This window comes from Schistocerca cancellata, chromosome 5 (assembly GCF_023864275.1).
Source record: "Schistocerca cancellata isolate TAMUIC-IGC-003103 chromosome 5, iqSchCanc2.1, whole genome shotgun sequence".
NCBI classification, from domain to species: Eukaryota; Metazoa; Arthropoda; class Insecta; order Orthoptera; family Acrididae; genus Schistocerca; species Schistocerca cancellata.
The window spans coordinates 76,780,869-77,055,807 of record NC_064630.1 but is presented as its reverse complement, the minus strand read 5'-3'; the positions used below and the strand labels follow the sequence as shown (position 1 = coordinate 77,055,807).

Below are 274,939 nucleotides of genomic sequence, written 5' to 3'. Positions count from 1 at the left end.
TGTACGGGATTTAGAATGAAATGGTATGCCAAAATCTAAAAGTGATTGGTAAAGTATTGGAATGTTGAAATTAACCACAAACCAACATACAGTTTTTAATTTTACATTTTATTCATCTCATATTCAACCACAGTTTGTAATCAATGATGTTGTTGTTGTTGTTGTTGCTGTGGTCTTCAGTCCTGAGACTGGTTTGATGCAGCTCTCCAGGCTAATCTATCCTGTGCAAGCTCCTTCATCTCCCAGTACCTACTGCAATCTACATCCTTCTGAATCTGCTTAGTGTATTCATCTCTTGGTCTCCCTCTACGATTTTTACCCTCCACGCTGCCCTCCAATGCTAAATTTGTGATCCCTTGATGCCTCAGGACATGTCCTACCAACCGATCCCTTCTTCTAGTCAAGTTGGGCCACAAACTTCTCTTCTCCCCAGTCCTATTCAATACCTCCTCATTAGTTATGTGATCTACCCATCTAATCTTCAACATTCTTCTGTAGCACCACATTTCGAAAGCTTCTATTCTCTTCTCGTCCAAACTATTTATTGTCCATGTTTCACTTCTATACATGGCTACACTCCATACAAATACTTTGAGAAACGACTTCCTGACACTTAAATCTATACTCGATGTTAACAAATTTCTCTTCTTCAGAAACGCTTTCCTTGCCATTGCCAGTCTACATTTTATATCTTCTCTACTTCGACCGTCATCAGTTATTTTGCTCCCCAAATAGCAAAACTCCTTTACTACTTTAAGTGTCTCATTTCCTAATCTAATTTCCGCAGCATCACACGACTTAATTCGAATACATTCCATTATCCTCGTTTTGCTTTTGTTGATGTTCATCTTATATCCTCCCTTCAAGACACTGTCCATTCCGTTCAACTGCTCTTCCAAGTCCTTCGCTGTCTCTGACAGAATTACAATGTCATCGGCGAACCTCAAAGTTTTTATTTCTTCTCCTGGGGTTTTAATACCTACTCTAAATTTTTCTTTTGTTTCCTTTACTGCTTGCTCAATATACAGATTGAATAACATCAGGGAGAGGCTACAACCTTGTCTCACTCCCTTTCCAACCACTGCTTCCGTTTCATGCCCCTCGACTCTTATACCTGCCATCTGGTTTCTGTACAAATTGTAAATAGCCTTTCACTCCCTGTATTTTACCCCTGCCACCTTTAGAATTTGAAAGAGAGTATTCCAGTCAACATTGTCAAAAGCTTTCTCTAAGTCTACAAATGCTAGAAACGTAGGTTCGCCTTTCCTTAATCTTTCTTCTAAGATAAATCGTAGGGTCAGTATTGCCTCACGTGTTCCAACATTTCTACGGAATCCAAACTGATCTTCCCCGAGGTCGGCTTCTACCAGTTTTTCCATTTGTCTGTAAATAATTCGCGTTAGTATTTTTCAGCTGTGGCTTATTAAACTGATAGTTCGGTAATTTTCACATCTGTCAACATCTGCTTTCTTTGGGATTGGAATGATTATATTCTTCTTGAAGTCTGAGGGTATTTCGCCTGTCTCATACATTTTGCTCACCAGAAGGTAGAGTTTCGTCAGGACTGGCTCTCCCAAGGCCGTCAGTAGTTCTAATGGAATGTTGTCTACTCCCGGGGCGTTGTTTCGACTCAGGTCTTTCAGTGCTCTGTCAAACTCTTCACGCAGTATCATATGTCCCATTTCATCTTCATCTACATCCTCTTCCATTTCCATAATATTGTACTCGAGTACATCGCCCTTGTATAGACCCTCTATATACTCCTTCCACCTTTCTGCTTTCCCTTCTTTGCTTAGAACTGGGTTTTGATCTGAGCTCTTGATATTTCTACCAGTGGATCTCTTTTCTCCAAAGGTCTCTTTAATTTTCCTGTAGGCTGTATCTATCTTACTCCTAGTGAGATAAGCCTCTACATCCTTACATTTGTCCTCTAGCCATGCCTGCTTAGCCATTTTGCTCTTCCTGTCGATCTCATTTTTGAGACGTTTGTATTCCTTTTTGCCTGCTTCATTTACTGCATTTTTATATTTTCTCCTTTCATTAATTAGATTCAATATGGTGTATTTACAAAATACTTAATAAAGTAGTAACATATAAAAATTGTATTTTATAAATGAGGTAGATAACATTTATTTTAACTATTATTTCCATTATTTTAAATTATCACAATTTAAAATTTTCAATTATTTAAGTACTAATTGGTGCACAATATCTTTGGTTAACCTTTCTTTCACTAACACACGTGAGCTGGTGACAAAGTTGCCCATGGAGGTAAACGTACTTTCCAAGTCTAAACCACAAGTAAACATTGTTTGGCCTTGAGACTTATTGAAGGTCACTGCGAAAGCCAAACAAATCAGAAACTGAAGCCTTCTAAATGGTATTGGAGATTCTGACAGTATTATTGGAATACGGTCAACAGGACGATTTCTCCTTTAAACTTTCTCATCAAAATGGTTGCTTAGAGAACATTTCTGGTAATCCTTTTAATGACTAAATGTGTACCATTGCATAATCTAGGTGGGTTTAAATTGCAGAGAACAATAATTGGTGAACCAGTCTTCAACTGAAGATTGTGTGGTGGCATTCCTGGTATATCCAGAGAATTTAAAAATTCAGTTGGATAATTTATGGCTTCGTTTTCATCAGCTGTTGTGTCGATTTTTTTAAAAGACATCAAATCACTGGGCAACAACTGTTGTATCCGGAAATTAATTTCATCAACATCAACATTTCTTGTTGCCAAAATAACACAATTACTGAGCCAGTTATGATCTAAGTAATTATTCAATATACCTGGGAAGACAAACTCAATTAGTTCACTTTTTGTCTCAACAACAGTACAGAAATTGTCTTGCACTCTTGTGTATTTCGTATTTTGCTGCATTTCGCTTTCACCTTTTCCAATATCCAGCAATTGGTTAGGAAATACTTGTGCCGATGGATCATTTTGCAATTGTACTCACATGTTCATGGGTAGTCAAAGTGTCTCGACACTTCACCATAAAAACAATTGTTTTAAACATGCGGTAATCTCATTGGCAAAAGTAGAGCGAGGAATGACTGTTAATGTGTGCCAGAAGTCACCAGACAGTAGTAAGACAGTACTACCTAAAAATTTATTGTTGCCTTTATGAAATGCTTCAAGTGGATGTTTATGATTCATAGTACACTTATCCCAAATTATAATTGAACTCTTTTGCAACACTGCAACAATTCCGCTCTTTTTTTTTTTTTTTAATGTGGCAATGTCTAATGGCAACATAAATGCTGAATGTGCCATTTGTCCACCATCTAACAAAGTCACAGTACTGCCTAAGGATGCAATTGCCAATAAATGCTGAATGTGCCATTTGTCCACCATCTAACAAAGTTGCAGTACTGCCTAAGGATGCAATTGCCAATGCAGTTTTCTGTTGTGACCATATCTTCACAAGGATTAATGATATTAAAAATGTCCCACCGTTACCACGTGGTACATATAAGAAAAAAAAAAAAAAAAAAAAAAAAAAAAGAAAAAAAAAAAACTGCCTTGTTCAGCAGCAACAGTCAGCATAATCCGTTATAAATATTTTTTTCTTCAGCTATCAGTAATGACTCATTATTCACAATAATTGTAGTTAAGTCAATGTCATTATACTGTTTTCATCATTGCAAATCACTGTTAACTAAATCTAAATCGGTGGTTGGGCAATCAGGTGATGGCATACCATAATGACTAAGTGGCAAATTTGAAATTAAAATACATAACCTTTGATCCACTCTGATGCTTCATTATACATTTCTGGTGCGAAATCTAGATTTGGACATTTTTTTTTTTTTTAAACTCGATGCAATACGTCTTTAGTCATATAGTTTTTATATTTTTCCCACAAAGTCTATGATTGTGTTGCATAACATGTCGTCAAAATAATTGCAAACAGATGACAAATACTATTTTGTGTGGATGTCAGAACTGCATCAGTAAGTGTCGAGTCCCAATGATTGTCTTCTTCCAGTAATTGTGACTCGTGACATGCGTCTTGATATGTATTGAACACTCGACCATTAACTGTTCACAAAAATTCGAAAGATGTTGGTCCAGGAATATTCACAAACAACAAACGCAAAAAAAAAAGAAATGCATTCACATTGGATATACTGTGTAAAATTGTCCCAATGTCTGGGCTTTAAATATGCCTGAGATTGATGCATGCGGTTTTCCTTGTTTACATGGCTCCCATATTTTCCCTAATTTATTCCATGTAAAATAGCGTGGACCATCGGCATATAATAATATAAGGAGAGGATGTTGTTATGGGTGGCCGATATCCTCTTTCTACAATACAAATGTGCACGTGGATTAATACTGTTCTTTATTTACATGAACAGGATATTTAACTTGAATCGAGTCCATGTGTTGTGGTACAAGCTCATCAGTAATAGTCCTCTTGCTATAGTCACCGGGTCGCTATGTACTGTCGTAGCCTATTATGTGTACTGAGCTCGCTCAGCGATATACTGTCAGATGCCAACTCGGATGAGTGAGTCAGTAAGACCTTCCGGTCAGTGGCGATGGCCTAAATACTTGCTGTCAAGAGAGCGTTGGCGGCGTGTTGCTTGTGGGTGTGGGTCTGGCCTCTTTCGTGATAGGCACACTTGATCCAGTGCCTACTATTGATCTTTGCGCTCCATCTTTGGTGACCAGTGTGCTGGGCCAGCACATTCCTCCCCCCAAAATTCTGCACTGTTGTTGTGTAGGGAGGATGCGAACGACAATGGAGGGGAGACCAGATGCTGGATGTAGAGGTGAGCCAGGAGCTGTGACTTGGAGGACATTGTACTCCCAACTGTATCCCACCATCTGGCTTGTGAGGCAACAGAAACATCCTCTGGAAAACTGCTGCCTGAGGGCACGTCCTGGGGTGATGACGGTGATGGTGGTGGCGGGTCCAGGTCCATTGGGTTGGCGAGCGGGGAAGGTGGGGATGAGGGCATATCATCCATCTGCTCCTCCTGGGGTGCTCTGTTGCCACCTGCAGGCGGCTGCGAAGGATATGCCGTGCTGCAAGCCGACAAATCTGGAGGAAGAAAAGCAGCAGAATCATGGGGCACATGACACGCATGGATTTGGTTCTGGTGGCAGCACTGCAAACCATCGGGGCCAGCAATCAAGTACAAAAAAGAGCCAGTGTATTCCTGGATCACGCCTCTTTCCCAACGCCCACAGTTGCCATTAGATTAGATTAGTTTTTCGTTCCATAGATCCATGCTGAGGAGATCCTCGTGGATGTGGAACATGTCAATTTTTTTTTTGTTTTGTTATAAAAAACTGAAATAACAATACTAATAGTATGAGTATATATACATCATTTGTTTCTATTAAAAAATTCGTCAATGGAGTAGAAGGAGTTGGCCACTAGTAAGTCTTTCAGGCTCCTTTTAAACTGATCTTTATTTGTAACTAAATTTTTAATGTTTGCTGGCAAATTATTGAAGATGAGTGTTCCTGAGTAGTGGACCCCTTTTTGAACTAAAATAAGTGCTTTTAAGTCCTTGTGCAGATCATTTTTGTTCCTGGTATTGTATGTATGAACTGAGCTGTTTGTTGGAAAAAGAGATATATTATTTAGGACAAATTTCATTAAGGAGTAAATATACTGAGAGGCAGTAGTTAGTATACCAAGTTCTTTGAAGAGGTTTCTACAGGACATCCGTGAATTTACTCCACAAATAATACGTATTACACGTATTTGGACTCTGAAAACTTTTGTTTGACTTGAAGAGTCACCCCAAAATATTATACCATCTGACATTATGGAAAGAAAGTAGGCAAAGTATGCAAGCTTTTTCATTTTTATGTCGCCTATGCCTGCTAACACTCGAATTGCAAATACAGATTTGCTAAGGCATTTCTGCAGTTCTGTGGTGTGCTCCTCCCAACTGAATTTATTATCAAGTTGTAATTCCATGAATGTAAGCCTATCAACCTCTTCTATCTGCTCTTCTTCATACTTTATGCATATGCTGGGTGGAAACCTCTTACAGGTTCTGAAGTGCATATAGTGAGTCTTTTCGAAGTTTAATGTCAGCGAGTTGGCTTTAAACCATTTATTAATATCCCTGAAAAGAACAAGATCGTATGGCACAACACAACACTTGCAGACCATTGGAGGCGCAGGATGCTGCGGTGGGTGTAGCAAGTGTAGCAGCATCCGATGGTAATGGCCATGCGGAAGTTTCACCTTTTATAGTCCGTCTTGTGGATGGCAGCAATAGGAGGTGAAAAAGAGTTGCAGCACCTGTTCCTGTGTGTGGGTGGCGTGAAGCTTGGCCATCTGTTATTTAAAAGTGCGTACGAAGCATTCTGCTTCTCCGTTGGACTGGGGGTGAAATGGAGCACTTGTTAGGTGACGAATGCCACTTCATTCACAAAACTGTTCAAAATCACATGAAGTGAACTATGGATCAATGTCTGACACAAAAATTTCTGGAAGACTTCCTATGCAAAATATGGAGGACAATGCTTGAATGGTGCTATGTGATGTGGTAGAAGGCATAGGCACCGCAAATGGGAACTTGCTAAACGAATCCACCGCTATGAGCCAACAAGTGTTTCAAAACTGTCCTGCAAAGTGTATGTGCACTCATTGCTGTGGGGATTGAGTCTTAGGCCAAGCTGCAAATGTCTTTGGTGGAGCTGATTGGTTTTTTGCGCATGTGCGACACTGTGATGTCATCTGTTCAATGTGGGCATCCGTGCCCTGCCGAGTACAATGCCATTGTGCTAACTGTTTGTTGCGAACAATTCCCCAATGTCCTTGGTGGAGGAATCGTGAGAATAAGCACATGATTGTCCACTATGATTTTGAACTAGAATCACATCTTGTTGTATCAAAAGATCATGTCAAAAAGCAAAATATCGGCACACAGCTGAGTTCTGGATACTGCTCAATTAATGAGGCCAAGACATGCAAATGTAATGCAACAAAATCTTCAGATCTGGGTCTCCTTCCTTGGCCTGTGCAATTGTTCTGTAGTGCAAGGGAAAGGATTCCAGCAATTCATATTCCTGCTCATCGATTTGACAACAAGACGCGACAGAGGCATCAAAATCAGAGTCTGGGCCAATCAGAAGGCGATATAGGGTGTATGCATTGCCATGCTTTGCCGTAGGTCTGTACACAATTTCATACTAATACTGTGAAAGCAACAAAGCCCAACGTTGCAATTTTTGAGCAGTGTGTGTAGGAACCAGCTTTGACGGATGAAACAAGGACTGCAAAGGCTTGTGATCTGCCACGCGACCATATAAATAATGATGGAATTTAGTGACATCATACACAGTGGTGAGAGCTTCTTTTTCAATTTGAGAATAATTGAACTGAGTTTGAGTTAGCAACTTTGAGGCAGAAGCAATAGGTCTGTCTTGTGCACCAATTCTGTGTGAAAGCACAGTGCTGATTCCATAAGAGGAAGGATCGATTTGTTAAATCTCTGGTTTGGCAGGGTCAAAATGCACTAAACATCTGTCACTGAGCAAAGCGTTTTTGAGTTCCTGAAATGCACCTTACACTTTGCAGTCCACATAAAAGGCACATTTTTCCGACGCAAGTGATACAATGAAGCTACGGTTTGAGTGGCTATGAACTGAATGTAATATGTAATCTTGCCTAGTACTGGCTGCAGTTCAGACACATCGTGAGGAACAGGCAGGTCACGGATTGCAAGGAAATGAGATTGGAGGGGGTGCACATCCTGACTGTTTATCACATGACCTAACCACTGTAGTTCAGTTTGAAAAAGTCACACTTTCGAGACGACACTTGAGCCCTGTTTCTGACAACACTTGAAAATGAGTATGCAAATTGGCAATATGTTCCTCTGGTGTACAACCGGAGACAATATTGTCACGGTAGTTTGAAAAAAATGGCTCTTTTGCCGTCAGCTGTTCCAAGTGAAGTTGAAAAAATGGCGGGTGTGGAAGCACTGCCGAAGGGCAAATGCTAATACTTGAACACAATTGTTCCTGCAAGATAAAATACAAGAGAAGGAAGCAAAATCTTCAGTCAAGTTGATTCAATCGCCACTGGATTATCCTCATTGCCACTGTAATATCCTCGTCACCACTGTAGATACTTGTGCCACAAGGAAGCAAAGGAGAGGATGTTGTTATGAGTGACCGGTATCCTTTTTCTACAACACAAGTGCACACATGGGTTAATATGGTTCTTTATTTACATGAACAGGATACTTAATTTGAACAGAGTCCATGTGTTGGGGTACAAGCTCATCAGTAATAGTCCTCCTGCAGACAATATCGGTAATCTTGCTATAGTCACTAATCTGGTCACTATGTACTGTCGTAGCCCACTCAGCAATATACTGACAGATACCAACTGGGATGAGTGAGTCAGTGAGACCTTCCGGTCAGCGGCCTGCCTATATACTTGCTGTCAAGAGGGCATTGGCGGCTTGTTGCTTGTTTTGTGTGTGTGTGTGTGTGTGTGTGTGTGTGTGTCTGGCCTATCTCGTGATAGGCACACTTGATCCAGCACCTATCAATCAATCTTTGCCGACCGTTGTGCTGGTGACAGCTTACGCCAGTACAGGTAAAATATACATGTTGACCTTTTTTGAGACGTACCACAAGATGCTGGATAAAGGGTCTCTTTTTGTGTATGGGAAAACTAAAAATATGCCAGATAGCTTTGTTGCTGTTGATATACCTAGTCATCTGGTATCATGTTACTTCATCATTTTTATTTTTATTTTGTATTTCAAATACAGCCAAATCACTACTTTTATTAAAGTATTTGCAAATGTACTTAATGGATTTTACAGAACTGCAAATCTTGACATTAATACGAGCCTTATATGTTTTAAAAGCAATGGTGAGTATGGTACTACCCATTGATTGTCAATTTCAACTTGATTTGTACAATTTGACATTTGTGTTGTAAATGTGGGGCCACCATTCTTAGCGTTTCTGCGGCGATACAATGGATAACTGTCAATATCTGTGATAGTATCATTTGTATATTGTTTTGGGGAACACTTCTTACATTTCCCATCTTCCATGTTAAAAGCACTGCACAGTCCATGGATCATGTGACTGGTAACAGTTTCTTCTGGACGTGTTTTATCTTCAAGCCAAATGAAAATTTGAGAATGGGGCTAACCTCGCTTTTTCCACTCAATAGAATACAGTGAGCAACATGTGTTACCGAAAACCGAATGCTTTACAATTAAATCAATTAATGATTTAAATTTTTGTTTGAACACAAGTGCCATGATATCATGACAATGTATTGATTGTTGGCCTTGTAATAACAAAGTTTGTATTTCCTCCCAATTCGGATTAAATGTAAATTGAATAAAGTGGACCTTGCCATTGGTGGAGAGGCTTGCATGCATCATCAATACAGATAGCCGTACCGTAGGTACAACCACAACGGAGCAGTATCTGTTGAGAGGCCAGACAAACGTGGTTCCTGAAGAGGGGCAGCAGCCTTGTCAGTAGTTGCAGGGGCAACAGTCTGGATGATTAACTGATCTGGCCTTGTAACAATAACCAAAACAGCCTTGCTGTGCTGGTACTGCGAACGGCTGAAAGCAAGGGGAAATTACAGCTGTAATTTTTCCCGAAGGCATGCAGCTTTACTGTATGGTGAAATGATGATGGCGTCCTCTTGGATAGATATTCCGGAGGTAAAATAGTCCCCCATTCGGATCTCTGGGTGGGGGACTACTCAGGAGGACGTTGTTATCAGGAGAAAGGAAACTGGCTTTCTACAGATCGGAGCATGGAATGTCAGAACCCTATAATCGGGCAGGTAGGTTAGAAAATTTAAAAAGGGAAACGGATAGGTTAAAGTTTGATATAGTGGGAATTAGTGAAGTTTGGTGGCAGGAGGAACAAGACTTCTGGTCAGGTGAATACAGGGTTATAAATACAAAATCAAATAGAACGCATTATTGTGGCCAAGATAGATACAAAGCCCATGCCTACCACAGTAGTACAAGTTCATATGCCAACTAGCTTTGCAGATGACGAAGATATTGATGAAATGCGTGATGAGATAAAAGAAATTATTCAGATAGTGAAGGGAGGCGAAAATTTAATAGTCATCAGTGACTGGAACAAAACTCTACCATCTAGTGAGCAAGATGTATGAGACAGGCGAAATACCCTCAGACTTCAAGAAGAATATAATAATTCCAATCCCAAAGAAAGCAGGTGTTGACAGATGTGAAAATTACCGACCTATCAGTTTAATAACCCATGGCTGCAAAATACTAACACGAATTCTTTACAGACGAATGGAAAAACTGGTAGAAGCTTACCTCAGGGAAGATCAGTTTGGATTCCGTAGAAATGTTGGAACACGTGAGGCAATACTGGCCCTACAACTTATCTTAGAAAATAGATTATGGAAAGGCAAACCTATGTTTTTAGCATTTGTAGACTTAGAGAAAGCTTTTGACAATGTTGATTGGAATACTCTCTTTCAAATTCTGAAGGCGGCAGGGGTAAAATACAGGGAGCGAAAGGCTTTTTACAATTTGTACAGAAACCAGATGGCAGTTATAAGAGTTGAGGGGCACGAAAGGGAAGCAGTGGTTGGGAAGGGGGTGAGACAGGGTTGTAGCCTCTCCCCAATGTTATTCAATGAGTATATTGAGCAAGCAGTAAAGGAAACAAAAGAAAAATTCGGAGTAGGTATTAAAATCCATGGAGAAGAAATAAAAACTTTGAGGTTCGCCGATGACATTGTAATTCTGTCAGAGACAGCAAAGGACCTGGAAGAGCAGCTGAACGGAATGGACCGTGTCTTGAAAGGAGGATAATAAGATGAACATCAACAAAAGCAAAATGAGAATAATGGAATGTAGTCGAATTAAATCGAGTGATGCTGCGGGAATTAGGTTATGAAATGAGATGCTTAAAGTAGTAAATGAGTTTTGCTGTTTGGGGAGCGAAATAACTGAAGATGGTCAAAGTAGGGAGGATATAAAATGTAGACAGGCGATGGCGAGAAAAGCGTTTCTGAAGAAGAGAAATTTGTTAACATCGAGTATAGATTTAAGTGTCAGGAAGTCATTTCTGTAAGTATTTGTATGGAGTGTAGCCATGTATGGAAGTGAAATATGGACGATAAATAGTTTAGACAAGAAGAGAATAGAAGCTTTCGAAATGTGATGCTACAGAAGAATGCTGAAGATTAAATGGGTAGATCACATAACTAATGAGGAGATATTGAACAGAATTGGGGAGAAGAGGAATTTGTGGCACATCTTGACTAGAAGAAGGGATTGGTTGGTAGGGCATATTCTGAGGGGCATCAAGGGATCACCAATTTAGTATTGGAGGGCAGCGTGGAGTGTAAAAATCGTACAGGGAGACCAAGAGAGGAATACACTAAACAGACTCGGATGTAGGTTGCAGTAAGTACTGGGAGATGAAGAACCTCGCACAGGATAGAGTAGCATGGAGAGCTGCATCAAACCAGTCTCAGGACTGAAGACCACAACAAAAACAACATTGTTGAGTTCATGAAGGAAAAAGGAGGGCAGGAATGAAAATTTAATATCTGGAATGGATTGCAGACCTCACATTTTTAGTGGACCTTGCTGCCCATTGTAAGACATTGCAAACTGAGAAATAATTTATTTCTGATTTGATGGGGTTACATTAAAAAAAAATTGCATTCTAGAAGAAACAAATTCAGACGAACACAGTCCAGTTCCCTAAGATCACTGGCTTTAAAGAAAATGTGAGGTTTTAAGAATTCATTGTGCCCTTGAAAGAATTGTGAGGTTAGTTTTCTAAATGTTTTGAGGGCACTGCCAGTCTTGCATCTGATTTCGACCTGTTTTTGGGACCATTTCCCATTACAGTTGAAAGTGCCCCTGTGCATGTGCAGATGTAACTGATTGAATTGCAAGGTAATTCCCATTTTTGAAGACAAATTTTTTAATGTTAAAGGTGTCAGGATGTCTACATTGTTTTCCTCAGGTAGAGTTTCCACATCTCCATAATGAGGTTGCAAAAGTTGAGAAAACCAACATATGTGTGTGAACAGTGTTTTTTGTCAATTATGAAACTAAATAAGTAATGATTACATCGCAACTTGAGTGTGCAAATTTGTGAAATTGTCTGTCTCTGTCCGCATACCGACAGTTCGTACCAGATAAAAATTGAGTAAATAATACTAATTTTTTTTTTTAACTATGCTGTTGAGGTATGTGAAATATAAAACCAAGTCATACAAAGTGTGACTGCAATGCCATTTAAATGCAACACGCCTGCACTTTCATCTCCTCATGCTCAGTGTGGTGTGGCGGTGGGGCAAATGCACCAGCCAGGCTGAGTGCTATGGCACTCGTGCCAGGGCACGGTCTGCGAGCCGAATTCTTGGCCAGCCCCAATGTACAGTTTGGCCCTCCTAAACCACCAATCCCATATTCACATGACAGTTGTGCAATCATGACCAATGTAAACAACAATATTGTGGAAAAATAAACCATATTCTAAATAGACCATGGTCCTCTCGCTGCCAAATTCCGACACATGCTGGTAGACATTTCTCCTCCTTACATGAGATGTGTTACCATTTCACAAACAGCCAACATTCAACAAAGGAAAATCCAGGTTGGAATGTAACAATATTATGAAAAGGATAGTTGCTACTCACCATACAGCGGAGAAGCTGAGTCACAGACAGACACAATAAAAACGCTATCAGAAAGAGAGCTTTGGCCGACAAGGCCTTCGTCAGAGATAGAACACACACACACACACACACACACACACACACACACACACACACAGGAAAACACAATTCACATACACATGACCACAGTCTCTGGCTGCTTAGGCCACACTGCAAGTAGCTGCGCATTCTGGGAGACACAACCGGGTGGTGGGGATAAGGAGGAGGTGGAGGGTGTGCAGGGTGTCGTGGGGGACAACAGAGTGCTGCTTATGGGAGCATACAGGGACAAGGTGGAGAGAGTGAGAGAGAGAGAGAGAGAGAGAGAGAGAGAGAGAGAGAGAGAGAGAGAGAAGGGGAGCTAAGTGCAGTTGGACGGGCGAGGGGTTTGGAAAAGGAGAGAGGTAAAAAGACTGTGGGTACATTGGCAGAATAGAGGACTGTGTAGTGCTGGAATGGGAACAGGGAAGGGGCTAGAGAGTAGGACAAAGACTATTGAAGGTTGAGGCCAGGAGGGTTACAAAAACGTAGGCTATATTCCAGGGAGAGTTCCTACCTGTGCAATCCAGATGTCACAGGCTGTGAAGCAGTCATTGAAATGAAGAATGTTCTGTTGGATGGAAGCTCAGCAATGAGTGTCCAGCTGTTTTGTGGCCACAGTTTGTTGGTGGCCATTCATGCAGACAGACAGCTTGCTAGTTGTCATGCCCACATAGAAAGCAGCACAGTGATTGTAGGTTACCTTGTAGACCATGTGACTGGTTTCACAAGTAGTCCTGCCTCTGATGGGACTAGTGATGCTTGTGACAGTAGGTGGTGATGGGAAAATGTGTAGGACAAGTCTTGTATCTAGATGGAAAAAAATGGAAATGATCATATGGCGTCAGTGGCTGGGAGTTCCCAGTCGGAAAGTTTGGCTGCCAAGTGCAAGACTTATTGAGTGCGACGCCACTTTGGGCAACTTGTGCATTGACAACGGGGATGAAATGATGAGTACAGCATAACACCCAGTCCCTGAGGGGAGAAACTCTCCCGACCCAGCTGGGAATTGAACCCAGGCCCCCATGTGTGGCATGCCAATGTGCTGACCATTCAGGTAATGGGGCGGATGTATCTAGATTTATTACAGGGATATGAGCAATGAGGCAAGGGGTTGGGAGTGGGAGTTGTGTACGGATTGATGAAGTTTGGTGGCCGGCGGAATACTGCTGTAAGAGGGGTGGGAAGGATAGTGGGCAGGAAATTTCCATTTCAGGACACGAGAAGAGGTAGTTGAAACCCTGGCAGAGAATGTGATTCAGTTGCTCCAGTCCTGGGTGGTACTGTATCAGGAAGGGAATGCTCCTTTGTGGCAGCAGTGGGATTTTTGGGAGGTGGTGGGTGACTGGAGAGATATGGTACGGCAGATCTGTTTTTGTAAAAGATGGGGGAGGTAACTGTGATCTCTGAAGGCCTCAGTGAGACTCTTGGTGTATTTTGAGAGGGACCACTTCTCACAACAGATGTAATGGCCACAGGCAGCTAGGCAGTATGGAAGGGACTGTTGTCAAATGTGGTGTTGCTGGTGGTTGGTAGGTTTGATATGGATAGAGGGACTGTTGTTGCCATCTTTGGGGTGGATGTCAACATCAAGGAAGGTGATTTGTTGGGTTGAGTAGGGCCAGGTGAAGGAAATGGGGGAGAAGGTGTCGAATAGGTATGTGGCTTGATGTAAACTGATTAATAATTGTTCGAATAATTGGAAAAATTGATTGGAAAGAATAGTTGAAAGAAATCTGAAGGTAATTTATGAATCTGTGCAGAATCCTGGGTGAAATGTAACTGATTAATATCAACAGACCTTTAATATCAATACGCTCAAGGTCAACAAACATAATTTTCATTATGTACTGCTTCACATTAATTCCATTGTGTTTAGTCTTGATTGTGACAGTGTCGATACAGGAACACTCCTCTGGGTAGTGCGTAAATTCTTCTTGCTGCACTAAACCTCTTGATGCAGGATCTCAGCGACATGTGAAATGATGAACAGATAGGAGTTGACCTCTTAACTGCACGAATAAATATTGCTTTTCCAATAACTCTTTATAACACTTTTAATGAATGGTTGAAATACACATTTTTAACAATGCTGGTACAATAGATCCAAGCATACATCCGTACGCTACTACTTCCCAAAGCAAAAGGGGAAGATACAGGAATTAATAAATTGAAAAGCATATTTCTTACTTTGTTTCATACAGATATTTAATGATGTATCAGAACATTATCCTTGCTACAAATCAACTCATTAATTTATGTTTGGCAGTGTCTATAACTCGTTCAGTTTACTTATACGAGGGTTGGAACTTAAATAGAGGCAACTATTCATTCACAACCGACACAAAAGAGTTACATGTTTGCACTTGTTGCCGTACTTCAAAGTAGTCACCAGCATTGTGCAGAATCCATTGCCAGCGATGTGGAATGCATAGTATACTGTTAGCAGAGGCTGTTCTGTTGAGGTGCGAATGGAACGGTCTAGGTTCCTTCATCTGTGGAATCAAATCAAAGTCACAAGGACTTAAGTCCAGGGAATATGGTGGATGGTACAGTACTTCCTAGTCCCACCAGCCACAGCTTGTGTTGTATGCGCCTTCGCATTGTCGCGCAAAATGATGGGTGGGTTGCGCAGAAAGTGTTGTCACTTCTTTCGCTAAGCTAGTTGCAGGTGATGCTCCAAAAACAAACTGTAATACTGTGCATTGACGGTCTGCTGTGGAGGAACATAATGCATTAGGATAACACCATCACAGTCACACATGAGAATCACCATAACTTTCACCATACTGGGGCTCTGACGAACGTTCGACTTTCGCAGCGACCCATAATGACGTCATTCATTGGATTGGCGTTTCAGTTTTGGTTCATACAATGTGGCCCATGTCTCATCCAGTGTTACAATATAGTGTAAAAAGCCTTTCCTCACACTCATAGCTCTCCAAGTGTGTCTGAGCAGCATTGTAACACATCCATTTCTGCATTTCCATCAAGTCATGTGTAACCCATCATGATGCAATTTTTCCCATGCCCCTTTCAGGATGCAGAGCACAGTCATATGCGGTAATCTGGTTTTGTGGGTGAGCTCACGAATCGGATGGTGTCGATCACTGTTCACTAATGCAGCAACAGCATGCACTTATTCTTCAGAGACTCTAGGACGACCTGCCTGATGCATGTCTGCCGACCTTCATTGAAGGCTTTTACCCAACGTGCCACTGTTCTGTGTGGTAATGCTGATTCCCTGCATGCCTCTTGAAGACCTTGATGACACTGTCATGCTGTACCACCTCTGGATACAACTCCGTTGTTCCCATTTCAAAAACATAGTGACATCGTTATGTTAGACCACTCACTCACAAGTGACTGTGTTTCCCTTGATTGTGCGCATGCCGGTGACGTGGGACAAGCGAGTACATTTGCTCAGAGGTAAGGTAGGTATGTCAGCAATGTGTGCTATCAGCGACAATAGTCTACTCCATTGCATAGTTTCTCCACAGCAGTGTTTCCACTATTTAAGTTCCAACCTATGTAGCTTATATATAAGAAAAGAAAAAAATGAAGATATAATACAGTTCAGTACAGTTGCTCCTCACTATGTACTGACGTCATATGGAGGTACACAGTGTCTGAGCTTATTTCCCTTTTTGTGGGTTGATAATCCTTGCCGGTATGGGCATAGCCTTTGTTTTTGGCCATTGGAGTTATCCTGAATGGTTATCAATTTATATTCGCATGTCAGCTTCTTTTAACACAAATATATAAGTTTCCTCCTAACGAAGTGCTTGCTGTAACTGCATAGTCCCATTGTTGTCACTCAGCATCTGCACAGTGTTTAGCTTGCAAAGTATGCACAAGCAGCCCATCATCCATAATTGTCACAGTTTGCACTCACATGTTCTGTACAAGGCCAGAGTGTCTGTGTCGTGCATTTACAGTAGCTTTCACTGCACAAATTCATGAAGCTCATGTTCAGTGACGTGATCCTTTGTGAAATCTTTGCTGCGGTGACAACTTGTTTCCATATTAGCGGACCGAGGAATTTATTTCACCTTGTCGCTCTTACTTATTCAGTGGGGAGGCCAGCCGTATATCCGAAATCCGTCGACAAGGTAAGTTACTTACCACATTTTTTATGTCGAACACAGAAAATTTGTGTTACATGAAGTATTGCCAATTTTAGTTTACCACATGCATGCCCACATATTGTTTTAACACATGTACACTTAACACTTTGCAGCCAGGTTTTGTATGTTTTTGTGCTTTTGTTTTTGAGTATCTTTCATACAGTTGCATTACGTAAAGTTTCTGTAGTGTTCTTACACATAACATAATAAAATACAAATACAATTACAAAATATGCTCATTCTATTCATTTTCTGACATGCCATTATCGTTGTTCGTATCCATTATAGTCTGTAACATATTCTCTCCCCTTTTTATATATAGTGTCATTGCCTGTCATTTTATTTTCATTTTCGTTACATTATTTGTTTCCAATTATATGGGTACACATTTTACTCTCATTGGGTTAAACATGCTTCATATAATATTCAGACACTAATAGATTCTGTTTTCATTTATACCATAACTTGACATACATTTCATTTCAATTTACAATGACTTCTTGTCAGAGCATGTTTATCAATTCAAAAAGAATCAAAGGAGTAAACAATAGTTGCTGCAACAGATACTACATGCCGCTCAGATAACTAAGCATGGCCGCGCCTCTCTAGCGTTCTCCAGGAAGGATTTACACACTACAGGGTTGTGGAATTCTATGGAAAAGCACTTATGTGCTCAGTTATGTCTCATTAATAGATTCAACTGTGGTCCTAAGAACAAAATAGTTTGTTGTTTCTAAGCACATCTCAAATCTGATGATACTAGTCATATCAAATACTTATTAAGTGTTTAAAAATGCAGCTCAATATTTACTCGTTATGTTCATTGTATAAAAGATAACCATTTCATGTGCTGAGGTTTACAGAGTTGTATCGTCAATGTTTACATAAGTAACAAATGTGCATAAAAATTTCAATGCTATTCAGGTGTTTGATGCTTTCATCGTTAGTTGACACTCACGGTAGTTAGGTTTCGACCTCTTGATTATTTGGTAGTAGTCAAACTTAGTTCAACATCATGATATGTGATTTACTGCAACTGTTTGCTTCTTCACATACTTTTACACTATCACATTCATATGTATCACAAACTTACAACTGTATTTACTTGTGGTGTGTTCTTTTCTTATGTTTATATGATATCTGACACTCTACAAGCATTTATCTTTTTTCACTTTAGGATGTATCGATGCATCGTTCCCTGGAAGAGAAAAAATTAATACTAACTTAAAACTAAATCTTCATAGATAAGTGTATAGTGGCTCAATGGCTACTAATACCTTTTTCATATACTCAACCATGTATTCATTCACTTCAGTGTGCAGTTGTGCTATCTCAAAACTTACTTAATGTCATTTTTGCATCTCTACTTACCTTATAAATCTGAGAGATAAAGTTTATTGGAGGCATGGTGCGACCTCTTATTCAGTTTGCCACTTATACTGTACTCACTTGTTTACCCATAGCAAGACTTTTCTCATCCATCAAGTATAATTAGTACATGCACTTTCAATACTTAAATTTGTAAATATTGTGCATATATAGATATAATGTATATACAGGATGTTTCAAAAATGACCGGTATATTTGAAACGGCAATAAAAACTAAACGAGCAGCGATAGAAATACACCATTTGTTGCAATATGCTTGGGACAACAGTACATTTTCAGGCAGACAAACTTTCGAAATTACAGTAGTTACAATTTTCAACAACAGATGGCGCTGCGGTCTGGGAAACTCTATAGTACGATATTTTCCACATATCCACCATGCGTAGCAATAATATGGCGTAGTCTCTGAATGAAATTACCCGAAACCTTTGACAACGTGTCTGGCGGAATGGCTTCACATGCAGATGAGATGTACTGCTTCAGCTGTTCAATTGTTTCTGGATTCTGGCGGTACACCTGATCTTTCAAGTGTCCCCACAGAAAGAAGTCACAGGGGTTCATGTCTGGCGAATAGGGAGGCCAATCCACGCCGCCTCCTGTATGTTTCGGATAGCCCAAAGCAATCACACGATCATCGAAATATTCATTCAGGAAATTAAAGACGTCGGCCGTGCGATGTGGCCGGGCACCATCTTGCATAAACCACGAGGTGTTCGCAGTGTCGTCTAAGGCAGTTTGTACCGCCACAAATTCACGAAGAATGTCCAGATAGCGTGATGCAGTAATCGTTTCGGATCTGAAAAATGGGCCAATGATTCCTTTGGAAGAAATGGCGGCCCAGACCAGTACTTTTTGAGGATGCAGGGACGATGGGACTGCAACATGGGGCTTTTCGATTCCCCATATGCGCCAGTTCTGTTTATTGACGAAGCCGTCCAGGTAAAAATAAGCTTCATCAGTAAACCAAATGCTGCCCACATGCATATCGCCGTCATCAATCCTGTGCACTATATCGTTAGCGAATGTCTCTTGTGCAGCAATGGTAGCGGCGCTGAGGGGTTGCCGCGTTTGAATTTTGTATGGATAGAGGTGTAAACTCTGGTGCATGAGACGATACGTGGACATTGGCATCATTTGGACCGCAGCTGCAACACGGCGAACGGAAACCCGAGGCCGCTGTTGGATCACTTGCTGCACTAGCTGCGCGTTGCCCTCTGTGGTTGCCGTACGCGGTCGCCCTACCTTTCCAGCACTTCATCCGTCACGTTCCCAGTCCGTTGAAATTTTTCAAACAGATCCTTTATTGTATCGCTTTTCGGTCCTTTGGTTACATTAAACCTCCGTTGAAAACTTCGTCTTGTTGCAACAACACTGTGTTCTAGGCGGTGGAATTCCAACACCAGAAAAATCCTCTGTTCTAAGGCATAAACCATGTTGTCTACAGCACACTTGCACGTTGTGAACAGCACACGCTTACAGCAGAAAGACGACGTACAGAATGGCGCACCCACAGACTGCGTTGTCTTCTGTATCGTTCACATCACTTGCAGCGCCATCTGTTGTTTAAAATTGTAACTACTGTAATTTCGAAAGTTTGTCCGCCTGAAAATGTACTGTTGTCCCAAGCATATTGCAACAAACGGTGTATTTCTATCGCTGCTCGTTTAGTTTTTATTGCCGTTTCAAATATACCGGTCATTTTTGAAACACCCTGTAGTAGCATAGCTTAAGTAAATATCTCATAGGTTAGCATCCCTTTCCTGTGTATTTAATCCCTTGGTGTGTGTGTGTGTGTGTGTGTGTGTGTGTGTAGATAGTCATAGTTGTAATATAGACTCTCTCTTAATTTCCTATGTCCCCGTTTATTCAGTAGGCTTTACAAATGCTAGTGCAGGCTGTAGCTCATCAGGTTTGTTTGTTTCGGGCACTCCAACACTTACATCTGTGCCTGTCTGGTGTGCACAGCTTGCGGTTAGTGGGCTAGCTTGCTCCCTAATGCACACGTTCTGCTTCACTCTGATACCACTTGCGTCGCGGCGATTTGTGTATTGCATTCACCCTACCGTGCATTTCACAAGTTCATTTATTTGTTTACAACTGGCTATGCACAAGGTAAAGCATTGTATTTAGAGTATCGTCATCTCTTAGACACATAAAAGAAAAATTTTTCCTTGTTACAACTACTCATCTTATTCCTTAGACATTCGACATATAAGAAAAACCACAAACAAAAAATTTTCCCTGATAACTTAAAACATAAATTCTGGAATGTTAATTTCCAGCATCTTAAACTTAATATTACACATATATACAACGTTGAGGGTATACAGCCTTTCTTCAATATATAAACATTCTCAAGTCTGTCTTTACCTGCATTTGTGTGCATCAGTCTGTAAGCTCCCGGGTAGGGGATTTTAGTAATTAGGTATGGTCCACTGACAAGTAGTTGTCACTTAAAGCTCTGTTTTCCAATTTTTGTGGATTTGGGATGAGCTATAAGTAATACCTTTTGTCTGATATGAAATTGTTTTGTACATTTCAGCTTTCTGTCGTAAATTCCTTTCCTATATTTAGCACAGCTTTCAAGTTTGATTACTGCTGGTCATATTTTATCCTCCAGTGATAATTCCTGCATCAGTATCTTGGGCAAAGGTTTCTCCCACTCATCTACTTGTTTACAGTTGAACATCAGCTCATTTGGTGTAAATCCAGTTGATGTATGTGAAAGGTTGTTAACAACTTGTAAGAAGGGAGTGACATACTTAACCCATTATAGTATGTTTTCGAGGTATATAGGTCCTCGCAAATCTGCTGAGTTCCTTAAACACCCTTTCTATGGGGGATGCTTCGGGATGACATTTGGATACTAAAATGTGTTTGATTTGGCTGGAACCTACAAACTCTTTTCATTTACATCCAACAAAATATGAGGTATTATCTGTTAACATGACTTCTAGTTTTTCTACTCTAGCAAAATTTGTCTTATAATTGAACTAGCTGTAATATTATGTACAGTGTACAATTTTACATATTTTGTGAAAATATCATACAGACCTATTACATACTTTAATCCGCCCTTACCTCTGGGGTAGGGTCCAGCCACATCCCAAGATATCTTTTCTAGAGGTTTTTTAGCCACAATAGGATGTAGTTCAATCTGTTTGGAGATGTTAGAAGGTTTTGTTTTCTGGCAGACAATACACTTTCTTACCACCAGCATAGATAAGGTTGGGGAAATAACATTTACCTATTTTGTCAGTGCAATTTGCAGTGCCATAATGGCCCCAAGTTTTGTGTGTGTATAAGATAAAATCATCCAAATATTCCTCTGGCAAACACATGTGCCATTGTTCTCGTTCAGGATGGTTCCTATGGAACAGAACACCATTGTGAATAGTGAAAAACCGTTTTTACTTTTCATCACCGTTTTGCATAAGTTTCGATCTTACCTTACTCCAGAGTGTGTCTTCCTACTGTAATTGCTCCATGTGTTTACACATGTGGTCATTGTATGGTCAGAGTGTTTTGTCTTCCATCAACATAGCTCTCATTTCACCTTCTTGCCCTAAAAGATCGTTAAATTCCTCTAAGCCTTGTGGTAATCGAGAAAGAGCATCAGCTATTATGTTCTGGTTTCCTTTTGTGTACACTATTTCAAAATCAAAATCTTGGAGACACATATACCACCTGGCTACCCATCAGTTAAGCAATTTACAAGTTAAAAAAACAATGGGGACTGATGGTCACAGTATACTTTCATGTGTTTACCCCAAAGGAAATATTCAAACTTTTTAAAGGACCAAATTACAGCCGAAACCTCGAACTCCGTAACTGAATATGAACGTTCAACTTCAGATAAGGTGTGGGTGGTGAAGAAAATTACTTTAGGGGTGAGTTTTCCCTCTTCTTCTACTGTTTGAAAAAGGCATGCACCCAGACCTTGAGAAGACACGTCAATGCATAAACAAAATTCCTTCTTCATGTGTGGTTGAGATAAAATATTGACATTTAATAAGGCTTGCTTGATGTTCTCAAAATCGGTTTGACATTGCTTGTCCCATAACCATGGCCTGTTTTTCCAGAGAAGATTAAGTAAAGCATCACTGTTCATAAGTTGGTTAGGGATGAATCTTCTGAAAAATGAGACTGGGCCTAAGTAGGCCTTCAATTGCCTCTTGTTGGCTCAATACTTGTTCAATTAATCTTAAGTGATCTCCCCAAGTGGGTGTGGTGACTAAAAGGTCATCCACGTATACTGTTACCTTTCTCAAAAGTTCTGGCCCTAGCACTTTGTCCAGAGCAGAGATAAATACACCTGCACTTACGTTCAATCCAAATGGTAATACTTGAAATTCGTAGCTCCTGCTCCCCATGTATGAAGCCAGTATCGACTTTCTTCATGCAGTTTTATTTGCCAATATGAGGACTGAAGATCAGTCTTAGTAAGAAATTTAGCATCATGGAATTTCATAAGCTGTATCTCTAAAGTGTCAGGCTGTGTTCGAACTGGTACAGCAATCTTATTACTGTTACAAGTGTCGAGGACCAAGCACACCTTGCCACCTGGCTTACTCACAAGCAAGTATCAGTTCCGTAAGATCCACTTGCTGTTTTCGAGACAAGCGCTTTGATTCACTTACCTTTGTGTTAATTGTGTTGATGTTTACCTATTCTGCTGCCGACTGTTCGTTATTGTATATCTTGACAAACATGAGTATGGGATTTACCAATTGAACCTCAAAGTCATAAGTAACTTCAGTTTTAAATCTATCAGTACTTCCCCTGATTAGGTCTATTGCAAATAATTGGTTATTTACAGTGAAATGACATTGGCCCTTGCCTATAGCAATTTGTACTTGGTATGTCCTAAATGTATCTATACCAATTAAACAATCAGTTACTAATTTCTCTACTATCAAAAGATTGCTTTGTACAGAAAACTGTCTTAATTGGATGGAAATTAAGGCTTGTCTTTTGAGTCTGTTCGATTTGTGACCAGGCGCAGTTTGTACCTTGCAATTTTGCACTGGCTGTATGGGTATACACTCACATTTCTTCAGTTCTTGAAAGAATCCCTGTGACATCAAATTAGTCGTAGCACCTGTGTCAAGTGCAATGGGAACATCAAGGTCAAATATTTTGGCTTTAATAGTAGCTTGTACCTTGCCCTCTGTCAAGTTTTCCTGTGTACTCTCATTACTTTGATACAGATCATCTTTCACATCACTACCTTGATCATATATAATAAAGCAAGTGTCGATCAAGCTCGTGCCCCCACTTTCACCCCAGGTCACAGAGCAGGAGCTTACTGTGAGTGTCAATCAAGCTCGTTCCCCCACTCTCCCCCCCCCAGGTCACAGAGCAGGAGCTTACTGTGAACGGTTTAAGTTTTCCGACATTGTGGTGAAATTGGTCTCTGGGTTAGGCGTAACTTCTACTATATGGACTGTTGGTGTTTGATTATGCCAATTACTATTCTGTGAGGCCCTCGACTGAAATTCTCTTTGCCTTTGCGTGTTATTTGGCATATGTGTGCTACTTTGCGGCCGAATTCCACTGTCTGGTCTTGTTTTGTGTTTGGCAAGCGATCGGCTGATTATTGCCGGTAGCTTTTGTCTGTACATATTGTACAGGCTGGTCATACTGTATTTGCCCATTGTAGTTGTTTTTGTTAAATTTTTGCCCATTTCTTTTCTATCCACCCTTGAATTTATGGCTTTTGCCATTCCCTTTATGATTACTGTTACTGTTACCATTGGTCTGTGTAGGGTAAGGTTGCCATCCGTGTTGTACTACGAATCCGTTGGTCACTTGTTGGTCCGTAAATCTCTGTGGGACTATCTGCATATTAACAGGTTTGGGTTGTACTGGTCTCTCTTCGTATACCAAATCTATCGAATCCAGTACAGATAGAAAGTATTTGATGTTGTGTTCTGGAATGGTAATGAGTTTTTCCCTAATGTGGGCAGGAAGAAGGCTCTTTAAAATTTTCAGTGCATTTACTTGAGATACCACGTTCGTCCAGCATCTGGTTTTATTCAAATATTTTTCAAAATAGCCCCTTAAGCTTCCATGTTTGCTATCAAATGGAGCTGGGTTGAATACTTCGTGTCTGAGCCTCTCTTATATGGCATCAGACCATTATTTATCAAGAAAGGCTCTCTCAAACAGTTCATAGTAGTGGCACGTTCCACCATGTCCTTAGCTCATACTAGTACATCACCTTGTGTGTATCCAACAACAAATCAAATTTTCTGGGCTTCAGTCCAGGTATGAGGTAAAACATTTTGAAATGCTCTGATAAATACCACAGGGTTTGTTCTTTTCCCTTCAGAGGTAAATACTGGAAATTTTTGATGCCTAGGTAATCCCATGTCTGCAAGTAATGTTGACAAACACACTGCGCTGTCAGTGACAGGCGTGTTTATGTTCACCTGTGGTGTAGTGCATAGCAATTGCACTTGTTTGACAGGTACAGCTGCCGGAAAGTCTTGCTGCATTCTGGAACCTTCACCGTTTTCCTTCAACGGGCTAGCCACATATTGTGCGTAACAAGTGAAAGTATCTAACTTCTCTAAAAGCATAGGTTTGTTTTCTGTCAAATGCTGTTTTGGAATGTCAGTAGTTTTAGCAATACTGCCTCGTAACCTTTCCTCTACTTCCTTTAAACTTGAATCTATTTTAGCTGGAAATTGACTTTCTTTCTCTTTTAGAGCTGCTTGTACTGTATCTACATTAATTTTGCACTCGGACATTATATTTTCAGCAAGGGTGCTGCCCTTATCCAGGATCCCGGCATCTGCTTTTTCAGTTATTTCCTTTATATCTGCACATATCTTATCTCTCTGTTTTTTGGCAAATTTTGACTCTAAACTTAACTGGTTCACTCTTGTACTTCTGTGTAGGTAGGTTTTTGGACACATCTAGCAACTTGCTGACTGTGTTCGTCACATTTTTTTTACCAATGGATCCACTTGGGATTGCATCTCCTGAATTTTAGAATATGCTTCACTAAGGTTCTGTAACTCATCTGCAAGTTGTTCCTGTTTATCATCTATGGATGATACGCTTTCTGTTAACATGTTTATATTGCAGGATATGTCAGTAATTATTTCTTGTTGTAGTTGTTTACCCAGCTCTGTTAACTTTCCGGATAGTTCATCAGATAATTCAGTGCATATAGTTTTTCTCACCTCACTGAACTGTTGGCTAATATTAGCCGTGAAATCGTTAAATGCTTGATTTTGCTGTGTAAACTGTTGTCCTCTATTCTATGTTGTTGTGTTACAGTTTCCTGAAATTCCTGTTGTTTTGTAAACTGTTGTGTTATTTGTTGCATTGTGTGTCTAACTAGCATTTACATTGCTTTTATGAACTGTTTCCTGGCATTCTCAATACCATGAACAAGTAATCAAAGGAATTTTCACTGCCGAGCCCTACAGTTTCACTATTTGAAAAAAAAGTGAGAACTATAGGTTAGGTTAGGTTAGGTTAGGAGAAATTTTCTCATCGAGCATCATAAAAGTGACATCATAGTGGGATACCAACCTTGTTGTTTTGTTTGCCATTGGCCAGTTCACGATTTCGTGCATTACCTTCAACTGTTGCCAAGCTCAGATTTCTGACATCTTGGCATATTTCACTTTGTAATGAATATTCAATAATGGCCATTTCCTTTGCCTCCATTGTAAATAGTTTTTAACAAAATTATGAATAATTTTTTTTTCAAAATGATATTTTGTCTGTATTGGTATTTTCAATTAAAGTAGGTTTAGCTCAGTCTTATAGAATTTAAATGACTTAGCTTGCAGTTTAATGATAACTTCGTACAAATTTTCGTATTTTCTGTAGAAATGCACCTTCCGTAAAGGATATTGATTGGAAGGAAAAGATATTATCTACTGCCAAGGAGATGGCACCAAGTGCGGCCATATAAGCATACAGCGTAACAGCTTCCTACCTTTACCGCTGGAATAAGCATTCTTGGCTCGGCTTGTTTGTAGGCAGAATTTAATTTTAATGTGCTCTTTTTTATGATTTCCAATCCCATGGACATGTAAAGAATACAATGAAAGTTTCTTGTAACAATATGAATCATTTATCAGAAAAATTTTTAGCTCAACATTTGGTCTCCTCATATTTCTCTCGTCATCGCCATTTAAATGGTTGCGAGTGAACAGAGATGTGGAGTGATGGAAATTGATTAACGATTTCTTGAATAATTGGAAAACTTGATTGGAACGAATAGTTGAAAGAAATTTGAAGGTAATTTATGAATCTATGCACAATCCTCGGTGAACTGTAACTGATACCAATATCAACAGACCTTTAATATCAATACTCTCAAGGTCAATAAACATAATTTGCATTACGTACTGCTTCACATCAATTCTGTTGTGTTTAGTCTTGACTGTGACAATGTCGATGCAGGAACACTCCTCCGAATTGCGCGTAAATTCTTCTTGTCTGCAACGAACCTCTTGATGCAGGATCTTGGTGGCAAGTGAAATGATGAACAGATAGGAGTTGACCTCTTAGCCGTGCGAATAAATATTGCTTTTCCAATAACTTTTTATAACACTTTTAATGAAAGGCGGAAATACACATTTTTAACAATGCTGGTACGATGGAGCCAAGCATACATCCGTACGCTACCACTTCTCAAAACAAAAGAGTGAAGGTACAGGAATTAATAAATTGAAGAGCGTATTTCTTGCTTTGTTTCATACAGATATTTAATGATGTATCAAAACATTATCATTGCCACAAAACAACTCATTAATTTACATTTGGCAGTGTCTATAACTCATGCAGTTTACATATAGCTTTTCTATAAGAAAAGAAAAGAATGAAAAATAATATGATTCAATACATTGTTAAGGTTCTGGAGGAATGGGGTGTCCTCACCCTCAATCCAGATCATGAATATGTCATCAATGAATCTGAACCAGGTAAGGGGTTTGGGATTTTGGGAGTTTAGGAAGGATTCCTCTGGATGATCCATGAATAGGTTGGCATAGGATGGTGCCTAGCGAGTGCCCATAACCATGCCCCAGATTTGTTTGTAGGTAAAGCCCTCAAAGGAGAATTAATTGTAGGTGAGGATACAGCTGAGCAAGGCGATTAGGAAGGAGGCTGTAGATTTGAAATCCATCACGCATTGGGAAAGGCAGTGTTCAATAGTGGTAAGACCATGGGCGTTAGTTAGTGTAACGGGAAGTGGCATCAAAAGTGTTGAGCAGGGAACCACGTCGTAAAGGAACAGGAATTGTGGAGAGTTGGTGGAGGATATGGTTGGTATCTTTTATATAGGAGGGTAGGTTGTGGGTAATAGGCTGAAGGTGTTACTCTACGAGAGCAGAGAGATTCTCTCAGTGGGGGCACAGTAACTGGCCACAATGAGGCATCCTGGGTGCTTGGGTTTATGGACTTTAACAAGCTTGTGGAAGGTAGGAGTGCAGGGAGTAGTAGTAGGGATGAGAAGAGAGGCAGACTCCGGTTAGAGATTTTGGGATGAGCCTAAGAATTTGCGGAGAGACTGGAAATACTGCTGGATTTCTGCAATGGGCTCACTTTGGCAGGGTTTGTAGGTGGACGAATCTGACTGCTGGCAGCGTCCTTCCACCAGGTAGTCCTTGCGGTTTAAAACAACAGTTGTGGAGCCTTTGACAGCAGGTAGATTTGTAAGGTTGAGATCAGTTTTTAGGTGGTGGATTGCAGTTTTTCCATGGATGACAGGTTAGTTTGCATGTTGAGGCATTTGGGGAATGATGGTGAGGCAAGGTTCGAGGCTAAGAAATTCTGGGAAGTCAGCTGGGAGCGATTTGGGGGCAGTGGGGCTGGATCAGGATTGGATGGGCACGTCTCCATGTTTTTAAATAATTTTTAGTCATTTGAGTTGGGGTACATCCCCTGTTGTGTCCTCTGTGCTGTCTTGTAAAGCATGCTCCATACTGGTCTGGGAAGAAAATTACATAGTAATAATGTAAGTCACATTATGTTTGTCTGGTGATATCGAGGTGAGTTGAATGACGCATCACGTGCAATAAAATGTATTGTCAGCATAGGTGATACTTTACTAGTTGTGTATTGCTTGATTTGAATGAAGTTCAGTGGAATCAGATCCTGTATATTTGTAAGGAGAGTTATACCAAAGTTCATTCAGTTTATGCTACTCATAAAATATTTATTTTGGCAAACCTTAATTGATTTGTAAACCCTATATAAGCTAGCAATGATTTTTACTAATGAAGAATTGAGTGCCACATTCCTAATTTATGTAGAATGTCATTAAATGTGTAAAGATCAGCCAAATTCAACAACAAAAACTACTCCGGAAAAAAACACACATTTCCATTTGGGAATAGAAAGATAACTGCATCTCAATTAAGATCACACAAACCTACAACTGCTTCTACATCCGTAATCTGCAAAACCGCCGTAAAGTGCATGACAGAGGGGTATGCCCCATTGTACCAGTTATTAGGGTTTCTTCATGTTCCATTCAAGTATGGAGTGTGGGAAGAGTGAATGTTTCAATGCCTCTGTGTGTGGTGTAATTATTCTAATCTTGTCCTCACGATCCCTGTTTGGGTGATACATAGGGGATTATAGTATATTCCTATAGTCATCATTTAAAGCCAGTTTTTGAAACTTTGTTAATACACTTTCTGAGGATTGTTTACTTCTATCTTCAAGAGTCTGCCAGTTCAGCTTCTTCAGCATCACTGTAACACTCTCCCATGGGTCAAACAAACCTGTGGCCATTCATGCTGCCCTTCTCTGTATATGTTCAATATCCCCTGTTAGTCCTATTTGGTAGAGTCCTGCACACTTGAGGAATGTTTTAGAAGTGGTTGCATGAGTAATTTTTAAGCAATCTCCTTTGTAGACTGACTGCACTTCCTCAGTATTCTCAGTATTCTACAAATAAACTGAAGTCTACCAACTGCTTTACACATAACTCAGCCTATGTGATCATTTAATTTTATGTCCCTACAAAGTTTTACACTCAAGTAATTGTATCAGTCGTTAGTGTATTCATCTCTTGGTCTCCTACGATTTTCACCCTCCACACTGCCCTCCAATGCTAAATTTGTGATCCCTTGATGCCCCAGAACGTGTCCTACCAACCGATCCCTTCTTGTAGTCAAGTTGTGCCACAAATTTCTCTTCTCCCCAAACCTATTCAATACCACCTCATTATTTACGTGATCTACCCACCTAATCTTCTACATTCTAGCAATGGGAACTAGCTGATTGAATTTCCCTTGCTCTTAATTCAACTGAAGGAAGTTGGAGACATTGAAATGGAGCTAAAAAACAACCTGCTCTGTGACCAACAATCACTGTAATGCCTCATTTCTGTGTGTGTTCAGTTGCTTTTCACTAAAGACAATGAACCAAAAAATCATAAATCTTTTAACAGCCTGTCTTAGTCACTACGATGACTAGCAAATAAAGAATGGGTTGGATATAAACTACAAGACCTGAAAATCATTTTAAACATGTGGCAAACACATCAGTAGATTATTCTGAAGTTTGGAATTTTCCTCATTTGCTTAATCAAGGGTATCAAAAAACATTGAACTATTTTTACCCTTTTTTTTAAATTTTTGTATTACTCAAAAAACTACACATCTCACAGAAAATGTGTGTCTGTTATACCATATGAAGCATTAAATACTGCATCAAATGAGTACCTGATCCATCAAATTAGGCATGACAGAGTGAGAAATATGTGAGCTTGAGAAACTAAAGTTATTCCCATTTTTTTACTATTATTGTTATTGTTGTAGTCTTCAGTCCTGAGACTGGTTTGATGCAGCTTCTATTCTCTTCCTGTCCAAACTATTTATCGTCCAGGTTTCACTTCCACACATGGCTACACTCCATGGAAATACTTTTAGAAACGACTTCCTGACACTTAAACCTATACTCGATGTTAACAAATTTCTCTTCTTCAGAAATACTTTCCTTCCCACTGCCAGTCTACATTTTATATCCTCTCTACTTCGACCATCATCAGTTATTTTGCTCCCCAATTAGCAAAACTCTTCTACTACTTTAAGTGTCTCACTTCCTAATCTAATTCCCTCAGCATCACCCGACTTAATTCGACTACATTCCATTATCCTCATTTTGCTTTTGTTGATGTTCATCTTATATCCTCCTTTCAAGACACTGTCCATTCCGTTCAGATGCTCTTGCAGGTCCTTTGCTGTCTCTGACAGAATTACAATGTCATTGGCGAACCTCAAAGTTTTTATTTCTTCTCCATGGATTTTAATTCCTACTCCAAATTTTTTACTATACGCCAAGCGTTAAAAATTTTCACTCTCTCTTCCTATTCAACATGTTGACGGCCACGTGGCTGCTGGCAGCCAGAGCTGATGGCTCTGTTGTGCCACTGGTGGCCTCGTGGCATTCAACACGTTAAATACACGTTGTATGAAAAAAACTGACATAGTAAATGATGTAGAGTTTCAAATTATTGTTTTAAGGACAACTGTAAGTGCCACATTGCATGAATTATTTTATTTATGTGATACACAAAAAAATTACACAGTTTTGCAGGAAATTTCTTCATTACATCAGCAGAAACCTGCCTTTGCCTGTCCTTTAATGTAAAAGTTTCTTGTTCAAATACAGGTTTGGAACACCTTTTGGTGAAGTAAATACATATGTTACCTTTGTCTTTTCCAGCTATTTAGCATTTTTTAAAAATGAATAGGGTTAAATAAACAAAAGTGGGAGAATTTCATAAGACAGTTTTCATTTACATGACTGTATTATTGCACTGAGGCTATTATCTGGATTTATCAGCCAAGAAGGGCCTTTGCTGCAAAATGAGCTTGAACGATATGGTGCAAGAGGTGTTCCAAATGAGTGGATTAAATCACATTTGAAATATCACTGTCAGGTCACACAAAAAAGTACATGGAAGGAAATGAATTCCAGGTACACTTTCCAGAACCATGTGCACTATGTCATGGTGCTATACAGGGCTTCATTTTAGGTTGCACAGATAATATCTTTATTTTCAAAACAATTGTATATTTTTGTTACCATACTCTCAACTGCTTTGACTGTAGAAAGGCTGGATCTGAAAATATACTGTGAGGAGGTGAGTATATCATTTTGGTCAAAATATTGACTCATCTGTTTATACATGCAGTATCAAGTGATATTGGTTGATAGTTATCTGGTGATGCTATATCTCCTTTCTTATGTACTGGTTTAACTACAGATATTTTTAAACATTCTGGATAATTATCTTGATTTAAAATTTTGTAGACTGTTTAGTCAGTGGTGTTACAATCTGATTTCTGATATATTTAATAGCATAATTTGAGAGACCATAGTAATACTCTGCTCTAGAATTACTGAGCTTAGCTATTGATTTGTATTGTATTTTTTATTGGTCCTGTTGTCTACATAGCAGCTTATGCATAAGACATTGGACAAGTCAAGTTATAAATATATAGGCTGAAAGTCATTTCAAGGCATACATATTTAAGGTTACAATAATACACTTTACATGTAAGTATTTATACAACACATTTCATAAATTTAAATATTCTTCAATGGAGTAAAGGCAGTGATGCTGTAAATATGACTTTAGAGATTTTCCAAATGTATTGACCTCAGTGATAGCTTTTATTTTTTCAGGAAGTTTGTTATAAAGCTTAACTCCCATGTGAAAAGTACCTTTTTGGCACAGTGCTGTGCTGATTTGAGTCATATGTAAGTTTCTGTTTTGTCTGGTAAAGTGCTCATGTATATCACAGTTTTTTTGTAGTCTCTGGTCCTTGCCTATTACATTTAATTTAAAGAACAAAAGGGTTTCCAAAATGTATACACATGGTAATGGAGGAATACCAGATTTCTTAAACAGGGGTTTACAAGAGTCTCTAGGCTTGCACCCAAACGAGATTCTAATGGCCCTTTTTTGTAGTTTAAAAGTGCTATTAGCTGTTTTAGAGTTTCCCCAGAAGGTGACCCCATATATAAGATGAGAATGAAAGTATGCATGATATGCATTCAATACTGTTTTCTCCGTACAGCATGATTTTAATGAACAAAGAAGGTAACATGTTTTGCTCAGTTCTGCATTGAGATATTCAATATGCTTATTCCATCTGATGTTACTCAGCAGCCAAAGTCCTAAGAATTTGGTTTCAGTATTGTTACCAACTGATTCGTCATTGATAGAGACTGATGGGATAAACATGTCCTTGTTAGGAACATTGTGGAATTTTAGAGTTATGGTTTTCTTACTGTTTACTACAAGCTGATTACTCTGTGCCCAGCTGCTAAGTTGTTTCGTGACTGTGTTTACCGTCTGCGGTAACTGTTCATTGTCGTCTCCTTTTAGTAGAATCGTGGTGTCATATGCAAACATGATTGTTTTGTGTGCATCAACATTTAAGCTTAGATCATTTATGTACAGAAGAAACAGAAGGGGTCCCAATACTCATCCTTGGGGTACACCACATTTAATTTGTTTATAGGCAGATAAGTGATTATATGCAGTTTTTAGTTCAGTATTTGTGTGCTTGATGCACACTGCCTACATACAATTAGTCAGGAAGGAACTGATCCACTTGGACAGACCTCGAATACCATATCTTTGTAGCTTTGATAGCAGAATTTTATGGTCCACCATGTCAAAAGCTTTTGAGAAGTCAATAAACACTCCTATTGTTTCCTGTTTTTTGTCCATCAGGTTTAGGATGGAATAGACAGCAGTTGTCGTTGACCTCTTATTTCTGAATCCATGTTGTTCATTCCATAGGATGCTGTTTTTATTTATAAATTTCATAAGTTTCTCATAAGTAACTTTTTCCAGTACTTTAGAGATGCAGGAGGAAATTGTGATGGGTCTGTAATTATTTACATTGTCTTTATCCCCTTTTTTATATACAGGAATAACTTTTGATGTTTTCAACACATCGGGGAAAGTGCCTGCCTGAGGTGGGCAGTCGCATAAGTGTGTAAGTACTTCAATTAGGTTTGATGTGCTCTCCTTTAACATTGTTGCAGGTATACCATCAATACCTGCCGATTTGGAATTTTTTAGTCCTTTTATTGCTTTAGTTACTTCATCTTGTGAATCAGAACTGATGTACATTGATCCTCTACATGCACTTATTTTATATTCACTTGGCTGGATGCTCTTAAATTTGATTGTAACATATTTTCAGCAACACCTGTGAAAAAGTTGTTAAATGTGTTGGCTACTTCTAAGGGGTTTGTTACTTTTTTATTTTTATGTGATAGTGTTATATTTTTGCAAGGTTGTCTGTATTCTCCACATTCTTTTTTTTTTATAACACTCCACACAGCCTTTGATTTATTAGCTGAATTATAAATGATTTCATCATTATGCATTATTTTTGCTGCTTTTATTACTTTTCTTAATATTTTGGAGTATTTTTTATAGTATGCACGTACTACAGGTGAGGAATTTTTTGAGTTACATATTTCATGAAGTAATCTTTTCTTCTGGCATGAAACCCTTATTCCCTTTGTGATCCAGCTGTTTGTTCTAGAGTTCCCCTGTATGGTTAATGTTTTCAGTGGGAATGCAAGTTCAAAGAAATGGGTTAATGTATCAATGAAAGTGTTGAATTTTTCATTTATATCATTCATTTTGTACACTCCTAGCCATTTTTCTTTCTGTAATAAGTTGCTGAAGTAGTTTACATTATGCTGATTATAACTTTGATATGCTGTTCTGAAAGACATGTTGTTAATAATACTGCCTTGTACTTTTATGCTTAATATTTGAGCAAGATGATCACTAAAACCTGCATTGAAAATTTTTAGTGAGGTGTTGTGTAAGCTCTTCTTGACTAGAAACAGATCAAGAGCTGTTTGGCAAGTTTCTGTTACTCGGGTAGCTGCTTTTACTTCAGCCTTTAAATTGTAGGACATTGCAAGGTTTAAAATGGCCTCCCTATTCCCACTATTTGTGAATTCACAATCCATTTTATTTACTTTATTTAGCAATGACTCCATTTTGTTTAAGAAAAGTTCAAAATTCCCGGATGGTGATCGGTAAACTGTAGCAATAACCAGGTTGAACTGAGTAATTTTTATAGCTGCAATTTCATAATCCTCTTCGACATTTGCCCTAGTCAAGTCAGGTAGTGCAATAAAATCTACATTATCCTTTGTGTAAATTGCTAACCCACCCTGCTTGCTGTTTTTCCTGCAGTAGTAAGCAGCCAAAACAAATTTGTTTATTTTCGTATTCTGGATTAATTCTGGGTTAAGCCAGTGCTCAGAAATGCATAACACTGAGATATCATTCAGTTCATGTGCTAATAGTACATTAATTTCATCGATCTTATTACGCAGGGATTGCACATTATGGTGATAAATTTTTAGTTCGGGCGTATTCACGATTTGGTAATTGGGAATCATATTTACAGCATCACATACCTCTAGTTTAAATTAGGATTCATTGAGCATCTTCTCAGTAACACAAATCCAGTGAAAGCTGTCTGTCTGCTTACTGTTCATTTCTGGCAGCAGTGTCTCTGCCTTACTCACATTCTCCATTATGCTATTATCTGATTGAGGACTGACAAAATGCGCATTTAGAAAACCAGGTGGAATTGGTGTCAGGTATAGTTTATCATCTTAGTTAGTTTCTGTTTTAATAATTTCCCATGCAGCTTTGCATTTATTTACTGAGTGCAGTATATACGTATCATTTGCTTTGCACTTAGCTGCCTTGATTTCAGACCTGTAAATCTTTTTCACTTTCATGTACATTTTCTTGTCAGCTTTATTGTGCTTGGACCTATCATGATAAGAGTAGCATTATGATTTTTATTCTACTTAGATGTGGGGTGCACCAGCTTTTTAGATTTTGTGGTTTGGTGTAACGATTTTGCTTTGATATTTTCTGGCAGCATTTAGGACAACATGCTTCAAAATTTTCAGTTAACAGTCCTAGAAATTTGTTGGTATATTCATTTGCACCTGCAGTGGTTCTTATTTTATCCCATTTAATTAAATTCAATGTATTATCAACTTGTTTAGCTTTGGTTCATTAATTGGTCTTATAATATTTCTACAGTCTGTGAAAGTTTCAGTTAATTTACTTTTAAGCGTTTTTCTAAGCCATAGTCCCTCATGATCTGAAATGCCTAGCTTGAATGTGTTGAATCCTGTTTTGTTTAGGTGAAAATTACAAATTATGTTATCTAGACATGCTTCCTGTCTTGTGGGTATGTCATTTATGCAACTGAAGTTAAGAGATCTTAATGTATTTAGCTAGTGATCAACCTTTCTATTCTTAAACCTAATGTCTATGTTGATGTCACCAAATATTAGTATTCTGTAATTTTTGTATTCGAGTAGCAAGAGTATCAGTTTCTCCAGAAGCTCCACAAACAGGTCTTCATTGTGTTTTGGGGACCGGTATACTGAAGCTATTATAATTTCCTGGTTTGGCAACATTATGGCTGCAGCTTCAAATTTTGCTTTGTGTATAGTCCACTTACATCTATAACTTCATAGATTAGGTTCACACTACTTTTAACATATACAGATACACCACCATGTTTAATACTTGTTCTACAGTATCCGGTTGTCAGTTCATATCCAAATTGTACACTTAATTTTAGTTCCTCATTGCTAAGCCAGTGTTCATTTATTGAAATCATAGTGCAGTTTACGTTTTCCCATCAATACTGAAGTTCATTAGGTTTGTTCCTAAGATTACGGTATATTAATAATTTTTTTTTTTTTTTACTAATGACTGAACATTAATATGGAGAAACATTATACTTGTACTTACCTCACTGTGGTTTTCCTGTAGCCCTTCAGCAAAAAATCATTGAGATGAGATGGAACCGCTGCTTTCCTCTTCCTCAGTATATGACCATTTGGTGGGTTTTCCAATGTTGACCGTTCCTTCAGATGCCATGGTGGTGAAGTTCTTGTCTTGTTAAGGGGATGAGTGGCTCCTATTACTTCTGTCAGTGTTGATGTTGCATTTTCCGTTATTGGTGTTGATTCTTTTTCCTGTTCCCTGTGTTTCTGATGATAATGATTCTGGGGATGCTGCTGCCACTGGTGACTGTGGCTCTGCTGCTGCTGCCAATGGTGGTTGTGGTTCTGCTGTTGACTGGGATGATGATGTTGCTTGTTCCAATGCTACTGTTAATGCTGCATCTGCTTCTGTTTGTCTTGGTTCAGTCTGGTCAATCTCATTGTTGGAATGTGATGGTCCAGTTTTTTCCATCTTCCAGGTTTTTTGATTCTACAGAAGATTTTTCTACTTCTGGCATGATGGTTACTGCTATGTTGTTTCCCATGACTATGATCTGCTTTTTGGTTGTAGTTGCATACTTCAATTCAACAGCTACAGCTACATCTACATCTACATTTATACTCCGCAAGCCACCCAATGGTGTGTGGCGGAGGGCACAGTACATGCCACTGTCATAACCTCCCTTTCCTGTTCCAGCCACATACGGTTCGCGGGAAGAACGACTGCCGGAAAGCCTCTGGGCGCGCTCGAATCTCTCTAATTTTACATTCATGATCTCCTTGGGAGGTATAAGTAGGGGGAAGCAATATATTCAATACCTCATCTAGAAACGCACCCTCTCGAAACCTGGACAGCAAGCTACACTGCGATGCAGAGTGCCTCTCTTGCAGAGTCTGCCACTTGAGTTTGCTAAACATCTCCGTAACGCTGTCACGCTTACCAAATAACCCTGTGATGAAACGCGTCGCTCTTCTTTGGATCTTCTCTATCTCCTCCATCAACCCGATCTGGTACGGAACCCACACTGATGAGCAATACTCAAGTATAGGTCGAACGAGTGTTTTGTAAGCCACCTCCTTTGTTGATGGACTACATTTTTTAAGGACTCTCCCAATGAATCTTAGCCTGGTACCTGCCTTACCAACAATTAATTTTATATGATCATTCCACTTCAAATCGTTCCGCACGCATACTCCCAGATATTTTACAGAAGTAACTGCTACCAATGTTTGTTCTGATATCATATAATCATACAATAAAGGATCCTTCTTTCTATGTATTCGCAATACATTACATTTGTCTATGTTAAGGGTCAGTTGCCACTCCCTGCACCAAGTGCCTATTCACTGCGGATCTTCCTGCATTTCGCTACAATTTTCTAATGCTGCAACTTCTCTGTATACTACAGCATCATCCACAAAAAGCCACATGGAACTTCTAACACTATCTACTAGGTCATTTATATATATTGTGAAAAGCAATGGTCCCATAACACTCCCCTGTGGCATGCCAGAGGTTACTTTAATGTCTGTAGACATCTGTCCATTGAGAACAACATGCTGAGTTCTGTTTGCTAAACACTCTTCAATCCAGCCACACAGCTGGTCTGATATTCCGTAGGCTCTTACTTTATCAGGCGACAGTGCGGAACTGTATCGAATGCCTTCCGGAAGTCAAGGAAAGTAGCATCTACCTGGGAGCCTGTATCTAATATTTTCTGGGTTTCATGAACAAATAAAGCGAGTTGGGTCTCACACGACCGCTGTTTCCGGAATCCATGTTGATTCCTACAGAGTAGATTCTGGGTTTCCAGAAACAACATGATACGCGAGCAAAAAACATGTTCTAAAATTCTACAACAGAGCGACGTCAGAGATATAGGTCTATAGTTTTGCACATCTGCCCGACGACCCTTCTTGAAGACTGGGACTACCTGTGTTCTTTTACAATCATTTGGAACCTTCTGTTCCTCTAGAGACTTGCGGTACATGGCTGTTAGAAGGGGGGCAAGTTCTTTCGCGTACTCTGTGTAGAATCGAACTGGTATCCCGTCAGGTCCAAATGACTTTCCTCTGGTGAGTGATTCCAGTTGCTTTTCTAATCCTTGGACACTTATTTCGATGTCAGCCATTTTTTCATTCATGTGAGGATTTAGAGAAGGAACTGCAGTGTGGCCTTCCTCTGTGAAACAGCTTTGGAAAACGGTGTTTAGTATTTCAGCTTTACGCGTATCATCCTCTGTTTCAATGCCATCATCATCCCGAAGTGTCTGGATATGCTGTTTCGAGCCACTTACTTATTTAATGTAAGACCAAAACTTCCTAGGAAGTCAGCGCATAGAATTTTACTTTCGAATTCACTGAACGCTTCACGCATAGCCCTCTTTACGCTAACTTTGACATCATTTAGCTTCTGTTTGTCTGAGAGGTTTTGGCTGCATTTAAACTTGCAGTGAAGCTCTCTTTGCTTTCGCAGTAGTTTCCTAACTCTGTTGTTGAACCATGGTGGGTTTTTCCCGCCACTCACAGTTTTACTTGCCACGTACCTGTCTAAAATGCATTTTACGATTGCCTTGAACTTTTTCCATAAACACTCAACATTTTCAGTGTCGGAACAGAAATTTTCGTTTTGATCTGTTAGGTAGTCTGAAATCTGCCTTCTATTACTCTTGCTAAACAGATAAACCTTCCTCCCTTTTTTTATATTCCTATTTACTTCCATATTCAGGGATGCTGCAACGGCCTTACGATCACTGATTCCCTGTTCTGCACTTACAGAGTCGAAAAGTTCGGGTCTGTTTGTTATCAGTAGGTCCAAGATGTTATCTCCATGAGTCGGTTCTCTGTTTAATTGCTCAAGGTATTTTTCGGGTAGTGCACTCAGTATACTACTTAGCAATCATATATAACCGCTCGCTCAGCAATAGATCTGTACCTACAGATTGGAAAATTGCGCAGGTCGCACCAGTGTTTAAGAAGGGTAGTAGGAGTAATCCATCGAACTACAGACCTATATCATTGACGTCGGTTTGCAGTAGGGTTTTGGAGCATATACTGTATTCAAACATTATGAATCACCTCGAAGGGAACGATCTATTGATACACAATCAGCATGGTTTCAGAAAACATTGTTCTTGTGCAATGCAGCTAGCTTTTTATTTGCACGAAGTAATGGCCGCTATCGACAGGGTATCTCAAGTTGATTCCTTATTTCTAGATTTCCGGAAAGCTTTTGACACCATTCCTCACAAGCGACTTCTAATCACGCTGCGGGCCTATGGGGTATCGTCTCAGTTGTGCGACTGGATTCGTGATTTCCTGTCAGGAAGGTCACAGTTCGTAGTAATAGATGGCAAATCATTGAGTAAAACTGAAGTGATATCAGGTGTTCCCCAGGGAAGTGTCCTGGGACCTCTGCTGTTCCTGATCTATATAAATGACCTGGGTGACAATCTGAGCAGTTCTCTTAGGTTGTTCACAGATGATGCTGTAATTTACTGTCTAGTAAGGTCATCCGAAGACCAGTATCAGTTGCAAAGCGATTTAGAAAAGATTGCTGTATGGTGTGGCAGGTGGCAGTTGACGCTAAATAACGAAAAGTGTGAGGTGATCCACATGAGTTCCAAAAGAAATCCGTTGGAATTCGATTACTCGATAAATAGTACAATTCTCAAGGCTGTCAATTCAAGCCTGGGTGTTAAAATTACAAACAACTTCAGTTGGAAAGACCACATAGATAATATTGTGGGGAAGGCGAGCCAAAGGTTGCGTTTCATTGGCAGGACACTTAGAAGATGCAACAAGTCCACTAAAGAGACAGCTTAAACTACACTCATTCGTCCTCTGTTAGAATATTGCTGAGCGGTGTGGGATACTTACCAGGTGGGATTGACAGAGGACATTGAAAGGGTGCAAAAAAGGGGAGCTTGTTTTGTATTATCACGTAATAGGGGAGAGAGTGTGGCAGATATGATATGCGAGTTGGGATGGAAGTCATTAAAGCAAAGACGTTTTTCGTCGCGGCGAGATCTATTTATGAAATTTCAGTCACTAACTTTCTCTTCCAAATGCGAAAATATTTTGTTGAGCCCAACTTACATGGGTAGGAATGATTATCAAAATAAAATAAGAGAAATCAGAGCTCGAACAGAAAGGTTTAGGTGTTCGTTTTTTCTGCGCGCTATTCGGGAGTGGAATGGTAGAGAGATAGTATGATTGTGGTTTGATGAACCCTCTGCCAAGCACTTAAATATGAATTGCAGAGTTATCATGTAGATGTAGATGTCACTCGATGCTCTGTTCCTACCACCCGTCCTAAACATCTGGGTGTCCCAGTCTATATCTGGTAAATTGAAATCTCCACCTAAGACTATAACATGCTGAGAAAATTTATGTGAAATGTATTCCAGATTTTCTCTCAGTTGTTCTGCCATTAATGCTGCTGAGTCAGGAGGTCGGTAAAAGGAGCCAATTATTAACCTAGCTCGGTTGTTGAGTGTAACCTCCACACATAATAATTCACAGGAACTATCCACTTCTACTTCGGGATAAACTACTACTAACAGCGACAAACACGCCACCACATGCAATCTATCCTTTCTAACCATCGTCTGTGCCTTTGTAAAAATTTTGGCAGAATTTATCTCTGGCTTCAGCCAGCTTTCCGTACCTAAAACAATTTCAGCTTCGGTGCTTTCTATCAGCGCTTGAAGTTCCGGTACTTTAACAGTGCAGCTTCGACAGTTTACAATTACAATACCGATTGCTGCTTGGTCCCCGCATGTCCTGACTTTGCCCCGCACCCTTAGAGGCTGTTGCCCTTTCTGTACTTGCCCGAGACCATCTAACCTAAAAAACCACCCAGTCCATGCCACACAACCCCTGCCACCTGTGTAGCTGCCTGCTGCGTGTAGTGGACTCCTGACCTATCCAGCTGAACCCGAAACCCCACCACCCTATGGCGCAAGTTGAGGAATCTGCAGCCCACACGGTCGCAGAACCGTCTCAGCCTCTGATTCAGACCCTCCACTCGGCTCTGTATCAAAGGTCCGCAGTCAGTCCTGTCGACGATGCTGCAGATGGTGAGCATAATTTCTTTTTCCCGTTTTTGTTTATATGCAATCCTTGCCATGTGAAATCTTGTCTTCTTAGGAATTTGTTTACAAGTACTGTGACATGATTGTATTGTTCACAGGTTTTTACAATGTACTTGTTCAGCTGATATATGACATAATTTGTCTGTACCCTGCCTTGCTGGTAAGGAATTGTACACAGTATCATTTTATGTGGGTATCTTAAAGATTTTCTTCCAGTGAGAAGCTCTGTCACACTGTTGATGATCCTGTTTGGTGGTGCTGTACTGACAAGTCCTTTGGAGTCTCTAGGCTGCAATTTTTGTTACTATCACTGGTTCTTTGTATAAATTATAATAAACATAATTATATATGTTCTCCAGTTGTTATTCTTGCTCACTCTCTCTTATGATTCCAAAACTTGGCATCCGTATATCGTTAATTTGGTTTCTTCTTTTTTAGTGAAAGTCTAACCTTCAGATCTGTAACTCAGGAGGAGTATAATTAATGATTTGTACATGTGCAATTTAGGTTTCCCAAAAAATAACTTGTTTGTGAAACCTGTCATAAGGCCATGGTGACATTTGTTACCATTTTGAACTCATGATATGATTGTCAGCAGTTAACAAGGTGCCAAAATAATTAAATTCATCAGCCTTACCAAAAATTGTGTTGCCTGCTGAGTCAACTTTTTTTCTTTTGAATTTGATGTTTCTTCTAATATGTTAACAATATATATCTCAGGTTTCAGCAAGTAATATTCATGTACTTCTAACAGACCCATGTAACTCACAATTATATGTGCATTTCACTAGTTATATTGGTACCTACATCATGGCTGACTGATAAATTCACATCTTGCACCAACAGTTCTCTATCTGTCTTCCACATTGTCAGCCCCTACACACAGTACAATTATGTGCCAAAATATTATGCCCATTGCCCACTGTGAGAATGGATGCCGTCTGGTGGTGGTGTGGGCATATGACGGGGTATGGAATGTATGTAATTAGAGCAGACGTGAATGGGAAATCATTGTAGCAATGATAAGGGCCACAGGTCGAAAAATCCACTGAAATAATCAGCTCTGACGATGACTATTTGTTATGGCCTGGCACATAGTAACAAGCATCTCAGAAACAGCGAAGTTGTTTGTGTGTTAATGTTGTGAGCAACTGTGGAAAGTATGAGATTGTCACTCTGCAGCGGAGTGTGCGCTGATATGAAACTTCCTGGCAGATTAAAACTGTGTGCCCGACCGAGCACACTCCGCTGCAGAGTGACAATCTCATTCTGGAAACATCCCCCAGGCTGTGGCTAAGCCATGTCTCCGCAGTATCCTTTCTTTCAGGAGTGCTAGTTCTGCAAGGTTCGCAGGAGAGCTTCTGTAAAGTTTGGAAGGTAGGAGACGAGATACTGGCAGATGTAAAGCTGTGAGTACCGGGCGTGAGTCGTGCTTCGGTAGCTCAGATGGTAGAGCACTTGCCCGCGAAAGGCAAAGGTCCCGAGTTCGAGTCTCGGTCGGGCACACAGTTTTAATCTGCCAGGAAGTTTCAACTGTGGAAAATGTTTGAAGGATGGTGAAACCATGAGTAGGTGACATGGTATTGGATGTCCATATGCCTCATCACAGAACATGGAGGTTAGAGGTTGGACCATTCCATAAAGCAGGATAGGCAGCAATTGGTGGACAATGTGATGACAAAGGACAAGGCAGGTGAAGGTGCAAGTGTTTTGGCACCGTTCAACAACCATTTATGAACATGATGCTTTGCAAAAGAAAACTCCTGTGTGTTCCCATGTTAACCCATTGAAACCATCAGTTATGATTCCAGTGTGTCCAAGATCATCGAGATGAGACTGTTGATCAAAGGAAACATGCTGTTTGGTCAGATCACGTTCTTTTTACTCCAGGTTGGTGATTGTGTCTGAATTTAATGTCATCCAGCCAAAACAGATGCTCAAAACACATACAGCATCATGGATCCAGGCTGGTGGGGTACATTCACCTGGGCTTCCATGAAACCTGTGGTGATAATTGAAGGCAGTGAGGTAGTTGTGCACTATGTGAATATTTTTGCAAACCACCTGCACCCTTTCATGCTTCACGTCTTCCCTGATAGCGATGGCATCTTCCAGCAGGCTAACTTTCCATATCACAATGCCAGAACTGTGCTCCAGTGGTTTGAGGAGTGTGACAGTGAGCTCACATTGACTTGTCCACTAAATTTGCTTGTTCCAAACCCAATGGAAAACATCTGGGATGCAGTCTTGCACCATATCTACACCCACAAACCATGAGCCTGTAATTTGTGGGAACTGCTTGACCTATGCATACATATCTGGTGCCACATGCCTCCAGAAAACTACCAAGGACTTTTTGAATACCTACCTACAGAACTGCTGCTGCAGTGCGTTCCGTAGGTGGACCAACACACTATTTATTAAGCAAGTGCTTATAATGTTCTGGTTCATCAGTGTATTTTTCTTTGGGGAGGGTAATTGCATAATACATACCAATAGAATTATTACTGTCAAATCATTTATTTCTGCCATTTTTAAACAGTTTTAAAATTTATACAGTTGCAATCTAGAAAAAACTGTTTTTCCACAAAATATACTTTGACACTTTTCTGACAAAATAGTGAAATCGGTATTATTAAGAAGCAGTGCTCTCAATCATGTGACTAGGGGTTGTCCATTACACTACATAATTCATGCTATGAATATATCAATCCACAAAGCAAAATTTGTTAAATGACAGAGACTGTAATTATACATAAATAGCTATTCAAAAATAAAATAGAGCAATATAACACACTAATTGTTTTCCATGGTTTACATAAATCATGCAGTTGCAGTATACTTACTGCTTGGAGCTAATTACTTCAATGATCTCAAAAGTTCACACAGAACACTAAAACCACCACCAATATCTACATATTTTGTTTCCCATTAGCTACATAATTCAAAGTGTTTCCTATAGTACTTTCACACAATTCCCAGTTAATTAACAATTGAAAATAATTGCAACATAGTTGAGGTTACACTGTATCAGGACTTCTTCCATGCACATTCTGTGTTTTCTTTCCACTGTGGTTCATCTGAAGCATATATTTCTTTCTTCCATATTGGAACCTTAGCTTTCACTGCATCAATAGCAAAATGAGTAGCTTCAAGAGAAGCAGCTCGATGAGGTGATGAAGTGGCTATTACAATACTTGCTTCTTTGACAGGGACAGTGCCTAGTCTAAAAATTAAAGCAGTGAGCTATACATATTTCAGCTGAGAGAGAAGCTTGCTTGTTAGAACTGTAAATTATTTAGCATTTAAATGGTAAAACAAAAATTTCTAGTTATTTTACCTGTGATATATAGCAATATTTTCTACTTTCCACTTCTGCCTGATATCTTCACATATCTGTTTGAGTACTTTTTCTGCCATTGGGATGTATGCTTCATACTGAAGTTGCAACACCTACAGCAATCATGACAAGGAATTTCATTATTCTAATTGAAAGTATAAGAGTAAAGGCTGTTCATGGAAAATTTCTTGGACAATGCAGGAGATGTGGAGGTAGATAGTAGTCTGCTGGAAATCAAGTCTGGACAACACAACAGGAAGGACACCACTATGGTCCTATGAATGATGGCTCAGTATGTCTTTGCTAATATGTCAGTCTCAGAATACCAGCCACACTCCACAATCTGGCATGTGTGTGCTTTATATTCATGGTCTTGTTTACAATAGCAGGACACTTGCATCAAAAGCCTTTGTAGAAAATTTTTTCAAACCTTAAACCATCTTGTCAATATGCACAACTCTCAGCTGACCACATGTTTCCATATCTGAATTACTATACCAACAGCTCAACTTATACAATAACCACACCCATGTTCAATGTCTACTAGTTGTCTTTAGAGCACTCTTTGATTAAAGAAAGATAAAGTGTGACTCAGTCAGAACAACAATTGGCATACCATATCTGAAGCCAGAGCAGTAAATTTTGTAAAGCAGCAGAACCCTCAAGACGTTTGAAAATGCATAATATTTACTATGGTTATTCAATAAGTAATGAAACACATATTTTCTCAAAGTAGAACAGTTTTATTCACCATTTAAATATACTACATTGTTCCCCAATTCTGTGGCTATTAAGCCCTGTTTTTCAACGTAATCTTTGTTCAACTGTATAGCCTCATACCACCTTATGTGAAAGCTCATATGCTGTCATGATATCACTCTATTGGCCTGTGTCTCAACCTAATTCTTGTTGCGTCATTAATTTACCCATCATTGCTGTACTGCTTTCAGTGAAGTCAGTCCTCCAGTGAGCCACAGAGCTGGAATCAGAAGGTGCGAGACATGAGCTGTAGGACAAGTGAGTGAGAACAGTCCACTTATGTTTTGTGATCTCCTGTTCAGTGTGCAGACTTGGGAGTGGCCTTACATAATCATGAAGAACAAGAAGTGCAGTCTCACTTTTGAGGCCATGAACATGCTGTATTCGTTTCTTCAATTGCTACTAGTCTATGAATAGACTTCGGAGTTGATCATTTGACCATGAGGGAGGACATCAAACACAATAACCCCTTCAGAGTCCCAGAAGACTGTAGCCATGACTATGAGCTGAGGGTATTGTTTGAAACTACTACTTCAAGGAAAACATTGTTTGGTACCATTCTGTGGACTGCTGATTCATTTCAGGTTTAAAATAGTGAATACAGGTTTCATCGCCTGTGACAATGTTTGACAATCATTCCCATCTGTCTCAAAGTGAAAGCAATTCAGCACAGATGTTCCTACTTTCCACTCTATGTTCTGCAGTTATGTTTCGAGGAACCCAGTGGGCACAAATCTCTAAATATGCTAATAGGTTAACAAGTGAGTCAGCACTACCAACAGATGTGTCAAGTTGAGCACTGAGTTGCTTGATTGTTATTTGCCAGTTGTCTTGAATAATAGTATCTGCACATTGCAACATTTCAGGTGTCAAAGTTAAGTGTGATATGCCTGCATGTGGGATATCACAGATTTCATTCTCCTCGTTCTGTTGATGACAGAAGCTCTGCCCAGTACTCTCATGCTTTTATACAATGCCCAGTGTCTGTAGACATTATGTAAATGCCTGTGAATATCTGTAATTGTCTGATTTTCTGCTAAAAGAATTTCAGTAACTCTTCGTTGCTTGGAATGCACCTAAGGTTGCAGATGCCATTTTGTCAGTTACTTATACACTGAGGTCACAAAAGTCATGGGATAATTATATGCACATATACAGATGGCAGCAGTATCATGACGACAAGGTATAAAATGGCAGTGCATTAGTGGAGGTGACTCGTGAAAAGATTTCCGACATGATTATGGTTGCACGACAGAAATTATCAGACTTTATTAAACATGGAATGGTAGTTGGTGGTAGATGTAGGAGACATTCTGTTTTGGAAATTGTTAGGGACCTTCAATATACTGAGATCCACAGTGTCAAGAATGTGCTGAGAATTCAGGCATTAACTCTCAACATGGACAATACAGTGGCCAATGGCTTCCATTTAATGACCAAGAGCAGTGGTGTTTGTGTAGAGTCGCCAGTGCTAACAGACAACACTGCTTCAAAGAACTGCAGAAATCAACATGTGATGTATGACGAATGTATCCATTATGATAATGTGGCAAAATTTGGCATTAATGGGCTACTGCAGTAGATGACTGACGAAAGTGTCTTTGCTAATGGCACGACATCCCCTGCAGTGCCTTTCCTGGGCTCACGAGCACATCACTTGGACCCTAGATGACTGAAAAACTGTGGCCTGGTCAGATGACTCCTAATTTCAGTATGTAAGAGCTGATTGTAGGGTTCCAGTGGGGCACAGACTCTACGAGGCCATGGATCAAAGTTGTCAACAAGGCATTATGCACGCTGGTGGTGGCTCCATAATGTTTTGGGATGTGTTTACATTACATGTAACTGATCATTGACTGGAAACTTTTATGTTCGGCTACTTGGAGGCCATTTTCAGCTCTTCATGGACTTCATGTTCCTACACAATGATAGAATTTTCATGGATGACAATGTACCATGTCACCGGGCCACAGTTGTTTGTGACTGGCTTAAAGAACATTCTGGACAATTTGAAAGAATGATTTAGCCAGCCAGAATACCCAAAATGAATCCCATCGAACACTTATTGGACATCCCAAGTGAGGTGACACAGTGGTTAGCATATTGGGACTCACATTCCTTCATTCTTATTTGAGGGACATAATCGAGAGGTCCGTTCATGAACAAAATCCTGCACCAGCAACACTTCTGCAGAGGACTTCCAACAACTTGTTAAGTGCATGCCACATTGAGTTGCTGCACTAAGCCAGGCAAAAGGAAATCTGACACGACATTACGTAGTATACATGACTTTTATCGCCTCAGTGTAGTGCTGCCATCTACCGGATTGAAAATATATGAGATGACAGCAGAATGTTTAAGCACGTCACAAAGAAAATTAAAACTTTTTTAAACAAAAATTGGCCAAGGAAACAAATGTGTTTCTTTACTTATCGAATCCTTTGTAAAATGTTGACTCTCAGTGGCAGTATAATAATAATTAATAATAATTAGTGAAATGTAAATGAACAAGTACATCTAGCTTGAAGTTTTATATTCAGGGTCCTTGCCTACAGCCTACTGGTGCATGGTAAATACACTATTGCGTGGGGTGCACATTAGACGAATGAAGATCCCGAGGGAGGGGCAGGCCTACAAAGAACATCAAATAAATGTCTGATGAAGCCTCTGTGAACGGAAATAATGATTGTGAATCCCCTGTAATAATGCAATTGATGATTTTAATTAATAGCCACTGTGTATGCATTTTAAGACCGACACTCCATTTTTGTACAGTTTCATAATAAATCATAACTATCCTTAGATCTGATAAGGTTTACTATGAATACTTAGAACTCAAAAATTTGCTGGGTTGAAATACCATTTATTAGACAAGAACTAGATTAGTTTGCAAAGTGCAATAAAGGCATTTCTCACAAATGGGAAATATACAAAGCCCAAATTATGCATGTTTTTGTGGTATGAACAAAATCATTGGAAAGGAAACTGTTTGTATATGATTGAGTCAGTAGCCAGATACTGTCAAAGATACACACAGCAGAGTCCAAATACTATTTAAGAAGTCACAGCCCACAGAAATCAAGATTAGATTGGAGGAGTCTACACTGCATGTAAACAGTACAACAGTGATTATTTTACATAAGCAAGTCTTTAGCAGGGATGAAGGTATCAATATGTGATGCAAAAAATCCTTCCACTTATTGGGAATTGAATCAGTGACCTACTGATTTGTTTCCACAATGGATTTTCACTCTGATGTGGAGAGTGCACTGATTTGAAACTTCTTGTTAGATTAAAACTGTGTGCTGGACCAGGACCTGAACCTGAGATCTTCGCCATTCACAGACAAGAGCTCTACCAGCTGAGATATTGAAGGATGACTCATGAGCCCCCTCACAGCTTCTTTTCACCAGTAGCTCATCACCTACCTTCTCCTGCACACCTTGAAGAAGCAGCACTCCTGGAAGAAAAGACACTTCATGCAGCTTAGCCTCAGCCTACAATATCGTTTCTAGAATGAATTTTCACTCCGCAGCAGAATCACTGCACATGCCCCTGCAGAATTAAAATTCATTTTGGGAACATTCTCTTAGACTATGGCTAAGCCATGTGTCTGCAATATCCTTTCTTCCAGGAGTGCTACTCCCAACAGGTATGCAGGAGAACTTCTGTGAAGTTTGAAAGGTAGGAAATGAGATATTGGTAGTAAAGCTGGGAAGGAGGGGAGGGGGCCATGAGTTCTGTTTGGATATATCAGTCACTAGAGCACTTGTCTGCAAATGGGAAAGGCTCAGCTTTGAATCCAGGACAGGTACACAGTTTTAATCTTCCAGGATGTTTCAAATATAGATTTATTGTCAGGCATTTTTACCCATCTGTCCATCATATTCATGTCACATTAACTCGTGAAGTAATTTCCCCCCCCCCCCCCCCCCCCCCCCCCACCAATGAGGAGCTTTCAGCTTTCTGTAATTATGATTTACCACATTAGTCTGTTAACTAAACCCAGAACAGACATTGCTTCTGAGAAAATTCTTCCAGTGACTATCATTTAGGATATTAAATATTTGTTTAGGCAAGTACAGGTATTTCTCTTTTGTATAAGCTCCTAGCAGACCTCTGCTTGGACATTCAGTTGCCTTATAAGGGCAGTAGATGAAAAATCATAGCTTTTACACCACATGGAGGGACCAATGGCCTTTGTAGTCTGGTCCCTTCAACCCCCACAAACCAACCAACCAACACTCCATGGGGGTAGCCGTGCGGTCTGAGGCCCCTTGTCACGGTCCGTGCGGCACCCCCCGTGGGAGGTTCGAGTCCTCCTTCAGGCAAGGGTGTATGTTGTCCTTAGCATAAGTTAGTTTAAGTTAGATTAAGTAGTGTGTAACCTTAGGAACCCATGACCTCAGTAATTTGGTTCAATAAGACCTTACCACAAATCTCCAAAAATACTTTTTACTTTGTTTACATTTGTGGAGTCTTACTTTCCTGCTTTATACCTGGAATATTTTTTAACAATTTTCATACCAGCATATAGGTCTTAACTCTGAATTTTAGATCTGAATGCACAATTTGGTGAAATAGTTTTAATATTTTCTGTTTGTTATTTCTGCAGGTCTTTCATTCAAGTTATTAAATATAATGCTTCATCCTTCAGTATACATTCTTCTAGATAAGATTTTTGTACAGGATGATTATAATTAAACTTTTACTGCTTGAAAGGGTCCCCATGAAAGACAAGTGATTGTAGGATAAAGAAAGTTTGTGGAAACATTTGCGAGGTCATGTGGACGAGAAACAATGAATAAACTATTGACAGAAACATACGTTATAGAAACCTGTTGGTAGGTGTGTTCAGTAGCCGCAGTATGCTCTCTCTGCTAGTTGGCGCATTATTTTGAAAGTTCAGTTTCTTTTTGAATACACCTTGTATGCCATGGCTGTCGGCACAGGTGGCCCTGCATTTTATGGGGTAGTATAAGCCTGTGACAAGACTGAAGTAGTAAGCACTGGGTGGGTGGAATGGGCAGGTATTGCACCGTGGTCTTCTGCAGGGATACAGTTCTGTGGCAAAGAGTTAGGGTTGGGGGTGGCATAGGGGTGGACTAGGATATTATGCAGGTTCGGTGGGAGATGGAACAACACTATAGGAAGGGTGAATCATGTGTAAGATATCCCTCATTTATGGGCATGCTCAAAGATAATCAAAGCCTGATGAAGGTACAAGATCTACCAAATACACACACTAGCACTTCCCCCCCCTGCGGGTTCGGGGGTTAGAATAGGCCCACGGTATTCCTGCCTGTTGTAAGAGGCGACTAAAAGGAGTCTCAAATGTTTCGGCCTTATGTGGTGGTCCCCTCTCGGGTTTGACCTCCATCTTTCTAAATTATCCCGAAGAGCGAGCCAAATGGGGAAGGGCGCCTTACATGGTGCACTGTATCTGTCGTGCATTGAGACCTTTAGCCGGCTTTCTCGTCGTTGCAATGATGCCCCGCTCGTTTTCCATCTCTTGGGCGAGGATACGTCCTTAGGTGCGATTACCACGCTGCACTGTGCAGTGTTGCTTTTAGCTGCGACAACGACCTTGGACATTTTTGCACCTAAGATCCAGCACAGTAGCCAGTCCGTTGTGGTGTGGCCGCCATGTACCCTGTTGGTTGTAGCCCCGACAACACAGGGATCGCTCTACTGATCCCTGCGCCGTTTACTCCCCACATATGCCAAGGAGTAGATGCCAATCCTCCTGGGGTATCGGGACTCCCGGCAATGGCCATCCTGCCAGGTGGCTCTTGCTGAGGCTGGGTGGCACCCGTGGGGAGGGCCCTTGGTCGGAGTAGGTTGCATCAGGGTGGATGACACGCAATGAAGCGTGGTACATCGTCTCTCGCTGGTGGCCAGCCGCCAGCAGTCTCTAAGCGTTCTCGGGCTCAATTTAATGCTCAGATGCACGATCTGAAAACGTTCCCCTCCCTGGCCACACCGTGGGAGGAACGTAAGTCTCAGGATGGCAGTAGCAGTTATTCGCCCTGATTCTTAGTTTGTACAATAGCTGATGGGGAGTCTTTTCTCTCCACAAAGCCTCAGTTCTTCGTCGAGCATTTAGAGGACAAGTTTGGGGAGGTGGAGGGCTTGTCCAAAATGCGCTCTGGATCAGTCCTGATACAAACGGCATTCTCTGCCCAGTCACGACGGTTACTTGCTTGTGACAAGTTGGGGGATGTTGCCGTTACGATCACACCCCATAAGAGTTTAAATATGGTCCAGGGAGTTATTTACCTTCTTTTGCAGTCTGATGACGAGCTGCGCGCCAACTTACAGCGCCGTGGTGTACATTTCGTCCGGCACGTTCATCGGGGTCCGAAGGATAATCAGATTGCCTTCATCTTGGCCTTCGAGGGTGATACATTACTGGAAAAGGTCAAGGTGATGGTCAACTGCGGGGAGCACCATTCACCTTGCTCGCCAGACTGCAGAATCTTGCAGAAAGAGCGCAAAATCATGGAATATAAGACCCTGGACCGACTGACCTATACTGAGGCCAAAAGGAAATACGACTGATTACATCCTGTGAGAATGACATCTTCCTATGCCGCTGCTACAACACCTGTGCTAGCCCCATCAGTTTCGCGATCAACGAGTAGTACAACTCCTCCTGCCCCCTTGCCAGTGGGGGGCTCTACCCACCGGGTTGCTCCTGTGCCTCCTACCTCAGGAGCAACACCATCCCATCCATCGGGGATGTCCGTCCCCACTTCTAAGCCAGAGAAGTGTCCAACTTCTTCGGCTTCTCACGCTCGCAAGAGGTCCCTTGGGTCCCTCCCTTCCCAGATTTCCACCAGTGGGAAGGCTGACGACCGACAGTGGCGTAAGTGCCCACAATCAGCTGGTCGTAGGGCTTCGCGATCCTCCTCATTCCCGGAGACTGAATCGGTGAAGCCCTCCCAGCCAGTGAAACCCAAGGAGCAGCGTGAGAAATCTAAGAAGAAGAGCTCTAAGCCCAAGGAACTCGCGGTGGCACCCACCCCACCGCAACCTTCCAGCTCTGCGTCTGAGGACGAGGTGGAGATTCTGGCGTCCGCTGAGGACCTCGATCTCGCCGGTCCCTCAGACACCATGGATAGCACTAGCACAGGTGCTCAATCGGAGGCAGCAGGTGACCCAGCGCCGTAATCTGCCTTCCCAGTCCCATCACGCCTTTCTCAGACATGGACAATACCATCCTCCAGTGGAACTACAGCTGTTTCTTCCACCATCTAGCTGAGCTCCGCCAACTTATCAGCCTTCACCCTTTCTTCTGCATTGCTCTTCAGGAAACTTGGTTTCCAGCAATTCGAACCCCCGCACTCCGTATCTATTGGGGTTATTATAAGAACCGGGCAGCTTATGAAAGGGTGTCTGGTGGCATCTGCATCTATGTCCTTAACTCTCTTCACAGCGAGTCTGTCCCTCTACAAACAGCTTTAGAGGCTGTCGCTGTTCGGGTGTGGATGCCACAGGCTGTTACCGTCTGTAGTCTTTACCTTCCACTGGATGGTGATGTCGTGTAGCATTTCCTGGCTGCGCTGATAGCCCAATTGCCGCCACCTTTCTTGTTACTGGGTGACTTCAACGCCCAAACCCTCTGTGGGGTGGGTCAGTGGCAACAGGTCAAGGCGCCAATGTTGAGCACTTATTGGCGCAGCTCGATCTTTCCATTTTAAATGATGGTGCCTTCACACACTTCAGTGTGGTGCATGGCACATACTCCGCCACTGACCTTTCGACCTGCAGCCCTAGCCTCTTACCGTCTGTCGAATGGAGTGTGCATGACGACCTGTGTAGTAGTGACTACTTTCCGATCTTTCTGTCACTGCCACGGCGTCACTCTTCTGGGCGCCCCCGCAGATGGGCTATGAATAAGGCTGACTGCGACTTGTTCTCCTCCATTGCCGCTATTGAGCCTCTCTCTAATGACGACATTGATGCGGTGGTTCACTCAGTCACCACCAGCATTGTTACTGCCGCAGAATCTGCCATTCCCTGTTCTTCTGGGTCCCCTCGGCAGAGGACTGTGCCTTGGTGGGCGCCTGAGATCGCTGAAGCGATTAAAGATCGCCGGCGGGCGCTCCAGCGTCACAAGTGACATCCCTCCATAGAACACCTCATCGCCTTCAAACGGCTGCGTGCGCCGGCCCGCCGCCTTATCTGCCAACGCAAGCAGGAGTGCTGGGAGCGGTATGTTTCCTCCATTGGCCTCCATGTCTCTCCATTGCAGGTCTGGGCCACGATTTGACGCCTCTACGGCTATCAAACCCTTGTCAGCGTCCCAGCGCTCTCACTGAATGGAGCAGTTTGTACTGACTCCGACGTCATTGCAAACCGCTTGGCAGAACATTTTGCTCTGAGTTCCGCTTCTGCGAATTACCCCCTGGCTTTCCGCTCCATTAAAGAGCGGATGGAACGTTGGAGCCTTTCGTTTTGCACCCACCATCCAGAATCATACAATGTTCCATTCAGTGAGTGGGAATTTCGCAGTGCCCTAGCCGCTTGCCCTGATACCACTCCTGGGCCAGATCGCATCCACTGTCAGATGCTGAAAAGCCTTTCAGTGGACTGCCAGCAACGGCTCCTCGACCTTTACAACCGTCTCTGGGTCGAGGGTGAGTTTCCATCGCAATGGCGGGAAAGTATTGTTATCCCCATTCTGAAACCTGGCAAAAACCCTTTGGAGGTGGACAGCTACCGTCCCATTAGCCTCACCAACGTTGTTTGCAAGTTGCTTGAACGGATGGTGAGCCAGCACTTGAATTGAGTACTGGAGTCTCGAGGCCTTCTGGCTCCATCTCAGGGTGGGTTCCGTAAAGGTCGCTCCGCCGCCGACAATCTGGTGAGCCTGGAGTCGGCCATCCGTACTGCCTTTGCCCGCCGTCAGCACCTGGTCGCTGTCTTTTTCGACATGCGGAAGGCATATGATACGACACGGCATCATCACATCCTTTCTACACTTCATGGATGAGGTCTTCAGGGCCCTCTGACGATCTTTATCCGAAATTTTCTGTCATATCATACCTTCCGTGTGCAAGTCACGGCCTCCCATAGTTCCTCCCGAGTCCAGGAGAACGGGATACCACAGGGATCTGTCCTCAATGTCTGCCTGTTTTTAATTGCAATAAACGGGCTCACTGCAGCGGTGGGAAATTCTGTCTCCGCTTCCCTGTATGCTGACGACTTCTGCCTTTACTATAGTTCTATTGGCATTGCAGCTGCTGAACGGCAGCTACAGGGCGCTATCCGTAAGGCACAGTCTTGGGCAGTAGCTCATGGGTTCCAGTTTTCGGCAGCCAAGACCTGCGTTATGCATTTCTGCCGGCGACACACTGTTCACCCAGAGCCGCGTCTTTATCTTGACGGCGAACTTCTTGCTGTGGTAGAGTCACATAGGTTTTTGGGTGTGGTTTTTGGTGCCCGGTTGACTTGGCTGCCTCATATTTGGCAGCTTAAACAGAAGTGTTGGCGGCATCTTAATGCTCCGCGATGCTTGAGCCACACCCGCTGGGGTGCCGACCGATCTACCCTCTTGCGGCTCTACCAGGCGTTAATACAGTCCCGTCTGGATTATGGGAGCCTGGCTTATGGCTCAGCATCCCCATCTGCGTTGCGGGTGGTGGACCCAATCCTCCACAGCGGGATACGCCTTGCCACTGGTGCTTTCCGGACCAGCCCAGTGGACAGCATACTTGTGGAGGTGGGTGTCCCTCCACTGCGGTTACGGCACCAACATTTGCTGGCCGCTTATGCTGCCCATGTTTTCAGCTTGCCCGGGCATCCTATCGTCTACTATTCCCACAGTCGCACGTCCATCTTCCAGAACGTCAGCCCAGGGCTGGACGTACAATTGCGGTCTGCATCAGAGAGCTTCTCTCCGGGCTTGGGGCTTTACCTCTTCCGCCTCCTTTCCGCACACTTCTGCGTACACCCCCGTGGTGTGTGTGTGTGTGTCTCGCTCTCGCCTTCAGCTGGAATTGGCACAGGGCCTGAAGGACTCAGTCCCTCCGGAGGACTTCCACCGCCGCTTTCTTTCCATCCTCGCAACATATCAGGGCTCTGGCATTGTTTACACTGACGGCTCGATGGTTGCTGGTCTTGTCGGTTATGCGCTAACTCTAGGGGCCCATTCCGAACAACGTTCATTGCCGGCTGGCTGCAGCGTTTACACTGTTGAGCTGGTCGCCATCTTTCATACTCTAGAGTATATCCACTCCTGCTCAGGTGAGTCCTTCATGATCTGTAGCGATTCCCTGAGCGGTTTACGAGCTCTTGACCAGTGTTTCCCTCATTCTCGTCTGGTGATGGCTATCCAGGAGTCCCTGCATACTCTTGCCCATTGCGGCTGCTCTGTGGTCTTTGTGTGGACCCCAGGCCATGTTGGGATAACCGGCAATGAAAATGTTGACCGCCTGGTGAAAGAGGCCACCAGTACACCATCTCTGGACATTGACCTCCCAGAGACTGATTTGAGGGCAGTCTTACACCGCAAAGTTATCTCACTTTGGGACGCTGAATGGCACGGTCTGACCACCCCTAACAAACTCCGTGCCGTCAAGGAGACGACGACTGTGTGGCACTCCTCCTTGCGAGTCTCTCGCAAGGAGTCTGTCGTCCTCTGCCGACTGCGCATTGGGCACACAAGGATGACCCATGGCCATGTATTGCATCGTGAGGACCCCCCCCCCCCCCCCCCCCCCCCCTGTCGCTGTGACTCGGCATTGACAGTGGTCCACATTTTGTTGGACTGTCTACTTGTAGCTGTGCTCAGGCGGACGTTTGCGCTGCCTCACACGCTCCCTGCCCTTTTAATAGATGACTCTGCCATGGTGGACTTAGTTTTGCGTTTTATTTGGGCAGGGGGTTTTTATCATTTAATCTGAGTGTTTTTTTTTTTTAGTGTTGATTCTGGCTTTTAGCCTCTGATTTTAAGCTGAGTTTTTAATGTGTTCTCGGTGGTTGGCTTTTCCTTTTTTTTCTCTCTATGGTCAGCCAACCACCGTCACTCTCTGTGTGTTTTAATTTGTTTTGTCTGATCTCTGTTGGAGTCTTTCTTGTCCTGTGTCATCTGCCGTCTTTCCTGTTGTTTGTTTTTTATTCTCTTTGGGTGGTTTTAGTTTTTTTGGAAAAAGGGACCGATGACCGTAGCAGTCTGGTCGCTTTAATCCCACAAACCAACCAACCACACTAGCACTTCTTACTCCAGTCCTACCATAGGCTTATCCTACCCTGCAAGAGGCTGGCCACCACCTATGGATGCAGCCATGTCATATACCAACCCTGCTCCCAACATTGCACAGCTTTTTATGTCAGTATGACTACCAACCAGCTGTCAACCAAGATAAATGGCTATCACCAAACTGTTGTCAAGAATGAAGCTGACCACCTGGTAGCACAACATGCAACTGAGCATAACATGCTTAGTTTCAATGGCTGCTTTACAATCCAGACCATCTGGATCCTTCCCTCCACAAGCAGCTTCTCTAAACTACGTAGATGGGAGTTATCCTTGCAACACATCCTCCCTTAATCATCCTGGCACCACACTTATGGGCATAGGTAGGTTTTTGTGTGTGTGTGTGTTTGTGTGCGTGCGTGCGTTTGCACTCTGGCTCTAAAAGGATTACTCCGAAAGCTAGCAAGTTTTTTACTTACTTTATGTGTCTGCCTATCAATTATTCAACACTTCTACTTTCTGGTGAGTGGTCTCCTTTAATCCAAAAGTATTTACAGGCTACCTATTAAAATTTATAGCACTAACATTCTGCAAAATACTGATAAAACATTACTTCAATCCACATATCTATCATGAAACATCCATGACAAGTAAAAAAAAGTGCTTCTACATCTCCATCTACATACATACTCTGCAAACCATTTTGAAGTTCATGACTTTTGAAGTTCATGACAGAGGGTACTTAGCATGATAGCACATGTTACGGGTTTCTTTCCGTTCCAACCACGTATCAAGTGTGGGACAAATGACTGCATAAATGCCTCTATGTGTGCTGTAATTAGTCTAATTTTGTCATCACAGACCCTATTGGAGTGATGTATGCACCTACTGCCCCCCCCCCCCCCCCCCCAGCTATCACTGCCATTCGGTTACTAAATATGTAAATCTTCTTACTTAGTTTGACTGTCCTTTGTACTTAAGTAATAATGGTTGCTACAACTGCCTCATGGTCACTGACACTAGTTTCAATACTTTATAGTAGCTCACTGAAAGTTGGCCATCCTATGCACCAATTGTGAATGAAAAATAAGGGAAAGGATAAGAGTATGCTAAAATGTAATAATGATAGAGGACATGAATACGGCAGTTAATTCAAGTAACCTTGAATTAAAGGAAGTAAATATTATGATATGAAAATAATTCTTTAATGTAAATTTACTGGCAATGGAAAAGTATACATTTGATACTACATAAAATAAGGAAAACAAATTACTTAGTTGGTAACATCACTTTGTTTCCTGGCCACATACTCTCTTGAGAAGCATAAAGGGATAAGAGTTAGACAACACAATTATGTTTATGAAAAAGAATGCAGTTCACACAAGAGATTTTACTGTTCATGTTCCCATACTGGGGAAAAGAACATGGTGATTTGTGCATTTAGGATAGTAGAGTATATGTATTGCATGATTCAGTAGTAATTGGTGGTATATGGTTTGTAAAAGGAGGAATCCCACCCTCTGGCAGGAGGCTGTTCACTGAGCACCAGTCACAAGTTGGATCCTGCAGTGGTGCACTGGTTTCAGTATCCATAACAGCAATGGTGTGTCCGATTCATAAGCCAGACTCCAATAATAAGGCCGAGATAAGACAAAGGCTTTGTAAAGATGCAAGAAGGTAGAGTGCTCCGCATCCTGTGGTGTGTGTGAGGCAGTGCAGATTGCCAAATTTCAACAGGTGCTTCTTTTTAAGCTGGGGAATATCTGGCAACCATGTACACTGGGCATCAAATAAAATTCCCAAAAAGCAAGATGACAGTGTGACACTATCATATTGAGCATTTCATTATGATGATACAGTTCTGTGTATGGATTAACATTTCTACATTGGCAGTGAAAAATTGGTAGTCATGGTTGAAAGCCCAAGACTGTGTTTCACTCACAGTGCCCTGCAGCTGGTGTCCAGCAACACGCAAGGTTGAAGAACTGTAATAAATACAAGTCTACATCATATAATGATGGCAAGACCCTAAGCACCAATGCTTCAATATTTTTGTATGTTCGTGTTGTATGTCCGTGTTTGTGATTGAAGGTCTGAGGGACTTCGGCTGTTCGCTTATGTAATAAAGTGGAACATCTATATCTATCCTTATGATGTCATTTATTATATGACTACCAGTGTCGGTGTTTCAGTGCACCATCTTCAGGCCTTAACTGACACTGAGGGAGTTAACACCATCTGTGTCACGGTTCACCATAGGCCAACATCAATAACTGATTTTTGCAGACTACCTGTAATAGCGATGTTGTCTCTCCAACCATCAACTATCAACTGACTGCAGAAACATTCAGAACAGACATTCTGTTTTGAATGTTTCCCCTGTCAGTTGATAGTTGGAGAGACAACATCACTGTTACAGGTAGTCTACGAAAACCAACTATAGATGTTGGCCACTGATGAATCGTTTATATAGATGGTGTTAACCCCCTCGGTGTCAGTTAAGGCCTGGAGATGGTGCATCAAAGCATGGAAACTGGTAGCCATATAATAAATGACATCATAAAGATGGCTGCAGGTGTTCCATTTTATTACAGTGCTTCAATAATCCTACTGACTGCTATTACAAAGAAAAGGTCACTCCCAGCACTGGTCCCAGTGAGACTTCATTCTCTGTGCTTGGAGGGTACTGAAGGATGCCCCAACTTGGAATGTGCAACAACTGAACAGTAGAAAATTCTGGACAAAAATCAGCAGAGGTCCTCTGAAATCTCACTCACCCAGTGTGGTATAAGGACAAGGTAATGGCCTGAGACATCATAGGCATTTCTTAAGTCCAAAGAAAACAGGAATGAGATGTCAACAACACAAAAAACCTGTTCTTATAATGGACTCCAGGCAAATTAAGTGGTCAGTGTGCACCAGCCCTCTAAAAATCCATACTGGGAATTGGGCAAAATATGTCTTGTCTCAACAGACTGACACAGGTGCCAGTTCACCATTCATTTAAGCAAGCAAGCAACTTACGTAGAACATCTGTAAGCTTGATGGGTCTATCAGTGTCCATCTCATTCAGATTTTCATCTGGTTTCACAACTGGGACAGTTGTACTTTCTCTCCACTGGGTTAGGAGCTCACCCTCATACCAGATAAAATTAAAGGCTATAAGCATATGTTGACTCCACACATAGGTATAGTATTTGACTGTGGATTCGATCGGGTCCCAATGACATATTGTGGCCAAGAACCAGAGTGCCAATGAATTCGAATTTACTGAAAGAAGCATTATATGGTTCAAGACATTGTGTAATGAAGGAGAGGCTGTTGTCCTCTACCCGTCTTTCACACAGAAGGAAGCATATAACTAATCATCAGTTGCAGATGTTCGATCGCACTGTACCACAAAGTGTTCTGGAATAACAGCAGGGTCAGTACGAACACTGCCATCTAACGGGATACCAAGTATATTCATTACTGTCGGGAAACCTTAGACACAACGCAAATTGTCCCCCACCTGTGAGAAAAGGCATGGATCTCTACAGTAGTTGTTCTGATGTTTAAGATTTAATGTCCTCAAGCAATGCTGGAGTTGGCAGATCCGTGTCCACTTTTGACAAGAGTAGTTGCAAAGGAAAGTAACATCTCCTTAGTGGTGCTGCTTGAGGAGGACTCTTTACTGGCAGGGGGTAGGGAACTGTGATCCTTAATGCAGGTGCAGTGGGAACATAGGAGGAAGGCATCCTGTCCTCCTCACAAAAATATGTATTCATATGGCCACAAGGACCCTGACATTGAAGGTGTCTTTATCCTTGCTATAGACAGGAGCTTAGTTACAGTGTTCACAAAATTTGTTATCTCTGGAACTGGATGTAGATATCCATACTTTTTCTTTGCATCAAAGCACAAAGGGAAGTCAAAGTTTTTGTTATCCTGTATATTTCTTTCATGTTTTAGAATGGAGCAGTTCACACACCAAGGGGAATTTTGCTGTCCACACTAGATACACATTGGTGATTGGTCCCACAGAGAGTTCTTGTGCAGCAGTGACTGAGAGTCTTTACAAATAGCATAACTTATACAGCATAAAGAACCATGGCAAAATACAAACATGCAAAACACCACAAGGGCGTGGAGTGAAAAGATTTACATTGCAGCATTATACCATTACTTTAATATTTTCAGTTGATATATCAATTTCAAAAGCCAAAAATAAAAGCACTGTTATCCATTCTTATCTTTTGGACCCATTGGAAACAATGGACAAACTGGACACCCCGTCCTTCCAGATTTACATGCAGTTCTCTGTCTGTCTGATCTAGTTTCTCTCGAAAGAGCAATGCCAGTGATTGAGCAGGCATCTTCATTTTAGTCAGGATAGAGCTGGTTTACATTTTGCTAACTGATGTTACGTCCACAGATTTTTCCTCTAGTATCACAATTTTGTGCATCAGATGGGTCTATTATCTGAGAATGATAATTCTGAGGTCCTGCACTACTGTGTGTTCTGTCCCCAACTTGTCACATCTGCTCTTGGGTGCAGTGTGCCATCAGCTATTCATTTTGGTGGTTAACTGGTTGGTCGTCATGCACACATAAAATACTATGCATTAATTACAGGAGACCTGGTATATGGCATGACAACTTTCATTTCATGGTAGCCCTACCTCTTATGGGTTATGATACGCCTGTGATGGAACTGGAATATGATGCGATGGGTGTGTGTGTGGGACAGATTTCGTGCCTCGGTCTTCCACAGGGACATAACTAAAGGAGGAGATTAGTGTTTAACGTCCCGTCGACAACGAGGTCATTAGAGACGGAGCGCAAGCTCGGGTGAGGGAAGGATGGGGAAGGAAATCGGTCGTGCCCTTTCAAAGGAACCATCCCGGCATTTGCCTGAAACGATTTAGGGAAATCACGGAAAACCTAAATCAGGATGGCCGGAGACGAGATTGAACCGTCGTCCTCCCAAATGTGAGTCCAGTGTGCTAACCACTGCGCCACCTCGCTCGGTTTGACATAACTAAAGGTCTGCGCAGTTAAGAGAAGTGAAATCCACATCCGCAGCTGCCTTATCATTTGCATCCACAAGTCTTTAATTCATATTTGTGGATATTAAACATTATGAACCATTTTAAATCATTCACTATGCTGGGACACTAATGGTAGTCCTGTTTCTGACCTGAATTTTCGTCTGCTGAAGTCAGATCTTGTAATTTACATTTCATTGACTAACAATATAGAAGCCAACCATGGCCACATTTTAATACAATATAGCCTACCATGTTCTTGATACATTCCTTAAGTTACACTTTTATGCATATTTCATGAAATGGGTCATGTGAAATTTTCTGTGGAATTTTTTCTCAACACTGGGAACTCAATGAAATCACGTTACAAGTTGTTGCTACATATTGCATATTGTTCAAAGTCTGTCATATAGTTCACTTATGAAATGTACATTCATTCACCATAATGCTGAGTCATGTTAACGTGCTATGCTTTTCAGTGTAGTAAATGTTACATTGTGTTCTTGTAAATATATTTAAGAGGTACATTGATACATTCACTGATTTTACACCAGCATTATTTGTGTCATATTTCCCAAAACACTGTACATTGAAGATAACATAGTGAAACTCCATTCCAAATGCGTAACAATAGTGATTTAAACAGTACCTAATAATAATAATAATAATAACAATAACAATAATAATAATTATTAAAAGAATAGGCCTCCGGTATGTTCTGCCAGTCGTAAAAGGTGATGAAAAGAACAAACCACTAATAGGGCTAACCCCCCTTTTAGTGTGATTACTTGGTTCAGGACAGAACTAAAGAAGCCTCGGACAAGTGCCGTCATGGTCGGGGACGACGCTTGAACCCTATGCCCGCCCACAATGGTAACGACACTGCTAGCCAACTGGAAAATGATTTAAATCCAAATAGAGGTGTTTTGCAGGATATGCTTCCTGCAACCACCCTAGAAGGAAAACAAAGACAGAGGATGAGATGGTCAGATGAAGTTAATCGACACCTCATGTTCTGTTATTACCAAGCAACAAACCTAGGAACCAACACAACTGGATACAGATCACAAGTATACACAACATTTATTACCAGATACCCGGAATTAAAATTTTTAACAGAACAACGACTAGCTGATCAGATCCGTGTAACAATAAAAAATAACAGGATACCCCAGTCAGAATTAGAAAACATCAAACAACAAGTACAACAAATACTGGAACTAAATAATGTGCAATCAGAAGAAGAAGAAAATACAGTAATGGACTCAAACATCCCAGAGCAAACAAACAAAGACCAACACGCATCAATTAAACAATCAGAGGAAAATGAAATCTTAAGACAGCCACCAGAACAAGCACAAATAGAACACGAAGAGACACACGTGTTAGATATAGAAGAGAAATTTCAGCTGACATATATAGAATACAAAGACACAAATACAGACATTAGACCATTCTTGCATAGACCGCCAAATAACCCACAAGTCGAAACAACAATAAAAACTTATCAACACAATCATACACAACAAAATAAATGAAAACACAACTATGGAAGAGTTACAACTACTGGTTTATATAGGAGCACTCACTACACTAAATATACACACTAGGCAGAGATCAGAACAAACCAACACACAGAAGAAACCCACAAAACCAGCATGGCAACACAGGCTACAGATCAGAATAGAAAAACTGAGAAAAGACATCGGACAGCTAACACAATTTATAAGAAATGAAATATCAGACAAAAAACGAAAAAGGTTAGGTAAAATCTCACAACAAGAAGCAATAGAGCAATTAGATGGAAAAAAGCAGAAATTGCAAGCATTGGCCAAACGACTTAGAAGATACAAAAAAAGTGAAAATAGAAGGAAACAAAACCAAACATTCAACACAAACCAAAAGAGATTTTACCAAACAATGGATAACACACACATTAAAATAGACAATCCACCAAGCATAACAGACATGGAACACTTCTGGAGCAACATATGGTTAAACCCGGTACAACATAACAGGCATGCACGGTGGATACAAGCAGAAACAGACACATACAAGATGATACCACAAATGCCTGAAGTGATAATTTTGCAACATGAAGTCACCCGAGCAATTAATTCTACACAAAATTGGAAAGCCCCTGGAAATGATAAAATAGCAAATTACTGGCTAAAGAAGTTCACCTCAACACATTCACATCTAACTAAATTATTTAACAGTTACATTGCAGACCCATACACATTCCCTGATACACTTGCACATGGAATAACCTATCTGAAACCTAAAGATCAAGCAAACACAGCAAACCCAGCTAAATATCGCCCCATAACATGCCTACCAACAATATACAAAATATTAACTTCAGTCATCACACAGAAATTAATGACACATACAACACAGAACAAAATTATAAATGAAGAACAAAAAGGCTGCTGCAAAGGAGCACGAGGATGTAAAGAGCAACTGATAATAGATACAGAGGTGACATATCAAGCTAAAACTAAACAAAGGTCCCTATACTACGCATACATTGATTACCAAAAAGCCTTTGATAGTGTACCCCACTCATGGTTACTACAGATATTGGAAATATACAAAGTAGATCCTAAATTGATACAGTTTCTAAACATAGTAATGAAAAACTGGAAAACCACACTTAATATCCAAACAAATTCAGATAACATCACATCACAGCCAATACAGATTAAGCGTGGAATATACCAAGGAGACTCATTAAGTCCTTTCTGGTTCTGTCTTGCTCTGAATCCACTATCCAACATGCTAAATAATACAAATTATGGATACAATATTACTGGAACATACCCACACAAAATCACACATTTGCTATACATGGATGATCTAAAACTACTGGCAGCAACAAATCAACAACTCAACCAATTACTAAAGATAACAGAAGTATTCAGCAATGATATAAATATGGCTTTTGGAACAGACAAATGTAAGAAAAATAGCATAGTCAAGGGAAAACACACTAAACAAGAAGATTACATATTGGATAACCACAGCGACTGCATAGAAGCGATGGGAAAAACAGATGCCTATAAATATCTAGGATACAGACAAAAAATAGGAATAGATAATACAAATATTAAAGAAGAACTAAAAGAAAAATATAGACAAAGACTAACAAAAATACTGAAAACAGAATTGACAGCAAGAAACAAGACAAAAGCTATAAATACTTATGCTATACCACTATTGACCTACTCATTTGGAGTAGTGAAATGGAGTGACACAGACCTAGAAGCACTCAATACACTTACACGATCACAATGCCACAAATATAGAATACATCACATACATTCAGCAACAGAAAGATTCACATTAAGCAGAAAGGAAGGTGGAAGGGGATTTATAGATATAAAAAACCTACATTATGGACAGGTAGACAATTTAAGAAAATTCTTTCTAGAACGAGCAGAAACTAGCAAAATACACAAAGCAATCACTCATATAAACACATCAGCTACACCACTGCAATTTCATAACCACTTCTACAACCCTTTAGATCACATAACATCAACAGATACAAAGAAAGTAAATTGGAAAAAGAAAACACTACATGACAAGCACCCGTATCATCTAACACAGCCACACATAGATCAAGACGCATCCAACACATGGCTAAGAAAAGGCAATATATACAGTGAGACGGAAGGATTCATGATTGCAATACAGGATCAAACAATAAACACCAGATATTACAGCAAGCATATTATTAAAGATCCCAATACCACAACAGATAAATGCAAACTTTGCAAACAACAAATAGAAACAGTAGATCACATCACAAGCGGATGTACAATACTAGCAAATACAGAATACCCCAGAAGACATGACAATGTAGCAAAAATAATACATCAACAACTTGCCATAAAACATAAACTAATAAAACAACACGTTCCCACATACAAGTACACACCACAAAATGTACTGGAGGATGATGAATACAAATTATACTGGAACAGAACGATTATAACAGATAAAACAACACCACATAACAAACCTGACATCATACTCACCAATAAAAAGAAGAAATTAACACAACTAATTGAAATATCCATACCCAACACAACAAATATACAGAAGAAAACAGGAGAAAGAATTGAAAAATACATCCAACTGGCTGAGGAAGTCAAGGACATGTGGCATCAGGATAAAGTCGACATTATACCAATTATACTATCAACTACAGGAGTCATACCTCACAATATCCACCAGTACATCAATGCAATACAGCTACATCCAAACATATATATACAACTACAAAAATCTGTAATTATTGATACATGTTCAATGACCCGAAAGTTCCTAAATGCAATATAACATATACCGTACAGTTAAAAGGAAGTTACGCTTGATCAAGGTCCGCATCACTGTCCATTTTTGACCAGACATAACGTCTGAGAATAGAAAGAAATAATAATAATGATAATAATAATTCATCACATATAATGCTAATAGACAAAAATCATTATTATGGTACCATTCTTTAACTTTTATTGTTATTAGATACCTATAGATGTACCTGTGGGTATCAGCCCAGGCTATTATCCACAAAGTAGTTATTACTGTGGATATCCTCTGCACAGAACTCCATGTTTAGGAGAAGATGTGCCATAAGGATGAACCAGGATCTTTCATAGGTTGGGTGACAACAGAACACCACTTTGGGAGGGATGGGAAGGATTGTGGGCAGGATGTTCCTAATATTCAAAGCCCTAGTGAAGGTTGCAGTTAAGTAGTTCCAGTCTGGTGTGATACTGTGTAATGACTGGAATGATCCTTTGCATCTGGTTTGTGAGGGAGCCTGCAGGATATTCTACTAGAGCCCTGTTTCTGAACTAGGTTTGAAGGATGATGCCTGTCTGTGAAGGCCTTAAATAAATAAATAATAAGTATATAAATAGATCCTTTGCATCTGGTTTGTGAGGGTGCCTGAAGGATATGGCACAAGAGAGCTGTTTCTGAACTATGAAGGATGCTGCCTGTCTGTGGAGGCCTTAGGAAGACCTTCAGCATACCCTGTAAGGAATGGCCAGACTGTATGGGAGAGGAAGACCTTCAGCACAATGTGCAAGAATTGGCCGGACTATATGGGAGGGGAATTATAGTACAGAATGGATGGCAGCCATCAAACTGCAGGTATTGTTGATGGTTAATGAGTCTGATATGCATAGAGGTTATTAGAGGTAGAGGTCAACATCCAGAAATGCAATATGTAGGACGAGGAGGACTGGGTGAAGCAGATAGGGAGAAGATGTTGAAGCCATGGAAGAATGAGGATAGAGTGTCTTGGTCCTGATCATGTACTGTAGATATGATCAATGAACTTGAACCAAACAAAGATTTTAGGATCATAAGTAGCTAGGTATAGTTCCTCTAAACTGCTCATGTATAGCATGGTATACAAAGGTGTAATGCCTATGGCTGCACTGCAGATTTGTTTATGTATCTTCCCCTTGAAGGACAAAAGATTTCGAGTCAGTGTATAATTGGTCAGGTTTACAAGTACTTAGTACTGAGGGTTAGGAGTTGCAACATCATTGAGAGAGGTAGTGTTTGAATGCATTGGGTATGTGTAAAAGGTGGTGGTGTTGTCAATACTGCCGAGTTGGTATCTTAGTGGTAACAGGGTGGTGACAGATAAGAGGTGATGAGGAAGTGGTTTGTGTTCTTCAGATGAGAAAGTGTACTGTAGGCAATAGGCCGAAGCTGTCAGTCAACAACAGCTGAGATTCTTTCCATGAGAACACAGTAGTCAGCTAAAATAGAGCAACCAAAATGGTTAGGTGTGTGGATCTGAGGAAGCATGTAGAAGGTGGGTGTGTGGGGCAGCTGGCATGAGGAGTGGTACAGATTTGTGAGAAAGTTTCTCATATGTTCCTAGGAATTTGAGTAGGAACTGGAGACTATGCAGGACTTCGGGAAAGGGATCATTGTAGCAGCTTGAAGATAGGAGGTTCAGACAGTTGGCAGATATATTCTGTCATGTAACCACTGTGATTCATCATGACAGGGGTGAAGTCATTGTCAGCAGGAAGGGCAATCAAATCCAGATCTGTCTTTAAGGTTGTGGACAGCTATTCTTTTCTTTGCCAAGATGTTTGTGTTTATGGGAAGGGGCCTAGAAAGTGAAGGTAACATGAGGTTGAAGGTCAGCAATTCCAGGAAGTAAGCAGGGGCGTGGTTAGGTTGCAGCAGAGGAGGATCACAGTTGTATAGAGGTATGAACTCGGAGAGACAAAGTTCATGGCTTGTTCTTTATCTGTTTTGGTCAAAGGGATTGGTGGGAAAAAAATGTTGCCACTGGAGATCAGGAGAAGGAAAGAGCATCTTCCACCAACCCTGTGTGATTGAATTTGGGTTTAGGACAGAAGGTGGGGGTCTATGGACAGGACTGAAAATTCTGTGGAATTTTTGAGTTCCAATTACACACACAAATTTAATAACTGATTTGGTTGCATTTTTTATGTCTGATGTAAGATAAGGGTGTAATATTTACTTAAGAACTGATTAATAAGACGATATGATCTTACATGATACATCATATGAATACAGGTAAGTCACAAAAAATAATACAACTTCTACTGAATTTTTGAAATTTATGTTATCCCCGACCAAGTTTCTGTGCTCTGTAGTTAGCACATTCTTCTAATGAATGGCAACAACCTACCTTTTTGTTTTCAAATGTTTCCCTTGTTGTCCCAATAAAAACTGAAATTGCACCACATGATGATGATGACACTAGATCTGTCACTTCTTCTACATTTAATTTTGAATCACAAATTTTTATGTAATCCATCTTGACACGAAACTCGTAGCTCGGTTAACCTGCAAATTTTTTGTGAGATATTTATTCCACTTTAACACGTGAAAGAGACTGTATAAACAGTTTTGTACAAACTCTCCATCATATTTATTATGATATAGGTATTCTTGTTTCTTAGACCACAGTATATATCAAACACCTACATAGCTTTCATAATTTCAAAAGAAATTTTCTAATGTTTCATGAGTTACACATAACTCTAAATAAAATGCATGTAAATCTCTGTAATGTGCCGTATTGTACTTCACAGATATGCCTGACAACACCTTGAATGAAATATGGACATACAAAATTCTACAAATCATGCAGCAGAAAAGAATAATAATTAGGCAGATAAATGCAAGCTTTGAGACCCACAGATTTCTCCATCTGGAAAGAGATATAAAAGAATTTGAGACTAACCAAGCAGACCAGGAGGGTTACAGGAATCGGGAATGTAGGATATATCGCAGGGAGAGTTCTCACCTGCGCAATTCAGAAAATCTGGTGTTGGTGGGCAGGATCCATATGGCACACGCTGTGAAGCAGTCATTGAAATGAAGGATGTCATGTTTGGCAGCATTCTCAGCAACAGGGTGGTCCACTTGTTTCTTGGCCACAACTTGTCAGTGGCCATTCATGCGGACAGATAGCTTGTTGGTTTTCATGCCCACATAGAATGCAGCACAGTGGTTGCAGCTTGGCTTGTAGATCACAAGGCTGGTTTCATAGGTAGCCCTGCCTTTAATGGCACAGGTGATAGGATCATGGATAGGTGAAACCAGTCATGTGATCTACAAGCTAAGCTGCAACCACTGTGCTGCATTCTACATGGGCATGACAACCAAAATGGTCTCTGTCTGGATGAACAGCCACCAAAAAACTGTGGCCAAGAAACAGCTGGACCACCCAGTTGCCGAACATGCTGCCCAACATAACATTTTTCTTCTTATTGACCACTTCACAGCCTATACCACCTGGATCGTTCCTACTAACATTAGCTTTTCTGGATTGCGCAGGTGGGAACTCTCCTTACAATATATTCTACTTCTACATTCTCATATCTCTCTTGGGCTTCCCTGTTCCCACTCCAGCATTACACAGCCCTCTATTCCACCAATGCACCCAAAGTCTTTATACTTCTCTCCTTCAACCCCCCATGAACCTTGGATTCTCTCCCATGGAGAGTGAAATGATATGATAGGACAATAGTAGATTTGTTCAAATAATTTCCTTATTTGGCCCTCAACTGTAGTACATCAGGAACAGCTTGGTGGAGATGTCCAGTTGCCTCTCATATGAAACAATAGACATCTGGTACTGTTGACAGCGCAAAGAGCAGGGTTGAGTGTGGCATCACTTGAATGCCACTGTCAGTGACGTCTCCAGCTGCGACTGTGATGACAGTGTGGCGGTGCAGCTGACTGTGACTGTGAACTTCCTCTAGCGAGTGGGCAGCTCCCTCATGACTCAGGTCAGGCTGCCCTGTCTCCTGGTCAAACAGCGGACCCCGTACTGCATTCTAGGATGTCGCTCTGCAGCTGGCTCTGTTGCAACTCACTTCCGCTCTGGCAATTTTTTGACGGAATACAGTCGACACGTTACATCTGTATGTTCCCTCGAGCAGCACTTTACTGTCCCCATCCCAGCAATAACTGTGTAAAACTATTTGTTGGTCAGACAGGCAGGGCCATAACAATGAGGCTGATTGAACACAACTGCAGCTGGAGGTTACATAAGTCAAACTCCACCTTTGCCAACCATATGCTGAAGGAAGGTCACAAATACCAAATCTGCACAGAAGTACTACATGTAGCCAACAAAGGAAGAAAACTTAGAAGCACTTGGGGTAGACAGACATTTAACACAAAATCTCCAGCTGGTTCTAAATGAGCAATTACAGCTGAGCACATCCCCACTTTTAAGCTGCTATCAACCACCCACATACCCACAAACCACCACAATGACACATACTGCTACTGCTACACAAACATAACAGACATACCAGACAAACTTCAACAATATAACTTGTAATGCTTAAATATTGTATATTTCAACCTTGTGCAATTTTCAATACTGACTTGCATATTTACAACATAAGACATCTTTGTTTCTCAACAAAACTTAGTCGTGTCCAGTTAGATAGTTCACAGCCCTAATGACACAACCTCACAAACTATGGCATCATAATCATATAACCTGTAATAATAATCTTATGAAAAGGAAAGTTTCTACTCACTATATCACTATATAGCAGAGATGCTGAGTTGCAGATAGTCACAACAAAACTACCTGTCACAAATAAGCTTTTGACCAGTAAGGCCTTTGTCAAAAATAGATCTCTCTCTCTCTCTCTCACACACACACACACACACACACACACACACACACACACAACTGCAGTCTCTGGCAACTGAAGCCACACTGCAAGCAGCAGCACCAGTGCATGATGGGAGTGGCAACTGGATGGGCGTAAGGAGGGGCCTTGAGCAGGGAGGAGGGATAGTAGGGTAGTGGTGGGGGTAAGTGAAATGCTCTGGGGGAGTGCGCATGGATGAGATGGAGAGAGGGTATGGTAGCTATGTGCAGTTGGAAGGGGGAGGGGGGGGGGGTAGTGGAAAACGAGAGAAGTAAAAACACTGGGTGCAATGGTGGAATGAGGGCTGTGTAGTGCTGGAATGGGAACAAGGGAAGGGCTGGATGGGTGAGGACAATGACTAACAAAGGTTGAGACCAGGAGGGATATGGGAACGTAGGATATACTGCAGGGAAAATTCCCATCTGTGCAATTCAGAAAAGCTGGTGTTGGTGGGAAGAGCCCATATAGTACAGGCTGAAATAAAGGATGTCATGTTGGACAGCATGTTCAGTAACAGGGGGGTCCACTTGTTTGTTGGTCACAGTTTATCACTGGCCATTCATACGGACAGACAGCTTGTTGGTTGTCAAGCCCACATGGAATGCACACACAGTGGTTGCAGCTTAGCTTGTAGATCACATGACTGGTTTTATAGGTAGCCCTGCCATTGATGGGATAGGTGACGGTTGTGACCAGACTGGAGTAGGTGGTGATGGGACAATGTATGGTGCAGGTCTTGCATCTAGGTCTATTACAGGGATATGAGCATGAGGTAAAGGGTTGGGAACAGATTGTGTAGGGATGAATGAGTAGATTGTGTAGGTTTGTGGACAGTGGAATACCACTGTGGGAGGGATGGGAAGGATAGTGGGCAGGACATTTCTCATTTCAGGGGACGACAAGAGGTAGTCAAAACCCTGGCGGAGAATGTAATTCAGTTCTTCCGGTACTGGACGAAACTGACTTATTAAAGGAATGCTCCTCTGTGGCTGGACGGTGAGACTTTGGGAGGTGGTGGGAGACTGGAAAGACAAGAAACTTCCTGGCAGATTAAAACTGTGTGTCGGACCGAGACCCGAACTTGGGACCTTTGCCTTTTGCGGGCAAATGCTCTACCATCTGAGCTACCCAAGCACGACTCACGACCCGTCCCCACAGCTTCAATTCTGCCAGTACCTCGTCTCCTACTTTCCGAACTTCACAGAAGCTCTTCTGCGAAACTTGCAGAACTAGCACTCCTGGAAGAAAGGATATGGAGGAGACATGACTTAGCCACAACCTGGGGGATGTTCCCAGAATGAGAATTTCATTTTGGAAAGACAAGGCACGGGAGATTTGTTTTTGTACAAGGTTGGGAGGATAATTATGATCAGTGAAGGCTTCAATGATTCCCTCGGTATATTTCGAGAGGGACTGCTTGTCACTGCAGATGCAATAACGATGGGTGCTTAGGCTATATGGAAGGGACTTCTTGGTACGGAATGGGTTGCAGCTGTTGAAGTGGAGGTGCTGTTGGTGGTTAGTAGATCTGATATGGACAGAGGTATTGATGTAGCCATCTTTGAAGTGGAGGTCAACTTTTAGGAAGGTGGCTTGTTGGGTTGAGTAGGACCAGGTGAAGCAAATGGGGGAGGAGCTGTTGAGGTTATGAAGGAATGTGAACATGTTGTCCACACTCTCGATCCAGATCGCAAAGATATCATCAAAGAATTCAAACCAGGTGAGGGGTTTATGATTACGGGTGTTTAGGAAGGATTCCTCTAGATGGCCCACGAATAGGTTGGCATAGGATGGTGCCATGCAGGTCCCCATAGCCATACCCCAAATTTGTTTGTAGACATACATTTTATTATTATTATTATTATTATTATTATTATTTATACCTTTTCTTTGATCTCATTGTGACTTTACACCAATTTTAGTGGGTTTTCGCTGTTCGCTATCATTGCCTGCCTCAGATTTCACCTTGTTTCCCCCTTCTGCACCCATTTCATCCTTCTCATGATTTTCCCCACGTATCTGGGTGTATTTTTGTGAATTTTTTGGAAGTAATTTTATATTATTTACATAATTTTTCACATTTTTTCCAACACCCTGAACTGTGCCCCTTCCATCTGTGTCAATACAGAAATGTTTCCTTACCCCTAGCCAGAAGCCGGCCCCACATACTGTTCCTGCATTGTTGCTTGGCCTGTGGAATTCCCCTGAATGGCCTTACCATCAAATTACTCATCTCCGGCTGCCATCACTCCTCCCACAATGACCTCCATCTGTCCAGATTCCACCAACCCTTAGCCCTCACCAACTTAGTCCTGCAGAACCATATCAACCAAGCCCAAACCTCCTTGCAGTATCTTCTCTCCATCCACAAAATTCTCCTGCTACGCAATCCTAAATTCCTGGAACCCATCACACACACTGAAACTCTTGCCCTCCAGGAACTAGAGCAACATGCACAATACCACCTCAAAAATCTCTTCACCCTGCTCATATCCTACTCTCGCATTGGATTACCACTGCCCACCACCTCTACAACAACCTCCATACCTCCCCCATGTCCCCTCATAGCTGACAAACCCTGTCTCATAGACCTACTACACTCACCCCACCCTCCAAAACTCCATCCCACCACCATACAGGATCCAGAACCTAAACAGACCGGAAACACAGTGATGAACCTTTCCTCCAGAAGCATTAGCCCCACAGAAATATCAGCCCTATTCAAAGGCCTCACCTTCTGCCTCACTCCAAAATTCAGTCATGCAGGACTTGTTAAAGACCTTCTCTCCTTCTTCCGGTCCCTACAGCCACCAACCCTACCAATCAGACTCAAACAGAGACCAATGTTGAACTCTGCCTAACTGATTAACTTTCCAGAACTTCTTAACCTTGAACCTTGCTTCATCATCATTCCTCAAATCCCATAACATGCAAACTAACCTTAAATCCACAGAAAGAACTGCAGTCCACCATCTAAAAACTGATCCTGATCTTATAATTCAACCAGCAAACAAAGGCTCCACCACTGTTGTTTTCAACTGCAAGGATTACATGGAAGGACTCCACCACTGTCAGATACATCCACCTACAAACCTTGCCACAATGACCCCATACCAGAAATCCAGCAGGACCTCCAGTCACTCCTCAAATCCTTAGGTCCATCCCAGAAATTTTCTGTGGAGTCCATCTCTCTACTCATCCCTACCACTCCCCACACTCCTAGCTTCTACAAACTTCCTAAAGTCCTTAATCTCAACCACCTAGGATGCCTCATTGTAGGCTGGTTACTGTGCCACCACTGAGAGAATCTCTGCTCTTATAGACCAACGTCTTCAAACCGATTACCCGGAACCTACCTTCTTATAAAAAAGATGCCAACCATTTCCTCCACTGACTCTCCACAGTTCCTGTCCCGTTACCAGACTGTGCCCAGCTTGTCACTATTGATGCCACCTCCCTTTACCCTAAATCCCACAGCCTTACTGCTATTGAACACTGCCTTTACCAATACCTGACGTATTCCAAACCAACAACCTCCTTCCTAGTCGCCATGACCAACTATATCCTCGCCCACAATTACTTTTCCATTGAATGCATTATCTACAAACAATGGCTATGGGCATCCACATGACACCATCCTATGCCCACCTATTCATGGGCCATCTAGATGAATCCTTCCTAGACACTCAGAATCCTAAGCCCCTCACCTGGTTCTGATTCACTGATGACATCTTTGCGATCTGGATTAAGGATGACGATACCTTATTCTTTTTCCAGAACCTCAACAGCTTCTCCCCCATTTGCTTCACCTGGTCCTACTCAACCCAACAAGCCACCTTCCTCGATATTGACCTCCACCTCAAAGATGGCTAAATCATTCCTCTTTCAATATCAAAGCTACTTACCACCAGCAATACTTCCACTTTGACAGCTGCATCCCATTTCGTACCAAGAAGTTCCTTCCACACAGCCTAAACACGCATGGTTGTTGCATCTGCAGAGATGAGCAGCCCCCTCAAAATATACTGAGGGTCTCAGTGAAGCCTTCAGAGACAGTAATTATCCTCCCAACTTTGTACAAAAACAAATCTCCCATGCCTTACCTTTCAAGTCTCTCACCACCTCCTAAAGTCTCAGTCCAGCCACACAGGAGCATTCCTCTCATAAGTCAGTACCATCCAGGACCGGAGCAACTGAATTACATTCTCCACCAAGGTTCTGACTACCTCTCATCATTCCCTGAAATGAGAAATGTCCTGCCCACTATCCTTCCCACCCCTTCCACAATGGTATTCCACCATCCACCAAACCTACACAATATACTCGTCTATCCCTACACAACCTCTGCTTCCCACCCTTTACCTCATACCCCTGTAACAGAATGAGATTCAAGACCTGTCGAATATATCCTCCCACCACCACCTGCTCCAGTCCGGTCACAAACATCACCTATCCCACCAAAGGCAGGGCTACCTGTGAAACGAGTCATGTGATCTACAATCTAAACTGCAACCACTGTGCTGCATGACAACCAACAAGCTGTCTGCCTACATGAATAGCCTCCAACAAACTGTAGGCTAAGACACAAGTGCAGCACCCTGTTGCTGAGCACACTGCCCAACATGACATCCTTCATTTCAATCTCTTCTTCACAGCCTGTGCCATATGGTTTCTGCCCACCTACACCAGCTTTTCTAAACTGCACAGGTAGGAACTTTCCCTGCAATACATCCTATGTTCCCATAGCCCTCCTGGGTTCAACCTTTGCTAATAATTGTCCTCGCCCATCTGCCAGTTTCCTGTTCCCATTCTAACACTACACTGCCCTCATTCCACCATCCCACCCAGTCTTCTTACTTCTCTCCTTTCCACCACGCCCCTCACCTCTGCCCTACCCTCCATCTAACTTCCTCACTGCACATAGCTACTCTACCCTCTCTCCACCTTGTCCCTGGGCACTCCCCCAGAACACTTCACTGTCCCCCACCCTTACCCTACTATCTCTCCCCCCTCCCCACCCCAGCCTCCTCCTTTCCCCCACCCAGTTACTACTCCCATCATGCACTGGTGCTGCTGCTTGCAATGTGGATTCAGTAGCCAGAGACTGCACTCATGTGTGTGTGAGTTGCGATTGCATTTGTGTGTGTGTGTGTGTGTGTGTGTGTGTGTGTGTGTGTAAGAGAGAGAGAGAGAGAGAGAGAGAGAGAGAGAGAGACAGAGACAGAGATATATATATATATATATATCTATTTTTGAAGGCCTTACTAACAGAAAGCTTATTTGTGATAGTCTTTTTGTTGTGCGTATCTACGACTCAGCATCTCTGCTATATGGCGATTAGCAACTTTCCTTTTTCGTAATATTGTTACATTCCATCCTGAAGTTTCCATTGTTTGAATTTAACCTGTAATAATGAAAGATTATGTATTCTAATTATTGTGTATAATACTGTACATTGCCTACTGTTTAGTTTACAATGTAAAAAAATCATTAACTTGCATGTTGTGTAGTTTAATTATTTATTGTGCTTAACATTGGCCATTGTGTAAAGTGTAATTTCAACATTAAGAAGCAAAAAGTGATGCACAAAACTCTGTGTAAGCGATTGTATTTTCACCTACAATTTTGGTTATCCGACAACCAGTGTCCCTTCCACATGCTAGTCAGTTGTTTCCTGAAGATGGCCTAATACGACGAAAACTAGTTCAAACTAAACATCAAAATAAATAAAAATCAGTAGTACAAAAACAATGTACTTGTTATTCAACCATAAATATGGAATTGTCCTACCAAGAGGCAATGGAAGAGTCCATAAATAAGAATGGGATCTCATTCACATTATAACTCTGCTTCATTCATCACCACTATCTTCTGCCTCATCTTGCATTATCTGAACTGTGACCACCATCTGAAATGTTATAACATTATCATCAACTGAAAGAAAGTTCTGAAAGTGAAAATCACCAACCGTTTTTATTTTGTTTCATGGATCACCAGCCAATTATTATGAACAGGACATCAATACATGCCCTCCACATGTCTGTGACAAAAAATTTATCCAGCAACACCACAAAAAATTTTCCCCAAAATAATCTCAACAAATCTCAAAAACATCTGTCTACCAGAAATAGTTTTTTATGACTTGAGGTTCTTTAACACATTGACTGCCATGAGGTTGCTGAGCAGAGCCTCATGCCTGACAGCGTGTGTCCACCAGTGGCTACAGAAGAGCCTCACGGCTGATGTCGTGTGCCTGGCCTGGCAGTGAAACATCCATCACTGTGTGTGCCACAGTTGATGTGCTAAACTTTCTGCCTTCAAACATTCTTGCTCTACCATATAGAAATCCTATAATGTAAAAGATTCATCAAGTAGTTCTTTTCAAACTGTGGAAGCTGTTATCACTGCAAAATCTCTTTGCATACCTGACAACTAAGACAAGCAATTAAGCACTTAGGAGGTTTACTGCAATTTTTTGGGGCTTTTTTGAAATTCACCTGTTTGCTGACATTTCATGCACATTGTAATTAAAAGTAAATAAAAAAAAATTCTTTGTTACATCTGGAATGTTGACACTGGTTATGTAATATAATGACTAAGTTTATGTTTGGTATGAAATAAAACAAGAACAGTGGTTTCAGTTGCCTGAGACTGCAGTCGTGTGTGAGTTGCATTTGCGTGAGTGTGTGTGCGTGTGTGTGTATGTGTGTGTATTGTGATGAAGGCCTTAATGCTTTAAGGCTATAATTGTGTGAGTCTTTTTGTTGTGCCTATCTGCAACTCAGAATCTCCACTATAAGGTGAGTAGCAACTTTCCTTCTCATAATATTGTTACATTCCATCCTGGAGATTTTCCACTGTTGGGTCTGTGTGTGTGTGTGTGTGTGTGTGTGTGTGTGTGTGTGTGTGTGTGTGGAGGGGGGGGGGGGGAAGAGGACTGCCTGAAAATAGTTTCCCACAGTGTGTACACATTACAATATATCTTTGAAATATCTGCAGCTATTTCAATCAAACTTAGAATGCATGACTTAATAACAGGTGTACCACTGCAAATCCATGCAAGAGACTCAATGCTGTAAAAAGGACACTTGCAGCAATATACTGGCACAGTATGATGTCACAGCTCCCTCTGGGCACTGCTGCCCACCTGCCAGTCAGTGTCCAGCTAGTTATTGAAACCAGGGAGACTTCAGCTTGCAGTGTACATGATATTACCTGCAGCAACATCATTATAAACCTGTTTTGGTGCAAACAATTACAGGTCACGTGGGCAGGATGGTCACTGGATCTCAACTTGGCAAATCACCAAATTGCCGACTGTCACAGTTTCAGCCTACACCATGAAGTCACTACTGTTCCACCGTTACTTTGAAAGGACCAATTGCCAGGGAGTCCAGCTGCCATCAGATGGGATGAGGGTCAAGCTGAGGTCTGCCTAGCCACCAAGACACTGTGGCATTCACCAGCATCAGAGGTCACCAGCCAGACACCAGACCAAGGTTTGTGCCTCGGATCTCTACGTCTCTGTCACTCACAACATATAGGCAGGTTCCAGCCACTTTGCTGTCAATGTAACAGCCCAAAACCACCATGCTAGCACTTGATGCGGTGTTTCTGGGAATGTTTATTGTGCAAGTTTGGTTCTAGCTCAGGGTGCACTGATTGTAGCAGTTACTGTCTTCACAACACCAATTCATTACCAAGGTCTGTGAGATCAATACCTCACCACACTTACAGAATGTGGACAGTGTGGCAGGCTGCACCACCTGAGGTGAGCATGCACCTGTAATTGCTTTAGCTTGTAACAGTAAAGAGTTTTATGATCACCATTTGTCTTGCTGCAGCCACCTTCTCCTCTGACGGATTACAGTAGCCCTGCCAATCCACTGAAACCACAACAACCAGGTAGGAAAGCTGAAAGCCATCCTGAAAACTAGAAGAAGAGTCTCCCACCCCTTCCTAGTTCTCATTGTACTTTAGGCCAATAAATTTTGTAGTCAAAGGCAGGATTAACAGAGGGGCTACAGTCAGTGACAACACAGTCAAGTGAAATTAGCAGTATGTCCATTCTGGAACCACTCGTGAGTCCTTCTGTCTGCCGGTATTGTTCCTGGGTTTTTCCACTTCCTGCTGTCCTATCTGATGTTTCCTCATCATTAGGATTGGTGTAGGCAGTGGTACCAGAGAAAAACCCACAAGATGAACTGATGAAACCAGTTGTACATATGTAGGGTAACCTGCCAGGTCATGTTGCTCCATGTAAGGAGTCAGATGATGTGGTACATTGGACATGACAGCAAAGAGATCAATCTGACAGGCAGTGTAAGAAGAATGCATGGTAGATATGTGGCTGTACCACAGATTTCAGGTGAGTATACTTAATAGGCAACTGAAAGTGTACTTTATTGTAAATAGTGTTGCTATGTAGTTATACATTTAGGAGTCCTCCAGGGATTCATGCTAGTGGATATGTGGTTTAAGTTTGTGGGTCATGTGTGGAGAGTTTCTCTTCCTTTCAGTTTCCGTGACAGACTCATTCTGCTCTATCTGCGATTCTGTTCTCGAGGGAAGTAGTTGTATGCCACTATAAAGTGCTAATGGGATAAATGTACATCCTTGTCGCAACAGTGTTGTGTGTTTTGTGTTTTTTGTCTTTTCTTCATGTGACACTGCTCCAAGTAGCATATCAAGGTGCTGAGATACCACAGATGTGATGTCATCGTTATATCATTTTTAGTGCAGTCAGCATGACAGCAGAGAAGCTAACGAAGACATTTGTCAGAATCTACAATAACTGGAGTCATAATGGAAGAATGTGTCAGGTTTCAGGAAAATATTGTGAGACAAAAATGTTACTGAGTAATATAAGTTGAGATAAGGGACGCAGGCTGTAGCTGGTAGAACACTTTGGTTCAGTAAATTCATCAGTGGTATCACAGTGCTCATGAAGCACAACAAACAGAACAAGCCTCTCTGGGATGAGTGGTAAAGTTTTAAGATTTAAGTGGTAGTTCTCCTGACATTATGATCAGAAAAGTGACTACAGTAACTTTATTATGGATTCCTTCTTCGCAATTACATTACGTTAAGTTCTTCTTGCCAAACTTCTGTGCTTGTTTCATGACATAATGGTAAGATGTAATACACAGTTAAGATAATGTGTAACATGAGGAACAGGATAACTACATTAGTGAAGTTAGAAATAGTGTTGAGGAGGATAAGTTGTGCAAAAGAGTGAGTATGTAGTACCATGATGTTGAACAAGTCAGGAGTACTATTGTAGGATGCCACCCGGAATTGGAAAACACTATCTCCATGAGAGGGTTTGACACTGCTGCTGAGTGCACAGGTCAAAGTCATACACTGTAAGTGTGTTATGCACTCCTCAATGAGACAGCTTGGCAAATGCTGCAGGAAACAGGGAAGGAATCATTTAAAAGTGGAAGTGTACTTAAGCATATATGGCATGAGCAAAAGTCAAAGCAAAGTTGGTAAACTCATTTTAACAGAGCCACTTATTAACAGTATAGCAATTCAAATTTCTTTTGAGAGCCAAATTTTTAAACTTAAACTGTACAGGTATATGGCAAAGTATCAGCTTCTGTTCCTCAAAGCTACCAGCCCTGAGTAGTATCTTTAATGGACTTATTATTGCCGTAACTCAACAAGCAATCAACAATAAAAATGCACTTTGTTAGAGATTTTACACCAGGGAGCACCCAATGTCCCTTTTCCGGGGGGAAGGGGGAGGGTTGGGGGGGGAGGGGGGTGTTAAACATGGTGCAAAGAATGAGTTGGAGCATTAGGAAACTTGCCTTTAACAACAAACACATAAAATCAAACACAGAAACATAAATTATGAAGCCAGTTTTAATGTAAATTCACCTTAAAATTAGAAAAACTTAAAATTTTAATAAATTTTCTAAATGAAAAAAAATTATTACAGCATTGCAAGAAACAAAATTTATCGATGAACGTCCTTTGGATTCAGAAGGATTCAGCCTATTTAAGGGAAAACCAGGAAAAAGAGTTATCTAGTATGTATCCCAATTTGGAACAGATTTCATAGTAAACAAAAATATATTAAACTCAGTAATAGAGTTTACATCAATTAAGGAAAGACTTTCTACACTAACATTAAAATTATCAAAGTTTACACACTTTTAATACACATGCAACAACAAATGAGAAAAACAGAATACATAAAAAGCAAACAGAAAATTTTTGGTAAAATGTGTTAAACATCTTAGATCACATTCCATCAAAAAACTCAGTATTACTACCTGGAGACTATAATGTACAAACTGGCAAAGAATGTCAGCACAGATTAATAACAGGAAAATTCCCTGCACATAAAAGAACCAACAACGCAAATGGAAAAAAAGACACTTAAGCCTGTGCACACAGAATAACACAGTACTACAATCTACATTCTTCAGAAAACTTCCTAGACAACAAACTAGATGGGAATCACCAAATACCCAATCACGTTGCTATAAGCAGATACTCTACAGTGGAGGTATGCGATGAAAATTTGCTTTGAGTGGCAGTTTAGATTCAGACCACTACCTATCATTAAATTCTAAGTTAGTTAGACCAATATTTAGAAAAAAGAATCAATAACAACCCAAAAAGTTGACATACAGAATTCATCTACAGAAAATTGTTACAAAATGCAGTTGGAAGAAGGAATACCTAATATGGGAACAAATTCAAAAAGAAGTTATTCAGACTGCAGCAGAAACTATTTCTCTTAAAAAGAAATAGAAGCATACTTGGTGGAATGGGGATTGTGATGAGTTAATAATAAAGAGACAATGAGCCCAGAGTATCTGAAAAATAGATAAGAACAGAAAAAAATTATAGAAGCAAAGAAACATGCATCAAATGGTCTCAAAAAGATAGGATTACAATGTATAGAAGATCAACCAAGTCACATTTTAAACAGAAAAAACAAGCAACTCTTATAAAACATTCCAAAATAGTTTAAAGAAGTACGGGGTGGTTATAATTAAACTTTAAAACCGCTATAGAAATAACACCACTAGTTAGAATGACACCATATCAAAGAAGGGGGGAAAATAAATAGTTACAAGAAGTAGCAATAGATAGCGCTGTAAGCATCATAATTTAATAGTGGTCAACTACAAATGACAAATGAATCATACAAAAATGCCTAAGGTGTATGTTTGATGTTAAACAAACTGTACTACTACATGTGCATGGGTGTACAGGTGTGAAACTGTTAGTTACATACGGCAAGGTCATATCACATCGGATGGGAAAAATCAGTTTTTAATTGTCCTGAGGCCAAAAACCACATAAAAAGCATCACTCACATCAGTTTTTAATTATCCTGAGGCCAAAAACTGCATAAAAAGCATCAATCACATTGGTTTTTAATTGTCCTGAGGCTAAAAACCCCATAAAAAGCATCACTCACATTGGTTTTTAATTGTTCTGAAGCCAAAAACCGCATAAAAAGCATCAATCAAAATCAAAGCGGATTATTAATTTCTGTGTGACTGGCACAAAACATGTACCACAACCAATCGGAGTGTTTCCGGGGTCACATTCAGAATGTGTTGCGCAATACGTGCCTTCAATGCAAGTCTGTGCAATTGGAACACTGTACACAACATCTTTCAGATAGCCTCACAGCCAGAAGTCACACGGATTAAGATCAGGTGATCAGGACGGCCAGGCTGTAGGGAAAAGGCAGCTGATGCTCTTCCCACATTTACCAGTTATTTCTTTCACTTCCTTGTGTACATTGAAGCTATCATATTTACTTTCACAAAATTCGATTTCCTTGCATTGCTCCATTTTATTTTGCCTCCTTTATTTTTCTTCTAATGTCCACATTTATCTTCCTGTATTCCATTGGGTTTCCCTTATTTAATATCCTTTTCTCCATTACATTCAGGATCTCATCCGTCATCCATGACTTCCTCTTTCTCTCTGGTTTCATGTGGTTTTCTTTTATTTGCTGTAGAACATTCTGTAGCTTTTTCAGTTCTAAATTGACATTGTTATTTGTGATGTCTTCTGTGTTAATCACCAAATGAGTTCTGTTTGTATATTCTTTTTTACTATATGGTCTCTCCTCAAATTGAAGATCTGCTTTTTCTTTCTCTTCATTCTAACTTTAAAAACTCCTACAAGCGATGTGTGATCAGAGTTTAAGTGTGCTCCTAGGTATGTTTTCACTGATGTGCAACTGTTCCTAAAACGTTTATCTACTAATATGAAATTAGTCTGGTTTCTCACACATCTCCCAGGTCTGCCCATTGGAGACTTCCATGTATACAATCTTATAGGTGAAAGTTTAAACCTGGTGTTCATAATCACTAGATCATTTGACATCGCAAAAATTTCAGAGTCATCTGCTCTAGAATTCCTCTCTCCAAGCCCAAATGGTCCTACCATTTCTGATGTTCTACCTTCCCCTACTTTTCAATTAAAATCTCCTATTACAATTGTCAACTCATATCCCTTAAGTTTTCTCAAAATTCCATTTATGTTATCATAAAATTCTTCTATCTCTTCATCTGCAACGAACGCATGAGGCAGGGAATGGAAATTGAATCTCAATGTAGACAAGTGTAATGTGCTGCGAATACATAGAAAGAAACATCCTTTATCATTTAGCTACAATATAGCAGGTCAGCAACTGGAAGCAGTTAATTCCATAAATTATCTGGGAGTAGGCATTAGGAGTGATTTAAAATGGAATGACCATATACAATTAATCGTCAGTAAAGCAGTTGGCAGACTGAGGTTCATTGGAAGAATCCTAAGGAAACACAGTCCGAAAACAAAGGAAGTAGGTTACAGTACACTTGTTTGCCCACTGCTTGAATATTGCTCACCAGTGTGGGATCCGTACCAGATAGGGTTCATAGAAGAGATAGAGAAGATCCAATGGAGAGCAGCACACTTTGTTACAGGATCATTTAGTAATCACGAAAGCATTACGGAGATGATAGATAAACTCCAGTGGAAGACTCTGCAAGTGAGACACTCAGTAACTCGGTATGGGCATTTGTAATAAGTTTCGAGAACATACCTTCACCGAGGAGTCAAGCAGTATATTGCTCCCTCCCATGTATATCTCACGAAGAGACCATGAGGATAAAATCAGAGAGATTAGAGCCCACACAGAGGCATACCAACAATTTTTCTTTCCATGAACAATATGAGAGGAATAGAAGGGAGAACCGATAGAGGTACTCAAGGTACCCTCTGCCACACACCGTCAGGTGGCTTGCGGAGTATGGATGTAGATGTAGATCTTCCTTGTCCATTGTAGGGGCATACACTTGTATTATTTTTATATCACTAGGGGTACCACTAAGCTACAATAACATTATATGGGCTGTATTATTTTTATATCACTAAGGGTACCACTAAGCTACAATAACATTATATGGGCTGGTACAGATATAAAACTTTTGAGAAATCTTGCTAGTTTTGCTGATAGTATTACACCAACTTCATGCTCATGCTTCCTGTTTGCTTTTCCCGAGTATAGCACTCTATGTCCATTTCTGTAAATATCTCACTCACTCCAAGTGTGTGGTTCAAATGATAGAAATGCATTAATCAACATTATAAAAGAATTTGGACTTGACAATAAAACAACAATTATAATTAAAGGAACTTTTAACAAGCACAACATTGAATGTCCAGGATGTAATAATGACAATATCATGAAAAGGACAGCTGCTACTCACCATATAGAGGAGATGCTGAGTCACAGATAGGCACAACAAAAATATTGTCAAAAAAAAAAAAAAAAGCTTTCAGCCAGAGCTTCATCAGAATTAGACAAAACACACACACACACACACACACACACACACACACACACACACACACACACACAACGACCACAGTCTGTGGCTGTGGTCAGAGTCTGGCCTTGGCTGCCAGAGACTGTAGTCATGTGTGTGAGTTGTGTTTGCATGAGTGTGTGTATGCATGTCATCTAATTCTGATGAAGGCCTATTAGGCTGAAAGCTTTTTTTTTGACAGTATGTTTGTTGTGCCTCCCTCTGCTATGTGGTGCGTAGCAACTATCCTTTTCATAATATTGTCATTATAACATCAAAAGTAGAATTTAAGGGGGAACTGTCAAAACCTTTTGAAATAAAATCAAGGGTAAGACAGGGAGATGGTTTATTACCCCTACTTTTCAACTGCACTTTAAAGAAGGTAGTGAAAGAATGGGGATAATCAATCAATACTAAGGATGTTCAACTAGGAAGAAATCCAAATAAAATCTCCATAGATTGTCTAGTTTTTGCAGCTGACATGGCATTAATTACTGACTCACTGGATAGCATCGAAGAACAAACTACAGAAACAAGCAGGCAATATGGGACTAAAAATATTATCTGAAAAAACACACTTCATGACAATATCAACAATGCCCCTCCAAACCTTAAAATTCATAACAACACAATATCTAAAACAAACTGTTTTAAATACCTATGAGAATGGATAACAAGCAATATAAAAGAAAAGATAGCCATAGAAAGTAAAGCACATAAAATGGAAGGTCATTCCAAGCAACAAAAAACATATATAACACACAAAAAACACTTTGTTCTACAACACAAAACTAAGACACTCACTCAAACAGTAGTAAGGCCTGAAACACTGCATGCAGCAGAAACACATAAACTGCCATGATTTGAGGATCTTGAAAAACTGAAAACAGAAGAAAGAAGAATTCTCAGGAAAATGCTGGGACCTAGAAGTAATAGTAATGTTGAATACAAATTAAGATCAAACAGAGAGCTTTGTCTGAAAACGGAAAAGCTAGCTAATGTAATATGGAAAAGTACACTACAGTCTTATGGACACATGTACCAAATGGATAAGAAAAACTAACCAAGCAGATCTTCAACTTACTAAACAGCTACAAATCCACATCCACATGATTTGACAGAGACATGAAAAACACTGGGATTGTAATGGCCGTAATAGATAACTACTTTTCAGAGAAGCAACACAAGATTTCAGGAAAGCAGCAGCACAGGAATTCAGGAAAGAAAGAACTCTGCAAAAGGAAGAAAAGGAATGACACTCTTGAAGGATGAAGAAAGTTTGGGAGCAATGAAAATTAAACATAAAGAAGCAAAACCAAAGCTGATTTGTCATATTCTCCAAAAGGATTAGTTTAATAAATAAAACGGGTAAGTACATTGTTATTAATTTAAAGGAAGAAAAGGAATGACACTCTTGAAGGATGAAGGAAGTTTGGGAGCAATGAAAATTAAACATAAAGAAGCAAAACCAAAGCTGATTTGTCATATTCTCAAAAGGATTAGTTTAATAAATAAAACGGGTAAGTACATTGTTATTAACTTAATTAGGGCACTCCTAAGCTGGCCTTTGCTAAAAATGCCCTCAATCTGAGTGAGGTACATTTGTTGAGGTTGACCTCTTTCAACAATCACATCCACATTCCTCTTGTATGCTAGTTTTATCTATCTCCTTTCGCTTATCCTCTCTACATGTCCAAATCATCTCAGCAAACCATTTTCAATACTTGACACTACATCTTCTTTTACCTGAAAATGCTCCCTAAAATTAACTTTATAAACCTTATTTAAAGTTTTAAGTCTTAATTAAACAATGGATATGTTGACTAGTACTTGAAGTGAAACTTAACAATGATATTATTTATTGATACAATTAAACTGTAAGATATCTATAAAATTCAACCAGGACAGTGACCAACATCCAGTACTATGAACATTGGCCTTGGATCTCCTTGAAAAGTTTGGATAAATCAAGTTTGTTTGTTTGTTGTTTTTAATTTTAAGAATGATTCCAGGCTCTCATCAATAAGATGGCTTCTGAATTTACTCTTGATAAGTTTCAAGCTTGAAAATGATTCTTTGCCTGGATATGTATACTCGAATAAGGAAAGAACAGCAGACACTAGCTTTTTCAGCTGCTTGTGTGAGTCAGGAGTACTATTCCAGGTGTTAAAAACCAATGTATCTTCCTTCACCATATCTTTCAAAGCAGACTGTAAACTAATTTCACATCTGTGTTTCTCCAATATTTCAATCTCAGCAAAAAGGTATTCATATTTTGAGCTCAACAATTCTTTGCTTTTTAAATCTATCAATTCCATTCAAAGGCACCAATGTCAGTACTAAAGGGAGAAAAATTTAAGTCCCTTACAGTAGCACTAAGAAGTTTTTTTTAACAATAGATAATGTTGATTAGCTGTTCCTGAATTTCTGAAACCTATTGATAAAAGTTTCCCTCAGATTTAAAAGGGTTGTTTTGAAATATCAAAGGCCAACATCAGAATTACTTTCTTGGTTAAGTTTCAACATGTTTGGAAAGTGAGTCGAAGTTTCTCTTTTAAAATCTTGGAAAAGTTTGTTTCTGACTGAAATAACTTCTTCTGGCACCCTCACCAACCCACTGAACCCAAAACGTCCAGTTGGGAGAGCTGAATGTCCTGCTGAAAACTAGAAGAACATCTTCCCAACCCTCCATAGAGGTCAATGTTAATCAGGTCACTATACCTGAGACAAATACCATGGGGATAGGACTCTCTTAGTGCCCCTGTTTGTAGGGCTGGAAATTTCTTACACACAAGTGTAGCTCTGGAATGCTTGTAGGAATCAACCAAACTTTGTACACATATGACTCAACTGCCAGAAAAAGATACTGACACACTTATGGATGAGGTGCAAGTGTGAGTTATGTGATATGTACAAATAATCAAAAACAAACTATATCAGAGACAAATCCACAGTTTTCAGGGTTGCTGGGCTGACTGGAGATAGACTGGATCACATTTAAAACCTAGGAATGGGGATTGGGCGATGGGGGGAGTGGTGACATGTAAGCACATCTCTGAAACACTTGGAGTAATTTTTAATCAAAGTTGGTACACTTATGACTTACTATCTGCAAAAAATGCTGTTGGACTAGGACTTCCTTAGTACTTCTAAGAATGGTTGTGGGAGTCAGGAAGGGGCTGGTGACATGTAAGTGTAACTCTGAAGACTATCCAGAAATTTCAACCAAAACTCATAGAACCACATTTTACAATCTAGAGGTAAGAAACCCCTGGCTCACCTATTTCTGAGATTGGGGGTAGGACAGTATTGACATGTACACAAAGATCTGAATTACATGAATTAAACTGAAGGCATAAGATGTCCCTAAGAACCCTTAGGAGTGGGGTGTGGGTGTGAGAAGTGAAAACAATAAAACATTCATATTTCAGATTTTGGGGTAGGTGACAAATTTTGATATTTAACCATTAGATGTTGGTATGAAGGGATAGCATGTAAAGCTTAACTCTGGTGTGCTTGGAGTAATTTCAGTCGAATGTGTTGTACATAACATAAGATTGAGATAAGTAACTGAATAGTATTTCATTCATCTCACAGCGTAAGTTTGGTTTATTTGTAGGAGTCATGTTAGAAATATACATTATCGTTACAATCATTTTTACACGAATAAAGAATAATGTAACACTAAAATGATATTTCTAAATATAAACAACTGCATACAAGAATAATCACCTAAATCATGGACCACAAATACTGTGGAAATGGGAAGTGCTATTGATAATCAGTTTTCACAAAATGGACTGTTAGTCAGGGGCTCATATGGTTAGCCATTAAACAGATTGTAATAATATTTAGAAAGTGTATTTTTGTGCAGACATACACTTTTGTTAATGGAATGATGCCTGTTGACATCAACACACTAAAAGTAGGGTAAATTAGAATGACTGTTTGTTGCAGGATTATATTGTGAGCTGTTTATGAGATATCATATTTTGAAAAGTTCCCACGCTGACACTTGCACAATACCTGTGGTAGCACACACTAAAGAACAACACAAGTTCATACACCAGTTATTTGAATTCTGACCAGTAACAGGACAACTGACAATAACAAGTTGTGTTCAAAATGATCTCCGGCAGTACGTGCTTACAGTCCGGTATGGATCAAGTGCTGCACACAGCCTAGCATTTCAGTGGGGATGTACAAGCAGGCTACTGTAATACATCATTTCATATTATCGTGTGTTGTTGGTATGCTCTTGCAGACCGCGTCTTTCAGCTTTCTTCACAGAAAAAAACATCTACAGGTGTCACATCCGGGGAACGGACTGGCCAAGGCAGAGATCCCCTGAGTCCAACACAGCAATTTGGAAACAATTCATGAAGACATGCTGTAGCACTTCGTGCACTATTGGCTGGACAGTCATCATGTTGGTACCACAGGTTTCTTCTCATCAGCAGAGAAATGTCTTCTAGCATCCGTGGAAGATGATCTGTTAGGAGGCTGCGATACTTCTGCGTGTTCAGTACTCTGTCTTTGAAAACTGAATCTATGAGCTGATGGCTCACTATCCCATGCTGCACATTTACACTCCATAAACACTGACATTCCACTTGACAAAGACAATAAGGATTGTCAACAGACTAATAGTACTTGTTTTGGCAGTTTACTTGGTCATGATTGGTAAATGTGACTTCATCATTAAACAAAATGCCCATGCACTCTTTATGGAGAGAGATGTGATAGGGGTGGAACCTGTGTCAATGGGGAATGCATAGGACACCTGCCTGACTCGCCACTTCTTCATGCGATTGACTGGGAATAATGTGTGGATCAACTGCAAGAACGTTAATTTCCCCCTCTTCTGTCATCACTCGTTTTCTTCTGTTACATAGTTTAGGTGTTACACTACCGCTTTCACACAACCAGTTGAAGAGATTGATAATTAATAGCTGTGATGGTTGCGTCTGTTGGGATACCTTGGAGCATACACCATACAAGAATGAACGGCATTATTCCTACACTCTCGATACACCAGGAGCTTGTCAGCTTTTCCTGGATTGGAAAATCCCATTGTCCACTGACAGCCTACCGCTTGGACCGTTGCATAATAACTGACCAGGAAATCGTAGTGCACTCAAGGAACACATAAGCAGACTGTAAGCAAACTTAACAACATCTTACCGAACAACTATTGTTGTGGTCTTCAGTCCAGAGACTGGTTTGATGCAGCTCTCCATGTTACTCTATCCTGTGTAAGACTCTTCATCTCAAACTAACTACTGCAACCTACATCCTTCCGAATCTGCTTACTGTACTCATCTCTTGGTCTCCCTCTACGATTTTTACCCTCCATGCTTCCCTCCAGCACTAAACTGGTGATTCCTTGAGGCCTCAAAATGAGTCAGACCACCCAATCCCTTCTTCTAGTCAAGTTGTACCAAAAATTCCTCTTTTCCCCAATTCTATTCAGTACCTCATCATTAGTTACATGATCTACCCATCTAATCTTCAGCATTCTTCTGCAGCACCACATTTCAAAAGTTTCTATTCTCTTCTTGTCTAAACTGCTTATTGTCCATGTTTCACTTCCATACATGGCTACACTCAATAAAAATACTTCCAGAAAAGACTTCCTGACACTTAAATCTATAGTTGATGTTAACAAATTTCTCTTCTTCAGAAACGCTTTCCTTGCCATAGCCAGTCTACTTCTTATATCCTCTCTACTTCGAGCATCATCAGTTATTTTACTCTGCAAAAAGCAAAAGTCACTTACTACTTTAAGTGTCTCCTTCCCTAATCTAATACTCTCAGCATCACCTGATTCAATTTGACTACATTCCATTATCCTCGTTTTGCTTTTGTTGATGTTCATCTCATATCCTTCTTTCAAGACACTGTCCGTTCCATTCAGCTGCTCTTCCAGGTTCTTTGCTGTCTCTGACAAAATTACTATGTCATTGGCAAACCTCAAAGTTTTTATTTCTTCTCCATGGATTTTAACTCCCATTCCAAATTTTTCTTTTGTTTGCTTTACTGCCTGCTCATTACACAGATTCAATAATGTCAGGGATGGACAATAAACTTGTCTCACTCCCTTCTCAACCACTGCTTCCCTTTCATGCCCCTCAACTGCCATCTGGTTTCTGTACAAATTGTTAATAGCCTTTCGCTCCCTGTATTTTACCCTTGCCACCTCCAGAATTTGAAAGAGAGTATTCCAGTCAACATTGTCAAAAGTTTTTCTAAGTCTACAAATGCCAGAAATGAAGGTTTGCATTTCCTTAATCTAACAACTATGCAGATTGAATGGCACAAACAAGTGTCGGTTTGGAAAATTTTCAAAATACAATATCTCATAAATGACTTACGCTAAATCCTGCAACAAACCCACTGACATTCTAATTTAACCTACTTTTAGTTTGTTAATGTCAATATGCATTGTTCCATTTAAAAAGTGTATGTTTGCTCAAAAACTAAATTTTTATTACAGTCTGCTTATCAGCAGAAACATTCTGAGAAAACCGCACAACGATAGCACTTTCCATTTCCATGATATTAATGGTGCAAGGTTTAGATGATCCACCCTATATACTTCACAGGATAAGGTAATCAAACAGTGCAGGGTAAACAGCTGTTACTTACTGAAACTAATTTGTTAATTGTAACAACCAACTTAAAAGTACAAACCTCCACTTATTGGTGGAATTACAGCAATTTCATCACCTTCTTTAAAATCTAAAATAGATTCACTTGACAAATATTCTTCATTTACTGCAAGGATAAAGTTCCTTCTTATAGCACCCAGTGAAAAATTTTCAACAATAAGAGTACAAAGTTCTTCATATGTTACATGTGAGGCAACTTTCAAAGAACATTCACTAAGTCCAGCAAGCTCTCTGGCTTTAGCAAAAAATAAGATCTTTACTTCAATTTTCTTTTGATCATCCATTGCCTAAAAAATACCTGCAAATGAAATAACATTCTGTCAGAAACCATACAAAAAGAATTAGAATAGAACAAGTTATTTTTGAATCTCTGCCAGCACTTCTGCAAGATTATATTTGTTGTTGTTGAATCAGCAGTAGCACTGTAGCAAATACTACCCAGTTACTTTGCATTTAGGGGTGAAATGACAGTTTATGTGTCTGCATACAATCTAGGATGATCATCAGGGTCAATAAGCTGAGGCTCTCAAGTGTTGTGTTTGCTGTGTCTTCATACATTGTGCAGATAACCGACAATAGTTTCTAAAAGCAATATAAAAGTAACATGTAGGTATTGCTGAGGCTCTCAGGCATCACATCTGGCACTGGCCATAGCCCCTAAGCAGCATTTATTACATAAAGAAAATCTTAAATATCACCATCTCTTAGACAGATAGAAAATTGTTTCCCATTAATTTCCAGCTCCTCATGAAAAATGGCCTACTTGAACATTCAAACACTTCTTTTCTCTACATATGTACTGTATTCCTTAACTGTCAGTTACAAAAAGGTGAAAACAGGGGCTCCATTATTCTTTTCTATTTTCCAGTAAGTATATTGATAAAAGTTATCTCAATATTCTCCTAAGTTTTTGGAGAAAGAATGGTAATATGTAACTCAGACATATAACTATATCTTTTTTAAATAATATCATATTTAAGGAACAATGAAATACAACAATCCATCCTGGACTTTCCATAGTTTAATTACCAAAATGTGGTTTATAGTCGCAAGTTCTAAAGCACTCTGTGCCAACTTTGTCTAGATTGCTCCAAGTGATTCACCCTGGAAGCTTCTTTTCTCCTCCACTGTCAGAGTTGTATATACTATTTTTTGTTGTGAAGATTATGTTGTGTTTACTACAACCTGTTTTACACAGATTATAAGATTTATTCAAAACTTAATTCACTGATTGGATTCTGTCGATACCAGTATAAGGGAGAACCTTCAAGAATGTGGAATGTGGCAGGTGCACATTAATACAAAGAAACTGAGTATATAAGAATAATTTAACAATTAGTTGGTAAAATAGCTACTTTGTGTTTGTGCTTAAACAAATAGATGCTATTTATTTTCTACTGCTTAGTAAATACAGTATTTGAGTATACACTGTAAAAGTGAGGCTTAGTTAAATACGTGCTTTTACTTGCCATTCTGCTAACAGAGATTTTAATGCCCCGAAAGTAGGGACCTGGATTAGTTTTAGTATATGGGGTGACGGAGTCCCACCTCTAACTGACAAACCAGGGACTCCTAAGATACGACTTAGCAAACAAATGGTAATGAGATGGGGAGCTATTAATATCAATGGGGGCTACTCTGGGAAGAAGGTAGAGCTGGCAGAGGCTGCAAGTAAGATGGGGCTGGATGTTTTAGCTGTTAGTGACATTCGGGTAAGGGGTGAGAAAGAAGAGGAAGTGGGAGAATACAAGGTCTACCTGTCAGGAGTCAAAGCAGGAATAGCACAATGGGGTGTAGGGCTTTACATCAGGAAAGAAATGGAACCCAGCGTAGTTGCAATAAGGTATGTAAATGAACGACTGATGTGGATAGATTTGACAGTGTCTAGCAAGAAAATTAGGATTGTGTCAGTATATTCACATTGTGAAGGGACAGATCAAGATAAGATGGATAGTTTTTATGAGGCACTCAGTGATGTAGTTGTTAGAGTAAAGGACAAGGACAGTGTTCTGCTCATGGGTGATTTTAACGCCAGGATTGGAAATCGAACAGAAGGGTATGAAAAGGTTATGGGTAAATTTGGAGAGGATATGGAGGCCAACAGGAACGGGAAACAACTCTTGGATTTCTGTGCCAGTATGGGCTTAGTAATCACAAACTCCTTTTTTAAACATAAGATCATTCACCGGTATACTTGGGAAGGCAGGGGAACCAGATCTGTCATTCACTATATAATAACAGATCAGGAATTCAGGAAGGCTGTGAGGGACACACGTGTATTCAGGGGATTCTTTGATGACACTGACCATTATTTGATCTGCAGTGAAATTGGGATTGTGAGGCCGAAAGTGCAGGAGGTCAGGTCCATATGTAGGGGGTTAAGAGTGGAGAAACTTCAGGATAAGGAAATCAGGCACAAGTACATAACAGCGATCTCAGAAAGGTACCAGTTAGTTGAATGTAGTCAATTACAGTCATTGGAAAAGGAATGGACAAGGTACAGGGACACAGTACTAGAAGTGGCTAAAGAATGTCTTGGAACAGTAGTGTGTAAAAGTAGGATGAAGCAAACAGCTTGGTGGAATGATGCAGTCAAGGCAGCCTGTAGAAGGAAAAAGAAGGCATATCAAAAATGGCTACATACCAGAACCCAGGTAGACAGACAAAGTTATGTTGAAGAAAGAAACAAAGCCAAACAGATAATTGCAGCATCGAAGAAGAAATCGTGGGAAGACTTTGGAAACAGGTTGGAGACTATGGGTCAAGCTGCTGGAAAACCATTCTGGAGTGTAATTAGCAGTCTTCGAAAGAAAGGTAAGAAGGAAATGACAAGTATTTTGGACAGGTCAGGAAAACTGCTGGTGAATCCTGTGGATGCCTTGGGCAGATGGAGGGAATATTTTGAAGAGTTGCTCAATGTAGGTGAAAATGCGATCAGTAATGTTTCAGATTTCGAGGTAGAATGGGATAGGAATGATGATGGAAATAGGATCACATTTGAGGAAGTGGAAAAAATGGTCAATAGATTGCAGTGCAATAAAGCGGCTGGGGTGGATGAAATTAAGTCAGAACTCATCAAATACAGTGGAATGTCAGGTCTTAAATGGCTACACAGGATAACTGAAATGGCCTGGGAGTCGGGACAGGTTCCATCAGACTGGACAAAAGCAGTAATCACACCAATCTTTAAATATGGAAACAGAAAAGATTGTAACAACTACAGAGGTATCTCTTTAATCAGCGTTGTGGGTAAAATCTTCGCAGGTATTGTTGAAAGGAAAGTGCGAGTATTAGTTTAGGACCAATTGGATGAAAATCAGTGTGGGTTTAGGCCTCTTAGAGGTTGTCAGGACCAGATCTTTAGTCTACGGCAAATAATGGAGAAGTGTTATGAGTGGAACAGGGAATTGTATCTATGCTTTATAGATCTGGAAAAGGCATATGACCGGGTTCCTAGGAGGAAGTTATTGTCTGTTCTACAAGATTATGGAATAGGAGGCAAACTTTTGCAAGCAATTAAAGGTCTTTACATGGATAGTCAGGTAGCAGTTAGAGTTGACGGTAAATTGAGTTCATGGTTCAGAGTAGTTTCAGGGGTAAGACAAGGCTGCAACCTGTCTCCACTGTTGTTCATATTATTTATGGATCATATGTTGAAAACAATAGACTGGCTGGGTGAGATTAAGATATGTGAACACAAAATAAGCAGTCTTGCATATGCGGATGACTTAGTTGTGACGGCAGATTCGATTGAAAGTTTGCAAAGTAATATTTCAGAGCTAGATCAGAAATGTAAGGACTATGGTATGAAGATTAGCATCTCCAAAACGAAAGTAATGTCAGTGGGAAAGAAATATAAACGGATTGAGTGCCAAATAGGAGGAACAAAGTTAGATCAGGTGGACGGTTTCAAGTACTTAGGATGCATATTCTCACAGGACGGCAACATAGTGAAAGAACTAGAAGCGAGGTGTAGCAAAGCTAATGCAGTGAGCGCTCAGCTACGATCTACTCTCTTCTGCAAGAAGGAAGTCAGTACCAAGACTAAGTTATCTGTGCACCGTTCAATCTTTCGACCCACTTTGTTGTATGGGAGCGAAAGCTGGGTGGATTCAGGTTACCTTATCAACAAGGTTGAGGTTACGGATATGAAAGTAGCTAGGATGATTGCAGGTACTAGTAGATGGGAACAATGGCAGGAGGGTGTCCACAATGAGGAAATCAAAGGAAAACTGGGAATGAACTCTATAGATGTAGCAGTCAGGGCGAACAGGCTTAGATGGTGGGGTCATGTTACACGCATGCGAGAAGCAAGGTTACCCAAGAGACTCATGGATTCAGCAGTAGAGGGTAGGAGGAGTCGGGGCAGACCGAGGAGAAGGTACCTGGATTCGGTTAAGAATGATTTTGAAGTAATAGGTTTAATATCAGAAGAGGCACTAATGTTAGCACTGAATAGGGGATCATGGAGGAACTGTATAAGCGGGGCTATGCTCCAGACTGAACGCTGAAAGGCATAATCAGTCTTAAATGATGATGATGATGATGATGATGATGATATGGGAGCAGTAAGAAATGATTTGAATTTTAATCTGAATTTGCTGGGATTTCCATAATCTTGCCTTGCACCCACACACCCTTTCTTAAGGAATTTTGTATTAGAGTACAGAATCCTAAGTAGGAAGGTAAATTGGCAAATTTGTATATTACAGTTGTACAAATCAGTGTTCACCTGATATTAAGCAAGGTTAAGATACAGAAGAAACATTCTGGAGGAGGTGGGCTATAATTCTTGTTCAATCATCCTGTGTTGGGTATACCTACATCACTTGATGTGAATGGTAAAATCGTTCTTTAAAACAAGTTCACTTTCTGTTTTCTTTCACAACATCACTGAATCCAAACTTCTGCTTCAGATGATCTTGACATCAAGAAGAAATTAAATGTAAACCTTCTTTTTCTCCTTTTCATTTGGCTGAAAATTATTTTTGTTATTGATCATCATCATCATCATCATCATCATCATCATCATGAGTAGGGTATTTGCAGGCCTGGCCTGAAAGGCACCTGTTGCAAGTCAGATCCCACAATGATGTATCAGATACAGCATCTGCAAGGCTGAAAGTGATGCTGAGCCATATGCCAGACTCTCATTAGCAAGACACTACAGGATTAGAGCTTTGTAGAGCTGCAAAAGTGTAGAGCAGTCTGTGTCCCAGCTGGTATTACTCTGACAGCAAAGAGTGTTAAGGTGAAGACCAGCACATTTGCTTAAGTTGGCAAAGATGGGGAGGCGACATCAACTTGACATCAAAGACGAATCCCAAAAAATTATAAGACTCCAGTGCATTGAGCATTTGGTCCATGAGGTAGAGTTCTGCTAGGGGATCAACAGCGCAATGGCAACAGAAGTGCATGACACGTCTTGGCGGTGGAAAATCGGAAGTCACAGGCAAGAGCCCAGGACTATGCCTTTTGTATGGTACCCTGCAGTCAGCATTGAGCAACACTAACACGTGACGAGCAATTGTAGATGTGAAAGTCATAACCACAAAGAAGAGTGACACTGTAGATTGCACTGCCGCAACTAGACCACTGATAGCCAATAGAAAAAACGGCACACCTAGTACAGAGCCCTGTGGGACCCCATTCTCTTGTATATGGGAAGTCCTGTGGGAAGCACCAACCTGAACCTGGAAAGTATGGCAAGACAATAAGTTCTGGATAAAAATTGGGAGCTGGCCTTGGAGACCCTGCTCATGGAGTGCAGCAAGGATGATGCATGCCATGTAGTGTCCTACACCCCATGAAAAGCAAAGACAGTGATAAGGTGATGCTGGGCAAAGCTGACCAAATAGGGGACTCTAAGCAGACCAAACTGTCAGCAGTAAAATGACCTTGGCAAAAACCACCCTGGGACAAAGCTGAAAGACCCCCAAGATTCAAGGTACCAACACAGCTGTCAGCTCACTATGCAACTAGCAGAGAACATTTGTGAGGCTAATTTGGTGATAGCTATCCGTCTCAATGGGGATTTACCCTGTTTCAGTACTGAGACACTCACGCTTTCTCATCACTGAGACTGGAACGCACCCTTGCTCCAGATACATTCGAAAATGGCCAGGGTGTGACGTTGGCAATCCACTAATAAGTGTTTTAGCATTTGGCTGTGGATGCAGTCTGGCCGTGAACCCGTGTCAGGGCAAAGGCCTAGGGCAGTGAGAAATTCCCATTCACTGAACAGAGCATTATGGGTTTCCAGGTGATGTGCAGTAAATAGTAAAGGAAGTCACTCTACACACATTTTGAGGACACAAAATGCAGGCTGGTAATTCTCAGATGCAGAGACTCGAGCATAATGAAAAGCAAAATGATCAGCAACAGCACCTGGATCACTGTAGATATTACTGTTCACAGAGATATCAGGTACATCCACAGGGTACTGGTCTCCATACAGGTGTAGAATCTTCACTCAAACCTGAGAAGAGGTATATGGTCCAATGGTAGCAATGTACCACTCCCAGCATTCTTGTTTCTGTCATTTTATGAGGTTGTGGATAAGGACATGGAGCCATTTAAAGGCAATGAAGTGCACCACTGATGGATGTTGTTTATGGCTTTGGAGATGCCACCTGTGATCTCTAACAGCTACACTGATTTTGGGGTTCCATCAAAGTACTGTCTTCCAATGGGGGGATTCCAAGGAAGAGGGGACTGCTCAGTCAGCTGCTGATATAATGGCTGCCATTGTGCTCTGGGCAACTCCATCAAGGTGCTACAGGTGATGGCGGTGGTGAAAGCATCACAATGCTTTGGAAAGACCCCATCTGTGAGGAGACCAAGATGAGTGATGCTGAGGGAAGGTCAGAACAACCAGAAAATTATCACTGTCATACAAATCATCATGGATTCTCCAATGGATGGATGGGAAAAGACCTGGGCTGCAAATAGAAAGATTAATGGTCAAATAAGACTCATATGCCACACTGAAGAGTGTGGAGACACCAGTATTCAAGAGGAAAAGACTGAGCTATGGAAGAAAGTTTTCGACAGTTTTACCATGGCCAGTGGTCACAGTTTCAACTCATAAAGCGTTGTCGTCACTGAAATCACCCAGTATTTGGAGGTGTGGATGGAGCTGAGGAAACAGTGCAGACAAAGCATTCTGGGTCACTTCGTCTTTGGAAGGGAGATACGCATTACAGATGGTAAATTCCAGGGATGTCTTCGTACAAACAGCCACAGCCTCCAAATTTATGTTGAGTGGCATGTGTTTGCTGTAGACAGAGTCCTGAACGTATGTGCAAACATCACCGGTGGCTCTTTCATAGTTGATGTGGTTCTTAAAATATCATCAACAGTCACAGAAGGTAAGGGTCCACATTTCTGGGGAACAAGTTCCTGGAGGGCAATGCAACAAATGGGAAATGCACAAAAGGTGTTTTAACTCAGACAAGTGGTAGAAGAAACTGTTGCCAGTTCCACTGGAGGATCACACTATCAGTATCTGAGGGGGCATGAAAGGACCATGGAGGTAGGTCACACCTCAGTGCTGCCTGTTGCCACTGGTTGTGTAGATACACCATCAACATACATTTGTTCCAAATCAGGGTGCTTGTGGAGATCCAGGGCCATAGGGGCCACCAAGAATGCTGCCTCAGATACAGAAGTGGAACATGGGGGGTCTGGCAGAATGGCAGCCATTGGAATCTCCCTATTTTTGGAGGCCTACTTCTTGTCTTTAGACTTCTGTGAGCACTTGTCTGTCCCATATTCTGTGACAGAGGACACCTTTCTGATAAGGGTTGCCAGAGGAGGGGATTGATGTCATGGGCAGATAGGGAGTCATCGGTCCCAAAGGTCATGTGAGGGAAGTAGTAGTAGGAGGATCCCCAGCAACTAGAGGAGCCAGAGGTAGAAGACATGGGGGTGACAGCATAGTCATAGCAGTAGCATACGTCATTGTCATACATGTAGGATGTAGGTGATCACATTTTTTCTTGACCTTAAAATATGTGAGGTGGTCAAGGGTCTTTTCACATTTGAAAACAATGCAGTCTGGTGAACAGTGGGAATGGTGCTCCTACAGCTGATGCAGATGGGAAGAGAAGCACAAGGAGCATTCGTGCAGTCAAAAAGAAATCCTCATCCATCCTAGAACAATCCCGGTATGGGGGAGGGGGAGTATTTCCCACCTTGTCTCTGAGCCCTAAGTTCCTCTCAGGGTGAAGCGAAGGAAGAAACATTTTGGAGTCATACCTCTCCGCACTGTAATAAGTCTTAGCTTCAAAAGAGACTGCTAGGACCATGCAGCCACTAGTGGAAGAAAGTTTAATTTGCTTCATGTGTGAATCTTCTGCCATGGTATCACTCACTTTGAACATGGGCTCTCTCCATAGGCCCCACCAACCACAGCAATGGTTACCTGGCCAATAAACCTCTGACTGGAGTCCCCGTGTCCCAGTCATGATGGGCACATACTCCTTGGCTTGCATGGGGAGTTTCCAGCTCAGGCACTAACAGTACAATCCCTACATGGTTAGGGAGCTACTATTGTGCAGGTACTTCATACCCCCCACTGCTATGGAATGGCTACCATGCTGGTTTTTGGGTGCAGAAAGAAGGGTGCAAAGAGACAAAAGGCAAAAAGGTGTTGATTTGCAGACTGAAGGTTTTCTGTCTTGTGTGTCTGTTCTTCTACCGTCTTGTATATGGGTGTCACCTGCAGTTTTTTCCAGTCACTTGGGACTTTGCACTGGGCAAGAGAGACACAACAGATGCAAGCTAAGTAAGGGGCCTTTGCTGAAGAGTACTATCTGTAAAATGAAACTGCGATTCCATCTGGACCTGGCAACTTATTTGCTATCAATTCTTTCTGTAGCTTCTCAATGCCAGGTATATCTACTTCTGTATTCTCCATACGGGAACCTGTGCAATGGTCAAACAATGGCATGTCTGTACAATCTGCAGGTGTGAATGACTTTTTAGACATGACATTTAAAACTTCAATTTTTCTTTTGCTGTCTGCTATTGCCACACCAGACTGTTCGATTAGTGACTGAACACAAGCCTTTGATCCACTCAGTGATTTTATGTAGGACCAGAATTTTCTAGGGTTCTCAGAAAGATCCTTCACTAATAAGTGATGGTGGAAATTGTTTTATGCTTCACACATCAACACACAAATTTCTTCTAACTTTTGCTTGTCAATGTTTCTGCTTTCTTTTCTGGACTGAGAGTGTAACACTCTCTGTTTCCTCATTATTTATCAATTTTTGTTATTAAACCACTTAATCCACTTCATGCCATAAGCTCCTCCAGAACATGACTTACAATCAGTTTAAACTTGGCCCATAATTCTTCTACATACATCATATTGGAACTAAATGAAACCATTCAGTATTTAAGTAGTATGCTAACAACTGTTCAGTTGGTCTTTCTGGCATAAAAACTCTCCTAGGATTCTCGATGGATTAATTAACTACAGTAACTATGATGACATCACGATCACCAATTCCTGTATCTACAATGACACTCTTAATAAGCTTAGCCCTTTTTGTAGCTACAATGTCAAAAATATTTCCATTGCATGTGGGTTGTTCAACTAGTTGCCCAAGACCATTTTTGGAAAACATATTCAGAACTACTTCACAAGACTAACCATACTTAACATCTGCAATGAATCCATAGATATCCCAGTCTATACTCGGTAGATTAAAGTCGCCTCCAACTAATATTGCATGATCACAGTACTTCCCACTGCTCAGCAGAGACTTTCTTTGAATGATTCTACATCTGTCATCATGGAATTTGATGGCCAGTAAAAAAAAAATCCAATGGTTAATTTCAGTTCACCTAGGTCAGTTATGTCCAGATAACTTCGCAGTCAGACTCAATTTCTACTTCAAAAAAAAATAATGTTTTTGTCAGCTGCAATGTACACTAACTCTTTTATGGTATCTAACCTGTATTTTTGATATACATTCCTTGCCTCATTAAATATTCTTGAGATTTCTACTTCAAGTTTCATCTGGCTCTTGGCTCAACGTATAATTTGAGTCAGTTTTCCTGGAGGGCAGCAAATTCAAGGACCAAGTTCTGAATGCTTTAGCACTCTACTGTTAAAATTTTCACATTCAAATTGTCTTTACTTTCAATGTGATCTGATTTCACCTTCTGCTTATCAACTGGCGAATGTCCATCAGAGGACCTCAAACTACCACCTAGGTTAAAAAACATCCAGGTGCACTCCCGAAGTATTCTGCTATCCAACTAACTGCTTTCTCTGTGCAGTGCATCCCTGACCTATTAATCAGAATCCTGCGATTACCCAACCCATAAAGCAGGTCCAGAATTCTGCAGCCAAGACTATCTCAGAATCAATACAGACCCTGATCTCTGAGTACAATGCTGCAAATTGTAAGCTCTGCTTGCTGCTTGCACCCCATGAGCACCAGCAGTCTTTACCACTTCCACCAGAGCCCTGTACGAACTGAGTATGGCATCAGGACCCAAGCAACAGTTGTCACTGAATCCAAAATTAGCTGTAACTTGCATATGACTGCAGAACCTTCTCTGAACCTCAGATGAGGACCCCCAGCAGACACATTGGATTTCTTTCCAACTCTGGATGCTATTTCCCTAAAATACTCCATAACATGCCTAACAATGGAGCTCCATGTAACTGGCAAACCCCTCCTCACTCCCCCCGTTTGCCTGCTCACACCCTGTTAAAGGAGCAGCCATTTGTTCACTCATAAGGTGAAAGAGCAAGGCCTGACGACCAGTCTGCACATTCATCCTCTGCTTCAAGTGACATGAACACACTGAACATGGTTCCCCCGCCTCAGCAGCAGAACCCACATGTGAAACAAATGACATTCGAGATGGTCACTGTGACATGCCAGCTTCCCCTCTGCTGCTATACCCCAAGACAGGAACCCACAGACAGCTGACTGTGGTCAACAGCATCTTCAGTTGTTTGTGAATTGTGGCCAGCTCCTACTGCATTTGCACACACCAGGACACTCCTTTACCATCCCACTACAAAAATTTGGATAAAAACAATAGGTAAATAACAAGCCTTGTTGTCTTTTAGATAAGGAATTCCAACACCAAACGTGTTAAAAAAAAAACACCACAAGTATATAGAAAACCATGAGCCTGTCACTGATTACTTCACTCTACATAGGCAGACAAGCAGTACCTTCACAAATATGTGGTTGGCTGGCTTAATGAATATTTTAATAAGAGACCCCAGCACATTATACTGGATGCTGAATATTTGACAGAAACAAAATTAACATTAGGTGTGGCACAAGAGGAGGAGGAGGAGGAGATTAGTGTTTAACGTCCCGTCGACAACGAGGTCATTAGAGATGGAGTGCAAGCTCGGGTTAGGGAAGGATATCGGCCGTGCCCTTCGAAAGGAACCATCCCGGCATTTGCCTGAAAGGATTTAGGAAAATCACGGAAAACCTAAATCAGGATGGCGAGAGACGGGACTGAACCGTCGTCCTCCCGAATGCGAGTCCAGTGTGCTAACCACTGTGCCACCTCGCTCGGTTTGACATAACTAAAGGTTATTTCGCCTATTTCATAGTTGTTGCTCACAAGATGGTAGAGTTTTGTCAGGGCTGGCTCTCCCAAGGCTATCAGTATTTCTAATGGAACTTCCGGGCCCTTGTTTTGACTTAGGTCTCTCAGTGCTTTGTCAAACTCTTCACGCAGTATCATATCTCCCATTTCATCATCATCTACATCCTCTTACATTTCCATAATATTATCCTCAAGTACATCGCCCTTGTATAGACCCTCTATATACTTCTTCCACCTTTCTGCTTTTCCTTCTTTGCTTGGAACTGGTTTTCCATCTGAGCTCTTGATATTCATACAAGTGGTTCTCTTTTCTACAAAGGTCTCCTTAATTTTCCTGTAGGCAGTATCTATCTTACCCCTAGTGATATATGCCACTACTTCCTTACATTTGTCCTCTAGCCATCACATCCCTGCTTAGCCATTTTGCACTTCCTGCCGATCACATTTTTCAAACGTTTGTATTCTTTTTCACCTGCCTCATTTACTGCATTTTAATGTTTTCTCCTTTCATCAATTAATTCAATATTTCTTCTGTTACCCAAAGATTTCTACTAGCCCTCGTCTTTTTACCTACTTAATCCTCTGCTGCCTTCACTACTTCATCCCTCAGAGCTACCCATTCTTCTTCTACTGTATTTCTTTCCCCCATTCCTGTCAATTGTTCCCTTATGCTCTCCCTGAAACTCTGTACAACCTCTGGTTTAGTCAGTTCATCCAGGTCCCATCTCCTTAATTCCCACCTTATTGCAGTTTCTTCAGTTTTAATCTACAGTTCATAACAAATAGATTGTGGTCAGAGTCCACATCTGCTCCTGGAAATGTCTTGCAATGTAAAACCTGGTTCCTAAATCTCTGTCTTACCATTATATAATCTATCTGAAATCTTTCAGTATCTCCAGGCTTCTTCCATGTATACAACCTTCTTTTATGATTCTTGAACTAAGTGTTAGCTATGGTTAAGTTGTGCTCTGTGCAAAATTCTACCAGCCGGCTTCCTCTTTCATTTCTTCCCCCCAATCCATATTCACCTACTACGTTTCCTTCTCTCCCTTTTCCTACTACCGAATTCCAGTCACTTATGACTATTAAATTTTCGTCTCCCTTCACTATCTGAATAATTTCTTTTATCTCATTGTATATTTCATCAATGTCTTCGTCATCTGCGGAGCTAGTTGGCATATAAACTTCTACTACTGTGGTAGGCGTGGGCTTCGTGTCTATCTTGGCCACAATAATGCGTTCACTAGGCTGTTTGTTGTAGTTTATATGTATTCCTATTTTTTTATTCATTATTAAACCTACTCCTGCATTACCCCTATTTGATTTTGTATTTATAACCCTGTATTCACCTGATCAGAAGTCTTGTTCCTCCTGCCACCGAACTTCACTAATTCACCGAACTTCACTAATTCCTACTATATCTAACTTTAACCTATCCATTTCCTTTTTTAAATTTTCTAACCTACCAGCCCAATTAAGGAATCTGACATTCCTCGCTCCGACCCGTAGAATGCCAGTTTTCTTTCTCCTAATAACAACGTCCTCCTGAGTAGTCCCCGCCCGGAGATCTGAAGGGGGGACTATTTTACCTCCCAAATATTTTAGCCCAGAGGACGTCATCATCATTTAACCATACAGTAAAGCTGCATGCCCTCGGGAAATATTACGGCTGTAGTTTCCCCTTACTTTCAGCCGTTCGCAGTACCAGCACAGCAAGGCCGTTTTGGTTAGTGTTACAAGGCCAGATCAGTCAACCATCCAGACTAGCAATATAAAATGGGACAATCATGTAAAATCATATTAGGGAAGGCTTAGGCTTCTTGGAAGGATTCTGGGATTATTCAGTACAGCTGTACGCAAAATTGCATATGAAATGCTAGTTCAACCAGTTCTAGCATATCGTTCCAGCATTTGAATTCTTTATTGAGTAGGGGTGATTATAGACATCAGATAGATCATAGATATTCTACTAGAATTGTAACAGGTTTTATAGCTCATACGAGGACTGTTCAAAAAGTAAGGTGACTTTTCAAATTGTGGGGGCAACGTATATTTGATTATCGATTTTTTGTTTTGTTATGTTGGTACACATGTCCCAAACATATGTTCACAGTTTCAAGTGTACAGCATACTTCATTTGTTTTGACAGACAGAAAGGTTAGATGTGTTTAAGTGTGCTTGGTGATTTTTGATTACTATAAAAAATGGAGCAAAGAATTTGCATAAAATTTTGTGTGAAAAATGGAATCAAATGTGCTACAACACTTGAAATGTTGACAATGGCATACAGTGAGTCTGCTCTAAATAAAAACAAAATTTTTACAAGTGGTACAAGCTCTCCCAAGATGGCCGAGGAGATGCCAATGACGAACCTTGCTCTGGATGCCCCCAGCACATCAACAACAGATGATAACGTCAAAGCTGTGAAGAAAATCGTTTCAGAAAATAGTTGAATTACAGTAAGAGAAGTTGCTGAGGATGCTGGCATAATGGTCAGCTCATGCCATGCAACTTTTTGGATGTTTTGGGCATGAGACGTGTCAGTGAAGTTTGTTCCAAAACTTCTCGTTTTGATCAGAAGAACCGTAAAATGAGCATCGCTCAGGAGCTCTTGAATGACATCAGTGATGATCCTGGTTTGCTCAAAAGGGTCATAACTGGTGACGAAACATGGGTTTACGGTTATGACACTGAAACCAAAGCCCAATTGTGCCGATGGAAGCATCCCGGAGAGCCAAGACCGAAAAAAACATGCCAAGTTCAATCAAATGTCAAAGTTTTGCTCACTGTTTTTTTCAATTACCATGGCATAATGCATCATGAATTTTTGCCTCACCGTTGTACAATTAATAAAGCATATTACCTTGATGTTATGCACCATTTTTGAGAAGCAATACGCAAAAAAAGTCCAGGACTGTGGAAAACCAATTCATGGCTTTTGCATCATGACAATGCACCCGCTCATGCATCATTGCTTGTGAGAGATGTTTTGGCCAAAAACAACATGACAATCATGCCTCAGGCAACATATTCGACTGAATTTGGCCCCCTGCAACTTTTTCCTGTTCTCAAAACTGAAGAGACCTATGAAAGGACAAAGATTTTCAATGATTGAGGAAATAAAAACTGCATCGCTGGAAGTACTCAAGGCTGTACCAAAAAGTGCTTACGAGAAGTGCTATGAGGATTGGAAGAAGTGTTAGCACAAATGTATTGTGTCTGAGGGGGATTACTTTGAAGGGGACAACATTAATTTTGATGAATAAATAAATATCTTTTTTATAAAAATATAAAGTCTCCCTACTTTTTGAACACACCCCGTACAAAAGTGTAACATGAATGTTCAATTCATTTTAATTGAATTAACTATGGGTTCTTGGTGAAACATTATAAATTAAATAAACAAACACTGTTTTGCCGTTGTTTCACTATTTATTATTAATGTTACTGCACAACCTAGGTTTCGGGTTATAAGCCCATTTTCAAGTACATTAATGATTTACCAGTGTGCTTGAAAATGGGCTTATAACCTGAAACCTAGATTTTGCAGTAACATTAATAATAAATCATGGATCAAGGCCAAAAACAGTCTTTGTTTACTTAATAAATGCTCAAAGTACTCAAATAGGAATCCTTCAGAAAGAGATGACATAGTTCTCATATAACTTGAGAAAAATTGCACTACCATTGTGCTGCAACCATCATATATTGCACTTATGGATCATGTGAAAAAGATAAGAGGAATTATGGCACATACATAGGCACACAGACAGTCATTTTTCTATCCCTTAAAATGCAAATGGAATAGGACAGAAAATCAATAATACTGGAAACAAATTATCCTCTGGCACACACTGTACAATGGCTTGCTTAGGTGACATGTAGATGCAAATTGTATGTAGATGCATAGGTGTCTACAATTATCAGTAGTTTGGATTGGTGTAGGCTTCTGCATATCTAAGCCAGCCATAAAATACACCTCGAATTATTAACTTATTATAAAGGTACTACCTAAAGTTAGTACAATATTTTAAAACTGCTAGAAAAACTGCTGTAGTCAGAAGAATAACCATTTTAGGCAGTATAAATTACTTGTAATTCCTTTAGTGATTGTATGGTTAAAACTTATGTTTATTGGTGATGAATACAGTGTACACAGGATAGGTACAAAGCATCCTGATTTTGTTGTTTCTTATTGGTTCCTATGACTGCTACCATTGTTGAAAAGTTATAATTGAATTTGATGACAAATGATCTCTGTGTATCATAATTTCTGGCACATTTGTTATCAGAAAACACAATAATTTTTGTCTCAATGATTTTCTTTCTTTCTTTCTTTCTTGCATCATGATACCTTGGACAGTTCTTTATGTTTGGAGTATTTATTTTTCACTTGTGCATATTTTTTTGTTAACAACCATGGGATTTTACAGTACTGTTTCAAATCTTGATTAAAGACTATCCTCTGAATTAGAGTTCTCTCTTCCTGATGCTAGATAATGCCAGCCCACCCATTATCCAGTCTTCCACCTAATTCTTTAATTTTCCATTCATCGTCCTTTGGTGGAAAAACAAGATTCAAAGTACTGTAAGGAGACACTTAAGAAAGAGTTAAAATGTTCATCTACAATACACATTTAATGTGTTTCATAAAATCCACAAACCTAGCCATCCTCAACATCCTACGGTAGATGGGTAATGTGAATGTGCCAAAAGGAGTTTTACCCTAGTCTACCAGTATCTTCAACAAATTTGTTTGGGAAGGAGGAATAACTGAATTTAAAATATTCAATTCAGTTATTCACATATGCAAACATGAGTGGCACACCACCAAAGTCAAGTCAAAGATAATTCTGGGTTTCCTAAGCAGTTCATTAAACACCAATATTTGTCACACTGACTTCAAAAAGAAAACAGTTTGCACTGATTATAACAGGCCTCACTGCTTGATGATGATTGTTAAAAAAGTCACTTGAAAGGTGGATAAATAACTGTGTGGTATGCAGGTAGATGTAGGTATGAGCAGGTTTTATATGCATGTTGGACCACAAAGAGTTGCTGCCTGAGGGAGAGAGACAGCTCACCATCTCCAGTGCAATGGCTGGGAACAGGGTTGGTCCCAAATGTCCTAACAGAACTCTTAGCACCATCATGGCAGAGTACATAAATAGTGACTCTGCTAAGCTGTTCGTTTCAGATATTTCCTGAACTGTTTAAGGTATTTTCTTCTTTCACCCACACGAATAGTGAAAAAGTCCTCACTAAAGAGCATGTGCACTCTTTACAAATCTTATGTTACAGGCTTTTTGCAGATGATGCTGTGGTGTATCGAGAGGTTGTAACAATGGAAAATTGTACTGAAATGCAGGAGGATCTGCAGCGAATTGACGCATGGTGCAGGGAATGGCAATTGAATCTCAAAGTAGACAAGTGTAATGTGCTGCGAATACACAGAAAGATAGATCCTTTATCATTTAGCTACAAAATAGCAGGTCAGCAACTGGAAGCAGTTAATACCATAAATTATCTGGGAGTACGCATTAGGAGTGATTTAAAAGGGAATGATCATATAATGTTGATCGTTGGTAAAGCAGATGCCAGACTGAGATTCATTGGAAGAATCCTAAGGAAATGCAATCCAAAAACAAAGGAAGTAGGTTACAGTACGCTTGTTCGCCCACTGCTTGAATACTGCTCAGCAGTGTGGGATCCGTACCAGATAGGGTTGATAGAAGATATAGAGAAGATCCAACGGAGAGCAGCGCGCTTCGTTACAGGATCATTTAGTAATCGCGAAAGCGTTACGGAGATGATAGATAAACTCCAGTGGAAGACTCTGCAGGAGAGACGCTCAGTAGCTCGGTACAGGCTTTTGTCAAAGTTTCGAGAACATACCTTCACCGAAGAGTCAAGCAGTATATTGCTCCCTCCTACATATATCTCGCGAAGAGACCATGAGGATAAAAACAGAGAGATTAGAGCCCACACAGAGGCATACCGACAATCCTTCTTTCCATGAACAATACGAGACTGGAATAGAAGGGAGAACCAATAGAGGTACTCAGGGTACCCTCCGCCACACACCGTCAGGTGGCTTGCTGAGTATGGATGTAGATGTAGATGTATGTTAATTACAGAGGTACCAGTAACAATTTCACTCTCACGAATGGAACAATAATTTCTGTCACTCGTATCATTATTCTATAAAAAGGGGAATTCAATGGCATTTTACTCTTCAAAATCTGATAAATAGTTTCAGAGAAATTATAATGTTTATAATTTGTTTTTAATATGAAACTGATTGCTCTCTTATGTGGAAATTGATGCTGTTACACAGAACTGTCACGTCAGGTTCGTGGGACACTCTAGCCTGATACAGTCCAGTTACAAAAAAAACAACAGCAAAGAAAAGTTTAATTTAAAACTGATATTAATCAATACTTGGTAAGGTGTGGTTGGAATGACACAAAAACTGGAAGGCAAAGTATATGGCATCTAGGAATGATTCACCAGTTAACTGTGACAACAATTCTGCTCTTGTTTCTGCCAGAGACTTGAAGGAAAGGTCTGCTGTGGCGACATGAACAGCAGATGCAAACAGTTACCCACACAACATGTGTCACAGCATCATGACCACAGCCTGTGTGTTGACACTCCACAGCCCACAGCAACTCAAACAGGCAAGCTGCACTGCCAGACCAATAGAGGGCAGCACTAACAGCTGTGTCAGATCACTGAGACAAATGTGCAGCTACAATCAACATGTGCAGGGCAAACTATTTCCTACTTCCATGGAAATTGACTAGAGCCAATCACACATAAGGTGCAATTACTTAGGTTCGTGCTCCAGCTCCAGAAGTTCAGTTCCACTGCAGTGAGCTGTCCCAGAAAGACTTTGCCAGGACATCACTCTGCTATGATGTGGATGGCTCTCCATGCTGCCTGTCATCAAGGACCTGTACTTGATCAATGTAAAAGGTGGCCATGCCAGGAGGCCTGGGTATACTCTGCTTCACTACTTCTCCACCACTTTCAGTATCGGACTTGGTGCTGGCAGTATTTGCACAAACCTAGACACCTTCTCTGGTTCTCTAGTAAGAACATTTTTGCAGTTGTTAGTTCCTTCTTAAGGGAGGAAAGAGGGATATGTTTGGGAAGGTTGGTGGGGGAGACCCTAAGTTGAAAGAAGATCCCTCATTGTGATGGCAAGTGGAAACCAAGATGGACAAGATGGACTGGGAAGTTTCAGAGAAGGGGGAAAAGGGGGGGGGGGGGGCATGAGAGAGAGAGAGAGAGAGAGAGAGAGAGAAGGGGGTGGGCGAATGAGAGAGGAGGGGGGAGAGGGGGGGGGGAGATGATGAAGTAAACACGAAATTGACTAAGGTTTAAGTCCACATGGATGGTTGAATGCAACAATATGTTCAAGCAGGTATCATATGTTCAGCAGATTCTCCAGTGACCTGCAGCATCATGATCATTTACAACAAGGTCAAGTGATAGCAGTTGACCTCGCACAGTTCATTTGTCACTTATGGAGCAGTGAATGCTGCGACGACGATCGTGAAGTGTGGCTGGAGCTCCTGAAGGCATAAGCCATACTCTTACACTGAGGTGACAAAAGCCTTGGGGTAGCTCCCACTATTGTGTCGGACCCGCTTCTGATTGGTATGGTGCAGCAACTCGACATGGCATGGACTCAACAAGTCACTGGAGGTCTTGTGCAGAAATATTGAGCCACGCCGACTCTAAGTGGGCGCAATTGCGAAATTGTTGCTGGGCAGGATACTGAACACAAACTGACCATTTGATTATGTGCCATAAATGTTTGATGGGCATCATGTCGGGCAATCTGGGTGGCCAAACCATTTGTTCTAATTATCCAGAACATTCTTCAGATAAATCGCAAACAACTGTGTAACGGTGACACGTCGCACTGTCATCCATAAAAATTCCATCATTATTTGGAAACATGAAGGCCATGAATGGCTGAAATTGATCTCCAAGTAGCCGAACATAACCATTTCCAGTCAGTGTTCCATGTAAACACAGCCCACGCCATTATGGAGCCACCACCACATTGCACAGTGCCTTGTTGATAAATTGGATCCACAACTTCGCGGGGTCTATGCCACACTTGAACCCTACCATTACCTCTTACCAACTGATATTTGGACTCATCTGGCCAGTCATGGATTTCCAGTCATCTAGGCTCCAACTGGTACAGTCACAAGTTCAGGAGAGATGCTGCTGGCAATGTCATGCTGCTGGCAAAGACACTTGCGTTGTTCATCTGCTACCACATCCCATTAATGCCAAATATTGCCACGCTGTCCTAATGGATATGTTTATTGTACGTCCTATTCTGATTTCTTTGGCTATTTTATGCAGTGTTGCTTGTCTGTCAGCACTGACAGCTCTATGCAAATGCTACTGCTCTCGGTCATTAAGTGAAGGTCTCTGGCTGCTGTGCTGACTGTAGTCAGAGATGATGCCTGAAATTTAGTAGTTCAGCACACTCTTGGCACTGTGGCTCTCAGAATATTGAATTCTGTAATGATTTCCGAAATGGGATGTCCCACACATCTAGCAACAACTACCATTCTACGTAAATCTATTAATTGCTGTCGTGCGGCCATAATCACATTGGAAACCTTTTCACGTGAACCACTTTGAGTACAAATGATAACTTTGCCACTGCACCGTCCTTTTATAACTCGTGTACCCAATACTATCCCCATCTGTATATGTGCATATCGCTATCCCATGACTTTTGTCACCTCAGGGTATGTGGTTAATTCTACATGATCAGTTACTTTATCCGTGTCACTTAATATGTGTGCCAGTTCTCATGACACAAGACCACCAAGCCACATTACAGTTCTGTTAATGGATTCTAATACAGAGTGCAGGAGATCATAAGGTCAAGTGCGCATTTTATTTACAGATGAGATGGAATTCAAATGGCATGGGGTAGTAAATTAGCTCCAAACCTTGCATGGGTCGTTGCATATCTTCTAGCAATCAAGGAAGCACAGTATCAATGTGTAGGCTGGAATTACGGCTGAAAGACTTTTAGGGCCATACACTTAACATGACAATTTAACAGGTACAGTTTGTTACCAATTTCTCTTTGATAAATTAGCCACAGCACTGGAGAACATTACCCCTACAGTAAGGCAATAGATGTGGTTTATGGATGACAGACACCACATTATTTTCTGTGCCTCATACAATAGTACCTAATACAAATGTTCAATGAGCAAAAGATTGGTTGATGAGCCCAATAGTGTGGCTGTCATTTCACCTAACCACAGTCCCTTAGGTCTCTGCCTGTGGTGGACATTTGAAGACATCAGTGGATTTGACTCCATTGACAATGTGTACGAGTTATACGAGTGTGTGTACCATGCATGTGACAAAATAGGAGGGCAGCCAGGTGCCTTTACCCAAGTTTGTGATTTTCTGACTACCACTGAAGGACGTATAACAATCAGTGGTAGCCAAAGGGATAACATTCTGCAGTGTTAGCAACAGATGACTATCAAACATAAGAATGATTCATTTCTTAACAAGTATTTGAAATGTTTTTCAGTGACTGCTACTAACCACAGATCTATTAAATTATTTAATACAACAACATATTTCGAAGCACAAACCTTATCTGCAGGCTGCAATGACAAAAGTACACATAGATGTTGAAACTGTTTCTTACAGTCCTGGCATATACTGTGATCATTTTTGTGGCTACAAGAATACACCCTCTTCATATGACCAAAGATGATCACAGTACATGTCAAGACTGTAAGGAACAACTGTAATATCTTTTATTATTTATTTATTTAAATGTCAAGTTCCGTAGGACCAAATTGAGGAGCAAATCTCCAAGGTCATGGAACGTGTCAGTACATGAACTTACAACATAAAAAGTAATAACAGATAAAAATAAATGTTCATGAACCTGAAAGAAAATCAATCCATAAGTTTAAGCAAACGCTATCAGCAATACAATGAGAATCATCTTAATTTTTCAAGGAACTCCTCGACAGAATAGAAGGAGTGACCCATGAGGAAACTCTTGAGTTTCGATTTGAAAGCGCATGGATTACTGCTAAGATTTTTGAATTCGAGTGGCAGCTTATTGAAAATGGATGCAGCAGTATACTGCACACCTTTTTGCACAAGAGTTAAGGAAGTCCGATCCAAATGGAGGTTTGATTTCTGCCGAGTATTAACCGAGTGAAAGCTGCTTATTCTTGGAAATAAACTAATATCGGTAACAAGAAACGACAACAAGGAATATACATATTGAGAGGCCAATGTCAAAATACCCAGACTCGTGAACAGAGGTCGACAAGAGGTTCGTGAACTCACACCACTTATTGCCCGAACCGCCCGTTTCTGAGCCAAATATATCCTTCTAGAATGGGAAGAGTTACCCCAAAACATAATACCATATGACATAAGTGAATGAAAATAAGCAAAGTAGACTAATTTATGAGTCGAAATATCACTCACTTTTGATACCGTTCGAATAGTGAAAATGGCAGTATTAAGTCTTCGAACAAGATCCTGAACATGGGCTTTTCACGACAGCTTACTATCTATCTGAACACCTAAGAATTTGAACTGTTCAGTTTCACTAATCATATGCCCGTTCTGTGAGATTAAAACGTCAGGTTTTGTTGAATTGTGTGTTAGGAACTGTAAAAACTGAGTCTTACTGTGATTTAACGTTAGTTTATTTTCTACAAGCCATGAACTGAGGTCATGTACTGCTCTACTTGAAACCAAGTCAATGTTGCACACAACATCCTTTACTACCAAGCTAGTGTCATCAGCAAACAGAAATATTTTAGAGCTACCCATAATACTAGAGGGCATATCATTTATATAAATAAGGAACAGGAGCGGCCCCAACACTGATCCCTGGGGCACCCCCTACTTGACAGTACCCCACTCAGATCCCACATCACAGCCGTTATCAACATTGTGAATAGTGACCTTTTGCTGCCTGTTGCTAAAGTAAGAGGTGAACCAATTGTGAGCTACTCCCCTTATTCCGTAATGGTCCAACTTCTGGAGCAATATTGTGTGATCAACACAGTCAAATGCCTTTGTTAAATCAAAAAATACGCCAAGCATTCGAAACTTTTTGTTTAGCCCATCCAGTACCTCACAGAGAAAAGAGAATATAGCATTTTCAGTTGTCAAACAACTTCTAAAGCCGAACTGTACATTTGATAGCAAATCGTGTGATATAAAATGATCAATTAACCTTACATATACAGCCTTTTCGATAACTTTTGCAAACACTGATGGCATAGAAATAGGTCTAAAATTATCTACATTATCCCTTTCTCCCTTTTTATAAAGTGGCTTTACTACTGAGTACTTTAATTGCTCAGGAAACTGACCATTCCTAAAGGAAAACTTACAAATATGGCTAAATACAGGGCTAACATGTGCAGCACAGTACTTTAATATTCTACTAGACACTCCATCATAACCATGAGAGTCCTTAGTCTTCAGTGATTTGATTATTGTCTCAATCTCCCTCTTGTCTGTATCACAGAGGAGTATTTCAGACGTCAATCTCGGAAAGGCATTTGTTAAGAAATTTATATGATTTCCTGTAGATACTGAATTTTATTTAATTCACCAGCAATGCTCAGAAAATGGTTGTTAAATACTGTACATAAATCTGATTTATCAGTAACAGAAATATTATTACTGCAAACTGACTTTATATCGTCAACCTTGTGCTGCTGACAAGACACTTCCTTCACAACTGACCATATGGCTTTAATGTTATCCTGTGAATTAGCTATTCTATTTGCATACCACATACTTTTTGCCTTGCTAATAACATTTTTAAGCACCTTACAATACACTTTGTAATGGGTTACTGTAGCTTGGTTGTGACTACTTCTAACATTTTGATATAATTCCCGCTTTGTTCTACATGATATCCTTATCCCACTAGTCAGCCAACCAGGCTGTCCATTACTGCTAGTACCCCGTTTAGAATGTTCTAATGGAAAGCAACTCTCAAAGAGTATGAGAAATGTGTTACGGAAAGCATTGTATTTATCATCTATATTATCGGCACTATAAACATCTTGCCACCCTTGTTCCTTGACAAGTTTTGAAAAACTCTCTATTGCTGTTGGATTAACTTTCCTATGTAGTTTGTAATTAAATATGACATTTGTTAGAGTACAAAAACCTTTTAGTGTTAAAATTTGTGCATCATGGTCTGAAAGGCCATTCACCCTTTTACTAACAGAATGCCCATCTAGTAATGAAGAATGAATAAAAATATTGTCTATGACTGTGCTACTGTTCCCCTGCACCCTAGTTGGAAAAAACACAGTTTGCATCAGATCATATGAATTTAGGAGATCTACCAACATCCTTTTTCTTGCACAATCATGTACAAAATTAATATTGAAGTCACCACATAGAACTACTTTCTGGTACTTCCTACAAAGTGAATCAAGAACCCTCTCTAGCTTAAGCAAAAATGCTCTGAAGTTGGAGTTAGGGGACCTATAAACAACAGCAATTAGAAGTTTAGTTTCACTAAATTCAACTAATGCTGCACAACTTTCAAATATCTGTTCAGTGCAGTGTTGTGATATGTCTATGGTCTCAAATGAAATACTGTTTTTTTATGTGCAGAGCCACTCCCCCACCCCATGAGGAACTACTTGAGAAACAGCCAGCTAATCTGTAGCCTGGTAAAGGAAGTCTCTGAATTATCAAATTATTTAAGTGGTGCTCAGATATACCAATAATTTCAGAGTTAACATCTATTAGCAGTTCACTAACTGTATCTCTAATACCTCTTATATTTTGATGAAATATGCTAATTCCTTCTCTACTTGGAAACATTACATCCTCTGGAGGTGAGCCCTTAGTTAGAGGCACTTCCTTTAAGCAGGTATACCTATCAGCTGACTTCAGTCTAAAAAAGGTGCAGCTCTAACACCAACTACTATAGGAATTTTATCATGAGTGATACCACCACCACCACCACCACCACCACCACCACCCACTACACTGTCACCTATAAGCTTAGCCAGCCTCCCCTTCCCATAGCTATTGGGGTGCAGGCCATGCCTAGTGAAACCCCATCTACTGATAGACCCAACTGGCACCACTGAGATGTGATCCATGCCCTCCGCCATCAGTGCCCTCCCCAGCCCCATATTAACGTGCCTAACAGCCACATTAAGGTGAGGATGATCATGACACTGAAACAGCTGCATGAAATGCACATTAGCACCACCAGTTTGAGTAGCTATCTTAACCAAGTCACCACTGACATCATTTTCCCCGTCCCTATCGAGACTGTTCCCTGCTCCACCCAATATCACTACCTGATCCTCTTTCGTAAAATTCTTACATAACTCCCCTATGCTTTCAGTCACCTGAGCCAACCCTGCACTAGGCTTCACAATGCTGGTGACCTGGTACTCACTCCCCAACACTCCCTGCAACTGCTGGCCCACACCTCTACCGTGGGAACTACCTAGCAGCAGAACCTTCTTTCTGCTAGACTTGGCAACTAACCTAGGCCTCCTAATTGCTGAGGACTGCTGCAAGTTACCTACATCTACAGCTACACAAGGCTCCTCTCCACTCAACTCTGACAGTTGGTCGTATGTATTGCATGTATGCAAAGTAAAACTGTCTGAGTACCTCCTCTTCCTAGCTACCTTCTTGCCAACTGCCAGTTCCCATTCCCCCCCACCCTTCACCCTCCTCAACCTATCTAGTTCCACCTTTGCGCATTGTAACTGCACCTGAAGGGCACAGATCTTATGCTCCTGCTCCTCTATTAACTTGTTTCTACTACAGATTCTACATTCCCAGGAGAGGATCTCCCTAAAATGACCACTGGCTTCCCCACTGCATTCCCCCCCCCCCCCCCCCCCAATGAAAATACTTTGAACAAATCCCACACCGTAATCCACTACTCAAAAACCAACAACAGAGCCCACACTTTTCATTCATGGTAAATTTTACAGTTACTGAAAAAACCTATACATCTACGTTACCAAAGTTCAGTTACACCAGTAGAACTATTTATGAACTAACAATAATGGTCTCGAAATTCTCTGCCTATGTTTACTTTTGTTAAATGTTTTTGATGTATGTAGGCAGTAAAATTAGTACCAAGGCCAGGATTCAAACCCAGGTCTCTTGTTCACTAGGCAGGTGTGCTAACCACTATGTTCAACGCTCTGCCTGGAGAGCAGGGTCTGCAGATGCTCTAGCCACTATGCCTAGTGAGCAGAAGACCTGTGTTTGAATCCCAGCCTTGGGAAAATTTTCATTTGTCACTTCCGTCTGCATATATCCATCACAGATGTCTGAGACCAGAAAAGGTCTCTGCAACATATAATTTCATTTCATTAAGCATTTTTGTATTGCCATTGTAGCCTCAAGACAAGGCTTGTGCCTCAAAATGATGTTTTATTAAACAGATTAGATAGAAACTGAAGCTGCTTGTGAGACTATTTGGGTAAGACTCAGTATCACGGTGGCCACCAGAAACCTTAGAGAAAGCCTCAGTTCACTTGTACAGAAGTTCTCCGATCACAACTGTAATAATCGGTGGAGACTTTAATCATCCAACAATCAACTGGGAAAATTACAGTTTAGTTAGAGGTGGGCATGATGACATCCTGTGAAACATTACTAAATGCCTTCTCTGAAAACTAACTAGGATAGATAGTTAGGAACCCTACTCACGACGAGAATGTATTGGATCTAATGGTAACAAATACAGGGTGCGTCAAAAAAAATGTATACACACTTTGAACTGTCATAGACAATTTATTTCCCATTCTACAAGGTTAAATATCTGTGAGAAAGTAATGTTATGTTTTTTCAACAGATGGTAGCAGTGGCAAGGAAGTAACTGCAACATGGTGGACGTGTGTTTGAGCTTTGAAGTGCGGAAGCAGATAATTAAGTGGTACTGGTAGTTTGAGAATGTAGCTGCGGTTCGAAGACAGTGGAGAAGTGAGTATGGTACAGAACCACCTTCAAGGTTAACAATTACACGTCTACGAGATAAATTCGAAATTCATGGAACAGTTTGTGATGTGCATAAAGGTTGATCAGGGCAACCTCATACAGCTACAAGTGATGATTCCACAACTGAGGTCTTGGAACTATTTCAGCGTTCACCTCAAAAATCTTCAAGGCAAGTGGCATGTGAGAGTAATGTAAGTGCTAGTAGTGTGCTACGCATTCTGAAGAAAGGCAAGTTTCATGTGTACATTCCAAGGCTGGTGCAACAGCTACGTGACGACGATCCAAACTGAAGGTTAGAATTCTGTGAATGGGTCCAGGAGATGGTGAGATGTGAACTGGGATTTATGGGTAGCATAATTTGGTTGGATGAAGCCCAATTCAAACTCAATGGAACTGTCAATAGGCACAATTGTGTGTACTGGGCTGAAGATAATCCTCTCATTACAGCTGAAAAGGCTGTGAATTTGCCTCGTGTAAATGTGTGGTGTGGTTTGTCTGCAAGGGGACTCATTGGGCCTTTCTGCTTTGAAGGTACTGTTACTGGAGAAACGTACCTAACAATGTTTGCTGACTCCATATTCCCTGCCATTCGTGCATTATACGGTAATGATGAGTTTTATTTCCAACAAGATGGCACCCCGCCGCACTATCATAGGGACGTACAAGCATACCTGGATCACAATGTGCCAGGCCAGTGGATAGGACACAGGGGACCACTCGAGTTTCCTGCACGCTCTCCAGACCTCACACCGCTGGATTTCTTCTTATGAGGCACAGTAAAAGATGAGGTGTACAAACATAAACCATGTAACCTGGACACACTTTGGAATGAGATTCAGGCGGTGTGTGCAGAAATCTCATTGGACACTTTGGTACGATGTACGGAATCAGTGGTAACTCGTACTCAGAAATGTATTGATGATAAAGGCCACACCAGTTTGAACATTAATCCCATTTGCAAAGTACATTTATTTTTCCAATTGAACTTCAGGCTTTCCATTTCCAGAAATTTAACAGTGTAGAATGGGAAATAAATTTTCTAGGATGCTTCAAAGTGTGTATACATTTTTTTGATGCACCCTGTAGATCTGACCTCTTTCAGGATGTCCACAATGAAAATGGTATCAGTGACCATGATGCAGTTGCGGTAACAATGATTAACGAAGTACAAAGGACAACTAAAACAAGCAGGAATATAAAGCTATACAACATGACACTCGTGACCTCGGCACCTGTTTCACCATACGTGCCATCTGGATTCTTCCCCCATACACCAGTTCCTCGGAACTTCACACGTGGGGACTAGCACTACAACATGTCCTTGGTTCTCGCCACCCACCTGGCCTTAATTTACATTAATTTCTTCCGTCTCAGCATTTCTTTACTGTAACTACTCTTTGCTTCACTCAATTTTCATTTCCTACATATTTCATTGTCTTTTTCATCTATTTTTCACCAACCCCTCCCACCTCTGTTACGTACAATGCACTTAGCTTCTCACTCTTATTAACTTGTGCATGATATTTCAGTAGTAATCTCTTTCTTGCATATTACCCTGTCTTCCACCTTTAAGCTCTCACGTTTTCGAATCTCGTCCGATGCAGTCCCCAACAATCAGTCTTTCCTTCTCAACCCGTACGGTAAGTCTCCCCTGACCCGTGGTTCTGGGTGACACTCCCAAAATCTACCCCTTTTCCTAGATCTCTCCAGTCCCTTTCATTCACCATTCTTACTTCCCCTTCAACCCTTCTGCCTGAAGGAGGAGCCACTGGCTCCAAAAGCTTGCCAATCACAACAGTCTTTTACGTGAGTGTTCTGCTGCCACTCAGTGAGTAGATTTTTTATCTATCCAGTTAAATAATTTTATCAATAATTGATTGTTTTCATCATCAAATATGCAAAGGAACTATGGCTCAGGTTTAAAAGAATAATTGACCATGCACTGGACAGATGTGCACCCAATAGAACATTTCATAATGGGAAGGATCATCTGTGGTAAAAAGTCACTGTAAAGAAACTTCTAAAGAAATATAAATTACTGCATAACAGGTATAAAACAAAGCATAGGACTATAGATAGAGAAATACTGAATGAAACATGTTTAGCTGTCTAGAGAGTATGAGTGAAACCTTCAATGACTACCACAGCATAATACCGTCAAATGATTTTTAACAAAACCCAAACAAATTCTGGTCTTATGTAAAGGCTGTTAGTGGCACCAAAGTCAATGTCCAGCCCTTAGCAAATAAGACAGGAACTGAAATTGAGGGTAGCGAAGCAATAGCTAAAATGCTTAACTCTGTTTTCAAATGTTCCTTTGAAAAGGAAAACCAAGGAGAATTGCCCCAATTTAATCCTGATACTGCTCAAAAGATGAGTGAAATAAGTATTAGTGTCAGTGAGAACAGCTGGAATCATTAAAATTGAACAAAGCGTGTGATTGTACAATTTCAGCCTTAGGCCATTTTCAAGTATTTTATGAATGATTCGTTAGCAGTATATTATGATATGTACATCCTTACTCGCATGACTGCATGTAATGCTCATCAAATAAATTAGAGAGGTTTCTTACTATTTCAGAAGCACGTTAATTTCGAGAAACTGCTTGAACTGGCAGACTCCTGAAGTCCACAAACAAAGTTTCAAGAACCAGCATTAAATGATGATTTGTATCAATCACATACGGGCCGTGAGAATGAGATTAGAATAATTACATCATGCAGAGACACTCAAACAATAATTCTTCCCATGCTCCATACATGAATGGAATGGGAAGAACACCTAATAAATGGTATAATGGGACACACCCTCTGCCAAGGATTTCATGGTGGTTTGCACAGTATGGATGTAGATAACCACTCACATTTATGCATTTATCACATCTCTTAATAAACTGGTAAATTTCCTCTACATAAAATTCTACTTCTTGACAGTGTCAAACCCAATGCGTATAAAACTTGTGAGTTACCTAATTGTGTAGTTACAATCTCATATTAAACACTGTGAAATCTGAAATGATGGATTTTATGAATTTTTTACACCAATTTTCTGTAGCAGTTCATAGCTGATTACAGACAAACAGCCACTTCTGATGATATCACAAGAAATCAGACATAAAACTGTTTAGCAGGCCTGGAAAAATTCTTAGAAGCTAACAAATCTTGAAACACAATAGTTATAAAGCTACCTCACAGGCGTGACCTAATATATAATTTGTGTGTCAACAAGGAGACACGAAAAACAAACATGAAAATCAAATGGATGTATGCTTCATTTGGAAAATGTAGAATAGTGGAGACAGGTAAAATGGACAAACGCCTACATACCAAACATGGGATGCATCTGAATTTCAAAGAGAAGAAACTTTTATGTAAGAAAATAGCAAAATTATCACAGAGAAAGATGATTTAAAGAAAATTATCAGTCACAAAGGTGATAGGGGTGATTTTTTAGAGTAAAACATAGCAATTGAATCCTTATGTACCAGAATGTTCAGTATATAATGAATAAAACAGAACACTTGGATGTATACGAAAATGGATCAAAACCACATTTCTTCATAGCAAGTGAATTAGGTTGCAAGGAAGAGGAAGCATATGCATACAGGCTAATAACTTATGAACTCATAAACTTGTGCTGTAGAAGGATACATAAAGGTGGAGGGGTACGCATTTATAGCAGAAATGATGACATTTCACCTAAGCTGCTAACGGGACGCAGAGGAGAACTAGTGAAGCCTGTGACACATCTAATAAATATCTCCCTCTGCCATGGAGAATTCCCTGGTCTTTTGAAAATCACTGAAATTCTACTGGTGTATAAGAAGGGAATAAAATCTGACGTGAGAAACTACAGACCAATATCATTAACTTCACAACCTGGGAATGAAAAAGTAATATTATATCAATTTGAGGCATATTTCATAAAAATAATCTATTTAATAATCTACAATATGGTTTTAGAAAAAGAAGATCTACTGTAACAGCAGTAGCATTTTTTTAATATGAAATATTAAAGATGCTAGCTGAAGGAGACAAGATAAAAGGCAGTTTCCAGGATATGAGTAAAGCTTTTGATACTGTGAATCATACAATTCTATTGCATAAATTAGAAGCATATGGGATGAGAGGAATCAACTTACAACTACTTACCTCCTGTTTGATAGACAGGAAACAGTGTGCCAAGCTAACTTATAAAAGGAATGAACAACTAGTAACAACCAAATCAAACCACAAGATACTTCAATGTGGTGTGCCCCAAGGTAGTATATTGGAGCCTTTTCTATTTCTAGTGTACATTAATAATTTAACTGAACCTGAAAACTGCAAGGTTATAAGCTATGCTGATGACATATCTTTTCTCAGCTGGGGCCACAATATGCAAACTGCTGCAAACAATGGTGAAATCCATTACACTTTCCGTCAAATTATCTTACTGCAAATAACCTACTCGTAAATACAGAGAAGACAGTGACAATGCAATTTATGCTTATCTATAATCAGAACGTAAACAGAACACTATCTACACCTTCTAGCTACACAAAAAAACATGAATTTTTGGCATAATTGTTGATAAACACCTGTCATGGAAAGAGCATATAGACCATATTTGTAAGAAAATTGGTACAAATGTGTATCTACTGAAAAGGGTATTAGCCTTCCTGGACCATGATAGCTTGAGGCAGTATACTTTGGAGTGATACATCCACATCTTCAGTTGTTGTTGTTGTGGTCTTCAGTTGTGAGACCAGTTTGATGCAGCTCTCCATGCTACTCTATCCTGTGCAAGCTTCTTCATCTCCCAATATGTACTGCAGCCTACATCCTTCTGAATCTGTTTAGTGTATTCATTTCTTGGTCTCCCTCTACAATTTTTACCCTCCATGCTGCCCTCCAATACTAAATTGGTGATCCCTTGATGCCTCAGAACATGTCCTACCAACTGACCCCTTCTTCTTGTTAAGTTGTGCCACAAACTCCTCTTCTCCCCAATCCTATTCAATACCTCCTCATTAGTTATGTGATCTACCCATTTAATCTTCAGCATTCTTCTGTAGCACCACAATTCAAAAGCTTCTATTCTCTTCTTGTCCAAACTATTTATCGTCCATGTTTCACTTCCATACATGGCTACACTCCATACAAATACTTTCAGAAACGACTTCCTGACACTTAAATCTGTACTCGATGTTAACAAATTTCTCTTCTTCAGAAACGCTTTCCTTGCAATTGCCAGTCTACATTTTATATCCTCTCTACTTCGACCATCATCAGTTAATTTGCTTCCCAAATAGCAAAACTCCTTTACTACTTTAAGTGTCTCATTTCCTAATCCAATTCCCTCAGCATCACCCGACTTAATTCGACTACATTCCATTATCCTCATTTTGCTTTTGTTGATGTTCATCTTATATCTTCCCTTCAAGATACTGTCCATTCCGCTCAACTGCTCTTCCAAGTCCTTTGCTGTCTCTGACAGAATTACAATGTCATTGGCGTACCTTAAAGTTTTTATTTCTTCTCCATGGATTTTAATACCTACTCCGAATTTTTCTTTTGTTTCCTTTACTGCTTGATCCATATACAGATTGAATAACATCGGGGAGAGGCTACAACCCTGTCTCACTCCCTTCCCAACCACTGCTTCCCTTTCATGTCCCTCGACTCTTATAACTGCCATCTGGTTTCTGTACAAATTGTAAATAGCCTTTCACTCCCTGTATTTTACCCCTGCCACCTTTAGAATTTGAAAGAGAGTATTCCAGTCAACATTGTCAAAAGCTTTCTCTAAGTCTACAAATGCTAGAAACGTAGGTTTGCCTTTTCTTAATCTAGCTTCTAAGATAAGTCGTAGGGTCAGTATTGCCTCACGTGTTCCCACATTTCTTCGGAATCCAAACTGATGTTCCCCGAGGTCGGCTTCTACCAGTTTTTCCATTCGTCTGTAAAGAATTCACGTTAGTATTTTGCAGCAGTGACTTATAAACTGATAGTTCGGTAATTTTCACATCTGTCAACACCTGCTTTCTTTGGGATTGGAAATATTATATTCTTCTTGAAGTCTGAGGGTATTTCGCCTGTCTCATACATTTTGCTCACCAGATGGTAGAGTTTTGTCAGGACTGGCTCTCCCAAGGCTGTCAGTAGTTCTAATGGAATGTTGTCTACTCCTGGGGCCTTGTTTCGACTCAGGTCTTTCAGTGCTCTGTCAAACTCTTCACGCAGTATCATATCTCCCATTTCCATTATACTGTCCTCAAGTACATCGCCCTTGTATAGACCCTCTGTATACTCCTTCCACCTTTCTGCTTTCCCTTCTTTGCTTAGAACTGGGTTCTTCAGTATGGTACTGAGATATTGGGTGGGGGGGGGGGGGGGGGGGGGCACCGGCTGTCTATACAGACAGGCTCTTCAGACTTTTTTTTTAATAAAAATAAAAAAAAGGCAGTATGAATGGTAGCTATGGTAAACAAGAGAGGGCTTTGTACAGAAATCTTCAGAAAATATAAAATACTAACTGTCTCCTCTATGTACATCCTGCAGGTAATAATGTTTGTGAAACAAAATCCAGAATATAATGTAACAAATGGTAAAGAACATAGGTACAATATTTGGATAATGGAAAATTTTCATAGAATTGCAAGTTTTCTTTTCTTTTTTTTTTTTTAAGAAAAAAAAGGCTGCAGACCACAATCCTCATACAATAGGAACCAACTTTTATAACAGATTTCCATCTGATCTTAAGCCAGTTAATTTAAACACTTTAAACAATAAACATATGCATTTATTAATAGAGAAGAGCTGTTATTCAGTAGATGATTTCAAGTTGTAATATCCCTTTATAAAACAGCGTATACAGCACAAGTTTGTTTTTGCAACACAAAAATGATAATTTCTGATCTTCACACGCTGTATCGATATATTTCAAGTTGCAAATTTTCTCTGTTAAACAGTGCATATAGCAAAAGTATGTTTTGCAACAAAAACAATGATAATTTCTGACCTTCACTATTTATTTCAATGTGTGCACTTACGTCTGTTAACTAACCTTTGTATATGTGAACTAAAATCTATGCAGTGTATGAGAACCGCTTGTTATACGGACAGTAAACAAACAAATAAATAAACAATTGTGAGCACTTCTGCTCCCATTCTTGCTAAAATGACATCACTGATGCACAACAGCTACACTCATCACATTCAGCCCATGGACAGTACAGATTTCTAGACAAATGTAAAAAGTTTTGATAGTTTTGGTCATTACAAGCAATACTGCAGAAGAGATTTCACATTTGATGAGATTTTCAATTGTATAATGCTAATTCTGGAAGACCCCTATAGGCGAACGAGAGACAGTGTGGCTTTACCAGCATTGCAGCTCTAAGTGTGCTGAGCTACTGTCTCAGTATTGTATCTGTTCTGTTGTTCTCACTACTCCCCATGCTACATGTAAATATAGACCTTTTTTTCTTTTTCAAGGTATCCTTTGTACACAAAATTAATATTGTTTCCCACTCCAATTGAACAAGGCATTTATAAATACATTTAGTTAAAAAAACCTGAATTACAAATGAAAAGGTATGGGCACCATGAATTTTTTTGCCATCATCAGTATCCCACTGTTATCATGAACCAGATGTAGTTGGCTAAATGTGGGTGAGTGAGTACTGTCCCTTTAAGCATATTTAACAAGATATATTCACTTATAACTTCAGTCATTTTTAATATTTCTCATCCTAGATCTTTCTTACTCAGAAGATGCATCTTGGTCTGTTACCATCTAGCATTTTTTCTAAAGTCACATTATGACTGTGCTTACTAGGTGAATTCATATGATATAAGAACAGATCCCTTTGTGTGTCGTATTTGGACAGAGTGAAGTACCCCACCATCCTTTAGCTTGTTGCACTCATTTCTCGATCATAACCCTTGAAAATATTTTTGCAATATCTAGTTTACAGATTTCACTGAGGCAACCAATGCATCTGTTTTTCACTTAAATTCCACTTTCTGCTCATGCTAACTTGTCCACTTATTTTAGAGGCCACTTCTCAATGTACCAGGATCTCTAATGAAAAGCCATTGTGCATTTGCTCTCTGAGTAGCCTGTGAGTCAATATTATATATTCCTTGCCTTCATTCCTCTCAACAGTAAAAATATAACATCAACTAACAATAAGGAGTGATAACAAAGTCTCCGTTTGAAGGGTGTGCAGTCTAGAATCAGTATGCCAATCAGGCAAAATTTCCATGAGGCAACAATCCCACTGATGCACCACACTGAAGATACCCATTTGGTAATGTTTTACTATGTTATCACTCCTTATTGTTAGTTGATGTTATATTTTTACTGTTGAGAGGAATCAAGGCAAGGAATATATAATATTGACTCATAGGCTACTCAGAGAGCAAATGCACAATGGCTTTTCATTAGAGATCCTGGTACATTGAGAAGTGGCCTCTAAAATAAGTGGACAAGTGAGCATGAGCAGAAAGTGGAATTTAAGTGAAAAACAGATGCATTGGCTGCCTCAGTGAAATCTGTAAACACCGTGCACTGCTGCGTGAAAAAGTCTGTAGTTACCACCTGCACATCCTCATCCAACAGGAACTGTCAACCCTTCCAGGCCTTTTTTAAGCAACCAAAGAAATGATAATCATATGGGGAGAGTTTACAACTACAGGGCAGGTGCTTGAGTCTCTCCCACTTGAGCTAGTGCAACTTCTTCATTATGACACTTATGACATGGGGATGTGAATTATCATGAAGCACCCCATGTTGCAGTTTTCCAGGAAGTTTTGCTTTAATTGCATGCTATAATTTCTACAGCATTGTGCAGTCCCATTCCCCAGTGACAGAGACACCAGGTTCCTTGAAATCAATAATGTATGAGGCTGGCCTTCCCAAATAGACCGGTGACTCATGCCAAATTGCGACCAGAATGGAACTTGGTGCACCATTCCACAATAGTGGTTTTCAACTGACATGCTGCCCCATAAACATTTCTCAGTCTCCAATGGATGTCTATTGGTGTTTGTCCTTCAGCAGCCAAGAAAAGAATAACACCATATTGGTGTCTTATCTGGACACATTTGGTACTAATGATGCCGTGGTTCACATTTTCGCTTTTACCGCACATGATGGAAAGGCACAAATGCCACACTAATCCCTTGCCTACATGTCGGTACTTATACACCTGCATTGGAGTCGCACTACATTGCATATACTCTGCAGCAATGCCCTCAAACTGAAACTTTTTCATCACCCTTTATACATACAAATCACAACATTCTATCTCAACTTTGGAATTATCTTCAACTTTTTTTAATTCCTTGCTACTAGCTGGAAGCCATCAGATTGGATCTGTATACCCTTTTATTTCAGAGTACTTTTGAGAAGTCCTCTTTTCTTCCTCAAATGCTGCAGATAACACGGAAATCATTAAAACACAATTGTTTGAGAGGCATAGGAGTTATTTTTCTTCTTGAGGGAATCATTTTCCTGCTTAGGCTGTTATATTTTGAAGTAATCACTTCATTCATGATTTATGTGTTACTTAATTTCACACCTTTGGGCACTTTCAAGCTATCTCTGTTACTTGCATTATAGCAAAAAGCTGTAACCATAAAGCATCATATATTTCACACATCTATGTGGAGTACGCAACATCTGACAGCATCCCGAATACTAAGACATTGACCATGCCACATGAAGTTTCATTTTGAAGACTTAATGTATTTTAATGTGTAGTAAGCTATCACAGTGACAAAAATTGCGTAATGGTCAAATTTTTCTCTTTGTACATATAGACTTCAGTTGTGAGATGGTTACAAAAGGGAGGAACATTAAGCACCCTTTCAACAATGATGTCATTAGAGACTGAGCATAAACTCAAATTACAGGATGGGGAAGGACATCAGTCATGCCCATTTCAAAGGAACAATACTGGCATTTGCCTTAACTGGTTTAGAGAAATCATGGAAAATCTAAATCTAGATGGGGATTTGAGTTGTCATCTTGCTGAATGTGTATTGAGTGTGCTAACCACTGTGCCACCTCACTTGGTGTGTGAGACAGTTGTGCCAGTAACTGCCATGATCATGAGAAACTATTATTAAGGATGCCACTGGACATTATTTCCTCCACACAGATGTTTCGAATATACGATGCCTTATGCTTACTACTTTCTTCACTGTGATGTAAATAACAGACATTGCTTGAAAATGCCCCAGGGGGGAGAATTAGTTAATAGCTAAATCAAGAAATAAAATGATTATTTCAAAACAAAACACCCTATGCAGGAAGATTACTTCCTTCAAGAAATTGACAATGGCTGTGGACCCATATATACAAAAGTCTGTCAATTCTCATTGCCCTAAGATTTATCAGTTTAACTCTCTGAAGTCAATTGCATGTCTTTCCCAGTTAAACGCTTCTAATGTTTTTACACATCTGACTAGACAAGCCACTTTGGTCAGTTTAACATTTTTAAAGCTGTAGTCATCCTTTGCCAATGACTCTTACACTTTTTATTAGCTGTAACTAAAACCTCTTACAAACACTACTTGCTTCAGCATATTATTGTTGTGGTCTTCAGCCCAAAGACTGGTTTGATGCACTCTCCACGCTACTCTATGCTATGCAAGCCACTTCATCTCCGAGTAACTACTGCAACCTACATCTCTCTGCATATGCTTGCAGTATTCATCTCTTGATCTTCCTCTATGATTTTTACTACTCACACATCCCTCCAGTACTAAACTGGTGATCCCTTGATGCCTCAGAATGTGTCCTACCAATCAACCCCTTCTTCTAGTCAAGTTGTGCCAGAAATTCCTCTACTCCCCAATTCTGTTCAGTGCCTCCTCATTAGTTATGTGATCTACACATCTAATCTTCAGCATTCTTCTGTAGCACCACATTTCAAAAGTTTCTATTCTCTTCTTGTCTAAACTGTTTATCATCCATATTTCACTTCTGTTGTTGTTGTGGTCTTCAGTCCTGAGACTGGTTTGATGCAGCTCTCCATGCTACTCTATCCAGTGCAAGCTTCTTCATCTCCCAGTACCTACTGCAACCTACATCCTTCTGAATCTGCTTAGTGTATTGATCTCTTGGTCTCCCTCTACGATTTTTACCCTCCACGCTGCCCTCCAATGCTAAATTTGTGATCCCTCCATGCCTCAGAACATGTCCTACCAACCGTTCCCTTCTTCTAGTCAAGTTGTGCCACAAACTTCTCTTCTCCCCAATCCTATTCAATACCTCCTCATTAGTTACGTGATCTACCCACCTTATCTTCAGCATTCTTCTGTAGCACCACATTTCGAAAGCTTCTATTCTCTTCTTGTCCAAACTAGTTATCGTCCATGTCTCACTTCCATACATGGCTACACTCCATACAAATACTTTCAGAAACGACTTCCTAACACCTAAATCTATATTCGATGTTAACAAATTTCTCTTCTTGAGAAACGCTTTCCTTGCCGTTGCCAGTCTACATTTTATATCCTCTCTACTTCGACCATCATCGGTTATTTTACTCCCTAAATAGCAAAACTCCTTTACTACTTTAAGTGTCTCATTTCCTAATCTAATTCCCTCAGCATCACCTGACTTAATTTGACTACATTCCATTATCCTCGTTTTGCTTTTGTTGATGTTCATCTTATATCCTCCTTTCAAGACACTGTCCATTCCGTTCAACTGCTCTTCCAAGTCCTTTGCTGTCTCTGACAGAATTACAATCTCATCGGCGAACCTCAAAGTTTTTACTTCTTCTCCATGAATTTTAATACCTACTCCGAATTTTTCTTTTGTTTCCTTTACTGCTTGCTCAATATACAGATTGAATAACATCGGGGAGAGGCTACAACCCTGTCTCACTCCTTTCCCAACCACTGCTTCCCTTTCATGCCCCTCGACTCTTATAATTGCCATCTGGTTTCTGTACAAATTGTAAATACCCTTTCGCTCCCTGTATTTTACCCCTGCCACCTTCAGAATTTGAAAGAGAGTATTCCAGTCAACATTGTCAAAAGCTTTCTCTAAGTCTACAAATGCTAGAAATGTAGGTTTGCCTTTTCTTAATCTTTCTTCCAAGATAAGTCGTAAGGTCAGTATTGCCTCACGTGTTCCAACATTTCTACGGAATCCAAACTGATCTTCCCCGAGGTCGGCTTCTACCAGTTTTTCCATTCGTCTGTAAAGAATTCGCGTTAGTATTTTGCAGCTGTGACTTATTAAACTGATAGTTCGGTAATTTTCACATCTGTCAACACCTGCTTTCTTTGGGATTGGAATTATTATATTCTTCTTAAAGTCTGAGGGTATTTCGCCTGTCTCATACATCGTGGTCACCAGATGGTAGAGTTTTGTCATGACTGGCGCTCCCGAGGCCATCAGTAGTTCTAATGGAATGTTGTCTACTCCCGGGGCCTTGTTTTGACTCAGGTCTTTCAGTGCTCTGTCAAACTCTTCACGCAGTATCTTATCTCCCATTTCATCTTCATCTACATCCTCTTCCATTTCCATAATATTGTCCTCAAGTACATCGCCCTTGTATAAACCCTCTATATACTCCTTCCACCTTTCTGCTTTCCCTTCTTTGCTTAGAACTGGGTTGCCATCTGAGCTCTTGATATTCATACAAGTGGTTCTCTTCTCTCCAAAGGTCTCTTTCATTTTCCTGTAGGCAGTATCTGTCTTACCCCTAGTGAGACAAGCCTCTACATCCTTACATTTGTCCTCTAGCCATCCCTGCTTAGCCATTTTGCACTTCCTGTCGATTTCATTTTTGAGACGTTTGTATTCCTTTTTGCCTGCTTCATTTACTGCATTTTTATATTTTCTCCTTTTATCAATTAAATTCAATATTTCTTCTGTTACCCAAGGCTTTCTACTAGCCTGCGTCTTTTTACCTACTTGATCCTCTGCTGCCTTCACCACTTCATCCCTCAGAGCTACCCATTCTTCTTCTACTGTATTTCTTTCCCCCATTCCTGTCAATTGTTCCCTAATGCTCTCCCTGAAACTCTCTACAACCTCTGGTTCTTTCAGTTTATCCAGGTCCCATCTCCTTAAATTCCCACCTTTTTGCAGTTTCTTTAGTTTCAATCTGCAGTTCATAACCAATAGATTGTGGTCAGAATCTACATCTGCCCCAGGAAATGTCTTACAATTTAAAACCTGGTTCCTAAATCTCTGTCTTACCATTATATAGTCTATCTGAAACCTGTCAGTATCTCCAGGCTTCTTCCATGTATACAGCCTCTTTTCATGATTCTTGAACCAAGTGTTAGCTATGATTAAGTTATGCTCTGTGCAAAATTCTACAAGGCGACTTCCTCTTTCATTCCTTCCCCCCAATCCATATTCACCTACTATGTTTCCTTCTCTCCCTTTTCCTACTGACGAATTCCAGTCACCCATGACTATTAAATTTTCGTCTCCCTTCACTACCTGAATAATTTCTTTTATCTCGTCATACATTTTATCTATTTCTTCATCATCTGCAGAGCTAGTTGGCATATAAACTTGTACTACTGTAGTAGGCATGGGCTTTGTGTCTATCTTGGCCACAATAATGCGTTCACTATGCTGTTTGTAGTAGCTAACCCGCACTCCTATTTTTTTATTCATTATTAAACCTACTCCTGCATTACCCCTATTTGATTTTGTATTTATAACCCTGTAATCACCTGACCAAAAGTCTTGTTCCTCCTGCCACCGAACTTCACTAATTCCCACTATATCTAACTTTAACCTATCCATCTCCCTTTTTAAATTTTCTAACCTACCTGCCCGATTAAGTGATCTGACATTCCACGCTCCGATCCGTAGAACGCCAGTTTTCTTTCTCCTGATAACGACGTCCTCCTGAGTAGTCCCCGCCCGGAGATCCGAATGGGGGACTATTTTACCTCCGGAATATTTTACCCAAGAGGACGCCATCATCATTTAATCATACAGTAGAGCTGCATGTCCTCGGGAAAAATTACGGCTGTAGTTTCCCCTTGCTTTCAGCCGTTCGCAGTACCAGCACAGCAAGGCCGTTTTGGTTAATGTTACAAGGCCAGATCAGTCAATCATTCAGACTGTTGCCCCTGCAACTACTGAAAAGGCTGCTGCCCCTCTTCAGGAACCACATGTTTGTCTGGCCTCTCAACAGATACCCCTCCGTTGTGGTTGTACCTACGGTACGGCCATCTGTATCGCTGAGGCACGCAAGCCTCCCCACCAACGGCAAGGTCCATGGTTCATGGGGGGATTTCACTTCTATACACGGCTAAACTCCATACAAATACTTTCAGGAAGGACTTCTGACACTTAAATCTATACTCAATGTCCAGAATGAGATTTTCACTCTGCAGCGGAGTGTGCGCTGATATGAAACTTCCTGGAAGATTAAAACTGTGTGCCCGACCGAGACTCGAACTCGGGACCTTTGCCTTTCGCGGGCAAGTGCTCTACCATCTGAGCTACCGAAGCACGACTCACGCCCGGTGCTCACAGCTTTTATACTCAATGTCAACAAACTTCTCTTTTTCAGAAATGCTTTTCTTGCCACTGCCAGTCTAGATTTTATATCCTCCCTGCTTTGACCATCATCAGTTATTTTGCTCCCCAAACAGCAAAACTCATCTACTGCTTTAAGTGTCTCATTTCCTAATCTGACTTTCTCAGTATACCTGATTTAATTCGACTACATTCCATTATCCTTGTTTTGCTTTTGTTGATATTCATCTCATATCCTCCTTTGAAGACAATGTCCATTCTGTTCAACTGCTCTTCCAAGTCCTTTTATGTCTCTGGCTGAATTACAGCATCACTGGCAAACCTCAAAGTTTTTATTTCTTCTCCCTGGACTTTATTTGTACTGCAAAATTTTCTTTTGTTTCCTTTACTGCTTGCCCAGTATACAGATTGAATAACACTGGGGATAGGATACAACACTGTCTCACTCCCTGCTCAGCCACTGCTTCTCTTTCGTGCTCCTCGACTCTGGTTCCTGTACAAATTATGAATACTCTTTTGCTCCCTGTATTTTACCCCAGCCACCTTTAGAATTTGAAAGAGATTTTTCCAGTCTACATTGTCAAAAGCTTTCTCTAAGTCTACAAATACTATAAACATAGGTTTGCTTTTCCTTAACCTATAATCTATGAGAAGTTGTAGGGTCAGTATTGCCTCATGTGTTCCTACATTTCTCCATAATCCAAACTGATCTTCCCCAAGGTCAGCTTCTACCAGTTTTTCCATTCTTCTGTAAAGGATTCCTGTTAGTATTTTGCAGCTGCGACTTATTAAATTAATAGTTTGGTAATTTTCACATCTGTCAACACCTGCTTTCTTTGGAATTGGGATTGCTATATTCTTCTTGAAGTCTGAGGGTATTTCGCCTATCTCATACATCTTGCTCACCAGATGGAAAAGTTTTTTCAAGGCTGGCTCGCCCAAGGCTTTCAGGGCTTTGTTTCAACTTAGGTCTTTCAGTGCTTCATCAAATTCTTCACACAGTATCACATCTCCCTTCTCATCTTCCTCGACATACTCTTCCATTTCCATAACATTGCCCTCAAGTAAATCTCCCTTGTGTAGCCCCCCTATATACTCCTTCCTGCTTTCCCTTCTTTGCTTAGGACCGGTTTTCCATCTGAGCTGTTGCTGTTCATACAGATGGCTCTCTTTTCTCCAAAGGTCTTTCTAATTTCTCTGCAGACAATATCTATCTTACCCCTAGTGATATAAGCTTCTATATCCTTACATTTGTCCTCAGATTATTGCTGCTTAGCCATTTTGCACTTCCTATCAATCTCATTTTTTAGATGTTTGTATTCCCTTTTGCCTACTTCATTTATTGCATTTTTCGATTTAGTCCTTTCATCAATTAAATTCAATATCTCTTCTGTTACCCAAGGATTTCTACTAGCCCTCTTCTTTTTACCTACTTAGTCTCCTGCTGCCTTCACTACTTCATCTCTCAAAGCTACCCATTCTTCTTCTATTGTATTCCTTTCCCCTGTTCTTGTCAATCTTTCCCTAATGCTCCCTCTGAAACCCTCTATAACCTCTGGTTCTTTCAGTTTATCCAGGTCCCATCTCCTTAAACTCCTGCCTTTTTAGTTTCTTCAATTTTAATCTGCAATTCATAACCAATACATTGTGGTCAGAGTCCACATCTGTCCCTGGAAATGTCTTACAATTTAAAAGCTGGTACCTTAATCTCTGTCTAACCATCACATTATCAATTTGAAACCTTCTGGTGCCTCCAGGTCTGTTCCACATATACAACCTTCTCTCATAATTCTTAAACCAAGTGTTAGCTATGATCACACTATGCTCTATGCAAAATTCTACCAGGCGGTTTCCTCTTTCATTCCATTCCCCCAGTCCATATTCACCTACTACTTTTCCTTCTCTTCCTTTTCCTACTACTGAATGCCAGTCCCCATGGCTATTAAATTTTCAGCTCCCTTAACTATCTTAATAATTTATTTTATTTTATCATATATTTCCCGAGTCTCTTCCTCATCTGCAGAGGATATAAACCTGTACTACTGTGGTGGGTGTGGGCTTCATATCCATCTTGCCTACAATAATGCGTTCACTATGCAGTTCACAGTAGCTTATCTGCATTCCTTTTTTTTATTATTTATTTATTTATTTTTACTTATTATTAAACTTACTCCTGCATTACCCCTATTTGATTTTGTATTTATAACCCTGTATTCACCTGGCCCGAAGTCCTATTCTTCCGGCCACCGAACTTCACTATATCTAACTTTAACCTAATATTCTAACCTACCTGCCCAATTAAGGGATCTGACATTCCATGCTCCGATCCACAGAACATCAGTTTTGTTTCTCGTTATAACGACATCCTCCTGAGAAGTCCCCACCTGAAGAGCCTACAGGGGCTTCTATTTTATCTCCAGAATATTTTGCCCAAGAGGATGCTATCACCGTTTAACCATACAGTAAAGCTGCACAACCCCGGGAAAAATTATAGCTGATGCTCCCCGTTACTTTCAGCCATTCGCAGTACCAGCACAGCACGACCATTTTGGTTGATGTTACAAGGCCAGATCAGTCAATCATCAAGACTATTACCCCTGAAACTACTGAAAAGGCTGCTACCCCTCTTCAGGAACCACACATTTGTCTGTCCTCTCAACAGATATCCGTCCTTTGTGGTTGCACCTACTGTACGGCTATCTGTATCGCTGAGGCAAGCGAGCCTCCCCACCAAATGGCAAGGTCCATGGTTCATGGTGGAGACTACAGCGTATGTACTGAAATGGTGAAATTAGAGCTGTCATAGATCAGAGCTTTGCTGTACTGAAGAACCTATAAAACATACTGGAAGGATTGTCAGGGAATTTGAGTTCAGGATTACAAGGCATTGCAAAATTGTTTGAAGTGTCAAATTTTGCAGTTTAATCATGAAACATGTTGCACAAATATTCATGGTTTAAGTAAGACATTACAAATAGTGTCAGATGCATTCTTCTTCAAACTTAACAGTTAGAAATTGTCTTTCCAGAAGGTACTAGTATTAAGTAATTCTGAGACAATGCAATCTCAAAGCTCAGATCTTAGATCCCCTAGTCCTTGCTCTTCCATTTTATTTATCATCTTACAGTTTTTTTTAGCTTTCACCAAAGGTCTCTTATATATCCTCTTCATTGAAGTTATTCTCCATTCCACTATACTTTAACCTTTAGAGGGTTTTAGATTTTGGTCCTTCCTTTCTCTGTATTTGTTAGTCCCAAGTTAATACATTCCTCAAATTTTCAACCCATTCCTCTAACTTCTCATGCTCCTTTCTCTATATTTCCTGCACTATATAACTGATAAGTCTGCCCGGGTACTGGGTGTTTGTGTTGTCCTCCTCATTCCATCATCATTCGTGACATTGGCTAGATTGGACTGCGTACAGATTGGGAATTTGTACGAGTGCTGATGACCGTGCAGTTGAGCGCCCCACAAACCAGTCATCATAACTGATAACTGCACAAGTTTATAACCTTAAGCATATATGCAGTTACAAGGAAAAAAACCACCCCTCTTCTGTGTACAGACGACTATAGATGCAAACCAACTATCACAGAACTTGTAACATAATTTAAAATATGAAAGATGATCAAAAACTCTGTTCAATTTGCTTTTAATGTTTATTGTTCATTACTTCAAATTATATGCAAATGGTGTTCCATCTTTCCTACAGTAGTTCACTATTTTCAAATACTTGACATATTTCATCCAACCTCAAAATTACTGAACAAATACTGTCTTTAAATTTGCTCTCCAATGGACGATTGGCGTTGCTGAGGTAAGGTACCTGCTCTACCTCAACAATACAGACAGCTGCATATGCAGCCACATTGGAGGGGTACCTGAGAGATGCCAGAGTAACATATGGTTTCTGAACAGGTGCAGAAGCCTTTTCAGTAGTTGCAGGGGCATCAGTCTGGATGACTGACTGATCTGGCAACATAACATTGGCCAACATAGCCTTGCTGTCTATGGGTCAGAGCATGGAATATTAAATTGCTTATTCAGGTACGTAAGTAAGACAGTTTAAAAAGGAGGACAGAAAGGCCGAAGTCAGATATAGTGGAAATTTAGGGTGAACAGGACTTCTGTCAGATGAATAGATGGTTATAAATACAAAATACAGGTTGGGTAATGCACAGTATGTCCAATAATAAGAAAATAAGAATGCGGGTAAGTTACCATGAATAACAATGTGAACACATAAGAGCCAAGGCAGACATGAAGACAACAATCATCACAGTAATGCAATTATACACTGAAGAGCCAATGAAACTGGTACATCTGCCTAATATCATGTAGGGCCCCCGCGAGCACACAGAAGTGCTGCAACACGGCATGGCATGGACTCAACTAATGTCTGAAGCAGTGCTGGAGAGAATGGACACCATGAATCCTGCAGGACTGTCCATAAATTCGCAAGAGTACGAGGGGATGGAGATCTCTTATGAACAGCACGCTGCAATGCATCCCAGATATGCTCAATAATATTCATGTCTGGGGAGTTTGGTGGCCCGAGGAAGTGTTTAATCTCAGAAGAGTGTTCCTGGAAGCATTCTGTAGCAATTCTGGATGTGTGAGGTGTTGCATCATCCTGCTGGAATTGCCAAAGTCTGTTGGAATGCACAATGGACATGAATGGATGCAGGTGATCAGACAGTATGCTTCTGTATGTGTCAACTGTCAGAGTCAGAGATGGAGTCCCATATCACTCCAAATGATCACGCCCCACACCATTACAGTGCCGCCACCAGCTGGAACAGTCTCCTGCGGACACACATGTTCCATGGATTCATGAGGTTGTACAAGCTCAGCCGACGCATAAAACTTTGTGTCGTGCAGTTATCAAGTGTACATGAGTGGGCCTTTGATGATGTTTCATTGAACGGTTCGCATGCTGACACTTGTTAATGGCAAGGCATTGAAATCTGTGGCAATTTGCATAAGGGTTGCACTTCTATCACATTGAACGATGCCTGATGTTCATGGAACACTTGTGAAATGGTCATATGGGAAAATCCCCACTTCATCGCTACCTTGGAGATGCTGTGTCTCATCGCTTGTGCACTGACTATAACACCATGTTCAAACTCACTTAAATCTTTATAACCTGCCATTGTAGCAGCAGTAACCGATCTAACAACTGCACCAAACAGTTGATGTCTTATATGGGTGTTGCTGACCACAGTGCCGTATTCTGCCTGTTTACATGTCTGTATTTGAATATGCATCCTTATACCAGTTTCTTTGGCACTTCAGTCTATATCCACGCACCGTATGGTGGATTGCGGAGTATGTATGTAGATGTAGGTGTAGATGTAGATATATGCCTACCAGCCATGCAGATGATGAAAAGCTTGAAACAATGTATGATGAGATAAAAGAAATTATTCATATAGGAAAGACAAAGATTTATTTATGAGGGGGAAGGGGAGGAGCTGGTGACTGGAAGTACACAGCAGGAAAATAAAGAGAATAAAAAATAGTAGAACATGTAGTGGGGGGAAAGAATAAAAGTGGAAGCCATGTGGTAGAATTCTGTACAGGGCATAATTTAATGATTGTGAATGCTTTGTTTAAAAATTATGAAAGAAGGTTGTCTATGTGGAAGAGACCTAGAAGGTTCCAAAGATATTATATCATTAAGCTATACAGTAGAGCTGTATACCCTTGGTATCAGCTGTTCATAGTACCAAGAACGCACAGACTTGTTGGCTAATGTTACAGGATCAGATCACTCAATCATCCAGACTATTGTCCTTGAAACTAATAAAAAGGCCACTGACCATCTTCAGGAACCACAAGCCTTTCCACAGATACTCTTGATTGTAGTTGCACCTACAGTGCAGGTATCTGTATTATTCAGATACGCAATCAAACCCAATTCAACAAGCTCTGTGGTTCCTTGTATAACACATGACGAACTGAATCTAACTGATGCAAGGGGAAAATATAAAAAAGCAGCAAATGAATCAGGTGAAAAGGGATATACACATAAGGAAAAAATGATACTGACAGAAAATGCAAAATGGGTAGAGGATAAATGCAAGGCTGCAGAAGCAAGTATGACAAAGGGAGAGAGAGAGAGACCACCTACAGGAAAAGCAGAGGGTCTTCGGAATTATCTACAGAAGAATGACAAAACTGACAGCTGACTATCTCAGGGAAGGTCAGTGTGGGTTCCAGAGTTATGTAAGAACATGTGAGGCAATATTGAGCCTATGAATTATATTAGAAGACAAGTTCAAGAAAGGCAAACCTATGTCTGTAAAATTCGTAGGTTGAGAGAAATGAGTTGACAGTGTTGGCTGGAATACAGACTCTGATTTCTGAATCTAGCAAGGGTAAAATACAAGAAGCGGTTGATTATCTACTACTTGTATAGAAACCAGAATGCAGTTATGAGTTGAAGGACTTGGAAGGGAAGCAATAGACAGAGTTGTAGTCTATCCACATTATTCAATCTATACACTGAGCAAGCAGTAAAGAAAACCAAGGAGATATTTGGAAAGGGGCTCAAAAGGCTCTGAGCACTATGGGACTAAATTTCTGAGGTCATCAGTCCCCTAGAACTTAGAACTACTTAAACCTAACTAACCTAAGGACATCACACACATCCATGCCCGAGGCAGGATTCCAACCTGGAACTGTAACGGTCGCGCAGTTCCAGACTGTAGCAACTAGAACCACTCGGCCACTCCGGCCGGCTTGGAAAGAGGATTAAAGTTCAGGGAGAAGAAATAAAAGCTTGATGTATCCTTATGAAGTTGTAATTCTGACAGAGGATTTAGAAGAGAAGTTGAATGGACTAGGCAGTACCTTCAAACAGGATATTAGGTGAATATTAATAAAAGCATAACAAGGTAACGGAATGTAGGAGAGTTAAATCAGGAGATGCTGGGGGAATTATATTAGTAACTGAGACACTAAACTGGTAGGGGAGTTTTGGGACCGGAAAATTACTGATAATGGCTGAAGTGGATTGATAAAGTTGAAGTGAAAACTGGCAATTGTAGAAAAAGCATTTCTGAACAAGAGAAATTTGTTGATATCAAATGTTAATTTAATGTTAGGATGTCTTTTCTGAAAGTATTTGCTTAGAGTGTAGCCTCATACAGAAGTGAAATGTGGATGATATGCAGTTCAGGCAAGAAAATAGAAGCTTTTATAATTTGGTACAGACGATGAACACTTAAGATTGGATGGGTAGAGCAACAACTAATGAGGAGGTACTGCATCAAGTGGGGAAAACAAAGATTTATAATACAACACTGCTCAAAGAAGTGGCTGGTTGATAGCACACAGGCTGAGGTATCAAGGAGTAGTCAATTTGGTATAGAGGCAAGTGTGGTGTGTAAAAGTTGTAGAAGGAAGGAAGGAAGGAAGATTAGTGTTGATGTCCCATCAACATTGAGGACATTAAATATGGAGCATTAGATCGTGTTGGTTCAAGGTAGGGAAGGAAATTGACCGTGCCCTTTCCAAGAAACCATACTGGCGTTTACCTGGAACAATACAGGGAAATCATGGAGCACCTAAGTCATGATGGCCGGATGCAGATTTGAATTGTTGTCCTCCCGAAAGCGAGTCCATAAAAAATTCTGAGGAAGACCAAGGCTTGAAAACAGCAAACAAGTTCAGATTGATTTAGGTTGCAGTAGTTTTGCTGAGATGAAGGTCTTGCGGAGGACTGAGTAATGTGGAGAGGTGTATGAAACCAATCTCCAGACAGAAAACCACAACTACTTAAATTTGAACTGTACTGGAAGATTTTTTATTTTATTTGGAAGAGGAGGGGGCACAAATGCTAAATAACACAGCTGGATATGAGTTCACGTGCACAGAATGATTGCAGTAAATACTAAACCATACAACAGTGTGGAGAGGGGAATAACCACTACCATTCTGTGACGTCAATAATTATATTGTGAAAGATGCTGTGGGAATAGTTAATACCATCCCCCGCCACCAGCAGCTCCCAAATATTACTGTTGTAATGTTCTGACAGCTAACTTATTGTCATTCACCTTTTTGCCTCACAATACAAAGATTTTAAGTCTGAATTACAATCACTTTATTTTATATGCTCTTTTCAATATTCTTTGTACATGGATGAACCAGTTTTGTGACACAGAACACAGTCTGGAGATGGCAGGACGGAGATTTTATGCAGGTGGATAGCCAAACAGCCATGTCCAGTAGTCAAGTGAAGTGTGGATACTACTATTCTTCTTGGTCCTTCAGGTACTATTATGACATCCATGCGGTTTTCCCATCTCTTTCCCTCACATTGTATTTCATTAGATCATTTCAATTTGTATCGTAATATTGTTAAATTATTAACAGTGTGTTTCGCTGCAAATACAATAGGTTGGTTTTTCCAATCTGTTTAATTTATTTGCCCTTTTTGGCAAGGAAATCTGCATTTTAATCATCATTTAAACCACAGTGAGATGATATCCACTGATTGCAGTTCTCTCGTTCTTCTGTTGTAGAGACTGAACGACTTCTTGGATTTCTTTAACTTGTATGAGTTTTGGATCTTGTATGTGGATAACTACCAAAACTGTTGGTCTAAAATCAGAAAATATGACTGCTCTGTGGAAAATATATAAATAGTTGTTTAGCGGTCTTACTGAAATTCTTTTAGCTTCAACTTTACCTTCAAATTTGAACAGAATGGTTCTACGGCTTGGTGCAAAGAGAAAATTTGGCTGTGTATTTATATGCCAATGTTTTGTTCAGTTTCCATTTAGCCCTCTGTGTAGATGTGGAGCCACTCATTTTCAGGGTGTTCCACAATTATTTTTCTAATGCTGTAGCTCTTATTACTAATTTATGAATTTCACTTTTACTATACTTATATGTTACGTATAGTTTCCATTGTAAGTGAGGGAGACTAATGGACGAGCACCAGCTTCTGGCAGCTTGTATTGCGATCTTCTCCCACTATTTTGCACATAAATGTCTGGCAATCTCTATGAAACAAAGAGAATCTATAGTAAACTGAAACATATTTGAACAGAAATGAAATTCTGTCTATATTACACTACATTCCATTAATACTTGTTCCACAGAAAATGAATGCAACATTTTGTAATGATTTGGAACATATCAGTTTAACATATGTTTTCATTATATATTTTTTAATTTTTTTTCATTTACTTCTTGATATCTAAAAATTCATCTATTGAGTAAGAGTTGTCATTCAGAAATTCTTTTAATTTGTCCTAAAACGTTGGTTGGCTATCTGTCAGAGTTTTAGTACAGTTTGGCAAATGACCAAATATTTTTGTAGCAGCATAATTCACCCTTTCTGCGCCAAAGTCAGATTTAACCCAGAATAGTGAAGACCATTCTTTCTTCTAGTGTTATAGCAATGCACTTCGCTATTATTTTTTAATTGGGATGGGTTACTAATAATAAATGTCATAAGGGAATATATCTCGAGTTTCTTAAATAAATGTCCTGATGGTGATCTTATGAGGGCACCAACCATTATTCTTATTACATGCTTTTGTGCAATGAATATGTTTTCTCTTAATGATGTATTACCTTAAAATATGAAGGAAGGGGGGGGGGGGGGGGGGAGTTGTAGTCAGATGGGGCTGATGACACTACTGTTTGGTCCCCTCCCACAAATCAGCCAATTGCTATAGGACTCTCACAACGGTTAATTATTTGTACCTTCTGTGTTGCATAATTAAGACCTTCCTCCATGATTGTAGTTTCATTTTTACAACTGTAGCACGTCTTGTTGGGAAAATATGGTACGGTGCTAAGCACTTAGCGATGAGATGTTATGAATTAATTAATAATAAGTCTGGTGATAGAAAAAAATTGGGTTGGGTATCCCATAACAGGGTTAAAGTTACTCTTACAGCACATTAAAACAAAAAAAAAAAAAACTGATTAACGTCCAAGGGGGGGGGGGTGGCGCTTTAATTGATACTGGCATTATAAGGGCATAATTTTCATCACTAAGTACGACCAAACATTTGATAAGGCACACACTGTAGCTAACTAGCTCTTCTCTAAACCAAACAAAATTTCCTTCGGCCGAGGTGGTAATTGGCTGTCTGTTCAGCAAAATAACAAAAAATTAGCTACTGCGGAATGAAAGAAGTGCTGATTTCAATAGGGGTCATTGGCTGCCAGCGCCGTGTGATTGATGAAGAATGACGCTGTACAGCAAAGAACTGCGTACTTCAGTTTCTTGTAAAAACGAAATTGACAAAACATGGCCCTTTAAGATCCATATTATGCAATGTCCTTTCCGTGGCCACGCGCTTAAGACCCATCGCAATCTAATCAATTTACTTATTAACTAGAAGTTGGCAAAATTGAAGGCTGAAAACAAAGCATAACGAATAATTTATTTCAAACTACTAACTAGCCACTTGTCAATCTCAAAAATGAAACTTTTACTGTCTCACAGAAAACTAAAATACAACTGTTTCGTACCTTCCATAGTTCTCAGATTTTGGGGATAGACACGTAGTACCTCCCCCAGATCGAATAACAATAAAAACTGAATACAGTTATGTAAGTGTTTAGCAGCCGCATTAATCCCTGATAAATAGACTAAGTTCGGTAGAAACTGTGGTCTGATTGGACTGTAGCAAGCTACAGATTACCGGGATTAAGGGAAGCATATTATCATTATCACATATTACGTTGAAGGAATGTAGATGAATACGAAACGTATCTTGTAATTAATTACATTCTCTATGCTTGCATGCATGAAGATCTGTGCACTACTGGTGACATTCAAAATCTCTGATTACATTTGAACTTCAATGCTCAAGCTGAAGACAACAGATAAATATAAACTTTCTTTAACGAAATACCTTTTTATAGTAAATATTAATTCATTGCGAACTAAAACTAGTTGAAATTAAAAAGCGTTGACTCTTCTTTTTAGAGAGATTCTGATCTACTGTCATTACAAACCCGAAAACTGTAGGCACTCGCTATTAAGGGAAAGGGAAACCTTAATTCGTGACTTGCCACAGTAACCAACCTCGTAGGAAACTTTTTCACATAAATGGCTACATTATATTTTTATCTTTACGAGAAACTGTGAGTACAGTCATGGACCTTTCTGCTAATGTTGGCATGCTTGTATACAAAATTGCCGCCTGTTTCTAGTTTTTATTTATTCCATGTACCAATCGCGGTTTTCGGAAGTGTGTAAAGTGCAATCACCTTACTAAATATGTTTTGATCAAATAATTATACATCATCATTGGTAAATGGAAACAGATTAGTGTATTTTATTCTTTAATGCAGGTTATTGTTGCTCCTGGAGCCTTCATTACGTACTCTAGGCAGTGTAGCTGTTGTTACAGAACCTGATGGCAAACCAGCATTACAGATTAATGATAACGCATTAAACAGTGTTCTATACGTGTGATTACACTAGAAACAGCAAATACGTGTTAGTCATTGTGTAAAATGCCCTATCTTCACAAAGAACCGTTTAGAAGAGTGAAACCACCGAAAGATTTGCGCGACGAAGATGAAGTGTTTTATTGCGAGATGACTAACGAAGTGTTCCGGAATTACGAGTAAGTATGTTTTCACGATAATTTTACTGTGCCCTACGAGTATCCATGATTGTTACTTGTTAAAAAATGACCTCGTTGTTGAAATTTGTAGCACAGTCTCATCCAAGAGCGAGAACTGTCATTAAATGGCGAAATCTCTTCAAAAGCACGTTTTGTAATTAGTATGTAATGTCGTCCATTGATGTATGTGATTGTGCTTTTCAAGCTTTACGTTCTCATTGATGATGACTTCAGTTTTCATGCAAATAGCCCCTGAAACACAGTAAAAAGCATAATTTATGTTTCAGCGATTTCTGTGAACGCATCATACAGTGCAATTCCCTAGTATGGTCATGCGGCCTATCGGGAAAACCAGATTTAACATTTCAGGAAGCGTTGAACAGCGAAAGAGAAGCAAGAAAAGCTCTGAGGGAATTTCCTGTCGAGGTAATATAAAAATTTGTGTTAAGTAGTGGACACTTTTCAACTCAAGATTGTGCTAATGCCACATATAAAGGGCTATACCCTTCGCATTTTAATTCACAGTAGAGCTAGTCAAAATGTACATATTAACTGAGATGGTGATATCCATTCTTTTCCTTTAAGGGTTCTAAGTACATAGTAGTAGGGGCTCTTGTTGCTTGGTTTTTTTATTTGACTTGTTGGGACATTTTTAGAATAACTGTTTATGCAGTTCCAAAAATTCTGACTATTGCCACCAGGATAATACATTGCCCTGTGCTCATTTGAATTTCTGCACAATATAGTAATTAAGAGGTCACGTACATTTTGAATAACTCCACAATTTTATTCCAGTTCATAATGTCTAGTACTTCAAGTAAGGATTGTATGAGTGGTTTTTTGATGTTTTGAAGTCTGTTTGACAGATGTTAGTTAATGGCAAATGCAGTTTAAATAATATAGTTGTGGATGTAGTTGTTAATTTTGAATGTTGTCGTTATTTGTATAAACTTTTATCATAAATATGGTTTTCCGTTTCCATTGTACTTAAATAGGTACTTCCTGTAGGCCTGTTTATTCATTTATCATTGTACATTCTTATCTGAAGGGACTCTTATCACACTTACTATTACACAACGTCATAGCTTCCAAACTGCTGGCAAAGAAAACTTGATGTTACACATCTGAACTTCTTGTGATGCAATATTATAGGTGTAGATGTTTTTTAGCCTTGTGTCTGCTTTAGGTCTATGCCAGTTTTACTCTTCTGCAGACTTCATTGATGTTTGGCGAGTATCTCCAACGTCTCTAGTACTGTGCACTTATCTGATCCTCATCTGTAGCTCGTGGTCTAGTGGCTAGAGTTGTTGCCTCTGGATCAAGGGGTCCAGGGTTTGATTCCTTCCCGGGTTGGGGATTTTCTCTGCTCGGGGACTGGGTGTTTGTGTTGTCCTCCTCCTCCTCCTCCTCCTCCTCCTCCTCCTCCTCCTCCAAACATCATCATCATTATCTGATCCTCGAATATTCATGAATCTATTTTTCTGTACACAATATTAGAGCAGTTTATTGCACTTTGACCTACAAAGATATCTACCGTAGTAAATTATAATTGATGATGGAATGTTAAACAGATAGTTTCTTTTTAATGGTTGTGTATGGTACATTCACACTGTGTTAATGTTATCCCACTGTATTGTAGCAAAACAGTTTGTTATTGACAATTCAGTTTTATCAGTTATATGGGTAATTTTGTGTGCGGTATTATTTTCTTCCCATATTTTTTGGTGTTTGTTTGAAATTACAGCTCAAAGTACCAGTGTTGTATTTAGCATCATTGACGCAGCGATCATCCCAGAAAGAAATGATGGAAGATGTTTACTCGTATATAAAAGACAGATACTTCGTCGGGGAAGTGGTGGAGGTGTTGTTTGGTGAAAATAAGTGGTAAGTTTACTTAAAGCATAGAGCTGTGTAAATTGTTTTTGTAAGACAGCTATTACCTATTTTAAAAATTGTTTTGTAGGGTTGACTGTCACATTCTGCAAGTACGTGCTCCAACAGAAGAGGAGATGCAGAAAGAGAAACCAATAAACAACCCAGATAGCAGGTATAAACACAATAAAATATTTTATATTTCAAAAGTTGTTTTTTTTATTCATGTGTTGCCACTAAGTCGTGTAACATTTTGCGGAATTCCAGAATTGAGCCAGGGTTCAGTGAAAGCACAGTTAACACCAGTTGTTTTGGGAAAATAAAACTGAACTATAACTGGATAAATACACGTTGTCTACCTTAGTGATTGACAGCTGCTAAGTGCTACTAGAAAGTGATGACAGATTTCTTCTTTTGTTCAAAAAATATATCTTGATTTTAGTAACGGTTATCTTCTGTGCAAGGTGGTGTAATGTTGATGAGTTTTATGCTGCTGCTGCTGCTGCTGCAGCCGATTTGTCACTCGTTATCCTAAAAAGATTTAGGTTGGCAGTTTGGTTTGTAACATCTGTTGAGGTGTAGGCCATGTGCTATGAACCTCTTCTTGTCAGCTTTCTTAAAAGGTGCCAGGGCAGTGTGCATTACATCAGACATCATCAGTGCTATCCCAAACTCTGCATGAACTCTTAACAGCATTCTTAGTATGTGATTGATCAGTGTTAAAACAGTTTAGCAAAGAGAACATTGATGCAACAAGTCGTTGCCAATTATGTATGTCTGTTACATGCTTGCAGCTTTTTTGTCTTAACCAATTACTCTGGTGCGTAAAAAAAAAAAAAAAAAAAAAAAAAAAAAAAAAGTCACAACAGCATGTAAAACGGCTGTCAGCATTGCTGCCGGTGGGTAGGTGGCGTCAATGATTAGATGATTGTGCTAGGGTAGAGTTTGAATACCCCAGTGTATTGAAGACTACACACATACAGAACAGGTAGGTGATGGTGACATCAGAAATTAACAGTATTTCACCCTGCTTGCTCATATTGTGTTAATGGTTTTTTTGTTATCTTAATCATTGTTTAAGCTTATATTGTGCAAAAATAAGAATGTAAATAGGAAAATTTCCCTTTTTTATTTTTTAACACAAATGATGCTATGTCTTGCACTTAGCTGCCATTATCTGTGGACTAGTTAAAATATCTTTTTTTTTTAGTTATAATTGGTGTGTACAAATTTGTGGTTTGAATTTCAAAACATTTTTAGGTTTATTAGACTGCTTTAAATACGCACATTTTGTATTGCTAGTGTTAAATCTTGAATCTGAAGATGAAAGTTAAATTTAACAGTAATTATCTGAGAAAGAAAAGAAAGAAATTGTAGTATATAAATGTTTAAGCTGATGTGTGATTTTTCTGTTTATATATCTTTAACAGCTAATTTACATCTTAAGAAACGCAAACATTAGATAAAAACAAAATTTTGCATTCATAGTGGAGTGCAGTGTGATGCAAATTGAAACATGGAGAGATACACAAACCAGTGTTACATTTACTGGAGTCTTAATGCTCACATTCATTTCCTGGTCCGCCTGAAGTAGAATTCTTCACAACAACACAATCTGTCAAAATAATATGATAAACATATGGAGCAACTCATCTTCAAAAAATGTAGAATTGCTACAATTTTCAGGTTTTGTGTAATCTGAATTGTCATCAAATATTTTTTTCATCTGTAGACTTGTCAAGGGCTTTGTAAACAATTTTCTCCGAACATTACCCCTCTTCACTGCACTTTTTGAACACAAAATCAGTGGAAAAGCACGTGAAACATACGAAACACAACTTTAACATCACCTAATACCTACAAAGCCGGAGACCATAACAATGGTTTAAAAAATGGTGGATTGTTCAAGTGATATCGCTACTGTCTTGTACGAACCCTGCAGGCACCACAGATGATTCTGGGAACCATGACAATATGTTCAAAATTGCAGAAAGTCCTCTTAACTGGTGTGACACGGTATTATGTCCACTGCACTTCCTCTTTTTCTCCAAGCACTGTAATGTTACCTCAGAGTGCTTGGTGTTGATGAATATTGTTTCAACCATGAAAAAGCTCTTGACGGAGAAAAATAGTATTGGGTGTTATTTGGCACTTTGAAAGCAAGCAAGACTCAAATGGTGAAGCAAAAGGCACTATATACAGTGTTCTAAATAATATTTGGTGTATTGCTGTCTACATATTTTCTAGTTTTCAATCTGAACCTCTTAGCATCCATCTTTTGTTACTATATTGTGTGTTACATCTTCTCTCTCTCTCTCTCTCTCTCTCTCTCTCTCTCTCTCTCTCTCTCTCTCCCTCCCCCTCCCCCCTCCCCCCTCCCCCCTCCCCCCTCCCCCCTCCCCCCTCCCCCCTCCCCCCTCCCCCCTCCCCCTCCCCCCCTCTCCTTCTCCATCCACATTTTCCCTCTATGGTTTCCTTTTCACCTTTGTTATGCTCACACATTACTGGCCCTGACCAGCATGGTCACACAGGATTTCTACAGCACCTGTTTACACATCATGACCAATTTGATTGCAGGATGTGCTGTCTGCCTTCCTGCCCAACCTCAGGATCATAGTTAAACACTAGTCACGTCACAAATAGCCACATCATATCTCCAACTCGATGCTTCCCTCATGCATATGGCTCCTGTTTTCATTTCACCTTAGTTACTTAACTTTCCTGGTGTGGTGATTACTAACATACAAATGAATTTCCTTGCATCACAGAACCGTCCTACAGCTCACAGTACAGATATTTCCAAACCCTCAGTGTTGTTCATAGTTCCTTTTACAGCCATCTAATGCTTTCATCTGTCAATTTCCTGCGTCAGTTTCATGGTATTGCTTCAGGTTCCTAATGTTTCCCTCATCAAATGCCATACAGTTTTAACACCAATATTCCACTGTCGTTTAACACATCACTCACTGATGTTATTTACATCCAAATCGACCCCTGCTGCATTTATTTGCTTCAGTTCAGAAAAGTATTCATATCCCTCGCTAAAGCACTGTCCCATGTTCTGTTCCATAACTGTGCTGCCTAGCTCGTGGTAGCAGGGCGAGGAGTACTGATAGCATTGTGGGAGAATATGGGCTTGATAGTAAAAATAACAGAGGAAAAAAAAACTGAGTTCTGCCATAAATTTTATTAAGTAATTGTGAATACACTGTTTAAAAGTCATGAAGTGACAAAGTAATCTTAAAAAAAGGCCACCTGGAAATGTGGGTAGAGTACAGCTGGTTTACATCAGTGTCAGATAGAGATTCCAAAATCAGATATTGGACTGTAAGGCATATTCCTGGAGCAGATATAAACTCAGACCACAATTTAGTAATGATGAAGAGCAGACTTAGGTTTGAGAATTGTCGAGAAGAATAAATATGGAAAGAGGTTAGATACTAAACTCCTGAGGGATGATGACACACATTTGAAATTTTCTAAGGCTGTAGGTGCTGTGATAATGAACACCACAGTAGGCAGTTCAGTTGAAGAGGAATGGACATCTCTCTCAGAAGTTGAGCTGTCAAATATAAATACCTAGAAGGTAAAAATATATCTAAAAACAAAGATGCTGTAACTTACCAAACGAAAGTGTTGGTACGTTGATAGAGACAATAAAAAACACACAAACACACACACAGATTCCAAGCTTTCACAACCCAAGGTTGCTTCATCAGGAAAGAGGGAAGGAAAGGGAAAGACGAAAGGATGTGGGTTTTAGGGGAGAGGGTAAGGAGTAATCCAAATCCCGGGAGCGGAAAGACTTACCTTAGGGGGAAAAAAAGACAGGTATGCGCGCGCGCGCGCGCACACACACACACACACACACACACACACACACACACACACACACACACACATATCGATCTGCACGTATACAGCCACAGGCAGATTTATGTCTTGGTGATTTTGGGGTACTAGACTAGTTCTACAATGAGCGGTTGAATTACTGTTGAATTTTTGATATTTGGATATTCCTTCACTTTTAAAGGTAACAGAAGTCTCAGTTCTTTGTGCTGGTCAAGCAACCTACCTGCCACTGTTTCCTTAATGAGGATGGAACTGCCGGCCTAGTACTTGTGATGACCAGTTCTTTGTATCAACTCGCTAACCACCGTTGGGTTAGGAATTCCTTGGTGCTGCTGAAGCTGCTGGCTGGACTGTCACTGCTGCAGTTGAACAACACTTTAGTGCTCTCAGGATCTTACGATTGTAACTTTTGTAGCTAGGCCTTCTCCAGAACACGAGGGGATACACAAAAAACTGGAATTATTTTTTGAATTTTCAAACTGTTTACAAAACAACCTTATCCCCTTCAAAATACTCTTGATTACAACTAATACATGTGTCCCTCCAGTGCTTCCACTGTTTGAAACATTTTTTGTAGTCATCTACAGAAATGGATTATAGCTCCTACCTCATTTTTTTCCCCTTGACTTCTTCAGTGTTGTCAAAGTGGCATCGTTCCATACCCCTGTCCACAAGTGGAAATAAGAAAAAGTTGAACGGAGCCAAGTCAGATGGAACCATGCCATATTTAGCCAAAAACTAACAGAGATGGATGGATGTGCAGGTGCATTGTTGTGGTCGAAGAACCAGTCTTCTGTCTGTCACAAATAGTCTTTTTTGATGAACGCCGTTTTCTCAATCTTCTTAAAATGGTCTGTGAGCAAATACTCTCGAATCTTTTCAATATTTTCATCGATTTGGGCAGCTGGTGGACATCCAGAACAATATTTGTCATGAATAAACATGTTGACATTTTTAAATTGAGCAATCCTCTTGTACACCTGAGTTTTCCCCATAGGATCATCTTGGTAAGCTGTTTTCAACATTGAAACAGTTTCAAAAGCATTTTTACTGAGTAGGAAACGAAATTTCGAAGCTGCATATTGTTCACTTAAACTTACTATCATAAAAAAGAAAACAAGGACAAGCTAGCCAAAAGTCACTACAGATGAACACAAGAAGCCAGGTCAACAGCACAGGTGGCATTGAACTGACAATGAGTTACGCTATGCAATCCTAGCAGCAGAAGTGTGAATTACAAAAGCTCCGCCCACAGCAATGTTTTCCTTTACCCTCCCCGTCGCCTGCCCCGCCCCTTTTCCCCCCTCCCTGTCGCCTACACCGTCAAGAAACAAGGTTGAACAAAAGAGCTTGATGAGGAAAGTAGAAGTACACTGACACCTGCGGGAAGTAAGAGGTCACATATTACTTTTGTAGAAATGTGATACATGTATTACTATAGAATTTCCTTTTGCAGGTGTTTTGAACCACCAGCTCATTTGTATCAGTATGAAGTGGAAAGAGTAGATACCTGTGATGAGGATGTTTGTGAAGTTCATCATGTTATAGCAAATCATGTTAAGAGGAGGAAGGGATTGTATACTAGAGAAAAAAACAAACTTTTTCTTCGTCAATATACAGAGCAGAACGGTGCTGGTGCATGGGTAGTTTCGGTGAGTATTGCATGATATTTTATCTTTTGTGGTTTATCCTTAAGAATAATAGTCCATGGTTTGTCACATGATGCAACCATTCTTAGAAAGATGTTTACAAAATTATTCTATTATGTACAGGTACAGGTTTATTTGCTGAAAACTTGCTGCTCGGAAATGGCATACGTGAATGGAATTGTGTTCTCAATAAATTGTCCCAATTTTAGATGTGTTCCACGTCTGGTTTCAGTGAAAGCATTCTTCATTAGTATTGTAACCTGTCTCAAATAACTTGTGTGAAATTTTTGTTAAGGCTGCTACTATGCAGTTTATTGCAGTGATATTGATATCTAGAATAATGATATGTAAAAGAGGTTGAAAAGGTAAAACTTGTGTTGCGCAACTTACAGGAAATAAATGCATATTTCTAGTATGACAGAAATGAAATTTTCGCAATGTAAACGATGAACACAAAAAGAGAAAAGCAACTATTCATCTGCAACTGAATAAAGATTGACACTTGAACAATTTAAAGGTAGGAAAATTAAAACAGTTTTGAAGTTACTACATTTCGAAAAGGTTGTGCTTGACCAAAACTACTTCTTCACACATACTTGTTTCGCTGATGTTTCAATTTCTTCATCAAACCCCCCCCCCCCCCCCCCTGCCTTTTCAATTGATGAGTAAAATATTACATGAGATTATATATAGTTCTGTAGTCGTGAAAATTTATTGAAAGCTTTTAACACAGGCTAAGGAAAAAAAAAGTTCATGTACAGACAAACAATGCTCCTCCTCCTTATGCAAGCAGCTATACAGCTTCACACTGTTATTAGAGTTGTTGATGCCCTCCTCAGGGACATTGTGCCAAATTCTGTGCAATTGGTATGTTAGATTGTTGAAATCCCGAGCTGGTCAGAGGGCCCTGCTTATAATGCTCCAAATGTTGTAAATTGGAAAGAGATCTGGTGACCTTGCTGGCCAAGGTAGGATTTGACAAGCATAAAGACAAACACTAGGAACTGTCACCATGTGTGGATGGACATTATCTTGCAGAAATGTTAACCCCAGGATGTCTTTCGAAGAAGGGCAACAAAATGTAGCGTAGAATATTGTCAACTTACTGCTGTGCTGTAACGGTGCTGCAGTTGACAATGAAAGGCTTTCTGCTATGAAAAGAAATGGCACCCCAGGCCAGCACTCCTAGTTTTCAGGCCGAAGGGTGGGTTATCGTGTTGGTATCCCATTGCTGTCTGCGGCGTTTCCAGACACACCCTCGTTTGTGATCGGGGCTCAGTTTGAAGTGGGCCTCGTCACTGAAGACAGTTTTACCCTTGTCGGTGAGATTCCAGGCCGAAGACATGTCTGGTTAATATAATAAAATAAAATGCAGACAAAGCCTAGGCAGATGGCAAGCTGAGAATATGTATTACCATAGTCAACAATATAACTCAAGAATTACCTTAATTTTTCTAGGAACTTCCGGTAGTAAGCTTTCAGGAAATTCTTCAGTTTAGGCATGATTGTGTGAGAATTACTGCTAAGATTTTTTAATTCCTGTGGCAGCAGCAGTTTACTGCATGCCTTCCTGAATGTGAGTCAGAGGTGCAGTCCAAGTGCAGATTGGTTTTTTGCCTAGTACTGACTGAGTGAAAGTGCTAATTCGTGGAAATACGGTCTTGTTGTTAACAAATAAAATTAGCCAATTGTGAGTAGGACTCGTACTCTGAGGGTTCTGTACAAACTTACTTATGTACATATATGGTTCATCCATCCTAGGAGTCGAGAATCTCAATGATTTTTGCCTACTATTGACATTGACACTGGCAAGATGTCAGTCCTGGGAATTTTTTAAAGTTTAAAATAGGATATCAATTAACAAAAGCAAACTTTTTGCATCTGATGTAATTAATAATTTAATGTGTCCAGTGCCCCATGAGGAAAAGAGAATATAGCATTTTCACACACACACACACACACACACACACACACACACACACACGCACCACACGATGGCATGAAAATAGGTCTAAAATTTTCTATCTTATCCCTTTTTTTTTTTACTACTACTACTACTACTACTACTACTACTACTACTACTGAGTCCTTTAATCATTCAGGAAACTGACAATTCCCAAAGGAAAAATTACAGATGTGGCTGAGTACTCCGCTAACATATGCAGCACAGTGTGTTAGCATCCTGCTAGATATTCAATCATATCCGTGAGAGTGCTCAGTCTTCAGTGATGTAATTATTGGCTCAGTTTCCCCCCTTGTGAATATCATGAAGGTATATTTCAAATAGAAGTCTTGACCAATTATACGATTCTCTGTGGAAACTTGGTTTTCATTTAAGTCGTGCTATATTCAGAAAATGATTGTTAAATACAGTATGTGTATCTGACTTATCAGTAGCAAAAACATCTTTACATGTATTGACTTTTGTATGCTCAACCTGCTGGCTAGCCACTTTCTTCACGGCTGACTATATGGTTTTATTTTTATTCTTTCTAATGACATTTTTAAGCACCTAACAGTACTGTTTGTAATGGACTACTGCAGCTGGATCTCTACTATCCCCAATGTTCTGATATAGTTCCCACTTTGTTTTACGTGATGTCCTTATCCAATTAGTCAGTCATCCAGGTTGCCTGTTAGTGCCAGTACCCTGTTTTAAACATTATAATGGAAAGTAACTTTGAAAGAGCAAGATAAATATGTTGAAAAAAGTTTTATATGTATCATCTGTTAGCTGCTCTGTAAACTTCCTGCCAGTCTTGCTCTTTAATGAGGTTTAAAAAATCTCTGTTGCTACTGGATTAACATTTCTAAATAGATTGTAATTATATATAATGTGTTTGTGAAAAAAATTCTTTTAACATTAAAATTCTCACATCATGGTCTGAAAGGCCATTTACCCTTTTACTAACAGTGTGTGTCTCTAGTAATGAAGAATGAACAGAAATGTTTTCTATAGTTGGGCTACTATTCTGGTGCACTTTTACAATACAGAAAACAGTCTGCATCAGATGACACGAATTTAGATCTTCGAGCATTCGTTTAATTGCAAATCACTTTTAACATTGATATTAAAATTATCACACACAACTAATTTTTGGTACTTTCTGTAAAATGAACCAAGAATTCTATCTAGTCTGAACAGAAGCCTCCTGGAATCAGTTATGACAGTTGTAGATAACTATAATTAAAAGTGTAGTTCCACTAAATTCAGCTATCCATGCATAACATTCAGTGATCCGTTAGGTGTAGGCCTTTGATGCATCAAGAAATTAAAATGGAATACCGTCTTTCACATATATTGCCACTCTCCACTCTTCAAAGAGCTTCTTGTAAAAATAGCCAGCTAATTCCTATCACTGTGTAGGAAGCCTCTGAATAGTCACTTTGCTTAAGTACTGCTGTGATTACCAATAATGATAGAGTTAACATCACCAAGCATTTTAGTAGCTAGGAATTTTTCCGTTAGTGATCCTCCACCCCTTCACATATCCATTGAGATGCAGATCATGCATAGTGAAGTTTGAACAATTTATAAATTCAACTGGAACCTCACAAAGCGAGTTATGCCCTCCATCATCAGTGCCATCTCAAGCCCCATGTTAAATAATCCAACAGTGGTATTAAGATGAGGCTGATCGTGACTCTGGGACAGCTGTTCAAGGTGCAGATTTGTGCCACCAGTTTGAGTAGCTATCCCGTTTCAGGTTATCATCTACGTCGTACTTCTGCAAAGACAGTTCCCAGCTCCACCCACAATCACTGTCTGAGCCTCTTTCATAAATTCTTACATAACCCCCATATGTTATGAAGACCCTGAGACAACTCTGCACTATGCTCACACTGATGGTCACTTGGTTCTCACACCCCCAACGCTTCCTGCAACTGTTGAGTTGGACCCCTGACATGAGAACTACCTAACAGCAGCACCTTCTTCATTCTATTCGAAATTAAACTGACTTTGGTTTCTTAACTGTTGAGGTCTGCTGCATATTCCGTACACCTACAGCTACAAGAGGCTTCTCTCCTCCAAACTCTTGACAGTTTGTCAAATCTGTTGGAGATATACCAAGTGAAACAGTCTGAATATATCCTCCTCCTAGCAGCTTTTTTTACCAGTTGCCAATTCCCATTCCCTAGCCCCCTTTTCCACGTCATTTATGCAACTGCAGTAAAACAGTTTTATTAACTAACTACAGTGATTTCAAATTTCACTCTCTGGAAAGAATGTAATTACTACTATTAACACATTACTTCACCACTAATATTACCACCATGAACACTTCACACAATTATTTATTTAAAATTTAACCTTCTGCAGTGATTGAACTTTTCCGAAAGTTTCTTCTACAGTCATTTCATACTAAAATTAATAACTCAGTACAACACACAACCAGATTTAATAAAACTTAGCCTTCAGATCCATTCCAACCTCGCAATTGCTCACCACGAAATGTAAACAAAGCTGAGAAACTTTGATGCACAACATACTGGAAAAAGCACTCTCATATAGCAATGTACTCAAAGCAGTAACAGTACAAGATAGTTAAAGTCCACTAAAAAATTACCTTTAGAGCAAGTATTACCAAAAACAATTATTAAATTAGTATTTAAAACCTAGAACTATTTTTAAAAAACTGGAGTGTGATGTGAATAGCAGTCTGACACCTGTGACGTAACACCAAAGATAGTCGTCGTGCACCGCATGAGCTCACTGGGGTTGGTACCTGTGTTACATATTCCTCTGCCATGCACTTGTGACCTCTTGCTCTCGCATACTGGCATCCTCCCCCTCTGAACAGTCAACCACCCTTCCCCAACACTCCCTCCCTTTTTCTGCCTGTTTTCATCCTTTACCTGCCACAGTGCCCCACTCCCATTTACTTGCCAAACTGAAGTCCCGACATTTTGTGTGCCTATTGACAACTCATTGCTACTAATATTCGGTGAGTTGTCCTCCTTCAGCTCTACATATGACTGTCAGCTATGATGACGAAAATTATTGTTAATTTTATTAAACAGCTATAGAAAACACACACACACACACACACACACACACAGAGGGAGAGAGAGAGAGAGAGAGAGAGAGAGAGAGAGAGAGAGAGAGAGAGAGAAGGGGAGTTGGGGGGGGGGGGGGAGGGTTCGCAAGTACATAGTTTATTAATAGTTTTGGTTATATGGACTCTGGGGTGCAGGATGTGTTATGTGGAAGACTCCAAAAGACACAGGTTTTGTTGAAACTGCTGTTCAGTGTTGTGTGTTGCATATTCATCTACCAGGTGGATGAAAGGTTATTTATGACTTGTGTGAAAACAAGTATGCCATCATAAGACATAACTGGAAAACAGTGACTAAGAACGGTGTGAGACAACGTTGTAGCCAGTCCCTCATGTTATTCAAGCAGTATATTGAGCAAGCAGTAATGGAAGCAAGAAGAAATTCGGAAAGGGAATAAAACTTTGGGGAGAAGTAGTAAAAAAAGTCTCAACAAAAGTAAAGCAAATTAAATTGGGTGTTGCTGAGGAATTATATTAGAAAATATTAGAAATAGATACTAAAAGCATTGGATTAATTTTGCTGTATGTGCTCCAAAATAACTGACGATAGCTGAAGTAGAGAAGGTACAAAATAGACTGGTGATAGCAAGAAAGGTGTTTCTGAAGAAGAGGATATTAACATTTAATATAAATTTGTTGTAAAGTCTTTCCTTCTGGATATTTGTCTGAAGTGTAGCCTTGTACAGAAGTAAAATGTGGACAGTAATAATTTCAGACAAGAAGGGAATAGCTTTTGAAATGTGGTGCTACAGGATAATACTGAAGATTAGATTGGGAGATCGAATAACTAATGAGGTGGTACTGTATCGAATTGGGGGAAAAAGGAGTTGTCAGTTTGGTAATGGAAGGAAGTTAGGGGGTAAACACTGTAGAGGGAGACTCGAGGTACAATAAGCATATTCAAATAGAGTTAGTTTGCAGTGGTTAAGTAGAGAGGAAGAGGCTTTGCACAGGATAGACTAGTGTGGGGGGCTGCATCAAACCTTCAGACTGAAGACGACGACAGTAGCAGTGTCATCCAAGGATTTCTTGTGGATCTTGTCTTCTTGCCTATTTGATCCCCTGCTACTTTCACTGTTTCATTTCTCAAAGCTATTCATTTGTCTTAGACAATAGTCCTTTCCCCTTTTTTCTGAATTGTTGCCTAATACTATCTTCGAAACGATCAACAATCTCTTGGTCTTTAAGGTTATCTACGTTCCTTCTCTTTAATTTCCTACTTTTCTGCAATATCTTCAGTTTTAATCTGCAATTGATAACCAGTAGTCTGAGACCACATCTATTCCTAGAAAAGTTTTGCAGTTGTAAACCTGGTTTTGAAATCTTTCTTACCATTATGTATTCTAGTGTCTCTTTGCCTCTTCCACATATATAAGCCTCTTTCATAATACTTAAATCACACCATGTGTCCTCCACTAAGATACCTCTCTCCTTTTGCATGTTCCTCCACTCCCCATTCTTTTCCTCCTGTCAAATTGCAGTCTCTCCCCCAAATCAGAATTAATAATTTAAATTTTCGTCATACTTAATGATCTGAAGACTTTCTCTTATCTTGTACATTAGGACATTAGGAGCTACTCGGCACGGAAACTTGTAACGTGTCACTTAGGTGATGCAGTTACCTATGATGAAGTACAGTTGAAAGAAGCTGCATAAATTTCAGTCTGATATTGATAAGATTTGAAAGTGGTGCAAAGATTGGCAACTTGCTTTAAAAGTTCTGAAATGTAAAATTGTGCACTCAACAAAATGAAAGAATGTACTATCCTGTTGCTACAATATCAGTGAATCACGGCTGGAATTGACCAACTCGTACAAATATCTGGGTGTAACACTTTCTAGGTGTATGAAATGGAATGATCACATAGGCTCACCCATGAGCAAAGCAGATGGAAGACTTCAGTTTATTGGTAGAATACAGCGGGAGTGCGGTCAGTTTACAAGGGAAACTACTTACAAATCACTCATGCAACCAGTTTTAGAATATTGTTCAAGAGAGTGGGACCCATACCAATTGGGACTGCAGCAGATATTGAATGTACACAGAGAAGAGTGGCACGAATGGTTACTGGTTTGTTGTATCCACGGGAGAGGGGTTCAGTGATGCTGAAGAAACTGAAGAGACAAACTCTTGAAGGTAGATGTAAACTATCCCGAGGAAGTCTACTAACAAAGTTTCAAGAACTAGCATTAAATGAAGACTCTGGGAATATACTACATTTGCTGAGTATGGATGTAGATATAGTAGGTGATGGCTTTCTATCCCTGTTGGCTATGATATTGCTTTCTCTATGCCGTTCATACTAGGTTACCCACATTACCATTCTGTGTCATTATTTGACCTACTCATGCACTGCACCTGCTTAATCTTGTATTTGCAACCATGTATTCACCTGTCCAAAATTCCTGTTCTTCCCATCACCATATTTTACTAATTTCTACTATATCTAACTTCATTCTATGTTCTCCCTTTTTAAATTCTCTAACCTGTTTAGCCGATTAAGAGATTTAACATTCCACACTCCTACCCATAGAATGTGTTTTACTTTTCCTAGTGATGATAGCCTCTAGAGAAGTCCCCACCAGGAGTCTGAATAGGAGACTATTTTACGTTCGATATATTTTACAAATGGTGATGCTAGTATCATAAAGGCACACCCTTGTTAAGAATTGTGGCTGTGATTTCCCTTTGCTTTCAGCCATTCACAGTATCAGTGTAGAAAGGTCACGCTGCCTTACGTTAGTCAGTCATTGAGACTATTACCTCTAAACTTTCAGAAACGACTTCCTGACACTTAAATCTATACTCGATGTTAACAAATTTCTCTTCTTCAGAAACGATTTCCTTGCCATTGCCAGTCTACATTTTATATCCTCTCTACTTCGACCATAATCAGTTATTTTGCTCCCCAAATAGCAAAACTCCTTTACTACTTTAAGTGTCTCATTTCCTAATCTAATTCCCTCAGCATCATCCGACTTAATTCGACTACATTCCATTATCCTCGTTTTGCTTTTGTTGATGTTCATCGTATATCTTCCCTTCAAGACACTGTCCATTCCGCTCAACTGCTCTTCCAAGTCCTTTGCTGTCTCTGACAGAATTACAATGTCATCGGCGAACCTCAAAGTTTTTATTTTTTTCTCCATGGATTTTAATACCTACTCCGAATTTTTCTTTTGTTTCCTTTACTGCTTGCTCAATATACAGATTGAATAACATAAGGGAGAGGCTACAACCCTGTCTTACTCTCTTCCCAACCACTGCTTCCCTTTCATGTCCCTTGACTCTTATAACTGCCATCTGGTTTCTGTACAAATTGTAAATAGCCTTTCGCTCCCTGTATTTTACCCCTGCCACCTTTAGAATCTGAAAGAGAGTATTCCAGTCAACATTGTCAAAAGCTTTCTCTAAGTCTACAAATGCTAGAAACGTAGGTTTGCCTTTCCTTAATCTTTCTTCTAACATAAGTAATAAGGTCAGTATTGCCTCACATGTTCCAACATTTCTACGGAATCCAAACTGATCTTCCCCGAGGTCGGCTTCTACTAGTTTTTCCATTCGTCTGTAAAGAATTCGTGTTAGTATTTTGCAGCTGTGGCTTATTAAACTGATTGTTCGGTAATTTTCACATCTGTCAACACCTGCTTTCTTTGGGATTGGAATTATTATATTCTTCTTGAAGTCTGAGGGTATTTCGCCTGTTTCATACATCTTGCTCACCAGATTGTAGAGTTTTGTCAGGACTAGCTCTCCCAAGGCCGTCAGTAGTTCCAATGGAATGTTGTCTACTTCGGGGGCCTTGTTCCGACTCAGGTCTTTGAGTGCTCAGTCAAACTCTTCACGCAGTATCATATCTCCCATTTCATCTTCATCTACATCCTCTTCCATTTCCAAAATATTGTCCTCAAGTACATCGCTCTTGTATAGACCCTCTATATATTCCTTCCACCTTTCTACTTTCCCTTCTTTGCTTAGAACTGGGTTTCCATCTGAGCTCTTGATGTTCATACAAGTGGTTCTCTTATCTCCAAAGGTCTCTCTAATTTTCCTGTAGGCAGTATCTATCTTACCCCTAGTGAGATAAGCCTCTACATCCTTACATTTGTCCTCTAGCCATCCCTGCTTAGCCAATTTGCACTTCCTGTCGATCTCATTTGTGAGACGTTTGTATGCCCTTTTGCCTGTTTCATTTACTGCATTTTTATATTTTCTCCTTTCATCAATTAAATTCAATATTTCTTCTGTTACCCAAGGATTTCTACTAGCCCTCGTCTTTTTACGTAATTGATCCTCTGCTGCCTTCACTACTTCATCCCTCAAAGCTACCCATTCTTCTTCTACTGTATTTCTTTCCCCCATTCCTGTCAATTGTTCGCTTATGCTTTCCTTGAAACTCTGAACAACCTCTGGTTCTTTCAGTTTATCCAGGTCCCATCTCCTTAAATTCCCACCTTTTTGCAGTTTCTTCAGTTTTAATCTACAGGTCATAACCAATAGATTGTGGTCAGAGTCCACATCTGCCCCTGGAAATGTCTTACCTGGTTCCTAAATCTCTGTCTTACCATTATATAATCTATCTGATACCTTTTAGTATCTCCAGGGTTCTTCCATGTATACAACCTTCTTTCATGATTCTTAAACCAAGTGTTAGCTATGATTATGTTGTGCTCTGTGCAAAATTCTACCAGGCGGCTTCCTCTTTCATTTCTTAGCCCCAATCCATATTCACCTACTACATTTCCTTCTCTCCCTTTTCCTACACTCGATTTCCAGTCACCCATGACTATTAAATTTTCGTCTCCCTTCACTATCTGAATAATTTCTTTTATTTCACCATACATTTCTTCAATTTCTTCATCATCTGCAGAGCTAGTTGGCATATAAACTTGTACTACTTTAGTAGGTGTGGGCTTCGTATCTATCTTGGCCACAACAATGTGTTCGCTGTGCTGTTTGTAGTAGCTTACCCGCATTCCTATTTTCCTAGTCATTATTAAACCTACTCCTGCATTACCCCTATTTGATTTTGTATTTATAACCCTGTAGTCACCTGACCAGAAGTCTTGTTCCTCCTGCCACCGAACTTCACTAATTCCCACTATATCTAACTTTAACCTATCCATTTCCCTTTTTAAATTTTCTAACCTACCTGCCTGATTAAGGGATGTGACATTCCACGCTCCGAACCGTAGAACGCCAGTTTTCTTTCTCCTGATAACGACATCCTTTGAGTAGTCCCCGCCCGGAGATTCGAATGGGGGACTATTTTACCTCCGGAATATTTTACCCAAGAGGACGCCATCATCATTTAATCATACAGTAAAGCTTCATGCCCTCGGGAAAAATTACAGCTGTAGTTTCCCCTTGCTTTCAGCTGTTCGCAGTACCAGCACACCAAGGCCGTTTTTGTTATTGTTACAAGGCCAGATCAGTCAATCATCCAGACTGTTGCCCTTGCAACTACTGAAAAGGCTGCTGCCCCTCTTCAGGAACCACACGTTTGTCTGGCCTCTCAACAGATACCCCTCTGTTGTGGTTGTACCTACGGTACGGCTATCTGTATCGCTGAGGCATGCAAGCCTCCCCACCAACGGCAAGGTCCATGGTAGAGGGGATAAAATACAGCAAATGAAAATTTATGTACCATTTGTAGAGAAACCAGACAAGACAGACAGAACAAGCGTCTATGAATATGAAAGTGAAGTACCAGCTGAGAAGTAAGAAAAACAGGGTTGTGTCCTATCCCAAATGTTATTTACACACTGCATTTAGCAATCAGAAGAGCAAACCAAGGATAAATTGGGAAAGGAAATTAAAGTTCAGGGAGAAGAAGTAAAAATGTTGTGGTTTGTCTGCGCCATTGTAATTCAGAGCTGGCAAACAAATATGAAGATCAGTAGAGTGGAATGGATAATGTCTTGAAACTAGATTATAAGTTGAATACCAACAAAAGTAAATAGAGTGTAATAGAAAATAACAAATGAAATCAGGTGATTCTGAGAAAGTTAGATTAGGCAGTAAGATACCAAAAGAAGTCTGTGAGTTTTGCTATTTGAGCAGTACATTAGCTGAGGGACAATATATACTGCAGACTAGCAATAGTAAGAAAAACTTTCCTGAAAAAGAGAAAATTGTTAACACAGAATGTCAGTTTAAGTGTTCACAACTATTTTTCTAAAGGCATTTGTTTGGAGTATAACCTAGTAAGGAAGTGAAATGTGAATGATAAACGGTTCAGACAAGAACAGGATGTAAGTATTTTCATATGTCATACAACAGAAGAATGTTGAGCATTAGATGATTACATTGATTAACTAATGAGGAGGTACAGAAAATAATTTGAGGAAAAAGAAATTTATAGCACATTGGTACTATAAGAAGAGAGTTAGTAAAGGGCACATCATAGACTAAGGAATTGTCACTTTGGTGATGGAAACATCGGAGGGGGAGGGTTTAAAATTGTAGAGGGAAACCAGGGCTTGAGTTCAGTAAGAATGTTAAAATGAATTTTTTTTTGTAGTAGTTATGTAGAGATCAAAAGGTTTGCATAGAATGGACTAGCATAGAGAACTACATCAAACCAGTGTTTGGACTGGAGCACCGTAACATCATCACATATGGCAGTGTATTGGATTAGCTGTTCCTGTGACTTGACTCTTAGTAGTAAGCTTACAAAAGTGTATACGGAACAGTTCTTGATTCTGTATCATCGTATAGGACTAGCATGTGAGATGTTAAAATTGTTTGGATTTATAACAGAATACAAATTCAAGGACCAATGGCATAGTTTGAAGCATGAAATTACTAAGGATGTGGGCAAGCACAAAGGTAGTTAGTTTCTGATCCTTTCAGCGTGCTTATATGCCACTCATCATTCGTCTGCAGGTGAGTGGTTTTTTGCTTTTGTAATGATGTGAATAGGTGCACAGCTCCACATTATATCTATTAACATATAGTTCTGTCAGATAGTGATTCTTTGTCCTAATCTTATATACATTATGCTCAACTCTGTGAATACTGTGCTAATGAGTGACGTTAAACTTAATGGAACTCTTCTCTAATACCCAAACCTCCAGATGTCAGACACTCAGATTGGTACCAAATGTTGTGTGTTGATGGAGTTTCTTCTGAAATACCAATTTAGTTCGTGCTGTGTGCTGTCATTCAATAGAAGATGTGTAAATGGCAATTAAAAGTAACACCAGAACTACGGAGTACAGGAACATCTCTGGTAGGTGAGTTGGTAGAGCATCAGCCCATTGTAGTAAATGTCCTTAGTTCGAAACAGACTGGTGGCGGGCTGTTTTTTTTATAAACAGTTTACGCGTGAAAATGTTACATGGGAGAACAGTTTTCTGACATGTAAAGGGACATTTCGGAGTTTGTAGCACTGTTCTTTTCGTGGTCTGCTTTCACTTCATCAGTTGAAAGTAACGAAGCTAGTTCTTACATTTGTATAGATAGGTGTGGTGTTATCTATACAGATATACAGTATAGGCTTGCGACTTTCAACTAACGAAGCGAAAGCAGACTGCCAAAAGAACTTTGCTACAAGCTGAAACAGTCTTTTACACGTCAGAAAAATGTTCTCCCCTACAACCATTTCATGCGTAAACTGTTAAAAAAACATAGCCACCAGTTTGTTTTGAACTCTTGATCTTTAGTATGATGGTCTGACACTCTACCAACTCATCTACAAGAGAGGTTTGCATTCAGAGCTCACCGAAATGCTTTTCCTGTGCTCCGCAGTTCTGGTGTTACTTTTAATTACCATTTATGCATGTTCTATTTGATGACAGCACCCAGGATGAACTAAATCGGTGTTTTACTAGGTACTCTATCGACACACAAAGTTTGGTACCGATCTGAGTTCTGACATCTAGAGGTTTGGTTGCAAGTTGTCTTTTACTGGATTAAGAAGAAGGAGAAAAGGTGGTGGTGGTGGTGGTGGTGGTGGTGGTGGTGGTGGTAGTAGTAGTATAGTAGAGATCAGGTGGTAGCTTTGAGCAAATGTTCTTGACTATCTGAGATGGAAGAGCATTGGCTGTGAAACTCTCCTGATCAGTGTCTTACTCTGGCACACAATTTTAACCGGTCACAAGTGCTCACCCAAGCAATTAGTGAGAAATCTCATGTTTACATGGGAAATTTTACCTGTGCAAGCAAAGTATGTTACAATGTTTTTATTGTAGTTAATGAAAACATTACTAGACATAAACAAGAATTTATTTTTATTAAATAGGGGTTAATGTTAAGATATAATACCTTCTTAAAAATGTTACTTTGTTTATCTCTATATCCATGTGGAAGTATGGCCACACATTCTTTATTAATGTTTTATCAATGTCTTTTTATAATTTTTAACAGGCTGCTGCTGTACAGAAATTTGGTTTATTTAGAGTGAAATTCCATAGTATTTTTGATGGACCGCCACCAGCATTCCAGATATCGAGGAGAGTAAAGAAAAACATGTTAAGTCCAATAAAAAATAATATTAAAAAGCAAGACCCATTTGTAAAGAAAGAAAAGAGACAAGAAAATATACAAAAGTATTTGACATCACATTCAAAAGTGGAGAAGTCTCCGAAGAAACAGATGCCCATCCAGTCTGCAGATGCAGATCAGTTTTCACCTGTGAAAAAATCCCCAAAGAAGTTGATAGAACCAATTCACAGGTCTCCAAATCACCAGATGGCTAAGAAGGTGAAGGATAAATATAGGAGTGTTGGAAACATGAGAAACAATAAATTGTTCGACAAACATAGGATGAAGAGGAATCTTAAATATTCACAGTCGAGGTATGTACACATGTTGGATATCTATCACAAGCATTCCATGCATATAGCAAAGTAAACAAAAATGTGATGTGAAACATTAAACATTAAAAGTCATTATGCAGAGAGAGAGAGAGAGAGAGGGTGGAGAGGGGGCTGGGGGTGGGCGGCGGACTTGACACAATAGTCTCTTGGTAGTATTTAATATATATTGATACTAAGAAACAGAAGTTCAGCAGGACATGTGGAGTTGCTTTGTAACAGTTAAAAACGCAATGTTGTTTAAAATATACAGTAAAAAATATATACTGTTGACAGTAACAAGTTTCAATTAAAAATTAAGACAACTTACTGATAAAGTAATTAGGAAACTGAGATTGATGTATTTTACTTTCTGAAGTGTTCCTCACAGTGTCGAATTTAAGGCCAAGTGACCAACTTATTTTGTATATTTTTTTGCTCTCCGTTGTTGTAAAGTAACGTATTTATTTAGCGAAAGAAAGTGTCAAGTGTGTTGTATAAAACAAATAGCCACACATCTAGCAGAAGCCTGTTCAAGACTCAGGAATTCTTACACATGTGCCAGTACCTTTCTTCCTTAATGGTATTTACTGCTATTAAACTACCACAATACTAGGCAAAAATAACTGTTTCGTTGTTTAAGGTGATAGACGAGAGAGATGCTAGACTTTGAACCAATATTCGTGATTTTTTTTCCCCAATAAAATAATAAACAAATTACAAAACTGTCTTTTATACCTTTATTGTACACCCTTGATATTGTAAAATGGTCTGCAATGTAAAGGGTGCTATTTTTATGTGTTACAAATTATCTGTGTTCAAGGACTGATGAATCAAGTTGGACAAACATTATGACAGGATTTTACTCCAGGGGAGATGGACAACTTTCATTTCTTGATAGGTATCAGTGTACTCATATATATGCAGATAAATGTATTAAATGTAGCCCAATTACTCAAAAAGTAGTTGGAAGATAGTTCAGATACAAGGAAATGTCTCTCTTTCTTTCTTTTTTTTTTTTCTTTTTTTTTTTTTTGTGCCAGGTATTTCTTATACCTGAAGTTTTATCTACGCAATAGTATCTATGGAACCTGATGTATACTGACAGTGCCATTCATTACAGTATCACAAAACCACTGAACTGAGAGCAGGAAATATTTTCCTTATTTCTTGACCTTTGTGTTGAAAATACTTCCAGTTTTGTACAACGAATGAAAGTAAAAAGTCACAAAATATATGGATTTACATATGTGATGAATTTTTCAATAGGCAATTCAGATTTTTGGTTAATAATAATAACAAATAATTACAGCACAAATGATCTTCACTTTCACGGGGTTGTTAATTTCAAAATAAATTTCACAAGTGCATGCACTGCATACTTTTGTGCATAATATATTAAAATTGAATTGAAATCAACTTAAATTTTACTGACTTCAATATTGTGTCTATAGTTTTGTGTTTAGTAATTAGGGTCCTGAAAATTTCACATGTTGCAATATACGTGAATTCGAAAATATAAAGTTACCTGATAAATGCTATTTCATTGTGAATTTTATCCAAATTATAGTTTGAAATAGCTGTATTTTGTGCATATAAATACCAAAAATGTATTTAGTTTTCGGATTCTGGTACTTCAAATCATCTAGTGAAGCCCAGTTTCTGAAGATAATATGCTTAGGAATGTGTGTGCAAAATAAAAAGTGCACAGATGTGACATATCGGTTTGCTCAATGCTGTAGTGTCACCCCAATTCTGGACAGCTGAATGGTCTGTATATAAGATACACTTTGCATAATGCAATGTAAGACTCAACTGTTGGACTCAGCATCTGAGAACAAAGAAACTCTCACGTTTATCTGCTAGCCAAAGCTCAAAGATTGGTATAATGTAGACACTTCAGCACTGCAGTTTTAGGTGTTGGATGTTTTGAATTGTGATTGTGTCGCATACTGGTAGAGGTTAGGCCCTGAACAACCTCATTTACGACACTGCCAAGATCGGCAGACAATTGCCCAGTAGCCATTAATGAATGCTTTGTAGTGTGCTTTGCTAACTGTTTTCTTTCCTCATTTTGAAATGAAATGAGTAAAGAATCAAATCCTGGTCTAAAGCAGAGTTAGACTATGGCTACCAAAACACCAGAAGGGATCAGCAATCCCTATGACCACAAGTCAAGTTCTGCCTTTGCAAAATCACAGAACATAGGTGTAGGCTGTGGGAAAGCTTATTTTCCCACACCACTCTTCTCCCCTCTTTTGATCAAAATTCTAGTTGTAAACACTCATGGCAGACTGGCAGTACAAAGTGCCTGCACTCTGTACTGTAGTGCAACAGAAAACAAAATCTGTTAATGTATTTCTACCACGTTGTTCTCCTAACGTGCAAATAGTCATTTTCGGTTCAACTTCTGCTCCCTTAAGTATCTTACTTGTTCTATCTGTAGTGTTGTCAGGTATGGGTTGCATGGCTACGAATACCCATGAAAGGTTAATATAAAAACTTTGCAGATTTGTATTTTTTGAATTGTGTGGGGAAAGAATCATAATGCCGAGAAAAATGAGGAAACGAGTAAAGACAATTAAAACTGTTGACTCGATTGTTTGCTTTTGCAAAAATTTGAAAAAGCTCAAAAATCACAACTTTTTTAACAGCAGATTTCAAAGCACTAGGCTTAGTCTAAAAATAAGAAGATGGAATTTCACCAAAAGAGGTGTAAATTTTCCCAGACATAGATGCCATGTTTCCAGGCCCCTAAATAATTAAGTAAAGGGGAAAATTGTGTATTGGTTGTTCTTATGACACCATTTTCATTCATGCTAAAACCATTTTAGATGTCCATCTTCAGCTGTAGAGACACACACACACACACACACACACACACACACACACACACAAAACCTTTTTGGCGATGTAAACTGTAAGAAACTATTTTTCATTACAAGTAGCAGTTTGCAACGTCACATTCACCTCATCACCAGGCACTTTTCCAGGAACAGGACTCTTTCTCCTCAACAGATAAGGGCATTCACTATCCTTAGTGCCTTGTGTTTACTGCTCTTCTACTCACAAATGTTAACTGTACTTTTCCCTCTTTTAATAAAGCATTTTTGTGCTCCACTAGAACTGACAACATTTGCTGTGTCACCTATGGTGCCGTAACGTAAAACATTGTTCACCGTAACAGAGCATTTTGTGGTTTGACAATGGCATTATAAATATCGGAAGTGGAAACAGTTTAAATGGCAGACACAGGGCATGTGACACAACACTAATCCAACTCGGACACACTCCTTTCAAAGGAATTGGTTACAATGTTGTTTGGAGAAACAAATCAATTAACATATGTCGCCTTTGCTGAATTTATCTGAAGTCACACAATGTGTTTGTAATCTTGATTTTCGGTATCACCACGAACCTACCCAAGTATGTATTAGAATGCTTTCCTTGTCGTGTCTGTAATGAAAGGCAATGTCCTGACTTGGCTGACTGACTCATCATTGCCCAGCCCAAACCGCTAAGGATAGAAACTTGAAATTTCGAGAAGCTGTGAATTTTATACCGTAGGTGATGTTTCGAAATTGCAACCGGAATGAGGCAATTTTGACTACAAGGTGTACAACTTTGCTTCTGCCATTTTCCCCCAACATTTGAGGCCTTAGTGAAACAAATTGGTTACACATGTATCATTCAAAGTATTTTCCATCACTGGCCACTACTTTCTCCCAACTTTTGGGCAGTGTACGAATCCCTCATCAAAAAAAAATTGATCAAATTTGTGACTCCTTCGTGAGATTGGAAGTGTTGGTCAGCCAGGCCATGCACCATTGATCTTAACAGGTGATAGTCGGAGAAAGCAATGCCTGGAGAATATGGCGGGTGGGGTAGGACTTCCCATTTTAACGTTTCCAAGTACGTTTTGATGTCTTTTGCAACGTGGGGTCAAGTTTTGTCAAAATCACTTTATCGTGTCTCTCGCTGTATTGTGGCCATTTGTCTTTTAATGCTCTGCTCAGATGCATTAATTGTGTTCGATAACGAGCACCTGTGATTGTTTCACCTGGTTATAACACCTCGTAGTACACGACACCAAGCTGGTACCACCAAACGCAAGAGCATGATCTTGGAGCCGTGAATATTCGGTTTGGCCGTCAGCGTGGAAGTATGGCCGGGATATCCCCATGATTTTTTGCGTTGAGGGTTATCATAATGAACCCATTTTTCGTCCCAGGTGACAATGTGATGCAGAAATCCCTTCCGTTTTTGTCTATGAAGCAACTGTTCACGAACGCACAAACGCCGTTCAATGTCCCTTGGTTTCAACTCACACGGGACCCAAGCTCCTTCTTTCTGAATCATGCCCATAGCCTTGAGACGTTTTGAAATGGCTTGCTGTGTCACTCCCACTAATCATGCCAATTCTCAAGTTTGAAGTGAGTCTTCACTCAGCCATGTCTACATCTCTCAGTTTTCAAAAACATTCTGTCGTCCACCACTATGCCGGTCTACGATGTTAAAATCACCGTTCTTGATGTGTTGAAACCACTCAAGACACGTTCTTTCACTAATAGCGTCCTTACTATATGTACTTGAGAGCATTCGAGGAGACTCAGCTGCTGTTTTCTTCATATTGAAACAAATCAGTAACACCTCCTGCAAATGACGAGAATTAGGCTTGTAAACTGACTTTTTCAATCAAGAACAACTTGGTGATGCAGACACAAATTGACTCTACTGCCCTCTCCTGGCTCCACATCGGCTGACTCATGGTCATCTCCTCTTCTGCGAGGACCCATCCTGCTGTCTTTGTGGTTCCCTTTTGACAGTGGTCCACATTTTGCTAGATTGTTCCAACTTCACTGCCCTTCAGTGGACTCCTAATATTCGTGGCTGACTACCCCTGGTATTAGGAGACAATGCCTCAGCGGCTGACTTAGTTCTACATTTAATTTGTGAAGGGGTTTAGGGGTTGGCAGAACATTGCTGCCTCATCTGCTCAGGCTGGGCTACGGTCGTCTGGGCTTGGTGGTCCAGCCCGGTCCTAACCCAACCTGCTCTTTTTACTCTTCTTCCCCCCTCTCACTTGGTCTGTTAGACTTGTCTTTCTGTTGCCCCTCTGTGCTTCTCTTGCCCTGTGCGCGTTGCTAGTCTTTCCTAGGCAGTTTATGAATGGAGTACCTCTGGTATGTGGCGAGGGCTGGAGGAAGTATGTCGGCTGATTGTACTTTGCTCTCAGGAGGCTTCTGGCTGCTCCATAGATGGAGCACCTAGCCTGACTTTCTTCCTCAATTTCCCTTTCCTCTTTTTGTCACTTATCTTGCCTTCACCTTCATTGATCTTTCATAGACCTTGAAGTTTTCTCACCCTGGGTGTTGTGCGGTAAGCTGTTTCATCTAAAGTCATGCAGACCTGTTTGTAAGAGGAAAAAGGACTGACATCCTAGTATTTATTTTATTTACATGTCAAGTTCCGTAGGACCAAATTGAGGAGCAAATCTCAAAGGTCATGGAACGTGTCAGTACATGAACTTACAACATAAAAGTAATAACAGATAAAAATAAATGTTCGTGAACCTGAAAGAAAATCAGTCCATAAGTTTAAGCAAACGCTATCGGCAATACAATGAGAATCATCTTAATTTTTCAAGGAACTCCTCGACAGAATAGGAGGAGTGACCCATGAGGAAACTCTTGAGTTTCGATTTGAAAGCGCGTGGATTACTGCTAAGATTTTTGAATTCGAGTGGCAGCTTATTGAAAATGGATGCAGCAGTATACTGCACACCTTTTTGCACAAGAGTTAAGGAAGTCCGATCCAAATGGAGGTTTGATTTCTGCCGAGTATTAACCGAGTGAAAGCTGCTTATTGTTGGAAATAAACTAATATTGGTAACAAGAAACGACAATAAGGAATATACATATTGAGAGGCCAATGTCAAAATACCCAGACTCGTGAACAGAGGTCGACAAGAGGTTCGTGAACTCACACCACTTATTGGCCGAACCGCCCGTTTCTGAGCCAAAAATATCCTTCTAGAATGGGAAGAGTTACCCCAAAACATAATACCATACGACATAAGTGAATGAAAATAAGCAAAGTAGACTAATTTACGTGTTGAAGTATCACTCACTTTTGATACCGTTCGATTAGTAAAAATGGCAGTATTAAGTCTTTGAACAAGATCCTGAATGTGGGCTTTCCACGACAGCTTACTGTCTATCTGAACACCTAGAAATTTGAACTGTTCAGTTTCATTAATCATATGCCCGTTCTGTGAGATTAAAACGTCAGGTTTCGTTGAATTGTGTGTTAGAAACTGTAAAAACTGAGTCTTACTGTGATTTAACGTTAGTTTATTTTCTACAAGCCATGAACTGAGGTCATGTACTGCACTATTTGAAATCGAGTCAATGTTGCACACAACATCCTTTACTACCAAGCTAGTGTCATCAGCAAACAGAAATATTTTAGAGTTAACCCATAATACTAGAGGGCATATCATTTATATAAATAAGGAACAGGAGTGTCCCCAACACTGATCCCTGGGGCACCCCCCACTTGACAGTACCCCACTCAGATCTCACATCACAGGCTGGGCATCACAGTATTTTGGTTCCTTTAATCATTCAACCAACCAATCTTCATAGGCCTATCCTTTTTTCACAGTAATGATTCAGAAAAGGTTTTACATCAGACAACAGATTTCTGTCATACGTGGAAATGTAATGAAAATGTTAAGATACAAAAGACTGTATTTTTGGTTTTGGCTAATATAAACAGTACCACAAAATTGTTACCTGTCAGCACAGTCACTTACTGAGTAAAGGATTGTTCCAGAAGACTATTTTTAAAAATTTTGCTGTAAATTTATTTTCATCTTGCAACTATCTGATGCACGCTGACAGTCTGTTGCATAGTTTAATACTGAGATTGCTCTCGTGTCTTTGTGTTTGTTCACTGTGTGTGGGGTACATGCTACTTTGGATATTGTAATTATGGAAGCCTGCACTTGTTGGAAACTCTTAAAGGTGGACCCTGTGTACAGTGAAGGTATTGTTAGTATTTTAAGCTTTCTGAATATAGGTTAGCAGTGTCTGTGGAGGAACGTGTGTTATTCGAATATCCTCCTTCTGTTACAAAAAAGATTGTTTTAGACAGCAAGTGGTGAACACCAAAATATTATTCCGTATGTTGCAAGAGACTAAAAACCAATGTATGCCATCCTGGCATCTTCAGAACTGTAAATGTTTATGATAATTCTTAGAGCAAAACAAACCAAATTGAGTTACTACACAGGTTTTCACACATGGTCATTAAAATTTAAGTTTTCGTCAACATGAATCCTCAGCAATTTTGACCTGTTACTCTGTCCATGGGTTTGTCAAAAAATACCTGATCTAGGTTTACATTTTGATGTACTTCCTCAAATTGCATATAATTTGTTTTATTTACATTTAATGTCAATCTGTTTGCATTAAACCAAGGGCAGATATGCTTAAGGACTTTATCCGTAGGTGTATGCAGAAAATGCTTTGGTACACTTATCACAGTAGTGTCCTCTGTGAATAGCATGCATTGGCTGCACTATTTGGGGTGCGCGTATCATTTGTATAGTGAAGAAAAATTCTGAGTCCTACAATACGGCCTCAGGGTACACACATTTCCATTGTTTGCATCTGAAACTAAACTGGTTTTGTTATTTCAATAAGATGACATCAGTCCTGTAATCTGTGTTTGGTTTTGTATGTGTGCCTCAAATCACTTTTTGCCAGACTATTGAATATCTAGTGATTCCATTTCTTCTAAAAGGATGCGGTGATTGACAGTAATGAATGCTTTGGGTAGATTATTTGTTCAGTGAAGCACATTACTGTTGTTTCTTTTTTATGTGCCTGAAAGTCATGCTGATTACCGTTTGGTAATTTATGGTTGCTGAAACATTTATTGATCCAGTGCTTCAGAATTTTTTTCTAGTATTTTGGACAATGGTGGAAAGAGTGATATTGGCCACTTGGTGCTGTTATTAAATACTGGCTTCACTTTGATATTTTCAAGCTTTCTGGAAACACACTTTCACTAAAAGATAAGTTGTCAGTTTGTGCTAAAGACCTTGGAATCTGTGAAGCAGTCCTGATTGACAGATGGGAGCACTTCACCTATTCCTGCCTCAAGCTTACTAGCACTTCATGTTTGTTTATAGGTTCTACCTCCATGCTACAAGCTACTTTTGAACATTCTATGTTTTCTTGATTTATGAATTTTGAGCTTAATGAAGTTGTTCAATAAATGAAATAATTGTTTATATAATTTGAAAAATTTTCTTTTTTTTTAATACCAAAACTTTGTGCTGTTTTGAGAATTACATCCTATTCTTCACTGTTCCCCAGACAGCTTTGGAATTTTTAGTAGATTGCCTTATTAAGCTATCAACAGCCAGAAATTTTGTCATGGTGATTACTTTTTAATATACCTTTTTGCAATTGTTAACTTTTGTAATTCTTAACACGTTATCTAAATCTTGGTTTTGTGGATGTTTTCATGTGAAAAGTTGATCTTTTTTATTTTTACAAGAGTTTTTAATGCCAAACGAAGGAACTTGCCTTTGTATTATCATGGGACCTGATTCTTGATAAGATTCTTCGGAAAGCAGGTCTTGAAGTACCATATGAAGATTGAAAAGAGAGAATTATGTGCATCATCTCTACTTGTCTGGGATAACACTTTCACCCAGGACACATTACTTAGGATATGACGAAGTTTACATAATTGTCTGTAGAGATAGTTCTCTTATATGTAAAATGTGCTTTTATCTCATTCTGTGTTGTGTAGGAAATTTTGAGGACAAGAGCATCATGACCTGATAAAACTAAATCAGTATTTGTGGTTTCTACTTCTCCCTCCATCTCGAAGATGGCTACATCTGTACCTGTGTCCATTTCAAACCTATCGACCACCAGCTGCCATCCATTCCACAACAAGAAGTCCCTTCCATACAGTTTAGCCACCCATGGCCATCGCATCTGTAGGATGAGCAGTCCCTCTCGCAATATGTCAAGGGTCTCTCTCTGAGGCCTTCACAGACTGAAATTACCCTCCCAACCTTGTATGGAAATGCATCTCCAATGCATTATCTCTCCAGTCACCCAACACCCCACAAAGTCCCACTGTCCAGCTACAAAGGAGCATTTACATTGTGACTCAGTACTACCTGGGACTGTAACAACTGAGTCACATTTTCCACCTGGGTTTTGACTACCTCTCGTCATGTCCTGAAATGGGGGATGCCCACCTTCCCACCCCTCCCACAGTGGTATTCCACTGCCCACCGATCATAGACAGCATCCTCTTCCATCTTTACTTTGTCCCTGCTTCCAACCCCTTGCCTCATGTTTTATATACCTCTAATAGACTTAGATGCAAAACCTTTCACATACATCCTCCCACCACTATCTACTCCAGTTTGTTCAGAAGTGTATCATCAGACTCATCAAGAGCAGGGCTACCTGTGAAACCAGTCATGTGATCTGCAAGCTAAGTTGCATCCTCTGTGCTGAGTTCTGTGTGGGCATGACAACCAAGGTGTATGTTTGGATGAATGACCACCAACAAACTGTGCCCAGGAAACAGCTGGACCACACACCATTCTTCACTTCAGTGATTGTTTCATAGCTTGTGCCACCTGGATCCTTCCTACCAACACCAACTTTTCTGAATTGCACAGGTGGGATCTCTCCCTGCAATATATCCAACGTTCCTGTAATCCTCCTGGCCTCAACCTTCACTAGTCATTGTCCTTCATCTGCCTATCCTCTTCCCTTCTCCCACACCAGCATTCACAGCACTCTATTGCAACAACACATCCACTCTCTCTTTATTCTCTCCTTCCTCCCCCCCCCTCCCTCCCCCACTGTCGAGCCTTTAACATAGTGTCTGCTGCACCTCACTGTCCTCTCCCAACCATGTCTCTCTACGCACCCATGAACAGCACTTTACTGTCCCCACACCTAAACCTAATCTGCTATCGCTCCCTGTCCCCACCCATACCCTGCTATCCTTCACCGCCCCCAGCTTCCTCCTTACCCCAACCACACAGATTGCTATTCCTGCCATGCATAGTTGCTCACAGTCTAGCCTCGGCAGCCAGAGATCATGGTCTTGCGTGTGTGAGTTGTGTTTGCGTGAATGTGTGTGTTACCTATTTCAGAAGAAGACCCTTTGTCCGAAAGCTTACTTGTTTAGCAATCTTTTTGTTGTGCATATCTGCAACTCAGTATCTCTACTACATGATATGTAGCAGTTTATCCTTTTAATAATATTGTGATCAATCTAACCTGGATTTTCTGTTGTTTGATAGTTCAAAAATGTCTGCACCAGTGCACCACTCATTGCTTTCTCAAGTTCTTTTGATGTATTTCTTAGACACTGAATGTTCAGACTTAAAAATCTGCAGGTAAGTAGGATGAAAACTGGTCACTGTCATATTTACATTACTTGGTGTCATGTTCCTACCTGTGTCCTGACAAGGCTCGTAAAATCCTTGAGAAGGACAGTCTTCCTGTCCCTAGTGGATCTTGCCAACAGCTGCTGTGAGATAGCCATGGTTGTTTCTTCGTGCAGCATCTCCATATGTTAATGCATTGCCTTTGCAAACAGACATGTAGGGCCAGTCACATATAATTAGAAGAAATTATAGAGTCCTGCAGTCTTACTTTTAGGTCTGCCTCAAAAATGGCACTGTTTCTGTTGTATTATTTATGTATCTGTGATAAGTAATTTACTCAAATTCTGCCTAGATTAAACGAAGAAAGACGACCAAAGCTTAAGGAGAAGACTCTGGAAGAAAAACAAAGGCAACTAGAAGAAAGAATGAAAATAAAAGAAAAGAGGAAAGAAGATAAATTACACTTTGAGAAATTCGTGAAGGAGTGGAATCGTCGTCGAGAGGATTTGGAGTTAGAAGATCTGAAGGTAGATTATAACTGATAGTTAATGTCATTAATTCTAAATGCAATATACGTTAGCTGTTGCAAGTATATCAGTAGACAGTAAAACTTCCCATATAAGTTGCTAATTATGTTTTTTTTTTTTTTTTTCAGGTTATGCCATCACCTATAGAAGTAAACTGTTGTATACCGCACGAAAATTTTGGAGACTTCCTTACTGTACTAGAGTTTTTCCACTCATTTGGACAAGTTATAGCAACAAAAAATTTCTTCCCTTACGGTGTGACATTTGAATTGCTGGAAAGAGCGCTAACAGAGCAAGAAGTAGCTGGTAAGATATTTTTGGTTTGGAGCTAATTACATTCACCTCTATTTCATTTGTGGGTAGGATTTATGTCTTCGGCACCTCCCGGACGCTCTAACCAAAAAGCTAGGAACAATTTGAATATTTACTGTATTTTCAACTAACTTATAAAACAGGTTGATATGAACATCTTCTCCCCCCTTCCACCCACCCCCCTTTTCTATAAAAATGAGAAAGTTTTGAAAAACTTCGTGAATTATGAGAGCTTTTGAAGGAAGTTGAATTGTTCACTAACAGAAATATATCTATTGAGTCATGTTGTTTCAAATAACTGAGATTCTGCTTTAGAAACAATCAGTTAAGGAATCATGAAAGTTGGAGTGAAGAAATGCATTGAGTAATTGTAATATTGATGGCAGGATCATGGCAGCCTCAGACGTGCTTGCAGACATGGCGAGTCTTCGTATTTGGTGGTGGGCTCTGGGCCTCCAAATCAGTTTCCCTTATGGAATATTAGTCTAGGTTTGCAGTTGGATTGAAGAGTTCCTCCCAAACATCATACGTCATTCTTAACAGAGAGAAATCTTCAGATGTAAAAGCTACAGACATATGTACACAGAAATAGTAATGCTAGAAAATTGTAGTGAAATGTATGGAGACACTTGACACAGGAATTAACAATTGATCCTCAACATAAACAAATGAACCTATTTGCTCACAGGTAGGCAGAAAGAATTTTTACATAATTGCAGAAAATTTCTGGAAGCATTCACAACTATTAAACATCTGGGACTGTATGTGTGAAGTGATTTAAAGTCGAACGACCACATAAAACTAATTGCATATGACAGTCAGTCATTGGAGGAATCCTCGTGAAAGGTAGTTCACGCACTTGGGCGGTAACTTACAAAACCACTGTTTGACCAATCTTTGAATATTGTGAGTCTAATGACTTGGCTCTGTACCAGATATGATCAATAAGGAAACAGAGAAGATCCAAAGAGGGGGAGTACATTAAACCACAGGTTCATTTAGTAAGTACAAAAATGTAACAGAGATGCTCGGCCAATTTCAGTGGGAGACAATACAAGAGAGCCATTTTGCATCATCATGTGGTTTACTGTTAAAATTTCAGTGCGTGCATTCGTTAGAAGAGTCACCGAATATATTGTATCTTCTTATGTGTATCTCACAAAAATAGCATGAAAGTGAAATTGGAGGGATGCACAGAGGCTTATCAATGGCTACTCAAGCAAGAAAGAGTGAAGTGACCCTCCACCATGCCCCATAAGATGACTTGAAGAGCACAAATGTAGATGTAGAATGTATGCTTGAGAATTTGTGATATAATTGTGAATTATTCATTGCAAAAATGCAAAAGTTGTTTTCTCAGTTCAGTAATATAAACATGCATCTTTATCTGAATACTCTTATTTTGTAGATCAGCATTAAATACTCAGGTTTCAGTCTTTTATACTATGAGGGTCGTTCCAAAAGTAATGTCTCCTATTTTTTTTTGTGGTGACTTTGGATGTCTGCACCAGATGTTGTTGGTGTAGTGCAAATGCTCGAACCTTCCTCTTTCATTTGCTGGTTGTTCCGTTGCTCTGTCGTAGATGTGCTAGCAGAGTGGTGTTCCAAAATGGAGTCTGATATGGACATGCATATAAAACAGCGATGTGTGATTGAACTCCTTATTGGTAAAGAAATTGCGCAGACTGAAATCCATCGACACTTGCTAAAGGTGCATGGAGGAGATACAACAGACATGAGCAATGTGAGGTGATGGGTACAGCGGTTTCAAGGTAGTGAAAAGGGTATGTATGACAAGCCATGGCCCAGTTGCCCCTGCACAGCTGTCATCTCTCACAAAGAAGAGCTTCTTGATCAAATCATGCATGCTGATCAGTGGATAACACGCAGAGAATGGTGTGCAAAGCTGAATGTTGGCTGTAACGCCTTGGAAACAATGTTGGACCATCTTGGTTATCGCAAAGTCTGTGCGAGATGGGTCCTGTGGATGCTTATGGAAGTACAAAAAACTCATCAAATGGAAATTTGTTGGGACCTGCTAGACCAATATGAAGCTTAAAGTGGTAATTTTCTGAATAACATTGTCACTGGAAATGAAAAGTGGTATCACCACTACAAGCCGGAATCCAAAAGACAGTCCATGGAATGGCTACATGCGAATTCTCCATCAAAGAAGAAATTCAAGACACAGTCATCTGCAGTCAAAGTGGCGTGCACAGTCTTCTGGGATAGCCAGGATGTCATTCTTTTGTATGTCCTTTAGCCTGGAATAACTGTCAATTCAGCACACTACAAGACAACACTGACTAAACAGAAAGCCCAAATTTCCAGGATACGGCCAGAGAAGAAGACCAACTTTCGCCTGCAACGTGATAACGTCAGATCTCCACCAGTTTTGCGACCACGCAACTCGGTGCACAATTCGGGTGGACTGTCTTACCACATCCACCGAGCAATCCTGGGATAGCGCCTTCAAACTTCCATCTCTTTGGGCCTCTGAAAGATGGACTGTGTGGCAAACGTATTCAAGACTCGGATGCTGTTGTCAAAGCTGTAAGGATGTGGTGGTCTCAGCTGGTTCAGATTTTTACAGACACAGCATGCAGCTCTGGTTCATCGTTGGCAAAAGTGCATAGCGAATGGTGGTGACTGTGGAATAATAATAGTCTGTAGCTGAAATATTGCTCTATTTAGCGGTGCTGTTGTAATTTATTTATCTCCTGTAGTTTCCATGACTAAAAATAGGAGGCATTTCTTTCGGAACGACTCTTGTAGTTTCAGTGCAAAGTAGTGCTTTGCCGACTTCCTCGCAGTCTCAAGCTTACTCAACAATCACCATATTGTGAACAAAATTTGGTTTGAAACATGATGAGTTCTGCGATCAAAGTCAACTTGTATTACATTCCAGTGACAGTTGGTCAGAGTGTGGACTTGGGAGGTTTCTATTTACTGAGGTTCTCGCCCAGTGACATGGGATAGTGACAGATGATGGTAACGATGTAGTTCTACATCTAGGTGTATATCTACATAGATACTCCACGAGCCACGGTACGGTACATGGCAGAGGGTACCCTGTACCACTACGTGTCATTTCCCTTCCTGTTCCACTCACAGATAGAGTGAGGGAAAAATGACTGTCTATGTGCCTCTACATGAGCCCTGATTTCTCGTGTTTTATCTTCGTGGTACTTCCGCGCATTGTATGTTGGCAGCAGTAGAAGCATTTGGCAATCAGCTTCAAATACTGGTTCTCTTAAATTTTCTCAATAATGTTTCTCAAAAAGAATGTCCTCTTCCCTCCAGTGATTCCCATTTGAGATACCGAAGCATCTCCGTAACACTTAAGCGTTGTTCAAACCCACCAATAGCAAATCTAGCAGCCTGCCTCTCAATTGTTTCGATGTCTTCCTTCTATCCGCTCTGGCACTGATCCAAAATACTCCAGCAGTACTCAAGAATAGGTCACACCAATGTCCTACATATGATCTCCTTTACAGGTGACCCACTCTTTACTAAAATTCTCCCAATAAACTATAGTTGACCATTTGCCTTCCCCACCACAGTTCTCACATGCTCGTTCCATTTCATATGTTGCTTTGCAACATTATGCTCAGATATTTAAATGACTTGACTGTGTCAAGCAGGACACTAGTAATACTCCAGTCAAACATTATGCGTTTGTTCTTCTTACTCATCCGCATTAAGTTAAATTCCTCCACATTTAGAGCCAGCTGCCATTCATCACACCAACTGGAAATTTTATCTAACTAATCTTGTATCTTCCTACAGTTACTCAACTTCATCACCTTACCGAACATGCCAGCATCGTCACCAGTCAATCACAGATTGCTGCCGACCCTGTCCAACAAGTCATTTATGTATATAGAGAACAACAGCTGTCCTTCCACACTTCCGTGGGGCACTCCTGATTAAGCCCTTGTCTCTGATAAATTCTTGCCATAAATGACAGCATACTGAGTTCTATAACTTAAGAAATCTTTGATCCACTCACATATATATATGTGAATTTATCCTGTACACTTGCACCTTTGCTAACAGTCTGTAATGGGGCACAGTGTCAAATGCTTTCTGGAAAATAAAAAAATATGGAATCTGCCTTTTCCCTTCATTCATAGTTCTCAGTATATCATGTGAGAAAAGGGCAACTTGAGTTACATACAAGTAATGCTTTCTAAAGCCATGATCATTTGTGGATATAAGCTTCTCAGTCTCAAGAACATTTACGATGTTTGAACTGAGAATATGTTAAAGGATTCTGCAGAAAACTGAAGTTAGGTCTGTAATTTTGCGGGTCCATTCTTTTACTCTTGTGTTCTAGTCACCTGTGCTCCCCCTCCCCCCTCCCCCCGACTTGCTTGCAAGAGATTCACAAAAAAACAAGGCAGTCTACGTTAAGGGCCAGTGTTGTAGAGTACTGTTTGTGAAACTGAATTGGGATTCCATCCAGTCCTGGTGATTTATTTGCTTTCAAATCTTTCATTTATTTCTGTACACCAGGGATGTTTATTGCTGTGTCATCCATACGGGAGTCTGTCCTATAGTCGGAGGACAGTATGATTGTATGATTCTCCTGTGTGAACAGTTTCTAAATGTGAGACTTAAAACTTCAGCTCTCATTTCTGGTCAACAAGGGAGAATGAAAGCCTGAGACTTGCTTAACAATTTTACATAAGACCAGAATTTTCTCAGGCTCTCTGCCAGATCTTTTGCTAAGGTGTGATGGTGGCAGTTGTTGCACGTTTTGTGCGTAGATCTTTTCACAGATGCACACATGTGTCTACTAACCTTCACTTGTTGGCATTTGTGTGATCCCTTTTGAACCAAGAGTGCAATAGCCTCTGCTTCCTGGGCAGCCTTAGAATTTATTAAACCATGGTGGGTCTGCCATGCTTCACCCACTTACTAGGCACATAACTCTTTAGACCACAATTTACAATCTGCTTAAACTTCCCAGGCATACCAAGAACTTATAAGTACAGAATTGGTGATAAATGTATCTCGTGCGGCTTTGTTTGCTGCTGTTGCTAAATGCACAAATATTTGCTCTGTTTTCTTCCACTGTAGAACTTGCAGAACTTTTCACCAGTAACATTATTGTTGGTAGCTTTTGGTTAACCTTTACATTTACATCTATGTACATCGTTTCCTGTTCCACTTGCAAATGGAGTGAGGAAAAAAGACTGTCTGTATGACACCATACAAGCCCTAATCTCTCTTATCTACAGTCCATATGTAAAATATACATTGATTCTACTGCTGCCATTCTGCAATCAGCTGCAAAATGCCAGTTTTGTAAATTTCCTCTACAGTCTGCCACAAGAAGAAAGTATTCTTCCCTCCAGGGCTTTCCATTTGAGTTAATCACTTGTTGATTGAACTGCGTGGTTAATGACAAATTAAGCAGGAAAGCTTCCGAATTGCTTCAGTATCTTCCTTTAATCCGACCTTTTGAGGTTGTCTCTTGAGCAGTACCCAAAAATGGGTTGCACTAGTGTTCTATAAGTGGTCACCTTAATAGATGAGATACACTTTCTTAGCATTCTGACAATAAACAGAAGCCTAGTATTCACATTCCCCACTGCTGACCCTAAGTGCTCATTCTACGTCATATCGCACAACATTATGCTGGGATACGTCAGACAGTAAACCACTAATATTGTATTTGAATGTTAAAAGATTGTTTTCCTATTCATCTGCATTGTTTTACGTTTTTCTTTGTTTAGAGCAGGCTCCGATTCATTATATTAAATAAAAATTCTATCAGTCATCTTTGTGTTCTCCAGTGACTCAGTGATGGCACATCATTTGATGTTGTAACAAAAAGGAAGCATATCATATTCAGAACTGGCTAGTCAATTCCATGAGCTACACAAGTGTTTTGAAACAGATAATAGTGTACCAGAATGCTGGTCTCTCCTTGCTGCTTGGTTGAAGAACTATTGTGGCAGACTGGAGATAGCCAGTTGAATCTGGCTCTGGGTGTGGATGCTTTTCACATTGTGTTCTTTTATATGGTTGAGAGGATGACATTGCTTATGTAACTGTTACAAAGTGCTTCAATGAAAGATTATTTCTTGAGGAAAAAATCAGTTTCATGTATATCTTGCTTTTAATCGCAGTTTAACTTGGAATAATCACTAAGAAGTGATTTGACAACTCAAAAACTAATTAAAAAAAGAACTTGCTCTTTGATATAACAAAATTTGATTCAGGAAAATTTCCATTTTCAACATTAAAAAAACTGAAAATCTTGGGGGGAAATATTTCAGTGACACAGGGTTGCCACTGATGTTCTTCAGTTAGTAACATTACATTCTCCTCTTACAGTTCCATTGTTCATGCAACACATGTTCAATAAAAAAAGTAGTTTGCACAGTAAAATGCAGGTGAATAGTATCTGTGCTGCGAGTGCTGAAGAGAAGAGGCTCAAACTTCCTTTGATGGTGCACTGAAGACAGACAATCAGCAGAACATGAACGAGAACCTGCAAATGCAGACCAAAAAGGAATAAAATTTATACACACAACTTTGGGATCAACCCCACGTGCTGGATGTACTTCTGCAGAAAAATGTGTTGATTGTTCATACAACCTATAACTTGGAAAAACTGGTGCTAATTGTTTCTTGAAGAAAGTGTGACCCACAAAATTAAAGTGATAAAACACAAAACTTGTGCAAATCTTGTGATCCACCTCAACTTCTTCAGGACGGACTCAATATCCTGGTGAATTTTGATGTCATTCCGTTATTCTGCAGGGTGCCTCTAAGAGGGTCACTAGAACTCAACTTTCAGAAATTTGACAGGAGGACCACTGTCATTCCTGAGACTGTCTGACCTTGCCTCATTTTCTGTTTAATGGAAAATACTATGAACATATGAAGGGAGTCACAGTGGGCATCTCACTCTATCCTGTGGTTGAAATTTGTATATGGAGCACTTAGAGGGAGAAGACCTGACATCATCTAAATAGAAACCCACGTGGCAGATTAGGTGCGCACTATGCCACTCCACCACAGTAGCACACAATTGCAGAAAAATTGAATGCATACTGAAAAAAAAGAAGAAAAGAACCTTTTGCCTGCCCAATAAAACACAAGTGTTATTGGGAAGTGCCAAAGATTGCCTCAGATTGTGGAAGGCTGAGCTATATCAGAATCCATGCTAATTTGGGGAAATGTATATTAGAAAAACAGTGTATACCATTGAAGATTTAAGCAGGGAATCCCAGCAGCACACTGGACTGATGATGTATCCCAAAAAGTCAATAGTCGAGGAGCACGGTTTGTCTGAGAATCGTGATGGAATAAGACTGGCCACAATTTTAGCACAGACTTCAAAATACTGGCACATCCTCTAGGAGAGGCCATTAAAATTTGTACTGTGACTATAATCTCAGCAGTGTTTGGGAACCAGCCCTTGGTCTAATTAGGATGACACTCGGCAAACGTGACAATTTAATGGTCAGCGCAGACCGAGTAACCACACCCACACTACCACAGATGCTGATGCCTCACATCTGCAGCTGCTGACATGCTCTCACGTGCAGACAGCAGAGGAAGTGGCTCACAGTGGGAGGGGTGTAAGTTAGCCATGTGACCCCCAGGAACTCAGTTAATCAATGCACCTGATATGAGGACATATTTGATTGACGAAGTATTGTGCTCGTTGAACACTATGAACTGGCACAACACCCGTGGACTGCTCAGTCAACAAATATGCTGGGAGAAACTGAAGAATCATATCAAAGATATTTTGCTCATTGCAACAATGGTACATTGAGGATTTCTATGTCGAATAGAGGATGGGGAAAAACGCAGTGGTATGAATCCTGATGGACAGTTTGACTTAAAGCAATGTCAGATGCTAACCTAAAGCAATGTCTGATACATCAAAGAGATCATGACAGCCAAAGTATCCCCAACACAATCTTGTGGCCAGAACTGTGAAAAGCTAGTGGGATATGGTACAGAAATTTTGCTGTATGCTTAAAACTCAACAGCAGCACCCGAGTGCCTCGGTGATGGTGCATCTGTACTTGTCATTAGTGTTCAGATGTTAGCAAGGAGGCCAGGTTAACTCGTCAGTAGTGCTGAAATAAAACCCAGATGCCACACTTAACATTGTCAACGGCAGCTGGGGAGTGGTGGACCATGATAAATTAACTCATCAATAGCTGTCAGAGAGTTAATTAAGTAAGGATGAGCTATCAGAGAAGTAAAGTGTGTTATTCGTATTTAAATTTGGGAATCTTTCACATACATGATAAGTCTAGGATACAACTTCTGCTCAAATTACTGAAATAGAACAGGGATGTTCACAGCAGCTGAGAGATTTTCAAACTGGCTGTGCAGCAGTAGCAGTACGTGTATCAAAGGCACTGTGATGCCATTTACTGGGCAACAACAAATCTGTACAAGAACTCTCGTTGTATGAAAGAGATGAATGCTCACAAATATTCTGGAGTTGCTCTCTGTCTGACAATCATTGAATTGAGTTTGACTTTCCACAGCTTGAAATTGGTTTTATCATAGGGTGTCATGGGAAAACTAGTAATATGACAGTTCTGTGTCCAACATCAACGCTGTTGTGGGGCTCATGTGAGATTAAAAATAACTGTGCCTTTCTGTTCAAATTATTAAAATAGAATAGACATCTTTGTACCTAAAAAAATCTGGATAGGTGAATACTACCAAATTTCTTAAGACCTTTGCAACATTTTGATTTCTGAGTGATTGACACATTTTTTTTTCACTTTAAGGTCCACTGAGTGATATTTTCCAGTTACTTCTGTCAACACTGTTTGATATGCAGGAAGAGGAAGATGATGAAATTTTAGCTACAGATACTCCAACCACAGGTATTTATGGATCTAAAGATAAATATTGAAAGTGTTCATTTGTTGAATAATAATATTCATTGTCTGTTTCCTTTTGAAGCTGAATTAGACATTGATGAACATGGTGATGTAACTGCTGGTGAGGCTGTGAAACTAGCTACGGTGGCAGCTGGCTGGAGTCAGCTTTATCAAGGTGTGCCATTGTCCAAACTTACTTTAGATGCTGTTACCCTCACAGAAGTGTTACGTTTGCACTTACTGTCTTCAGGAGGGCGTTCTGCTGAGACTAGCACGAAGTGGAGGTACTAAAAACAGTCTTTGAGTTTTCTTGCTCATATTTAGTGTGTGAAATTTTATGTAGTTGGTAAATAATAGGTTGTTAGAAAAGTGATCCTAGGTTAAATACATGGATGTACGGCCACTCAGTTTACTCCATGTAGAATCTCTCAAGAGAATGCTATCTCTACTACAGTTGAAATTTTGTTATTAACATAACTGCTGTGGAGTGTGTTTATTCCACCATCGTGTTTTTCTGCATTTTGTTTAACATGATCAATTTATCAACAATACAGCCATTTGTCTCCTTTTTTTACTTTGCAGACAGGAAAAATATTATGAATAAATTTACTGTCTAACCACAACTTTGAAGGTGCTCATTACATAAGTAACTAGTTGTGTTGTAGAATATACCAGTATCTTCTCATTATACTCATACTTCATATTGCAGTACAATTAAAATAATTGTAATTTATGTGTTACCTGTTCCTACACAAATATCTTTAGAAACAAAGATCAATATAAATTTGATCAGATTTATATGTTATCATTTTGAAGCTGCCTGGAAATTGCCTGTGACTTTTGAAATTGCTGAACTGTATAACAGTGTGCATTATTGTACTTTTAATGTCCTAAACTGCCATCTAATCACAGTTCACATCAACGAAACTACCATAAAAAACCTGTTAAGTGTCTAGTAGCTGTGAATGACACTAATAACTCAGCCCCTGTCTTCTATATCCACATGTTTCAAAGTTGTCTGCAATGTTGCTGCTAATTAATAACATCCAGCCTGGCTAAGCACCAGTTTACACTGGTCATGTCTCGTGACTTAATAACCAACACATTTGTAATTGTATCATATAACCAAGGTTTATACAGTCAACTAAATCTATTGTCTGTTCATCAGATGTGCATTCATAATTGTTGAAGTATCATATGCTGAACCTATACTCATAAGTAAGTCAGTTACTTTTTTTTTAGATTGAATCCTCTTTATGATGAGTGTGTATTAAGATATTACGTTGTCAGGATTTCATTGGGGGACCGGGCAGGGGTTGGGGGGTAGTGGACAAAAACTGGTCTTTTGCTATAATCTAGTTTGTAGTCATAGGAAACCTTGATCATTGTAAGTTAGTGTATGTTGTCGACACAGAAAATTTACCTTGATGCTATGGATTATTTGTAAACTATTTACAGGTATAGATTTGTGTGGTGATCACACAAGAAATAAAGTGTACGAAATACTTAGAGAGACTGCTGATAGAGCAGAAGAAATAGCAGTGTGTCATCTACAGACTTAAGTTGGCAGTGAAAATAGAAATATGATCCATTGAAAACAGTAGATCTTAGTTGTGATGTAATACTTTTACTATGAAAGTGAATTAATTCCATATTTCCGTGATTTTAATAAAGGTATCAGCAACGTGGAGGGTATACCAGCTTTGATGACCCTGGACTTTGCTTGAGAATCAATCATCCACACATACTTCGTGCTTTGAGCGTCACCAGTGTTTGTGAATTGTCAATAGGTAATTATAAATTTTAAAATTTATAATTTAGTAGCAACGTTTTAAAATTAAAGTTATATTTGTTCCAAAAGATCAATTGTATTTCATTAATTTGTTCCAGCAAACACAAAAAAAATATTTTGGATTTTGCTGAGTGGAATCACAAGATCTTGAAATATAAATAATAAGTGCAAAGGATCAGGCTATTTGTAGAATGAGGTGTGATGATTGGTCACATTGTGACTTGCAACTGTCCCCTATTTGTGTAATGAAATTGAATTACAGTGTGTTTTCCATGTATTTATATGAGCACAACACAGTATATTTATATTTCTTTCACTTTCCAGTACTGTTATGCTTTATCTGATGTATTCTACAAACATTTGAGCGATTGTAATCTCAAAATTGTTTGGATTAGCCAAAGTACACCCATTTCTTGTCTGACATATTAACTGTTGTGGAAAAATCTGTTCTTGGGAATGACAGTAGTGACTTTGTAGATGTATGTTTAATTACCCTGGAAATATCACAGCTTTGGGAATATTACAGCCTTTTTTATTAAGGTGAAACTGAAACCTAGCCTTCCCTCCTCCTTTTCACCTTTGTTATTTACTCTATTTTCCACAGTTGGTAGCTTAATTTTTACTGGCCTTCTCCATTGGGTATGTTATCTGGACCATTTTTGTCACGTTTCCCTTATGCATCTCCACTCGTGCCATTTCCAGTCCATAATTTTGTTGGAATTTTGTCACCATTTTCATTAGTTCCCTTTGCCTTTTTTCTCTCTTTTACATTTTTTCTTATCATTTCACTAAAATATTTGTCTTCATTCAATTTTTTTTACATATATACTTACAGTTCACCATTATTTGCTTGCCATTTCTGTATTTTGCCTGCACCTTCTGTGTGTAAGCTAGTTGCTCCCTCAGTAACAGTTTTTCGTGTTCTATGCTTCACTGTTTCTTGGTGCAGTTTCTCTGAAAGTGACAAATAAAAATGATAAACCGACAGTTACAGTTCACATATGTTGATCAGATTTTGTTACGCTTGTGATCCACTCCAGGTGGTAGCTTTGCGGAATTGTCATCAAAAAAATTTTTTTTTTTTTAATTTTTTTCCTGGCCTTTATCCCATATCTTCATAGGATGAATATGTTAATTCATGGATTTGGTTAAGTTGGTAGAGGGTGACTGAATGGCCTTTCTGTTGCCATGCCTTAACCACCAACCCCCCCCCCCCCCCCCGCACCAACCAGATCCCCCCCCCCCGCACCAACCAGATCCCCCCCCCCCCGCACAACCTCCCCCCCCTGCACCAACCCCCCCCCCCTTCCACCAACCCCCCTTCCCACCACCACCACCACTCACCTCACCCCGTGGGGACAGTTTTCGTGCACCCCATATGGCTGCGTCTTCTGTTATCCCGTGTTAAAGTGTGCAAACATTTTTCTAAATGTTTCTGAAATGTGCAACTGAGAAGGGACATGCTACCACTAGTTGTATGTGATAAAGCACCTAATAGCCACATCCATCCTGCCTCCCACACCAACCATCATTGTTAATCCCAAGGGCAGATTTGGTTGGGGACCTCCCTGAACCCCAGAAGTGGCATGCTAACACTCCCAGCCATCCGTGCTGGTTAAGAGTTGTCATTGTCATCATTACATTTGCTATAATAACATTATGAGCAGTATCTTGTTTTGCTCAAAAGTAGTGAACTTAACTACAAAAAGTAAAAATAAAAGGACGGTTGGTGGGGTGGGGGTGGGGGGTTACTGATGAAAAAATGTATTGTTGTTGCATGATGTAAATATCGAACGCACCTGTCTCACCTTACTTATGTAATGTTTTGAAAACTAATTTTTATGATTTTTGGGTAACCTTTTTTCTGAAATAATGTAAATATAAATTTCGGTCAATGATACTGTATTTTTAACCATTATTCATAAAGATCTGCTGTGAAGGCAAGTGTGTACACAGTGATTTTCTATTTCAGGTGATAAGCTCATTATCCTTACTTGCCTCATAAATCAGATACTCACATACACTCGTCTGCGGGATGTTATTGATGAAAGAGGTGAAAAAATGCGACAAGCCAAAGCTGAATTGCGCAGTCATCAGTTGGCCGATATGAAGAAGGAAAAGGAAGCACAAGCACTTAGGTAATATTGCAGTAACTATCTCTTTGTCATCATGATGCAAAAAATATTAGCAGTGTCTGTAGTAAGGCGAAAGATTGTATACTCCAGTTTCTGATATGTTGCACATAGTTAGCTACATGTTCCATTTTTTTATGTGCTTTTAAATTGTGGTTAATGACGGCGAAGTAGAGGTAATTGTCCATTGTTAGGTGTAGGGCAGTCTTTGACTTCGTGAAATGTTCACCTTTATTTTTAATTCTCCGTAATTGACTAGTGATTAATTTGATCTATTTTGAACACTTTGTATGTAAAATATTGGGTATAAAATTATTTTCAAACTGCAATTTGTCATCACATGTACATTAAAGATGTATGAATTATTTTGTTAGTAGTGTATACATTGTGAAATGAAGTGTGGGTTTTTTAACTACCTTAAAAACATTTTTACACAGAATGTTTTATGTATAGTATTTTCACTGTTGAAACTCTGTGTTCCACTGAATTACACATTGGATTTTCAGCTACAGATACCCTCATAACTGAAAAGATTATTGGTTCACAGATTTGAGCAGACAAGGAGCATGTCTAGTGCATCAGGAGCACACCAACAAAAGATCCGTGTGATCCCCCACACCTGTGTTCCACAAATCGTATAATAAAACATATTTTCTCTGCAAAAACATTAACTGCGGATGGTCAGTTAAAGAACTGTGTTTTTTGTCTTAAGATCAATTTACAACAAAATTAAACGTAACCCAACCTCATAAATCCTATCTATTTAGAAATTCGGCAGTAGTAGTTCTCAAGTAGATATTATTTCAATTTGTTTTTAATACTTTCATTATCTGCTAACTCCCGTAATTCAGGAGGTAGAGAGCAAATTTTTCATGGCTGAACACTTTGTTCCTTTCTGTGAAAGAGTAAGGTACACTTTTGGATTATGGAGGATATTTTTGTTCTTAGCATTATGCTTATGAATGCTACTGTCTTCAAATACTTCGCTATTCTCCCCAACAAACTTCATAAGAGAGTGAATGTAGTGTGAGGCTGTTCTTAGTACACCTAATTTTTTTTAAATGGTTGTGAACGTGAAGACTGCGGAGAGACAACATATTTCTGTACAATGAATACTTTCTCTGTGTGGAATTACCCTAGAAAATTGTTCCACATGACATCACTGAATGGAAGTACGCATTGTGAGCTTATTTTCTTATGCTTTCAAACCAAAATATGTAATTACATGTAGAGAAAATGTTGCTGAATTTAAGAAGATATGTGTTTCTTCATTCTAGTTTTAATTATTATGCGCCCCCAGGAAATTTTAATTATCTGTTTCATGTATTTTCTTTACCCTATGCTATTGTTATTGAAGATGATATATCTTACCTAGAATCTATTAAATACTTTTGGATATATCACTTGTTGGTCATTACACTGTTGCAGCTCTGTTGGGCGTGAGTATTCATACAGGGTTAAGCAGAAATGCCACACTTTGCAGTCAGCATCTGATTCCTCATCCCAATTCAAGGCAAAAGTTTACCTAGCAAAACCTAATCCTGCCAATAGGTTTAATTGAAATGAGATTTAAAAAATGAGGCTCTGGAGTTGCTGTAACTTATGCAATGTGGCCAAGAACAGGAAACACAAATGCTGCGCTGTGACAGAATGGTCCCATTATCTCAGTGAGACGAGACAATGCAGTTGGGGAACGGATATGCAGACTTGCCAATGTTAGAGTTGTCTTTGCACCAAACTCGCTGCCCCCCCCCCTTTCCCCCCATCACCCCCCACTTGAAGCATCAAATTGTACTCAATTTATGCCTCCACAAAGTGTTATCTAGTGTTTCTGTTACTATTACCTTTATTTAAACATGAACTTCTTACAGATGTAACGACCACTTTGTTTCGTCTGCAACACAAATAGAGCCAGCAGAAAATATATAATGAATGGAAGTAAAATGAATGGCAAGAAAGCTGTAAATGGAGATTTCTTTACTGTCACAATCTTTATTGCTGCCTTAAAACAGCAACCTCAGGTGAAAACGGAGTCACATTAGCCTGCCAGGATGCCCACAACATTCATAGTCAAAAATCAAATTCTTAAAGAGGGAAGTCATCAGAATAAGTAAAACAGGACATCATGGCGAATAATGTGTGGAGCACATGTGGTGGTTGCAAGGGTACAGCACAGAAGACGGTCAGGTGTGTACTATAGCGAGGCTGATTGTGACAATTAAGAAATCACCAATTACAGTTGCCTTGCGGTTTTTACTTTCACTCATTATGAAGTTTAAGGGGTGTGGCTATCTGCATTACAAAGTTGTATGTGATCAATAGAAAATAATAGTGGATACAGTTATTTTGTCTGTATCTAGTGATCTACAACAAAACACAGTAGGTAGGCCATGTTAGATTGCATGTAATGCTGTACACATTAATTCCATTCTGTATGTTTGATGCCCAGGCTTATCTTCACAGAGCCAGTATGTACATGTAGGAGCACTGTTCACTTTAGAGATGATGTTCAAAGCGACCTCTTTGCATTTGCAAATGCTTCTCCACTTTCTGGCTTGTATTTTGCTGGATCCTCTGTGCAACACACCTGCATCCACCTTTTGCCGAGGTGATATGCACGCAAACTGTTAGGGTCATATACATCCATGGATGGAACACTATAGACTTGTTTCTTTGTTTGTCCCCACAAATGAAAGCTTGGTGGATTAAGGTCTGGGGACATGGAAGACCAGAACACTGGACCTCCACGACCAATCAGTTTTCCTGGAAACTCTTCATTTTAAGTTGTTACGTACATTCATTCCAAAGTGTAGCGGTGCACCACCATACTGAAACCATTGCTGTAACCGAACACCATGTGGAACATTTTATAATTCATCGTGTAAAGTGTTGCAAAGAAACACATGATACAGGGTCACATCTAACTTGTCTGCAACAGGTAAGGGCCCAAAAGTAATTCTCCCTCAATTCCAGCTCACAGGTTTATGCCAGAGCATGCCTAAAAGCCATGTTCGCGGGTGATATATGGGTTGTGTTCCAACCAATAATGGCTGTTGTGCAGGATGAAAATACCTTCATGAGTGATGCTAGATTTATCAGTCCATATCATGTTATTTGTAAAATGTTCATCTTCACTTGGTGCAAATGCCATTCACAAAATTGTACTTGTCAAATGTGGTCTTCATAGTACAGTGCTTCGACAACCAGTCTTTGAGATAATCTGGAACTGCTTTGCAATATCATGGGTACTTTGCTGAGGTGATTAGTGAATCGTTTAAAGAATCACATCTTCGGTTTGTGTGCATCAAGACCTTGACCGACCTTTATTCTTTACTTATGGACAAAGTTAACCAATTTTCTAAAGGTGTTGCTTCAGGCGAATAAAAAACATTCTTATCGGGATGGTGCCTTTGAGGATACCATGCAGCATACGCACGAGCAGCAGCAGCAACTTTGTTATCAGGTGCACCCAGCCTTAAAAGCATATCAACATATTCATTGTTTGTGTACTCCACCGGAATGCTGCCCTTCATGAACTTCACAGGACCAATTATGGTTGTGCACTGTGCAATTAGTACAAACATGCGTGTTGTTTTATGAGATAGGCTGTCGTGATGCGACAAAAATGTCCTGCTTATAAATGACAAGAGCTAGGGAAGGGAGTGTAAAAAATAAAAAAGGAACCTGATGAGGATTTTACCCGTAGCTCTAAGGTGGATGTGGGTTAGATATCCCAGTAGTCTACTCAGTGAGCTATGACTGCTGGTACGGCAGTGCAGGGCGATACGTGTTCTTACGTACATTCTGATGTGCTGCACGATGTGACACTGTTGCCAGCTCCTTGTTTTCATTCATGTGTTAGCTGATTTTCCTAGATAAACTTTTGTCGTGAATCTGAATGAGGAGTCGCGTGCAATCCCCAAAAGTGTGGCATTTTTTTCCTTCACCCTTTTTTTTTTCTTATAGAAAGAACAAGTGGTCCCAGAACGGAAGCCTCCGTAACACTAGTAATTATTTGCAACCACTTGGAAGAAAATTAGTCGTGAGTTATGTGATATGTTTCTTGGCTTCCTATCATTTAAATATGAAGTGAGCCACATACTCATTGTACCCCAAAAGGCATAAACTATATGCTTCTCCAAAATAATGCTGTGATGTGCACTAGGAAATGCCTTGGACAGCTCATAAATATTGTGGTAGATGAAATTGTCTTTCAGACATTTTAATTTACGAACAGTGAAGTGATGGATGACATGTTCAGTTGAAGGATCTAAATCAAAGGCAAATCACGACTGATTCAGACTATCACATTTGCAGATATGCACAGACTTTCCTTAATACATTACCTGTCTCAAAACTTTTGACACAAGGTAATGAGAAGTGATTTGTGTGTGTGTGTGTGTGTGTGTGTGATACTGCCCGATTCTCCCCATAAGCCTGTCCATGCACACACTTGCACTGACTAAGAATCAGTGTTTGTGAACTAAGCATGTGCATACCTACTGCTCCAACACCTCTATTACATGGCAAGTGGTTATCTCTACTTGTTCCCATTTTTTGTAGGAAATTTTTGTTGCATTAATGAATTGAGAAGAAAGATGCTCAGGCAAATTGAAGTAATAAAGATTTTTAAGTTAAAGGGAGTGAAATACAAAACGTAAGATTCTACCTTTTCATTTGATACATAAAAACTCACTTTATTCACCTTTTGTATCACTTGCCATGGGCAGGGGGAAGGGAAACAATGTTTTACATGGATAGCAAACTATTTCTTTATCTGTTCCATAAAATTTCGGGTGTGCAGCTGTATAAATTCAACTTCTTCTTCTAATATTTCGCCTGAATACCGTCCAGTCATCTTCAGAGTGAGTCGAGGTGACTGACACTCCAGCACTTGCTCATCCTTTTCACCCAAGGATTGAACCACTCAGGTGAAAAAGGACGGAGCAAGTGCTGGAGCGTCAGTCACCTTGGCTCACTCTGAAGATGACGGGATGGTATTCAGGCGAAATATTAGAAGAAGAAGCTGAATTTATGTGGCTGCATGCCCGAAATTTTATGGAACAGTTTTTATGCTGCAAAAACATGAAGATGCACATATTTCTTTATCATTCGTTATTTTAGTATAATTTTACTGTCATTGTTCAGGAACATAGTCTGTACAAAAAACGTATCCTTATTTTCAGAATAAAAGAAAAGAAAGCAGCACGCATGAAACTCAAAGGCCTCCAACCTACAGATGATGACATTGTCGATACTCGAACTCCTGAAGAAAAGGAACAACAAAAGATAAAAGCTGAGAAGGAAGTGGCAAGGAGAAAATTAGAGGCTGAGAAGAAAGCGAAAAATCTGTACGCTGCTGCTATTATCTATCAGGTAAGTAAATTATTGAAGATAGGACAGCATTTAAAACCATATTTTAATAGCTGTGAAGAGCTAGAGGCAGTTTTGAGAATTGGTGCATCAGTTTTCCTCTTAGTGTGGAATAACTGATGTTCACAGGAACTCAATGATGCATCCAATACATTAATTTCAGTTACTGTGCGTGTGCAGGGCATCTCTCCATAAAGGGGCCACTATATTTCCTTATTCAGGGTGTATACGACCCGGGACAACCGGGAAATCCGGGAAAAACCCGGGAATTTTTTCATCCGGGAGAAAACCGGGAAAAACCCGGGAAATTTTCGGAATTCCGGGAATTTTTCATTGTTTTAGCTTTCAGTTAATTTTTTTAAATTTTGGCTGCAGAATTGATTCTCTAGCAAAGAATGTTATTGTATGCTGCTACTGGAGAATGATACTGCTTAAAATATAAACGAGAGGGGAAAAAAATAAAACTTTAGTGACAAAGAAAATGTGCAATTTACAACAACAAAAAACCGTGCACGCACAAGCGTTTGCAAATAGCAAAAATATGTCAAAGGCCGTAGGGCGCAGACTGTAATTCTTCGTAACAATAAACTGCTTGCTATGAGCATGACGTCACAACTGTTCACATTAGGTTCGTTTGACCAATTGCCAGCGGTCTGTTGCGCATGCGCATTTGACTCGCGTATAAGCAGTACCTTCTCCTGCTACTTGAAGTTTGACTGTTGACTGTGTCGGTCACAGTAGCAAGCAGCCAGATGCAAACGAGAAAAATTTTTCTCGCGCGCCATAGCTGCCAGATTCACGCTTGCACAGAGTTGTAGTGGGGAGGGGGTTAACCTCCACGTGACGCGTGTTTACGTTAAGTGATTTCGCTGCTTCTCTTCGTGTACAGCTCCCAAGTCAAATGAAAACAAAACGGATTTCTGTGGCGGGGGAGCTATCAAGTGAATTAAAATACATTCACATAATTATGGAGGGCAAAAATATATTATTAATTTCAGTTTTCTGATTTTATTTTATTTTCAAGTTAGTAGCAGTCAAGCATTAATTGCCTTGCAGAACAGTGAAGTTATTTTTGCAAGTTTGCTAAACAAATTTGGCTTTATTAATCTTTCCGCTGAGGCAATCATTTTATTTGAAACGAAGTGTTTCATTCTACAGTATTGGCTAGTTCCAACTTTTCGCTGAATTTCAAGTGCACGTTATCATCTTCTGCCATACATGGCATTATGCCATAATAAAGAACAAAAAATGAGATCGTAGAGTACTGGTACTCCAAGAAAATTTACATCCCAAAAGCCACACTGGAAAGCTTAGTATCAGATGGGACATACTTCATTGTGAATCTGGAAAAAGCCAATTCGCACTTCAAGAGGAATTATGCATTTTAGTATGGTTTACGAAATTCCGATGCTCTGGAGTACCCTCTGATGCCCTGTTTCTTTTATGGTGTAATGTAAGCTCTTTTAGTACACCACTGCAGTTGCACACGCACAATAATGCCTGTTTTCTGGCGCTCTCTGGAAACTGGTAAATCGAACCTATTTCTAACAGTCTTCGGATAGTATTGCGAACGGTGGTTAGAAAAGCTTTACTTTCAAAGTAAATTTCTTTTTACGCAAGATGAATTATGTTACGTGTGAGAAAGTGGGTTGGATATCTAAATCACATAGCGTTCGAAACTGAACAGTTTGAGGACCAGCCACTTACAAGAATTTCGAGCCGAGACATTTATGTCATAATATTAAATTTACTGTCACATTTGTGTGATGTATCTTAAAGTATAACACACGCAAAAAAGATCAATATTACATGTGAAAGCTAAGCTTCTGTTGTAGCGTGTTAATCTTAGAGACATAATATTATATGTGAAAGCTTAGCTTTTATTGTAGATATACGGTACTGTGTACATTAATGTAAACCGTTAACTTTTCCTCTTGCATGTTCGCGCTATTTAACCAGTGATCTTGCTATTGGCCGACTATAACACGTGTCCTATGCTCTGAATAGCTGCTGTCATCGGCTGGCGAGATCTCGTGGCTTGAGATATGACTCGCTTACAAAAGGACATCGCAGCCTCGGTTTCAACGCTCCGCAAACTAACGCGCTGTGTTTGGTGCTATTCGAATTTATACTTTTGTAATAAGAAAATATGCAACGTATATGTTGCTGCAAATCAAAGGTCTTTCCAACACTTCTCTCCTTTTATTTTATTTTTTTTTAATTTTTATTAAAAGTCTCTCCAAAACTTCTCTGCCAGTCTTTGTTTTTCTTTTTTTTTTTTTCGGGAAGTTCTACGCGATTGTATAAAACGTTAACCATTCAAAGAATTGATAAGTTTTACAGTTCCGAGGGAAAATCTACGGAAAATCTGTCACTTAGCACAGAAAAAGTGTATTTTCGCCTGGGAAAAAGCGTATTTTTTAAACGGGATATCCGGGAGAAATCCGGGAATAATCCGGGAATTTTTTTTCCTTGTCCCCGTATACACCCTGTTATTAAATGTATTGTTAATTGGGAAAATGACAGAATTTCGCTTTGTGTTTCAGGTAATTACATTAAAGTTGTCCTTCAGTTAGGAAACTGCTTTTGAAAAGAAATGTAATATTGTTGCGTAACTTAGAATATTTGCTTTGCTGTAGCAGGTTGCAACGTATCGGACTTAGTTCATTTAAGTTCTGCAATTCCCCAGCCCCCCGCTGCCTTTCATCGTTCTAAGTTGAAAGGTTTCCTATTTTTCTTTTAATTCATTTAACGGCATTCTGTGAAATAGTAATCATGTTTCATGTTGGTACAAATTTTCATGGGTGGTGGAGAAAGTCGAATGTGTCACTTACAGATTAGAAACCGTGGTCCAGAAATGGCAATCAAAAGCTACAAACCGACCATGTTCCATTACTGTCATTGGCATACGAGAAACTACGCATAGTTGTTTGTATGATGCTGTATACTGTTCTGGTATGTATCAGATTGCTGAACCCAACATATTGTTGTACACCATGGCGGTCTTCTATGGGGGAAACTCTGTAGGCGTTGCAATGTGCACACTGGAAATGGCCAGTCATAATCTAATAATATGTAAAATTGTAAGCTGTGTTAACATGCTAAATTTTGCAGTTAGTCATTCTTAGTGAAATGGTAGTGTACTCTGTTATGAAATTTTCTGGCACAATTTTCTTGTAACGCATGATGCAAATTGAAATTAGGAAATTTGGTTGTATTGAGTTGAGTAAACCTGTAGGAGATACTCAACACACACGACAGGGAACAAAGCTCATGATGCAAAATAATAGTAATATAGGAAGACAATGAACTGTGCAAACTTGTGACTTGAAAGCAGCACGAATGAGGAACCTTCATGAAGCACTTGGACCAGTTTCTTGGGAAACGTGTTGCACACAATGTGGGAACTCATGTTGAGTCGAGTCTGTCTGAGCCAGAGCATTGTATGGTCACCCTGCACATTCCTGTGTATGTGCTTTTCTAGCATAAGGCTTGTTTCACCAGAGGTGCAGAGCTCAGTTGTCACAATAGTCGTGTCTGGGCAATTGCGAATTCCCGTGTTACATTTGGGAAGAGCCAGTAACAGAACTCTCCAGTTACCTTGTAGACTGGCAGAGAGAGTGATTGACTGATTAACAATCTCTTATTCTGCCCCACATCACTCGACGATGTAATACGTATTTCTGAGAGACATACTCTTATATTGTTGAAGTATTTCCCACTTCGAGGTCTTCATAAATGTTTGTGCTCCAACATGATGGAGCCCTAGATCAGTTATAGTTGCTCGTGCATACCATTCACGTGGTTCCCAAAACTGCATTGGGGTGTTAGAAAGGGTATAACAGAACTTGGTGCGATGAGAGCATGCCTGCTAGGAAGCTATGGGCACCACTTTAAACAACTTTTGTGAATGAAGGGCCTCATGCAAGTTGTTTAGATAAATAAAATTATTTAAAAGTGTGTTTACTTGGCTTTTTATCATTGTCAGCAGGCCAACAGTAAATTTACTCGTTCATCCATCTTCTGACAGTGATACCTTTGCCCTTCTATATCATCCTTGAAAGTTTGTATAATCGTCACAGAAACACCCTGTATATGTAGTGATTTTCTTCCATGAAAAATGGCTTTAGCTGGAAGGATCTCAAGTTACCAGAGAACAAAAGGAATGAAGATTAGAATTTCTCTTTCCCTTGACAAAGAGGGCTTCACAGATGGGGCACAAGCTTGGATTGTTTCAGATATGGGGAAGGAAATTAGCCATGATGTTTCAAGGGAACCTCCCAATATTTTGCTGGAGCGATTTATGGAAATTGCGGAAGATGAAAATCTTGATGTTGGGACAGGGATTTGAACCATTGTCTTCCCAAACGAGAGTTCAGTGAGTCAACCACTGTGCCATCGCACTCGGGTCAAGGAATTGGAGAACATTGTTGAATAGTGTATACTGTTACATGTGTCGCACCACTGAGAAAATAACACAGGCTCAAGGGGTAGTCATAAAACTGTCAAATGAATGGCATTGGTGAATAAGTGATGAAAATATGTATTTAAATCTTCATACCAAAGTGGACGGTTATTAAGTTCTATGTTTTGATGCCAGTTTTAGCAAAGTGTCAGTTGTTTGGAGTTCTATACACATTTCTTCAACCACGAGACTCTGCGGTTAAGGGAAATCTCAGAAGACTGAAATCTTAATGTTCGGATGGGGGTTTGAACTGTCGTCCTCCCAATTTCCTTGTGCCCATCTTCAGTAATTTGTGTTAACAAAGAAACAAATGCAAATGGAAATAGTGAGTTATTGAGAGAACCAAGAGCAATGCTTTACAAGATTTTGACAGTACACAAATGGAAATGGCAAGAGAGCTTTAAACTTACTTCTTTCAAATATAGGAAATATTAATAAGAGTACAACTATAAAAAGTTTGTGTTTTAAAAATTTACAGAGTTACCTCTATCACAAAATTCTGGGACTAAAGTATAGAAAAAGAGATTTGTGTTGCATAATTTTTACACAATTTTTATTGTTTCCTTATTCTGATTTAAGCTACAGAATTTGAGTGAGTACTGTAACTTATCACTATACTCAATTGATGTAAGTTTTAGCTGATATATTTGTAAGTAAACACCTGAGATTTTTCACAGAATTCTCTCTCTCTCTCTCTCTCTCTCTCTCTCTCTCTCTGTCTGTCTGTCTGTCTGTCTGTCTGTCTGTGTGTGTGTGTGTGTGTGTGTGTGTGTGTGTGTGTGTGTGTGTGTGTTTTGGTGGGGGGGGGGGGGGGGGGATCAGAATAACAGGCAACAATAAAAATAACAACAGTTTGCATAAAAATTGTGCAACACAAATGTCTTTTTTTTTTTATATACTTCAGTCTCAGAATTTTGTGACTGGGATTATTCTGTTAACTTTTAAAACACACTTTCATTAGTTGCACTCTTTTCATTAATATTTCCAACGTTTGAAAGAAGTAAGTGTAAAGCTCTCATGCCATTTCCATTTGTGTACTGTCAAAATCTTGCAAAGTGTTGCTCTTGGTCCTCTGACTCACTCACTGTTTCCATTTGATACTTATGTCTCTGTTGCACAAATTACTGAAGATAGAGTACAAGGAAATTGGAAAGATGACGGCTCAAATAGAGATTTTGGTTGTCTGAGATTTCCCTGAATCACAGAATCCTGTGTTGTTGTTGTTGTGTGTGTGTGTGTGTGTGTGTGTGTGTGTGTGTGTGTGTGTGTATACAGTTCATTATAACATACTCTTGGCATTAACCCTTCACTTCAATTTGATTTTGTTTCTTTTACAATACAGGTAAGTTATATTGGTCAGCAAAGGTTTTATAACAATTGACAGCAAACATTTTTCTTTAAAGGTGCTACCCCTCGGCACCGATAGAGCTCATCGTCGCTTCTGGGCATTTGCGTCGTTGCCAGGTCTGTTTGTGGAGCAGGATTCAAGTGCTGCCGGATCCTGTCTGCCGTATCCAACCCCATACAATGCTAATCTAGCATCTCAAACTGATGACTCCATTTCTTATGTGCGCAAACTTTTTGAACAGGAGCGAAATAGTGGTAGTGACAAGGTAAGTGACTTCAGTTTATACCATTCTGCTGTTGCAGTATTAGAATAAAAAGTGCAAGAGATACAAATTTCATTGCAACAAAGTACTTAACAATTAAGTTATGGTAATAATAATACTCTATAAGATTTCTGTTTCAGACTCGTATCTTCGATATTCCATCATTTTTATACATCAGTACTGCATCTAATTTCCATTCCATGTTTATATGTGGCTGATAGAATTGTAAACTAATATAACAACAAAAATAATCAATTATTGGTGTGTGCTCCTGCCACCACTTGGTGTGTCAGTGATAGAATTGTAGGCACGTTTCATTAGGAAAAGCTTCATTTTCTTTGGGATTTCAGATTACAAATTTCCACACGAGAACTTCTAACAAACTAGCCACATTGAGCCACAGGTTTCTGATTTCATGACTAACTGTGGGGAGGGGGAGCAAGCTGAGCTTTTTTCATGCAGAGCTACATTGGTCTTTACTTCTCCAGTACGCCATGACTGTCACTTTGTAATAGCTACTGTGAAGGCAGGTATTGTGTTTTTAGATTGTGGCAGCAGCCACACGAAGAAACTTGTGGTCAGAAGTTGATGAGCCAATTAAGTCATATTTTTGGTCCGTAAACCATTATTTATAGTCTGTAAAACATAGGAAAATTAAAATCGTTTAGTAAAATCCACTGTTTATCTGAAAAATGAAATATATGAAGTGAGTTACTTTTATAACAGGCCAATTTTCATCAATTATTTGTTTCAACATTAGGTTCAGATTCACTTCAATGTGAATTCCTTCACACATTTGAGGTTGACCAGTAGTGTTTGAGGAAGTCACACTGACTCTAAGCAGCCATATGTATTGAAAACTATACTTACTTCCAGCCATCTGGATCATCATCATCATCCTACTCCTCTTCTTCCTCCCCTCACTATTTGCACCTTCGGTGTATGGCTGAAGAGCATGGCACATGTCATGATGGTTTTTGGGGATGTTAAGCAGCAAGTACATAAAAGTCTTTCTGTTTCTCAGCAGCAGTCTTTCTGTCACCAGGATACAAGCACTTTAAATTTTATGAGTATAAATGAGCTGCAGTGGGGTTGAGATCTGTTGATGTTCTGTGTTTCCAAGGTTGTCCAGGACTTTGAATAAAACTTCCTTCCAAAAAGCCAATGGATAGTAATTTTCTTTACATGAATGATGCTGAGCATCCTGGCTTCGACCTACACAAATTCTGCAAAATGCTACCCAGACATGTACTTCATTTTCTCATCTGGATTTGAAGTCGCTACTTGAAAATCTTGAAAACCTTCCTTGGTCATCCTCTGCACACAGAAAAGGTTCTTTGCATGAGCCTTCTCCACCAGTTTGTACCAGTTCTCTGGAGTAAAGACATAGTTCATTTCCCTAATCTCTTTCTCGGTAACACCAAAAACGTGGTCAAAAAACAGAAAGGTACTCTAGGAACCAAGTAGTAGTGTTATATGAAATGGGAAACTCCTTCCATTACAAGGACATTCTACCTGATGGACTAGGTATTATTCTTGTTATGTGCTGAGCAGGTATTGGAAACAAATAAAAATTTATCTTTTTCCATGTGTTTTCTGGGTCACTTAGAAATCTAAGTAAACAAGAACAAACAATGGAAAATCCAGGATGGAATGTAACAATATTGAAAAGGAAAGTTGCTACTCATCATATAGCAGAGATTCTGCAAATAAAGCTTTTGGCCAGTAAGACCCTTGTCAAAAATAAAATAAAAAAAAACACACACACACAACACAATTCTCACGCATGACTTGTCTCAGGCAACTGAAACCACACTGCCAAGATGCAATTTTTGAAGTACATATTAGTATTATATATGTGAATATCAAAGTGGACAACTTCGCTAGGTATAATGGTTGTTGGAGGAGTTTTCTGCAAATCAACAGATATTAAATGAAAGTCTGATCCCAACCCCATGTGGCATTTAGGTTGATACTAGTTCAGAACACTGTAAGCATCTTCAGGTCGAGTTTGATGTAAGTGAATATTCAGAAAGTATTACATCCTGTTGTTTAGATATCCATGTATGACACATCTTAAGAGTATCAGTATGAAGGATCTTTAAACTTCTATTGAATGTTATTGTGAAAACACTCTACAAACCATTCCTTTCATTTTCATTTCTATATATTCAGAACCTTTTAGCTACAGATTTTGCAGAACATATATATTTCCTTACCGATCTCTTCGTGCTAAGGCACTTGTACTACGGAAATAGTTTTATATTTTCATTTACCATATTTTCCTCTTCAGTCAGCACAAGATGATGATTTGCAGGCTGAATTTTCTTGTGTTTGTGCATCATGAGACTTGTCACCAGACTAATCAATGTCATTATGCATTTCATGAAGAATGTCAGATGTTTGTGTAGACAAGTCTCCTAAGGTAGTAGATAAACAATTCCTAGATAACATATATGTATCACAAAATGCTTTTGCACAAGCCCTTACTAAAACACCATTCACATTCTTTATGCAATACATATAGAAGAACTTTCTTTTGTTTCTACTGTCAAGAAATGCATTATTTCTACGCACACTGTTGCGTGCTTTGCTGTCTCCAGCTATGCTAACAGTGATAGTTAAATTTAGTTCCACTTTCACATTGAAACATAACAGTTCAAGGCCACCTTAATAATTGTCCAAATAACAATATATCCCATTAATAGCTGCTAGTGGCTAAAGATGATGATTTTGATTATTTCTTCACTGATTTTGCATGCAGTTGTTCTCACCATGTGTGAATAAACAAATTAATTGCTCACTGTTGCCGTACTATTTAGCAGAAAATTCCAAACTCTTATTTTATCAACATGTGTAAACGGTCCATTTACTTTGGTGCAGATTGAGTGCAAGTAACCATTCCTTGTGAAATCTGAATGCACCTGCTATTGTCTCGCATAAAAGTACACAATGGGTAATGCCTTGGCATTGTTGAACTTACATGAATGTAGCTGAAAAAACACTTCGCTTCGAATATTCTAGAGAACTAGCTATGCATAAGAGGTACAATTGACAGTAAAACCACTATCAATAATCAGTAGAATACCTCTTACAAGCATTGTGATTTTTGTGATGGTTTCACTTACAATTGTTTGAGGCTGCTGTAAACATTTCAATGCTGTAACTGAGTCTAGTGATGCAATGTGATGCTCTTGTAATGCTCTTGATGCTCTTGTAATCAGACAAGTCTCTCTTTAAATGAGTTACATATTAAAAGTAGGAGAAAGGTTTTGTTGCACTACCTTGTGGTGCTCTTGCTTGGACATTAGTTTCAGACATCTACTCCTCACTGATTACATGTCTTCTGTTTCTGTGTTGTTCTAAATCCAATCATTTACACATTTTATTATTCTGCACATCCACATTTTTATTTCATGTTCAGTTTGTATCTAATATTTTTCATGATCCGAGGTGGTATCACCATAAATACTTCCACCTACAAGGTTTTGGAACCCACAAAAAAGGCAAACAAAACATCAAAAAGTGAATAATGATTGTAGTGTCCATGCTGTTCCTTTAGCTTAGCAATCAGTATCTTCAAAAGTAGTCATATTCTGTCAGTAATATCAGTTTGCTGTAAAAGCGTGGAGCACATTTTCTGCTTGTGTCCTCTAGTTGTCTGCACATTCTTGAGTTCCTTCTTGAATGCTAGAACTACTGGTACTCTGTTCCACTTTTATGGGATACATTGTAACTTTTGAGATCGTCAGTAAACAACTGTTACTAGAGTGGTCAGGTCAGTTAAGCTAATGTGGAGTCTTCCTGTAGCAAAAGACTTTAATGAATTTCAGCATCACAGTGTGTGTACTGTTTCAAGGTCTATGTAAAGATTGAAAGGAAAGAATTGGCATGACCATATGTGAAACTATTTTTGGCAGCAGCGATCGGAATAAACTTTTGTTTTGATACATATATCAGATTTTGACTTTTGTTATCCCATTTGTATGACCAAACATTCCTATGGCATAATTCGTATCGCATCAGGCAGGGGGGCTACCTTCATAGTCTCAGGTGTTATTGAATTTAGCATATGTTAAAATTCAGGAGTAAGTAAGAAACACACTTTTTTTTTTTGTTTTCGACAAAAAAATTCCTGCCCCAACATACAGGCCTCCCAAGATGATGCTGCAAACACTATTTTGAAGATGAGAATTCTGGAAATTTTTTAAAATGCTGTATCTCTGTCACAGTTCTAATTATTTTGTTAGAGGTTTTTTAAGAAAGAAAAAAATATAATTGCTTTATGATTATAATGATATCCTCCTTTTGGACATATCTGTCAAAATTCTGTTACTGGCACCTTAGATTTTTTTTTTATATAATTTACAGAAAAAAAATTTTTTTCCGAAAATGCCGATCCAAAAAAGTTAATTTTTTTTCTGTTGATTAGTGCCATGTAGTACTATATTCTCTGTAAAGGAGAGCTTCCACTTCTAAGTTGGATAGGGTGTATTTTAAAAAATCTTTTTTTTCTTTTTCTTTTTAAACTTTCAAGGGTATTGTATGTCTTCACTGAAGTTGTTTCTTACTAATTTCTGTGTTACAGTGTTTATTTCTGTTGTCTTTGTTGCAGTTATTTCTTATCGCTTTCTTGGTTGCAGTTATTTCTTATCACTTTCTTGGTTGCAGTTATTTCTTATCGCTTTCTTGGTTGCAGTTATTTCTTATCGCTTTCACATGTCCTTACAATATTTGCTAATCATATTTATAGCAAACACATTCTTCGACAGATTACATGCTAAGGAATCAATATGCATGTCCCATTTGAGGCTGTCCTGGATTGTAATTCCCAAGAACTTTGTCAATTTTTCCTTTTGTACAATGTCATTTCCTATGGATAATTTCATGTCAAATTCTATAAGTTTCCTTGTGTGAAATTCCATCATTGCAGTCTTTGAAGCACTTACATTTAGATGGCTTTCATTAAAATACTTGACTATTTCATTAGTTCCACTGTTGCACTGTACCTCCAGACTCTCATAGTCTTTGTGTTTACACACTATTGATGTGTCATCTGCATACAATATTTTTGTACAGTTAGGAGAACAATACTGTATATCATTAACAGAAATCAAGAAAAGAAGGGGTCCCAAACAGAACCTTGAGGCACTCCATATTTGATATTCAGTAATTTTAGATTTGTAAGACCCACTGTTTGTTTTAAGCAAGACAAATTGTTTTCTATTGCTCATATACGATTTTATTAGCTCATAGTCAGTTCCTCTGATACCCAGGTTCCACAGCTTGTCGAGTAATATGGTGATGTTGACACAATCAAAAGCTTTTTCTAGATCAAAGAACACTCCAGTTACATACTCCTTGTTCTCTATGGCCATTATTATTTTGTCTATTAATTGTGCTGCTGCTACTGATGTTGACTTGTTTTTCATAAAGCCATTCTGATTTTCAAATATTAAATTGTGTTTACTCAGGAATGTCATTAGTCTAGTATAAATAACTTTCTCAACTACCTTAGAAAATACAGGTAAGATTGAGATGGGGCAGTAGTTTTCAATTTTAGATTTATCACCTTTCTTGTGAATCGGGGTTACTTGTGCAGTCTTTAGACTATATGGGAAACAACCTGATGAAATTACATCATTTACTGCTGTGGCCATGGCATCAGATATGTTGTCTATGCATCTTTTCAGTGTACTGATAGACAATCCATCATAGCCTGCTGATTTTGTATTTTTTAATGACATTACTATGTTTTTGACTTCCTTGTTATTGGTTGGGGCCAAGTATATGGTAGACAAATCAAGAAATGTGAGGTCTGTAAAAGGAGTCTTTGAAAGACCAGATCCCTGTTACAGTCATGCCGTAGAAGCAGCTCAAATTCAAATATTGCAGTCATTTTATCTGGGAAGATGAATGGGCCAGATAAATGCCAGAGTGCCAGTGCACTACTACCTAAATGGGTAGTTCCACACCCACCTAGAGATGTCTGTTTATGTGTGTACTGTGCGAATTTTGAACTTTGTGTGGTAGCTTTGAACTTTGTGTGGTAGCTTTGAACTTTGTGTGGTAGCTTTGAACTTTGTGTGGTAGCTTTGAACTTTGTGTGGTAGCTTTGAACTTTGTGTGGTAGCTTTGAACTTTGTGTGGTAACCTTTGTGTGGTAACTTTGAAGAACTTACTGGAGCACGTGACATGTGACACCTTGGTTGGGTGTGTGAAGTCATTAGTAGTCTGTGACGTAAAGCAAGAGACTAGCTTATTTCAAGAATGTGGCGACTGCCCTGGAAAGGAGGGACTGTCTTTACAGACACTTGCTCCGGGAGATGTAGCAGATAACTGCAGAAATTACCTATGTGGCATGGCAGGGAAATAAATGAATAAAGAAAACTGTTGCCTTTGACAGTTTCATTCATGAACTTGGTAAATGGTCAGTGAAAGCAGTAACACACCAGCATCTGAAGAAATTGCAACAACACCACATTGTAGAAGTGAAAGGGTGTGTACAGGTTGAAGAAGTATATTTAATGCTTCACTGTGATTTTGCTGAGAACTGGTCTGTAATTCTCCCACAAGTAGTACAAGGATATCATTGGAGTAATGACCAGGTTTCAATTTTTACAGGAGTGTCATATTTTCAAAACAAGACAAGTGTTGCAGTTATAAATGATGACACAGGACATGACTTAGCACATGCTTTGCTGCAATGTGCAAAATTCTTCAACTGCAAACAGGGGCAGAGAACATCATTATTTCTGATGGTGCTCTGAGTCATTTTAAAAATTGTTACCAGGTGTTTGAATTGAGTAAGTCACTTTTGCCAACTGACTGGGTATACAGTGCTACTAGTCACGGGAAGGGGCCTTGTGATGTTGTAGGAGGCCTGCTGAAGCACCAGGCTACAAAACATAATCTTTCCAGACCAAATACAGCTGTAATTCAGAATGCTGAAAATTTTACGAGAGTCCTGAAATCTTACACATCCACAGCCCTCATTCTTTTGTCCAAAGAGGAAATTGAAGAATTCCGTGAGCAGAAAAAAGAAGAATGGTCCAAACAAACTACTCCTGTGGAAGGAATTCAGAAGACACATTTTTGGACTCATATTACATGCATTTTAAAGAGCAAGAAAGAAGAAATTTCCTTTGTTCAGCCAACACCTCAGAAACAGCACGATAATATTCAGATTCACAACCTGGGAAGGTGGATGTTTGTGGCATGTGTGTAGGACTGTGGATGGTGGATTGCAGAGATTATAGACACCAGTTATGAGTTAAACAAAACTGTAGTGAACTTTGTGCTACCACATAGACCTGCTGCTGGATGTAGGTTTCCAGCTGAAGGACAGGACAGCAACAATGCCATCAGTGCTCACTTCTTGTTCACAATGTTTTGAAGATTTTAAGTGCTCCAGGTCCTATTGGTTCAACAGGAAGGCTTCACTCTATATCAAAGGAAGATACTGAAGCTCTGGAACACATTTTTAGTTCATTGACTGGATAATTTCAGTACAAAACACAATGCATAGAAGTTGTATAAATTGACCTTTCACATACATTTTGGAACCATTTAAAAAGCTTGAAAAATGAGTCTCTTACTCATCTTTCAAAACTGAAATTATGTTAAATAAGGCCAAGTTTTGATTTTTGTGAACCTGTTATGTCATAATGCAATAAAACAGGTTTAATTTATGGCAAAAATTTCAATTGTTTATAAAACCTGTTCACTCTAAAAGTGGAAGCTGTCCTTTTCAGGGTATGTAGAACTATATGGTGCTAATCAACAGGAAAAAAAATCAAAATTTTTGTGGATTGGCATTTTTGAAAAAAAAAATCCATAAATTATAAAAAAAGTTCGAAATGCTATAGTAAAAGAACTTTGAGAGGTAAGCCCAAATGGAGGATTTCTTTGTAATCATAAAGCAATTATCTTTCAAATTAAGAAAGCCAACAAAATATCTAGAACTCTTCCAGAGATACGGCATTTTAAAATTTTTCCAATATTCACATCTTCAAAATGGTATGTGCAGTGTCACCTTTGGAGGGCTGTGTCTCAAAGCAGAAATTTTTTTGGAGAAAACAAAAAAAAGTACGTATTCCCTACTTAGACCTTCATTTTAACATATGCTAAATTCAATAATATCCGAGACTATGAAGGCTAAAATTTTTTACTAGCCTGCCTGAAATAATATGGACTATACCCTGTGATGATGATGATGATGATGATGATGATGATGATGTGATAACAGTTCAGTAGATGAGCTTTTGCTTTCAAAATTCTATACTGCCCTGCCATAAAACAATAACTACACTAATTTTGTTTGAGTTCAGTTTCATTTGTCTGTAGTGCTATGGCTCATTTGGATTTAGTAATGCAGCTTCCGACACTATAATAAAAACCTTTTCTATGTCATTGTTAAATCTATTTTTTTTATTTATTTATTTATTTTTTATTTATTTTTTATTTTTTTTCACTGTTATACGTCGATACTTCCTAATATTAATCTTAAAATGTGCGTTATAGATCCTACTCATTTTCCATTTCGGTGCCAAATATTACAAAATATCTCTCTCTCTCTCTCTCTCTCTCTCTCTCTCTCTCTCTCTCACACACACACACACACACACACACACACATTACACACACGCGCGCGCGCGAGGGGGAGAGAGAGAGAGAGAGAGAGATAAAGTGTGGAGGTTAAGGGGCAAGAGCTAGAAAGTGGATAGCATGGAATGTGTCTAGATATAAATCTGTCGGGTGACATGTACGTAAGCATCCTGTCTGATCACCTGCATCCACTATTGTCCATTGTGAATTCCGCCAGACTTGGGCAATTCCAATGGGACAAGGGGACACCCCACACATCCACAGAGAAAGTCACCTAAATGCCGCTGGAATGTTTGTGTCTTACACACAACACAAGTATGTGGTTGGGAAGGGGTTAAGAGAAAAGATAACGAGTCTACTTAGGCGTACAAGTGTGCCTAAGAAACGAGGTTAGAGGAGGAGGCAGGAAATGGCTTAGAAACAGGAATGGAGTGTGGGTGGTGGTGAAGGACATGAGTGTACCACGAATATCAGGAATCCAATAAAACGTCAAATCTCTGACATCGCTGTAGCTGGAAAAAAATCCTGCAAGAACACTACCAACGATGACTAAAGAGAATTGTTCAGTGTGACATAAGTGCAACCATTCCACAAATTGCTGCAAATTTCAGTGCAGGGCCATCAACAATTCTCGAAGGCCTCCTTGTGTACCCTTGATGACTGCATGACAGAAAACTTTATGCGTCGCCTTGGCCCATCAACACTAACACTGCATTGTTGATGATTGGAAACGTTGCTTGGTCGGACGAGTCTCGTTTCAAATTTTATCAAGCGGATGGACATGTACGGGTATGGAGACAAATGTTACGAATTCATGGACCCTACATATCATCAGGGAACTGTTCAAGCTGGTGGAGGTCTGTAATTGTGTGTAGTGTGTGCAACTGAGGCAATGCAGGACCCCTGATGTGTCTAGATATGACTCTGTCAGGTGACACGTACGTAAGCATCCTGTCTGATCACCTGCATCCACTATTGTCCATTGTGAATTCCACCAGACTTGGGCAATTCCAGTGGGACAAAGGGACACTCCAACCAGAATCACTCCATAGTGGCTCCACAAACACTCTTCTGAGTTTAAACACTTCCGCTGGCCTCCAAACTCCCCAGAAATGTACATTATTGAGCATATTTGGGATGCCTTTCAAGTGCTGTTCAGAAGAGATCTCCACCTCCTTCATACTCTTACTTATTTATCCCCCTTCATATTCTTACTTATTTATCCCCCTTCATACTCTTACAGATTTATGGACAGCCCTGTGCAGGATTCATGGTGTCAATTCCCTCCAGCACTACTTCAGACATTAGTCAAGTCCACGCCATGTCATGTTGCGGCACTTCTGCGTGCTCGCAGGGGCCCTACATGACATTAGGCAGGTATACTAGTTTGTTTGGCTCTTCAGTGTAATAAAACCACTAGAAGTTGTGACCACCCTTCATCAGGTGGAAGGACAGAGAAGGTAACGTAGCACTGTCTACAAAATGATCGGTTACATCTCAATATGTAGTGCTCTGTTAGGTGGAAGAAGGGGAAAAATATTTGACTGAAGAAGGGAGAATGAGGATTGACGCCACGTGTCACTAATGTTGGTACAGACCTGTGTAAGAGAGATTATGAAATCACCATTTCTCGGCGCTACAAGAGCTCAAGCTAGATCCTTGACATATCACAAAACTGAAGTTCAGGTAGTTATTTGTTTCAGCTTCACATTTTAATTACAATTGGATAGATTTTAAGCAGTAAAAATGGTATGAAGGTAAAAGAAACGAACACTTGTAATTTCAGAAATAAAGTACATTCAGTGTAGTAATTTAAGTTCTGTTTCTGGATTATTTTGCATTGCTCACACAGATATTCATAGTGTGTCTAAAAGAACCTTTTAAAAATGAGTAGAAGCTTAACTTGCTACGCAGTATGATAGGAGCCTGTCTAGAAAACAAGTTGTATTAAACATGTCTAAAGGGTGTATGTTAATTCAGTTTCCGTGGTAGCTTGTGAAATTGTAAAACAGTTGCTTGTGAAGTTGGTGTATAGAAGTAGTAAATGCATTGCTACACATTAAAGAGTTAAACAAGTAATAATACTTCTTTCTTCAAGGAGAACGTACTGTCAGCACGCATCTCGGCTCCAGGCAGTCCCAGTAAGAAGCTACTACTGGAGAAGAATGGACCATTAACAGCTCGACGTGATTCAAAAAGCAGCATTGAAGATGACGGTGGAAGATTATCCTCACAGTTGTTAGTGTGTACTGCTAGTAGTACATGTCCTGTACATAATCCAAGGCAGAATGTTGTGTGGAGTTTCTACTGTCGTGAAGAAGATATAGGAGACCTTATAAGAAGCCTTAATCGTCGAGGCATCCGGGAGAGTGAATTGCGGCAGAATCTAATACACGAACAGCCATATATTGTGGAGAGTTTTCCTCGCTGCCCTACGCACAAGTTGAATCCTTCATATGTAAGAACCACCATTCTTTATTTCTGTGTTACAGGTAACTTGTATGTGTTGTGACAGAAACAGAATTTTAATTTATCATGAAGTAAATGAATATTTATTAAAAAAAAGGTATATAACTTAGTCTGGATTGACATTTTAATATAAGAATGTCGATACAAATAGTGAATGATATGATATTAAGCATTTTCACCTTCATTTTGTGTAATATTTGTTAATAGGTGGATGTAAATGAAGCACTGGCCCAAAGGAAACCTGTCAGAAATGTTACAAAATATGATGACACAAATCTTAGCTTTCCACCTGGAACACCTATAATTGAAATTTTTGAACTTTATGTCAGAGACTGCATTCTGGAACTAGAAGAAAAGATTCATCTTGGTGGTCTGGGAGCATTGAAGGTATCACGATTTGCATTCAGCATGCAGTAATGTGACTCATTTAAGCAGAACAGGGATACAATGGTGTAGCTGTCTTTAATAATTGATAGTAAACATTTGTTTCATTTTCGATTGCAGGTACCACGTCAAGAGTGGAGAACGGCACTTCTTGAAAGAAAATATGACAACATACCAAAAGCAGGAGATAGAAATAAGTTGTGGAATGACAAAAGAGTAAGATGTTTAATATTAGTTCACTTACTTCCATTATTATTATGGGCGATTGTATCTTGTACCTTAAGTGATCAAATATATTTCTTGTTACAGAATGATCAGATCAGTAATACTCCAGTTGAGAAAATCATTAAATATGAAGGTAAGTCAGTATCCTATATGTCTGTTTTTAGTAGCAGCTGGTGAGCCCAGAATCTTGTGCAATAATGTACAGTAGCAATCAAAATTGCCTCATGGACACAATTCTGTTGTTTGCAGTAGCTGTTTGTAACAGAACCTTACCTCACTTATTATTGTTTTCATTACTTTCCTACATATCTTTCCCATGCTTTTGTATCTCATTACACCGAAACTGCTTGGTTATATGAATACAGATATTGAAAATGGCCTTAAAATTGTCAGAGGAGGACATAATTGAATACATAGAACATCTGCAGAGTTTGAGTGTGCAGTGTGTTTCAGAACAGGAGTCCAAATATACTCTAGTTGAAAGACAACTAGAAACTGGCAGTGACCGTTATATTCCAGACTGTGCTGAATAAAGTGACAGTAATTGTGATGTGGGCAGATAAGTTTCAGCAGTCACAGATATCTCACAAAGACAAACACTTCCATCCAATCGAGCATATCATTGAGGAAGGGATGAAATTCAGTTATCTTCACTTCTTCTTCCAATCCAAAATTGAGAAAAGTATAGGTGACTTGGGATAGTGGTTGCCTTTACTCCTAAATCATTAACTCAGGGTTATATCTTGAATGCGTATGGAAGACTACAAAAGCAAATTGTCATATCAGGCAAAAGGACCAGTGCAACTTGCAAAGAGAAACATCAAAATTTGTAGGACTGCTAGTTCCTGGCAGCTGTTCCTAGATGACACAACACTAAAACATATAAATTGTGCACAGAGACCACCAATGTCCATAGGGAATGTGGAAAAAACAGTATTTGTTTTTTCTCTTTCAGGGCTAGTTGCATTTGTTACAACTCTGTATGCCTGTGTTTGAAACACCTGGACTGCAGGTTGTTCATCATAGAATCTCCTACATGAAATTTCCATAGCTTAATCTAAAATGAGATTTTGAAATGAATTTTTGTGCTTTGGTATCTAGGCACAAAGGTAAATAAGACAAAACAGTCAAGTTTCTTTTGGTGTCAGGAATTTGGAATCATTTCATTGAAAGTTGTTCCTTGCACAATCTGGAACAAAACGTCACATGTACAGTTCTTTACCACTAAGGCCACATGCAGATTTACACATAATAAATTTGTCATTAGATTTGAGTTGGCATCAGATGCAGACATCAAATAAATATCTGTTGAACCGATTTCCATGCCTGGGAAAGGATGAACATCAATTAGAAGATCAAACCCTTTCTAAATAGGTAATTGTGAGATTTCTGGCATCAGCCCTTAGAAGTGGTAGGGATCTGAAAACAGGTGTTTCCACGCCATTGTTCCTGGCCATAATACTAAAGAATTAGCTTATAAGTTTAGTGCAGTGCAGTGGGCCATTCAAGAAGGGTGATACCGAAATCAATAAGAGTGTCAAAAGCGTCACTCTATTAAACTACCATGGTGAACAGAGTCGACTCAAACTTGTCCATGTATCAAAGCAAGGAAAACAAAATTGTTCTTGTTCTCAGTTTGCTACATCTAAATGTAGTAATTTGGACCAACTCAAAAGTTTTGCAGAAATTGTAAAATTCTGCAATAAAATGAAATATAAGGCGGATAATACTGGACCAGACGGCTAGGAAATATTCTGTGAAAGCAACTAGCAGAGATGGAGGTGATCAATACCAAATACGTAGGACTTCACCCAAAGAAGTGCCTGGTTTCTGTAGAGAGCATTTATGGGGAAGTTATTGGCTGTAAGTAACTCCTACAGAACTTCAGGGAAGAATTAAGAGACTAGCTATTTTGAAAAATAGGTGCCAAAAAATTTTCTGCTGTAATCAGCCCCAAAATGAATCCAAACACAAATAAAAATGACCTTAAATGAAATTTGTACTCCGGTTCCAAAAAGGATTTCTACAAAGGTTGGCAAGTTTTCTTTCATTTTGTGTGTACCTATTGACAACTCAGAACTTCTGCTTTTTGGTGAGTGGTCTCCTTTAAGCCAGCTACAGTTTTATTGCTGCCATGATTTTAGGTATATAAAAAGTCTCGTGGTTCTAGTGTTAAAAAAATATGTGTAGTATGTAGAGGAACTATGGCTCATTTCTGTTTTTATAAAAGAGTACTGAAATTCAAGAGGGAGAAAAAGCATGTTATGACCATAAAACGATATAATTAACCATTTAAGACTGTTTCCAGGAAACAGTTGAATATCTTATAGAAGTATAGATAGAAGACTTGCTGAATGAAATTTATAATGAAGTACTGTCTGAAAGAAGCTGCGTAAATAGTCAGTCAGATCTTGATAAGATTTCAAAGTGGTGCAGAGATTGGCAACTTGCTTTAAATGTTCAGAAATAAAATCGTGGACTTCACAAAATGAGAAAATGACTATAATATCGATGCGTCATATTTGGAATCGGCCAATGCATACGAATATCTGGGTGTAACGCTTTGCAGAAATATGAAATGGAATGATCACACCGGCTCATCATACGTAAAGCAGATGGTAGGCTTTGGTATATTGGTAGAATACTGGGGCAGTGCTGTCAGTCTAGAAAGGTACATGCTTACAAATCGCATGTGCAGCCCATTCTTGAATACAACAACAACAACAGAGAGGAGCTGTTCCTGAAGCCTAAAGTCATTTGTGACGATAATAAAACATAGCTGGAGTGAATATACTTGACCAGTATGTGTGTTGTACAGCTTCATTAAGAAGTAAAAAAGTGGTGGTGTTAGATGTTTATATTGCTATTGTAGGTAACAGTAGTCAATAGCTTCATTCTGCACAATCTGGCTGCTACTTGCAAGTAGAAACTCAAATTGAGCCGCAAGAGATACAGAGTGGCACTCCTGAAAGCTATGGTTGGAAATGTATGGGACACAAGCAGAAGAAAGAGGGGAAGTCCATCTACTTGTACTTTTGATGCCAAGGAGGGAGAATCAAAACAGCTATCTTTCATTTACTCTAGTGAAAATTGTAACAGTAAGGATTGTGCTATTTGCAGTAACAGGAGAGTAAAAGGTGGTAGAAAGGAAACTTTACTGCTGCAACATGTGTTCCAGAAAACCAGGACTCCATCTGAGTAAGTGCTTTGAAAAGTACGATGCTTTGAAGAAATGTGGGCTTAAATGACAAAATACATGAATTGAAAGACGGAACATGACATTTTCAGTGTTATAATGTACGTGTAATTCATTGTTAAGGTTAATTCCCCCTTATGGGGAATTTAATGTTACTGTTAAAACCACTCAGATGTTCGCTTTTTTTTTTTCTGCCCACTTCTTTCCTGTTTTCTTCTGTTTGAGCGTTTGCTGACATTTGTTTTCTGATCCCACCACCCCTGTATTTCCTCCGTCTTGTCATCTCATTTGTGGAGAGGTTCAGTTTTTGGACGTCTTCCATGGTTTCCTATATCCAGTTGATTTTCACTGCACTAGTTGTCACGGTGTTCTTGGTTAGTCTGTTTTCATTGATCCTATGTATGTGCCCATAGTGCTTTGCCCTTCTTTTCCTGGTGTTCTTTGTAATTACCTCTGTCCGTTGACACAATTCTTTTGTTGGTATCTCTATCCAAATCCCCTCCTGAAATGGCCCATAGATCTTTCTCAGTATTTTTTCACTCATGTTTTTCCATCCACGCTATAAAGACTCCTATTATTACTAGGCTAATTACTATTTAGCTCTACAGGGCCTTTATACTGAAATGTTTCTCCACACCACCTAGTATTGTCTTTCTATGTGTGTGAGTAACTGTTTGTTCACTGTTGTGGGTAAATACATACAGCGTACACAGGGCGGTGTGTGAAACTGATAGCGATTACACTCTTCCGCTGTTGTAGAAATCTGCTCCAGATGCTGCAGATACCGTGTTGAGCTGAAAGTGGTAACCAAAGTACGGAGAAATATTCTTCGGGGCTCTGTTGCATAGCAATCAGATTGCTTTCAGTTCTGAGAAATGTCCAGTTACTATTGTGGATTTGAATGATCCATGAAGTGACTTCTTTTCCGAAGAAAACATCGAACTATTTCACTAGAACTAAACGCTCCAGTCGGAACTGTTCTCAGCTGTGGGATATTAGTAGATCACAATAGCGGTATATCGCTGGGTGTATAATAAGACGTACCTTCTTGAAATGAACAATATTTTTATTGTTCTATTAACTGATTTCCTTCCATATGCACTTATATTTTACAATATGAATCACAAACTCGCAATGGCGTCGATTTTTACATCACAAGAATGGCTCTCCACTCCTCAAATTACTCTTAACAAGAACAAAACAAAAAAACTATATCCTAAGAATAATTATGTGAGCACTGACCGCCACAGAGTAATAAACAATATCTTTGTCTCTCTCTCGCACTGTCACAGCAAGTTACGCTGCATGATACATCATAACGCGGACCATGACAAGATGCCTCAGATGGCGCGGCTACCCTGCGCAGTGGTTATGGCTGGTTTTACCCTGTGTATTCTGTACTTTTCCAAGTCAAAGTGGTTCTCATCTGAGAATCGTGTTTCCTGTTTTGTCAGAATTTTGATATTGAATTTATCCTTGGCGTTTTTCAGTTGTTTCAATATACCTTGTTTCAGTAGTGTGTTCGTGTTGAGTGTTCCCATGTAAATTATTCCCTTAGTCTTGAGGGTTTTTGAGAAGCTCCGAAGCTTCTGTTCATGACATGCCTTATCCTCTGAAATCCAATGATCAGGACTTTTACCCAGTCATACTGACTGGAGCTCAGGGTAGTGGATTCTTTCCCAATGTTCTGTCGTGATAATTGATTCGTGTTGAGGTTTTTACTGTGATATCCAAAGGATCTTTCATAATTTTTACTTTAGTTTTGAGTTCCAGAAGATTCAGTCGCAGCTCACAAAACCAATAGATGCTGACTAGAGTACTGGACATATCTAGAATTTGGGGTTTCCCTATAATGCAGTACAGGGCATCTGACAGGGTGCTAATGTCCAGAGCCAGATGGACCCAGCTTTTGTAAACAAGGCTGTTACCCCTCCCAGTGCTCCCTCCTCATCACTTGCAAGATGAGGGCCTGGGATTGGGACTGGCAATGGTGGAGTTGTGTGTGTAATTTGTTTTATTGTTTATGGAAAGCATAGATTGCTACTCAAGTCATGTCAAGTTGCAGACACAACAAAAAGACTGCTAGCAGTTTTATTTTAATTTTTTATTTTTATTTTTTTTATTGTGCCCGTCTTCTACTTATCATCTTTACTATATGGTGAATATCAGTCTATCCTTTTCATAATATTGTCATTGTTCCATCCGGATTTTCTGTTGTTTATTTTGTAGTTAGCATTGGCATAATTTCACTATATGTTGTGTAGGTTATTCCCAGTGCAAAGTTAAGAGTAGTGGCAGTACAGGGTGAAAATAAGATTATGTGGAAAGGGTTAAAAATTTCCAAGTGACTATCAGTGACATGGTCGATCCAAAAGTACGGTGTTCCAGTGGCCCAGTTTCCTGCACTGCTGAGTGACTCTGTCAAGGTTACAAGTTCACTAAAGCATTGTACAGTTTTTTTACACCCGAGATATTGTTGCTGTCAATGATTCCTGGCCATTCCATATAGATTAACCTTGAGTATTTAGTACAAAATATATTGGGTTCCCGGTCTGTTTTTAGGCAGAGACTCTATACGTTGTAAGAAGAGTGGAGCAACTTAACATTTATTGATTAAAGCAAGAGTATGGGTTTGAGAGTTGTTTTTAGGACATGTATGGAATTTGGCTGTCTTTTTAATGCCATCCTAAAGCAATTGGATCAGATGTTTATGACCAACAGAAGGAATTTCTTATTTGCTCAGATACTCATAGTGTACTTCACAGCACTCAAATGTACTTTCAGACAAAAGAGTTTTATTAAATACAGAACACCTTCCCCTTTAGCAAGAGAAGTGCATGTTATTATTAGAGGCATGAAGTTACTTCAGAATTCCAGCAAGTGGACACCCTGGGAGGACTAAGGAACACAGTCCTGTGTAGTATGCCATACACTTTCACACTATTAGTTAATAGCTGAGGAGGAAAGTCATGTCGTAGTGGCACAATGAGTGACAGGAGATTTAAAACAAAGACATGCAGCATGTTAAAACAAGTATCTGAATATGACGAACAGCCTTCTAATCACTAGGATGGAAAGAAGTGTTTTTAATGTTACAAAGGATAGGAAGTTGATATGATACAAGCATCAGTTTGTTTTTCGCATACCGGCCTTTCTGTGTACCACATTTTAACTGAATACTTTTAATACTCGTATTTGGACAGCTCTCAGCCTGTATTCTGCTATAGTTTATGAGATGAGATAAGGTGATTGTGGAGAAACGTTGTGCATTATCTGGGATCTATCCCAAAGTAATTAGCTAAGATTTTAATGAGTGGCTGGTCTGTCCTCTTTGTCCGGTGTCAACGAGCCACTGCTTTTGAAGTTTAGCATTTACTCCCGATGGTATAGGTTCTATATAAAGACAGTATAAATTATTTAGTTACCAGTGAAGCATTCAACAAAATTAATGTTGGAAAAAAGATTGTTTTTCATTAATGCTGAACCCCCCCCCCCTCTCCAATAAATAACAATTGATCATCTATCCCCATGGATTTAATAGATTTGCTAAATTTTCACCTTCTTTACTTGTTTTGTTTTGCATGTTGTTCTATTTGTATAAAAGCAGTAATTCTGTGTTACAGTTCCAGACAGCCGATCAACAACACCTGATTCTGAACTGAGTTATAAAGATCCAGGACGAATGCTCGGTAACGATCCATCTCTAAACCAGCAAGAGAGTGTTGCTGAGCACCCTGCCGTCAAGAGGTTGGCTACTGCAATTTTGCAGCTAGCCCATTGTGTGGATAGGAGATATCTTCAGAAACCACTCGGTAATTTCCATTTTTGCATTTGTGATGTTGAAATCATGTTCATTCACAATGTAAACTTTTGATACTAGTTAGATTTGTCCATAATAATTATGTGGAAAGCAAAAGAAAATATTTTTTGTTTAATGTTTTGCAATCATAATTCTTTTTTCCCGTGGCAATGAAGGTTGGAATGTTACCGACCTGACAACCTGTTTTTATTCCTTGTCCTGGATAGTCATCTTCACAAATCTTCCTGTGATTACTTGATGTCTTAAACTGTTATTAAATAAATGTACACAACTCTGTTGCATTTACTTTTCCATTCTCTTCACATTTATTGATACTAAGCACATAATGATGAACTTTCTTGGAATGAATAGGATATGCCTGGAATTGGACTGAAATAGTATGTGCTTGGTGGGTCTGTAGGGTGGATGTTTGTTTGGGGTCTGGCCCATTGGCAGAGGGGAAGGAGTGGATCAGGTGGATGGCAAAATCTCACTTTGAGAGCTATGGCAAGGATTTTGGGTAGAATATTCCTGGTTTCCAGTCACAGTGATAGTTGAAGAACTGTTAAAGGGTGTGGTTAAGTTATTCCAGTCCAGGATAATATTGGATGTTTTGGATAATTCTCCGCAAGGGTAAAAACCTTTTTGGTAGATGTATGTACATTTATGAACTTATTACTTTTCATTTGCTAGCTTGAAAATATTTAATGTTTTTGTTCTGCCAAGAAGCTTTTGTCAAATCCAGTTTCTGGTTGATCCAGTAACAATATGTATGTGTTTTTTGGTGACATTGCAAGATTCAGAATTTGCTCATGAACACCTGTGTTGGTGCTATATCCAAAAACAATGTGAGGGCTCAAAACAGCTGCTGATTGATTGTACCTAGTATTTAGGAATATTCTTATAGCAATTATCATAAGTGTTCCTCATTGTTAGCACCTCCATGCAAATACTGTTTTACTGAGCAGGATTGCTGTTGCACTGTACAGTGCACTCAATCTTGTAAGTGTACAGGATTTTACTTCTGTTGTACATATCCAGATTTTTGTTTCATTACTATATGAAGTGATTTATATTATTTTATTTATTTATTTTTTTTTCTACCCGTCCATAGACAATATAAATTGCATGGATGTTGTCAACAAATAATATATATGATACAGACACTAGGGTATATAAAAGTAAGTTTGTTGAATAGTTAAAAGTCCATTGTATAGTACACTATTCTGTGTTTTCGTTTTGTTTTTTCTGCTCAGATATAGGTGGTGACTTGATCTGGTTTCATGTTCGTGTAGGAAACTGACTGTTGGGTACTGATTGATGTTTCTCTTTATGTGAATCACTGTTTGAAAAATGTATTCACAGGGAAGAGTCAAGCTTCCCCCAACTCGATGCAGTGCATTCTCTTGTTACTATTGGTCATAATTCGGATGTCACTTTTTTGTAGTTTGAAGATTGATTGCATATTCTGAGTATTTGTTGCTCAAAAGATTATTCCATAACAAATGATTCAGTGCACATATGCAAAGTAAGTTGCCGTGGTGGATGAGGTAACTACACGCTGATTTTATTATTCTAAGGGCATAGCATGCTGATGCTATTCACTTTCCACGGGCATTAATATGTGCAGTCCATTTTAGTTGAGCATCAATATGCACCCCCAGAAATTTTGTTTTTGAGACACATTCTATGCTTTCATCTTTCACTTTTATAGAGTTACCATTGGATTTTTTATTGGTGTGGAAGCCGAGACTATTGGTTTTGTTTACATTTAAAGTAAGTTTGTTGTTATCTATCCAGTTGCACACTTGCTTAAGTGTTTCTTCAGCATTATTGTTTAGTATGTTTTGTGACGCATCAGTGAGTAGGATGCTACTGTCGTCAGCAAACAGTACCATTTCACCAAATTTAATACTCTTCAGAAAATCGTTGACATATACCAGAAAGAGTATCGGACCAAGCACACTTCCTTGTTAATATACTCTGGATCGGAGAGGTATTGTATTGTGTGATTGTTGTTAGTTTGAGAGATTTCTACCCATTGCACCCTGTTTTTCAGGTATGAGTGAAACCATCTGTTTACTACTCCTCTTATGCCAAGTGCATCCAGTTTGTTTAGCAGGATTGTGTGGTCGACTGTGTCAAAAGCTTTGGTGAAGTTTAGGAAGATGTCTGTTACCTGGTTTCCTTTATCTAGTTCTTCAAGAACAGTGTTTGTAAATTGAGCTATAGCTGCCTGTGTACTTTTGTTAGGCCTGAAACCAAACTGCTCTTTGCATAAAAGATTGTATTCTGTTAGATATCCCATTAGTCTATTTTCATTATGGTTTCTATTACTTTTGAAAAGGATGACAGTGAAAATATTGGTCTGTAGTTTTCTATATTTTTTGGGTCACCTTTCTTAAGTATAGGCAAAACCTTTGCATATTTCAGTGCCTCTGGGAAGTTACCTGTGATGAATGATTCATTTATGATGTGTACTAAGGCCTCATTGAGACTTTCTGTACTGTCTTTAAGCAGGCACATAGGCACTTCATCTATATCTGTTGCGGTTTTATTTTTTAGGTTCCGAACAGTGCTGGTTATTTCTTCTGTGGTGGTGGGTTGCAGCATCATTGTGTTTGGAACATAATCTGTTGATTGTATGTGCTGTTTTCTGTCAAATTTTTGTTGAAGTTTGGTGGCTGTATTGCTGAGATATTGATTAGCAAAGTTTGCTACTTTTTAGGCTCTTCTATTATAATACCGTTCTGATGTAAAAGGATGTTTTCCTGTTTAGCTTTTTTTTCCATTTGTCTCCTGTTTAGTGACATTCCAGGATGCTTTTATCTTGTTTTCTGTTATATCTATAATTTTATTGTTATGAGACTTCTTTGCTGTTAGTAGCACTTTTCTATATATTCTTTTGTAGCCAGTTTACTTTCATAATTAGTCTCCTTCAATTATATTTGTGTTGGTTCTGCATTACTTCTTGTTTTATAATGTTATTAATTTGTGTATGTTACTCAGAAGTTACAGAATCATGAAGGAATAAAAAAAATCACATATTGCAAAATGTTTCAGTTGAGGAAGCCAATAGTGAAAACTCATCTCTAATAGATAGATGGGAAGTTTCCTTGATGGCATCGTCCAGTTTCTCACAGCTGTATATTCATCTGTTGACCTTAGGTTTGTATGACCTCTTTCACCATGTAAGAGTCACAGTTTGGATTTGATTTCAAGTTTACAATTATGTTTTACCTTTTAATTTGGCAGACAATAGTATTCAGTGGTCAAAATCGCTTCTGAATGCTGTGTGCCGTGTATGCAGACGAAGACGAGATGCAGAAAACATGTTGCTTTGTGATGGATGCAACAAAGGCTACCACTTGTATTGTCTGAAACCAAAACTTGAAGTAAGTAACATTGATTATTTTGATTGTGTTGTAATTGAATTGTAAGAAAATTGGACTTATTTTGGAAAACTGGTTATAGTACCGAGAGAGAGAGAGAGAGAGAGAGAGAGAGAGAGAGAGAGAGAGAGAGAAGTAAGTAATATGCATGGCACAGTGGAGAAGTGTCTGTTCCCAAATCCTGAAGTTGGCCATTGAACCCAAAATCAAACAATGTACAGTGTGTTTCAAAAAGATTCATTTGATTTATAATTATGTTTAGCACCAAACTTCAATTTTCTTGAACAAATGTTCAATGTGCTCAACCCTCCTCCACCATTGGACACATGAGAAACATCCCGACAGTATTCAAGCAAGTTACAGGAATGCAGCTGTGTGATGCCTTTCCACAGTAGACAATATTTCATCATCATCGTCATCTTGGACAATTTCCAGCCTCTGGCTGGTCTGTTTGGAACATAGGCCTCTCCAACGTCTTCTGTCTTGCCACCATCTCTCCGTCTTCACCGTGGTCCAGTCTTCTCCTTTCTTCCCTACGCATTCCTCCACTGCTTTTAGCCATGTGTCTCTCGGTCTTCCTCTTGGTCTTTTTCCTTCCAGTTTCATCTCGTGTATCCTCCTGGTATCCTCTTCTCCTCCATTTGCTTAACATGCCTGTACCATCTCAGCCTTGATTTCTCTCTCTCTTCTTGTAATGATTCCACCTTCATTAACACTCTGATCCTCTCATTTCTTAACCTGTCTATCTTTATCACTCTAGTACTGTTCCTCTAGAATTTCATCTCACTAGCTTGTACTTGGTTTCCTCTCTTCCTTTCATAACCCAGGTTTCGGATGCATATGTCAGGATCGGGACATAGTGCGCCTGGTATTTGACCTTTGTATTGATTCGGGATACATCCTTGATCCATATCAGGCTTTATTTCTCTGCTGTTCTTTCCATCTTCCTGTATCAGGCTTCCTAGGTACTTGAAACTCTTCACTCTCCTCAGTCGTTCCCCGCCAATTGTTATTCCAGTTGTTCATCTGTCCTTCGTTCTCGTTGTGATAATCGTCTCACTCTTACTTATACTGAATTTCATCCCATATTCTTGTAGTGTTCGTTCACACATGTCGCACTGCTCTGGTACTTCCTCCTCCTTATTCCCCCAAATCATCAGATCATCTGCAAACACCATAGCTTTCATCTTTCCTTCAACAATTACTTGTGTTACTGTACTCATTATATCATCAGTCACTAAAATGAAGAGGAATGGTGAAAGTGCACTTCCCTGCCTCAAGCCATTCTTCTGTTCAATCCAAGCTGATCTCCCTCCTCCCATTTTCAAACAGCTCACACTTCCACAGTACATTTCCCTTAACCTCCAAATAATCTGTTCTGCTACTCCCCTGTTCTCCAGGGCTTTCCACACTTTGCTTCTATGTACACTATTATACACTTTTTCAATGTCCAGGAAGGTCATTAGTAGATCTATTCCATATTCGTAATGCTGTTCCTGCCGTTGTCTTACAGCAAAAATTAGGTCCACCATGGACCTTCCTGTTCTGAAGCCATGTTGCTCTTCTATCAACCCCCCTCCTAATTTTGACCGAATTTTTGCTTCCAAAATTTTCCAAAAAATCTTTGCACAATGGCTCATTAGTGTTATTCCCCAATAGTTCTTGCACTCTTTTCTATTTCCCTTCTTAAAGATCGGGACAATTATTCCCTTCTTCCAGTCTTCTGGGATCATCTTCAGTCTCCACACAATTTTCATTACTCGATATAGCCATTGTATTCCCACCTCTCCTGCTGCTCTCACCATCTCAACACTTAGCTCATTCAGACCTGGCCTGGTGACTTCCCTCCCTTCATCTTGCCCAATGCCTCTTCTCCCCATGTAAGGTCTCTTTCTATTTGCTGTTCCTCCTCTTTTTTCTCCTCCGCTTGTTCCTCCTCATCCAGGTCTGCATTTGGGTTCAGGAGTTCTTCAAAATACTCCTTCCACATGTTCTTGAGTTCCTCCTCATTCTCTACATCTTGGCCACTTTTATTCACCATTCGGGCATAATCTTTCATAACATGATCCCTCTTACCTTTTAATTATCCTATATAACACATTTCAACATATCAACCCATAATTTTTGAGACACAAATGCAATGAGGAGATGTGCTGACCCTGAACAATTATAAGGCACATGTATAAAAACATAACACAATCCAGTGTGACAACACATTATAAGCTATTTTGTCAAAAACTGACATTTTTGAGCCCTTGGCAGTATACAAAATATGGGTTGACTCTTAAATAGAAGATAACAGTAACCAGCTACTTTTATACAATACTATTTATTTATTTAAATATTGTCGTTACCAGTTTCGAACAGACAGGTTCATCTTCAGATAGTTAGTTCACATTTTACATTAGGTTTCACCTTTTGTTTTCCCAACTGCTGAAGCTTCCTTGAGGTGGTGGTTCCCTACAACCAAAACAAGATGTGAGACAATGTCTTTTTAACTGTAAATGTGCCTCACAGCAGTTTTAAGTGATGTAAACAAGTTAATAAAGGGAAGATGTTTCGATTGCTTACGATGAAACATCCGCACCTTTATGTTCCAGTGCAGACTGCCTATGATCTTGCAGCAGCGAAAACTGTGTGGACATAATCTGCATACATGTACATAAAAAAAGTGTGCCATACAGTTTTCAATGCTGCAAGATCATAATGTGCATACATGTACATAAAAAAACAAGAGCATCAAACAGTTTTCGCTGCTGCAAGACCATAAGCAGTCTGCACTGGAACATAATGACACAGATGTTTCATTGTAAGTAACCGAAACTTCTTCCCTTTGTTAATTTGTTTACATCACTTAAAATCATTGTGAGGCACAATTACAGTTAAAAAGACATTGTCTCACATCTTGTTGTGGTTGTAGGGTACCACCACAAGGAAGTCTCAGCAGTTGGGAAAACAAATGGCAAAAGCAGATGTAAAACATGAACTAGCAGTCTGGAGATGAACCTGTCTGTTCGAACCTGGTAACGTTGATATTTAAATAAATAAATAGCATTGTAAGAAGTGGCCGGTTGCTGTTACGTTATATGTAACAGTCCACCTATATTCCATTTATAAGGTCACATGCTAACTTAAATCTTGACAGGGTACTTAATAGCAGAAACCCAATAGCTGGAAGTGCATGCCAGAATCTCTGTGTTGTTGCTATCCACACAATGATCAATACCAAAACAGTGTTCTGCAATAGCAGATTTGCTTGACTGTTGTGAGTATGTGTGATACTTCAGTTATACACACTGATCCTCCGTAGACCTGATTGTCCAATCAATGTATGACATGCCACAGTTGCGTGAGATACAGTAGACGCCAACCCCGAAAGCCAAGACATTCTTTACTGACCATGAAAGGCCCCGTTGAAAACACTTCATAGTGTTTGTGCAGAATATGATTAATCCTCTTTGAAATGCTACCTGTGCAGTGCGAAAAGGCTGTAGACCTAGTTGTCACCTTGTTATTTTCATCATTTATCCGATACACGATTGATTGATAGCTCAACCCATGCGTAGTCTGTCTTACCGTATAACCATTCTGGCGATGAGGTGATCTAAATTAGTTGGCAAACTTCCAGAGTTAGATGACAAGAGCCTTACAAACCAAGGTACAAAATACTCAGTGCTGAGCCGGGTGGTGACAACTACCAGCCTGAAGATATAAATCAGTGTGATTTGGGTTCCTATAAATGGTGTTTCCTGTTGTACTCTCGCCCTTCCTCCCCATATTTCACTGCCATGAGACCAGACAAGAAAATTGTCTACATGTTTGAAAAAGCGTATAGGTTTCAGTGGCACGACCGTCATGGTGTGTTCTTTGAAATTGCCCATAAAAAGTTTAGCATTAATAGGTGGAAAATGGCATCCCACGGCAACTCCATAGAATTGGTCATTAAATAAAAAGTAAATGGAAGTCGAGAAAGGGAGATTAGGCTTGAATGTCCCTTTGCTATTGAGGTCAGAGACTGAGCACAAGCTCAGGTTGTTTCGAGGATGAGGAAGGAATGTGGCCATGCCCTTTCAAAGGAACCATTCCAGCTATTTAGGGAAATGACAGAAACCTGAAATATGAGTAGCCGGACACTGATTTGAACTGTTGTTGTTCTATTAGAAGGGAGTCCAGAGTGCTAACCGGTGTATCACCATGGTTCGTAAGTGGAAGTCATGTTGAAGTAGGTTCCACTTAGAATCTGCTTGTCCATGGCCAGAAAGAGATTGAAAGATCAGTGATTGTCAGAGGCATCAGCCTGCTCCATTCCTGTAAGTAATTTTAAGATTTTATACAACTGAAGCTGCTGCCCCCCCCCCCCTCCTCCTCCTCCTCCTCCTCCCCCCCTCTTATCAGCATCCATATGAACCAACATGTAACAAGTGATGTTGACAAAAACTTTTTAGTTTTGAAGGTAATTTAAAGTCTCTTAGCTTCATGTAGAATAGATAGAACCGATTATATAATTATTGCTAAATGGAGGCCAAGTTTGATGCTACTTCAGAAATTCAGATCAGTTAAAGACTCTTCTCTGTTGTATAATACTAAACTTGAATCCACCAAAGGAGATTCAGTGTTGATCTAAGTTAGTACAAAACATGCTTGGGAACGTGGCGAAATTCGCCTATTGACACAGTTATTGTGCTTCTGTCGCAGCTATTGCACACACATCTCAGATACACAGCATGTATTATTGAATGTGTTGTGTTATAAAATGGAGGAAAGTAAACAGAAAATCATTTCAATCTTTTATGATGTACACATCTTAACACTCTCTCTCTCTCTCTCTCTCTCTCTAAGAAATCTGTATTTGATTATTTTCTCCTTTCCTTTGTTACTTTGTCGGTATGTGTCTATAAAATGCTTTTAAACTAATCACCTAAACTAAGAGTTGCCTCCAAGATTTGTTATGAGATCAATTATCTGCATTCATTATGTACATAGGCAATAATTTCCTTAACCTAACCTTACAAATGGAAAAAATATTTCGAGCTTCAGCAATATGGGAGTGGCCTAGTTACATATTTACTATTTTTTGTTAACAGCAACTTCATTATTTCAGTAGTTTGCATTGGCTCAAAACAGTATTGTTTTGTAATGTCACTGCTTTGTGAACTGACAATTACAGTTGAACCTTACTTTAATTGGTGAATTTTCACCAGTCAAATATGATCCTGCTCCATGCCAATATGATCTGGGTTTGATGTTTATACAATGCAGATTCCCAAGTTAAGTTTGATCTAAGGTGGTCAAATGCTTTATACAATCAGCCCATAGTCTTGCAAAATCACTTGAATCTTTTTAAAATACTCTGTATTTAATGGAATCACATTCCCTGCTTTAATCTATTATAATCATTCAAAGGTTGCACTGAATATGTGTGTGTGTGGCCTGGATGAAGCTTTTGAATATCTTGTGCTGTATCAGTAGAGACCAAGCAAGGTGCTGTGGTGGTTAAGGCAGCGCACCCTTATTTTCAGGAGACTCAATGAACAGTTCAGTTTGTTGACAGAGCCACAACCTCAGCTCTTCTTGCACCACTTCGTCACTATCGAAGTGAAGCCCTTCGAAAGTGTTCTTTAAGTTTTTGAGAACAGATGAAAATTATAGGGGGCCAAATCAGGACTGTATGGTGGACGATCAGTAATAGTGTACAGATGTTGCAACAGTCTTGTGTGGTCTGACATTGTCATTCTGAAGGAGAGGCGATCCATGTGTGAACAAACTCTTTGAATTCAAAACTTGATTATAGCACACTGTTTTCACACGGACATTGTTAGATTACACACTGCAGTGCCACATGCTACAACTCGGAGCTGTCTAGCAGCAGAGGGCTCCAAGTTTGTAGACATGCAGATTAAAGATGTAGAATGTTAATAATGTTTATTTTATTCGAAGAGATGCAGTAGTGTTAAGTGAAGTAAATGTTCAGGCCACTTGCAAAACCTTTTAAATCCTCCCAAAAAATCCAGGAAAGATGGGGGTCTTTGCATGCCTAGCCACAAATGATCGGAGGGTTGTTGTGCCCATTCTGCTGCTACCTTGTGTGCTTACATATTTAGAATGCTGCTTCCTCAACAAAAGCCGTTTCAACACCTCCCTTGCATTAGCGAGACCGATCACAGAACCTATTGGTGGCAGGTCGTCTGAACTTGGTGAGGTCGCTCGTGGAGGCACGCACATCAGTAGTATTTTGCTGTAGGTATCTGAAATGCACTGGCCTGTGTCTTCAGATGAAGACGTTCTCTGTACATAATAGAAGCACTGGTCACGGATTTGCCAGATTCATGACCTTGGTGAATGACAGGAGCTAGTGCTTGAATATAAGCGACCATATGTTTTGAAGGGATGTCATTTTTAATTCTAGTAATTGCCTTTGTGGTGGTTTACAAAACACTGTTACTCAATCACCTACATCCTTCTGCACTGTATGCAGATTAAAACAGTCTTACACTCACTTATTGTGCCAAAAATTGACAGTTACATTTAACAAGCTCTAAACAGTGCCACAGTTATAGCTTGATAAAGTGTATTCTATCGTGATCAGCAGGATCTACCTGTGTCACAAAACCGCTCAACTCCGTTGGCCCTCCCTTTCGTTGTTTTGTTACCTTGACACAGTGTAGAAACATGCTTCTTATGTTTAGGACCAATCAGAGTCCTCCATTTTCTTACCTATGTATATGTTGCATTTGGATTGAACCAAAGTCCTTCTTCTTATGTCCTGATGTATTGCTACATCACCAGGGACACTACGCAAGACACTCTCTGCCCCCCCCCCCCCCCCAACTTATTTACCCCCTCCCCCCCCCCCCTCTCTCTCTCACACACACACACACACACACACACACACACACACACACACACACACAGTGGCGACATGTTGCCAACATTGCGCAGTCTTAGGGATCACTTGTTGAGTACTCGCTGTTGACATAATAATTATCCCTATCACTTTAATTAGACATTGAATCTGTTACCTTCTAAGATTTCATCAGTTAAGTACGGGCTTATTACTTTGTTTCCAATAATCCTCCACCAGATGTTTGCAGTACCCTGTCTCTGATGGACGTCATCAGCCCAATAATGCATAATTTTTAATAGTCAGTTTTCTTTGTATTTTAAAATGGTACTTCTTTTTTTATACATACACATTTTAATTGTAAAACTTAGTTAAATGTATGATTTTTTCAGTGTGTCCCAAAAGGTGATTGGTTTTGCCCAGCCTGCAAACCACCAACAAAGGTTCACGTAAAGAAATCACGACGCCTTTTCTCAGATCTCTCAGATGAGGATGAGCCAAGCAAAAAAGAAGAGTAAGTATAGCCTTAATCACAATAAAAACAGCAAGGCTTGCTAGTACACTCTAATAACTGTAAAACAGATTACATCACCACTGCTGGATCAAGACTTTTCATCTACTTATATAGTCCCAAATTTTACTTTCCACGCATCAGCACTCTTTAGTAAAAGTAATTCATTACTCAGTAATTTTTGTCTAACATATTTTACCTTTATCACAAATTTCAAGTCTTTTGTGCAGAAATGTTGCCAGAGTAGCCGAAATTCCTTATCTGATTTGATTACCTCATACCTGTTTTGGCCCTTTCAGTATCTACTTATAATTGGAAAGACTGGATCAGAAATGTCATGGGAATGTTGTTCAAGTGCAAATGTGGGTTAAAGAGATGTCAGTCCAGTGGGTATCTGCCCATGTGAGAATTCACCACTGTGTGGTAGTACAATCAAGATATAAATCTAGAATAATATCTCACCTGAGCAACAATAATATCATCAGCAGATCAGAGCTAGGATTGCAGAAGAATTACTCTACAATTTCACTCAGTAGATTTTACAATCATTAAATAACAAAATAGAGCCAGTTGGTATTTTCTGTGACTTATCTAAGTCATTTGTGTGAATCGCAGTATTCTCCTAGATAGACTGAAGTTTTATTGGATTGATGGTATAGCCAACAAATGGATAATGTCATATCTAACCAAACGAATGCAGAAAGTTGTATTCTTTTCTCTTAAGTCCTCTGCTGTTCCTCACATGTGTTAATGATCTTCCATCTAATGTACAACAAGCAGAATTAGTTCTTTTCACAGGTGACATTAGTATTGTAATCAATACAAGCATACATATAGCAACAGAAGAAATGGTAAACAGCATTCTCAAAAGTATCATCGACTGGTTTTCTGCTAATGGTCTAGCCCTCAATTTTAAAAAGACACAACATATTCAGTTTTGCTTATCAAAAGGTACTACACCAATGATAGGTGTAACCCACAGTGAGGAAATAATAAATAGGGTGCAAACTTCAGAATTTTTTGTTGATGAAAATTGAAACTGGAGAGAGCACACTTCAGAACTCCTAAAACAACTTACTTCAACCACATTTGCACCTAGAATCAATTTAAATCTTCGGGAGAGAGAAATAAGTAAGTTGATATATTTTGCATATTTTCATTTGATAATGTCATATGGAATAATGTTATGGGGTAACTCATCTTTAAGAAAGCAAGTCTTCATTGCTTAAATATGCTGTAAGAGTTATATGTGGTGACCACACACAATTGTTTTGTAGACATCTTGTTAAGGAGTTGGGCATTCTGATTATTGCTTCACAGTATGTTTATTCCCTCATAAAGATTACTGCAAATAATCCACTGCAGTTAAAGAGGAACAATATCAGAAAGAAAAATGACATTCATTACTCCACATCAAGGTTGTCTTTAGCACAAAAAGGGGTGCACAGTGGTGCAACTAAATTTTTTTTATAACTTACCCAATGATGTAAAATGTTTGACGGACAGCAAAGTAAAATTTGGAGAAAAAAAAATGAAAATTTTTGCCTTGAAAACTCCTCCTATCCCATTTCATAGCAAACTGTATGTAGCTTAACTATTTTTCTCACCCCTTTCTTATTGTGAAAAGAGTGAAGCAACTAATCATTGCTCCATCACAGGTTTCGATTGCAACCCTTACAATGCCAGAAGAGATCATCAACCCCTGTGATAATGTTTCGATTCTGCTTTCGCAGAACACACGTGAAGACTGGCTGTGCTGTGAGAGGGAGCCATGGCTTGTTTCCCAGCACCACTCTTCTTCCCTCTGACAGTCAAAATTCTAGTTCATTAATGCTCACAGCAGTCTGCTACTATATGTATAGTATGCACACTCTGTGCTATAACAACTGGAAAACCATATCTGTCAAGTTTTTCGAGTGCGCCAAAATTCTTCCTCTAGTGTTCTATTTTCTACTCACATCAAAGTAAGTTTTGCATCACCCCAGTTCCCAGAACTCCTGAAGATAGATGTTGACTATGGGTATTGTATCACAGACACAGTCCCTTTGACTGTTCAGAGATGTCACTAAATCCGCCCAAAGATGTGAACAACCATGCATGAGCAGCATCTGTTAGACGGAGGGAATCCGACAAATGATCAGGTCCAGTCACCCCACCAGGAAGGAGGTACACAGCTCGTGTTGGCTGTGTTTTAACCATGCCTAGACAGTCAATACTGCAGTTCGATCGCGTCCACATTGTTACTTTGTGCTAGGTAGGGCTCTCGACAAGGGAAGTGTCCAGGCGTCTCGGAGTGAACAAAAGTGATGTTGTTCAGACGTGGAGGAGGTACAGAGAGAGACATGAATTGTCAATGATATGCCTCATTCAGGCCACCCAAGGGCTGTTACTGCCGTGGATGACTGCTACCTACGGATTATGGCTCAGAGGAAGCCTGACAGCAATGCCACCATGTTGAAAAATGCTTTCCACGCAGCCACAGGACGTGTGTTAAGACTCAAACTGTGCACAATAGGCTGCATAATGCGCAACTTCACTCCCAACATCCATGGTGAGGTCCATCTTTGCAACCATGCAGTGTGGTACAGATAGGCCCAACAACATGCCGAATGGACCACTGAGGATTGGCATCGCGTTCTCTTCACCGATGAATGTTGCATATGCCTTCAACCAGACAATCGTCGGAGATGTGTTTGGAGGCAACCCAGTCAGGCTGAACGCCTTAGGCACATAGTCAGAGTGCAGCAAGGTGGAGCTTCCCTGCTGTTTTGGGGTGGCATTATGTGGGACCAACATGCACCACTGGTGGTTATGGAAGGCGCTGTAACGGCTGTACGATAAGTGAATGCCATCCTCTGACCGATAGTGCAGCCATATCGGCAGCATATTGGTGAGGCATTTGTCTTCACGGATGGTAGTCCACGCCCACATCTTGTGAATGACTTCCTTCAGAATAAAGACATCGCTCTATTAGAGCGGCCAGCATGTTCTCCAGACATGAACCCTAATAAACATGCGTGGGATAGATTGAAAAGGGTTGTTTATGTACGACGTGACCCACCTACCACTCTGAGGGATCTACACTAAATTGCTGTTGAGGAGTGGGACAATCTGGACCAACAGTACCTTGATGAAGTTGTGGATAGTATGCCACGACGAATACAGGCATGCATCAATGCAAGGGGACGTGCTCCTGGGTATTAAAGGTACCGGTGTGTACAGCAATGTGGACCACCACCTCTGAAGGTCTTGCTGTATTGTGGTGCAACATGCAGTGGGTGGTTTTCATGAGCAATAAAAAGGGTGCAAATGATATTTGTTGATCTCTATTCCTATTTTCTGTACAGGTTCTGGAACTCTCGGAACCGAGGTGGTGTGAAACTTTTTTTGATGTATTTATATTAAGTGCCTTGTTAGTTCTCTCTGTAGGGTTGTCAAGCATGAGTCGCTTGGCTGTGGCTGCCTATGAAAGATCAAAATTAATATTCTACAGATTTTGTTAATCATTGAACTGGGTGGGCAAAGACAAATAATGCCGAGAAACACCTTAAATTTGAGACATATTCCATTCACCGATGACAGCTGCAGCTTTTGAACAGAACAATAATTTGTTGAAAGATTAAATATATCAAAATGAAGAAAACAAAGGCCATTTTTTGGGGGGGGGGATGTTTTAAGTTTATCTAAATCATACATTGTAGTCAAAAAGTTCCCAGTCTGCACTTCGTTTAACAGTTAGTTTCAAAGAACTAAGACCTTACTTACCATCACTCATTTAGCATGACAATGTTTTAAAGTTGTGTGTGTAATCATAAAAAAAAAGAGAGAGAGAGAGAGAGAGAGAGAGAGAGAGAGAGAGAATTTCAACATACACTATGTGATCAAAAATATCCAGCACCTGGCTAAAAATGACTTAAAAAAGTTAGTGGCGCCCTTCATCTAATTAACAATGTCAGTAATTTTCTCTAAATCTTTAACCTGTATAAACTTTGGTTTACCTCTCTTCAACTTATATTCAAAAATAAATCATAGTGTCAGTATTTTCTTGTTTGTTTCTGCACTTTTCCGGAACCCAAATTTATCTTCCCCTGAATCAACTTCTACCAGTTTAACCCATACAGAGAGAGAGAGAAGAAACAAAATTAAGATGTGTTCACTAGCATAGTTCATGTGTGTAATTATACAGGGTGTTACAAAAAGGTACGGCCAAACTTTCAGGAAACATTCCTCACACACAAAGAAAGAAAATATGTTAAGTGGACATGTGTCTGGAAACGCTTACTTTCCATGTTAGAGCTCATTTTATTACTTCTCTTCAAATCACATTAATCATGGAATGGAAACACACAGCAACAGAACGTACCAGCGTGACTTCAAACACTTTGTTACAGGAAATGTTCGAAATGTCCTCCATTAGCGAGGATACATGCATCCACCCTCCGTCGCATGGAATCCCTGATGCGCTGATGCAGCCCTGGAGAATGGCATATTGTATCACAGCCGTCCACAATACGAACATGAAGAGTCTCTACATTTGTTACCGGAGTTGCGTAGACAAGAGCTTTCAAATGCCCCCATAAATGAAAGTCAAGAGGGTTGAGGTCAGAAGAGCGCGGAGGCCATGGAATTGGTCCGCCTCTACCAATCCATCGGTCACCGAATCTGTTGTTGAGAAGCGTACGAACACTTCGACTGAAATGTGCAGGGGGTCCATCGTGCATGAACCACATGTTGTGTCGTACTTGTAAAGGCACATGTTCTAGCAGCACAGGTAGAGGATCCCATATGAAATCGTAATGTGCTCCATTGCGCGTAGGTGGAAGAACATAGGGCCCAATCAAGACATCACCAACAATGCCTGCCCAAACGTTCACAGAAAATCTGTGTTGATGACGTGGTTGCACAATTGCGTGCGGATTCTCGTCAGCCCACACGTGTTGAGTGTGGTAGATGAACCATTCACAGAAGTGTACCCGTGGAGGCCAATCAGCTGCTGATAGTGCCTGCACACGCTGTACATGGTACAGAAACAACTGGTTCTCCGGTAGCACTCTCCATCCAGTGACGTGGTCAGTGTCACCTTGTACAGCAGCAACTTCTCTGACGCTGACATTAGGGTTATCGTCAACTGTACGAAGAATTGCCTCGTCCATTGCAGGTGTCCTCATCGTTCTAGGTCTTCCCCAGTTGCGACTCATAGGCTGGAATGTTCCGTGCTCCCTAAGATGCCAATCAGTTGCTTCGAACGTCTTCCTGTCGGGACACCTTCGTTCTGGAAATCTGTCTCGATACAAACGTACCGCACCACGGCTATTGCCCTGTGCTAATCCGTACATCAAATGGGCATCTGCCAACTCCGCATTTGTAAACATTGCACTGACTGCAAAACCACGTTCGTGATGAACACTAACCTGTTGATGCTACGTACTGATGTGCTTGATGCTACTGTAGAGCAATGAGTCGCACAAGCACCGAAGTCAATATTACCTTCCTTCAATTGGGCCAACTGGCGGTGAATCAAGGAAGTACAGTACATACTGAAGAAACTAAAATGAGCTCTAACATGGAAATTAAGCGTTTCCGGACACATGTCCACATAACATCTTTTCTTTATTTGTGTGTGAGGAATGTTTCCTGGAAGTTTGGCTGTACCTTTTTGTAACACCCTGTATACAAATACAGCTTCTTCAAATGTGTTTCAGTTAAATATTTCTAATTTACACTGCCTGACCAAAAAAGTGAAGCACCCAGAATGGCCAGATTTCAGTGTAACTTCATACACATAAGCTGTCAATGGATATGTATATGAGCATAGTTGCAAATCTGTGAGAGAGGCAGAACAGCCATCAGAGTACATTAGTATTGTTCATGTTCTGTGAGCAAGTAAATAGGCGATGTGAATAGCATCAGGTGTTGAACTGTCACTGTGAAGGACACAGAGACCCCATGTACTCTTATGAAACAGTGTTACGATCACCTGTCATAGTTTGAAAGGGGCTCTTGTTGTGGATCTCTATTTGGCTATTGGCTGGCTGGTAGTTGTGTAGTATTCAGCTTTATGGGGCAGTCGGATGTGACAGTATGTTGTGTCACGAAGTGTTGGACTGCATAGGAATTTGAGTGCTGCCATATTTTATCATCAAGACTCCAATTTGCAATGTCTGACTGGCAAAAGGGCGGATTACTTAAAACAAGTTATTGATTTTGTATAATATTCTGTGTCATCTCACACCATTGGTCAGAGTAATAGCAGCCGGACTGGGGAATTACTTTATCATGCATAGGCTGCCATTAACACCACAACACAAATGGCTGTGTTTGGAGTGGCTGTGACTGGGAAGATTGTGCTACTGATATGGCGTCACATTGTGTTAAACGATGAAATGCACTTCTGCACTATGCCAAATGATCATGGTCGGTGAGTATGGGGGTGACGTGGAGGAGCATTGGGTACAACTTCATATGATGGCTGGTAGTGATGGAGGGAATTCTTGACGACACAATGGCAAGTCACAGGCATCCTCCATCCTCTCGTGTTAATTCTCGTGCGACAGTATTGTGGTGCCACTTTCAACAAGACAGTGCTAGTCTGCAGGTGGCACCTGCCTGTATGAGCTGTGTATGTAATGTTTAGGTACTCTTGTGGCCCAACAAGATTCCCATATCAGTCCCCAATATGATAAATGTATGACCAGTTTGAACATAAGATCATTCCCAGTGGCAATATCCAGGACATCAAGGACAAGTTACAATATTTGTGGGCCCGCTTGTCTCACGATAGGATGCAGCCGCTTAAGATGCCCTTCCCCACTGAATCTGTGCGTGCTACAGCCAGTTCCACGTCATACTGATGAGTTGGCTCGTACATCCTGGTCCATTGCAAATTCGACTAGATTTTGTAATTGTTGGATCTTGCCCTCTCGTCACTTATGGTGCCTAAAAGATGCTGTGTTCTTGGAATACTGTACAACAATTCAAGCAAATAACATTAGTAGTTTTATTTCAGTAAAGCAATTGGCTGTACTTAATTTTGGAGTTATATCGGTGCCACAGGTAACGTGCAAACAGTAATGTTCATCGCTATAGATAAAGTCCGAGTAAGCACTTGATACGGATCACTACAATCTGTTGTGCAAGTGCCTGTCGACAGCCGTCCATTAATGTCCTGAGTGGCCGAGACTGGCAGGAGCGGCGCGTATATTCACTTCTGGCAGTTGTCGCTCCAGTCGTTCTGCTTTCCTTGTCAGCGTGCTATTGGCTGATGTTTCCTCACCACCTTCTCTGTTCTAATATTCTTCCTCTTTGTTCCGGTGCTTGTATATGCCAGAACAGTAATCACTGAAATAACATCACATACCCTCTCAACTCCTTTTCTGGGTGCTTTGCATTTTGTCAGGCAGCGAATTTCCTTGAATTTCTTATACTCAAATATGTCTGCGTTTATTTTTGGGAAAAGTAACTACTCCTTAAGCTAACGTAACAATAGCTTTCTTGTTTTATTTTGTAATTTTAAAGTTTCTTGACCTTGCTTGTCAATTTCAGACCCTGTGATTTGGTGCATGATGAAGTTTGCAACGAGTGTGGGGAAGATGGTGAGGAGTTAATTCCATGTAGCACATGCCCTCATGTGTATCATTTAGACTGTTGCAGTCCACCTTTGAAGTACCCACCAAGAGGCAAGTGGAACTGTTCATTGTGCAAAAGTGGAAAGGAACTTAGAGTTCTTAGAGGTGAGCACATACTATATATGGTATCACTATAAATATATTTGTTATTAGATATAGGTTCAGATTTCTTTTGTGGACCTTTTGGTTGACATGTTATACAGAAACTTAACTGAAATTTGTATTCTATACTGTGAACTGAGTGATAAACAGAATACGTAGTAGGTGCTTGAAAGAAAAGCCTCAAGATCAAATTCTTACAGCAATGCAAGCACCACCGTTATATTCCTTTCCCTCTCACACTTCTTTTCCCCACACATTATTTGTAAATTTTCATCTTCTGTGAGGTGATACGATCCATGATGCGCAGTTCATTCTCATACAAGTGCATTAGAAAAATTAAATTTGATGATACTAAAAATTAAGTATTTTTATTTTAGGGTCTCCTGTTTTTACATTGATCAGCGATCTGTTATAAATTATATGCAAGTGACATGTAAAGTTACAATATTTTTTCTTAGTGTGACAGTCCAAATGGAAATACTTTGCTTTGCACAAAAGAGCTTATTGGCAACTATAAAATTTATGCAGCTCTTCTCTTAAAAATACAGGGCGAGTCAGGAGGAAAGGTACATGCTTTGAGTGGTGATACTAGTGATGATTCTGAACAAAACAACTCCTATAAAACATATGCCCTCCTCTTAACCGCTTCCGGGTAAACCAATGAAAACAGCTAGGAATGGGAAACATGTAGCATTGTCCTTACTAACCACATCAGTACTCAGTTCACTTGCACATGGTGCAATTGTTTACCTCAAGTCTCAGTCTGACAGTGCTTGTCATAGTGTTGTTACATGAACAACGAATACAGTTCTGTGTAGTGAAAATGCCATGGATCTTCACACATGCAGAGTGTGCTGTCATGGTGTTTGTCTATGGTTTGTCCAATGGGAATTTCAGAGCTGCTGTGCAAGAATACCAACAACGATTTCCGAATCGCAGGGTGCCAGGTAGCAGGGAGTTTCACAGATTGCGTGAGCTTGGTACGATTCCCAGCGTAAATGTTGTCTCTGAATGTCCTGTACAGCGAGAAAATTCTTCAGGTAGTGGAAAGCAATACTACTACTAGCTGTCGAAGAACTGCTGTCCAACTTGGTATTGCACAAACACGAGTGATACGCACAGTAAACGAGCATGGTCTGTATCCCTTTCATTGGCAGAGAGTACATCATCTGCATGAAGGAGATGCTGCCGCCCAACAAGAATTCTGTCGGTGGATAATTGCCAATGAATGATTCTGTGTTCTGTTCACTGATGAGTCAACATTTACCCGCTACAGAATCAACAACACATGCAAAACTCATGTATGTGCAAGTGCACACTACTGTGGAAACGAATTTTCAATGAAGTTTCTCAGTCAATGTGTGGTGTGGTATTATTGATGACCAACTCATCGGTCCAGGTGTTTTAGATAACTGTCTTACTGGGACATGGTATCTTGAGTTTCTTCAAAATGTGTTACCAGAATACATGGAGGATATCCCTTTGGTAACATGAGCTCATATGCTCTACCAGCATGATGGAGCTCCTACACATTCCGTACAGCCAGTGACACAGAATCTCAACAAAACATATCCTGGTCGTTGGATCAGTCACCGTGCAGTCATTGCGTGGCCACCAAGGTCACCCGATCTTACCCCATTGGATTACTGTTTGCAGGGGTGGCTGAAGAGCGACATCTACAAACGCAGAGTGGACAATAGAGAGCTGGCCAGAGTGGCCGAGCAGTTAAAGGCGCTACAGTCTGGAACCGCACGACCGCTACGGTCGCAGGTTCGGATCCTGTCTCGGGCATGGATGTGTGTGATGTCCTTAGGTTAGTTAGGTTTAAGTAGTTCTAAGTTCTAGGGGACTTCTGACCACAGCAGTTGAGTCCCATAGTGCTCAGAGCCATTTGAACCATTTGACACTAGAGAGGAACTTCTCACTCGTATTTTACATGCTTGTGCCCAGGTAAAGGAATGCAAAACTGAGCTCCTATCGATGACACAACACCTATTTACAACAGCAGCAACTTGCATTGAAGTTGACAGTGGACTGTTTGAACATCTTTTGCGAGGAAACGTACACAATTAAACAAACCATAACATAACAGTATCTTAATTTACCGTCACCTGCACCTTTTGCATTCCTAGCTGTTTTCATTGGTTTACATGGAGACGGTTAAGAAAAGGGCATATGTTTATTAGAAGTTTTTTGTTCAGAATCACCAGTAGTATTGCCTGTCAAAGCATGTACCTTTCCTCCTGACTCACACTGTATATAGTCATGTGGAAGGGACAGTCCTGCACAAACAGAAAATGTGTCAGGAATATATTGAGATTTTACTTTAGAAGATTTAATATCAGAAATTAAGTAGGCACTCTTAACTTTAAAACAAACAAGTACATTGCTTCTGTTCTTTAATGGACTATTTGGGAAAATTGTTCTGTAACACACGCTGAACATTGTCCTGTGGAATTACTTTTTAATCAACAAGAAAATACATTGCAGTTGTTCTATTTATGCTACTGCACAGCCATACGGGTGTGAAAGATAATTGGTGCAAAAGTCTGTCTTGTTTATTCATGTACAATAATACAAATTTTGTCTGTCATATACAGGAGAACTTTTAATTGCTGTAGTGATTGCAGAAAATGTTGTAAAAGTGTTCAGTGTGTAAAGTATTGTTATAACATTGAAGAACAGTGTTAGGTTGTTCCATGTATGGTATGAATTAATAGTGTACGGCTGCCTTCTTACAAACACTCTGTAAGGTAAAACTTGGTAGTGGCAGGAGGAGACTACTTTATTGGATGAGAGACATCTTTTTTTCTGAAGAATGAATTCCTGTGTTACATCACATAACAGTTTGGAACTCAGTCATTTAACATGCAACATTGCTTTTTTAAAGGGGGTAAGGTTAAAGCTTGGACATTTTGTTTACATGTCTATTCTCCTCCTATGCTTTTCATTATCATTAAATATACTTATGGTTATGGTGCAAAAAGAAAATAGTGGCAGAGTACATGATCTGCTGCTGTGCTGCTTGGATTTCATTTCACTTCTTGTCCAAAATATGTGACAATGACTCCTTGTTCACATAAGAGACCCAGATGACATTTTTAAGATACATTATATTATTTCATTATATCCCAGAATAGTTATTTTGTAGCCTTATTATTTTCTTACGTGCTTTGTTTCTACATTATTTCGTCTTGTCATTTCATTTGACAAAGTTGGTAGGATTGTGGAGTTACATTACTGCCTTCTGAGATAGGTCACCCCTTAAGTAAGCAAATATAACAGAACTAGAAAGGAAGCATTAGAAGCAGCTTAAACATTAATTTATTCTACTTCCTGAAACACAACAGATGACTGACCAGTCTGTCACAATTCAGTTTAGAGAGTCAGTTTGTACTTTGTTTGGCTGTTGTGACAATCAATAGTTAGTAATCAGTATCATTTTATTTTGTATATTTATTTAATTGTAGATCCCTTTCCCTCCCCCTCCCTCCCCACTGCAAAATAATTTGCATTTATCTCTTTCCTCATTCCCTTATAATATTAATTCAGTTATTTATCACAAGACTACAAAAGAAAGAAAGCAGCACATACACTGCATTCAATGTAGTATTTCCAATATGGCTATAATTATTATCTTCAATTACCAAATTGTTCATTACCTGTTCCATTTGTGTACATTGTCCCTTCTCTCTTCTCTTCCTCGAGAAAGATAATAAGTGCTATGTCAGAAGTACAGTATTGATGTCATTAATTTAAAAGTGTCACTAATGTATTTTTTAATCATTTTCTTTCCTTTGGCCTTCTGAATTTCTGTGTCTACCTATAACAGTTGGTTCACAGAGTATTGTATTTTGTGGGATGTTACTGTCACTGCCATGATTACATTGTCCTTGTTACAATTTCACCCTCACCTCATTCTCCCACCAACCAAGGAGATAACAATAGATGTATGATCCAGAACAAGGAGACTGGCATTATGTTGCCTTATTTGATTATCATCTGTATTTGCTAAGAGTAATACATTCTCTCTCTCTCTCTCTCTCTCTCACACACACACACACACACACACACACATTCATGTATAACAAAAAATAATCTATTATTGATAATATGATGTAAATGGACAGATAAAAAAATCTACTCACCAAGTAGCGACGGGAAAACACACACACACACACACACACACACACACACACACACACACACAAGGATTTGGCTTTCACAAGTTTTCTGGCGGAAGAATTGAAGGGGAAGGAAGAGGGGTGAAGGGAAAGAACTGGAGGTTTAGGGGAAGTGGTACAGTTTAGAAGAGTCATCCAGAAACCCAGGTCAGGAGAGACTACTTCATTTTTATATTATTTTTATTTTTTTCCTGAAAAGTAAGTACTGTTGTTTGTTAGTGGGTTTGATGTGGACAGAAGTGTGTCTCGCTAGTCTTCAGTGAGCGTGAGATCAACATCAAGGAAAGTGGCAAGGGATTCAGAGGAGGACCATGTGAAATTTAATTCTCCTTCTCATCCCATCTTGTAAGTCTCCCCTGACCCAAGGTTCTTAGAGACTTTTCTAAACTGTACCCCTGTCCCTAAACCTCTCCAGTCCTTTTCCTTCACCCCTCTTCCTTCCCCTTCAACTCGTCCACCAGAAGAGGGAGCCACTGGCTCCAAAAAGCTTGTGAAAGTAAAGTCCTTGTGTGTGTGTGTGTGTGTGTGTGTGTGTGTGTGTGTGTGTGTGTGTGTGTAACTTCCAAGGCCCGGAAACACCAAAGCGATGTTAACCTTCGTTAAAGCAGGAAACACTCTCAAAGCTGTTGTAACAGGATTTATTTTTCACCTTTACTAGAGACGCTGGGAAATGAAATTGCTGGATTTGAAGAACATGGTTTTGTGGAGCAGAAAATTTGAACACCTGTTTGCTGAAATAAAAATATTGGAAAGAAAATAAATGTTGCCTTAGTTCACAGCACAAGCAGTCTGCTCTGAAAGGCCTGGAGAAGGAAAATACATTGATTTTTAAAACCTGGAACAATATTCCTGAATCATACAATTATCTGTAAAAGCTAGTCCCTTGTCCTCCCCTTATTCAGGTCTACATATCCATGCAAGCAATCATTTCAAGCATGAACCCTGTCAGGAGTAAATTTAGAAGTCTTCTTATTGATGAGAACGGGAAATCATGCCTACTATTAAAAACAACATTGATGTTTGTCTTACCAAAACTTTTGAAGGTAATACAAGCCCATTGCTCCCATTACTGTGTCTGTCATTGTCACAATATAATTTTACAGGTTTTAGGTACTACATCAAGTTTTATACAACTAATACTTATTTTTGGTAAGACTTAAAACTGTAAGAAAAGTATTGTAGGGAGCAGTGTGGAATAAAGTTGTAGCAGTTAGTACTTAGAAAGGTACATTGAGTTTGTATTGACAGGCAGAAAGGATAATCAAAAGGAGTATTTATTTTATTTATTTACCTATTCTTCACAATTGCAGTCTATTATCTGGGAAAGTGACATAGGCATTACAACTCACATGTTTGTGGATAATAAAATGAAGATATGATGATTTATTTGTTATTGGTAGCTATAAACATTATGGAAAAGGAACTGGTATATGAGTCTTGATGGGAGAGTTGGAAGGGGTGGATGTCAGCAAATGTACCTCAATCAGATTGAGGACATTTTTAGCAAAGGCCAGTGTAGGTGTAACCTAATTGATTTAATAACAATATACCTACCCATATAGTTTAAATTTTAAAAAATTGGCACTCAAAAGAAATTCCGGTCGTTGTGCTGCTGATATTTGGCTGTTTTTATGAATGAGTTTCCCAACCACTGAAATACTCGGTTAGAAAATAGCATTTCAGCAGTTACTATTACTTTGCTTTCCAATATGTAAGCCTGTGGAACTTTAAGAAAGTGGCACATGAATCTAAAGATCTTCTGGTAATTGCATAACATGACACATCACAACACACACACCACTGGTGTAATATTGTACAATATTTATTATTTTACAAAGCAGCTCTCGGCTGTTGTGCCATCATTGTGTAAAATAAGAAATATTGTAGAATATTACACAAGCGTTGCGTATGTTTGTCATAAATTATCTATTCTTGTCGTGTTCAACTACTTACTGTTTTTGACTGATAATCCCGTCTTTTTGTTTTGTGAGTGGTGTCTTTTTCTCACATCACAACTGATATATCGAATTCTAGATTTTGTATTGTGTGGGAAGGGAAGTGTTTCAGATAACCTCTTGCGTATTACTGTGGTGTTGGTGAAAGTAATTTGACAGTTCTTACTACATAAATTGTTTCAAGAAATGAAATTTTTGTGCTTGTAGAGGGAAGATTGTGCAATGAATTTACATATAGAACATACCGTATTTACTCGAATCTAAGCCGCACTTTTTTTCCAGTTTTTGTAATCCAAAAAACCGCCTGCGGCTTAGAATCGAGTGCAAAGTAAGCGGAAGTTCTGAAAAATGTTGGTAGGTGCCGCCACAACTAACTTCTGCCGTCGAAAATATGTAGCGCTACACAGGCTTGCTTTGCAGGCACAAAGATAAATACTGGCACCAAAACCTCTGCGTCAGGAAAAAAAAAAAAAAAAAAAAAAGTGGAAGACGAGCTTTTTTCTCCGCTCCGAGTTTCGACCACTGCATTTTCATACATTATCCAACGAAACAACGAAGTAAATACAAATTCCGTATTGTTCATCTTCGAATGTAGCAGCATTTCAATGTACTACGAAAATCCGACTGGCAAGACTGTTTGGGGTTTTTGTCAATATGGCTAACTCTACGTTCTGAATTTTTTTCTACCTGTGAGAAGAGATGGTTGCTAATAGGAACTTTTATGAATTGTGAATCACATGCAGTATTCTCTTCGCCATAAGAATAATACAAATATAAACATTTTGCGATGTATTCTTTCGTGTTTGCTGCTATCTCATTTAAATCCTATCTGCCTAATAGACTACGAAACTAGAGTGAGACAACAGCAAACGCGGAAGAGTATACATATCATGTCACGTTTATATTCGTATTATTCTTATGGCTAATAGTGATACAGTCGGAAATGAAGCATGGCAATTGACTAGATTTTTAAATCTAAGATGACTAATTTCTGTGCAGAATGTAATGTAATGTACTAAAGCGGCGTCTGCAAAGATTTTCAAACGGGGAAACATTTTTGCTAAACTCTCGTTCAGAACATCTTCTATCATACGCAGTCTCTTATTTGGTTCTTGTTGATCATTATCAAAGAAAGCAGCAGTGTAAGTAACAACAAATAGCAGTCTCTTGCCATTGTTTCGCTAATGAGACAATTCCTCTCTCTCTTTTAAGCCGCAGTAGTGCGCAGAAAAGCAAGCCATGCCGCGAGCGGCGACAGGCCGTGAACACGCACTATCAGAATGCGACAAACAATGCATGATGCATTTTCAGCTTAGAGTGACGTTAACACCTATAACAAAGAAAATGGCACTTATCAGATCAAAGAAAAATAAGCAATCAATTCAAACCAGACGAAGCACGTGAAAAAGGAAGGGTACCTGTATCAATGCGACTGACGCATAGCAATGGCTACCTTGTAAAGCTTAACTGCTAAGCTTACGACTCGAACCAAACTACTGTAGTTTTATCGTCATTCATTCGACCTAAATTGTGTCTCATATTAAAATGGACCAACTTTGTTTCGATTTGGAGGTCCGGCCTAAAACTTTTCTCTCCTCTTGAATTTCGAGTCTCAAATTTCAGGTGCGGCTTAGATTCAGGAAATTTTTTTTTCCTTGATTTCGAGTCTCATTTTTCAGGTGCGGCTTAGATTTGAGTGCGGCTTAGATTCGAGTAAATACGGTACATCAGTACTCAATTGAAGCAACTGTAGTTAAATTTTTCAATATTAATATCTGCCTTGTCTTGCAAACTCTCAAATTAGCTCTGGATTATGGAACAGAAGTCTTCATTCAAAATAGTTCCACTTGTAAGCAGAAAGATTAATATTGGTGTAATCTAATAAGTAGGAATTTATGTCTTCATTATTGAATAACATGCTCCAGCAACTGCGGGAAGGTTGATTTACGAATCTGATAAATTTGTCCAAATTAGTGATGTTTTGCTTAACCCTTTGACTGCTACATATGTGCTCACTGCATTCTGTGGACAGAACAGCTTAGTTGTCGCCCTATACCAGTACCTTTGCTGGGAGACCACATTTGTGCCGCTATCTGTGAATTGGTTGTGCTGTGCAGTCTGGCTCCTCTGTGCTGAATATTCCAGCAGGGCTGGCTTGACAATTTTTCCTGGCATTCTAGGTTTTGCCACTCCTGATAAGCAATAAAAGAATACAGTTGAACAAACAGTTTTAAGTTTTTCACTTGAATCCCTGCATAGACACACATACAGATATGTCAATATTGTTTCAGTCCTAAGAATTACATGTTTCCTGAAGTTTTTAGAACAGTGTTAGAAGTATATGATGAAAGTGAAGTATCACTTTAGATTCATCTCAGTAACTTAGTGTTCTTACATAGTTACTCTTCCATAAACTTGTTGGCCTACATATATTCATAACTGTAATAACTTGAGGAAAGGATGAATCTATCAGTGATATCGCTGTAATACATCGACAGTGATCGGGAACAAAGGAGTAAATTTTTCGCTCCATGCATTTTGTTTCCTTTCACGAATTGTCAGAGATGTGTGGAGCGAACACACAGGCTGCTAATGAAATACTTATCATTTGATTTTAAGAAAACTATTTGGTGAAAACATTTTATTCTTGCACCTCTTACAGTATAATATCTTCGCTCGATAAAGAACTGAATTTTTAATTTATAACAAATTGTTGTATGTCTTGTGTTATTTGTCTTACTGTGCTGCATCCAGTTGAATAAAACATTGGATGAAAGTTTAAGATTTTTGCAGGGGTAAAACGCATTGCATATGCTTTGCATATGAATGCATTATAGGGACATGTAATGATATGAATGCATTACAGGCGCATGTAATGATGTCAGCATGCCTGCGAGTCTCTCCAGGAACATTATTGCAATGGTTTTCATATGGAGGCATCAGATACTCTACTTCTGTGTATTTTATCCTATGACAAGTACCAGGTGCAATTGCCTTTCACGATCTTCATGATTTCTTCCTCTGTACAGCCACAATTGCATACCATTTTCTCAGTCAAAATCAAAGATGAAAACAGCAACACATATAGCATCACAGCGGTAAATACATATAGGCCAAACAGTGGAAAGCTGCTGAGCACTCAGGGTGGAAATGCAGCTGTTTGCTTGCTCTACTGGGCCACTAAGTGCCACACATGTTTAAATGTCTGGAGCACACAGAGTGCCAAGTAGCCAGCCATGTTCACACATCGGGAGCACAAAGGTGGCGGCAAGGGGGTGCGCATATATACATCTAGAGCACCTGACGAAAGGATCTAAGGTGGGCTTAAACACATACAGAGCGCACAGGGACAGGAGCAGTCAGAGAGTTAAGGATACGATTGTTTAGCAGCATTGACCTTTCAGTGCTCGTATTCAAACTTTTAAATATGTAACAACATTCAGTTGTTCATTGGTAACTAAAGGATAAATTAATGTACGTGGGGTCACATGAGTTCTGTAGATTTTTGTGTCTCAAATTCTCTATTGAAGTTTATTGTGAAGAAATAAGATGATTATGATAATAAAGACCCATTAAGTTTCATGAGATTATGGAGATGATAGGTATCTCATATGAACAGACATACACTCCTGGAAATGGAAAAAAGAACACATTGACACCGGTGTGTCAGAACCACCATACTTGCTCCGGACACTGCGAGAGGGCTGTACAAGCAATGATCACACGCACGGCACAGCGGACACACCAGGAACCGCGGTGTTGGCCGTCGAATGGCGCTAGCTGCGCAGCATTTGTGCACCGCCGCCGTCAGTGTCAGCCAGTTTGCCGTGGCGTACGGAGCTCCATCACAGTCTTTAACACTGGTAGCATGCCGCGACAGCGTGGACGTGAACCGTATGTGCAGTTGACGGACTTTGAGCGAGGGCGTATAGTGGGCATGCGGGAGGCCGGGTGGACGTACCGCCGAATTGCTCAACACGTGGGGCGTGATGTCTCCACAGTACATCGATGTTGTCGCCAGTGGTCGGCGGAAGGTGCATGTGCCCGTCGACCTGGGACCGGACCGCAGCGACGCACGGATGCACGCCAAGACCGTAGGATCCTACGCAGGGCCGTAGGGGACCGCACCGCCACTTCCCAGCAAATTAGGGACACTGTTGCTCCTGGGGTATCGGCGAGGACCATTCGCAACCGTCTCCATGAAGCTGGGCTACGGTCCCGCACACCGTTACGCCGTCTTCCGCTCACGCCCCAACATCGTGCAGCCCGCCTCCAGTGGTGTCGCGACAGGCGTGAATGGAGGGACGAATGGAGACGTGTCGTCTACAGCGATGAGATTCGCTTCTGCCTTGGTGCCAATGATGGTCGTATGCGTGTTAGGCGCCGTGCAGGTGAGCGCCACAATCAGGACTGCATACGACCGAGGCACACAGGGCCAACACCCGGCATCATGGTGTGGGGAGCGATCTCCTACACTGGCCGTACACCACTAGTGATCGTCGAGGGGACACTGAATAGTGCACGGTACATCCAAACCGTCATCGAACCCATCGTTCTACCATTCCTAGACCGGCAAGGGAACTTGCTGTTCCAACAGGACAATGCACGTCCGCATGTATCCCGTGCCACCCAACGTGCTCTAGAAGGTGTAAGTCAACTACCCTGGCCAGCAAGATCTCCGGATCTGTCCCCTATTGAGCATGTTTGGGACTGGATGAAGCGTCGTCTCACGCGGTCTGCACGTCCAGCACGAACGCTGGTCCAACTGAGGCGCCAGGTGGAAATGGCATGGCAAGCCGTTCCACAGGACTACATCCAGCATCTCTACGATCGTCTCCATGGGAGAATAGCAGCCTGCATTGCTGCGAAAGGTGGATATACACTGTACTAGTGCCGACATTGTGCATGCTCTGTTGCCTGTGTCTATGTGCCTGTGGTTCTGTCAGTGTGATCATGTGATGTATCTGACCCCAGGAATGTGTCAATAAAGTTTCCCCTTCCTGGGACAATGAATTCACGGTGTTCTTATTTCAATTTCCAGGAGTGTATAATATCATCTGTGAAATTCTATACATTAGTTTGTGATTGGTTCTCCACTTATTGACACCGGGTCTGCAACACTTGGGGAAGGACATTTTAAAATAATGTTTCTAAAATTTGAAGCATATCTGAAAGTCTTGTGACAGCAATGTTACTGTGTAAAAAAAATAAAGTAAAATAAAATGGATGCACCATTACATACAAGGGACAAATTTGCTGTCAAATCTTTTAACAAAGTTGAAAGTGCCTTGAGGGGTAAAGTGAATACATATACATCTTTTGAGCACTGTCCCCCATCCAATCACATGGTTTCATGTTGATTTTATATTTGAGAATGAGTAAAACTGTGACATCTTATCACACACTGATATTACACTGTTGACATTGTGAGTTGAAGTGGAAGATTAGTGTGCAAGAAAGTGCACTAATTGTACTGTGAAATAATTCATTGGCAACCCTGTTTTGTAGCTGGGGAAGCGGGTAAATAAGTTTGAATCGTATTGAGTCATTTGCATTGAGATCACCAGAGATTATGATGAGAAATAGTATTGTTTTTGACAAGTAGTAATTTATTATGTACCTTATCAAACTCGTCAGTCTACCCTATACATACTCAGCTCACTCGGAGACTCGGTTTACAGTCCTCGTAATACATACTCATTCGTAATCAACTTTTCACAGTTTCTTTCTAGTACTTCAGTTTGTTATATTAATAGATAATTGTGTTAATGTTGGCTTCTTAATTATATTAGTGGTAATTTTATATGGTGATTGGAAAATCTATCTTTTTAATTATTTTGTGGAGCATATAATCATTTTTTTGTCATATAACATCAACATTGACAAAGCATTTAAACTGTATTTTGCAGCAATAGCTAAGAAAAGTCATCACATTTTTTGTAGAGTAATTTGACATAATTATTTTTTATATTAGTACATGCTCTGTAAAATTGTTGAAGGGATTTGATGTAACTACTATGATTCAGCAGTACTTGTTTTATAAGTAAATTACAGTTTTAATAAAAAAATATATACATCAAAATTTAGCTGGGCTTAGTAGAAAACCTTGCAGTCTATCTTTCTTGGGTCATTTTAGCAAGAACACAACTGAAATTACTGCTGTAGATCTTTGCTGCCTGGAAAGCTGTCATTGAGTAAAATTCTGTTACTGGGTCTTAATATAATACAGTAGTTAACTTGCTGTAAGAGTGGTATACATTATATTATGAAACTAATGTAGCCTGTGACAGATTTTCAATCTGTGTTGCTCGCATGTGTGGTGTGAATGTGTCTGTAAGACCCTTAATTGGTCTACAGATGGAGCTATGCCAGTACAGCCTCAAGTGCCAATAAGGCAACGGCGCTGCTGTGCCACTGCAGCTGTGGCTAAGATCTCAAGGTTTGCCCGACGATTACGGAGCGATTCCTGGGATGGTGTGTGTATTTTCGAGCTATTCTGTGTCTCTCTCTCTCTCTTTTTTTTTCCTGTCACAAGCTTTCCGGTCACTATTTGGGCTTACTATATGTTGTCCCCTGTGTTCCTAAGCTGTACCTATTAACTGTGATGAAACCTTGTAGACCTTCCTTAATAATTTATTTCTTTTATGCTTAATGTAGTGAACAGTCTTTCCTATGCTCACAACAAAAATGTGATTTTACTTACTACCATAGCTGGGATATTCATTGCCATTTACGTGGTAAGCCTTCCTACTGATTTGATTTGGTATAATGACATTGCATACACAGTGTATAAAAAGTCTTGCAACATTGATGATGTAAGGTAACTGATTCTGATACAGCATTCAACAGAGTTCGTTGACGGAGGATTGGGTATAAGGGTCTAAGGGTCCATATTGTATACATACTTAGTCTTGTTAATTTCTGAATTCGTCAGTTGCCAGCAAACCATTTGAGCAAGTAATCAGTCTCAGAAATAATGTGTAGGTAAACAGCCTGCTAGGTACCCATGAGATTGTTTGTTTTGATCAGTATTTGTCTTGTTGTGATACAGGCTTAAATAATAGCATTGAGAACTATTGCAGTTTATTCATATAGAAATAAGTCTGTTTCTCTCTTAAAACTTGAACAGATGTGTGGTATAGGACACCCCAACCAAAAAATAAGTCAGTCATGTCTTCCCTCTTTTGTAGCAAAAACAATACGTATCCCTTGCTGTTATTTCCAGAAACCTTCCATAAAATCAGTGCTCCTATAGTGTATTGCTATCTCTTTTAAACTTAAACTTAGGTCATTTTCCTTTTCAAATAGTGAGAGAACTTCTATTACTTACTGTTACATGTATTTCAGATTACCATGTTAATAGTCTGTACTTTCTCAGAGATTGTGTTAAACATTCATGACTTTATGAAAATAAAGTTGCAGCTAAGTATTATTGTGATCGAAGTTGATCTGTTATCACCTACTGAAACAGAAATAACAGAAGCAGAAAGGTGAACATAAATTTAAAACATTGTTTCTCTGACTACTTGTCTTTAAAAAATTCTTTTCTTAAGATCAGGGGAAAGAAAATGACAAAATCAGGAAAAGATAAGTATATGTACCCTAAAGAGAGAAAACCCTGGAACAGTGGAAACTCAAGTGGCAGGAAATAATTAGGAAGTAAAAGCTTTGTAATAGTGGAAATTGTTTTGAGATTTCTGCAAATAATGAGCTCTTGGCAGTTGATGAATCACAGTTCAAAACTAAACTCCATATAAATAAGGTCTGACCGGACACTCATACTAAAATAAATGAACAAAATTATGAAATTTTGTGGCTCTGTGATACTGACCTAAGTATACAGGTAACTTGTATTTTACTTCTAGTGTAAAAGTCATCATCTGTTCATATCTCCACCAAAAATAAAAAATAAAAAAATAAATAAGTAAAAAGATAGAAACATATAGTTTGGCGGCGGAGGGGGGAGGGTGGGGGGGGGGGGGCAGGGCTGTAGAGTATTTAATTGCATTACTTTCTAAATAGTTTTCATTGGATCTGATTTACTTGCCTCAAAATTATGCAGTTCATACAAATAGTTTCAGAGTCAGATTGTAAACAACATGTTGCCTTAAACAATCTTTATTCCGCATCTTCTGTGTCTTGAAAATATTGTCGCTTTCAGTGTAGAGAACACGAACGTGTCACAAGAGGCCCTGGTTCAGAGAGTAGAGTAGACACCAGATAATTGTCATTTTAATTTTGTGAAAAACTGCTGAATGCTAAAGACTGTATGACTAAGAGCACTGCCATCATACAGAAGCCAATGCTAACCACAATTTTGTACTCAGTGCATCACACATTCGTTTCAGCATTTGTAAACAGCAATAGTACTTTAGGTAACTAATTTTCAATTGATTGGTTACTTCAAGTCAAAAAACAAACCCACATTGTTTTCATATTTGTCACTTGTTTCTTGTCTTCATGTGTGGCACTGAAGCAGTCTTCTGTTGTCTACTTTGTTATATGGGTGTGAGTATATGCATACAGTTTGTTCTGCTGGTTTCTGTAATAGATGTTTATGTTAGCACATTTCTCTGTCTATCCACAGCTACAAAATTGCCATATTTGTGAAACAATGGTTACAAAAACACTGATTTTAACTGACTCTTCCACACTTATTGCAGTAGATCAGCTGATTCATAACCTTGTACCATAGGAAAACTATTGTCATAATTTTGTGGCCCCCTTTCCCAGTAGCTGTTTTCCCGCGTTATCAGGATTGTATCATATTGTGGTGTAATCAGTACATACCTGTTGTTGATAGAGGACAGTGTTTTGGGTAACTGCTTCTACTGTATATCATAATATTTTGAAATCACATCCTCTAGAGACCACAATTAATTATCCTGCTGTTCAAAGTGTAAAATTGCACCTTAATTCAGTGAAGGAGTTAGTTTATTTCTTTTCACTTCCATTTTTGTATAACATACCACAAGTGAATTACAGTCATCCACTTTATGTGGCCCCAACAGTTTCTTCATTGTTATTCAGCTGCTTGTCCTGAATTACTAATTGAACAATAAAAGCTTTCACATGTTGTAAACGTCTAATTAGTTGTAACTATGGTGTCACAGCTGCAAAGGATGACTATTTACTAAACAGTGAGGGTGGAAATTTTACTAACTAAACATGCTTGGTGTTGCAAGTGAACAAACAAATGCAAATGTACAGACCGTTGCTGTATTACTCGTGAGTGAAGAGACGATGTTAGATGTATTGGAGTTCCAAATTTCATCTTATGTAAACAGCCATGACTTGAATACTTCCACTGTCAGCTTAAATAGTGCCATGTTAACTAATGAAGTGCATGGCTTCCTATTGGTTTTGATGTACGAGGTGTGATCACAAAGTAAAGGGAATATTTTAATTTCCTGGGCATTATGCACCAATTTTTAAAACCTTTTTTATCTTGTTGGTACACACATTCCTGATGTATGTTTGCATTTTCAGCTGTTATTAATATTTAGTTTATTGTTTACAGTAGGAAAGATTATATATGTTGTTTTAGAGTAGACACAATGAGTGTGCATTAAATTTTGCTTGGAAAATGGAATAAAATGCAGCACCACATTTGAAATGTTGACTGTGGCATTTGGCAAATCTGTACGAGTAAGATAACAATTTAAGAGTGGTATAAACATTTCAAAGAGGGTTGAGAAGACATTTAAGATGATGACCACCCTGGATTCCCTAGCACATTAATTACTGACAATAGTGTCGAAGGAGCAAAGAAAATGTTTGGATTTGGAAAATCGCAGAATCACCACCAGAGAGGTTGCTGAAGATGTTGACATATGCTTTGGCCCATACCAAGTAATTTTTTCAGATGTTTTGAGCATTAAACAAGTAGTGGTAAAGTTTGTTCCAAACTTGTTGAATTTTAACAAAAAATGACATTGCATAGACATTGCTTAGAAATTGCTGAATGAAGAGACAACTATCCAGAACATTGAGAGGAAGTTCATAATAGGTTACAAAATATGGATATATGGGTATGACATCAAAATGAAGGCCCAAACGTCCCAATGGAAACCACCTGGAGAGCCAAGACCTGAAAAACTCAACAAGTTCGCTCACATGTGAAGGTTCTTCTCACTGTTTTCTTAAATTACGGTGGGATACTGCATCATGAATTCCAGCCTTATGGACACACAGTCAGTAATGAATACTGTTAAGAAGTTATGTGCCATTTGCATGAAGCAGTCCAAAGAAAATCCTTGCAGCAAAACCGCTTGTGGAAATTGCAGCCGAATAATGCTCCCTCTCACATCTCCATACTTGTTCGTGATTTTTTGGCAAAAACAAATCAGTTATGTTGCCTCAGCCACCATGTTCGCCAGACATGGCCCCCTTTTATTTGTTTCAATTTTTGAGGCTGAAGAGAACCATTAAAGGACGTTGTTTTGCCACCGTTGATGATGAGATAAAAGTAGAAACACTGAAGGAGCTGAATACCATAACAAGAAGAGAGTTCCACAAGTACTTTGAAGATAGGAAAAAGCATTGACCCGGGTGTGTTATGTCAAAGGGGGATTACGTAGAAGGGGACAAAGTAGATGTTGGTGAGTAAATAAAGATTCTTTAAGAAAAACAAAAATTCCCGTTACTTTTTGATCTCACCTTGTATTTGTAGGCTGTCATTGGCATTTATCACAACTCACCAGTTCAGTTGGCATTTTTCCACACGTATCCAATGGTGGTGACGCAGGATCTGTGATAATCTCTGCATGCTGTGATGTATAATGAATAGAGAAACACACACATGAGGCAGTGCTATGTTCACATAGTTCCCCCCCCCCCCCCCCCCTTCCCGCATTGAATTGATGCATGATTTGTTGACAGGGATCCGTTTCATTACTACATTGTTTCCCACAGCATTTGACTTTTTTATATCTGTCTTTTCTCAATCAAAATACATATTTCTTGTACACAATGGTATGTGTAAATCCTAGTGTCTGCATGACATAAGAAATGTCTCAGGTGTTGGGTAACCAAAATCTGATTGTGATGAAGTGCACTGAAATTGCACATATTAATCATGACGCACTTGACTTGCCGGTACAAGGTCGGAAAACATTATCATTATGTGGTACACCAAACTATTCAGTTTATGATTATAATAAGCTCTCTCTCTCTCTCTCTCTCTCTCTCTCTCTCACACACACACACACACACACACACACACACACACACACACACACACATGTAATTACTCTGAATGGACTTTGTTGTTAAATACATTTGTGCATAAAAATAAAATTTGTTTTTGAGAAATTGTGTTTCCATGTCCTTAAACACAGTTGTTCAGCCCCCATCCTGCCCCTCCAAAAATCAGATTACAAATAAATTGATGTATGAACTACGCACTAATTGAAGAAAAAAGTATTATACACCACTCTCAAACTGTGTCTATTGTTTAACTGGTTCCAATGTGAGCACCGGAGCTATATTACATAGCTGAGAGGAACAGTAATTTAAATTGCGGTAAAACATCCTGGTTTTTCGGTATAGATTCCTGTCTTGCTATTTGCCCAAACACAGTCCACACACTCAGGACTTGGAGCGTTAACTGTTTCTATTTTCTTCATGTAAGATGGGTGTCACCATGTTTTGGTCTGTCTGTGTGTGTGTGTGTGGGGGGGGGGGGGGGGGTGGACAACATAGTAATAAGCATACCTTGCGTAGAGAAAAAAAAAGAAAGATTTGAAAGCAAATAAATCACTGGGCCCAAATGACATCTCAGTTTGATTTTTCGAGAATCTCTCATCTGGTATAAAGTCCCAACGAATGGAAAAAACTGAAATATATAAGAAAGGTAAAAGAATGGACTTGCGACATTACAGACCAATATCCCTAACTACTGTTTGCTATACAATCCTTGAACGTATTCTCAGTTCGAATATAATAAACTTTCTTGAGACTGAGAAGCTTATGTCTATGAATCAGCATGTTTTTAGAAAGTGTCTTTTGTACGAAACTCAGCATTCCCTTTTCTCACACGATATACTGAGAAGTATAGATGAGGGGCAACAGGCAGATTCCATATTTGTAGATTTCTGGAAAGCATTTGATACGGTGGACCATTTCAAGCTGTTACTGAAGGTACGAGAATATGAAATAAGTTCACAGATATGTGAGTGACTTGAGTACTTCGTAAATAATAGAACCCAGGATGTTGTCCTCGACGGCAAGTGTTCATCAGAGACAAGGGTATCATCAAGAGTGCTCCAGGGAAGTGTGATAGGACTGCTGCTGTTCTCTATATACATAAGTGATTTGTTGGACAGGGTGTGCAGCAATCACCGTTTGTTTGCTGATGATTCCGTGGTGCACGGTAAGGTGTCGAAGTTGAGTGATAAAAGAAGACTTAAATAAAATTTCCAGTTGGTGTGATGAATGGCAGCTAGCCCTATATGTGGAAAAATGTAAGTTAATGTGGATAAGTAGGAAGATCAAACCTGTAATATTCGGATACAGTATTACTAGTGTTCTGCTTGACAAAGCCAAGTCGTTTAAATATAAAGCGATATGAGGTGGAACGAGTGTGTGAGAACTGTGGTAGGCAAGGCAAATGGTCAACTTTGGTTTATTGGGACAGTTTTGGGAAAGAGTGGTTCACCTGTAGAGGAGACCTCATATAGGATGCTGGTGCGACATATTCTTGAGTACTGCTTGAGTGTTTGGGATCCATACAAGGTTGAATTGAAGGAAGACATCAAACCAATTCAGAGCCGGGCTGCTAGATTTGTTACAGCTAGATCCAAACAACACATGTTACGGAGATGCTTCAGGTTTCTCAAATGGGAATCCCTGGTGGGAAGGAAACGTTATTTTTGAGAAACACTATTGAGAAAATTTCTTCTCCACCCCTCCGGTATGCTTCTTCCATACCTTCTCTACATGTGGTTGCAGTTTATCTCGGATGTTGTTGCAGTTGAGCCTCAGTGCCCTGAGATGACTGGCCATTTATGTATGAGTTGTACATACACAAATATCTCTCTTTTGTTTTGGTTTGTTTGTCTGATGAAGGATGTAGTCTGATAGCTTATAATAGCTATCCTCTTTGTAATATCATTGTTATTCCATCCCAAATTTCACATTGTTCATTTTACTTATTATTTTGTCACTTCAATAGATATTAAGCCTGCTTCATAGCATGTCCAAGATAGTCTACCATACTGACAGTAGTGAATTCCTTAGAATTTCTGAACTGCGGACTATTTAAAGTTGTGTCCATTATGTGCCATTATTGTCAATCAATATTTGTAGCATTGAGGCTCAATTGTGGGAAGTAATTGTGCTGCCTGTAATGTGGACTCGAAGTGCTAACTGTCGAGTGGATTTACAGGTTTCACTAATACGATGCATATGTGTGTTCCACTCTTCAGTTGGTCAGTTGTGATATAACGTCTGTTGACTTTGTTTCATCCTTAACCTTATGTAAGGAGCAAATGCCAACTTCAATCCTTTCTCATTTGTTGCTTATATTTTCTACAATATTCTTTTGCCTTATATCCCTCTTGTTTGTCATTGCTTTATGCCAGTTTTCATCACCCTATTGGCATGGCAGCTGGGGGGGGGGGGGGTGGGGGGAGACAGCAGTTGCAAAAGTCAGTGCAGAACTGACTGTCACATTCGTGAACCCATTCAGCATCAAAACAATTCCAATTACCTGGGAATTGCAGGTGATCTGGAAGAAAAGTGGCAGAAGCACGGTGACTTGGGCAGCCATATCATGATATTCCATGGGCCCCTCATAGTTCCTCTGCAAGGTTACCTTACAGCCAAAGATTATGTTACCCTTTTCACTAATGAAGTCCATCGATGGTAGAATGTTTGTTGCCCAGTAGTTGTGCTGTGTTCAAAGAGGACAGGGCCCCTGTTCATACGGTTGTCACAGGCTAGGACAGGTTTTGTGAGCACAAGGATGAATTGTCGCATCTCCACTGGTTACCTCAGTCACCTGATCTCAATATTATTGTGCCTTTGTGGTCTACTTTGGAGAGAAGGGTGTATGATCACTATCCATCTCCATCATTGTTGCTTGAACTTGCAAATATTTTGCAGGAAGAATGGTATGAGATCCCCTTGAAGACCATACAGGACTTCCATCTGTCCGTTCAGAGATGATTGGATGCTGTTTTGAATGCCAGTGGGTTTCCTATACTTTATTAGGGCATGGTAATGTGCTGTGTTTTTGGTGTTTCCATTTTTTTCCACCCTTTATTCTCTCCCTCTCGTGCAATTCTTTGTTATGTCTCTTCTGTTTGTTCAGTTTTTCCGTGTAGTATTAATTAATTCATGTACAAGTTGAAATATATAATTGTGTAAGCACAGCTGGGACAACAGCACTACAAAGTACTGAACTTCTCTTGTCGAATGATCTGAAATACCTCCCCTGTATTTAAACTCGTAGATTTTGTTTTAATTGCTGTTCATTTTGTGGTACCAGATATATTTCATTTGAAAACAGGAACAGGAGAGTATTGCTAATACGATGGTGAGATCTTTTCCAAAATTTTAAGTTTTTAACACCAATTATTTATGCATTAATTTTGCCGTTTGCCGAGATATGTTCATGGGCACGCAAGACAGCCAGCCATATATTCCAGTTGCTGGTTTCCATTTCCTTTGTGATTCACTTCCATCTTCTGAGGGTACTTTTCATGGTTCCTTGACATTGTCACTCTGTCTCAGATTTCTATTATCACCTTTCGTGTGGCGGGTTAAACTCTTTTGATGCCTACAGCATAATCTTTTTTTATCATTTTCATCATTATTTCTTCTTTGATGAGTCATGGGCTGCCAGCAGCATCCACAGCAAGTCAGAGTACTTCATAAAATTCACACTCAGTGATGAAATATTGCTCTAGTATATCATTCTGATTATTTTTTATCTTTTATGTTACGACATAGGAATATTTAGTGGTTCAAGAGAAATTGTCTTGCTAGTAAACTGTTGAATTTATGTTTTGTCGTATTTATTTCTGCTGCTTCAGGTATATCTTCAACCAACTCATTACTGCAAATGTGTATCATTCTTTCTGGTAAGAGATGGGTGATGGAGAGTGTTAATTGTATGTTCTCATACTGGGATTGTACGTGTATGTATAAAACATCACCCACAGCCGGTCATCCTGATTTAGGTTTTCCATGATTTCCCTAAATCGCTTCAGACAAATGCCGAGATAGTTCTTTTGAAAGGGCATGGCCAACTTCCTTCTTCCCCATGCTTCCCTAATCCCATGGGCCCACTGACCTCGCCGTTTGGTTACCTCCGCGCTCTCTCTCTCTCTCTCTCTCTCTCTCTCTCTCTCTCTCTCTCTCTCTCTCTCTCTCTCTCTCCCCCCCCTCTCTCCCCCCCTCTCTCTCTCTCTCCCTCCCCCCTCCCCCTCTCCCTCCCCCCTCCCCCTATCCCTCCCCCCTCCCTCTTCCCACCCACCACCACGCACACAGTTATAGACATTAAGGCTTGTTATGTAAATTGTGGAATTGCTTAAAACTTAAGTAATGCCATGAAATGTGAAAGTCGTCCGTGCTGATAATGCATGTTGCATGTGTGTTGTTACAGCTTTTTCTTTTATTACATATGTTACTACTTAGAGTAATTTGGTGTCATTGTATTCTAAACATTCTGCTGCACATATCTTTGATACAGTAGTAATAATTCAATTTTGTCTTAAGATTGTGGTAGCTATATTGAGTTTCTCCAGGATTGGAAATAAATTATTCAGTTAATAAATAGTGTTGAACATAGTGTTATTTTTGGCATACAAATGTTGAGAATTGAAATAATAAGTGATTATCTTGAATTTTGACAGATGAAGACAGTACACACAGCGAAGACACATTACCCTCGCGTCGGAGTGGCAGACATTCCCTTAAAGCTAATCCAGACCTGCCGCTCAATTATCCTGTATTGGACAAGTTAATAAAGAACATGATAAATCATAAAGAAGCATGGCCATTCAGATTGCCAGTCAGCAAAACAGAGGTAGGTTCATATCTTGGTGATATTATAAAACATTACTGTGGTGTAGGATAGGTTATGAGACGAGTTACTCAAAAAGGTTTTATTTTGTTTATAATTGTAGCTGCTTTAATAACACTTTTACATCTTTTTGTTGGATGAAACCAGGAATATTGTTTACATGCATAGTAACTATTTATGTCAGTTTGCTTTTTTTGGTTGGTTGTTATAATTAGAAGGAATGCATTGGGGTGATGAGTGCTCGGTGTACTTCAGGCATGTATATTAAGATATGTCATGGCATCCTTTCTCTAACTGTTCTCCAGACTGTCTTCAGTATTGATATCTGTCCTACTGCTTTGCAGCATTTCTTTAAAAACAGTAAGTAAAATATATTTCAAGAATAGCACAGAATATTGAGATTTCTTTTGAGAGGCTTACTAAGTCATCTAATATGATGGGCAAATACACTGCACACCAATAACAAGAAATTATATTACTTAAATTGTCCAAACTACTTAACATGTAATACATATACTAGCTTGCTTATTTATTTATTTGTTTATGCAGGTTCCTGATTATCACACCATAATTAAGAAACCTATGGATTTAGGCTTGATAAAGCAGAATCTTGAAAATATGGTGTATAAAAATGATAGAGAGTTCATAAAAGATGTTCTTTTAGTTTTTGAAAACTGTGAAATGTACAATCAGGTAGATGCTCCAGAGTACAAGTAAGTATAAATTATTTTGTAATGGTAGTATAAATAAGTATTCATTATAAATAATTATATAAGCAGGTAAAGCTCAATTTCTTTATTACTACAGTTTGTATCTACTGATAATATAATATCTGAACATGTCATTTAATATTTGTTTGTTCAGCTCATTTCACATTTGTTTATTTTTTGTAGATCAGTCTTTGTTTTTATTATGAATAATTAATGACAACCAGTTAATGTAATTAGAGAAGTTTCCCAGTTGTCTATAACAGCTTAGTGTGTCACTGCTAGTTATGGATACAAGAAAAGGAAACTCACTTGAGCACATCAGCTGGGAGTGACACTGATATCTGAGGTGTCCAAGTGTCAGATTGCCATTAGTGCTCTTTTCAATAAGAGTAAAAGTGAGGCAGTGGCTCATGTAAAGTATTGAGGTCTGTGATGTAGCAAGACATTTCTGGGATAGACAACTGATTGCATAGTTGTTATTTTCCAACAATGAGAGATTTTCAGAGGCAGTCAGGTCATGGTACCATGAGCATAAGTCTTGCTCTCAGCCTGTCACAGTATCTACCATGAGGCAACTTGAATACACATTATGTCAGACAGTGGGAAGATGCAAAGTGTCAACCTAAACAGACTGCGCTGTCGTAGTGAACTTAGCAGCTACAATGTAGGTGCATAGTATTTCTCTGAGTGGCAGTGTAGTGCAGTAGAGCCCCTACACATTGGAAAGAGGGATGTTGGAAATCAGGGTGCACTGAAATGGAGCAGTGTTCTGTTCTCTGAAAGTTGTGATTTATACCTGCGCCAGCGGAACATTGCACTTGATGGTTTGCATTATTTCAACTTAGGTTGGCTGTACTGCAGTAGCGATGTTGCAACAGCAGCCTCTACACGCAGAGCAGATGATACAGTTTTCTGCTCCATCTTGTAAATGTATGCTATTGAGTAATAACTGTATATATAAGAAATTGATTTTGACTTGCTATCCCCTTGACAGAAAATAAAAAACTACATAATAATGAAACTCTCACTTTTGATAAAGGAGCAAAGAAATATGGGGAACAAGCATGTGATTATGACCAATATCTTAAAAGCAATATGATACATAGTTTACAAAACAAGTAATTACTAAGATTGTAACTTCTTGCTCTACATTTTATAACGACAGTGATTCAATAAATAACCGATATTTGTAGCTCTCACTCATAGTCTTATGGTGACATTACAGCCAGCTCCTCATCGTCACTGTAGTCGAATCAGTGCCAAAACTGTCTTCATGGTTGTCATCACAAACACAAAGCGAAAGAATGTCTTTTGCTCACAATTTTGTGCAAGAATATGCTTCGAGCCATAACAATATGCGCCTTCCCTAACAGGACTTTGCATTCATCTAGCGCTTTGTAACGGAAATCAACACTTCTCAGCCAGCTGCAGTGGCAGAGCGGTTCGAGGCACTTCAATCTCTAACCGCGCGATTGCTACAGTCGCAGGTTCGAATCCTGCCTCAGGCATGGATGTGTGTGATGTCCTTAGGTTTAAGTAGTTCTAAGTTCTAGGGGACTCATGACCTCAGATATTAAGTCCCATAGTGCTCAGAGCCAATACTTTTCAGCTCAGTTTTTAATGACTTTTTCCCACCCCTGAAAGTTCACTTTCTTTTAATGACACTATTAACTTTACTACTGTAGGATGCTCTTTCCTGCTATAGTAAGCATAAATATGCCTTTGGATTGTACCAGTCTTGAAAGGATGTAAGTCAGTGACAGGGTGACTCCCGGAGTCACCTCGGAATCATTACGACGCATGTCTGCATCTTTCATTTTATTCAATAACACTCCATTGTTACTACTGTTCCTGCACTAATGCCAAGAGTTTACAGTGTGCATTCCACAACTTTATCAGCAGGAACTGAAGGCTCTCCATGAATGCTTTTGCATTGTTTCTCCTGCTCATAAGACTTGAGAGTTCTCTGTAGTAACTTCAGTGCGTCGCTGCCTAGCAGCAAGCCTTGACATAAAGGATTGTCACCAGGCGAATGACGTTTCTTCGGTTTTCAGAATTTTCTAAACCACAGCGAAACAAAGCACAGTTCAGTTCAAGTGTTACGCAGAAACGATGCACAATGTACGTTATGTTCATACCAAACAAAGCCGGCAGCACAGGAGCTTTGACATCGTGACTGGCAGCGATTACTGTGCCTAGAGTTTTGCACTTCTCGTTCTTCACTTGTTAACCTATACACCGCCAACTTGAAACACATACGTAAAGTGTAAAGTTGCAGTGGCCTTAAAACCAGTATGTTGAGATCTGTATAATAGGATACACATCTCTCTCACATACATGTGTGCAAAACTCTCATGACCAACCTTACCAATTTCTGCCACTTTTCTCATCTTAAATGGTTCGTAGAGGGTTCAAAGCACAAGCAATGAGATCTTACAACCTTTTCTTGTAGCATAGTGATTATTTTTGCTAATGCTAAGTAAAAATATTTGTTGATGTGAGGCTGTGTTGATGGATAATGTGCCTCAAGAGCAGGGTAAAGGATGAATAACATAGTTGCCATTGTGCTTGCCAGCAATGAATTCTGCATAGTATATTTTGCTTTTGTCAGGAAGATGTCCAGTTTATTTGACCTAAGTTAAGTGTGATTTTTTAGAGCTGGAGATTTCCCATTTTGAGGAGCACTAAAATAGCCTTAAGCAATCTTGTCTCATTGAATCCTTGGAAGGCAAATGTGAATTAATGTTGGCTGTTCAAGTGCCGCACATCATATTAGAGGGGGCAGTAATTTTTGTTGTTTTTTCTATTTCTGAAATGTGCCACTGCTACAACCATTGTTTTCTCAGGTGTTACGTAATAGACACAAGTGTCAAAAAACTTCTGAAAGTATACTTCCTAAGTAAGTAATAATTAAAAGCTTACATGTACGTGAAGTGTGATATATGATTTGATTTCCAAAATGTTTTGACTAATAATGGGATGGAGAAATGTCAGCTTTGATTAGCTATGTTCATTTATATCATCAGTAAGCTGAATCAGAGCAAAGAAATAAAATTTAATAAATCAGGTCCCATGTTTCAGCAAAATTGTTTCAATATTTAGTAGGATGTTATACTAGGCTCTGTGGTCTCCCTGGTCACAAATGAAGAAACTAAATTTGCTTGCATGTGAGTTATTCTCAAACTCTGACTGTTACATCTTGTTATTCATCATTATTATTCATAGTCATTATTTTATTGGTCTTCCCCTTGCCCTTCTGTTCTTTCACCTATCTTCAAAAAACGTGCTTTTGCTGTTAAGATTCATTTACACTTCATTGCCCTAGCACTAGAGTTAATCGCTATGTTCACAACTTATAATGACAGCTTCTTCATTACTGATGTCATCAAGTGTGGCCTTGTACTATATTTCCTCTAGTTACATATTAACATCCACCACCACCACCACCACCACCACCACCACCACCACCTTCTCAGTCTACGAGAGTGTGTATTTCTTGTTTCTTATCTTTTATGTGAAATGAACACAGTATTCCAAATATCAGATTTCTTTTGGTATGCTTCTTTAGTATCTTCAACCCACATCATCATCATCACATTCATCATCTGCAAATGCAATGGCAGTTTATTTGTGCTGAGTCACTGTTATATTTTATTTATTTATTTTTTATTTGATACATTGTTATGATAAAAGAGGTAGAAAAGGTATGAGACATTGACCTTACACACATACAAGAGATACACTGATGAGCCAAAACATTATGACCGTTTGCTTATTAGCTTGTTGCTGTGTAACACAGTACATCACAGATTCTGTGTATCATCAATTCTACAGGTCGTTGGTAGGTTTGTGGAGCTGTGTGGCACCAGGTACGTACGCATAAGTCATGAAATTCCCATAAATAACAGGCCGCTGGGTTGAGCACTTTTACACTGTAGTGGCGCTTGATAGTGATACAGATGGGAATCATCGGATTTAGATCAGGTGAATTTTGAGGCCAAGACATCAATGTGATTTCACCATCACACTCCTCGGACCACTGTAGCAAGATTTTAGCTTAGAGACACAGACAGTTATACTGCTAATAGATGACATTGTTATCAGGAAGGACATAAAGCATTAAGGGATGCAGATGCTGTGCAGCTGACCTGATGTCTGCGATTACTACCACAGATCCTATGCAAGCATGGGAGACTGTCTATCATAGCATAATACTGCTCCCACCAGCCTGATTCTGCACCGAAGTGTACATTTTGAACAGCTGTTCGCCTGGATAATTGCAGTTGTGGAGACGCCCATCGACCTGGTGTAGCAATGTGATTAATCCGACAAGGCGACACGATTCCAGTGATATACGGTTCAGTCTTGATCCTAAGCCCACATCATAATTGATGATGATGTTGGGCCAACATGTGGACACACAGGGGTCGTCTGCTCTAGAGCCCCTTTTTCATCAGTGTGTGCTAAATGGTGTGCTCTGTAACACATGCACCAGTAATGTGTTTTTTCGGCAGAAGGGCCACAGATTGCCATCTATCCTACTTTACAGAGCAGGCGAGTCTGCAAACTCCAAGTTGTGTAAAGAGTTGCAGACATCCAAACACTTGGCACGTAATGGTAGTTTCACCGCCGTTCTACCACATTCCGTAGATGCTCACGACAATACTATGTGAACATTCGACCAACTTCGACATTTTCAAGGTACTCATTCACAGGCTCTCCATAATAATAATCTGCCCTTTGGCAGAGTCATTTATCTCACTGGATTTCTCCATTTTCAGTGTATATCTTTGTTAGGGCCGTATCTAGTTGGCTTACATACTTTTTTGCGTCATGTGACCACTACACCACCAGGAGGCATTCGACATTGCAGTGAGCAAAGGTCATAATGTTTTGGCTAATCAGTGTATGTTGTTCTGAACAATCAGAAAAATATAAATAACTTTAAGTGCAGCAGTATGTAAAAGGCATGTAACACCAAAATGTACACCTTTTAACTGAAAATAGATGACCAATATTAGTTGTAACAGTATTATGAAAAAGGATACTTGCTACTGAACAGATAGCGAAGATACTGAGTCAAAGGTAGACACAAAAAAAGACTGTCAGAAAATGAACTTTCAGTCAACAAGGGTGTAAGGAGGGGGCTGGGGCAGGCAGGGATACCAGGGTAGGGGTGGGGGACAGTAAAATGCTGCTTCATTCCATCCTGTGTTTTCCGTTGATGAATATGAATTGTTCAGATATAAGCTCATGCTAGACTCATTTCAAAGTTCAACTTTTTTACATCAACTTGGCAAAATAAAAGTTGTGATTACAAAAGATTTATAACACTCAAATGTAATGATTGACTGATATTTTATTGGTCCAGTTATATCATAAAGCACAAAGTGTATAATTGATATTGGACTAGTCAAAGAAAAGTTGAAGTAATATGTAGTCTTAGCAAATAGTAGCAAACTAAGGTTAGGTACACATTCTTACAATTTAATTTTCAAGTAACTTTTTGTTACATATTCAGAAATTCTTTCATAGTATAGAAACAGTGTTCTATTAAAATTGCCTTTAGCTCAGTTTTAAATTTTAGATACATCATGGTTTTTATTTCCTCTTGTATCTTATTGTGTAGTTTACACCCATTTTATATATGCTCCTCCAATATGCTGTAGTTCTGTGATGTTTTTGGCGAATATTCGATTTCCACCTGGTACAATAGTTGCGTACATTTCTTATTTTGTAGTAGTTTGCCTTTTCAAGAGGTAGTCTGTAGTGAACAAGATAGTTTGATAAACGAACAAGCTTGGAATATTCAGAACACCAAGGTCAGTAAAATGACATTTACAGGATTCCATCCTTTTAAGGCCCCTAATTATTCTTGGTGCACTTTTTGCATTTCTGTAAACCTTTGAGCTGTGTGCTGAACGTACCCAGAAAATGATCTCATTATCGAAGCAGTGAGTGGAACTGTGCATAAAGTTCCTGCGGTACCGTTGTTTTGCTTATTGTAAATTAATATTCTTACACTATATCACAAGGATGAGAGTTTCATAGACAAGTTGTGTGTGTGTCCCACTTTGTTTTGCTAAACCCACAAACCCAAAAATTTATGAAACCTTTTCTAGGGGATAATTTTTTTAATTGTGCTTGAATAGATATTGGGTCAGACGGAGGAAATAAACAAAAGTTGACGCACACAGTTTTTTCAGTATTTATAGTGAGTTTATCGTGAAACACTTAGAAAATCTTTTCATAGAACTTTCTGCTGTTGACTGCAATGTTCTGGGATGGATCCAGTAACCAATATGCTGGTGTCCTTGAAAAATAAAATAGCTTTTTGAAAGCTCGTATATTCAGCAAAGTCATGTTCAAACATAACCAACTATGTGCCACACCTCTCAATCCTCATTTTTCTGATTTTTGCAAGCAGATGTTTTGGTCTAAGACATTGAAGGCTTTTGGCAGGGTAGAAAAATGCCTGCAGCTAATTTATATCGACAAAGAGATTTTAAAGTACAGCCTAAAAATTCAAAAATTGCTGTCTGTGTCGATTTAGACTTTCTAAAACCATGTTAATGTACAATAAGAGGTGAATATTTATTTATGAAACCTACAAGCCTGTCATAAAAGAATTTTTGAGTAGGAACTTAGTTGTGCCATGAGTCAGTAGCTTGATATTTGATCAAAAAAACCTTTTTTAGCAGTGGCGAAACTTTTGCTATTTTGAAAATATGTGGAAAGGCATTAGATTCTAGAAAAAAATTGAAAATTTTGCCAACAGTTTTGCTATGCGGTGAACACATGCTTTTGATTTGAAATCGGGTACTTCATGAAGACAACTTGATATTTTATTGCTTGCTGATTTAATTTTAAATCTGTTTCTCTCACAGGAAATTTGTATGCCTTTAGTTACCCAGTGCATATTGTTTTTAGGTTTTACTGTTTTTATTTCTTTTGGAAATGCTACGTCAAAATAATGAAGAAATATATTATAAACACTTATGTAAATGTTATCAACATTGTCCTGAATGGAGACGCTGTACCAATTTTCCTTAGCCAGTAAGAAATTAAAAGTTCTAACGTGTCTTCAGAAAAAGTTCTTTTCTCAGCTACATGTTTGCCTCATGATCAGTATAAACCATGCTCAATATTCCACTCGTGCATTTATAACTTGTGTCTGAGATGAAGATTTGGTTGATGATGGACATTCTGTTAATCTTGATGGGAACTGTATTGTGGGTATTATATTGAATGTGTTGGTCAGATTTATCAAGGCATCTGTGGTACTACTGTCTTAGGAAGAATTGATATTGAAATCATGACAAAGCACTATTTTCATATTTAATACACTGATCCCATTCAGCAGAACCTCTAGTTTGCTTATGAAGACTGGTAGATTTCCACTTGGTCCTCTATATTTGTTAATAATTATGAAATTAATGGAAAGTTTGAAGTTTTTTTTCAATTGGGTCAATATAACTTATAACTTTTTACTGACATCACAGAAATTTATTTGCTCTTTCACAAAGATAGCAGAGCCACCATGTTTGGAGAATTCTCGGCTAAAATGACTGGCTGCATGTCCTAAGATTGAGGTTAATTTTATTTTGTCATGTTGTAGCTAATGTTCAATAATGCAAAATTACGTTCACATGTTGTTTACATTGGAATAGTGCTTCCAACATGGTAATTTTATTCGTGAGTGACTGTACGTTACAGTGTAATACTGCAAAATCTGGGTATTTATAAACTCTTTTTTTAGTGGGAGCAGGCAGTTTCTAGTTCTTCATCTAATGGCATTTCTAATAAAAAACTTGCCGTAATAAATTTTTGGTGTCCTCCTAACTGCTGGAGTGTGTACAAGTTTCGCTTTGTGCAACTCTGTCCTCTTCAGTTTGAACCGTCTCATAATTTGCATTTGACTGATGACTTGATTTTTTGGTTCTGGCCTATTCAGTTTAAACCACCTGGTAATTTGCATTTGGCTGGTGACATTTTTGGTTTTGTTTAAAACATCTTGTACTTTCCGTTTGTTTGTCACTTGTCCTTTTCTCTTCCCTCTTCCTCGAAATTAGACTACATATTCTTTCAGCTAGTGTTTTCTTTCCTGGTGCATTTAAATGAAGTCCTTGGACTGTACAGAACCTTTGCTCCAAGCTGCTTATGTCTACCTTGTCGACACCCTTAAAATAAATAGTACACAGTTCCGTGATACACATATTTGCAACACTGGAGTGACGTTCTCCATAGTCTTGTAACATTTTACAGACACAATATCAGAAGTAACACCAATCAAGTTTTATTCTGCTTCCACATGAAGTAATTCAGAATAACACTAAATGAAGTTTAGAATGGTACAAACCATAACTGTAGAACACATCAGTATACAGTCTCATAGATAAACATACAATAAGTAAGTAAACATGTGTGAGGCCAAGGGCCCGACGTGCCGGGCTTATATTGAGCTGTTGTGTATACACCACAGTGATTGTTGCACCCTCTGTTCAGGCTGCAAGGCAATGTCTCTAGGCTGGCTGTGGAGGCACTTGTATCATGCTCTCACAGTATAGTGTTACAATACACAGTAAGAGGCAGAATAACAGTTATGTAGTTGTTAATGTCTGAACAGATATCCTTTCAGAAGTTTTCTTTCTGTATTACATTACACCATGCATGAAAAGTATGGTTTCAATAATTTTAACTGGATAAATAGTCTCATAATAATATAATATTAAGTATGAAAATAGTTATAATAATGAAATTACTTACATGCACTTGTAACATCCACACACAATAATCAACAGACATTAATTTTCACCGCCTCTGAAGTGAAATTGAGAGTGGAGACTTTGAATAACTACACTATTGTGACTAGTAGGCAAGGTGAAGGGCACCTGCCTCTACTTTCCAACCATATGATGAAGAGTCATCTGTTAGTGATGGTCCACCCCCTTAGCTGCATGGTCAGCGCATCTGATTGCTGTGCAGCAGGCCCAGGTTCGATTCCCATCTGGGCCAGAGATTTTCTAAGCTCGGGACTGGGTGTTGTATTTTGTCTTCATCATTTCGTGGTCATTGACATGCAAGTCTCCCAATGTGGCTTTACCTGAGACAGTTTTGCATCTCAGCTGCCAAACTTCCCCAGGTGGAGCACCTGACCATCAATGCCACATGATCATTTTGTCAGTGAGTGGTGCGATGAACTGTATAATGGAAGGGGTCAAAAACGGGGTCAGAATGACTACAAGAGCTTGAAACTGACAGTAGTCTGCTTAGCTTTCAGAGTTGTTAGCAAGATTTTGTTAATATTTGCACTGCGCAGGCACAAAACAGATCATTTAAATTAAAATCTTAAGTTCCTAAGGTGGGCTTCCTGTTCTCTTGTGGAAAAACAAGAGTTTATAACTAACCTCAAACCCAGAAGAGTTAAATCAGTAGGAAAGTTGATAGAACTGAACATCTCCGAGAGAGAAGCCTTCACATCTAGAACTGACATTGAAGTGACATACCAGATGACTAGGCTAGTGTTTATAACAAATTGTCTGTATTGCTTTACATGTATCTGTGGCACTTCAGTGCAGACATTCAAACATAGGTTCTGTATCTAGCTAATAACTCACATTGAGTAGAATATGTCTGAATGAGCAGCTGGAAGCCAAGGAAATAGCGATATTAAAAAAGATCATGGGCCCGATAAGAGAAAATGTTGAGCACAAAATATGTAATGACAATGCAGTGTGTTTAATTTGTTGTGCAATATACAGCAGCTGATGCTGAACCATAGTCATAGTTTATCAAGTTCATTCTTGATACAGCCAAGAATGTTAGCTTGTGGGAAATGTGAGTCATAATTGGAAAAAGGGTTATTATGCTGTATTAACACACAACATGAATGATTCCAAGTAGATGGACCAAGCATATACATAATTTTTGCTATTTTATACTAATCTCTCATACAAAAAATAAAGTGCCCCTTGTTCACTCCTACATCTACATCTACATCTGTAAACCACTGTCAAATTCATGGCAGAGGGTACATCCCATTGTATCAGTTACTAAGGTTTTTTCAGGTCCTAAGAATTATTGTATAAATGCCTTTGTGTGTGCTATAATTAATCTAATTTTGCCTTCGTATTCTGTATGTGAGTGATATATAGGGGGTTTGTAGTGTAGACCTAGAATCAACATTTAAGGTCAGTTTTTGAAACTTTGTAAATAGGCTTTCCCAGGATAGTTTACATCTATTTTCTAGAGACTACCCATTCATCCTGTGACACACTCCCTTGGGTCAGACAAACTTGTGACTGTTTGTGCTGCTCTTCTCTGTAGGCATTTTAATATCCCCTGCTACTCCTATTTGGGAAGGGTCCCACACACTTGAGCGGTATTCTAGAATGGGTCACACAAATGCTTTGTAAGCAGTCTCCTTTGTAGACTGATTGCATTTTCCCAGTATTCTATCAATTAACCGAAGTCTGCTAGTTGCTTTACCCAAAACTGAGTGTGCGATACCATTTCACGTCCCTGCAAACTGTTACACCTAGTTATTTGTAGGAATTGGTAGATTCCAACTGTGACTCATTGATATTATAGTCATAGGATTTGATCAAACAGAATCCTCCAGAAGTTAGGACTATGACTGAGGACCTCCACAACCTTTTAAAGAAGAAACCTGTGACAGCGGCATTTCCAAGAAATGTCAGACTTAAAAACTAGCAAGACATGGGCTGAAGCAGCGAAAAAGAGGCTTGTGGACAATGAATGTGAAAATATTGGGTGTCAGTTGAAGCTCAAGAAATAAGTGTTTACAGTTAGCTAAAACAAAAGAAGAATAATGTGCTCCACCACTACTACTACTACTACTACTACTACAATAAATCCAGTCCTTGTAACATTTTCCAAATTCATCTCTCTTAATATAATGCCATCTGGTGGTGGTGGTACGAGGTGTGATCAGAAAGTAACAGGAATTTTTGTTTTTGTTATAGAATCTTTATTCATAATCATTAACTTCGTTACCTCAGATATAATACATTTGTGCCAGTGCTTTTTCAGATCTTGGAAGCACTTCTGGAACTCACTTTTCATTATGGTGTTCAGCTCCTTCAACGATTCTGTTTTTATCTCATTGGTGATGGCAAAACTATGTCTTTTAATCGTTCTCTTAAGCCTCAGGAATAGAAAGAAGTAGCAGGAGCCCATGTGCAGCAAATACCATGGCTGAGGCAAAATAACAATTTTGTTTTCTTGCCAAAAAATCAGTAACAAGTATGGGTCATATTCTTCAGATTCCAACAAGCAAACGGCACATAACTTCCAGGTAGTTTTCTTTATTGACGAGACAACCGTAAGGCAGGAACTCCTGGTGCAGTACCCCATTGTACTTGAAGAAAACAGTGAGATGGACGTTCACATATTATCTGACTTGTCAAATTTTTTTTCAGTTTTGGCTCTTCAGGCATTTAACCATTGAGGTGTCATATCCATATACCCATGTTTTGTCACCTGTTATATTATTCTTTTAGCAGTTCTGGATTGGGTCGACTGAGTGATGTCTACATGACGTCATTTTTGTCTGAAATTTAACAATTTCAGAATAAACTTTGCTGCTGCATGTTTCATGGCCAAAACATCCCAAAAAAAATTGCGTGGTATGAGGCAAAGGATATGCCAACATCATCAGTAACTTCTCTGATGGTGATTCAGTGTTTTATGTTGTTTCAACACTTTTATTTCTTGAGCTTCAACATTGTTATCTGTAATGGATGGGGGCCTCCAGGGCGGTCTTAGTCTTCAACATCTTTTCGACCCTCTTTGAAATGTTATTTCCATTCGTAAACTGTTGTCTTACTCATAGTAGATTTGCCAAAAGCCACAGTCAACATTTTGATTGAGGTGCTGCACTTTATTCCATTTTTGAAGCAAATTCTTTCATTCATCTTTTTATAAAGTAAAATTGCTGAACACTCAAAAAACAGGTATAACCTTTTTGGTTGAAACAATAAAGTAAATATTCAAAACAGCTGAAAGTGCAAACATACATCAGAAACATGTACCAACAAGATAAAGAAAGCTTTGAAAATCAGTTGTATATAGCCTGCGAAATTAAAAAATTCCCTTTGCCTTTTGGTGTCACCTTATATTGCTGATTAAATGCTTGACAAGAGTTTAGAAAGAATCAAATTTAGAGGAAGCATAAATTGATGTAGAACAAAGCAAGAAAGCAGAGAAAAGTCAGTTTTGATGAGAACATCACGCATACAGTTACCCCTTAGCTGTGAAACCTTCTAAGAAATTAAAACTGTGTGCCCTACTAGGACTCTAACCTAAATCTTTGCATGCAGGGGTAGGGTATGCTGTTTCCATGACCAAACATTCATCCTGTCTAGTTTCAGAACTGTGGAATTTGCATAGAAATTTATTTTATTTACTTTTGTTTTTCAGGGCAGGACTTCGGTTGAACCAGTATTTTGAAAAACAGTGTGAAGAATTTGGTCTTCAGGTGAAAGAGGATGAAATCCAGCCTAGGACCAAAAGACCTAGATTAAGTTTTTAGGAATATTTATTTATTAACAGAAGTTGATCTTATATGTACATTGTACCTTTTTTTAAAAAAACAAACTATAGTAGAGGACTCTTAAGAGCTATGCACAGAACCTTTTGTAAAACGTATACAAGGTGTAAAAAATTATTCAATAAAATGCTCTAAATCATGTTCACAGTTACAGATGAATAAATTGTTAGAATTTATTTGTAGATACAGATAAAAACTCCACTTTTCTGTTTTTATATTGAGGATTTATTGGCATTTGGTTGTTTCAAGGAAAAAGTGTTGTGATGAAGAAAGGAATTCAAGATACTGGAGACAATACTAAATAAAACTTTGATGATAGTGCAGACACTGTAACATGTTAGTTGGTTGCGTACATAACACATTCTAGAACTTAGACACCACGAGTGGGATCACATTTAGGAGCTGTAGGCCTCTAGGCTGAATCTGTAGCGCAAACATTACCACAGGAAATTTTGTGGTAATTAACCCATACAAATAACTTTATAGAGGTATTTTTGAATGAAAAGCCCTTAACACACCATTTAAGGTTTACTTCGATACAGGGTGGTGTTACGAAATGTGGGCAATCTGCAGGAAACCATCCCCAATAGGGTAAGGAGCAAAAAAGGTCTTACGTACATGTGGCTGGAAACACTTTCCGAAGAAGATACACCCACTTAAAAGTGGAATTGAAAGATCTCTGGCAGTGACACCGGTATCAGCACCAGGCAGGTGGCCTTCTAGCATGGAATAAGCCAGACGGCCATGTGGAACATTCTCTACAAGTGCGACTATCGCTTAACAACTCATGTAGGCCATATTACCAATGGACTTACCTCTGTGCTGACAGTTTTGTCACTGGATTTCTGTCATCCGTCCCCGTTGGTGTCTGGCAATGAACCACAAGCACATAATCGGCATCAGTGTCCGGACGGGGATTATTTGTGACTGCTTTGTGGCACCAGTCATCCTTCCTTAACATCTCGCACCCAAGAAGTACCTGCACTTCCTGTGGGTAACCCTACCTCCCCTGCTAAAAAACAGGCCTTTGGTAGCAGGAACGGCATTGTGATTACTAGACTATGTTGCTCCAGCTCTCACTGCCCTTTATGAGTGTGGTACTAATAATAGTACAGGCAGAATATTTCCACTTGCCTGGTGTGGTCTCGTGTGCTTTCAATCATTGAAACTTACAATCTTGAAGACCTTTTGTCTGCACCTTCGAGAGGGTGTACTTCCCGTCGAATTCATTTCTAGCCATATATCCACACGATCTGTTTTGCTCAAATAAATTCTCAGAGATTGTACCATATAGCAACATCACCATTATCGTCGTCATTAGTTATGATCCCATTTCATCTTGAGTAATTGAATCTTCCACTAGACATCTTGTTATGAACCCCTCCTCCCCTTTTTTTCTAGTTATTTATGTAATCTTCCAGCAAGTGGAAAGGGATTCAGAGTTGTGCTATTACCTTTAGTGCAACATGCCCGTAAAAAGTGACCTGTATAAAGCCTAAAGTAACAGAAAATAATAGATGGGATGTCATTACAGAGGCACTCGCTATGTCAATAATGGATAGAAATGATTATCAGAGCCATTGTAAAAGTAAACAGCAGTGTGTGGCATTTACTGTGTCTCAGTAACATTATCACCAATGAGAATTG

The 274,939-nt window shown here is 39.5% G+C and overlaps 2 protein-coding genes across 8 annotated transcripts; one reads left to right on the top strand and one right to left on the bottom strand.

Annotated features, from left to right (window-relative positions):
* Window positions 1-43,637: 43,637 nt before the first annotated feature.
* LOC126188975 (molybdopterin synthase catalytic subunit-like) lies at window positions 43,638-143,364 on the bottom strand. 5 transcript variants are annotated; one of them, XM_049930748.1, is made up of 5 exons: window positions 142,829-143,115; window positions 85,296-85,371; window positions 68,163-68,320; window positions 44,477-44,589; window positions 43,638-44,362 (listed from the first exon to the last, which is right to left on the bottom strand). In XM_049930748.1, exons 3-5 carry the CDS (start codon window positions 68,289-68,291, stop codon window positions 44,167-44,169), a joined length of 438 nt encoding a protein of 145 aa, XP_049786705.1. In that variant the 5' UTR covers window positions 68,292-68,320; window positions 85,296-85,371; window positions 142,829-143,115; the 3' UTR covers window positions 43,638-44,166. The 5 variants fall into 5 exon arrangements, 2 of the variants coding, with proteins under 2 accessions (XP_049786705.1, XP_049786706.1); XR_007537890.1 differs by lacking the exon at window positions 43,638-44,362 and adding an exon at window positions 91,185-91,460 and having other exon boundaries at window positions 142,829-143,126; XR_007537892.1 differs by lacking the exons at window positions 43,638-44,362; window positions 44,477-44,589; window positions 142,829-143,115 and adding exons at window positions 44,602-45,455; window positions 91,185-91,460; window positions 143,215-143,364.
* A 136-nt stretch (window positions 143,365-143,500) lies between these two features.
* On the top strand, window positions 143,501-273,461 carry LOC126188973 (bromodomain adjacent to zinc finger domain protein 1A). 3 transcript variants are annotated; one of them, XM_049930746.1, is made up of 27 exons: window positions 143,501-143,934; window positions 144,222-144,360; window positions 145,679-145,818; window positions 145,898-145,981; window positions 151,115-151,310; window positions 164,736-165,166; window positions 175,957-176,131; window positions 176,260-176,437; window positions 185,224-185,322; window positions 185,402-185,603; window positions 186,994-187,109; window positions 189,084-189,249; window positions 194,430-194,619; window positions 200,485-200,694; window positions 211,400-211,756; window positions 211,975-212,154; window positions 212,272-212,367; window positions 212,461-212,509; window positions 219,196-219,384; window positions 222,435-222,539; window positions 222,627-222,766; window positions 229,997-230,118; window positions 237,658-237,845; window positions 250,339-250,455; window positions 259,842-260,014; window positions 260,561-260,724; window positions 273,163-273,461. In XM_049930746.1, exons 1-27 carry the CDS (start codon window positions 143,822-143,824, stop codon window positions 273,272-273,274), a joined length of 4,431 nt encoding a protein of 1,476 aa, XP_049786703.1. In that variant the 5' UTR covers window positions 143,501-143,821; the 3' UTR covers window positions 273,275-273,461. The 3 variants fall into 3 exon arrangements, with proteins under 3 accessions (XP_049786703.1, XP_049786702.1, XP_049786704.1); XM_049930745.1 differs by having other exon boundaries at window positions 211,397-211,756; window positions 273,163-273,460; XM_049930747.1 differs by lacking the exon at window positions 250,339-250,455 and having other exon boundaries at window positions 211,397-211,756; window positions 273,163-273,460.
* Window positions 273,462-274,939: the final 1,478 nt, after the last annotated feature.

Coding starts and splice junctions, on each gene's coding strand:
- LOC126188975 (XM_049930748.1), bottom strand. CDS start 68,291: ATGGATTACATAAAAATTTGTGATTCAAAATTAAATGTAGAAGAAGTG. Junction 44,590..68,162: donor AAACATTTGAAAACAAAAAG/GTAGGTTGTTGC, acceptor TGATTGCTGTAG/GTGTTGCAACTTCAGTATGA. Junction 44,363..44,476: donor AATATTGCTATATATCACAG/GTAAAATAACTA, acceptor TTTAATTTTTAG/ACTAGGCACTGTCCCTGTCA.
- LOC126188973 (XM_049930745.1), top strand. CDS start 143,822: ATGCCCTATCTTCACAAAGAACCGTTTAGAAGAGTGAAACCACCGAAA. Junction 143,935..144,221: donor GAAGTGTTCCGGAATTACGA/GTAAGTATGTTT, acceptor TTTATGTTTCAG/CGATTTCTGTGAACGCATCA. Junction 194,620..200,484: donor CTGCTGCTATTATCTATCAG/GTAAGTAAATTA, acceptor TTTTCTTTAAAG/GTGCTACCCCTCGGCACCGA.